The following is a 288,358-nucleotide window of genomic DNA, read 5'->3' as shown; positions in this document are numbered from 1 at the left end:
TTTGACTCCACCGGACTTCGTCGCCCCCATGACCCGGTGTTGGGTCTGATCACCCCAACATTATCAAACTTAGTTTGGCCAGATATGAAATTCTGGGTTTGAAATTCATTTCTTTAAGAATGTTGAATCTCTTCTGGCTTGTAGGGTTTCCACTGAGAGGTCCGCTGTTTGTCTGAAGGCTCCTGTAGGAGGTGTCTGCAGACCCCTGTTGAGAGGTCTCACCCAGAGAGGAGAAATGGGATCAGTAACTTGCTTAAGGAAGCAGTCCATTTGCCCCTTGGCAGATCAAGTATGCTGCGCTGACCACCTGGCCTCTCCAGAGCCAGCAACCTGGAAAAAATAAGTTGGCTGAACCACAGAGACAGCTGGCTGCCCCTCCCACAAGGGACTCCATCCCAGGGAGAAATCAGAGTTCAGTTCATATAACCCTGGCTAGAGTTGCTGAAATTTGGCAAGGAGGCCCTGCCCAGTGGGGAGGGATGGATGCAGGTCCCACTTAAAGAAGCAGACTGGGGCCATGCACGGTGGCTCACACCTGTAATGCCAGCACTTTGGGAGGCCGAGGTGAGCGGATCACAAGGTCAGGAGTTCAAGACCAGCCTGGCCAACATGGTGAAACCCTGTCTCTACTAAAAATACAAAAATTGGCCAGGTGTGGTGGCTCATGCCTGTAATCCCAGCACTTTCAGAGGCCAAGGCAGGCAGATCACCTGAGGTCAGGAGTTTGAGGCCAGCCTGGCCAATATGGTGAAAACCCATCTCCACTAAAAATACAAAAATTAGCCAGGTGTGGTGGCGCGCACCTGTAATCCCAGCTACTCAGGAGGCTGAGGCAGAAGAATCGCTTGAACCCAGGAGGCGGAGTTTGCAGTGAGCCAAAACTGTGCCACTGCACTCCAGCCTGGGTGATAGAGCCAGACTCCATCAAAAAAAAAAAAACTAGCTGGGCATGGTGGCGGGCACCTTTAATCCCAGCTACTCCGGAGGTTGAGGCAGGAGACTCGTTTGACCCCAGGAGGCTGAGGCTGCAGTGAGCCGAGTTCAGGCCATTAACTCCAGCCTGGGTGACTGGGCGAGACTCCGTTCTCAAAAAAAAAAAAAAAAAAAAAAAGCCTGGTGGCTGTTGCCTGTAATCCCAGCACTTTGGGAGGCAGAGGCTGGCAGATCATGAGGTCAGGAGATTGAGACATCCTGGCTAACACGGTGAAACCTCGTCTCTACTAAAAAATACAAAAGAATTAGCCAGGCGAGGTGGCAGGCGCCTGTAGCCCCAGCTACTTGGGAGGCTGAGGCAGCAGAATGGTGTGAACCTGGGGGGCGGAGCTTGCAGTGAGCCGAGCTTCCGCCACTGCAATCCAGCCTGGGTGACGACAACAACAACGACAACAACAACAAAAACACAGAAGAAGCAGATGGGTCATGTTCAGGAACAACAGCTGTGCTGCATTGTGGGCAATTTCTTCTGGTCCCGGTGCCAGCAGGCTAGAGCATCAGACTGGAACCACAGATATGGCAGCTGCCCCTCCCCCAGAAAACTCCGTGGTCTCAGGCCCTTTCCAGCCTACTGCTGCTGGCCAGCTGGAATTCCAAGCCAGTGCTTCTTAACTTGTGAGGTGACATGGGAATGGGGCCTGCAGAACAATGTCACTGGGCTCACTGGATTCAGCCCCATTCCTAGGGGAATGCACAGGATTCTTTGCTGGAATTCCTAGGGCTAGAGTATGCAAAACCCCTGAGTTTCCCTGCGTGCCAAAGTGAGGGAGCAGCCACTCTGCTGAGACTCTGCACAACTCTGTGCTTCATACCCAAGGCTCTCATGTGAGAATCTGGATACCTCAGTTGAAGGTGCAGAATTTTCTTGCCATTTTGTGAGAGCTGCAGACCACAACTGCTTCTAATAGGCCATCTTGGTCCCTCCCCGCCTTTTTATCTTCTAATTGTTGGTATAGACGAATGAAATCAATTTGCAAATGTTTATTTTTTTAGTCATTCAATTCAACTAATTCTAAGAATTTTTTATTTGAATAATTTGGGCATAATATCACATTATCAGCAACTGAAATTGTATCTTCTGTTTTCATCCTCTAGGTGTCCCTCTTTCTGAGTTCTGTTTCTTATCACGTTCAGCAGAGTGAATTCTTCTTTAAATATACTACTGTTAAGGAAGATAACTTAGGATGCAATAGACTATCTAAAGAATAAAATCATGAAAGTGCCACATCTCAATCTGGGATGCTGCCAATGCCATACTTAAAGTTCTCAATGCTTGTATCAGGGATGGACAGAAAGATAAACAATCATTGTCAATACTTTATGAGCCAAGAGAAAGAAGAAAAAGCTGAAGTATAAATTTAAACAAAATGGAAGAAGAGAATTGATAAATAATAAAAATAAATTCGTCACCACAAATAATTTAAGAAGCGCCAGTTTACTTCCCAAGCAAGAGTCTTAATATCACTGGGTCTCCTTTATAAAGCCTAAGAATCATGAAGAAAAAGACACTTGTAAAGAGAGATTTTCCATCCACCAACAGAATGCTTCCTGAAGTTTATGAACCCTATAGACCCTAAAATAAACTAACTGATATTAAATAATATTTATATTATAACCTAATATAATATATAAATATAAATAATATATAAATATAATATATAAATATAAATAATATATAAATATAATATATAAATATAAATAATATTTATATATATTATTTAATATTAGACCAACTGCAAGAACTGCCTTTCCTCTCTGGCCTGGGTGAAAAAGGGTTGACACAGTCTTCTTAGAGATACAGAGGCTGTGGAAAAAATGCCACCTTCACATCTCTGCTACCAGCATGCACCTAACCCTGACTAGAGTGTGAGCAAATGTAATTTGTAACTTGTCTGTATTAAGCCTTTACTCAGTGAAGAATAATACTCCCTTAAGAATTTTGAAATTCTAAGCTTCCCATCAAGAAGGTTGGGAGGTAGAGGGTTCATTCCTATGTCTGAAAAGTCCTGGAACTCTGAAGCCAATGTAATAAATTGAATGCACTTCTAGGTTGATAACACCCCGGGTCTTGTCAAAAAGAAACACAAATCCTTCTGGAACTTAGGGCATTCTTATCATCATCCATTTAGTAGTAAAACAAAATTATGATCAGCCAAATATGAGGAATTAGAATTTGTCAAAAATGAGAAAAGGATGTGAGAAAGTAAATAAATAGAATTTCAGTTATAAATAGATAATAATAAATACATAATCTAAATACCAGGTTATAATGAAACAAAGAAGAATTGGTAAACTATGAGCAAGATCTGAATAAATTATACTTACTAATTCACAGACAGAAAAAGCATTGGGAATGATATGTTTAAAGACAAGGGAGATAGATTGAAAAATGTCTAATAATTGTACAATTAGAGTTCCAAAAAGATAAAATAGAGAAAATGAGATTGTGTTAGTTATCTACTGCCATGTAACAAATTACCCCAAAATGTAGCTGCTTAAAACAACAAGCATAAGTTGTTTCTCATGGTTTCAGAGTGTGAGGAATCTAGAAGGAGCTTATCCGAGTAGTTTTAATGCAGGCTCTCACATGAGGTTGTCATACTGTCAGCCAATGCTGCAGTTATCTAGAACTTGACTAGTTCAATTCACCAGGATCATATACAAATTTTAAATATGTATATACATATCAACATAGCCTCATAATATATACAGCAAAAAAAATTAACAAAGCTGCCAGGAAAAGATGATAAAATTCACCATCAATAAGCTGAATTTTAACATGCTTTCTACAAGATGAACAGATAAAACAAAATTATGATAGGAATAAAGAATATTTGAACAGATTAATTAATAATTCATCTAATGGGCACAAATCAAACCCTACATTTCTAATGATAAGAGAATATACTTTCTTTTCCAGCATAAATGAAATCTTTATAAAAATTGGTCACACATCAGTCCATAAAAAAACTCTCAGTAAATTTCAGTAAGCATCATTCAGACCATGTTGTATGTCCTTAGTGCCATTATATTTGAAATCAGTAAAAATAATTATTACAAGAAAATAGATTTGGGGAAAATCATAAACCTACTTTGTTAAATAATTAAAGGATCAAATAAAAAGTCCTAATGAAAGTTAGAATATACCTAGGACTGGACTACAACACTTACAAGAGCAAGGGCCATGTCTATTTCTTTAAGAAATATACACTCTAGCACTTAGCTGGGATTTCATGGATAGTTGCCAAATAAATATATGAATGGATTTAAAACATTATTTAAAATATTTTATGTAAATTTTTAAATACCATAAAAAGTTGAAGTAACTATTTTTATGAATTATGTTTGTAATTAGAAAAAAGAAAAAGGGGGAGGAACCAAGATGGCCAAATAGGAACAGCTCTGGTCTACAGCTCTCAGCGTGAGTGATGCAGAAGACGGGTGATTTCTGCATTTCCAGGTGAGGTACCAGGTTCATCTCAGTGGGGAGTGCCAGACAGTAGGTGCAGGACAGTGGGTGCAGTGCACCGTGCGTGAGCTGAAGCAGGGCCAGGCATCACCTCACCTAGGAACTGCAAGGGGTCAAGGAATTCCCTTTCCTAGTCAAAGAAAGCAGTGACAGACGGCACCTGGAAAATCTGGTCACTCCCACCCTAATACTGCGCTTTTCCAACGGGCTTAAAAAACGGCACACCAGGAGATTATATCCCGCACATGACTCAGAGGGTCCTATGCCCACGGAGTCTCACTCATTGCTAGCACAGCAGTCAGAGATCAAACTGCAAGGCTGCAGTGAGGCTGGGGGAGGGGCGCCTGCCATTGCCAAGTTAGTTGTTTGATTAGGTAAACAAAGCGGCCAGGAAGCTCGAACTGGGTGGAGCCCACCACAGCTCAAGGAGGCCTGCTTGCCTCTGTAGGCTCCACCTCTGGGGGCAGGGCACACACAAACAAAAAGACAGCAGTAACCCCTGCAGACTTAAATGTCCCTCTCTGACAGCTTTGAAGAGAGTAGTGGTTCTCCCAGCATGCAGCTTGAGATCTGAGAACGGGCAGACTGCCTCCTCAAGTGGGTTCCTGGCCCCCGAGTAGCCTAACTGGGAGGCACCCCCCATTAGGGGCAGACTGACACCTCACATGGCCAGGTACTCCTCTGAGACAAAACTTCCAGAGGAACAATCAGGCAGCAGCATCTGCGGTTCACCAATATCCGCTGTTCTGCAGCCGCTGCTGCTGATACCCAGGCAAACAGCGTCAGCAGTGCACCTCTAGCAAACTCCAATAGACCTGCAGCTGAGGATCCTGTCTGTTAGAAGGAAAACTAACAAACAGAAAGGACATCCACACCAAAAACCCATCTGTACATCACCATCATCAAAGACAAAAGGGTAGGTAAAACCACAAAGATGGGAAAAAACAGAGCAGAAAAACTGGAAACTCTAAAAATCAGAGTGCCTCTCCTCCTCCAAAGGAACGCAGCTCCTCACCAGCAATGGAACAAAGCTGGACAGAGAATGACTTTGACAAGTGGAGATAAGAATGCTTCAGATGATCAAACTACTCCGAGGTACAGGAGGAAATTCGAACCAATGGCAAAGACGTTAAAAGCTTTGAAAAAAAATTAGACGAATGGCTAACTAGAATAACCAATGCAGAGAAGTCCTTAAAGGACCCAATGGAGCTGAAAACCAAGACACAAGAGCTCCGTGACAAATGCAGAAGCCTCAGTAGCCAATGCAATCAAGTGGAAGAAAGGGTATCAGTGATGGAACACGAAATGAATGAAATGAAGCGAGAAGAGAAGTTTAGAGAAAAAAGAAGAAAAAGAAATGAACAAAGCCTCCAAGAAATATGGGACTATGTGAAAAGACCAAATCTACATCTGATTGGTGTACCTGAAAGTGACGGGGAGAATGGAACCAAGATGGAAAACACTCTGCAGGATATTATCCAGGAGAACTTCCCCAATCTAGCAAGGCAGGCCAACATTCAAATTCAGGAAATACAGAGAATGCCACAAAGATACTCCTCGAGAAGAGCAACTCCAAGACACATAATTGTCAGATTCACCAAAGTTGAAATGAAGGAAAAAATGTTAAGGGCAGCAAGAGAGAAAGGTTGGGTTACCCACAAAGGGAAGCCCATCAGACTAACAGCTGATCTCTTGGCAGAAACGCTATGAGCCAGAAGACAGTGGGGGTCAATATTCAACATTCTTAAAGGAAAGAATTTTCAACCTAGAATCTCATATGCAGCCAAACTAAGCTTCATAAGTGAAGGAGAAATAAAATCCTTTACAGACAAGCAAATGCTGAGAGATTTTGTCACCACCAGGACTGCCCTAAAAGAGGTCCTGAAGGAAGCACTAAACATGGAAAGGAACAACCAGTACCAGCCACTGCAAAAACATGCCAAATTGTAAAGACCATCAAGGCTAGGAAGAAACTGCATCAACTAACGACCAAAATAACCAGCTAACATCATAATGACAGGATCAAATTCACACATAACAATATTAACTTTAAATGTAAATGGGCTAAATGCTCCAATTAAAAGATACAGACTGGCAAATTGGATAAAGAGTCAAGACCCATCAGTGTGCTGTATTCAGGAAACCCATCTCACGTGCAGAGACACACATAGGCTCAAAATAAAGGGATGGAGGAAGATCTACCAAGCAAATGGAAAACAAAAAAAGGCAGGGGTTGCAATCTTTGTCTTTGATAAAACAGACTTTAAACCAACAAAGATCAAAAGAGACAAAGAAGGCCATTACATAACGGTAAAGGGATCAATTCAACAAGAAGAGCTAACTATCCTAAATCTATATGCACCCAAAACAGGAGCACCCAGATTCATAAAGCAAGTCCTTAGAGACTTACAAAGAGACTTAGACTCCCACACAATAATAATGGCAGACTTTAACACCCCACTGTCAACATTAGACAGATCAACGAGACAGAAAGTTAACAGGGATACCCAGGAATTGAACTCAGCTCTGCACCAGGCGGACCTAATAGACATATACAAAACTCTCCACCCCAAATAAACAGAATATACATTCTTTTCAGCACCACACCACACCTACTCCAAAATTGACCACATAGTTGGAAGTAAAGCACTCCTCAGCAAATGTAAAAGAACAGAAATTATAACAAACTGTCTCTCAGACCACAGGGCAATCAAACCAGAACTCAAGATTAAGAAACTCACTCAAAACCGCTCAACTACATGGAAACTGAACAACCTGCTCCTGAATGACTACTGGGTAAATAATGAAATGAAGGCAGAAATAAAGACGTTCTTTGAAACCAACAAGAACAAAGACACAACATACCAGAATCTCTGGGACACATTCAAAGCAGTGTGTAGAGGGAAATTTATAGCACTAAATGCCCACAAGAGAAAGCAGCAAAGATCTAAAATTGACACCCTAACATCACAATTAAAAGAACTATAGAAGCAAGAGCAAACAGATTCAAAAGCTAGCAGAAGGCAAGAAATAACTAAGATCAGAGCAGAACTGAAGGAAATAGAGACACAAAAAAACCCTTCAAAAAATCAATGAATCCAGGAGCTGGTTTTTTTAAAAGATCAGCAAAATTGATAGACCACTAGCAAGACTAATAAAGAAGAAAAGGGAGAAGAATCAAATAGACACAATAAAAAATTATAAAGGGGATATCACCACCAATCCCACAGAAATACAAGCTACCATCAGAGAATACTATAAACACCTCTACGCAAATAAACTAGAAAATCTAGAAGAAATGGATAAATTCCTCAACACATACATCCTCCCAAGACTAAAGCAGGAAGAAGTTGAATCTCTGAATAGATCAATGACAGGCTCTGAAATTGAGGCAATAATCAGTAGATTACCAACCAAAAAAAGTCCAGGACCAGATGGATTCACAGCCAAATTCTACCAGAGGTACAAAGAAGAGCTGGTACCATTCCTTCTGAAACTATTCCAATCAATAGAAAAAGAAGGAATCCTACCTAACTCATTTTTATGAGGCCAGCATCATCCTGATACCAAAGCCTGGCAGAGACACAACAAAAAAAGAGAATTTTAGACCAATACCCTGATGAACATCGATGCAAAAATCCTCAATAAAATACTGGCAAACCGAATCCAGCAGCACATCAGAAAGCTCATCCACCATGATCAGGTGGGCTTCATCCCTGGGATGCAAGGCTGGTTCAACATATGCAAATCAATAAATGTAAACAGAACCAACAACAAAAACCACATGATTATCTCAATAGATGCAGAAAAGGCCTTTGACAAAATTCAACAACCCTTCATGCTAAAAACTCTCAATAAATTAGGTATTCATGGGATGTATCTCAAAATAATAAGAGCTATCTATGACAAACCCACAGCCAATATCATACTGAATGGGCAAAAACTGGAAGCATTCCCTTTGAAAACTGGCACGAGAGAGGGATGCCCTCTCTCACCACTCCTATTCAACATAGTGTTGGAAGTTCTGGACAGGGCAATCAGGCAGGAGAAGGAAATAAATGGCATTCAATTAGGAAAAGAGGAAGTCAAATTATCCCTCTTTGCAGATGACATGATTGTATATCTAGAAAACCCCATCATCTCAGCCCAAAATCTCCTCAACCTGATAAGCAACTTCAGCAAAGTCTCAGGATACAAAATCAATGTACAAAAATCACAAGCATTCTTATACACCAATAACAGACAAACAGAGAGCCAAATCATGAGTAAACTCCCATTCACAGTTGCTTGAAAGAGAATAAAATACCTAGAAATCCAATTTACAAGGGATGTGAAGGGCCTCTACAAGGAGAACTACAAACCACTGCTCAATGAAATAAAAGAGGATACAAACAAATGGAAGAACATTCCATGCTCATGGGTAGGAAGAATCAATATCGTGAAAATGGCCATACTGCCAAAGGTAATTTATAGATTCAATGCCATCCCCATCAAGCTACCAATGACTTTCTTCACAGAATTGGGAAAAACTACTTTAAAGTTCATATGGAACCAAAAAAGAGCCTGCATCACCATGTCAATCCTAAGCCAAAAGAACAAAGCTGGAGGCATCATGCTACCTGACTTCAAACTATACTACAAGGCTACAGTAACCAAAACAGCATGGTACTGGTACCAAAACAGAGATATAGACCAAGGGAACAGAACTGAGCCCTCAGAAATGATGCCACATATCTACAACTATCTGATCTTTGACAAACCTGACAAAAAGAAGAAATGGGGAAAGGATTCCCTATTTAATAAATGGTGCTGGGAAAACTGGCTAGCCATGTGTAGAAAGCTGAAACTGGATCCCTTCCTTACACCTTATATACAAATTAATTCAAGATGGATTAAAGACTTAAATGTTAGACCTAAAACCATAAAAACCCTAGAAGAAAACCTAGGCAATACCATTCAGTACATAGGCATGGGCAAGGACTTCATGTCTAAAACACCAAAAGCAATGGCAACAAAAGCCAAAATTGACAAATGGGATCTAATTAAACTAAGGAGCTTCTGCACAGCAAAAGAAACTGCCATCAGAGTGAAAAAGCAACCTACAGAACGGGAGAAAATTTTTGCAACCTACTCGTCTGACAAAGGGCTAATATCCAGAATCTACAATGAACCCCAACAAATGTACAAGAAAAAAACAAACAACCCCATCAAAAAGTGGGCGAAGGATATGAACAGACACTTCTCAAAAGAAGACATTTATACACCCAAAAAACACATGAAAAAATGCTCATCATCACTGGCCGTCAGAGAAATGCAAATCAAAACCACAATGAGATACCATCTCACACCAGTTAGAATGGCGATCATTAAAAAGTCAGGAAACAACAGTTGCTGGAGAGGATGTGGAGAAATAGGAACACTTTTACACTGTTGGTGGAACTGTAAACTAGTTCAACCATTGTGGAAGTCAGTGTGTTGATTGCTGAGGGATCTAGAACTAGAAATACCATTTGACCCAGCCATCCCATTACTGGGTCTATACCCAAAGGATTATAAATCATGCTGCTATAAAGACACATGCACACCTATGTTTATAGTGGCACTATTCACAATAACAAAGACTTGGAACCAACCTAAATGTCCAACAACGATAGACTGGATTAAGAAAATGTGGCACATATACGCCATGGAATACTATGCAGCCATAAAAAATGGTGAGTTCGTGTGCTTTGTAGGGACATGGATGAAACTGGAAACCATCATTCTCAGCAAACTATCGCAAGGACAAAAAACCAAACACCGCATGTTCTCACGCATAGGTGGGAATTGAACAATGAGAACACATGGACAGAGGAAGAGAAACATCACACACTGGGGACTGTTGTGGGGTGGGGGGAGGGGAGAGGGATAGCATTAGGAGATATACCTAATGCTAAATGACGAGTTAATGGATGCAGCACACCAACATGGCACATGTATACATATGTAACAAACCTGCACATTGTGCACATGTACCCTAAAACTTAAAGTATAATAATAATAAAATTTTAAAAAAAGAAAAAAGAAAAAATATTAGTTATAAAATAAAAGTAGGAAGTAATCAGTTTTCACGAGCATAACCTACACACATATGAATGCTATTGTCTCAGAAAATGAATCACATATCACAACAAGTTAAATGGCATGGAAATGTTATATTCCGTCAAATCTCCACGCCACTCCTAAAACAAATGGAGGCCAGACAGAATAACTGTCTTTCTCAGGATCTGATGACTATTTAATGCAAAGGACACATCTCTCGATTCCACTAATTTATCACTGTCTCATGTCTACATAATGTGTCTTCCAGACCTACATGATTCCTGCTTTCATGCTTCGTGATCTCTCCCTGCACACACCTGGCAAGTGGGTGAGGAGTTCTGAAGAACTTGACATGAGAGTAATAATCACAGCCATTTACAGGAGTGGCTTGCTATGTGAACCTAATTAAATTATAACAAAATCATGTATGCTACTAGGAAATTCTCGGCTGAAAACAAATATAAATTGTATTTATTCACAAAATGATATTACCCTGGTGTACTTATTCTTCATAATTTCTACCATTTTTATATGTTCCCAAGGAAACATTGGCACAAATATTTCTGAACTGCCTATGTGAGCGTTCCAAAGAGGAAATAGGATACCAGAGCTGGATAATAAGTATTTATTCTAATTTAGGATTATTAAAATCCTAGGCACTGGGTTTACTAGCATGTTTTTTCAAATTTCTTTCCATAGATTTGTTTTTTCACTGTGAGATGTGAAAACAGATCTTCCAAGCTCAGATCCAAAATTGTCTACCATGCTCTCCTGCCCAAGTGCTTCTGTGAACATGCTGTTGGAATTCAGAAAGACTGTTTATGAGTCCATTTTTTTACAGAAAAGAAATTTTCTAAGAAGCAGTGGTGGGGGGGTGCAGTCTTTTGCGATTCTCAGCCCTCAGCATGTTAGAAAAGTTCTTTGCGGATGAAATATGATAATGGATTTCTTAATTTAAACATCCTTGGATTTTTAAAATAAACCCTATTTGGTTATTATTTGATTAATACAGTGCTAAATTAAAACTGTAGAGCCTTGGGGGGAAAAGAAAAGCTCTTTTAGAATTGGAAAAGAGATTTCATTTTCAAATTTCCACATTATTTTAAAAATATATCCTTTTGTCATGAGTTCCTAAAGACTACATACATGCAAAGAATATGCAAATTTTAGAACTTTGAGAATTTTTAGCTTGCACCAATTAACTATGTCTAAAAGGCCTCATCTTTGTTATTTAAAAAGCTAACATTTTCTCACTACAAACTGAAGAGAGGTAGCATTTGCTATCAGAATTTACCTCATTATTCTAAGGCCCTAATTTCCCACAAATAAAACCTGTTTAATCCACTTTAGTTCAAATTTGGATACAGCATACTGAGAAAAAAGAACTAAATGATTATCTTCATAAAAGAATAAGCCTATATTATATAACTATTGTCACAAGATAGATCACAAAAAGTTATATTAAGATCTGATTTTACTACATATTAACTAAGTTTAGAGAAAAAAAGCAATATGCTCCTGGGAGCCAGAGAAATTTTCCAGTCTTATGGATTAATCAACTTATTCATTCATTTATCCATTCTTTCATTCTTTTTATTTTATTTTTTATTTTTATGGGTACACAGTAGGTGTATATATTTATGGAACATGAGATGTTTTCATACAGGCATACAATGCATAATAATCACATCATGGAAGATGGGGTATTCATCCCCTCAAGCATTTTTGCTTTGTGTTACAAAAAATTCAACTATGCTCATTTAGTTATTTTTAAACGTAGCATTAAATTATTATTGACTATAGTCACCCTGTTGTGCTATCAAATACTAGATCTTATTCATTTATTCTAACTATTTCTTGGTACCAGTTAACCACCCCCACTTCTCCCTCAACCCCCCACTACCTTTCGCATCCTCTGGTAATGACCTGTCTACTCTCTTACTCTCTATCTCCATGGGTTCAATTGTTTTGATTTTTCGATCCCACAAGTAAGTGGAAACGTGATGTTTGTCTTTCTGTACCTGGCTTATTTCACTTAACATAATGACATCCAATTACATCCATGTGGTTGCAAATGACTGAATCTTGTTCTTTTTATGGCTGAATTGTATTTCATTGTGTATAAGTACCACATTTTCTTTACCATTCATCTGTTGAAGGACATGCAGTTTGCTTCCACATCATAGCTGTTGTAAACAGAGCTGCAACAGCTAATTTCCTTTCTTTGGGGTATATACCCTGCAGTGGGATGGCTGGCTCATATGGTAGCTCTATTTTTAGGTTTTCTGACAAACCTCCAAACTGTTCTCCGTAGTGCTTGTATTAATTTATTAATTTACATTACCACCAACAGTGTACGAGGGTTCTCTTTTGCTTGTGGCTGAGTTGACACTCGAACTACAAGACCCAGTCCTTCTCACTCTTCCCTCCCCTTTCCAAAGGCAGAGGAGCCTCACCCAGTGGATATCACTACCTCAGACCCCTGGGGACTGCTACTAGACTACCTCTGATGTTCCCTTAAGGCTTAAAGGCTCTTCAGTCAGCTTGTAGTGAATATTACCTGGCTAGGACTCACCCTTCAGGGGAGTGAGCTCCTCTCTGGCAATGGGAAGTACCAGAAATGTCATCCACAAGTCAAGTCCTGCAACTGGGGTCCCTAAGAGCCCACTTGGTACTCTATTCCATTGTGGCTGAGCTGATACTTAAAGTGAAAAGCAAAGTTTCCTTTACTTTTCTGTTCACTTTTCTCAAGCAGGAGTCTCACCCTAATCAGCTACAACAATTGGAAATGTGCCGAGTCTCTCCTAAGTCCAGCCAGTCTCAGCATCTCACCTAAGACCTTTGATGTAGTACCTGGATATCCCTGTTGGTTATTCACAGCTCAGGGTCCCTTCAGGCAGCAAGTGATGAATCCTTCCAGGAATGAGTCCTTCTCTTCAAGGCAATGAATTCCCTTCTTGCCTAGGGTGTGTCCAGAAATGTCCAGGAGCTAGGGCCTGAAATGAGGGTCTCACAACTCTGACCGGTGCTCTATTCTGCTGTGGCTGAGCTGGTATCCAAGATGCAAGACAAAGTCTTCCCCACTATTCCATCTCCTCTCCTCAAGCAGAAGGAAGGAGTCTCTTTTACAGCCAGGATTTTTGCAGCCTGGGCTTCGGGGATGGGTGAGGCCAGCACTCCCTTAGCTGCCCCAGCTGGTGTCGCAGTAGGTCGCATGCAACCACAGTCTACTGTCTCTTGGTCCAGTTCAGCCTATGACTCACCTTGGTGTTGCAGTCCTTGAGGCCTAAATTGCGTTTCAAATTTATTTGAAGCCCCAAAGCACTTTTGCCCACAGTGGTGAGGCTTGTAGGAACTCAAGTTCCAACCGCTGGGATCAGCAATTCCCCTCTGGCTCCGGCTGGTTTAAATGCTGTCTTTGCGGGAGGGTGCCAGCTGAGTTTGGTCCGGCTCTGCTTTCAGCTATAACAAGGGCAGCACTGAGTTCAATGCCTCACAGTTGCTGGCTCTCCCTCTCCCCAGGGTGCAGAAAAGCTCTCTGCACCACATTGCCACTGCCAAGGAAGGGGGGAGGGATGGCATAGGCAATTCAAGTCTGTTTTTTCTACTTCTTCGGTGCCTCTTTCAGCGATATGAATTTAAAACCAGGTACTATGAGTGCTCACCTGATTTTTGGTTCTCATGAAAGTGTTTTGTTGTGTGTGGATATTTGTTAAATTGGTGTCCTTGCGGAGGTAGGTTGGGGGATGATCGGTGGGGCCTTCTATTTCTTCACCTTGCTCCAACCCCCTTTCATTCTTTTATTAAAAGTATTAAGTGCTCAGCAGGTAAGATGTAAGCATTAATCTAGGCACTATAGAAACAGTTATAAACAATATGAAGTACTTCCCACACTACTACCACTCCATCTCATGGAGTTTACGTTCTAATAAAGAAGAAAGATAAGTAGATAGACAAATTAATGTGTTAGTAGAGTTCGGTTTTATGAAGAAAATAACAGCACGGCTAGAAAGTGAGTGAGGTGATACTATAGAAAATGTGGCCAGCTGTGGTCTTTCTAAGAAGGCAAGACTTTAACAAAGACTTGGAAGACATAAAGGAATAAGCCACAAAATATCTCAGAGAAGGGTGTTCTGGCTACAAGGAGTGACAAATGCAAAGGTCCTGAAACAAGAACATGAAGGATGTGTTAGATTTTTTTAAAAGGACAATATTTTATGATTTGAGTAATATTTTACCTATAGAATCTTAAATTTTTAACACAGGATTGATGCACTACACACCAGAATATACTAACAGAGCACCTGCTCTGCCAATGCCAGGCTGATTGCTCTGGAGACACAGACTGTTTCAAGAAACTGAGTGAGTAGGCTCTGGAAATTGGAAGTGATCTTAGTATTTAAGTTCAGTCACTCAACTACAATCTCTGAAACTGGGGGAAATATGTTCTGTCTGCATCACGTAATCAAAGTTTAATTTTTTTAAGGAACAATAGGAATGTCACTTGCAAAACAGAAATGGAGGTTTATCTTTCAGAGACTAAAATATTTAAGTAGTCATAAATCAACTGCTTATTTCTCTACTTAGTGATTTACTGCCTTATCAAAGGCATCTCCTTGTTAGCTTTTTATGAGGATTATCGTCTAAAGCCAGCTTCCAAAATTAGAGGCTAATAAATGATTAGTTACATGTCTAGATGTGCCACAGCTGATGTAGGAGTAATAAAAAATCCTCCCCCATTCCCCCATAATTCAGCGGGTGATTAGTCTGTGTCCACTGGCACAATCTTGTAAAGTTCTGGAAATCATTCTGTTAATACGTTCAATACAGACAGCTTGGGGAAAAGCCTCTTCAAAGTGGCTTTTAAGAAATTTAGTAATCTAATTTGGCTGTTAATACTAATCATATTTTGAAGTCTCAAACGTCTGCCTCCTTCTGTCATCTGTTTGTAGACAGAGGCAGATATTGAGGTTTTGATATTTATTTATAATTTTGAAAATCATGGTTTTCTCTAGTGTGCCGTTAGATTTCACCCATCTGGATTCAGATTCCACTAATTTTGGAAGTCCACATAATGCTGACAGTATCATTAAAAAAAGTGATGTCTTTAAGGTAAATCTTTTTTTCTGGAAAATTTTTAAGTACTTTATGCAAAACTATTAGCAAGGGGTGGAGATATTTTATATTGCATTACAGAGCAAAAATGTTTATGTACCTCAGAATTATCCTTTCCAGCCCACTTTAGACATGTTGGTATGTCCTGTGTTGGAAGACATTTAGAAAATAAGTAGGTTAGAGAGACAGACAGACAGACAGACAGACAGACAGAAACTGTTGAACACTCATAGCATGAATACTATAGATCACTAGGACCTCAGGCCTCTTTCTCAAGTTTGCAAGTCTAGAAATTTCATATGTTCAATTTTCTCAGGCTTGATCAGCTTCCTGGAACCTGACTCATTCTAACAATCTCACACAAGAATATTTACAGAAAGTTTACATTTGCAGCCACTTAAAAAATTCATTAGAAGAAATCTCTCAGAGCAAGATCTAAGGCCAATCACCTTCCTTCTCATGGGAGGAAATATTCAGTTGTAATGTTTAGTTGGTAGAGAGAGAATTCAAACCAGAGAAGTTGGTATTCTGTAGCAGATGTCACTATTGATATTAGAAAGAATGGAAAACAGAGCTGCTGCTAAAGTAAGCAAGCTGACAGCTGAGGCAGAAGTGTATCAACAGCAGTATGTTCACGGGATCACCACATTGACGATTCAGCCCAGTTATCTGGCAGTGCATAAACTCAGTGCTGTTGGTACAATCACAGAAGATCAACCAGAGGTAGAATAATTATTGTTAATCTAATTCATATGGGTGTATATGCTGGTTAGTAGTGTTCTTCAAGAAATTTTTCTGGCTTTCCAGTTTCCTGGTACATAGTAGGACTGCATTTCCCTACCTCGCTGATATTAGATGTGAATTCATTGCTTTCGCCAAAAAAAAAAAAAAAAAAAAAAAGTGGATAGAAGTAAAATGTGTCACTTCCAGGCAGAAGCTCTAAGAGGCAGTGTGTTATTTGCTACATCTTTTGTTACGGTTATCATGGAAACACAGGTTGAGATGACTGTAATAAGCAAAGCCCTATGTCAGTCTTTGTTAGACATATATGTGAGAAAGAAATAAGTGATTGTTGGATTAAGCCATTGAGACAGTGAGGTTTTTCCTACTGAAACACAATCCAGTCTATGCTTCCTGTTGTAGTATTCAACCCAATATTTAAAAGTATTTATTTTAAATTGAGGCACCACATTTTTGGAATCAAGATTCACTGACAAGCTAATTAATACATACTTGGAAGTTGACTTGATATTTATATATCTAGAAAAAAAGGGAATTAGAGAGTGTTATAAATGGAAAAGCATGATGAACAATTACTGCAATGTAATAGAGCATTTTCTCTGGCGATTGCATTAGACCTACTTGCCAAGCACCATAGCTCATTCACTGATTCATTTACTTCTTCATTCACTCCACAGATATTTATCAAATGCTGATTATATGACAAGACCTACACTGGATCCTTGGGATACAACCATAAGATAATTGTGACAGTCCCAATCCTTACAAAGGTACCATCTTAGTCTCTTTATTCCTATTTTTTAGATCCTGTGATGATTGCATACTTTCTGCCAATGCATGTTCTTTTTCCATAACTGCTTAGACTACCACTTTTCTTAGTTTTGTTCTTGTTCTAAATATATGTTTTAGATCAATCCCTCTCAAATGATTAGGTTTTCCCCTAATTTATCACAGAATGACACTTTTGTAAAATACCAAAAACAATTACTAGAAAAATATATTGTGCAATTGGATATGAAAGCAATAAGCTATAAGCTATAAAAGCTATAAAAGTTTCTAAATGGTTACTCACGAGTTCTATATTTATTTTTTTCCAGACAGGCAAAAAGTTCATAGACCATCATTTGTCTATGGACCACACTTTGAACACAACTGCTCTGGACAAGCAGGTAGATCTTAAACAAACTATATTTTTTGTTTTCTTTTATGAAACCATCTGCCTCTTAATCACTAAAATTGTGAAGTTTTACACAGTGGATAATTTCTTCAGGGTGGTGTCCCATTGCCCATTCAGCTCACTACATGTATTATTTAGTTAATATTTTTAAATCAATTAATATTTCATATGAATACATTTTTAATATCTACTCCATATAAATGGAAACCAATTTCACTTGCCAGAAATAAAACATAATAAAATGTAACTCTAAAAAGGAGTGTTATGAAGGGAGATGTTGCCTGCCCTGAGAAGAGCTAACATTTCACTAACACCACACTGAAACTTCCTGCTTGACATACTCAGAAAACTGAAAGGGAATTAAAAAGAGAGAATTTTCTCATTATGTGTTTTAATGCCATTTAATGCCTAATTCATGATCCACCTAACATCATTTCAAGGACCAAACAGTAGTCACTCTTTATTTTTTAAAAATAATTTAACTCTCCCATTTTGAAGATTAACTTGAAATTGTCCTCTATGAATACGTCTGTTGACAGTCACAAATCAGTCAGTCATATCATATGGATAACTATAATTGAACAGGGGTGTTAAATACCACCATTTCTTTTCTTAAATCTCTGTCTTATGGACTACTGATGCTGTAGACCACAAACTCGCTTCAGTTTCTGAAAGTAGTATGTTCGCCAGATCTAAATGGTCTCTATGGAATTTTTTTTGAGCCCTAGTACAGCGTCTGGCATATACTAAATACCCAACAAACTTGTATTTCTTCCTTCTTCCATTAACAATCAGCTCCTTTTCCTGATGAGATAGGAAAATATGTATTAATTACTGGAATTCCCTCTTAGGCTCTCTTGTTGTTACAAAGAAAAAGACTGTCAATTTTCACCCACTTCTTTTTTTTACCATTACAAATATTTAATCATAACCCACAATTACAGTATTAGTTATATTACCTAACAGGCCTCAAAAGGTTTGGCTTGGTCTTTGTGTTTTCATAAATGTCCACAACTCTATCCAGCTTACTGCATTGATTTGACATTAGGGAGCAGACTCCAAGGACAGAAGAAGACTCATTTAGCCAGTTGTTTATTCCCCATGAATTGCCTCAGCTAAACACCAGACCAGAGCTTCTGTGTGCACTAGGTCAAGCCATGAATATGCACAGGTCAAATAATTAAACTTGTATAATATTCCCAGAGATGTGAACATGAGAGGAATATTTATCACAATGGAAAGATCCTGCCGCAGATATTTCTTACCTAATGTTGAACTTTTATCAAAGAATTTTTTTTTCAACTAGCTGTTTCAAAAAAAAAAAAAAAGGCTAAACATACAGTGTCTCCTCTCCCCCTTCAGGATACAAACCACAGAATTCCGATGACTCACCCAAAAATAGCTTATGAATATGCCACAGGCGGAAGGGCATGCTGTTTAGTTCTTTAAAACTTCCTGCCAAACTGAAGAAACTGAACATACACAGATATTTGGGGACTAACTCTGAGGAATAATGAGAATTTAATCCCTTGTAGTCTTCAGGGTTAGCAACAGCTTGCCTGACATGTCCGGTTACATCCTGTTTGCTACACATGTGACTCCTCAAAAAAATAATAATATAATATTAATAGCACAATGTTTCATTGTTAAGATTGCTGTCACTGTGCTAATGGCTCCCCAGTATTTGCAGCCATAAGTAGACTAAGTCACTTCTTGGATGAATTCTAAATGAAAGGTTTTATGAAACAAACATATTGCCATTATGACTCTAAAATAAAAAGCCAGGATTCAATGTAAAGAATTTGACGGCAGCATAAGCCCCTAAAAAGGAAAGACAGTAAAGCATAGTGATTGAAATCTTGGCGGTGATTCCCAGTTCTTACACCGATTATGTCACCTTTAGCAGTTACTTGAACTCTCTAAGTTCTAATTTTCCCATATGTAACATAAGGATGATAATAATTCTATCTATGTCTAGGGTTCTTGTGAGGACTAAATAAAGGCATGTAAGCATACAAGGAATACTGCTCAGAAAATAAATTATCCCATGCATTCTCCTTCTCATAAATGAATCTGAAAACCAAAACCATTAGGTGACCTAAGAAAGATCACACACCTCATCAGTGCAGTGCCAAGACGGGTCAGTATAATGCTGTGGTTAAAAACATGGGCTCTGGAACAAGTCCATCCCGAGTTTAAATCTCAGTTTTTCTACTTGCTAGCTGTATAAACTTGGGCAAGTCACTTAACTTTTCTGTCTCTCAATTTTCTCATCTACAAAAGTCAAATAATAATAGTACTTCTCTCACCAGGTTATTATGACAACTTAAAAACGTAATACATGCAACTGCCACATAACAATCAAAAAAATACGATCGATTACACTAACATTGGGAATATCTGGTTCTTCCAAAAGCAAAGGTTAATGTAAAATATATGTCAACAATGCCAGACTTTTTAAACTTTATCTATAAAAACAGCCCTCACTTAAAAATAAACAACTTAAAAATTGGATATAGTTTAATAGTGACCAGAATATTTGCAGATGTCTTCTCAGATGAAGGTACACGTCTTCAATCATGGCTATGTGTCGTATTTTTCTTTTCCTATGAGGGAAAGATAGAAGACAAGCCATTCAAAAACATTTCAAACAACAACCCCAATTGCTGAAAAGTCACTTTGCAGTTTGAAAAGAATACTAACATTCAGCTGCTCTTGACATTTACAAGGAAATGTAAAGCAATGGAAAGGGCACCACACTCCCCTTTCCAGTTCAGGTTCTGCCACTTGGCCAGTCATAATGAAATTACTTGACCTCTGAGTCACCATCTACAAAATAGGGCATTTAACGATGTCTGCCTTATTACAGTTACTACACAGAACAAGTGTGTGCCATGTTTCATGAAATTTAAGATATTGTATTCATGTTGAAGACATAATATTATGCTATTTTAACTAATATATTCAAAACTATTCTGAAACAGTTAAAGGTCAGAAAACTACTTTTGTTCTTTGCTTATTACATATTCACAGGACATAGAGACTCTCATCTTAAGAAATAGTGAAGAAAAGAAACAGGAGAAAATCTTCAAATCCCAGAGGAAAAAAATTGTTTTAAACTTATCACCCTTGACAGGTGATAAAGAGGCATGCAAGACTACACTTTTTTTTTTCTTTTTTTGAGATGGAGTCTCATTTTGTCGCCCAGGCTGGAGTGTAGTGGCACAGTCTAGGCTCACTACAAGCTCCGCCTCCCGGGTTCACACCATTCTCCTGCCTCAGCCTCCCGAGTAGCTGGGACTACAGGTGCCCACCACCATGCCCGGCTAATTTTTTGTATTTTTAGTAGAGACGGGGTTTCACCGTGTTAGCCAGGATGGTTTTGATCTCCTGACCTCGTGACCCACCCACCTTGGCCTACCAAAGTGCTGGGATTACAGGCGTGAGCCACCGCGCCGGCCAAGACTATACATTTTTATATCTCTTGACAAGAATTAACACAGAGTCCCTCACATAGTAAGTGCTTAAGGCATATTTGTTAAAGGAGTAGATGGGACATAAATAAAATTTTAGGAACCAATTTACAATGGACACCACTATAACCCTATTCCAACCCTATTAAGACCTAATTTGAAAGTCACAGATCTAGACCCAGCCATCGATGGCCTAATAGAATTATGTGGCTATAACTGCCAGTACCTCCAAAAAAAGGTTAAAAAGTGGCATAGATAAAAAAGGTCTCCCCATCCCATGATTTTTCTTCCAGGAATAGACTAGACTTTGCCTTTGCATTGTCTGAAATCCTGCAAGTCAGTTGCAATCCCAAATTGTAACCAAATGGTCAACAAACCCTAGAAACCACATTTCCTACCCTCAATAGATAGGATTTCCAAAATGAAAGTGAAAGTATTCAATGGTCTTTGTACTTCATATGTAACATGAAGCACCAGAAGACACAAATGGGAATGTTTAGTGATGTGGGGGTTGGATGGGGGCTTGAATAGATCATGACCCCTCAGGACCCCTCCCACCTTCCAGGAGAGAACTTGCGGACCAGAACCCTGCTTGAAGACTTCAGGGAGCCCCACAATTCAGACTACTCCCTCCTAATCATATCACAACCAAAGATCATATGAAGACTATTCTTCAGAGTTTCATATATCTGCTGGCAGAGCACTTTGGGTGTGTCAGAACCTCACCAGACAGACACTGACTCATTATTGGATGAGAAGCAAAGTGATAATTAGGTTGGTCATATGTAACTTGCCATTGCCAGCCAAGTATTCAAAGCCCTTTCAGAAATTATTCATTAGCTTACTTCCTTGATACCCTGAAATATTCCTAAGACCACAGCCACCACAGACTCCTGCATCCTCTTACCACCATGAGTTTGCTTCTGTCTCCTCTGATGGCTCTCCTAGCATGTTACAGCGACTTCTGTACAAATCTAATGCAGAATCTTGGAGGCTCTTCTTAGTAGACTCTCAGTAAATATTTATTCAATGCAATTCAGTCACATTTAGAGATAGCAGATAGTAAAGATCACTAGATTTCCTAAGTGCATCTGTAAATCTGTTGCCTAGGTCAGAGTGATAGCAAGTTGTTTCCTTACAGAAAAAACAATGTTCTCAAATGCACTGCACTGAGCCTCAACACTGATACTCTATTCACGCATTATAAAAATTTCAACATGTCTGTCACAGCAGCTTAAGGCCTCTAGGCAGAAAATTTGACTCAGTAAACAAAATTCTCAGAAAGTAATAGAAGCTTCACACACATCAAAGAAATAGTAAAACCTATCATTAAATACATACTGAACAAAAACAGCATGAAACTATTTCTTATTTATTGATGTATTCAAACAGCATGTCCTCCCATCTTCCATGGCAGAGTCCATATCTTATGAGTTTGTGTACACCCTATGTCTGCAAAGTGCTAAGAACAAAGATATTTTGGAACTTTTTGTTACAGAAATAAAGAATGAATGAATATACAATAAAGGAAATTTTAAAAGGAAAGGACAAAAAGACACAAACTCCGGGAAATTAATATTTATTTTATGAGCCTAAGCATTTTAGTATTATTTTTGTGTATATTAACATGTTAAATCTAAAAACAAACCCATGAAGCACAATAAATAACATCTAACCCTTGAACTCCAAAGAATTAATTGGGAAAAATATCACACACATTGTTAAAAGAAAAAAGTTCAAGATAAAAATACTGGATTTGTAGCGGGATCAAACAGCTAATTTAGTAAGAATGATATATTCAATACTCCTACAATTTGAGAGGCAAGAGAGACCATGGTGAGCAAGAGTACAAATAAGTAAGTACATAAATTTTAAAAAGCAAATAAACAAGGGTAGGTGAGCATCAAAGAATTGTTGCTCCTTGAATACAGGAAATAGAAACAAGAGCATTTCAGGGACAAACTGGGAAAAGTGTTTGCTAGGTGCATGCATATTAAAGGACTTAATTAATACATGTAATTATCAGGGGTGAGGAGGAGTTAGAACCATAGCTGTTCCTCTCTCTTCCTGGAGAAATAAATTACACCTTAATTGTAAACAATAAATCATCATATCTATTAGTAATTAATAGATACAAATCCAAGCTGGGAGGAAAAGGATGAAAAAAGAGAAAAATGTTGAGGAACAATGAACCTGGTAAGGCTGTTTGTGAATAACTGGAGAAGGTAAGAGAAGGTAAAAGACCCCCTAAAGCTAGGATTTCCAAGAAGCCACACCTTCGAAGGAACATTGATATACTTTCCTGACTCCTCTCTGGGGAGCCATCCCTGCCCACACCAAAGGGAGCAGTTCTCCGGTGGATGCTCCCATGGCTGCATATATATCAGTCATAGCAAGTATTCCATACATTACTAATTTCTTTGCTGTCCCCTGTGAATTTTACCTCTTCCTCGCATAGCATTAGTTTATAGTAGGTATGTTACTTAACAGTTTTTGACTGGAAAAACATCAACTGATAATAGAGACATTGACTGACAGATTTCTCAAGGCAGTTTAGGTGGGATTAAGTTCAGCCACTGGGACATGCTTTTTAAAAAGCTCGAGACCTGCCTGTAAATGTGAGCCTATGCTACAATAGCCCAAACAAGGAAATTCAGTAAGAATAGTCTCCCAACCTGGACAAAGCTAAATACTTATCTATTCTCTGCACCTGTAACCGCTTGACTTATAAATAGTTTGCCCTTTTACTTTGCTTCACAGTCAGCTGCACAGGAGAAGAAATGCCTAGGATCACGTTGTTGTTGTTGTGACTAATCTCTACAAAGAATAGTACAGAAGATGAAAGGGAGCCACCTCCGAAGCTCTCAAAACCAGGAGCGGGGAACCCATCAGACCAATGTGACAAGTTGAAATGCAGGAACTTCATGATGTGATGTGATTTGATTTAAAAACAAAACAAAACAACACTGAAAAGGATTTAGGCAATGTGGGACAGAGACACAGCAAGAAAGAAAAATAATTGACTGGTTCCTGAGTATTGTTTGTCCTTATAAGATAGCTCTTACAATGACATCTTAGTACATATAGATTTTTTTTCTTAGACTAAGGTAAAAACACAATGATCTTCAAAAAAGAGATTCTTAATTAACCAACTCAAATGGCTTGTTAAGCAGCCTCAAAATTTATCATTATGAAGATTATGTGGTAGCGTAAAAATTCACTTATTTGTTGATCAAATGAATACTTACTGACCTTCTCTTGTGAGTCGGCTCTGCTCTAGATGCTGGTTGTATGTGAGAGGGCAAAATAGACAAAACTCTCTGATAGAACAGACCTAACATTCTGGTATAATGTACATGGTATAACGCTGTGTTAAAGCCCAGAATGAAAACCAGGGGAGCAAAAGGCAAAGAACATGAGTTCTTCTGCCAGTGGCCTAGCAGACATTGTTTGAAATCCCACCGTTGCCACTGATTTGCTATATAATGTTGAGCAGTTTAGCTGCTCTTGCTGACTCTCTTTTCAACATTTATAGCTAAAGGGGACATGAGAGATACCTCACAGGATTATTGTAAAGATTAAACAAAATTAAACAAGATAGAATGTCAATCAGAACCAAATCTTACAAATGGTGTTCTAGCTATCCAAAGAATTCCTCCCAGTAGAGAATATAACCAAATTTTTAAAAAGCTGTATAAAGTAATTTTTTATGAACTAATGCAAGCCTGAGTAGGCAGGAAAGTTAGAGAAATTCTCAGAGGCCAAAAACAATGAAAAACAGACATGACTAGAGAGTTAAGCAAGTACTTGGGCCTGCATTTGCCTGGTGAGCATCTGCTGACCCACTATGGGACCCAGGGAGTCAATAAGATGGGAAAAGACACCTAAATCTGGGATTTCTAAAAGGCCACACCTTCAAGGAGACATAAAGATACTTTCTTGATTCATCCTTAGATCTGGGTCAAAAAAAAGGAATCTATCCAGAAAATTACTAACTATAATCCTGCACTCACACACAGATTTAGGACCTTCTGGTCACAATACTTTTGTGGATCTTAAAAACAAAAATAAAGCTGAAATTTTGGTTTAAACAGTTCCTGGGTTGGTAGTGTCTCCAGGCACCTGAAAGAAGTAAATATAAATCCTTTCTAGAGAAAAATCACATAAAATCAGGCCTCAAAGAATTCCCACAGGTAAAGTGGGAATTACCTTATTACATTTGACCATGCAAGGCACATGGTCAAATGTAATACATTTATAAAATGTATAACACAAAATTAATAAAACATGCAATGAAATCAGTCACTATGGATAAAAGTCAGTAGAAATAATACATTTAAATAAATATTCAAATTAATAAATGTGATAAATATTTTTAACAAAATATATAGGTATAAAAGTATATGACAAGAAATTAGATATAAAAATTATCAGTTTAATAAAATTCCTAAAAATGAAATCATTGAAATTAGAAATCACTAAGGTGGTGGGCGACCAACACAGGAGGACATATTTATTTTTGTATACTTGTATCTTTGTTTCATATTTATATATTAAGATACCATAAAATATAATAATTCCTTAGAGCAGAGTTTCCTAAATGGGGTCCATAATCCCTAGAAATCAGGGAATCTGAGAAATAGGAAAAATTTAAATATTGATTTTGACTAACTGGAAGCTGTCATTTCATTTAATTATGAGCATTAAAAAAAACCATAGAAGTAATAACAATAACTTTGACTTTTTCACCAATGTAAATTTAAGATATTTTTATAGCATGTAACTATTGTCACAAAATAATATTGTTTATATTCACCAGTATCATATTACTCATTATAATAGACCTAAAGTTATTTCCCTGTTATTTATTCTGTTAGAGTGTATATATTACCATATTACAGTTTTTTTAAATTTTTTGGTAGCTATATTTCAATTTAATTGACTTCTTTAGTAATTCTGTGTATTTTGTTACATCCATTTACAAATCACTATTTGAAGGCATCCCTAGGCTTCATCTGACAGCCAAAAATAATACTACAGGACAAACTCAGGGATGAATACATATATCAAAACACTGCGCTGTTGCCCATAAGTAGATACAATTATTTGTTTATTTAAAAAAAAAAATTTAAGCTCAGAAAAAATGTTATGACTATCTAAAAATTTAAATCAAATTTAATTTCCCTTTTATTTTTTAATTCTAAGAAAACCCTTAAATACAGCCCATTCAACAAATTTAACCAAGTATATTTTTCTCTTGGCCTTCAGGTTTTATTATAGATGTTTGTCACAAATTCAATAATGAAAGAGGAAAGGAGTAAACAGAGAAAGAAGAAGTGGGAAAGGTGTTCTGCAATTGATCACACTATAAGCTCTTACATCCTGTCTTACCAAAAAGAAAAATAATTACTTGAATGTGTCTACTTTCTTTCAGTTAATTCTAAATTACTCACCTAAGAATTTATACTGGCGGCGAGGCATATTCTCAGCCTAGTAAGGAAGTAAATTACTTATATTTACTACCTGATATTTAAAATATAACTTAATTTTCAGACATATCTACTCAAGAACTTGAGTTTGGGTATTCTAGGATTTGTTTAATAAGGCTCCTTCATTACATCTCATCCTAGATCTCTTTCCAAAATATAGAAGTCAAATTCAAATATGTTCCCTTCATGCTTATATTTTACTCACTTTAACTCCTTCTCTGGACCTTTTCTATGCCATTCTATTCCAGGCCTTGGATTTCTACGTGTTTGTGTCTTAGATCTGTTAAACTCAGCTGACCCACCACACCCAAGCAGAACTTCAAAAGAAGCTGTGAAAAGCGTGCTTGTTCTAGCTGGAAGATCATCCTGAGTCCCTCCCTGTTTATTCTTGAAATGTTTGGGCCTCCTTTCATCTCCAGTTCTCAGATTTGGGCACAATAACCGAGCTCTGATGTCTACATCTAACCCTGTGGATCCCAGGCTGTCAATGAAATGTTTATTTCATGCGGATTCCGTGGCTCTGCTGACTCAGCTTATTTTGCAGTCTCTATTACCCTATTGCGAAATCTCCCTGTCTATGACTAGCCTCGAAATCCCAATTTCCAGAGGACAAGGATCTGGACATCCACTGCCCCTCTTCTTGCAGCACAGCCAGCCCTGGAAGGACCCTCTAACTTTAGCTACACTTGAAACAGAAATTTTACATGACTCACCATATGATAGCATTGATGCTCTCCTGTAATTCAAATTCAACCTTCGTGTTTCACTTTCAAACCTGCTTCATCAAAGTGACATATTCAATAGAACAGAAGAGTGGCCTTTTCTGAGATTTTTATTAGGGGAAAAGGATGTACAGTGAATTACACCTCACACCTCACACCTCAAAGAAAACTTCCAAAATATGTTTTTTACCTATCTTCTTTCCCCAGATTCCCACATCATACAACAGTAGCTTTATCTCTGTCTCTTTCTCTCTCTCTCTCTGTCTTTCTCTCTCTCTGAATCGCTAGCTTATTGTTGCTCTCTAAGTTCCATGAAGCTGTAAAAAAAAAAAGAATAAGATACTTATGAACTAATGTGCAGCAATTTCCCAGACATATTGTTAAATGACCAAAAGCACGGTGCAGAAGAATACATATAGTATGCCACCTTTTGTGTAAAAAAGATTAGGAAGTAAGAAATCAGGCATATCTTTACAAAAAGAAAGAGGAAAAGTGAAAACTATGAAGTTTTCAGGGGAAGCGTATGGAACATATATGCAAAGTGTGACACTTCCCTGACAATTCCTGTTTTTACGGTTTGACATGAAGTTATCTTAATATTCTACATACTGAAAGAATAAACATAATTTGAAAAAGGATAAGAAAGGAAAGAAAATGAAAGCAAACGCAAACATGAACCCAATGTTATTTCTAAAGAAAAATGTAGCATATTACAGGGACGGTGTGGCAATGAAAGGACAACCCTGAGTAGCTTATGATCACAGTATTTGACTATAAACCCTTAGCTTTGGGCAAGTTACATGTACAGGGTAGAGAACACCAGACAAATCCTGAAGGGTTTCAGAGGTATGGGCAAAGCAATTCTGAAATTATTTTAGATCTATTATAAGAGTAAACAAATTAGTAAATGTATCGAAGTTGTTGGGAGCTACTTGTTTTCTTGCTGTGGAAAAGGGGGCTAATAAACATGAAACAGAGAAAGCAAGCACTTAGTGAGGCTGGATCAGAATCAGTGGTATCAGCATGGACTCAAGATTTCTAAATAGATACATATATACACACACACACGTATACATTTATATGCATGTATATATGTGTACATGTATATGTATCTAATTTATGTGTATATAAAAATACATGTAGTAAGTATATATTTAGGTGTTTATATGTCTATATACCTGTATATATTTCTTATCTCAGACCACAAAAAGACCTAGAGGCAGAAATACCACAGTAGCATTGAACACACTTGGTGCCCAGATTTTAGCCCCTAATATCAGTCCCCACTAAAGAGAACAAGGGGTCTCGTTTTCTTGCTGCTGGTATTCACTCAACTGCTCAAACTAAAACTTTGTCATTCGTTTTTAAAAATTAATATTACTATTAATCTTTAAAGATTACTAAGTGTTCTCCAAATTATTTTGCATGGTATACAAGGACCCTCAAACTTTTAAACTTTTAAATCAAATTAAATTTCTAGAGTACTTTAGCAAACGACTTGCTAAAATCTCTAAAGAGCCCTATTTTATAATTCAAACAGGAATAAGCTGTTAATTTGGGCTTATTGGGTTTTACAATACCAAAAATGTCAATATGCTTAGCGACAGACTACTCTATTATATCTATGTCATTGAAGAAACTATTTAGGAAATGATTTTAACTTGCAAATCGAGTAGTCTTTATGAAAAAAATACATCTCTTTTGCTTCAGTTGGCTTTTTCTAGATGAGGTAGAAGTTATTGAGGAAGATCTCTAAGCTATAGGTTAATTCCAAGGTTTATCATTAATGCTTATGCTGACCTTTTTGAGAATAACTAAGTGAATTTTTTTAAAATCCGAGAAAGTTGACCATAAAAGGATTCCAGGTATAAACATTTTTCCATTCCAGGTGACCTCCTGTTTTTCATTCTATTTCATTTGATTTAACTTTTTGGCACAAAACTTACAGGTTCTTTGTCAACAATACTTAACAGACTCAGTAAATTAGTAGATTTTGAAGAGTGGTTTAATCATAAAGGAAAGAAAGTACATGGTCCTAACATCCTCTCTTGTAATGGGGTAGGATCATGGATTTCTTCTTGGGAATCAGGCAGGAGCACTGCAAACTCCCATGGACTAGCAAGTGACTCACCCTAAGGTCACTGAAGAAAGGAGTGGCCAAGGTCCAAGGGTGGGAAAAAAACCTTCTAATTAATTAAACTTATACTTGACCTAGTGTGACTAGCATTGGAGCATTACCTGCTTCAGCGGTTTTACAAGGCTGTTGGGAAGATGGGGCTGTTTTGTTTTTTATTTTGTTTTGTTTGTTTACAACAGTGCCCCCCAAAGTGCCTCTTTATTCCTAAGGACTTTAATCACAATTTGAAAACCACTCATCTATTCAGCCTCTTGGTTTTATTTATTGGGAACTAAGAACCAGATACTGTGGACTTCCAGTATGAGACAAAGGTGTTATTTAAGCAAGTAATGAAACAAAAATACTTGTTGAATACTCTCTTTCAACACTTCAAAGAAGCCAGGAAGGGAGAAGAAAGAGTTTTGGAGGGGAATCACCACCACACCTCTCTGCTGAGTGGGTTGGGGCATTCAACTCTAAAGCAGAGGCAAAGGAGCCCCGGGCAAGCCTGGCCATCCCCCTAGGCTCGATTTGCACCCATAGGAGACTTTAGCCATAGGGGAACTGTCAGTTCTGAATTCTGTAGGGTGGTCTTGTCCATCAGATGGGACCAGTACAACCTGAGCACCCCTTGGTCTGCTAGACTCTCCTGGGGCCACAGCCTGGCCACACATAGTTGCAGGGCAGCCTTTGGTGCCCTGAGGGCCCACACCATAGCTTTTGCAATGGTGGATCACGCCTGACAGATGGAGAGCTCCAGTGGGCAGTGCCTATGGACACACACCAGTCCACACATTCCCTTCCAATACTGCGGCTTCCTCTGGGCCCCTGGCAACTCCTCACATTGTTTTGCTGGCATGTGGCTGCACAGGGCAGGTTTTGCTTTTGTTGCCTCACCAGCATGCAGGAGTGCAGTCAGCCCCTCTGCCGCCTGCTGATTGCTATTGCAGATGGAGCATTGATGGGCACAGAGCAAACCAGCCCTCCCCCTGCAAGCACCCTGCCTTATGCAAACACTATACAGAGAAAAGTGGATCCACCCCTGCCCTGAGGGACCACTCCTGCTTGTAGGGCACAAAGAAGGCACCCAGACCAGTGCCTGCCAACATCTTGCTCCCAAGCCAACACCACCTTGAGTGCGACTGCACAGTCGCAGGCAACACACACCCCTCTAGCTGCATTGCCTCCACCACTGCGATGAATGCTCACAGGGAGGCAGGACCCCCAGCACCCACTAGCACTCTGCCACAGCTGCTGCTACCAATGCTGCTGAAATGCAGACAAGAAGGATCCCACTGTCACTACACCACGAAACATTTTGGCTGACATCACCCATCAGAGTGCAGTAAACAGTGGTCCAGGAGCACCTCAGTGCCCCCAGGATAGCAGATTCCTAATCTCAAGGAGACAGAGAACAAAGTGGGGCCCAACACAAGTCCTCCAAAGTTAGAGAACTAAGCCCAGGAGTTGAGAGCTGAGGACCAAATCTCTAAAATCTTCCAGAAATGAAGCCAGTTAGCTGACTGCACCTTATACCACAATCAAATCCTCAAGGTCATTAAATAGGATAAAAGAAAAAACACTCATCCAAAGGTAAGCATCCTCAAAGACTGAAGGAAGATAAGCCCAGAAGATGAGAAACAATCAGTACAAGAACCCTGATAACGCACAAAGCCAGAGTACCTTTTTACCTCCAAAAACACACATCACCTCTCCAGCAAGGTTCTGAACTGGCTGAGATGGCTGAAATGACAGAAATGTAATTCAGAATATGGATAGAAATGATTGAGCTATAGGAATAAGGTGAAATCTAATGCAAGGAAGCTAAAAAATCATAAACAATGCAGGAACTTACAGACAAAATAGTCAGTATAGAAAAGAACCTAACCAACCTAATAGAGCTAAAAAATACACTGCAAGAAATTTTACAATGCAACCACAACTATTAGTAGCAGATTAGGCCAAGTGGAGGAAAGAATCTCAGAGCTTGAAGACTGTCTTTCTGAAATAAGACTGTAATAAAGAAATAGAGAAAAAAGAATAAAAAGAAATAAACAAAATCCCTGAGAGATGTGGGATTACATAAAGAAGAAATCTATGACTCCTGGGTGTCCCTAAAAGAGATGGGGAGAAGGGAACTATATAATCTATTCTCATGCTGCAAATAAAACATGTCTGAGACTGGGTAATTTATAAAGGGAAGAGGTTTAATGGACTCACAGTTCAGCATGACTGGGAGGATTCACAATCATGGTAGAAGGTAAAGGAAAAGCAAAGGGAAGTCTTACATGGTGGCAGACAAGAGAATATGTTCAGGGAAACTCTCCTTTATAAAATCATCAGATTTCATGAGACTTATTCACTATTGTGAGAACAGTATGGGGGAAACCACTCCCATGATTCAATTATCTCTACCAGGTCCCTCCCATGACATGTGGGGATTATTAAACTTCAAGGTGAGATTTGGGTGGGGAAACAGCCAAACCATATTATTCCACACCTAGCCCCTCCCAAATCTCATGTTCTCACATTTCAAAAACAATCATGCTTTCCCAACAGCTCCCTGAAATCTTAACTCATTTCAGCATTAACTCAAAAGTCCACAGTCCAAATTCTCATCTGACAAGGCAAGTTCTTTCCACCTATGATCCTGCAAAATCAAAAGCAAGTTAGTTACTTCCTAGATACAATGGGGATACAAGCATTGGGTAAATACACCCATTCCAAATGGGAGAAGTCAGCCAAAAGGAGGGGACTACAGGCTTCATGCAAGTCCAAAATCCAGCAGGGCAGCCAAATTTTAAAGTTCTGAAATGATCTCCTTTTACTCCACGTCTCATATCTAGGTCCTGCTGATGCAAGAGGTGAGCTCCCATGCCCTCTTGGGCAGTTCCACCCCTGTGGCTTTGCAGGGTACAGCCCACCTCTCAGCTGCTTTCACAGGCTGGCATTGAGTGTCTGTGGCTTTTCCAGGTACGTGGTGTAAGGTGTTGGTGGATCTACCGTTCTGGGGTCTGGAGGACGGTGGCCCTTTTCTCACAACTCCACTAGGCAGTGTCCCAGTGGGGAATCTGTGTAGGGGTGCCAGCTCCACATTTCCCTTCCACACTGTCCTAGCAGAGGTTCTCCATGAGGGCCCAACCCCTGCAGCAAACTTCTGCCTGTTCATCCAGACGTTTCCATACTGCCTCTGGAACCTGTGTGTTCCAGGTCCATACATCCTCTGAAATCTACGTGGAGGTTCCCAAATCTCAGTTCTTGACTTCTGTGCGCCCACAGCCCAATACCAAATGAAGGCCACCAAGGCTTGGGTCATGCACCCTTTCTGAATCAATGGCCTGAGTTCTAGCCATGGCTAGGGCACAGGGCACCAAGTCATGAGAATGCACAATGTAGCAAGGTCCTGGGCCCAGCCCACAAGACCACTTTTTTCTCCTAGGCCTCCAGGCCTGTGATGGGAGGGGCTTCTGGAAGACCTCTGGCAGGCCCTAGAGACATTTTCCCTATTGTCTTGGTGATTAACATTTGGCTTCTCATTACTTATGCAAACTTCTGAAGCCAGCTTGAATTTATCCTCAGCAACCGGGTTTTTCTTTTCTATTGCATCATCAGGCTGTACATTTTCTGAATTTTCGTGCTCTGCTTCCCTTTTAAACATGTTTCAGTTCCAAAGCATAAATCTGCGAATACATAAAACTCAATGCATTTAACAGCACCGAAGTCACCTCTTGAATGCTTTGCTGCTTAGAAAATTCTTCTACCAGATACCCTAAATCATTTCTCTCAAGTTCAAAGTTCCACAAATCTCTAAGGCAGGGGCAAAATGCCAGTCTCTTTGCTAAAACATAGCAAGAGTCACTTTTATTCCAGTTTCCAACAAGGTCTTCATCTCCATGTGAGACCACCTCAACCTGAACTTTATTGTCCATGTATCAATGTCAGCATTTTGGTCAAAGCCATTCATCAAGTCTCTAGGAAGATCCAAACTTTCCCTTCAAACTTCTTCCTGTCCTCTTCTGAGCCCTCCAAACTGACCCAACCTCTGCCTGTTTCTCAGTTCCAAAGTCATTTCCACATTTTTGGGTATCTTTACAGCAGCACCCCACTCTACCAGTACCGATTTACTGTATTAGTCAGTTCTCATGCTGTATAAGACATACTTCAGACAGAGGAATTTATAGAGAAAAAGAGGCTAAATAGACTCACAGTTCCACATGGCTGGGGAGGCCTCACAGTCATGGCAGAAGGCAAAGGAGAAGCGAAAGCTTGTCTTAAATGGTGGCAGGCAACAGAGGGTGTACAGGGGAATTCCCTTTTATAAAACCATCAGATCTTATGAGACTTATTTACTACCATGAGAACAATAGGAGGGAAACTGCCCCCCTAATGCAATTTCCTCCACCTGGCCCCACCCTTGACACATGGGAATTATTACAATTCAAGGTGAGATTTGGGTGGGGACACAACCAAACTATATCAGGAACGAATCATGGAAAGAATATTTCAGGACATTATACATAATTTCTCCAACCTTGCTAGAGAGGCCAACATTCAAATTCAGGAAATGCAGAGAACCCCATTGACAAAGAGACATATACTCCCACATAATAATAGTAAGAGACTTTAACACTGTACTGACATTATTAGATAGATTATCCAGACAAAAAAATTAACAAAAATATTCAGGACATGAACTCAGCACTAGATCAAATAGACCTGATACACATCTGGAGTACTCTCCACCCAAAAACAATAGATTATAAGTTTTTCTTATTGTCACATGGTACAGACTCTAAAATCAATCACATAATTGCACATAAAACACTCCTGAGCAAATGCAAACTACTAAAATCATTTACAAAGTCTCTCAGACCATAGCATAATCAAATTAAAAATCAAGACTAAGAAATTCACTCAAAACAATACAATTACATGGAAATTAAATAATATGCTCCTGAATGCCTGTTGGGTACATAATGAAATTAAGGCAGAAATGAAGAAGTTCTTTGTAAGTAATGAGAACAAAGATAAAACATACCAGAATAACTGGGACATAGCTAAGAGAGTGTAAGTGGGAAATTATAGTGCTACATCCCTACATCAAAAAGTTAGAAAGACCTTAAGTTAACAACCTAATATCACAACTAAAAGAATCTCAAATCTAGCTGAAGATAAGAAAAAAAAACAAAATTAGGGATAAACTGAAGGAGACTGAAACAAGAAAAACTATTCAAAACATCAACAAAACTTTAAAAAATAATAATAAAATAGACCACTAGCTAGACTAATATGGAAGAAAAGAGAGAAGGTTCAAATAAACACAATCAGAAATAACAAGGGAGATATTACCATTGACCCCACAGAAATACAAATAATCATCAGAGAATATTATCAACATGTATATGCATGTAAACTAGAAAATCTAGAAGAAATGCATAAATATCTTGACATATACACCCTCCAAAGACTCAACCAAGGAGAAATTAAATTCCTGAACAGACAAATAATGATCTCTGAAATTGAGTAGTAATAAATAGCCTACCAACCAACAAAAGCTCGGGAAAAGCCAGATACACAGCTGAATTCTACCTGTTGTACAAAGAAGAGCTGGTACCATTCCTACTGAAACTATTCCAAAGAATTAATGAGGAAGGTCTCCTCCCTAACTCGTTCAATGAGGCCAGCATCTTCCTGATGCCAAAATGTAGCAGAGACACAATGAAAAAAGAAAATGTCAAGCCAATGTCTATGATGACTATTGATGTGAAAATCCCCAGCAATATACTAGCAAACCTAATTCAGCAGCACATCAAAAAGCTTATCCACTACAACCAAGTAGACTTTTTCTCTGGTGTGCAAGCTTCATTCAACATATGCAAATCAATAAATTTGTCTCATTACATAAACAGAACTAAAGACAAAAACCACATGATTCTCTCAATAGATGCAGAAAAGACTTTCAATAAAATTCAATACCTCTTCATGTTAAAACTCTCAATAAACTAGGTATTGAAGGAACATACCTCAAAATGATAAGAGCCATCTATGACAAACCATGACCAACATCACACTAAGTGGGCAAAAGCTGGAAGTATCCCTCATGAAAACCAGCACAAGAAAAGGATGCCCTCTCTCACCACTTCTATTTAATATAGCATTGGAAGTCCTGGTCAGGGCAATCAGGGAAAGTAAAAAGATAAAGGCATTGAAATAGGAACAGAGGAATTCAAACTGTCCCTGTTTGCAGATAATATAATCCTATATCTAGAAAACACCATAACCTCAACCCAAAAGCTCCTTAAGTTGATAAACTTCAACAAAGTCTCAGGATACAAAAATCAATTTGTCTTCTGAGATAGAAAAATGTTAGTAATGCAAAAATCACAAACATTCCTATACACCAACAACAGTCATGCTGAGGGCCAGATCAGGAACGCAATCTCATTCACAATTGCAACAACAAAAAATTAAATATCTAGGAGTATAGCTAACCACAGAAGTGAATGATTTCTACAAGAAGAAGTAAAAAACACTGCTCAAAGAAATCAAAGATGACACAAACAAATGGAAAAACATTCCTTGCTCGTGAAGAGAATCAATATTGTGAAAATGGCCATACTGCCCAAAGCGATTTATAGATGCAATGCTATTACCATCAAAATGCTATTGACATTCTTCACAGAATTAGAAAAAAAACTATTTTAAAACTCATATGGAACCAAAAAAGAGCCCAAATAGCTAAGGCAGTCCTAAGCAAAAAAAACAAAACTGGAGACATCATGCTACATGGCTTCAACTATGCTACAGGGCTACAGTAACCAAAACAGCAGCATGATACTGGTACTAGAACAGATGCAGAGACCAAGGAACATAATAGAGAACCCAGAAATAAGACTGCAAGCCTACAACTATCTAATCTTCAATAAACCTAGCGAAAACAAGCAATTGGGAAAGGATTTCCTATTCAATAATGGTGCTGGGATAACTGGCTAGCCATATACAGAAAATTAAAACTAGACCCCTTCCTTATATCATACACAAAAATCAACTCAAGTTGGATTACAGACTTAAAATGCAAAACCCAAAAATAATCAAAACCCTAGAATAAAACCTAGGCAATACCAAACAGGATATAGGAATGGGGAAAGATTTCATACGAAGATGCTAAAAGCAATTGCAACAAAAGCAAAAGTTAACATATGGGATCTAATTAAGCTAAATAGTTTCTACACAAGGAAGAAACCATCAACAGAGTGAACAAACAACCTATAGAATGGGAGAATATTTTTGCAAACTACATACCTGAAAAAGGTCTAATATCCAGCATCTATAAGGAACTTAAACAAATTTACAAGAAAAAAATAACCTCATTAAAAAGTGGGCAAAGGACAAGAACAGACACTTCCCAAAAGACATACGTGAGGCCAACAATCATAGGAAAAAAAACTCAACATCACTCATTATTAGAAAAATTCAAATAAAAATCACAATAAGATATCATCTCACACCAGTCAGAATGGCTATTAAAAAGTCAAAAAACAACAGACGCTGGTAAGGCTGCAGAGAAAAAGGACACTTATACAAAGTTGGTGGGAATGTAAATAGTTCAACCATTGAGGAAGACAATGTGGTGATTCCTCAAAGACCTGGAGGCTGAAATACCATTTGTCTCACCTATCCCATTACTAGGTATATACCCAAATGAATATAAACCATTCTATTATAAAGACACATGTATGCATATGTTCACTGCAGCACTATTCACAATAGAAAAGACAGGAATCAATCTAAATGCCCATCAATGGTAGACTTGATAAAGAAAATATGACACAGATACACCATGAAATACTATGCAGCCATAAAAAGGAATGAGATCATGTCATTTCCAGGGACATGGATGGAGCTGGAGGTCATTATCCTTAGTGAACTAATACAGGAAAAGAAAACAAAATACCACATGTTCTCACTTATAAGTGGGAGCTGAATGATGAGAACACATGGACACATACAGGGAAACAACACCTACTGGGGCCTCTCAGAGGATGGAGATTGTGAGGAGGGAGAGGATCAGGAAAAATAATTACTGGGTATGGGGCTTAATACCTGGGAGATGAAATAATCTGTACAACAAACCCACATGGCACAAGTTTATTTATATAACAAACCTGCATTTATCTATATAATAACCTACCCCTGAACTTAAAAGAACAGTTAAATTAAAAATCAAAAAAAAAAACTTTCCCAGGCATATCTATGACTCATTAATCATTCATGTCATACAAGAAGTTTTTATTGGCTGCCACATTCAAAATACTATAGGAGATACAAAAGAAGTCTACACAAGGCATCTTCTAACAATCTACTGAAGAAAGAGTATGTTTTCGTACTATCTTCATAACCCATTTATGTGCAAATCATTGCAGTGTTATATGCCAAAGTGAACATAAACGTTTATATGTAATAAAGTTGCTATTAAAAAATAGTAGGGAAAGAAAATATTATTCATTACACAACATGGAAATAAAATAACTGGAAAATGTTTTCAGTGCCTCCCCTCATACGATCTTTCCAGAAGGAATAAAAATTTAAGTACTTTTTAAATCATAAATCAACATGAAGCAAATTTAAGTATATGTTTATTGTCTTAAAATGAGAAGGACTTTCTTTTTTTTTTTTTTTGAGACGGAGTTTCACTCTGTCGCCCAGGCTGGAGTGCAGTGGCGCAATCTCGGCTCACTGCAAGCTCTGCCTCCTGGGTTCATGCCATTTTCCTGCCTCAGCCTCCCGAGTAGCTGGGACTACAGGTGCCCACCACCATGCCCAGCTAATTTTTTTTGTATTTTTCAGTAGAGACTGGGTTTCACCATGTTAGCCAGGATGGTTTTGATCTCCTGACCTCGTGATCCACCTGCCTCGGCCTCCCAAAGTGCTGGGATTACAGGTGTGAGCCACCGCACCCGGCCTAAATGAGAAGGACGTTCTAAGTATAATCTTTGAAAGTAATAATAATAAAAACCACTGTAAAAACTCTTCAGGAAAAAATAAAATTAAAAGAAAAGGCTGGAAAAATAATTGACAGAAGATACTGTATTTGTATCTTTACTACAGACAAAGACTTTACAAATCCATAAAATGAGTCCTAAAATAGAAAGCTAGGCAAACATTATGAATAAATAGGCAAACAATTATGATTACAGATAGAAAATTTACTTTTTTTTTTTTTGAGACAGAGTCGCACTCTGTCACCCAGGCTAGAGCGCAGTGGTGCAATCTCGGCTCACTACAACCTCCACCTCCTGGGTTCAAGTGGTTCTCCTGTCTCAGCCTCCCAAGTAGCTGGGATTACAGGGGCATTCCATCATGCCTGGCTAATTTTTGTATTTTTAATAGAGACAGGGTTTCATCATATTGGCCAGGCTGGTCTTGAATTCCTGACCTCAAGTGATCTGCACCCCTAGGCCTCCCAAAGTGCTGAGATTACAGATGCGAGCCACTGCACCTGGGCAAGATACAAACATTTTTAAAAGAATTTTTTAAAAAACATCAAAAAAGAATTAATTCTCACAAAAAATTAAAGAAAATAAAAACATGTAATATTTCATACAACAATTAATCAAAAAGTAACATGTTAATATTTTATACTCATGCAGTTGAATTAAAATGGGTAGTCATTTTCTGGAAACGGAATTAGAAGAAAATTTCTGGGGGATAATCAGGCTATAGATACTAAAAATCTTAAAAGTATGTATACTCTAATATAGGAATCCCATTTTAGATAATTATGCTATTGAATAATCATAGATTAACACAAAGATATGTGAATACGTTAATCGCTGTCACCAATGACTTGGAAAATGCATAAAATAAATTGTAAATTGAAATGAGTGGGTTACAAAGAAATCCTTTTTTGGAATATAAATCATTCTATTATAAAGATACATGCATGTGTATGTTCATTGCAGCACTATCCACAATAGCAGAAACATGGAATCAAACAAAACGCCCATCAGTGATAGACTGGATAAAGAAAATGTGGTACATATACACCATGGAATACTATGCAGCCATCAAAAGAAATGAGATCATGTCCTTTGCAGGAACATGGATGGAGCTGGAAGCCATTATACTCAGCATACTAACACAGGAACAAAAACCAAACACTGCATGTTCTCACTTATAAGTGGGAGTGAAACAATGTGAACACAAAAGCCCAGGGAGAGGAACAACACAACTGGGATTGGGGAGGTGGGCATAGGGAGGGAGGGCATCAGGAAAATTAACTAATGTGTGCTGGGCTTTGAACTTAGATGATGGGTTGATATGTGCCGCAGTTTTTTTTTATTTCAAATTTTTATTTTAAGTTCCAGGTTACATGGGCAGGATGTGCATGTTTGTTACATAGGTAAATGTGTCCTATTGTGGTTTGCTGCACAGATCATCCCAACACCCAGGTATTAAGCCCAGCATCCATTAGCTCTGCATCCTGATGCTCTCCCTCCTCCCACCTCAGTGTGTGTTGTTCATCCCGATGTGTCTATGTGTTCTCATCATTCAGCTCCCATTTATAAGTGAGAACACGTGGCATTTGGTATTTCTGTTCCTCTGTTAGTTCTCTAAGGATAATGGCCTCCAGCTCCATCCATGTCCCTAAAAATGACATGATCTCATTCCTTTATATGGTGGCATAGTATTCCATGGTGTATATGTATATATGTACTACATTCTCTTTATTGAGTCTATCACAGATGGGCATTTAGATTGATTCCATGTCTTTGCTATTGTGAATAGAGCTGCAATGAACATATGTGTGCATGTATCTTTAGAATAGAATGATTTATATTCCCTTGCATACATACTCAGTAATGGGATTGCTGGATCAAATGGTATTTGGTATTTGTGCCTCTAGGTCTTTGAGGAATCGCCAGACTGTCTTCCACAATGGTTGAACTAATTTATACTCTCACCAACAGTGTAAAAGCATTTTTTTCTCCAGAATGTCACAAGCATCTTCTTGACTTTTTAATAATAGCCATTCTGACAGGTGTGAGATAGTATCTCATTGTGGTTTTGATTTGCATTTCTTTAATGATTAGTGATGTTGAGCTTTTTTCATATGTTTGTTGGCCACATGTGTGTCTTCTTTTGAAAAGTGTCCGTTCATGTCCTTTGCCCACTTTTTAATGGGGTTGTTTCTTTTTTCCTTGTAAATTTGTTTAAGTTCTTTATAGGTGCTGAATATTAAACTTTGTCAGTTTCATAGATTGCAAAAATGTCCTCCCATTCTGTAGGTTGTCTGTTTACTCAGTTGATAGTTTCTTTCGCTGTGCAGAAGCCTTTTAGTTTAATTAGATCTCATTTGTCAATTTTTGCTTTTGTTGCATTTGCTTTTGGCATCTTTGTCGTGAACTCTTTGCCCATTCCTATGTCCTGTTTGTTGTTGTCTACGTTTTCTTCTAGGGTTTTGATAGGTTTGGGTTTTACATTTGAGTATTCCATCCATCTTCAGTTGATTTTTGTTGATGGTATAAGAAAGTATACCATCTGTATATGGCTAGCCAGTTATCCCAGCACCATTTGTTGAACAGGAAATCTTGTCCCCATTGTTTGTTTTTGACAGCTTTGTCAAAGATCAGACGGTTATAGGTGTACAGTCTTATTTCTGGGTTCTCTATTATGTTCCTTTGTCTATGTATCTGTTCTTGGACCAGTACCATGCTGTTTTGGTTACTGTAGCCCTGTAATACAGTTTAAAGTAAGGTAGTGTGATGACTCTAGCTTTATGTATTTATTTATTTATTTATTTATTTATTTATTTATTTATTTTTTGCTTAGGATTGCTTTGGCTATTTGGGCTCTTTTTTGGTTCCATATGAATTTGTTAAAGAGTTTTTTTCTAATTCTATGAAGAATGTCAGTGGCATTTTAATGGGAATAGCATTGAATCTATACATTGCTTTGGGCAGTATAGCCATGCTCACGATAGTGATTCTTCCTATCCACAAGCATGGAATGGTTTTTCATTTGTTTGTGTCATCTCTGATTTCTTTGAGCAGTGGTTTGTAGTTTTCCTTGAAGAGGCCCTTCACTTCCCTTGTTAGCTGTATTCCTAGGTATTTTACTCTTTTGTGGCAATTGTAAATGGGAGTTCATTCACAATTTTGCTCTCAGCTTGACTGTTGTTTGTGTATAGGAATGCTAGCAATTTTTTCACATTGGTTTTGTATCCTGAGACTTTGCTGAAGTTGCTTATCAGCATAAGGAACTTTTTGGCTGAGACTATGGGGTTTTCTATATATAGAATCATGTCATCTGAAATCAGAGATAGTTTTACTTTCTCTCTTCCTATTTGAATACCTTTATTTATTTCTCTTGCATAATTGCCCTGGCCAGAACTTCTAATGATGTATTGAATAGGAGTGGTGAAAGAGGGCAACCTTGTCTTGTGCTAATTTTCAGAGTAATGCTTCCAGCTTTTGCTCATTCAGTATTGGCAAAATTGATATTGTCTGTGGGTTTTCCATATTTGGTTCCTAATATTTTGAGGTATGTTCCTTCAATACCTAGTTTATTGAGAGCTTTTAACAGGTAGGGATGTTGAATTTTATTGAAGCCCTTTGCTATATCTATTGAGATAACTATGTGGTTTTGTCTTTACTTCTGTTTATGTGATGAATCACATTTATTGATTTGTGTATGTTGAACCAGGCTTGCATCCCAGGATGAAGCCAACTTGATTGTGATGGATAAGCTTTTTGATGCTCTGCTGGATTTGGTTTGCCAGTATTTTGTTGAGGATTTGTGTATCAAATTTTATCAAGGATATTGGCCTAAAGTTTTTTTCTTGTTGTTATATCTGTGCCAGGTTTTGGTATCAGGATGATGCTGGCCTCATAGACTGAGTTAGGGAGGAGTCCCTCCTTTTCAATTTTCTAGAAATTTTCAGTAGAAATGGTACCAGGGCTTCTTTGTACCTCTTGTAGAATTCAGCTGTAAATCTGTCTGGTCCTGGGCTTTTTTTGGTTGGTAGACTATTTATTACTGCCTCAATTTCAGAACTCATTATTGGTCTTTCGGGGATTCAGTTGCTTCCTGATGCAGTCTTGGGAGGGTATACGTGTCCAGGAATTGATACATTTCTTCTAGATTTTCTAGTTTATGTTATTAGAGGTGTTTACAGTGTTCTTTGATGGTGCTTGTATTTTTGTGGTGTCAGTGGTGATATCTCCCTTATTGTTTCCAATTGTGTTTATTTGAATCTTCTCTCTTTTCTTATTAGTCTAGCTAGCAGTCTATTTTATTAATTTTGTCAAAACACTAGCTCCTCGATTTGCTGATTTTGTGAAGGGTTTTTCATGTCTCTACCTCCTTCAGTTTAGCTCTGATCATGGTTATTTATTGTCTTCTGCTAGCTTTTGGGTTTGTTTACTCTCGGTTCTCTAGTTATTTTAGTTGTGATGTTAGGTTCGTAACTTGAGATCTTTCTAGCATTTTGATGTGGGCATTTACTGCTATATATTTCCCTCTTACATTGCCTTAGCTGTGTCCCAGAGATTCTGGTACATTGTATCTTTGTTCTCATTACTTTCAAATAACTTCTTGATTTCTGGCTTAATTTAATTATTTACCCAAAAGTAATTCAGGAGCAGGTTGTCCATGTAGTTGTTTGTTTTTGAGTAAATTTCTTAATCTTGAGTTCTAATTTGATTGTACTGTGGTCTGAAATATTGTTTGGTATGATTTCAGTTCTTTTGCACTTGCTAGGAGTGTTTTACTTCCAATTATGTGATCAGTTTTGCAGTAAATATCGTGTGGTATTGAGAAAAATGCATATTCTCTCATTTTTGGTTGAAGAATTCTGTTGGTATCTATAAGGTCCACTTGATCTTGAGCAGAGTTTAGGTCTAAAATAGCTTCATTAATTTTCTCTCATGATGATCTGTCTAATATTGTCAATGAGATGTTAAAGTCTTCTACTATTACTGTGCAGGAGTCTATGTCTCTTTGAAGATCTCTAAGAACTTGCTTTATGAATCTGGGAGCTCCTGTGTTGGCTGCACATATATTTAGCATAGTTAGATATTTTTGTTGAATTCAATCCTTTATCATTATGTAATGTCCTTCTTTGTGTTTTTTTTAAACTCTGTTTGTTTAAAATATGTTTTGTCAGAAACTAGGATTGCAACTCCTGCTTTTTTCTGTTTTCCATTTGCTTGGTAAATTTTCCTTCATTTCTTTATTTTTGAGCCTATGTTGCTCATTTACATTTAAAGTTAGTATTGTTATGTGTGGATTTGATCCTGTCATAATGATGACAGCTCCTTATTTTGCAGAGTTGTTTGTGTGTTTTTTTCATAGTGTCACTGGTTTGTGTATTTCAGTGTGTCTTTGTACTTGCTGGTAATGGTTTTTCCTTTCCATATTTAGTGCTTCCTTCAGGAACTCTTGTAAGGCAGGTCTGGTGGTAACTAATTCCCTCGGCATTTGCTTGTCCGAAAAGGATCTTATTTCTTTTTTGCTTATGAAGCTTAGTTTGGCCAGATATAAAATTCTGGGATGGAATTTCTTTTCTTTAAAAATGTTTAACATTGGCCCCCAAACTCTTCTGGTTTGTAGGATTTACACTGAGAGGTTCACTGTTAGTCTGATGGGCTTCTCTTTGTAAGTGACCTGGCCTTTCTCTCTTCTGGCCCTTAACAATTTTCTTTCATTTCAACTTTGGAGAATCGGATGATTGTGTGTCTTGTGGATAATCTTCTCATAGAGTATTTTATTGGAATTCTCTGAATTTTCTGAATTTGAATGTTGGCCTGTCTTGCTAGGATGAGCAAGTTTTCCTGGATGATATCCTGAAGTATATTTTCCAAATTGGCTCCATTCTCCCTGTCTCTTTCGGGTACCCTGATGATTCGTAGATTTGGTCTCTTTACACAATCCCATATTTCTTGGGGGTTTTGTTTATTCCTTTTTATTATTTTTTCTCTCTTCTTGTCTGCCTGTCTTATTTTAAAAAGGTAGTCTTCAAATTCTGAGATTCTTGCCTCCACTTGGTCTATTCTGCTATTAATACTTGTGACTGCATTGTGGGGTTCTTATAGTATGTTTTTCAGCTCTATTAGATCAATTATGTTCCTCTCCATACTGGTTACTTTTTTTTGTTACCTCTTGCATTGTTTTATTATGATTCTTAGTTTCTTTGCATTGAGTAACAACATACTCCTTTAGCTCAGTGAGGTCCCTTTTTATTCATATTCTGAAGCCTACTTCTGTCATTCCAGCCATCTCAGCCTCAGCCCAGTCCTGAGCACTTGCTGGAGAGGTGTTACAGTTATTTGAAGAAAAGGGGACACTCTGGCTTTTTGAGATTTTAGCATTTCTGTGCTCATTCTTTCTCATCTTTATGGGCTTATCTACCCTGAAGCTTTTAGATTGCTGACCTTTGGATGGGCTTTTTGTCGTTTGTTATTGTTGTTCTTGTTGGTGTTGGTGGTGGTGGTGGTAGTGGTGGAGGTGGAGGTGGTTTGTTTGTTTCTCTTTTGACAGTCTGGCCACTTTTCTATAGGGCTGCTGTAGTTTGCTTAGGGTCCACTCCTGACCCTAATTGCCTCAGCTTTTCCCATACCTGGAGGTATCACCAGTGAAGGCAGCAAAACAGCAAAGATGCCAACCTGCCCCTTCCTCTGAAAGTTCCATCCCAGGGGGTTACTGACATGTTGCCAGCCTAAACACACCTGTAGGAGGTGTCTGGTGTGACCCCAGTTGGGTGGTCTTACCCAGTCAGGAGGAACGAGATCAGGGATCTGCTTAAAGCAGCAGTCTGGCTGCTTTTTAATAGAGCAGCTGTGTGGTGTTAGGGATCCCTTCAGCCACCAGTTGGTTTGGGCTCACCAAGGCACACAGGCTGGACTGGCTGAAGCAGACAAACAACCAAGGTGGCGGCGTGCCCTGCCCCCCAAGCATTCCAACCCAAGGAGAAATTAAAACTCTGCAGGCTATACAACACGAGCAGGTGTGGCCAAAGGCTCTAAGAGGATCTTCCCCTGGAGGAAGAGTGAATCAGGGTCCCACTTAAGGACGCAGTCTGTCCTTGACAAAACAGTTGTTGTTCCCGGGAGCTGCCCCTGCCTCTGTTGGCTTGGACTCTCTGAAGCCTGCAGGCTGAGTTGTCCAAACAACCAAGGTGGCGGCCCTTTCCCCATGGAGAGGGCCATGGGCAGCACTCTGTCCCATTGAGAGATCAGAGCTCTGTCTGTAGAATATATGTGGGCAGGGGTAGCTGGAGGCCTCAGCTGGGAGGTCCCGCCCAGTGAGGAGGAATGCATCTGGGTCCCACTTAAAATAGCAGTCTGGCCACATTCTGGCAAAGCAGCTATGTTATGTTGGGGGGACCCTTCCTCGTCTGAAAAGTTTGGACTCTCCGAAGCCTGCAGACTGGAATGGCTGAGTTAACCAAACAGCAGAGATAGTGGCCTGCCTCTCTTTCCAGGGGCTGCCTCTCATCTCAGGCAGGCCCTACCCTGCTGCTAGTGGCTGGCTGGAATTCCAAGCCAGTGGGTCTTATTTTGTGAGGTGCCATGGAAGTGGGGCCTGCACGCTGATGCTATTTGGCTCCCTGGGTTCAGCCCCCTTCCTAGGGTTATGTACAGACATCCTGCCTTGTCTGAGTTGCAGACACCTTTGCTGGGGATCCTGGGGCCGGAGTATGTAAAGCTCCTGGGTCTCTGTGCATACCTGAGCAGCTGCTCTGCTGAGACTCCATACAGCTCTGTCTGTTGGAATCAAGGCCCTAGTGGCATGGGCTCAGGCGGGGATCTCCTGAACCACGAGTTGCAAAGATCCATGGGAGAAGCATGGTTACCTGGGATCACACATTCACTCACTGCTTCCCTTGGCTGGGAGTGGGGGTTCCCTTGGCTCCGTGTCACTCCTGGGTGGGCTGTCACCCTGCCCTGCTTTTTTCATGGGGTCGAGTTGTTTCTCTAGTCAGTCCCAATGCAAGTACTTGGATATTTCAGTTGAAGGTGGTATATTTTTTCACCCCTTTCATTCCTCTCTGTGAGTGCCATGGACCACAGCTGCTTCTAGGTCCGGCATCTTGGCCTCCTCGGAAATCCTAGTTTTATGCACATTACACACACTTGCATATATCATATGTATATATCCACAAAGAAGACTGTGGGAAATATCCCAGGATGTTGAGTGCTTACCACTGGGTGATGAAATTATGATTTATTTCCCAAGATTCTTAGATTTTTTTTAGGAAATCAAAGTTTTACTAAAAACTAAAAAGCTAAAACTTTTAAATTGACTTTCTAAAGAATGTAATTTAAGACCAAAGATTTTTGCAGCTTAATACCAAGGACAATAATTATTTTTGCTACAATAATCACAAGCCTATCATTATCCTCATTATCATTTTCATCATATTACCATTAGTATAAATGTTTCTTCAAATGTCTTTTATGATTTCCAATCATTCACATTGACTTTGCTTAATTCTAATAAATGGGATATATGGTTAAAAATATGTGAGACGATCCAGTAAATTTAAATATGGATTAAATATTAGATTAGATTAAAATATTGTTAATTTTGTAAGTTATGGTGATAACAGTTCATACATAAAATATGTTCTTTCAGTTAGAAATGCACAGTGAAGTATTTATGGGTGAAATTATGCAGTGTTTAGAGTCTGCCTAAATACTTCAAAAAAAAAGTGGGAAACTAAATGAAATAAGATTGTCAAAATGCTGATAATTCTTGCAGCTGATTGAGAATGTCCATGATAATTTAACATATTTTTTCTCTATAATATAACTATAAATTTAACTATAATCTATAAATCTAAATTTATAATTTTTCTCTATAACCTAATCTAAATGTACAGATTTTTTTCTGAAAAATCTAACATATTTTTGGTACATGTTAGATTTTCACAATAAAATTTTTAAAATGTCAAAGGAATAATTTTAGTATTTACTAATAAATATATTTAATAAATACAAAAACATTGTTCTAAAGAATTCAGACAGAATTATATCTTCAAAGGGAGGAAAATTTTTCTCACTACTCATATTGTTAAACTGCAAAATATCACTGGCTTTTGAGTTATCTCCCTTCCTCTGGACCCCGCACACATTCTCTTCCTTTTTTATTAACATTAGATGTGACTACATGAATTCTAGAAATAGGTTAACAGCTGTGATTAAAATCAAGATTTTTAAAAATCTCAACAAATTTTAATGCTTTTTATCACATTTTAAAGGAAGCACTTTGTTCTTGTTAAACAAGTCAATGCATCCATCAGTGATAAATGGGAACAAAAAATTTTTTTTATTATACTTTAAGTTCTAGGGTACATGTGCACAACGTGCAGGTCTGTTACATATGTATACATATGCCATGTTGGTGTGCTGCACCCATTAACTCATCATTTACATTAGGTATATCTCCTAATGCTATCCCTCCCCGCTCAACCCACCCCACAACAGGCCCCGGAATGTGATGTTCCCCTTCCTGTGTCCAAGTGTTCTCATTGTTCAGTTCCTACCTATGAGTGAGAACATGCAGTGTTTGGTTTTTTGTCCTTGCAATAGTTTGCTGAGAATGATGGTTTCCAGCTTCATTCATGGCCCTACAAAGGACATGAACTCATCCTTTTTTATGGCTGCATAGTATTCCATGCTGTATATGTGCCACATTTTCTTAATCCACTCTATCATTGATGGACATTTGGGTTGGTTCCAAGTCTTTGCTATTGGGAATAGTGCCGCAATAAACATAACGTGTGCATGTGTCTTTAAAGCAGCATGATTTATAATCCTTTGGGTATAGACCCAGTAATGGGATGGCTGGGTCAAATGGTATTTCTAGTTCTAGATCTTTGAGGAATCGCCACACTGTCTTCCACAATGGTTGAACTAGTTTACAGTCCCACCAACAGTGTAAAAGTGTTCCTATTTCTCCACATCCTCTCCAGCACCTGTTGTTTCCTGAGTTTTTAATGATTGCCATTCTAACTGGTGTGAGATGGTATCTCATTGTAATTTTGATTTGCATTTCTCTGATGGCCAGTGATGATGAACATTTTTTCATGTGTCTTTTGGCTGCATAAATGTCTTCTTCTGAGAAGTGTCTGTTCATATCCTTCACCCACTTTTTGATGGGGTTGTTTGTTTTTATCTTGTAAATTCGTTTGAGTTCATTGTAGATTCTGGATATTAGCCCTTTGTCAGATGAGTAGATAGCAAAAATTTTCCCCCATTCCATAGATTGCCTGTTCACTCTGATAGTAGTTTCTTTTGCTATGCAGAAGCTCTTTAGTTTAATGAGATCCCATTTGTCAATTTTGGCTTTTGTTGCCGTTGCTTTTGGTGTTTTAGACATGGAATCCTTGCCCGTGCCTATGTCCTGAATGGTATTGCCTAGGTTTTCTTCCAGGGTTTTTATGGTTTTAGGTCTAACATTTAAGTCTTTAATCCATCTTGAATTAATTTTTGTAAAGGTGTAAGGAAGGGATCCAGTTTCAGCTTTCTACATATGGCTAGCCAGTTTTCCCAGCACCATTTATTAAATAGGGAATCCTTTCCCCATTTCTTGTTTTTGTCAGGTTTGTCAAAGATCAGATGGATGTAGATGTGTGATATTATTTCTGAGGACTCTGTTCTGTTCCATTGATCTATATGTCTGTTTTGGTACCAGTACCATGCTGTTTTGGTGACTGTAGCCTTGTAGCATACTTTGAAGTCAGGTAGCATGATGCCTCCAGCTTTGTTCTTTTGGCTTAGGATTGACTTGGCGATGCAGGCTCTTTTTTGGTTCCATATGAACTTTAAAGTAGTTTTTTCCAAATCTGTGAGGAAAGTCATTGGTAGCTTGATGGGGATGGCATTGAATCTATAAATTACCTTGGGCAGTATGGCCATTTTCACGATATTGATTCTTCCTACCCATGAGCATGGAGTGTTCTTCCATTTGTTTGTGTCCTCTTTTATTTCGTTGAGCAGTGGTTTGTAGTTCTCCTTGAAGAGGTCCTTCACATCCCTTATAAGTTGGATTCCTAGGTATTTTATTCTCTTTGAAGCAATTGTGAATGGGATTTCACTCATGATTTGGCTCTCTATGTGACTGTTATTGGTGTATAAGAATGTTTGTGATTTTTGCACACTGATTTTGTGTCCTGAGACTTTGCTGAAGTTGCTTATCAGCTTAAGGAGGTTTTGGGCTGAGACGATGGGACTTTCCAGATATACAATCATGTCATCTGCAAACAGGGACAATTTGATTTCCTCTTTTCCTATTTGAATACCCTTTATTTCTTTCTTTCTCTTGCCTGATTGCCCTGTCCAGAACTTCCAACACTATGTTGAATAGGAGTGGTGAGAGAGGGCATTCCTGTCGTATGCCAGGTTTCAAAGGGAATGCTTCCAGTTTTTTCCCATTCAGTATGATATTGGCTGTGGGTTTGTCATAAATAGCTCTTATTATTTTGAGATACATCCCATCAATACCTAATTTATTGAGAGTTTTTAGCATAAAGGGCTATTGAATTTTGTCAAAGGCCTTTTCTGCATCTCTTGAGATAATCATGTGGTTTTTGTCTTTGGTTCTGTTTATATGCTGGATTATGTTTATTGATTTGCATATGTTGAATCAGCCTTGCATCCCATGGATGAAGCCCACTTGATTATGGTGGATGAGCTTTTTGATGTGCTGCTGGATTCGGTTTGCCAGTATTTTATTGAGGATTTTTGCATCGATGTTCATCAGGGATATTGGTGTAAAATTCTCTTTTTTTGTTGTGTCTCTGCCAGGCTTTGGTTATCCGGATGATTCTGGCCTCATAAAATGAGTTAGGGAGGATTCCCTCTTTTTCTATTGATTGGAATAGTTTCAGAAGGAATGGTACCAGCTCTTCCTTGTACCTCTGGTAGAATTCGGCTGTGAATCCATCTGGTCCTGGACTTTTTTTGGTTGGTAAGCTATTAATTATTGCCTCAATTTCAGAGCCTGTTATTGGTCAATTCAGAAATTCAACTTCTTCCTGGTTTAGTGTTGGTAAGGGGTATGTGTCCAGGAATTTATCCATTTCTTCTAGATTTTCTAGTTTATTTGCATAGAGGTGTTTATAGTATTCTCTGATAGTAGTTTGTATTTCTGTGGGATCAGTGGTGATATCCCCTTTATCATTTTTTATTGAGTCTATTTTATTCTTCTCTCTTTTCTTCTTTATTAGTCTTGCTAGCAGTCTATCAATTTTGTTGATCTTTTTAAAAAACCAGCTCCTGCATTCATTGATTTTTTTGAAGGGTTTTTTATGTCTCTATCTCCTTCAGTTCTGCTCTGATCTTAGTTATTTCTTGCCTTCTGCTAGCTTTTGAATGTGTTTGCTGTTGCTTCTCTAGTTCTTTTAATTGTGACGTTAGGGTGTCCATTTTAGATCTTTCCTGCTTTCTCTTGTGGGCATTTAGTGCTATAAATTTCCCTCTACACACTGCTTTGAATGTGTCCCAGAGATTCTGGTATGTTGTGTCTTTGTTCTCATTGGTTTCAAAGAACATCTTTATTTCTGCCTTCATTTCGTTATGTACCCAGTAGTCATTCAGGAGCAGGTTGTTCAGTTTCCATGTAGTTGAATTTCTTAATCCTGAGTTCTAGTTTGATTGCACTGTGGTCTGAGAGTTTGTTATAATTTCTGTTCTTTTACATTTGCTTTACTTCCCAACTATGTGGTCAATTTTGGAATAAGTGTGATCTGGTGCTGAGAAGAACGTATATTCTGTTGAATTAGAGTGGATAGTTCTGTAGATGTCTATTAGGTCTGCATGGTACAGAGCTGAGTTCAATTCCTGGATATCTTGTTAACTTTCTGCCTTGTTGATCTAATATTTGACAATGGGGTGTTAAAGTCTCCCATTATTATTGTGTGGGAGTCTAAGTCTCTTTGTAGGTCTCTAAGGACTTGCTTTATGAATCTGGGTGCTCCTGTATTGGGTGCATATAGATTTAGGATAGTTAGCTCTTCTTGTTGAATTGATCCCTTTACCATTATGTAATGGCCTTCTTTGTCTCTTTGGATCTTTGTTGGTTTAAACTCTGTTTTATGAGAGACTAAGATTGCAACCCCTGCCTTTTTTTGTTTTCCATTTGCCTGGTAGATCTTCCTCCATCCCTTTATTTTGAGCCTATGTGTGTCTCTGCATGTGTGATGTGTCTCCTGAATACAGCACACTGACTGGTCTTGACTCTATCGAATTTGCCAGTCTGTGTCTTTTAATTGGAGCATTTAGCCCATTTACATTTAAAGTTAATATTGTTATGTGTGAATTTGATCCTGTCATTATGATGTTAGCTGGTTATTTTGCTCATTAGTTGATGCAGTTCCTTCCTAGCATTGAAGGTCTTTACAATTTGGCATGTTTTTGCAGTGGCTGGTACCGGTTGTTCCTTTCCATGTTTAGTGCTTCCTTTAGGAGCTCTTGTAGGGCAGGTCTGGTGGTGACAAAATCTCTCAGCATTTGCTTGCCTGTAAAGGATTTTATTTCTCCTTCACTTACGAACCTTAGTTTGGCTGGATATGAAATTCTGGGTTGAAAATTGTTTTCTTTAAGAATGTTGAATATTGGCCCCCACTCTCTTCTGGCTTGTAGAGTTTCTGCTGAGAGATGTGCTGTTAGTCTGATGGGCTCCCCTTTGTGGGTAACCCAACCTTTCTCTCTGGCTGCCCTTAACATTTTTTCCTTCATTTCAACTTTGGTGAATCTGACAATTATGTGTCTTGGAGTTGCTCTTCTCAAGGAGTATCTTTATGGCATTCTCTGTATTTCCTGAATTTGAATGTTGGCCTGCCTTGCTAGGTTGGGGAAGTTCTCCTGGATAATATCCTGCAGAGTGTTTTCCGACTTGGTTCCATTCTCCCTATCACTTTCAGGTACACCAATCAGTTGTAGATTTGGTCTTTTCACATAGTTCCATATTTCTTGGAGGCTTTGTTCGTTTCTTTTTACTCTGTTTTCTCTAAACTTCTCTTCTCGCTTCATTTCATTCATTTGATCTTCAATCACTGATACCCTTTCTTCCAGTTGATTGAATCAGCTACTGAAGCTTGTGCATTCGTCACATATTTCTCGTGCCATGGTTTTCAGCTCCATCAGGTCCTTTAAGGACTTCTCTACACTGGTTATTCTAGTTAGTCATTCGTCTAATCTTTTTTCAAGATTTTTAGCTTCTTTGCAATGGGTTTGAACTTCCTCCTTTAGCTCGGAGAAGTTTGATTATCTGAAGCCTACTTCTCTCAACTTGTCAAAGTCATTCTCCATCCAGCTTTGTTCCATTGCTGGTGAGGAGCTACGTTCCTTTGGAGGGGGAGAGGCGCTCTGATTTGGAGAATTTTCAGCTTTTCTGCTCTGTTTTTTCCCCATCTTTGTGGTTTTACCTACCTTTGGTCTTTGATGATGGTGACGTACAGATGGGGTTTTGGTGTGGATGTCCTTTCTGTTTGTTAGTTTTCCTTCTAACAGTCAGGACCCTCAGCTGCAGGTCTGTTGGAGTTTGCTGGAGGTCCACTCCAGACCCTGTTTGCCTGGGTATCAGCAGCGGAGGCTGCAGAACAGCGAATATTGCTGAACAGCAAATGTTGCTGCCTGGTCATTTCTCCGGAAGTTCCATCTCAGAGGGGTACCCGGCCGTGTGAGGTGTCAGTCTGCCCCTACTGGGGGGTGCCTCCCAGTTAGGCAACTCGGGGTCAGGGACCCACATGAGGAGGCAGTCTGTCCTTTCTCAGATCTCCAGCTGCATGCTGGGAGAACCACTACTCTCTTCAAAGCTGTCAGACAGGGACATTTAAGTCTGCAGAGGTTTCTGCTGCCTTTTGTTTGGCTATGCCCTGCCCCCAGAGGTGGACTCTACAGAGGCAGGCAGGCCTCCTTGAGCTGCGGTGGGCTTCCCCCAGTTCAAGCTTCCTGGCTGCTTTGTTTACCTACTCAAGCCTCAGCAATGGCGGGCGCCCCTCCCCTAGCCTCACTGCCACCTTGCAGTTCGATCTCAGACTGCTGTGCTAGCAATGAGTGAAGCTCCATGGGCGTGGGACCCTCCAAGCTACACGCAGGATATAATCTCCTGGTGTGCCGTTTGCTAAGACCACTGGAAAAGCACAGTATTAGGGTGGGAGTGACCCAATTTTCCAGGTGCCATCTGTCACAGCTTTGCTTGGCTAGGAAAGGGAATTCCCTGACCCCTTGTGCTTCCCTGGTGAGGCGATGCCTCACCCTGCTTCGGCTCACACTCGGTGCACTGCACCCACTGTCCTGCACCCACTGTTTGACAAGCCCCAGTGAGATGAACCCATACCTCAGTTGTAAATGCAGAAATCAATTATTTGTATAACTTGTGTCAACATCAATCTACAAAAACTTGCCATCTAAAATATTGCTCCTACCATTGATACATCCTGTAACATGTTCCTCATCATAGTTGGGGACAGAGGTGGAGAAGACAATTATGATGGGATACGATGATACTTCTCTTGTTTAATTTCAATTTTGGTCTCTTATTCTGCTATATATTTGAGTAGACAGTAGTACATAAATATCTTATTATAGAAGATGAAGCCTCTTGTTTATGAGAATTTCTCATGCCTTCCAAACTGATATGAGTCTTCTGCTTACATATAGCAAGACTTGCCTCAGGAATTAATGTGTCCTGCCTCAGAGTATTAAGCTGCTTGGTCTGCTTTAGCAGTGGACTTGCCATGCATGATCTGCACACATAAAGAGAGTTAGGCCATCAGGTGTGTGCTGTCACATCCTCATGTTCTTTACTCAGCTCTGAACTCTTAACTCTGACCCAGTCTCCAGTATCCTTGCCAGTATCACCACAAGTGTTGTTTATAAGTTCTTTCCCTGATGTGTAAACCTTAGATTTACTCCAATAGACCATGATTTATCATGCTTTCAGTTATTCCTACTGCCTTAACCTTGGTTCCATTGAATTCCTCACATCTCTCCTTCCCCAGCCTTTCTAGCCTTCCTACTCTACCCCCTCCTCAGACTCCCCATTCACAAATAGATAGAGCTCCACATTGGTATCTGATGCTACTAAAGCTGTAGTTCTTCTGCCTCATCCACCCACTCTAAACATGTGATTCTCACAACAATGTCCCTTTGACCAAAGTGTATAAAATACATGCTTACAAAATGTATTTTCTGCGGTGTTTTTACCATTACCTTGGCCAGAAGAAAAGGATGTGGGTTTCATTTACAGTTGTGAGGATAATGAACTACCTTTAGAATGTGGTGCATTTCAAAAGTATGACTTCCCTCTCAAACTATCAGTACAGGCATTACTTCCTGGCAGCAAGGAAAATGAGCAAAACTCACACCTGAAGCTAAAACCGAAAGCTTCATTTGAGTCAATAATAATCACATCTCACACCAGAAAAGTTTGCTAGATTTAAAAGAAACAAAACCTTTAAATTGAATTCTACTTCTCTTCCACACTTTGCATTTAAACATTGTAAAATGTAAAATATTTTGTTTTCAACTACTAACCTATCTCATGAAACCTTTTCTTGTGACTGTTAACTATTCAACAAAAAATTGCTAGGCATCAATTATGTTCAAAATGCTGGAAATATAACTGTCCTAATAATCATAGCTAGCAATTACTGAGCACTTACTCTGCACTAAGCACTATTATCATATATTATTTATTTATGCCTCACAACAACACTGTGAGAAAGAACTGCTATTATTTCCACTGCTATACTGAAAATTCCCTCTAAACTTATAGGACTATATATATACATATACACACACACACACACACATACACACATATATATACACACACACATAAATATACACACATATATATACCACACACATATATATAAGAATGTCTGAATATATATAAATTCTAAAATATTATAAAAATGAGTTAAATTTTTTAAGCTGACAAATGACATGTGAAACACAATAAGCAAATATGTAATCCCAGGGGCAAATATGCAAAGAGCAATTTCCACTTACTAAGAGTTTGAATTTATGAATGGCCTTTGTCATTGACGTTCTACTACAGATGTTTTATTGTTTGTTAGCATTTTTCCCAGTAGTTGGGAAGGTATAGGGATAGAGGGAATGAGGAGACCATAATGGAATTTAATGTTTTTTGGCTGCTAGATGTTCTGGTGAAAATTTTGCTAAAGTATGCTATAACTAGAAATGACTAGTTCAATCAAGATTTTAAATTCACCGTAATTCGAAAGAATTCACCAGTCTTATAAATCAAATATGGTAACATGTGAAGTAGAAAGCATCCACATTTTTGACCACCTACAAAGGTTAAGGGCTGTCTGTATATTTTCCAATTTAATCATCAACTATATGTCATAGGTATTCATACTCCCATTTTATGGACAATGAAACTAAGATTCACAGAGGTAAGGGAAGTGATGTCTTCAAAATAACAAAGTTGTGATGTCAGATGGCAGGGAATCCCCAAGAAAAGTCTGAGTTTTGAAGTCAGATAGATGTGTGTTCAAATTAAGCCTCTGACACATTCCTGGTAGATAAACTTGAACCATTTCCTTAACCTATCTGAACTACTGTTTCCTTAACTATAAAATTGAGATAATTATCCATAGATTTATTGTAATAGTTAAATGAGATAGAATATGTACAATTGACTCTCAAAAATAATCATTCTAATTCCCACCCAATAAGATTAATATAAGAGTAAATCCAAATCTGCCTCAATTGGGCCAAGAATCTTCCTCAAATGGCAATCGCTATACTCTAGAGGCAAAATGTAGACAATGGAAGAAAAATGAATGCAATTTTCATGAGGACAGGATGAAGGTATAGGCGGAAAAAGGAGAATTAGAGAGAGCTTTGCTATTGAATCTCCGATCATATCAGGGATTCTTTGTTTTAAAATAATGTAAACTAAAATTTTTAAGGAATTTATGGAAAGATATGGGATGAAGTAGCTTGTTCACAAAATCAAAGTAAACTTTAACAACTAGGTTTCATGCAGGACTAGGAAGTACCGGTTGTCAAGGCAGGTTGGATAATCTCTTTAGGATGTGACCATGGGAATTAAGCCTCCAACCACTCTCACTTCTTAAGTCACTGACTAAGACTCAAGTTGGTGGAAGAGATGTAGGTTAGCCTCTCTTGGGTCAAATATCTGTCCCTTGGTTAAAGGAATACAGTCAACCTTGAATGACAGCCTGGTATACTTCAAATGACAGATCATAATTGGAAAGGTATGATTCACAAAGGAAAATTGGGGTCCTGGTAGAGAAGATGCAAGGAACGCTGAGCAGGCAAAAATAATAGGGCCTATGACAAAGCATTTGTGGGTGGTGCAAGAAAAGCTAGAAGAGGAAGCATAATTCTGTGCAAAACCCTTTTATATCATTGTTTAAAATATACTACAAGTGTTCCTTTTCCTGGGTCCCCCATGAGACTGTAAACTCCTAGAGGGCAGAGGACTGCTTTAAATATTTCTTTTTTTATTATTTTTTATTTTTGAGATGAAGTCTCACTTTGTCGCCCAGGCTGGAGTGCAGTGGCGTGATCTCGGCTCACTGCAACCTCTGCCTCCCGGGTTCAAACGGTTCTCCTGCTTCAGCCTCCCGAGTGGCTGGGATTACAGGCATGTGCCACCACGCCCAGCTACTTTCTTATATTTTTAGTAGAGACAGGGTTTCACCATGTTGACCAGGCTGGTCTCTAATTCCTGACCTCAGTGATCCACCTGCCTCGGCCTCCCAAAGTGCTGGGATTACAGGCATCAGCCACCGTGCCTGACCTAAATATTTCTACATCAGTGCCTGGCCTATGGGAGGCCCTCAGCAAATCTTAGACCCACAGAAACTTCCATTTCACTGCACAAGAGTGTCACAATGGAACCATTATTTAAGTTAGGTCCCATAAACAAAGAAAAAACATTCATTTACACAAATCCTGCATATGGATGAGTAATGTTCAAGATGAGATAATGAATAGAATTAGTTAGAAGTTCAGTTTTCAGTCTCAACAATTTGTAAGTAATATAGATGAGAGAGAAAAATGATTTTAAACATCTAATAAACAATAGTAGCAACATTTATTGTATACTTTGATACACACAACATAAATGCATTACTTGCTAGCTGATTTCAAAAGAAAGTTAAAATGTCATTTTTTTAATGACAGAAAGGATGATGCTACCTCTTCATATTCATCCATGACATAGCAATGACATAATTTACCCACCACTACATCTCAACTGCCTGTAAGTCTGAGTTGTTTTCTCACAGGAGCATTTGCACATATTCATTTACCCATAACCTCTTGCTACGTTCCCTTAGTGGCTAAGGATATATTTCAGAGGGGTGGAAACATAGGCTAAAACCTTGGAATGTAACCTAAAGCATAGGCCTTGAAACCAAATGGCTCATGTCAGACTCAAACTCATGTTTATTAGCACTGGACACTATCAATTGATAATACACCATTTGCTCTTGATGCTATTTATTTTATTGAAACTTGATCTGAATGAATTTGAGTCAGAGTTTAAATTAAAATTTATGGAAAATCATTAGAAATCGTTATGATTATTTTTGTTTCAAATAATGCATCACAAAGTGACCTTTAACTGTCTTATAATTAAATAATGAGCCAGCTGGGGCAACATAACAAGACCCCACCTCCAAACAAATTTTAAAATTTAGCTGGGCATGGTGGCAAACACTTGTAGTCCCAGCTACTTGGAAGGCTGAGGTGGGAGGATCGCTTGAGCCCAGGAGTTCAAGCCCAGCCTGGGCAACATAGTGAGACTCCACCTTTACAAAAAATAAAAAATATAGCTGGATATGATGGCACACAGCTGTAGTCCCAGCAACTCAGGAGGGTGAGGTGAGAGGATCATTTGAGCCAAGGAGTTGGAGGCTACAGTGAGCTATGATCATTTCACTATACTCCAGCCCAGACAATAGAACAAGATCTTGTCTCTTTAAAAGAAAAAAAAAAGTAATAAGTAAATAAATACCATTTTTTTCTAAGAAACTAGTTTTTTTCTTGTCAATCTTAGGTGATATTTAATAAGCTTGGGGCTGTATATATATTAGGTTTCTCTGTTGTTTGGTATATTTATCACCAACCATGGTATATTTATCACCAACCATGGTATATTTATCACCATGACTCCACAATGTACAGGGAAAGACTTCTAAAACTAGAAAGTAAGAAGGAAACGCTCCCTTTTCTGTCCTCAAACAAAATTGTTAACGACCTTCCAAAATTCATTCCAATATTCTTTTTCATCTTCTTTAAACATGGTCATATGGGTTTTGTAAATATTGCCTTCTAAGAAGAAAAGATTGTTCACTAGCAATGAAGGCATTCATTTTTTAATTAGCAAATTAATAAAAACATCAATTAGTAAGTTTCTTTAATGTCAATAATGAAGTTAGGGGACATCAGCCCTTATCACTGACTTATCACACAATAAAAAGGTTGCGTGATAATAGGACAAAAAGGGTTGTGTTCAAATAATCATGCTTATCACCTTAGACTTCCAAGGGGCTATAAAGTGCTCTAGCTATCTTATGCCTCCCCTTCCAAGTGTGAAGCTGATAAGAAGAGCGGTCCTCTCTCTTACTGATTGCAGGCCTAAAACAAAAACAGTCAATTGCCTTTCCTGGCTAACAAAGTCACCTCTAAACTGAGGGTGATATCATAAATTCTTTATTATCTGGAATGGTTAATTTTCTGTGTCAATCTGGCTAGTTGACGGTGCCAAGTGTTTTGTCAAACACCAGGCTAGATGTTGCTGTGATGCTATTTTTTAGATACAATTAACATTTAATTAGTAGACTTTGAGTAAAGCAGGTTGCCTTCCATAATGTGGGTGGGCCTCATCCAATCAGTGGGAGGCTGTAACAGCACAGACTGAGGTTTCCTGAACAGGGAGAAATTCACCTTAAGATTGCAACACAAAAACCCTGGCTGAGTCTCCAGCCTCTTGCCCTGTGGAATTCAGGCTCAATACTACAATATCAACTGTTATCTGAATTTCCAGGCTTCAATCACATAAGCCAATTCATGTATATTCACACACTATTTTAGGGTTTCCAAAGTTTTGGTGAATGAAAAACAAATGACTCTTTTTTAAATTTAAAATAGTTCAAGCAGATGATGTTTCCAATTTCACATTTTATACATCTATAAATAGCACCACATTTTTCTCTCACTTCCTCCTTTGAAATACACAAATGGCTTCCCAACCCTCCAAATCGCTACTGTGGCCTAACTAGGCCCTGTGTGATCTGCCCCAGATAGAAAGTTCAACTAACAGTACCACTATCAACAGACATTTGCACAAATGACTTTCTCCTGCTGGGTATGAACAATCAGTAGAACAAACAGCACCTCAGTCTGTGCCCTTGTGAGCACAGAATTAAAACAGCTGGACATGCATGCTCTTAATCAATCGTTTCCATAGAGTAGAGTATCTGAATGAATTGTCCTTTTCCTAGATAGTTATTTCTATGCAGTCAACTGGGGCCTGTCCTCAGAATCAAATTACCTTGAATTCTGAGAACTTCTGGCTGCCTGATGAAAAGGCTTTATTTATCGGCATTCACTTTTCCAGACTCCATTTCTATAACTGGATCTGTTTCAACCACATGACATTATCATATGAGTGTTAAACTATGACTGTTCTGTTTTTCTAAGGCACACACCCTGATCACTTTGGGGGAACTTGAGAAACACCTTGGTGCCTATGACTAATTAGGATGGCCATCTTGGTCTCATCAGCAGCACATTTTGAAAATTTACTTTATGGTATCATTTTAACTTACTGCCCTAGAGGGTATATTATATCCACTTTTGATCTATTTATTTATTTCACTGTGAGCAGGAAACGTTTTCTGATACAGTCCCTATATTTGGAAAGTAATGCTTCCATTAGGACCTCATGCTCCTCATATACTAACTAAGCATTATTTTCCTTGAATCCATGTGGATTGTCCCTATCTCTGAGCCATCCAGCAGCCTCTCCTAAACTCATCTAATAATCCTTCTATTGTAAACACATTTGGAAGAGGTTAGGTCATCCCATTCCCACCCATTACCAGGAACAGTGCCATGTTTACCTTTTGAGCAATATACTAGTAAAATTTCACATGACAGAAGCAAAAATCTGTAGAAATTAACCAAAAAGAAAGATTAGTCAGAAAATAAATGTCTGGAAAGTTGCAACTGCACCTAAGTTATCAGGGAGACTGTAATACCATATTTCAGGACCTCAACTCACACATGCAGGCACCCACAGACACTTAGGCACACACATGACCACTACAACGACAACAAGAAAAGGGGACAAACTTCACATAATCCTAATCACTTAATAATGCAGGAGAAAACATTTATCTAATTTATCAAAATCTAAATTTGTGGCTATAAGAATTAAATACATCAACAGAAAGAAGAAGGTTTATATAGGACCCAGAAAAAGAGAAGTAAAAAACAAGAAGTGGTCAGAGTACATCTCCTACATCATCCAAGGAGGGGGTGCCTTGAACCTTGAGCTTGGAAATGTTTTTCCACTAGGCAGATAAAAAAGATAATAGTTTATACTCTTATAGTTCCTATTTTATGCCAGGAAAAAGTTTTAATACTATACATTCACTAACTCATTTAATATGCATAACAGTCTATAAGTAGGCACTATTAGTATCCCAATTTTCAGATTTAAAAGCTGAGTCACAAAGAGTTTACTTATATCACTTGCCCAAATCCAAGAGTAGAGCTGGATTTGAATCTAGGCAGTCTGATGCCAGAATTGGCTCTCTAACATTAGAATATAGTAAAAATGGAAAAGACAGCTTCCTTTTATTTTTGGGAAGAGAGAAGAGAAAACAAGCATTTGTTGCAAACTTTTTGATTGCTAAATATCGTGGCAGAAATTTTACATACATTCTGCTGGCAACAGCCCTATGAGTCATATCATCTGATCCTTATTTTACACTGATAGAAACTAGGCCACTGGGATTTCCTGGAGGATCCAGTTACTTTCTTGGGGATCACTGGGAATTTATAAAAGTAAAAACCAGTGTGTTTGTTCCCTTCATTCATCATAAAACTAAGCAACAAGCAAAGTTCCTTTCACTCATTGCATCAGCAACAAGCAAACTGGCCCTAGCAGGAAGACCGAATCTTGAGACTGTGGTTCATTTCTTCATCTGATATGGATCAATGGATCAGCTGATAAAATACACACACACACACACACACACACACACACACACACAAAGACACAAAGGTAATTCAGTTATCTGTTTTCTGAACTGGTCAAATTGAGATGAGTATGACTTAATAAGACCATATTCTTATTATGTGAGTCAACAGAAAGAGTTCTGTTTAACTAAAAAGATGTCTCAGAATCTACAGAATTGAGCATGTTTTCAATCCATCCAGTTGCTCGGTTAGCACCATGAAGACTGGTTTAGATGTAGGAGATAAGGTTCAAAGTTATAATAAAAATTAAAAATTAAGCGGGAGCAAAGATCAACACCCATGAATCTCTCCATGTATGATGATCCATCCAGAGACCTTCCTTTTAAACAAATTTACATTTTCTTTTAATGACAAAAATCATGTATTTTATAAAAGGTCCTATAGAAAACAAAGATTCAAGTTGGAAGACCCTAAAACTTACAAACCTATGATAATCATGTTAGTGTCTGAGGCTAAGACAGCATTCTACAATGCATATATTTTAGATAACATTTGAATCACACTATGTACATATTCTGGGGTTTTTTACTTCCACTTTATCCTGAATATTTTTCTGTGTTATTAAATATTCTTTGAAACTTAAAGACTGCACAATATTTACAACATGGCTCTCCGGCATGGGCATACCACAATATATCTTCTATTTTTGGACATTTATGTTATTAACCAGTTTTCTCTATCATAAACCAACAAGATGGAGGTTGCAAGGTCACCAACTCATTATTCTGAAAATCGATTCATAGAGGGGAAAAACAAGTGTATACATGCTTTTTCAGCATGAACTGTTTTAGGGTAAAAAATTGTTGGAGAGAGAAAGATTTTCTTTACAGAAAATTACTATCTAATTAATGTGAAATAATCAACAGAGTTAGAAAAATACCATTTTATAAATCTTAATGAAATTATAGATCTAGGAAACAGTCACTAATGAATGTTATAACCATTAGGTAAAATTTCAGTGAGGACCTCGATAATGGAGGACTCACCAGAACCTACTAATAAATCTTAACATCACTAAAAGTGGAGTAACCAGAAGTTACATGCCTTCTGGTGTCGTACAACAGGAGTACAGAATCTCAGATATAAAGTATTCTTGCCAAAAAATAAAAATAGAAATGAGCCTGACTCTAATCAATCCTTCCACTTTAAATACTAGCTGATGGAAAATAAGAGTGATACAGGAGGAAAAAAACAAATGATACCATAAAGTAGCCATCAACTAGATCTAGAATGCGAGACATTCTACAGGACAAAATACTTAATTTATTTATCAAATAAGTAACAGGAGAAAGAGGGAAGGGGAAACTGTTATACATTGAAAGAAACTTAAGAGGCCATATGAATACCACATGCAATATGTAGACCTTGTTTGGATTCTAATGTGAACAAAACAGTTGTAAAAAAGACATTCTTGAGACAATTGAGAAATTTGAGCCTAAACTTGTTCAATTCTCTTAAACTTAATAATAGCCTTTGGTTACTTTTTAAAGCTTTTATTATACAGAGAGCTTACAAATAAAATAATAAGAAGCTTTGGATTTGCTTTAAGGTAATCCTGTAGAGAGAGAGAATAAAATAGATAAAATAAGACTAGAAAAATATTAACAATTTTCAAAACTGGGTAGTGAGTACATAGAGATTTATTATAATACTCTTTCTACTTTTATGTTGATGGAAAATGTCAATAATAAAAAGCTTTTTTAAAATATCAAAATACAAATATATGTACATTATATATTTATATTTTGTTGTTGTTTGTTTGAAATTTCAACTAAAATCATAGAGTATATTTAAGGAAGGAGCATTATAAGTCAAAGACATGAAGTTCTTTGAGGTTTTTATTTTTTTGTTTTGGGGTTTTGTGGTTTTTGGGGGTGGAATTTTTTTTTTTTTTTTTTTTTTGAGACAGATTCTCCCTCTTTTTTCCAGGCTGGAGTACAGCGGTGCCATCACAGCTAACTGCAGCCTCGGCCTGCCGCCAGGCTCAACAGATCCTCTGACCTCAGCCTTCCACGTAGTCTGGAGTACAGGCACATACCTCTACATCCAGCTAATTTTTGTATTTTTTGTAGAGACAGGGTTTCACTATGTTGCCCTGGCTGGTCTCAAACTCCTGGGCTCAAGCAATCCACCCACCTCTGCCTCCCAAAGTGCTGGAATTACAGTCATGAGCCACAGCTCCCGGCCTCTTTGAGGTTCTTAAAAACTATTTTAAAAATACATTCCAGAAAGTTTGCACAAAATTATAGTCCCACCAATATATATGCGTCCATTTCACTATACCATGACCAAAATTAGATATATGTATCTTGAAACATCCATTCTATTTTTATAAAGTACAGCTTATTGTAATTAATGTTTTCTTTACAAAATGGGTTTAAATATTTTAATAAAAAGCCATTTGTATGTCTTCTGCATTAAATTGTCTGATTATATTTTTTACCCATGTTTTAATTGTAGTCTTGGTATTATATTTTTTTGTCTTTGATTTGTAAGGGCTTTTGATATTTTAAAAATAACAATCTTTTATCTGATGCCAAATAGTTTCCCATTTGCGCTTGATTTTTATTTTGTTTATTATAAATATACAGAATTAAATGTTTTATGTGATCATATCTATAGATTTGTCTATAGGCAGAACCTCCCTTTGTTACATTTATGCTTAAAAAATCCTGCCATCTCCTGAGATGAGCTAAATATTTATGTTCTTATAGGATTTTTTTAATGACTTACTTTTTACTTTTACACTTTTTATCCATCTGGAATTCATTTTGTTGTATGGCTTATGGGATCAGTTGGGATCTTAGTTTATTATTTTCTAAATAGTAAGCCAATCATTTTTTTCTTTTTCTTACTGATTTAAGATATCACCTGACCTAATAGATCTCTATATATATACTCTGGCATGTTTCTTACCTTCCTGATAACATGACTTCCTCTTACTGTTGAATGTTGTGCCTGTACCACATTACTATGATTTTGTAACTGGTGAATAGACTTGTTAAATGAACTGGGAAAAAATGAGAGATAAAAGGTAAGGGCAAGAGACTATTATTGCAAAGACAATAAATTCATTTCCATGAACATCATCTATATCACCCCATATTTTGTCAGCATCTATACAAAAGCTGTATGCTCTAGGAGAGAGAGGAGAGATTCTGGGGTAAGTGTACAAAGATTCAAAAGCTGGTTTTATTTCTTTACTGACTCTGTGTTCTTAGAAAAAGTACTTAACTTCTCTGATTCTGTCTTCTCCACCACAAAATGGAGAAAATAATATCTATATCATGAGTTTCCTGTAAGGTACAAATGTAGGTGAGAGGTTGCTGAGGAATTCTTGTAAGGTATAAAGCAGTGTATTTTTAATTTTTAAAAAACAGAAATGTTGATAATGTCTGATAACTGTGGGAAAAATTAAAAATAAATTCATATTCACTGGGAAAGCGCTGAAAATGTTTGCCATGTCTTTTTCAGTAATTTCCGGAGTAAAGATGCCAGCTTTTAGAAAAAAATGGGTATTATGTAACCTGTCAAATACACCAAAGGGGCTTAAGAAACACACGAAAGATCTTTTTAGCTTTTGAGCACTCTGCATTAAACGTTTTTGCAATTAACTTCAATTCTAGGTGATCAATTTGACTGAAGCAAGGAATAGAGTAAAACCTAACATTATTACTCTGTGCCTTTCATCAATGACCACCTCTGAGTCACTTGTATAATGAGGAATCGTGAGCAGAAGACATAAAAATCCTCACCATAGTCATAAACAAATAGGGCAAATATCATGCTTACAGTCATCCTTAAAAGCACATTCAACAAGTGAACTTTGCATAAACTCTCTTCTCTGTTAATTCCAACAAATCTGTAGATTGCTGACATATGGTATCTTAAGCTGTGATCTGTGCCTTTTAAAAAGTGGAAGGATCACACACTAGGGCTGCCAGGATTAATGAAATGGCTATGCTCTGGGGAAGCAGCCAAGCTTCCAGCAGTAATTTGAAGTGTTGCCCTCCCTCCTCCTGCTTTAACAATTTTGCAGCTACCTACAGCTGAGCATCCTGCTTTCATAATCATCAATCCTCATTTTTACCCATGCTGGCTTCTCTTCTTTCCTACCTGACCAGGCACTGACTCCTTGATGGTTTCCAAAATTTCTATGTCCTCACTTGGTGTGCTAGGCTTTATTCCTCTTGTCAACAAGTCCCAGCATGTGAGTTGCTGGAAACAAACTTTCAATAAGTATTTTTGATGAGTGGTACTGAATTTCAAGAGCATAGCAAAAAAAAAAAAAAAGGGGGGGGGGAAGATATCAGTCTCAAAATGGAGTAATGCAGCCACAGCCCACAAATTATGTTACAGTTAAATTCTAACGAATCATGAATTCCCTGACTGCTCACATTTGCATTTTCCTCAGATCAGAAAGAAGTGGTTTAAGAAAAAAGAACAAGTGCTAAATAAAGAAAATACAAATAATGTCTGAACCTAACTTGGCTTTCTTTACTTTTTGTAAGAAAATCTCAGAGAAATGTATTCATCTTAAATTGAGAGGAATTAAGATGGGAATAGAGTAAAAAGCATATTATTTTGGTGAAAACTATCATGGACAAAAACAATTCTTTATACATCTCATACTTAAATTTAATTTATCCAGTGTATTCCCTGTTGATCTAACTAGATTCATACTTATACGCATGAGACGGAATTGAAGGTAAATGAAATACTGACATGTGCATCCTCCTCCTCTAAAACTACATTTGTTTATTATGTTATAAATATTCAGAAGTAAATGTTTTATGTAATCATATCTATAGATTTGCCTACAGACACATCTTTCGTTACCTTTATGCTTAAAAAAAAATATCCTGTGCGTCCTCCTCTAAAACCACCGAGCACAAACCAGAACCCCAAATTAACTAGTCTAAATAAATAAATAAAGCCACACCCTTTTTTCTTATACTTAAGTCTTGAAACATGCTTCTTAATTATATTTTCTTCTAATTTCTCAAACTCCATTAAATATCTACCATGTGATAAGCATAGCTACACATTTGCCTATAATTTTTCTCATTTAAACCACATAATAACTCATAATATTAACAAATATTATCATTTCAAATTTACCAGAGAACACAAGCTGAGAAAGGCCAAGCAGCTATAATGAGCAGAACTGAAATTTTGACTCAGGCCTTCTAATTCTAAGATTTTTCCATAGCTTTACCTTTTTCCTAAATTCCTTGCTAAGTTCAGTCAGTAACAATAAAAGACACAAGGAGAAAGTATCATTATAGATTATACTTTAAAATTTGAGACACTGTTTTCCATCATTTTAAATTGGATCATAGATTTTAAAATAGAAAGAAGACTCAAAACCCTACATTCTCACCACCATGTAAAAGCAGAGAAAATAGCAAAAGCCCAGCAAAGAGAAGAGCGTAGGCTCAGAAGATGAACAGACATTTCTGAGAACAAATTCTGTCTCTGCCTGCTTTTATGATCTGCACGTCTCTGGGTACCTCATTTCACTTCTCAGAACCTCAGTTTCCTCATCTATGAAATGGAAAAAATTTCTCCCGAAGAGTTTTCTCTCAAGTATTAAATAATAATTATAATTGCAATCAAATTGTTACTTACAATTGTAATACTTGTAAATAACAGTTTGCAATTGCAAAGATAGTTAACCAACCTAGGTGCCCATCAACCAACTAGTGGATAAAGAAAATTTGATATATATACACACCAAGGAATACTACTCAGCCATAAAAAAAAAAAAAAACAAAATAAAGTGTTTTGCAGCAACTTGGATGGAACCGGAGGCCATTATTCTAAGTGAAGTAACTCAGAAATGAAAAACCAAATACCGTGTGTTCTCACTTTTTTTTTTTTCTTGAGATGGAGTCTCGCTCTGTTGCCCAGGCTGGAGTGCAGTGGTGGCATCTCGGCTCACTGCAAGCTCCGCCTCCCGGGTTCAGGCCATTCTCCTGCCTCAGCCTCCTGAGTAGCTGGGACTACAAGTGCCCGCCACCACGCCCGGCTAATTTTTTGTATTTTTAGTAGAGACGGGGTTTCACAGTGTTAGCCAGGATGGTCTCGATCCCCTGACCTCGTGATCTGTCCGCCTCAGCCTCCCAAAGTGAGGGATTACAGGCATGAGCCACCGCGCCCGGCCATGTTCTCACTTATAAGCAGGAGCTAAGCTATGAGAATGTAAAGACATGCAGAGAGATATAATGGACTTTGGGGATTTGGCGGGTAGGGGAAGAGGTTGGTAGAGGAATGAGGGATAAAAGACTGCATATTGGGTACAGCGTACACTAAAATCTCAGAATTTACCACTAAAGAATTTATCCATGTAACCAAAAACCACCAGTACCCCCAAAACTATTGAAATTTTTTTAAAAATAAGAAAAAATCAAATAGCATATACATTACCCTAGTACATGCCTAGAAAATCGTGGCTGATACGGTAAACTCTAAATTTTTCAGGAGCAAGTTAACTGATTTGCAAATTTAAGATGGGTTGAGTTAAAAACACATCTATACATCTAATATCACATTTTAGTATACATGTATATACACACAAATAAATTAGGAAACTATGCGGTAAAAATCATAAAAATTATTTCCTTATTAAGGATCAAATATGCAGTGTTTTTGTTTTGACATACAACTCCTCCCCAGTTGCAGCTTTATCTAGGCAGCCACCCGCTCAGCTCCTTCCCTTACTTCACTTCTCACCCTCTCCCATGCCATCATTCTCCCGGTCCTGGTGAAGACATGGTCTCTCTTCCCCCTTTCATAATAGCTGCTTCTTAACCTCCCTACTCATGTAGTGCATTGGGAGATGATTAGGGTCTAAGTCTTCTCCAAGACCCCCAACAGTAGCTAACTTGCCCCCAGATGATACTAAGCTACTCTGGTTATGTTTATGGGTTATTTGGGATTATTGGTGACCTTCCAACACTTTGCCCCCACTCCACCCGCAGCACACACACACCACACACCACCATCATCAACACTTAATTTATATTTGACTTTCTAGAATCAAATATATATCATTTAATTTATATTTGACTCTCTAGAATTTTTCTGCATTTCGCATTCCAAGTGGCTCTTTAGCTTATATTTCATTGTACTTAATGACAAGAAAGTAATTTCCTCTTGAAGATACATCCTATTTGATAGTTTGAAATGCTGAAAAATAATTCTCATACAAATCCAAACTCTCCTTTTGGATGATATTAATCTGAGTTTTATTTTTCTTCCCCTTGATCAAAAATTAAAAATAAAAATAAACACCTCCTCTAATTCCTTTTCCGTGGTGAAATCAGCTCTTCAGATAAGAGCCTAAGAAAATCAGGTTGTACTTCAAAGACATTATACTAGGTCTCAAAAGATTACATATGGTATGATTCCATTTCTATGGCAGTCTCAAGAAGCAAAACTATAGGAACAGAAAATACATCAGTTGTAGCGAGGATTTGGTGGAATGGAAGGGAGGTGATATGTCTGAAGATAAAGAGGCAAAAAGAATTTTGGGGAGTGTGGAAATTTTTCTGTATCCTATTGTGTTGATGTTTTGTTGGTTACAATAAGCTTTGCATGTATTAAAACTCAGAACTGTAAACCAAAAAAGGCAAATACTACTATATATATAATTTAAATGTTTTAAAATTTCTATTTTGATCTCTTATTATATGCCAGATCTTTACATAATTTTTCATCTTAATCATCATAAGAACCCAGTGAAATAAGTAACAGTATTATCTCCATTTTTCAGATAAAGAAACTGAGACACAGATTTACTAACTTGCCCAAGGTTACAAAGCTTAATGGAGGTGACCTTGGATTTTAATCCAAGCAGACTGACTCCAAAACGAAATATCCTTACCACTACCCTATGCTATCTCTGAAAAGAATGAAAAAGAACTTCATTTACCCTCTATCAATGAAACTAAATGACTTATTTAAGGAGCAGAATACCAGATATAACTATATGGGCATAATTTAATGTGCAAATGGAGCAGAGCACATGCCACCAAGGCAAACACACACATATATCTAAGCCCACAAAATGTCTTAATTGCTGTTTTAATAACTAATTACACTTTCCAATTTCCAATTGTCTTTGCAATAAAATATCTTCCTGTTTACATAATAAATGAATTTCAAAGTCAATTTCTAATTTCCTTTTTTTTTTTTTTTTTTTTTTGAGACAGAGTCTCGCTCTGTTGCCCAGGCTGGAGTGCAGTGGCGCAGTCTCAGCTCACTGCAAGCTCCGCCTCCCTGTTCCCGCCATTCTCCTGCCTCAGCCTCCCAAGTAGCTGGGACTACAGGCGCCCACCACCATGCCCGGCTAATTTTTTGTATTTTTAGAAGAGACAGGGTTCCACCGTGTTAGCCAGGATGGTCTCGATCTCCTGACCTTGTGATCCACTGGTCTTGGCCTCCCGAAGTGCTGGGATTACAGGCATGAGCCACCACACCTGGCTGTCAATTTCTAATTTCTAAAGAAAATCTTTCTGCAACTACTCCTTAAGAAATCAGTATTCCAATGCAAAGAAATTACAATATATCAATTGGAAGCTCAAATTACTTGTTTAAAAATTCAAAAAATTTAATTCCACTCCCCCTGCCTCTCTAGTTCCCCAAAACTAAATTCTTCTGGATATTTTTTGGAACTAAAACCTTTTAGTAATGAGGCAAACGGATAAATACACCCACATCTGGTGGCTTGTGGTCATTCTTACATATTCATCTAGGTCTTTCAGTGCCTGCAATCAATATACCCACAAACTCCATTCCAGGCACTTTACAAAAACAAAGCTGTCTTCTGCAAAAGTGATACATGGTATACCTTATATTTTAGCAGCAACAGCAGCAGTAGCAGCTCAGGAGAGAAAACAGAGGGAAACAATTATTATGGTTTTTAAAACTAAGAGTTACAAAGAGTGACTATATTTAGTAAGCACTATTTTGAGATGATAAAGTCTACTTAGTTTTGGTGCAAAAAGTTGGTTGAAGGATATTTGCATTTGGATTTTAACACTCAACACTCAATCATGATTAATTTAATCACCTTAGTACTATGTCCAAGATGGATTACACACATAATTATGTATATGTTCTTTTCCTCCAGGCAAGAATTATCTGGGGTCCATGTGACATTTCTGCCTTGAATCTGCCTTTCCTGACACATTCAAGGGTTTGATGAAGCTATTCGCAGCCCACCATGAAGCTCTTTGCAGCCCACTATCATCAGCCTCCAAACACCTTTAGTCTGAACCCTAAGATTCAGAAATAGTTTTTCTAATGAACTCTACTGCACTTTATGTAAATACAATTATATTTCATACAGTCATATCAAAAAAGGGAACCAAAGAGAGATATGTGGAAAGAACCTAGTTGATCTTTGGAGTCAAAGGACCCTATTCATCACTCATTTACCATCTGTGCAATGCAGAACATGTTTGAATTCTCCAGTTTTTCTTCTGAAAAAGCATTATACCTATATTTATCTTTTAAGGTTACTACTACAATCAAGTAAGATGTTGTTGGCCTAACAAAGTTCTTGGTACAGACTGGGTAACATAAGAATCATAATTATATTTACAACCAGTAAAAGAATTTATAATTACAATCAAGAAAAGAAATCCTATAGATAGAAAAGCATTCATCTATAGCCATTTGCAACTTTATTTCACAATATTTCCTTGGGCAAATTTCTCTACACCCTGCCCCAATATCAGGTTTTATCTTGTTATAAACCCGTAGGATTTTTAGTGTTTATCATGAGTTACCAGCATGTCCACCATGGAATACAATGATTTTGGTTTATCAAGTCAGGCTGGCTAGAGGAATATTTTAGAGAAGTAAATGACTTTGCAACCTGATGCAGCTAGCAGGGAGATTGCACAACCTTAATTCACAAGCACAAGCACACACACCCACACACCCAGGAAGCGTGGGGGTCTTGTGGAAGTCAGTAGCTTATCTATTATGTACACTCCGGAGCTGTAAACAAGACCATGTGAGGACTCAGCTAGAATGCTTCCTCTGAGTCAGTATTAAACAAACTTCCGAACTATTAGGGAAGGAAATAAAGCCACTGTACCCCCAAAGACACCCAGGACAGAGTGCCAGGGATTATGGGAGTTGTTTTTAATATTCTGCCAGAGACTGATGCAATGATTAAAGGAGGTTTTGTAATAAAAACAACATACTGCTTAACAATAAATAGCTAGCATAAATTAGAATGGGTTGTAATCTCATAAGGAGTGTCCTACCAGAAATTTACATGACCAATTATGTAAAAATAACAAAATGTTTTGAAAATCTTTAGTGCTGTACTTCATAAGAATGCTAGCACAACTTTTTGTTTGGTAACAATTACTTTAGTATCATATCACAGTATCTATTTTGATTCAGGATAAATCACAGGCAAAAATCTCATCAATGGTAAAAATAATACAACACCAGGAAATCACAAATTCTCAAAAACAGTACAGCATGGGGCAGTGGAGAAGACTCTGGCTTTGAAATCAGAAGTGTTCAAACTACATTTTCTAGTTTTGTGATCTTGAGCAAACTGTATCTTATGAAGATATCATTTTTTCATCTATAAGATAATGACATTCACAAGGTTCTTATTAAGATCATATTAGATATTAGATGAGTAAGCACTTTGACAAATATGTAGAGCTGTATGAATGTGAGATATAATGACTCACTGCTTTAACCTGTAAAAGTCCTCAGGTCAACTCAAACAGAGTTAGAAAGAAATCAGGTTTAGAATGCTCTGGAATTGTTTTTCTTGAAGGCTAATGAGTTCTAAAGCTTGCCTCTCCTTTGGCCTGAAGTAAGTACATTTTTATTTTTAGGAAGGAAAAAAAAGATGGATATCACCTGTAACTGAAAATCTGCAGTTATAACTTGATCCTGAGAATGCAGATGCTCTTACTTACACATAGTCTTGTTTCTGAGTTTTAGAAGACTGAATACAGAAATCACCAATCATAAAAAGGAGGAAACAAAGCATTTTAATTTCTTTCAATGTCCACAAAGTAGAATGTTTCATTAAGTGTTGTCTGGGTGTTCAGACAGTAAAGGACATTACCATTTCCGGCAACCCAAAACTTGACCTCACATTTGGACTTCTGACGGTAAACTTCCTGAGAGGAAATTAAATACAGAGAACCTCTTCCAGTTTGGGATACCGGTTCTGCCAAAAACACCGTGAGAAACACTTACACTAAATTAACTTTTTGAAATTTACCCTTAAAATACTAAAGCTAACAGAAAGGGCAGTGTATTTTTTTTTATTTAGAATAGGGAGTGAAATCAAAATCAAATATGTCCAATATATCCTTTTCTCCTTTTATTCCTCTAAAAATTTGTTCTACAGTAAGATAAAAGAGTTCTTCCTTGCTTTCCTATAATATCTTTACTTGAACTCTAATCTCTAGGCCTTAAAAATGAAAACATTCAATTGAAAGAAAAAAAGGAATTATAGCAGACATAATTTACATATATGACATATATAAATCAAAATAAATATGACTTGTTCACCCTACTTTTATTACTCAAGCTACCCAGGATCATTCAGGCTCTCTTTCTTATCTAAGGTGTGGTTCACCTTCTGAGTTCAGTAGACAATTTGAGAGGTCAAATAGAGTCCATCCTTCAGGCAGATGAGACACTGCCCTATTTTTAAAAGACTTCTAGAGAAGGAAATTCCACAAGCTTCCTCAGTTACACATTCCAGTATCTATGAACCTCACTGTCTGAAAATTTTTCCTTTTCTCTTATCTAAATCCCTCATACTGCAGCTTAAGCCTATTGCCTCCTGTCTGGTCCTTAATGGAGATCATCATCATCCTTCACAGATCAACCTCCTCACTCTAGGCTCCTTTCAGATTCTGCAAGCCTGGAACCACTTGATTCCTAACTCTCCTTATTCACAACTCTTCAATCATTATTGTTATTTGCCTATGATTTTCTTCCAAGTTGTTTTTCTCCAATCTTGTTTTCATTTCAAATACCCTTTACAAATAATTCTTTAAAGAGCAAAGGAAATGAAAATTATCCAGTAATTTTACTACACTAAAACAATCTTCTTTCAATTTTCTTTGTTCTTGCCCTGACTCTGTAGACAGACATTGTAACCATACTATGTCATTTTATTGAATTTATTCCAAGTTTTAAAATTGTTAAGTTTCCCAACCCAGGACGCGCTTAAAATGAGCTACTTTATCATTATAATTTTGACAACGCTGGTATAAGGTTTGTGATCAGAAGAATTTTCTCTATCATTCAATGTATTTAAATGATGACTAGCAAGTACTGGGCTGGGTTCTAAGAATTTAGAGTATTTAACAAATAGTTCTTGCCCACAATCAGGTCTTAACAAAACACTCAGCCAATTAATTCGAATTTTAAAACGATTCTGTATTGGTGATTTCAGCATGTACCTAAACTGTGCAACCTTAGATGGGGGGCTGAGAGAGCTGGATCTTGGGGAGAGCAGAGGCTGCAGAAGCCAGGAGTGAAGAGTCACCTGGCAGGTAATCGGAGGGGTAGAGGGTTGTGATAAATTACCACAGCATCCGCTATCTACTGGGAGGCCAGAGCACCTAAGGACAGAATGCTCAGTGCAATCCATAGTTTAACTGGGCCTCTGTGGGAGGATATTTTGTCAAAGTCTGGGCTCAGTGGCAGCTGCCTCCCAAATATTTTCTGAATTGTAGTAAGAGAGCTTTGTTACCAGAATGAAATGGCAAATTGGTACAACTGGAGAATAAGTTAATAGGGTAATGTGACTTCGAGGTAAATCTTGGGAATTTACTTAGTAATTGATGAAACCATCTAATATCATCAAGAGAGCAACAACATTAAAGTAAAAATTGGTTCCACTACCATAACGTCTTCAGATAAATCCCTCTTCAGTTCTCACCCTCAGTTTCTTCACCTATAAAAGCAGACATTTATGGTGTATCCTAGAACTAAGATTCCAGGAAATAGCAAATATTAAAAATGACACATTATCCTTTCAAAAACTGAACATATAATCCCTTCCTTAATGTTGGGATTTTCACTAATTCTTAGGCCTAAATTTTTTTTTCCAGAAATCTCTTTTATTTCTTTAGATATATAAAACACTGTTACTTTATATTCTCTCTGATAATTCCAGTATCTGGGTCTACAGAGTCAATCTGTTGCTTCTGCTGGATCTCATAGTGTATTGTTTCCTTGTGGTGTTTATGAATTTTTAAACCTGGAGATCTCATTTTCTTTTCTTTCTTTCTTTCTTTTTTTTTTCTTTTTTTTTTTTGTAGAGATGGGGGTCTCTCACTGCGTTGCCCAGGCTGGTCTCGAACTCCTGGCCTCAAGTGCTGGGATTCCAGGCGTGAGCCACCACGCCTGGCCGAGATGTTCCTTTTCCTTGGAACTTGATCAACACAAAATCCTGAGGCCTGTCGTGGTCGTGTTCCTCTGGGACAGATTCTCAACCGGGGACACTTCTGCTCCCAAGGACACATTTCGACGTCCTGAGACATTTCTGGGTGTCATAACAGTGTGCACGCATGTGTATGTACCTGCACACGCTACTGGCACCTCGCGGATAGAGCCCAGGGACGCTGCTCACATCCTGCACGGAGACTGACCTGCCCAGCGTCCCTAGGGCGGGCTCCAGGTAGGGTCTGCATGTGCCTCTGCCAGCCACCTAGACCCTGCCAGCCGGGGCCACTTTAAATTCTCCCCTCGTGGTCTCCAGGGCCACACAGTAGCCTGATTTCAAGCTGTAAACTTGGAGGACCTATTTTTTTTCACCTTGCACGGAACACCAAGGCTGAAAGGCAGTTTTTCCGGAGGTGCCAGCCTGTCTCACATTTCCGCTTCAGCTGCGGGGTCCAGCTCTATGTGGGCGGTCTCCTGATGAAGTCACCCCGGGACAGACACTGTTCTGTCTCCTGCTTCCAGTCCAGTAAAGATACCAGGATCCCCCAGGGCATGGCAGGCACCCTCAAAGGCAGACGTGGGGAGGCCCTGGTGGGCAGACCCCAGCCTGCTGACGGGGGGCTTCTCCCCAGCTGCCACTGGCCCACCCACTGCGCTGCAGTCCACCTGGTGCTGGGGCTGTGGGGCACAGGCCCTCAGGACCTGCTCCCTTTCCTGCCCAGGAGGTCCAGGCCTGGCATCCTTATGTCCCCTGGAAAGCCCACTCCCTTCTTCAGGGTAGGAGGGCAGCTGCATGCTGGGCTGACTTGGGCCTGTCCTGGGACACTCCTGCAGGCCAGGTGCAGCAGGGGATGTGGCTCTGTGGGGTTGCTGTGGGCAGGTTAGCATGGAGCTGGGCTCTGGAAGGGAGTTGCCACACTGCCTGCCAGGACCCCTCCTCTGAGACAGGTGCCTTGTGGGACAGTGTACCAAAGTGCCCTGGACACGAGGGGGCCCTGCGCTCCACACAATCTGACCCCGCATCGGGGGCCCTGCGCCCCACACACTCTGACCCCGCATCGGGGACCCTGCGCCCCACCCCCACTGACCCCGCATCGGGGGCCCTGCGCCCCACACACTCTGACCCCGCATCGGGGACCCTGCGCCCCACCCCCACTGACCCCGCATCGGGGGCCCTGCACCCCCACACACTGACCCCGCATCGGGGGCCCTGTGCCCCACACACTCTGACCCCGCATCGGGGACCCTGCGCCCCACCCCCACTGACCCCACATCGGGGGCCCTGCACCCCCACACACTGACCCCGCATCGGGGGCCCTGTGCCCCACACACTCTGACCCCGCATCGGGGGCCCTGGGCTGCAGAACCCATCAATGATGTTGCCGTGCCCCTGGTTGTGGTGACACTGGGGCCCTCCAGGCTGGGCTGAGCAGGGTCCCCCCACCAGTGCGTACTCCAGCACCAGTGGGAGTGGGCCTGGGCAGGGGGTGAGGGAGTGACACCCAAGGGGACCTGTCCCAGCTTCCTCCTGTACCCTGGGGGTTCTCGTTTTCCTTGGCTAAGGGAAGTGGCCTCTCCCAGCTGAAACCTGGGGTCAGGCTGGGCATGAGAGGAAAGCGGGGTGAGCGGGACCCCAGACCTTGGGAATCCTGAGTGGGGGGGACAGGCTTTGCCTATGAAGTGCCTGGGAGCTGTCTGGGGGCCCTCCTGGGGAGCCAGACTCACAGGTTGTTGTGTGGGACTCAATGTGGGGCAGTGTCCTGTCTTAGGCCTAAATTTTAAAGAGATATAGATAGACTATGCTCTCAAGAAGTTTAGTTTTTAAAAACTGAATTTTGGGTTTAAAATACTGAGGGAGTGTATAGCTTAATAGATTCTGAATGAAGAGCAAAAGAGCCTATTAATTCATCCATTCATTCAACAAATATGTGTTGAACGTCACCATGTAACAGGTTCTGTGCTAAGGGCTGGTAATATTTTGAAGAATAAAATTCAAGGTCCCAGAAAGACAGATTTGTCATACTTGAAACAAATCATTAAAGAGAATTTAATGAAGAGTCTGTTTTTAAAAGATGTGAACTGCGTTAAGGGAAACTGAAGCACCCTAAGGCTAGCAACAGTGAGGAGGACAGAAAGAGAAAACAAGGAGCCAAGTTGAATTACCGGAGATCATCAAGGAGAAGAAATAGTTATGGAACCCAAAAGCTGTAGAAGAGGACTGCCTGAAAGGAGCTATAACCCTCAGTAGAAACACACAGTAGCCTTCTTTCTTATCCTCTGGTCTTTACTTAACTGAACTCAACTGGAGGGCAGAGGCAGGGGACCCCAACTGATGCAGCTCCTAGAGGTCAACAAAATGAAGAATATATAGCCCATTCCTGCTTTAAAAAAAAATGTATTGCTTTGTGACAGAGAGAAACATTAAACAACAAAGAAAGAAATATAATAAGATAATTTCAGATAATCATGAGGGTCTGAGGAATTTAAAACAAGGTTGTGACTGAGGGGGTGAAGGTCCCTCTAAGGAGATGATATTTTTACTAAGAACTTAAAAGAAGGAGCCATCTATAAAGATAAGGAGGGCATTCGAGGAAGAAGATAGAGCAACTGTAAAGTAGTAGGCCTTTGGAGGGTTTTTTGCAGTGTTTGAGAATTGGGGGAAAGGTCGAATACTTTTGGCATATGTTAAGGCAGGGAAGAGTGTAATAAATGAGGTCAGAGTAGTAGGCAGTGCCCATACCTTGTAGGAGAGGAGACCTTATTGATCATGGCAAGGACTCTAAAGAAAGGGTTCCACTTTAGTGCAATGGGAAGCTATTGAATGATTAGATGCAGGAAATTAACGTCATTTTGTTTATATACCCTAAGACCTCTTAGGCTACTGTGGAATACTAAGGTTTAAAGGTACAAGAATGGAAGCAGAGAGACCAGTTACAAGAATATTTCAGAAGTCCAGAGAGAGTTGGTGGTCGTTTGAGAAAAGGTGGTAACTTGAGAATCAAAAAGAAGATAATGTACTTTCACATTGTGTCTTAGTCCATTCAGGCAGCTATAACAAAGTACCATAGACTGGGTGGCTTATAAAAAACAGAAATTTCTTTCTTTTTTTTGAGACGGAGTCTCGCTCTGTCACCCAGGCTGGAGTGCACTGGTGAGATCTTGGCTCACTGCAAGCTCCACCTTTCAGGTTCACGCCATTCTCCTGCCTCAGCCTCCCGAGTAGCTGGGACTGCAGGCACCTGCCACCACACCCAGCTAATTTTTTGTATTTTTAGTAGAGACAGGGTTTCACCATGTTAGCCAGGATGGTCTCGATCTCCTGACCTCGTGATTCGCCCACCTCGGCCTCCCAAGTGCTGGGAATACAGGCGTGAGCCACCACGCCCAGCCATCAACAACAGAAATTTATTTCTTACAGTTTTGGAGACTGGAAAGTCCAAGATCAGTGTACCAGCATGCTCAAGGTTTGATGAGGCCCTGCTTCCAGGCTCATAGTTGGCTGTCTTCTTGCTGTGTCCTCACATAGTAGAAGGGGCAAGGAAGCTTTGTGGGGTCTCTTTTATAAGGGCACTAATCTCTTATTGTCCTTATAAAACATAAGTAAAGCAATGAAATAGAAACAGATAATTTAGTCAAAACTGAAACTGGAGGGAGAAGAATAGCTTTCGTGGAGGAGGTGACATTTTAGCTAGATCTTAAAGAATAGGCAGGATTTGGGCATTCAAATGTAGGGGGAAAAATGTATTCTGGATGGAAAACGGTATGAGCAAAAGAACATGGTGAAACATAATATTTGAAGGCATGCTCAATATTTCAATATTTCAATGAAATAATATTTCTTTGTTATGGGAAACAATGAAAAAATAGAGTACATGCAGTTTAAGGAATATTTTCTATTTGATAAACAATAAAGAACCACTAAAATGTTTTAAAGAAATGCATGACAATGTCACAGCTACATAAGAGTGGAGTAGTCTTGTTCTAGAAATGACAAAATATCTTGTGTTAGACTAACACTCCTCATAGATAACAATTATAAACTCTGGACCAGTATTAAAAATAATTATTTAAGGTACAAAATAACAACCAACAGGGATTCAAAAAGAAGGTGATTCAACCTTTGAAAGAAGGTAACTGCATTGAGTGACATGTTTTAATGTAGATTTTCTCTGGAGAGCATCTTGCAGCCCAAGTGATGCAGGGTAGCTAAAATTCATAAAGAAAGTCATTGTCTTTCTGAGTTGTGGAGTCAGAGAGTGAGCTCAGGGATTCCAGGGTGACTGAATTTAAACAGAAAAATTGCTGAAAGGAGAGACGCACAGAGGAGGAAGCCACAAAATCTGTGTATCAACTCCCTTCAAATCCTTGACTAACTACTGGACTATGCATGCATGGTAGAGACTCCAAAAAGCCCAGCAGATAGCAATAGTTAAAAGACTAGGCCGGGCGCCGTGGCTCACGCCTGTAATCCCAGCAGTTTGGGAGGCTGAGATGGGAGGATCACCTAAGGTCAGGAGTTCGAGACCAGCCTGACCAACATGGAGAAACCACGTCTCTACTAAAAATACAAAATTAGCCAGGTGTGGTGGCGCCTGCCTGTAATCCCAACTACTCAGGAGGCTGAGGCAAGAGACTCTCTTGAACCCGGGAGGTGGAGGTCGCGGTGAGCCAAGATCACGCCATTGCACTCCAGCCTGGACAACAAGACAACAAGAGCGAAACTCCATCTCAAAAAAAAAGAAAAGAAAAGAAAAAAAGACTTGTAAACCGAGCAGAGATTTCACTGATGCCCTGCTGCTACAACAAAAATCAACATTCTTCAGAGAAAGGTAACAGACTCCAAAATCTCTACAAGTTATTTATTTTTTTTGAGACAGTCTCGCTCTGTCACCCAGGCTGGAGTGTAGTGGCGCGATCTCGGCTCACTACAAGCTCCGCCTCCCAGGTTCACGCCATTCTCCTGCCTCAGCCTCCCAAGTAGCTGGGACTACAGGCGCCCGCCACCATGCCCAGCTAATTTTTTCTTTTTTTTGTATTTTTAGTAGAGACAGGGTTTCACAGTGATAGCCAGGATGATCTCAATCTCCTGACTTCATGATCTGTCCGCCTTGGCCTCCCAAAGTGCTGGGATTACAGGCGTGAACCACCGCTCCTGGCCAACAAATTATCTTTAATGCTTTGTGTATAATTTAAAAATTATTAGACACTGGAAGAAAAAGCATACTCAAGAGACAAAGTAGTCAGGAGAAACTGAACTCTGAAATGCCCCAGATGTATAATTAGTAGAAAAGGACTTTAAAGCACTTATTATAAATATGCTCAAAAATGTATAGAAATTATGGTCATAATCAGTGAATGCATATGGGATAGCAGCAGAAAAATGGAAATTTTAGAACTACAGCGTATAATATCTGAAGTGGAGAAATCCTGAATGAGCTTAACAATGGATTGGAGACTTCACGGGGGGAAAAGGAGGTGCAGAGTGCAGTGAATTTTAAGTTCAAGCTGCAAAAAGAAAAAACTATTGAAAGAAATTAATAAAGGCTTTGTGACAATGGAACAATATCAAGGAGTCTCCATGTATATCATTGAAGTCTTAGATGAAGAGAAGAAGAAAATATTTGAAGAAATAATGGTCTAATGTTTAAAAATTTATTTAAAACATCAACCTACATATCCAAGAATTTCAGGGAACCTGAAGCAGGATAAACATAAAGAAAACGAAGTACATCACAATCAAACTGAAAAAACAAAGACAAGGGGAAACTCTTGAAAGTAGCTGGAGGGAAAAGAACATATTATATACAAAGGAACACTGATACCAATAATGACTTCTCATCAGAAACAGTGGAGACAGAAGAAACTAGAATATATGTAAGTACTGAAGTAAATTAACAACAACAACAACAACAAAATACTGTCAACCATAAATCTATATCCAGTGAAAAGATCCTTTGAAAATAAAGGTAAAATAGACTTTATGGGATAAATGGAAACTGAGAGAATTTATAAGCAGAAAATATGCAGTAAAAGAAGTTATTCAGGTGAAGAAAATGACATTAAATGGGAACTAAGAATTACAGGAAAGAATGAAGAGCAACAGAAATGGGAAATACATGAGTAAACATAAAAACTGCCTTTTTAAAGTTTTTTCTTCTCTTAACTTACTTAAAAGATAACTGAAAATTTAAACACTTCCAAGGATTACCAAACATGTGTGGAAAGTTTTAACATGGAGAATAGAAACCAAGCAGCAGACCTTAATAAGGGTATTTCTGTTGAAATTTCAGAACACAGGGGACTAAAGAAGACTCCACATGCTTCCAGAGAAGAAAAAAAATCACATACACTGTACACAGAATGATAAAAAGAGTTGCATTAGGACTTTTTAATAGCAACACAGAAAATAAGACACTCCCTTCATGTATTTGAAAGAAATAGTTTCTAACCTATAAATCCATAATCATTCAATCAGGTCAAAGGAAATAAAATAGAGACTTCATTAGATGTTTGAGGCCTCAAAAAAGTTACCTCCCATGCATCCTTTCTAAGACTATTTAGGAGGTGCTCCAAGAAAGAAAACATTACAGGGATAAGAAATAGAAGTTTTGGCACAAGAGAATAATAGTAACAAGGCATCTCATGAGGACAGCTGTACACCAGATGTAGAGATTAAAACAAACCAGGGAGAAAAAAACTTCAAAACAACCAACTTTTAAACTATTTTCTGGGCTACTTAGTGGATCCTTTCAATCTGACAGCTTAAGTCCTTCTGGAAATTCTATTAAAGTATTTGTTGATAGTCCCACCCTTCTATTTCTCCATTTATTTTCTTGGCATATATCAGGGAAACAACCAAAAGAAACAACACAAAATTGGGTAGAAAGTGGAGGACAGAGGCATACTGGAATTTAAGGACTTTTGTTTTAGCTTGAGTTTTCCCAAAAGCAGAGCCTGCTGCAAAAATTTATGAACAGGGAGCAGGAGTGAGAGACAGAAGAGGGAGGGAATGTGAAAAGGCATATATATAGATGCATTATTAATATCACCATTGTAGGCAACTTGTGCTCAGCCCTGCCTGGAATCTTCTAAGGAGTGTTTAGAATACCTTTTGGAATTATGTACTTAAGGTTTGACTATTTTTATCCATCAACTTGTATCCTCCATTAGTTAAGGTTTGCTTTGGGGATGTAAACCCCTGTTGGCTTCTCGACTGAGCATGCCTGCTTGAACAGAGGGCTTCCCAATGGCAATTGTGGCATTGGAAAAACCCAAGGGCAAAAGTGCAAAACATCCAGTGCTTGAGGAAAGATGTCAGCCTGACGTAAGCCAAACTACCCACTGCATCTACACTGTAATCAGAGATGAAGCCAAGAGGATATGAGTCAGAAAGCCAAAAACAACCCATACAGTCTATCCTTTGTACCACACAGATACACCTACGCCCTAGAATAAGTTCCAGCAACCTCTAAGTCTTCAAGGTGGTAGTTAGCCACAATCTCTACATGTGACTTAACACACAAATATTAATGGAATAAGTTACAGCCCTCACTGCTACAACTGCAGGTCCTGCAGTCATGTTTTATATGTATCGTCTCCTTCCTCCACAATCCATATTAGATTTTCCTCACCCTCCATCAGCACTTCTACTTTTCTAGGTTTTTAGCCTAATGGGGTGACTCAGACCTTCAGCTCCAAACAATCTAAGCTCTTGATGACCTTGCTCTTGTCAGGCCATGGTTGCCGCAATTGCCATTCACCACTACATTATGAGCACATAAATGCCAGAAATTGCGAGTGCTTTAACTATCTGAGATGTCCAAAGCTTCAGTTTTCAACGCCTCCTCGTCCTAAATCACTCCTGGTGAGAGAGTCTAGTACTATATGTCATAGCTTAGGTTCTACTAGAAAGCAAAGCCCAGTCAATGAGATAATCCTATGGAGTACAAAAGGAGACTAAAGAGAGTAAGGGAAGGCGGGAAAGTCTATACCAAGGTGCATTTTTATTATATAGCTTTGGGACACTGGAACTCAACCCTGACATCTAGGGGGAATAAGCATACAGAACGTACCTTAGAGCTGTTTGTTAGAAGAATAACTTGGGAAAGCATGTTTTCCTATGTTTCCATCCCTCATTGGTTGGACATTGCTCTCAAAAGTTAAACTTCCTTGCATTTTGGAGCTCCATAGGTAAGCTTAACAAGTAAAACCCCATTCCCAGGTGTGGCACTGAAGAAGCCCAGTGGAAAAAAAGTAAAAAGTGCATGGTATTCACTTGAGATTATTTTGTTGTTGTAATATGAGTCAAATCCAGAATGCCCATTGCATCCAGGCTGGAATCAAGAGATGAAGCTGTGAAGATGTGGGTTAGCGTTTCAGAGGCTCTGATACAACCTTGTATGAACTTCTCAAGGAGTTTGGATTTAATTTGGTAAAACATTTAAAGACTGTAAACAGAGGAGTAACATAATTAGGTTTGTATTTTAGCAAGATTACACTTGAGACACTGGAGAAGATGAATTAAGGCAGAAAATGGGATAGTAAAGTACAGGAGACCAGTTTAGAGTTTTCACCTACAACTGATTGGCAGTGTCAGTGGAAACAAGGAAGGAATGAATTAATAAGCTATTTCAGATACCGAATCAACAAGAAAAAGTTGAGAAAAGCTTCACTTTGAAAATTTGCTCAAAGCTATCGCTGTAACCAAGTATTAACAAAACTAGTCATTACCTATCAATTAGTAGGTGGTATAGAGTTTGTTGACTGAATCAATGTGGTTTCAAACTTAGGCGAATGGGTGGATCATAAGGCCGGTCACAGTAGATTCATTTAAAAAAAATAAATCAACTCATGTTAACTGTGGTTTTGAACGAAAAACAATGGTAGAGGAGAAATTAATGTAATTTTTCATTTTCACTTTCTAAATTATTATTTTGTGGATTTTTATCTTTCAAAATGAGCTGTTAGTCAATATTAGGCTCTAAAGTCAGGGGAAAAAATAAAGACATAGGAAATTTAAAGGTTAGAATTGCATACATGCATGCAAAAAGCAACCTTGTCTCTTATGCCCAGAAAAATGTGGTGTTCTTGCTTTTTAAAAGTATTTTTTAAATGACATACAATAAAATTTTAAAATACTGTATTAATAGAACTCTGCAGGAAAAAAATCAAATGCCACTGAAATACTGCAGGTACCAATGTCTATCACTTGATATGATGATGATTTAAGATGGAAACAAGTCTAATACATCTTTTAATTTCAGCTTCTCAATTCTGAAAGAGCTCTGCAGTATCCTATGCATCTCTTTAACTATTATTTGAATACTTATCAAATGAATATGTATATACACCTTTATTCTCCTTCTTAGAATTCTTATTCTTCCAAGTATCTAGCACCACTCTTTTCATTTCTTTTACTAAATAATATTCAATGAGCAACTACTATGTACCACTGTGCTACCATGTTAATACTATCATGAGTAACGTAGGTGGAGGTAGTAGTTGCCCTTCTGATGATTAAGTTCTAGATTCGTGTTCTGGCTTCAGTAGTTTAATTAATAATATAACTTCAAGTAATTCACTTAATCCTTCTGAGCTCAAATTCCTCATTGTTAAAGGTAGGGAAGAGGAAGAATATTACATATACTACAGGATTGTGTTGAAGTTGATATTACTAATCCTTTGATGCATTCATTGATTAAATAAATACTTAATAAGTGGCTTCCATGTCTAATAGATGCCAGGCTCTATATGTGTTTTGTGAATCAAAAATAATATGCCAGTGCTGTGAGTTACTATTGTGTCTATGCAACAAACTAATTGAGATTTTTTGTTTGTTGATTTGTTTGTTTGAAATGCTTTTTCAGTCATTATATTCAGTAAATTCAAGTACCAAAAGGACATTTTCCAGTTCAACCACAGCGACAATTTTAATTGCTAAATTCAATAAATAGTTTGCAAACCTGATAAAGAAGATAGCATCTTACTTCAAAGCAGTTAAAAAGGCACTCAGCCAAGAAAACCAGAAAGTAAACTGAGGTAAAAAGAAAAATAATGAGTAAAAAGAGAAGAAACTGCAGCAGGAAATTTGGGAAGGTGGTTTGAAATGTACTTTCTCATGATTATGTGAGCTCAAACTCTTTTTCATTAGCTTTCTTAGTGTGAGGACTACCTGAAAATATGAGATACTTCACTGATAATCAACCTGTTTGTTGGCTGGAGTTCTGCAGAGCACTTTATCTGACTGACTTATCATAAGGTGTTTGAGAGATCACCTGTTTTTTGATATTTGCATTACCTGACTTTTGAAACCAAGTTCCACACATATCTTTATATTATAATATAGCATTTGTTCCCAAGTACAAGCAGTAGACATGGCAGAAAATTAATTGTACAGAGTTGAACTTATTTTACTGAGAACAGGTAAGGAGTGAATATAAAGGGAGAGAAATATTTTATTATAATGCCCACAACTTTTATCGAACCTTACTTCTTTACATATTTTGATGGGACTAATTCTACATAAGTGTTTTATGCCATTTGTTATCTACAATGCAATATCAGTTTTTCTGCCTGTTCAAGGCTTTATTTTAAATATATGCACATACATATATATTTTATGACCTCAAGGAATTTGAAAGCCTCTCACGTATACCACCTGTTTCCTTTATTACCACTTTAGTTTCAGGACTGACAACCAGGAACAATAAATAAATCCGGATTAAAATGCAGTGAAATAAGAGTTAAAAATCAGGAGAGGAACCTAAATAACTTTGGAAACGAGTGGAATCTCGTTTGACAGTACATAAGCATTGTACTCTAGTTAACAAAGTTATTTCTTGGTTAAAATAACTAGAGTACAAGTTAAAAATTCTGATATTCCAATACCTGTATACTGGAATTGACAGATGGCAGGAGCCAGGATTATCACTGTTGGGATGGGAGTGTACAGATAAACAAGGGGATAAGGCTAAAATGATACATGTGATACTGGATTAGAGTTGGAGACACCAGTATGAACACTCATGTTTAGCTCAAAATTGATACAGATGGCTATGTATAGAAATATATGTGTGTGCATATATATATATATATTTTTTTCTGTGTGTGTATACACAGCTTAGCATACACACACATAGCATAGTATGGTTCCTTGCTCTGTAAGCTGAGAGGGCCCAGAAGTAACTACATGCTTGTACAAATAAGCATAACCAGTGTCCAGATATTGGTTCCTAATAAAAGGAAACTGACTAAAGGAATCAGGGCACATTGTAGAAATGACTAATCCTAGGACTGGCACAGGAAATAAACAAGATGAGCCTGGAGGATCTTGTAGTGCCAGAAATGAAAAATGTGCTAATAAACACACACACACACAAATCCTACATTTGCCAAGGTATGTCAAAGAAATACGGAAGTCAACTGAAAGAGCTCCCAGTGGCCAAATCTAGAAGTATGTAAGCAACAAAATAATAAAAAAGTATTAGATTATAACCCAAAGTATAAAATTAATATCTATGAGCTCATACTAAATGACTGAATAAATAAATAAAAGGAGAAGTAGAAAAAATCTCCCATGCAGAAGAATCCCCAAAAGTTTATGCAACAACTTCACCCTCAAGATGGGGAAATAAAACTTCCTATTCCTAAAATGTGGACTGCTCACAGTGACCAATTCTAATAGAAAGGAGTTTTACAAAATGCCTAGTCAATACTCCTTAAAATTGTCAAGGTCATCAAAAACCAAAAAACTATGAGAAAATATAACAAGCCAAGAAAAACATAAGGAGACATAACAACTAAATGAATGGTTGAATGGTGGTATCTAGGACAAGATACCAGAACAAAAAGTATATTAGGTAAAAACTTAAACAATTCTAATAAAATATGGACTTTAGGTAATGACAATGCATCAATCTTAGTTAATTGATTGTAACGAACATACAATACTAATGAAAGATACTAATGACAAAATGCTAATGAATGATGTTAATGACAGGGAAAAATCACTGTGGAGTTTATGAGAACCCTTTGTACTATCTTCTCAATTTTTCTGTAAGTCCAAAACTATTCTAAGAACAAAGTATGTTTTTAAAAATAGACACTCAAGAGGCCTTTCATAAAATATCAATCCTTATAAATTTTTAAAAAATTAAAAATGATAAGATACTTCCTCAGCATGATATATTGGAGCTTGGAAAGGAATCACAGAGGAAATTTTACACTGATTAAACAACTTTCAAGTTTCAAAAAAATCTCTCAAATTAAAGGATTAAAAAACTGAGAAAATATAGTCAAAGTAAAAACAATAAGAGTTGGTATTCCGCATCTATATAGAGCCCTTACAAATTTATTTTTAAAAAAACCCTCTATTTAAAAAGGGGCAAACGTCATAAGAAGGCAGTTGAAGATAAAGAAAATTAAAGAACTAAAAAAATGGAAAATCATTTTGTCTAACTGCTACTCAAAGAAATAAATATTAAAGCAAAAAAGAGATACACTAACATTCTATGTCTATTAAAATCCAAAACTGTATACATATAAAATTATACATATATATATATAGCTGGCTATTACATATATATGGTTATATATGCATAACCATATATATTTACCATATATATTGTTATAGGCAATAAAACAGTTTCATCAGACAATGCTAGTTAAAGTATCAATGGCTGTATAAACTTTTGGTATATTTTTGTAAAATTCTATTGTGTTCATATGACTCTAATAATCTATCTCACAAACTGGAAAACTGTTTCTATAAAGGTCCAGAGAGCAAATATTTCAGGCTTTGTGAGTCACTTAAGCTCTGTAGCCGCCCTCAATTCTATTATGGTACAGAGACAGCAGTCATACACAATATGTAAATGAATGCATGTGGCTGTGTTCCACGTGTAGCAGTAGTCCAGATTTGGCCTATAAACCATAGTTTTCCAATCACTGAATAAGGAATAACAAAAGTGAAAGAAAATGAATGAAACAAGATTACATATACCATATGATCTTAACTACATAGAAAGTATTTGTAGAGAAAAATGCCAGCAGAAACAGCATTAAAATGTTGACCAGCTTTTTGTCTGGATAATAGAATAAAGACTTTTTCCCCATTATTCCGGCACTTGCAACTTTTTAATGTTTCAAAAATAAGAAAAAGAAGTCCTAAAGGTAGTTTCTTTGATTTGTTTTTATCAGCAAGCTGGAGATCCCCGGGCCAATTTAAGACTTGAAAGTATTCTTATATGTAATATTTATACACATTCAAGAAAATATCTAAGTTAATCCTCATCCAATTCTCTACAAAAATGGGCTCTTTTCAACATTCAAAAATTACATTTTAAATATTACTTTTTTTCATCAATTCAGATTTTGATTCTGTGTCTATTGTTAGTTATTAATGAGATGCTTTACTTCTTCCGGAACTTCTGATACTTTCCAAAGATCCCCTAAAGCCACTGTATTGGAAAATGTTGCCTGCTTTTCTAAAGCTCTTTTTAATGACTCATATTCTTAATAACCTCTGTTTAAGTGACAAAAGGACCACTGTTGTTAGGAGTGGTGTACAGTGCATTACACAAGTTTACCCTGGCAAGCTGCAGGGGCTAATCTGCAATCCTGTGTCAGCACTTTTCTGCCCCACCAGTATGGACACAGATGGGTGTGCAAACTGCTCGAGGCTTCTCACTGGGCCAATCAAAACATGGAAAACAAAGGTCTTTATCAGCTCAATGCTGGCCACAGTTCCCTACTGGATTGCTAAAAAAAAAAAAAAAAAAAAAAAACATTGCATTTCTTTCCTTAGCTTTCCATATACAAAATACCTCTCACCTGAGAGAAATCAAATTTCATTCGCAGCCTAGGACTTAAGTTTATTATTCCAGTGACAGTATGTAATTGCTCCCTTTGGAAAAAGGGAAAATGAAGCCTTTTTCAGTCCTTCTTTAAGAACTTACAAAACAATCCAATAGCTTTCTGAATACACGGGATGCAAACCAAGGACAACTGGTTAGCCTGGAGCTAAAGTACACTGTTGGCCTGACACTACATAAATAAAGGAATATGGAAAACTGAAACCATTATCTGAGACCACTGAGACCATTCCAGGGAGAGAAATGTGTACTTCTTTTTCTTGAAGCATCTTCTCTGCTTTGCAGTCTCTCAAAGAGCTCTACCCCTGCCACCTTAAAGGTATTCATCTCCTTTCCTTCCCCTCACCCATTATTCTCTCTCAAAAGACATTTGTGCTATAGAGTTTGCCATTTTCTATAGTTTAGATTTATGAATTTGTATCTCTTTCCCTCACTAGAAACATATTCTCCTTGGGGGCAGAGACCACAGTCTGTCTGTTTAATGATGTGCTGTTTTCTACAGTAAATATATGATTAAATACTTGTTGAATGTGCAGATGAATAACAGAATAATTTAGTAAAAAGACACTATATTGCTAATCAGATAACGTGTATTCTAGTTCTGCCTTTATTATCAACCATCTAGGTGTATTAGTGAGGTTTCAACTATGCTAATGCTGGGTAACCACCACCCCAAATCTTGGTAACTGACATCAGCGAGCATTCACTTCAGGTTTGCTGTGATCCTGCTATGTTTGTTGGCATTCAGCCTTCAAGTTGGGTTCAGGTTGGCTCCATCTGTCTCTTCATTCTGGGACCAACAGCTACTCAGGGAATGTTTTCACGGTGAATGTCAGAAGCACAAAGAAGAAAGCAGAAATATGTGAACTTCTTACAGCCTCAGTTTGGAACTGACATGTTGTCACTTCCACCTGCCTTCCACTGGCCTAAGCAAACCACACGGCCAAGCCCAACATCAGGAGGGCAAGGAAGTAAACTTCACCAACAGTGACAAACAATAATCGACCACATTAAACACGTAAAATTCATAAAGTTGCCATTTCTGGAATAAAGAATGACAATTCTAGTCCTGACTCTTAGGGCTCTTTTGAAGGTCAAACGGTTCGATGTAAACACTATTATATTAAAATTCAGTTTAACCCAGAGTTAGATATTGCATAGGCACTAGATGATTAAAAATGACCAAGTCATTTTTTTCTTATAGAGAAAAAGTGACTACAATTAAAATACAATATGATCATTCCTGTAATATAATTTGTGTATAAAATATTGTGGGAATAGGTGATAGAGTTAAGTAAATCTGAGTGATAATGGGAAGGCTTTACTAACAAAGTGATGCCACTTTAAAAATAAATAAGAATTGGAGTGGGGCATGGTGGCATGTACCTGTAGTCCCAGCTACTCAGGAGGCTGAGACATGAGGATTGCTTGAGCCAAGGAGTTTGAGGCTGCAGTGAGCTATGATTGTGCCACTGCACTCTAGCCTGGACAACAAAAAGAGACCCTGTCTCTAAAAAAAAAATTAAAAATAAATAAATAAAAATTAAGGATGCGAACAGTGAAGTGAAAGAAAGTATGAAGAGAGGAGACTTTCTCTCTCTCAGTAATATTTTCTTTTTAGGGTGAAAAGGAGTGATTTGAAGCAAATATGGCAAAAAGTTGTAATCTGATGAATGTAGATTTTAGAAGAATACTGTCATATTATTTTCTGTGTTTGCTTGAAATATTTCATAATCAATCAAAAAAGTTATGGGGAAGGGGTGGGTGTGGGTGAAGATTAAAAAACTATCAGGTACTATGCTTAAAAACTTTTTTCTTATTTTAAAATAGGTCCCTGGAGACAAAAAAAAAAAAAAAAAAAAAAGAGGAGGCTATTCTGGGTTGAAAGAGTACAAGTGGTAGAAAAAGCAATTTGGTTTTCATCGATTGTAGTGTGTGAGACAAAACGGTGGAAAAGAATACGACAAGAGGAATGGGAAGGGGTAGTTTTCCTTTTCTACGGCTGCCCTAATGAGTACCACACACTGGGTGGCTTTAAACAGAAATTTATTATATCACAGTTCTGGAGGCTAAAATTCTGAGGTCAAGGTGTGGCAGTGGTGGTTCCTTTGGAAGGCCCTAAGGAAGAATCTGTTCCATGCCATCTCCCAGCTTGTGATGACAGGCATCATGCCCTAGCATTTCCTTGATAATAGATATATCACTTCAATCTTTGTCTCCTTCTTCACATAATATTCTCCTTCTGCAGCTCTGTATCTGTCTTTTTTCTTTTTGTTTTCTTTTTCTCTTTCTTTCTTTCTACTTTCTTTCTTTTTTTGACAGGGTCTTGCTCTTTTGCCCAGGCTGGATTGCAGTGGTGAGATCACTGGTCACTGCAACCTTGACCTGCTGGGCTTAGGCAATCCTCCCACCTCAGCCACCTCAGTAGCTGGGACTACAGGCATGCACCACAACACCTGGCTAGTTTTATTTTTTGCGAAGACGGGGTCTTGCTATGTTGCCCATGCTTGTCTCAAACTCCTAAGCTCAAGTGATCCTCCAACTTTAACCTCCCAAAGTGCTAGGGTTACAGGCATGAACCACTATGCCTAGCTTTTTTTTCTTTTTCTTTTCCTTTGAGACAAATTCTCACTCTGTCGTCCAGTCTGGAGTGCAGTAGCATGACCATGACTCACTGCAGCCATCTTTGTATCTTTATACAGCCATCTTCCCACTGTGTTCAAATTTCCTCTTCTTGTAAAGACACCAGTCGTGTTGGATAAATGGCCCATGCTATTCCAGTATGACCTCATCTTCATTTAACTAATGTCATCTGCAATGACTCTGTTTCCAAATAAGACCACATTCTGAGCTACTGGGGATTAGGACTTAACTGATGTTTTGGTTTGGTGGGGGACATCATTCAATCCAAAGAGTGGTAAGGATATCATTACTATTGTTTGGCTATTAACAAATTTTCAAACTAAAAATTCAAAGGAAGAGCATAATATACTGTTAACCATTTGGAAGACCTCCTCAGGGCACCTATAACTTAGCTGACTCTGTGGAAGAAAGGAAATCCTAAGAAGGATGATGCTTTATGTTTCTTCCATCTTATTATTCATGTGCATCCCAGGTTCACTCACATTATGCTCTGTTTCAAACCAGCCCACCCTGGGTGCCTCACTACCCTGCTCCACTGTCATTTGCCAACCAGTTTCATCATCCAAAGGCAAAACTCTCTGGCTATTACCACCACTCTCTTGAACTGCAATGCTTTGCCCTGAAGCTACTTTTTTTAACCCTGGACTCCCCAGAACTAATATGACCACCATGATCTAGCACTAATGGTCTGCCTCATGTTTCCATCTCTAAGAAGATTTCATTAGTAAACCCTTCACAATGCATGGAGTACTTAGGGAGAATTTTAAGTCCCTGTAATCTATTTTCCAGTTTACAGCTATAAAAACACTGAATAATTTCATATCTGTTCTACAGAGTACTTGGTCCATCCCTTACTCTAGCTAAGTGGCTTTTCCCCTCCCACTGCTTGATCTGGCTCTTACCAATTTCTCTATGCCCCAAGTCACACCCTCTCTTTTCTGCTTGCTAGCGTCTAAATCCACTTCCTTCCAAGCCTTGAACATGCCAAGGCCTTTCTCCCCTCCAAGCCTTTCCACTTGGCCTAGACTTTGGAGTGTCCTCCTTCCAGCTCCTCATGTATCTGCTCATTCTCAAACTTAATTCTCATTCTCAAACATCACTTCTTTGGATAGGCTTTCCCTGATCATTCTATCTAAAACACCCTCCCCTAGATTATCTGATTTATTGCCCTTTTTATTTCCTTCTAGTGCTATTTGTTCACTTCTTTATTTACTGGTCCACGATACATCTCCTTTATAAAAACGGATAATATGTCCATTGAGATCACCAATAGTCCATGCTCCTAATACAGTGCCTGGCACATATAGGTGCCTAATAAATATGAATTGATGAAAAAATAAATCTGTGGGCTCAGGCCTTCTAAAAATTTTCACAAGTTTGGACTCAAAGCAGGAAATGTAGAAGTACTTGCCTTGGCCACCAGTTAGTGCTAGTGCCCTAGGAGATCCCTGGTTCTGTTACCCAGATTCTTGGCCTGGGTTAGACTTTATTCTAAAGCCTCTTACCTTGGGCTCTTGAAACAGATCCAAAGTTCTGGTTTCCAAACTTTGCTTACAAGAAACATGGACCTAGAATATCAACTGGTCTCCTCCTTGGCTCTTCCTGAACTTGACCACTTGTATATTGAGTTTTATAATATCTGCTGCTCCTACTTAATTAACAACCACAGAATTAATCACAGACTTTCCAGAATCTTTGTTTGACTCAATTCCTGTCCTCCCTATCTCTTGTCTCTATCTTCTCACTCTAAATTTTCCTTCTGCTTCTACCCCTATCTTGGCATAACTGTAAGTATTAGGTTGGTGCACAAGTAATTGTGGTTTTTGCCGTTGAAAGCACAATTACTTGTGCACCAACTTAATATAAAAGGGTGGTTAACATGTATACATCTTTAAAAGCTAATCATTCCAATTCACAATAGACTCTTATTGGTGGTTTGTGGAAAACTCCAAGTATATCTGTCTCATTGAATACAATAAACCTCCATGTCAATGATTAAGATTTATGCATTTATCAACTTCAATACAGATAGGAGCTAAATCTACACTGTTTCAGCCATGGGTACTTTTGAACAATGTTCAACATACAATTGAGGCCATTTACGACACTGACAATGGGTATGCCTTAAAGACTCTCTTCTTGTTCACCTAGTTCTATCACTTTCCTTACATTCCAGTGTCCATAATGCATTTAAGAAAAGCTACTGTGGGTTGCCTGGATATTTTCCAAGCTCTGGATACCATGGTTAGTCACACGGAATGTGGAATGGGCTAGACATCTTGGAACTGCTCTTGTTAAATTAGTGTAAGAGACTGACCCAATTGCTTTAATAATCATTATTTATTTAACAAGTTCCTGTGAAGAAAGCTATGCAGTTGTCTTGTAAAGTAGCTTCTTAAAAGGTTTTTATTTTTGTCTGGATATGATAAAGATCATGTCTAACTGATGACTTAGTGCTCTTCTAGTACATAGACACTTCTATGAGAAAAAGAACTAGACAATAAGTAGTAATGACTTAATACATGCTATGTTTCCAATTCAATTTGCTTGATAATAATCAGATAATCCCCAGGAACACAAATATTTATCTACAGTGATTGGACAATCTGTTAAAATTGGCATTCTCAGTCCATCCAAACATTCATTTGTCCTTTATACGACCCACATATTGTCAAGAGGTTAAAAATGTTGAAAAATTCCTGTGGCGTCCTTAGTTTTTGTCCTATCTGGCAGAGAAACATCAGGATCCTTAATTTTCTTTTCAACATAGCATGCTATTTATTCACAAGCAATGCTTCTCTGTCTTAATCAACAAAATAGGAAACAGATTTTTAAATTCTAAAAGCATTATAAATTCATAACATTTTTCCTTTGAAGTAAAATGTTTTATATAATTTCAATGAAATATGAAAAGAATTCATATGATCAGAAGGCTTAACAATTAAAAATATAATAACTTGTCCTCTGTGGGAAAGACCAAGATTTTAAAGGTAAACAGGTATTATTAGAGAGCTTGGTAAAGTAATTGTAAAATATAGTAGTTTTTATATTCTAGAATATATTTCAAAATATGAATCAACCCTAAATATAACTATATATGACAGTTCCTATTTAGGCATTTTTTAAAGTATTACATTTTACCTTGGTCTCAAGTTTCCTGGTACCAAGGTAAAATATACTTTAAGAAAAGATAAGTTGTCTATTCCAATAAAACCATAGTAGACAAAGCCTTTATCAAATGTGTCAAGTACCTGTTAAATTTTAAATTATCATAGGACTAACTATAGAGGACACCTTCATACTTTCAAGTAGTATGCTGCTGCTCCTACTTAATTAACAACCATAAATAAAACCATAGTAGACAAAGCCTTTATCAAATGTGTCAAGCACATGTTAAATTTTAAATTATCATAGGACTAATTATAGAAAACACGTTCATACTTTCAAGGTTAATACCTTTATATACACACCTAATGTGCTTTCCAACAAGACTTTAAAAATGCAGATTCACTATTAGTAATACATGACAATTAATATTAGTCACCAAAATCAAAAGCATAGGTGGGTTTCACTTCTTTCCATCAATGTCAAGTCTTCAGAAAAAAAAAGTGCAACATGAAGGAAATTTCTCAGATCATTATCATTGGAAAAGGAAGTTAGAACTCAGCTCTAATCCGGGAGATGGGAGCCCTTAAAACAGTGTATTGGATAGAATCTTATTAAATTGTATAATAAGCATGTTGCTACTAAAGGGCAAAGCAATAGACCACCACTTCTCCTAAAGTGATTTGAAGCCTAAAGTGGATGTCTGAATTACCACCTTTATTTACCTAGTCCACTACCTTTATCTACCTAGTCCACCCTTCTTCTCTTCACACAATTTTCCATCTCCTTTGCCCCCCACAACCTGGTCTTGCCCAGTGAGCCCATCCTGATTAACCCCAACCAGCACTACAGCTTCACTCTCACACTGTTCCTCTACTCAAGGATATTTTGCCTTGGGTCTATGTTCAGCAGTTGTCTCTCTCTCTCTCTCTCTCTCTTTGCATGTGTGTGAGTGGGTGTGTGTGTGTAAGTTCTGGAGTCATTCATGCTGTGCTCAAATCCAAGCTCTGCTTTTACTACCATGAAGCAGGTTAACTAACCTCATCAAGCCTCAATGCCCCCATCTGTAAAATGGGAATTATAACTGAATTTACCTAATAGGGATATTGTGAGGAGAAAATGAAGCAATGCAGGTAAAGCACTCAATACAGTGCTAGTAGATAGTGAACACACAATAAGTATCACTAATTATTATTTTTGTTTATATGTATTATTTCACCAACAGAGAGGCACTTCTGTTTAGTACAAAGGCAATATATTTTATATTATTTTGTATCATTCTGCAAGTATGATGACTGCACTGTTTCAACTAAAATCAGGACAAATGACCTGGCAAATCACAGGCATTTACATGGCAAAGAAACAGAAGCACTGAAATAAAAAACAGTGCCAGGTAATCAGGATGGGAAAATCACTGTGCTTTGCTTTTCTAATAGAGTGAGTTTTCAGATAAGAGTATGCCAGAAACCTGGCATACAAGTTAAGGGGCAGGATTCTGAATTTATGGACAAGTTCAGACAAGTATTTTCTCTTTCTGTGTGGGATGCATGAATACAGGCACCTGTGCAGTATACTAGGTTAGTGCTCTTAAGGAAAACCTCATCTTTTTTTTTTTTTTTGAGATGGAGCTTCACTCTTGTCGCCCAGGCTAGAATGCAGTGGCCCAATCTCAGTTCACTTCAACCTCCGGCTCCCAGATTCAAGCAATCCTCTTGCCTCAGCCTCCTGAGTAGCTGGATTTACAGGTGCCGCCACCACGCCCAACTAATTTTTGTAGAGATGGGGTTTCACCTTATTGGCCAAGCTGGTCTCAAACTCCTGACCTCAGGTGATCCACCCACCTTGGTTTCCCAAAGCGCTGGGATCATAGGCGTGAGCCACTGCACCCGACTGGAAAACCTTATATTTACTTCCCAAAATTTGTTCTGAGAATATCAGTAAAGTCAAAAACCTTCCCCATCCTGGGTAGGAGGAGCCAGAAGACAGATCAGGAGGGTAATAGACTTACTGTCATGAGAAAACTAAAGCTGGAGGTGAGCTGCTGACAGGGCAAGAACGCTTATTGACAAAGAAAATGGGCCGGAAAGGTTATGGTGTTCTAATGTCTTCATTAGACAGAACTGATAAGTGCTTTCAAGTCTGTTAACAGGATTATTTTGGAAAATCCCAGCTTAACTCTTAGAATTTCATCTGCTTAACTGAAACTTTGTCAATATTGTACATTTTTGTTTATATTAAGTAAGGACTAAAACCTTTTGAAACCCTGCCAATAAGTAATATGAAAGACAGAGAGGTGGCTGAAGGTTGGTAGAACAAGAAAACAGCTCCAACAGGATCTGTTCACGATAGAATGGCTCCTTTAAAGAGAATAGCCAGAATAGACACACCTCTAGACAAATGTAAGTACAATACATTCCAAAGTCAAATACAAATGCTTTTTATTATCTTACATCTTTTATAATCCATGCCCCTGTTCCAAAGAATTTATGCAGATAATTGAAAAATAACAAATTTCTTTCCTTGAACCTCTGTTTCTCACAGAGCTGTAATACCTAGGGCAGATGCTCCATGTGGCAAAGGACAACTGTGGCTCTCAGATAATCCAGTGGTCTTATCCTTATGGTTATTCCCTTTTACTGCTCTTCCCTACATTGAATGGAACCAATACACATTCACTCATGGGAATAGAATGGCTCCCAATAGTCGTTTATTTTCATGCTCCTAATCTTCACAGTCTTCACACTCTTCCACTGACTTTGCTTTATTTCCAAGGTGAAATATTTATATACCTACTTTATCTTATTTTAATAACTGATTTATTGTTGCGTCTCATATTGTGTTTTTAAAAATGTCACTGCCGACAACGCTTTAGATTTTGTATTGGAAGAAAAAAACAACCATCTTATACTGATGTAGAACTACAGCCTAAAAGGTAAAAATCATGTGGCCCATTATGTACTCACCACCAAATACATACAAACTATACTTTATGTCAACATTAGACAGAACATAAAATTAGAAATTATTGAAGCCAGATTTAAGTATTCAGTTGTTCATTATACTATTTTCTCTACTTAATGTATGCTTGAAATTTTCCATCATAAAAAATTAAGAAAAAAAAGTGCTCTGGCCGGGCGTGGTGGCTCACGCCTGTAATCCCAGCACTTCAGGAGGCCAAGGTGGGCGGATCACGAGGTCAGGAGTTCGAGACCAGCCTGACCAACATGGTGAAACCCCATCTCTACTAAAAATACAAAAATTAGCCGGCCATGGTGGCGTGCACCTATAATCCCAGAGGCTGAGGCAGGAGAATGGCTTGAACCTGGGAGGCGGAGGTTGCAGTGAGCCGAGATCATGCCATTGCACTCCAGCCTGGGTGATAGAGCTAGACTCCATCTCAAAAATAAATAAATAAATAAATAAGTGCTCTAGGTGATATATTTTGATTTTAGATAACACCAGAGAGCATCTTAGGCATATTAGAGCTTCAGGGTTCCTCTCTTCAACCTTGGGAAGCTCCTGGGAGGAAGAAGGTGTTTGTTTTTAGTATGAGTTACTTCAGAGAGAAAGTGCCCAATTTTCTCATACAGGTGGTCCAGACATGAAATGCAATACATTCGATTTTTCTTTTATTTTCTCTCTCTCTTTTTTTTTTTTTTTTTTTTTTTTTGAGATGGGGTCTGTCTATCACCCAGGCTGGAGTGCAGTTGTGTGCTCATAACTCACTGCAGCCTTGAACTTCTGGGCTCAAGTGATCCTCTGGCCTCAACCTCCCAAGCAGCTGGGATTGCAGGTGCAAGCCACTATGCCTAGTACATTTATTTTTTAAACTAGATGGATGCAGGGTAATGAAAAGTACGGAGGCTTTGGTGTTGGACAGACTAAATTCAAATCCTGCTGTCTGCACCACTGGAGGTAAATTACTAATTCATCTATCTTTTTATCCATTGTAAAGTTAATATCAGCTTCACAAAGTTATTATAAGTAATGTGCATAATGATAAATCTTGAAACTAGTAGATGCTCAATTCATGTGGACTTCCTTCCTGTCACAGTTTTAGTTGCTAATCACATAACATTAAGAAACCCCAAAGACTTTCTAGATATAACTCTGGAAGCTTTTTTAGTTCCCCAGCCAGTAACAGCTTGGCATATCTAAAGCTACTTTACATTATTAATAGGACTATTAATAGATAAGAAACATGTCTTTAGACAGATTAGCTACTAGATAGTACAGTATACTAGGAAAGACAATAAACTCTTTGTTATGAATGTGAATTCTCATTTCTACTCTCTCATTAAGAAACTGTTGCCTTGGCCGGGCGCGGTGGCTCACGCCTGTTATCCCAGCACTTTGGGAGGCCAAGGCGGGCGGATCACGAGGTCAGGAGATCCAGACCATCCTGGCTAACACGGTGAAACGCCGTCTCTACTAAAAATACGAAAAATTAGCCAGGCGTAGTGGCAGGCGCCTGCAGTCCCAGCTACTCGGGAGGCTGAGGCAGGAGAATGGCTTAAACCCGGGAGGTGGAGCTTGCAGTGAGTCGAGATGGCGCCACTGCACTCCAGCCTGGGCGGCAGAGCCAGACTCCTTCTCAAAAAAAAAAAAAAAAAAAAAGAAAAGAAAAAAGAAAAAGAAGAAGCTGTTGCCTTTAAAAGGGACATCTAATCATTTTATGTTTATGAAGAAGAAATCTTTCTGAAGTAATTTTAAATTCTTTACTTTCTAAAACATAGAGAATGATAAACATAGAGGTTGACTAAGATATATGAAAGTAACAATTTGATATGTCACTATATCAAATGGAGACAGATCAGTTTGGTTTACGTCAGATATGAAAACTATCCTTATTAGATTTTGACAATATAAAATACTATACAAATAGAAGGTTTTGACTCTGAATCAAATGGCCTTAGCCAGAGCTCACTGAAAATAGTTGTGTTGTATGATTATTATTGTTTTTATTATGATGAAAGCAAGGATTGTGAATTTAATGCAACAAGTAGCTGCAAATTAATTGAAGCCCAGCATACAGTGTGTGATCTCAGGTGTCAGAGACACTAGACACGTGGCTGGCCCTGCCCTTAACCATAGCCTTTGCAAGTTATTTCACATTTCAGAACCCCAGTTGCCTCTTCTATAAAATAAGACATCTCTATCTCTCAAACTTGTTTAAAAATTAAATGATAATATGCTGGTAAAATATTCCTGGCATTTAGTAAGTGCTTAAGAATCAATTTTCTGCATGAATTTCCACTTTTAGAATATCTTACCAGCTTTTTATGAATAATGCTGATTTTTCTTCAGTTAAAATTCAAATTTTTACTTTTCATGTTTATGAGTTACACATCATTGTCTGTGTATGTGCATGTGATCACACATTTATATTTAAAAACAACAACAACAACAGTCAAATCTTAACAAAATAGCAAGAGGATGGTGTTGAATATGGCTAAATAGTCCGTATGGATGCAACATGAGATGCAGGAATAGCCTAAAAGGCTTCAAGGACTGTATAAGTCTTAGGAGGACACTGATTTTTTTTTTTTCCCATCAAAAGCCACAAATGTGGCTCTAAAGCATTTCCCATTACACCCTGAGTTACAAACAACTTGTGCAGGCACATTGGCTGAGGCAATTTGGAAATCACTCTTGAATAACAGAGGAATCACACCTCTGGAATATTTCTAGAGAATTCAAAGCTAAGAAGATAGATAGCCTGCACAATACATATACATACAGTTTAGAGTCTGCACTTGAGATGCTAGACTTTGAACAATTGCAGAAGGAGACAGAATTCTCTTTAAGTGGAAAATCAGCTTTAATTTAAGAAAGGGACCAATAAAACCTGGACAATGCAGGATGTGACCCAGTGCTCTGACACTGACACAGACAAACAGGTGACTCAACACCCGAATGATAGAAAGAAACAAAAACACAAAGTGAACAACCTAGATCGAGCACTTCCCCAGACCACATTTATCATAAAACTAATGGGTTGGAGTAAAGTACAGGCTGCTGTTACTATCTAAAGCATCCTTTGGTTTTGTTACATGCAAATTACATGTGCAGCTACACATTTTTTTCATTGTTTATACTGAGTTTTTCTCAAAGATGACCTGCAGTTTTGTCTAACGTTATACCAATCAATACAGAGAAACAACACCAATAACAGAAGATGCCAAGAGTAGGCCTTAATCCTATTTGAGACACCACGTCTTATGCATATACTCCAAGTATTGACTCTAGCTATTGCAATTTTCAGGACTCTCACTACGAGATGGAATTTAGAACACTTGTGGATGTTGACTTTCTTTATTTAGAGGCTCAATATAATTGGTGCTCCCAGAGCAGAAGAAATACATGGGCTTTATTTGTTTAGTAAGAAAAAATTTTTACTGTCCCCATGCCAAATTGAAAGAACAAATTACCTGCCTTTATACTTTATCTGTCTCATAAGTCTTCCTCAATGTTCAACCCCTTATTTTTCTTCTTCCCTTGTATTCTCACAGTTACTTTTCCCAAAAGTTGTTCTTCTTTTCCTCACCTTATGTCAACAAGGAAATCATTTAACTGATGAGACTACTTGCCCAGTTTACATTTCTTTTCTAAAGACAGACTTTCCCCCACAATGAAATCCCTGCCAGGAAGACAACTCCACAACTACCACCACCACTCCATCACCCCCACCTTCTTATCCTTGGAGTGAGAAAACCCAGACATTTATCTGGAGTTAAAAGTGTCCTTGCCTGAGAAAGTATGAACCTCCGAGACAAGAGAGGAAATGCTGTAGACAATAGCAGAAGCTGCAAAATCCACAAATGCTAAACTTCACACCACACCCATTGGTGGAATCTGTTACCAGCAACACTCATTGCTGTAAGCACCATTATTTATTAGGGATAAAAAAGAAAAATTATCTGTTTTTAAAGTCAGCTCAGCTCCAATTATCATACATATGAAAGTAGAATATCTTTGCTTTTCTGAGCTAGAAACTAGACAGGGAAGCCCTTCGCTTTCTAAACTTTCTCTTCTCATGTACCCTGAGCACAATTTCTCTCCTGAAACCCCAAGATTAACTGGAGTAATTCCAGACCAAACTGTGAACTAATAACAGCAGGGAACACGATGATAAACAGAGGGAACACTGCTTGGAAATTTTATCAAAATTCTCTAATAATTATATCTACAAATGAAATCTTAGTGTTTAGTCTTATAATTAGAAAAGGAAGCCTGACTAAACAACAGGAAGTGTTTAACATCTAACCTAGGTAAAATAATGAAAAGAATAAAGAAGAATAAGGAAAAAGAACAATGAAAGTACCAGGCATACTCCACATCCTCTGGAGATCCCTGCTTCCTTACTTGTCTCCCCATAAGTGAAGCTTATCTCCCCATTAGTGAAGTGAAGCTTATCTCCACATAAGCTTCTCTCCCCATGAGTGAAGTTGCTCTCTCAGGCTCTTCTTCCTCCTTTCCATGGCATCTCTCAACTCAATCGAGTAACCACACATCTGCCTCTCTCCACCTCATGTCTAACGATGCCATAGCCATATGGTCTGCCACATTCCCAAACATAATTCACCACTGGAATATATAGGGCTCTGTGGTCACAGGCTCTGCAGCCTATGGGCCAAACTAATGCCCCTCCCTGTCACTTTGGAACCTGGTCCATTGCTTTATGCTTCTAGTTGTTTGGAAGACAAAGTCAAATCTCAACTTTACTCATTATTTCAACTCTCTTGGCTTCAGTCTTCGTCTATAAAATGGGCTAGACTGAGCCATCTTAGATAGTTTTCAGGTTTAGAAATACTTCATATACAACACCTAGAGCAAGGCTTAGAGCATATTAGGTACTTCATAAAGAGTTAGTAGCAACAGCAGTAGCAGTATAACAGCAACAGTAATAATGACAATACTAGTAAATTAGAAGTAAACAATCTCGTTATGAAATAAGTACTAACTTCATTAATAAAAAGTTGATCATTTATTGCAAATATATATTGATCCAATATAATGCATAGGTATCAGAAATGTTTTAATATTATATCTAGTCTGTACACACATCTCATAAGTTAGTATGATCATCATTTTCCAGATGAGCGGAATGAGACATGGAAGGATTAAATAATTCTCACAGGGCTTACCAGTTGTAGCATCCTTACCCTTTTTATGCACCCAGTTGTCTGACCCTGGAACCCACACTCTTATTTCACCACTCTACTTTTCTTACATTGAGAAATTTGCATTCACTTCAATACTAGAGAAGTAGACAAAGGGCTTCTGCTACTGAAAGCCAAGTCAATTCAGTCTGAAGTGAGTTCTACAATTAGAGTTTTCATGGTTCAACATCTCATCAATGAATCCACAATCTTTCCCTTCTAGTAATCATCCTCGTTAAGTCAAAGTTCGTATTTGGGACCCTCCTGTCTCCCTTCCTCACTCTCATCCCTGCCTTCCTTTTACCCCGCCCAGAGATCCTCAGTGGACACAGGTGCAACACTCATTGCCCTCAAAGTTCCCCTCCAAAAACACAAAAATGCTCACCCAAACCATCCTTCTCTGTTAAACAATGACCATCTTTTCCTCGTTAAAGCTCTTGTAAGCTCACTATCGTTCTAATTCACCAGCTGTGAGAAAGGGAAGCAATTTAATGAATAATCCATCCTCAAAAATTACTAAGAGGCAGTGCATCTAGGCATACTTACCTTGCTTTTAAAGAAAACATTTAGGCTGGGCACAGTGGCTCATGCCTGTAATACCAGCACTTTGGGAGGCGAAGGCAGGTGGATCACAAGGTCAGGAGTTTAAGACCAGCCTGGCCAAAATGGTGAAACACCATCTCTACCAAAACTACAAAAATTAGCTGGGCGTGGTGGCAGGTGCCTGCAATCCCAGCTCCTTGGGAGGCTGAGGCAGGAGAATCGCTTGAACCTGGGTAGCAGAGGTTGCAGTGAGCCGAGATCACGCCACTGCACTCCAGCCTGGGCGACAGAGTGACACTACATCTAAAAAAAGAAAAGAAAAAGAAAAAAGAAAACATTTAGCTCCAACTGGCTGCTAATTGGTCATATGTCAAACAACAAAAAAGTATCTTGTTTTGTTTTTAGGTAAAAGAGATCAAACAATGTAAAAGATTTGATGCATAATGTCATTCTTCTAGTCTTAATACTTCACCTACAAATAAGCTTATGACACCTCCCCACCTTCTGTTTTAATCACTGTTCTCGATACTCCTTAGAATTCACTCACTTCTCACGCCTGTAATCCCAGCACTTTGGGAGGCCGAGGCGGGCTGATCACGAGGTCAGGAGATCCAGGCCATCCTGGCTAACATGGTGAAACCCCGTCTCTACTAAAAATACAAAAAATTAGCCGGGTGCAGTGGCGGGCGCCTGTAGTCCCAGCTACTCGGGAGGCTGAGGCAGGAGAATGGCGTGAACTCCGGAGGCGGAGTTTGCAGTGAGCCGAGATAGCGCCACTGCAGTCGGCCTGGGCGAGCGAGACTCCGTCTCAAAAAAAAAAAAAAAAAAAAAGAATCCACTTACTCCATCCCCATTCAAGTATACCCAAAGAGAAAAAGGAAAAGCTTAGTTCACCTCTTTCGAAAGATAAGCAAACTTTGCTCTCAACTAAACCTTGGCCAATGCATTTCCCCTTGTATATTTTAATCGTTGTTATTGTTTTTATTATTTTGAAAAGAATACATACACATGACAAAAAAATAAACCTACAAAAGAATATATAATAAAAAATTATTTTCTCACCTATGATAGACCTCTCATTTTATTCTCCAGAGGAAACGACTATCACATTTTCTTATGTACCCTTTCACATATTCATCATGAATATGGACATGGATGTATGATTGCCCTGGAAAAACATAGGTTGGAACTTCAAGGGTTCACTTATAGGTGGCTTTTCTTCCGCCTTTGCCACCCTTGAGACAGTAAGACCAACCCCTCCTTTTCCAGTGTTAATCAACTGTTGATGTTGTTGATAAGGCTTCCAGTCAACAGTAGGCTATTAGCAAAGTTTTGGGGGAGTCAAAAGTTATATGCAATTCTTGACTGCGCAGGAAGCTGGTGCCCCTACCTGCTGCATTATTCAAGGATCAACTGTAAGTAGTTTTTTCTGAATTTTCTTTGGCTATAGTATGAAAGAGAACTATAAACAATTTTGTATCTAGATTTTTCGTTTAACAATATGTCTGGCAGATCTTGGAATATCTGCTTATATCAACTATTTTATTTTTTCAGTTGTTATATATTATTCTTTTTTTAGATATACTGTAATTTGTTGAACAATTTCCCTATTGATGAACATTTGGTTTGTTTTTAGTATTTTTCTAGCGCAATACCACAGTGAACATAATTGTGCATACATGTTTGTATATATTTGTGAGCATAGCTGTAAAACAAAGGGCTCATAATTGCTGAATAAAACAGAAAGTGTGTTTTGATTTTTGACATTCTCAACTTATCTTCCAAAAAGTTTGTCCAATTTACATTTCCTTCACTACTGTATAAATGTGACTGCTTCTGCATACTTTTGTCAACACAGTATTTACCATATATCTTGCTTACCTCTGCGAGTGGCTGCTTTTCAACTGTTGATCATATGGTTAGTATGAGGAATGACAGTAGGGTAGTGACCATAAATTTGGAATGAAATGATAGCCTAAGAAGTGTCATACACAAGTTGGAATATGAAGCAGAGTTAGTTTATTTGTATTTTATAAATATTTCAATAATTCGACATTTAAACATCTCCTCAAAATAGCATGAAGGTCATTCTTTATTGGATATTACCAATATTCCAAATATCTTTGCAGCTCTACTTCGGGTATGATCTTCAGAGTCAGCAGCCCATTCTTTTTTTACTTCTTCAGTAGTAACAGTGTCTTTTAATTTTGATTTGATTTTCCTGATAGCCAAAGGCATTTATAGCCAAGTCATCTAACAAATAAAATTGGTTATCAAGCAAGATAAAATGGTTTTGGTTAAAAATGAGATGTATCTTAAAATGATGTGAGCATATGTGTGTGTGCACACGTGTGCGTGCATGCACGTACATGTGAGAGAGAAACATAGAGAGAGACTGAGAGAGAAACTAGGTCTGAATAATATTTTCAGTGAAGAGTTTAAATATGTTTTATGCTAGTATGTGTGAAGAGTTTCCCAAGGTCACAGCCCTGAAGGACAATTCTCATTTGCGTGTAGACATTGTGGTGTGTTTGCTTTAAAAGATTGATTGTTTTATAGCTATAACTCATAAAGCCTGTGGTCATAAAACACCTCACCCTATCTTGAAGGCAGGCCACACTTGTGTAAACAATGGTATCACATTCTAACTTAGCTGAGACGACTTCTGGCCCTGACATGGCTAGACTCCACGCTGTTCCCAAGTAGCCAGGACTACCTCTAGTTCCACATAATAAATATGAATGATAGCTCAACTAGAAAAACAAGAGAAAAGTTAGTTTTTTAAAAAATAGAGGTTAAGTGATGAGAAATTACTACAAAAAATTTAAAGACAGAAATAAGCATAATATTTGTTTGTTATAAAAGGCGTTACAATTAAAGAGAGAGAGAGAAGGAGAAACTACTCTGTCTTGATTCTGCATCGCTGCTTACCGGAATGACCACACCCTGACTTGTCCCACAGCCCTGTCTGGCCTCAGTTCAGTTCCAACTAACTTAACTGTCCTCTTTGTCACTTTCCAGTGACACTCCACAAATTGGCTGTTTGTTAGTTTAGAAGCTTTTAATTTCTTGAAACTTTGTATTCTGTACCTACTACCTCTACATTTTGTCTACCCATCCCTTTCTTAATGCCCTTAAAATGTGGGATTGTGGTTTGCTGAAAAAAGACCAGACTTTACATCAAATAGAAATGGATTAAAATCTTGGCTTTTAGTTGCGACCTCAGAAAGTGTAATTAATCTTCCTAACCTTTTATAAATGAAATATATATATATTGCCAAATGTTCTAAATTGTTTGAGTAATATATGTTCATAAAAAAACTACAAAAAGATTATACAAGGCAAATATTCATCAGTTTGGTGTATTTGTCTATGCATATGATACCTGTATAAGTTTTACAAAATGAGAACTAATACAATATTTATTGCCTGCAATTTGCTTTGTTTTTATTTATATTTTCAGTAAATGGTTATTCAGCGTCTGCTTACACATCTATCTATAGAGAACAAGAGCTACATAATTGCAAAAATAGTCCTTTCCGTTGTCATTGTTTACGCTCATTGTAGTTGATTTTAGAATGTCTTCTCCATTTGTTTTAAATCTTCCTCACTCTATTTGCATCCATTTGTCCTATTTCTGTCCCCTGGAACAACACAGATAAATCTAATCCCTTTACCACATAACAGACTTTAAACATGAAAAGTAAGCCCTCACTTCTCTCTGACTGTCTTCTTCTTCTAGTTAAACAATGTCAGGGTTTTTTTAATCCATCTTCTCATTCATCATTACTTCTGGATCATTGGCCATCCTAATAGCAGCACCTGCCAGCTCTTTGGCCTCTCTTACCCCTCGAGACCTCCCTCAGTTCCATCCCTCACCTCTTTTGGTGCAAACACATTTCTCCCCAACTTCTACTGAAGTTTTTATTCTGTTTTCATTTCTCTCCTCAGCTACACTAGCATTTCCTCTAAGAACTGAAACAAGACAAGGATGCCCACTCTTAACATTCTTATTCAACACAGTAATGGAAGTCCTAGCCCAAGCAACTAGGCAAGACAAAGAAATAAAGGACATCCAAATTGGAAAGGAGGAAGTCAAATTGTTCCTGTTTGCAGATGACATGATTTTATATACAGAAAAATCTAATGACTCTACCAAAAAACTCAGAGCTAATAACAAATTCTGTAAAGTTGCAGAATACGATATCAATATACAAAAATCAGTAGTATTTCTATACATGAACAATGAACTAGCTGAAAAAGCAATCAAGAAGGCAATCCCATTTACAATAGCTACGAAAACAATAAAATACCAAGGAATAAATGTAACCAAGGAGGTGAAAGACCTCTGCAACTAAAACTACAAAATACTGATGAAAGAAATGGAAAAGGACATAAACAAATGGAAAGATATCTGCTGCCCAAAGCAACCTATAGATTCAATGCAATCCCTATCAAAATACTAATGACGTTCTTCACAGAAATAGAAAAAAAAATTCTAAAATTTATATGGAACCACAAAAGACCCCAAACAGCCAAAGCAATCCTAAGCAAAAAGAACAAAGCTGGAGTTATCACACTACCAGACATCAAAGTATACTACAAAGCTATAGTAAACAAAATAGCATGGTACTGGTATAAAAACAGACACATAGATCAATAGAACAGAATAGAGAACCCAGAAATTAATCCACATATCTACAACCACCTGATTTTTAACAAAGATATCAAGAACACTCAGTGGGTAAAGGACAGTCTCCTCAACGAATGGTGCTGGGAAAACTGGATATCTATATGCAGAAGAATTAAACTAGATTCCCGTCTCTCACCCTATATAAATATCATTGCAAAATGGATCAAAAACCTAAATGTAAGACATGAAAAATAGAATTACTAGAAGAAAACATAGAAGAAATGCTTCAGGACCTTGGTCTGGGCAAAAATTTTCTGAATAATACCTTAAAAACATAGGTAACACAAACAAAATACACAAATGGGATTATATCAATCCAAATAGCTTTTGTACAGCAAAGGAAGTAATCAACAGAGTGAATATACAAACTACAGAATGGAAGAAAATATTTGCAAACTACTCATCTGACAAGAGATTAATATCTAGAATATATAAGGGACTCAAACATCTCAACAGTAAAAACAATCTAATTAAAGAGTAGGAAAATGATCTGAACAGACGTTTCTCAAAAGAACACATACAAATGGCCAATAAATATATGAAAAAATGCTCAACATCCCTAATCATCAGGGAGATGTGAATTGAAGCTGCAATGAGGTATCATCTCACCCCAGTTAGGATGACTATTGTCAAAGAGACAAAAAAAAAAAAATAACAAATGCTGGCAGGGATTTGGAGAAAAGGGAATTCTTATACACTGTTGGTGGGAACGTAAACTAGTACAACCACTATGGAGGACAGAATGGAGGTTCCTCAAAAAACTACGAATAGTACTATGGTATGATTGAGCAATCCCATTACTAGCAATTTATCCAAAGGAAAGAAAATCATTATATCAAAGAGACATCTACAGACCATGTTTATTGCAGTACTATTCACAATAGCCAAGTTATAGAATCAATCCAGGCATCCAAAAACAAAGGAATGGACAAAGAAAATATGGTATATATACACAATGAAATACTATTAAGCCATAAAAAGCAATAAAATCCTGGATGGATGCTCTTGGAGGACACTGTGTTAAGTGAAATAAGCCAGGAACAGAAATTTCCTACTAAACACCGCATGTTCTCACTCACATACAGAAGCTGAAAAAGTTGATTTCATAGAAGTAAAAAGTAGAACAGAGGATACTAGAAGCTAGGAAAAGTAGGGGGAAGGGAGGGATAGGGAGAGAATTGTTAAAGGATACAAAATTATAGCTACATAGAAAGAATAAGTTCTGGTGTTCTATACCCACTATAGGATGACTGGGTATGCGAATTACCCTGATCTGATCACTATACATTATATATATCAAAGCGCCACTATGTACCCTATGAATTTTGTACAGTTTTTTTTTAGTTTTAAAAGAATAAAAATTACTTTGAGCAAAGCATCAGGATCCTTAAAAGAGGATATATTTTGTGTTTCTTTTTGAGCAACCTCTACCCATCTACCCATCACCCTTGCCATTATCAATCTAATCTATCTCCAAGTTAGTTTGGTTGAGGTAAGTGGCTATTTCCTCTTTTTTTTAAAACCAGTACATTTTATGTGCATTGTTTTGATCTTTAAAACATTAGTGATTATGTGTTATGGGGTGAAAAAGTATTATAACATGAAAAGAGAGCTGTTTTTATTGTCTGAGCCCAGTTTTATTTTGTAAATTTGTATGTATATAGCATAGTTGTTAAAATCATTACTCTAAGGTTAGACTGCTTAAGTTCAAATCCCAGCCAATTACCAGCGGTGCAACTTCTTTATGCTTCTGTCTCTTCATATGTAACATGGGGATAATAGCAACCACCTTATAAGGTTGTTATGAGGATTACATGAGTTACCAGTAACACATGTAAAATGCCTAGACAGCATCTGGCACTAGGTAAGCATTACATGTTCACTATGGTGATGATAATGATGATGATGATGATGATGATGATGATAATGATGGATATAATGATGATGGAGATGATAATGATGACAACACAGGAAAATATACCAGAAAGACATATGCCAATATGTTATTACTGGATAATTTTTATTTTCTTCATTTTGTTTATCCACATGTTTACCTTTCTTGTGACTTTTTAATATTTTTGAAACAAGGTTATTTTTTTAAAAAAACCATTAGTAGAGAGATATAGGTTCCAGTCCTGGTTCTGCCACAGCTTTGATCTATATGCTTGGGCAAATCACTTTTCATCTTTCTGTATTTCAATTTCCTAACCTGTAAAAGGAGAAAAAAAAGGTAGAAGTGCTTACAATAGTGACAGTAATACCATATAATCCTGGAGCCCCTGACATTTTACAAAGCACTTACTTATGCAGTAGCTCACAAGGAAACACACATTAGTATCTCCCATGCTCTCAGCCTCATTTAAAAATCATTTAATCTGATTTGCAAAAACAGCTGACCAGTGTGCTGCAAAGCATAAATCTTGACTCTGGCCCTAGCCTCCATGTAGCAGAAAGCTGCAAAGGCCTCAATAGCTCATGCATCCCACAATGTTCAACTTGCTGTCTGTAAGATACTGGGAAGAACGAGACAAGGAAAGAATAAAATGAAGGCAATCATATTTATGAAACAACTGTAATATAGATCATTATAGTGTATACAATCGTTACAACTCATTGAATCTTCACAACAACCTAAGTGGAAGGTTTATTTCCCATATTTCAGACATAACTTTCTCATAAAGGTTTAATATCAGTGCCCAAGATCACACAGCTACTAACTTCAAACAAGGATTTATATGAAAGTCTAGCTGAACCCAAGCTCAAGTTCATGCTAAAGTTCTATGCCACCTCACTGAAATTTGACAGCCACTGGGTTTGGGATGTTGGTTATTGTTTTAACTTGACTGCTAAGCCTCAAGCCCACTGAAGAACTCTGCTAGATAAATGGTACCAAGAACCTAATGCAGTGAGGGAAAGTATTTTACTACAAACAACTAGCCTATAGATGGCGACAGCTTTCAACCCTTTTGGACCCAGACTGGCACTCATCATGAAAGCTTTAATCCAAAAATGTCACTGTATGTCAAATGCGCCCTGAAATAGCCAGACCTCCCAAGTCTATCAGGTAGTGACTGAGACAGCTATTGAGCAATGATAATTCTTCCACACCTACAGTATAATAGAGAACAAACACTTCTGAAGGATGGTCATTGTTCCATATAATAAATATTGGCAGTGAATAAGCTCATGACCCTTTTTTTCTTCCTTGTTCTTCCTCATTTCTCTTTCACCAACACACTTCTTTGCTCGCCTAACTTGATGAATTATAGCCCCAAGAGCGCATAAGAGTGAAGTCAGCATAATATACATTGCTAAAAAGTTCCGAATCAGTCAAATGGAACTTGACTGCCTCTTCAAAGGAAGTAGCATAAAAAGGAAAGAGCAATGAATTTACTGTGTTTGCCTAACTCCATTAAATTGGAATGCTTGGCCTTGAATAAGCAAAATCATAATTACATGTTAAGATATATCTGTGTTATCTTCATGTCATCTTAATGAATGCTTACTAGATGCCAGACACAGTGTACTATATATTATTGCACTTGGGCCTCACAATAATCCTACAAGACAGGCACAGTTATTACACCCATATTGAATGAGGAAACTGAGGCACAAAATTCTACATAACTTTCCTAATGTAACAGAGCAAAAACAAATGAAAAATGATAGCATAGTGATTCATACTCCAGCAGCCTGACTCCAATGCCTACCTTTTCTTAAAGCAAGATCCCGATTGCCTAAGTACAATGGTCAGATAGGCAGGTATGCACCCCTAAATAAGAACTTTCTTCTTTAATCATTTTCATGATATCTCCCCATCCATTTAACAATCCTATATTCAGCAGTTCGTGTGATGAAAATGGACAAAAGGATTACAGCATGCTACAAAGCAAAGGCCACTGTGAAATTCACATACATGTGAATTTCAGCAGCAGAGTCACTCACCTACTGGATCACAGACCATACTTGCACTGGAATTGCTCTGAGCTAACTTATGGTGAATCTACTTAAGGGATTAAGTTTTATTCTTCTTATTACTTGTACTCCAAGTCTGGACTGTGAGACATAGCTGTTAAAAAACGAAAGGTAAAGGGAAAACCATCAGCCTGTGGAACAGCTGTCACTGATTTGTTGCAGGGAAAAAAGTTCATAAACCTTTTAACTCCACAGAGGTTCTTCTCTCTCCATAAAGTTACCCTTCCCAAAGCCAAGGACTGAGAAGGAATGATGACAGGAAAACAGGTTCCTTGTTGTCTCGAGTGGCTTATTGACATCTTTGAGATTTTTCAGACTAAGTGACACCCATTTAGCTGGCTATGCCCTTCATAGCAATGATTTTCTTCAGGTACTTTCTCCCTGTTGAGAGGGAGTGGAGTGGGGTGGGGCAGGGAACATACCATAATATGAGTCTCTCTCTCTGTGTGTCTCTCTTTCTCTCTCTCTCTCTCTCTCCCCATTTTCACTTTTAGTACATGTTAGCATAAGAGTGAGCCTATTCGCACAGCTAATTGAAGGTGACTATGTGGTGCAACTAAAAGGCAATGTGGAGAGAATGGCTCATGACAAGGGAGCTAGCAGAGCCCCACCCTGGGCAACTCTCTCCTTTGTTAGAAACATCTGCCAAGAAGGCATGTGATCATCTGAAGACAGCACAGTCCTAGGAGTCAGAAAGTCAGGATCCAAGCGCTACCCATCCTGCAGTTTTAGGCAAGTTCCTTTCCCTGCTGAGACTCCAATTGCCTCACTGTTACAGGACGTAAAATCTCATTAGATTGGCAGGAGGAACTAATGAAATCACACACAGGCAGATACATTCTGTAAACTCCAGAGGCCTGTGCCAAATGCTGGTTGTGAGTTTATTTTTCAAAGGTTTGAACTTGCCTCTCACTCTAACCGGGAGCTTGTCCTTGATCCTTGAACCTCTTCCCAGGCCTGGGAGAGGTAAAAACCTGATATTGCCTTGGGTGTGACCCCAGTCAGTCTTGCTAATAAACATTCCTTCCTGTTTCTCCACAGTGACAAAGGAGGAGGGCAGCAAGGTCCGAGGAGAGCGGCAGGGGCCACAGCAAGTGCGGACCTCAGCAGGGGATAGCAAGAGTTTGCTCAAGCTGAGTCAGCCCCCTGTTTTTTCCTATTTAAATGATTCACTTGCTAAGGCAAACCAGTCCGAGATGTATGAATCCTCCTCTCCTCTCCCACGAGCTTCCAAATGAGTTGCTGCTTTTTGTTTTTGTTTTTCCTATTTTCCTTCTCCTTCCTTGGAAACATGATTTCAGGGTTTTCAATTTCAGGTTAAGATTCCCCCCCAACCCTTCATTTAAGTGCCCTGGGAGGAGGGGTTGTCATATCAAAGAAACACTATGCTGATATTCTTTACTTTGAATCTATTTAAATGGCCATGTTAAATAGTTGTTTATATTCCTTAAGCTTCCTTATTGATTTTGCACACAAGTAGGTTAAATTAAAAATAAACAAAATTTCATAGCATATAATAAACTGAGAAGTCTGAGCTCTTTAGAAATTAAGCTCTAAATATGTGAATTTTCTATATCTTAAAAGGTTTATTATAGTAAACACCCAAGACATTTTCCAAGTCTTTTGAATGGGAATTTCTTCTGCATGCATAAGATGCATAACATTTTTCTTCATAATAAAATAACAGCTTTTTGTTCATTATTAGAAGTCATTCCCCTTACATTCTTTCAACACTCCCAGCTTCCATTTGATCTTCCTCCCATATTTATGTGAGGTCAAGTTTACTTGAGGCCTTTCTTCCATGTTCTGCTTAATCTTCATGTACATCTGTAGTCATAATATTCCTTTTAGCCAAGTTATTCAGGAAGAATGGTTTTACTATTTGGTTACATCTGGACAGTTATGACATTCTCCAGTTTAAAACTCCCCAGTAACATCTCACTGTCATTAGAATGGTAACCAAATGTCTTTCCATGACCTATAGGACCTTTTATGGCCTCAGCACTGCCTATTTCTCCAATCAGCCTCCCTTTCATCCCCTGTGGTCCCACATTGGCTTTGTCTCTGTCCCTCCAATGGGCCAAGTTGTCTCAAGTTCTCTGTATTTGCCATTGCTGTTTCCCTCATTTTCATCTCACTGTCTCCTTCTCCTCATTTAGGTCTTGGGTCAAATGTCACCTCCTCAGAGAGGCTATCCCTGTCTTCCACATCAAGCAGGCTATATTTTCCTTCCTGCTCGATTTTCATCCCAGTAGTTATAGCACTATCTGAATACTTTTATTTGTTTTCTTATTTACTAGTTTGTATGTACATTCATACTCTGTTGGGTCTGTTATGCATTGTGAGGGAAAGGCTTTATCTGTTAATTAATGTATCACAGTTTCCAGAACAGTTGTGGCACATAAGACCATTCAGTAAATACTAGTTGAAGAAATAAACCCTGGCTCATCTCCATACCTACTCAAACTTATATCCGTTTGATATACACCGTTTGAGTATATCAAACAGATATACATATCATGGGGAGTACAGACTACCTTGTGTCTCATCACACATTGCATAATCTAGTCCAAATTATCAATTATAAAAGTATCCTCAGATGTTTGTCAAAACAGTAAGAAGTTGATCATGTCCAATGTCATTTGATCCAATTTTGGAAAGAGATAAAGAAGCTAAGAGAATGTTGAGCATACACTCTAATTTATTGGGCAGCTCTTTTCATACTTTTTCAACAAGACATAACTAATAGCTGAAAATAGTAAATAATCATGCTTAGCTGAAGGGATCCGAACAGGAGTAAAAAATGGTCCCAAGGGCTAAGTATCTTTGAGTTCTCATGATTCACTTATAAAATTCAGATGAATATGAATTTTTCATCCTAATTCATTACATATCTCAGTTTTATTTAATATAAAAGAAAATTTCCCCAAATTGTTACATATAAAATATGTCCTCCAGCACAATATGCCCTGTTTACCCTAGAAAACCACCAATAATCCCCAAGTCCATGTGATCCAAGCTGATAATCACATAGAAATGATTCTGGAAGAACCTTAATGGGAGCACAGGTCCCACCCACCCCTTGCTACCCCATGTACTTGTTCCCATCTTCACCCAAGAGAGGAAACACTCTGGAACTAGGGCAGCTTAAGTGAAGCAGAGTGAAAAGGAATGTGAAGTTTTGAGAAGAAAGAAAAGGCTAAAGTGTCTATCTTTCCACATTGCTTTTTTCAGGTTTCTCTTCGGAATCACTTCCCTGCTGTCTTTCTTTCCATGTACTTGGTGATGTAAAAGGTTTAAGTCTCCCTCGCTTCTGAGAGGGGAGACCCTGGAGTGATCATATATCGCAGTTTTCTCAGAACCATCCTAGTTTATGCATGCGTCCTGGCATAAGTGTTAGTACCCTGTTTTCATTTGTACAAAATATGCTCACTAAGGGACACCTTCCCCAGTCTTCCCTCCTTGAAAGTATAAGTAGAACCAAACTAAAGAGGTCATGCACAACATAATGTAAATCTTCTTCAGCCTAACTTTAAGCCACCAAGGAAGAGGAGTCCTTGTGACTCAGACACAAAAGCATTTGGAGTCCAAACATTGGTACATACTAATGAAGTTTCCTTTGTCTGACATAGCTCTACAGCTGGGAATCTATAATTACCATTTGGTGCTCATTGAAGATGGGGGGTTCAGGATTCAGGCCATCTTGCAAATACTACAATAACATTTCTAAGGAAAAGACAGAAGGGGCAACCAGGATAGTAAGGGAGAATTTGGTTAACTGAAAATCATCGGGCCATGAGTTAAAGTATTTTAAAATAAAGTATGATAAATGAAAGTATTTAGTCAGTAATGCAGCATAAATTTGAATGATTAGCTCTTTCAATGACATGGCTCTTGAAAGCAGGAAAGAAAAGACCATTATCTCATGAATTCACACACAAAAAATTGTTTGCTCTGATAGTAATTATGACAGCTATTGCAAGGAAAATAATAGACTGATGGTCTTAGCCGCTGCCTCTGAAATTCATCACCAAGTTTGTACTGAGTCCATGCTTTCTATGGCTGCTCCCAGCCAATTACTAAGCACAGCAGATGTACTAAAGCAAGTCCGTTCCTGAAAGATGCAGTACTCTTCTGGTGGGCAGCTTTGCCTTAAATACTCCTAATCAGCTTTGTCAAAACGTTCTTAGAATTGAAATCTTAAGGTTTTTCTTCTTTGCCTTCCTCTCCTTTCTCCTTCATGGGGATGAGTCTTACATAGTAGCCACACAGTCTGCCCAGGCTCCTCTATGTACCTCTCCATTTTCTCCCACAAGGTTTACCTCGGCGAATCTCTTGCACATCTAATTTCATCTTAACATCTTTCTCTCAGAGGACCTGAACTAACACAGTGATTCAAGTAGAGATATATTTAAGGGACAGGAAGAATCAGGACTTTTAATGTATTTAGGATGATTTGATCCAAGACCAAGAGGGAAAGTCACAGGTGATTGTAAGAGAAGTTTGACCAGGTATAAGAGGGAACTTTCTGAGAACAACTAGGTCATGACAGAAGTGGCTGTGACAGTGGGAGAGGAGGTTGGAGTAATCAAGGTCTGAAGTTGTTCATTTGCATACCTGATGCTACATAAGTTCCAAAGGCCAATTAGAGAATCTGAAAAGATTCCATTGTTTTTGGTACCATGTATATCAGTTGATATATGTGGTTGGATCCTTTTAAAAGGACTCGACGTATTTTCATTTGGACTCTATAGAGTCTTTTTAAGAGAATTTTACAAATTTTTATTTGGCCTTAGGGGCATGTGGCTTGCAATTTTTACATTTGTGATTACAAGGTCTTGCATAATTAGAAAAAGTAAAATAGAAAGTTGACTATTTGTATCAGATATTGAAATTTTCAGCCAATAGGAACACATTTATTATAAAAGCAATACTTACATTTTTATATTCCTTCACCATCTTCAAGTGTGTAGAGCTTCGTATCCCCAATGAGATACAGTAATGTTTGTATAACTGGAGTTACACATTGTTTGACATGCTATTGCATTTGATCTTACGTCTATGTTAAGATCCTGTGAGGCAAGCAGGGCAAAGAGCATTAAAACTCACTTTTGCAAATAGTGAGACTGAGGCTTGGGAGATTTAGCAAATATATACTAGAGTCCAAGCAAGAAACCAGGCTGCAGCAGGCAGAATTTCTAGGAATGACCCCGAAGATTTTATACCCTAGTCTCTGCAATGTGCGAATGTGATTGGCTATGTTATATAGCATAGTTGACCTTTAAGTAAAAGATTATCCAGACGGATGTAATCTAATCCCATAAACTCTTAAAAGCCTCTTCTGCTGGTGGCAGAAGAGAAAAGAAGTTACAGAGCTGTGACAGAAAGGGAAGTCAGAGATTTTCAAAGAATGAGAAGGATTTGACAGGCCATTGCTGGCCTGAAGATGGAGGGGATCATATGGATGGCTTGATAAGGAAATAAATTATGCCAGCAGCCTGAGAGTTTAAAAGGGACACAGGCTCCAGCTTGGGAGAACTGCAGCTCCCATTGATACTTTGATTTTGACCTGTGAGATTCTAAGCAGAGAACCCAGCCGAGCCACGCAGTGCCTGGAGGTCTGACACACAGGAACTGCGAGATAATACATGGGCGTTATTTCAAACCTCTAAGTTTGTGGTGACTTGTTATAATGCAATAGAAAACTAATACGTCAGTTTTCTCACTTCGTCACTATTTTTATCACATCACCCCTCCTCTTAACCAAACAGCAAGCAGTAAACTGAAGCACAGTACCAACCTTCTAGTTTTGCCGATGTGACTTTGTCTAGAATTTTAGCTTTCTTAGCACAATTTATTTTAGGCCTTACCTCATTTTCTTTTGTTCTGAACTTGTGGACTTTTACTCATTTTTTTAAGAAGACAGGGCTCTCATTTTCTCACATTGATTGCTTTTTGGAAAATATTTCAGGTAAATTATACATAGTTCAAGAAGAAATTATTATAAGATTAAATTTTGCTATAATAGTTTGGAAACACTTTAGAACTCTCTTTATAATATACTAAAAATGTCATGGGGATTATTTGAGCAATATAGTGAAGAATTATTGTTTTATCTGCCTATTCTACTACCTTCTATAAATTGCACTTCCTTTGTTTTGAGAATGGTCTTCTCCCAGTCAAACCAAGTGATTCCAAGAAAATATCCATGTTTTTATATAGTCAGCCACACATAATAGTGTATTGGTCCAGAGATGGGCAACATCTCCAATCTGAGACAATCAGACTTTTCCCAGGTAATTTTTGACTTTTCAACAGAAAAACCATAAGTTAATCTCTCACCAGTGGTGGATGTTGTAGAACGTAGAACTCGGGAAGTGCTAGCAGCAATGTTTCTTGCCATGTGAGAGAAGCCAATCTACAGTGAAAGAGAAGAAAGTCAAGCCAGGGAGAAAAGCCTGAGCAAGAGTTGGAGAGAGATCCCTCGCAGTGGTTTAACCCCTTGTTTTGGCTGTTCTAGAGTCCAGCTCTATGCTGTCCTTCAAAATGGTTTGATTGTTCAGTCCTTTCTGGAATTCCATTAACCAGTATGTTTCTTCTCTTACCTTGGTAGTTCAAGATGAGTTTCAGCCACTTACAACCAACAGAGATGTGACTCATACAAGAGAAAAATTTTACTTTGTTTTCCTTTGAAAATACTTACTGTGGTGGGAAAAACCTCTAGCCAAGAAACTCATCCAAGTTTCTCCAGGACACTTGTGATTTAGCTGGACTTCCATTTTTATTCCTTTCATGTCAAAATCAGAGCTTTAACACTAACTGCCATAGTTACTGGGTTGTTTTGCTCACTGCCACACCAAACACTCCTTCCAAAATGGTTTGTTCATACAAACACTTTAAAATTTTTAATGCTATCTTGATTATAGCAGCCCATAATTTGTCAGTGTCACATCATAAACATTTACTGGGTGCTTGTCTCACTTATTATCTACTTTCGAATTTCTTTAATTGGCACTGAAATTAAATGCATTTATAAGTGTTAGGTATTGCGAAAGAGATTTGGTAGGCTAAAGAGAGAGAAAAAAAATCTATTTCACTGTAAAAACCTGTCTTTCTATTTCTACTCATATTCCTAAAGGAAAAATGTCACATATATATGGATAATGTGAAATGTATAGTTTTCACATTTTGACATCTGATCACTTGTAAGAAAGAGATAGTAGTGCCAAGTATGAACTCATTCTCTTGTAATTAGCTAATACTTCACAAATAGAATCATAATATGTGCTTTGGGTGATTTTTTAAAAATGGAAGGCATTAGTCAGACTGAGCTTTGTTGAATCCCTGCTCTTTAGGAAGTTATTTTAAATTCTCCAGACCTTCCTTTTTAAAATAAGGATTCATAGAGTATTGTGGTTAAGGATGAAAACTATGGTAACAGACTGCTGAATTCAGACTTTGGCCTCACCACCAACTCACTCTGACATTAAACAAGTTGCTTGGTGACTCTAGGCCTCAGTTTTGTAGTGCATCTTAAGATGAACAGACAGACAGATACATACATATACACGCCAGGTAGTATAAGAATGTTCAAAGCCACATTGTTCATAACAGCAAAAAAATAAAATAAATAAATAAAATGGGAACAACTCAAATATCCAACAATGGTAGAATAAATTGTAGCAAAGTCATCCAATAGAATATTTTTCAGCAACAGCAATGAATAAACTATAGCTACACACATCAATATTGATGAATCTCAAAATAAAATGTTCATAGATTAATCAAGTCTTAGAAAATTCATACTATAGGATTACATTTACATCAAATTTAAAAACAAGTGTAACTAAGCCATGTATTACCTAGGGATACATACATAGATGGCAAAGCTAAAGAAAACAAGTTAATGTTTGGCACAAAATTTGGATAGTGATCACTTTCAAGAGTAGGAGCGGGATGAGATTGGGGAGGAAATACAGGGCATCTAAAGACAGGTAAAATGGTATTTTTTAAAAATGAGAGATGAGTATAGGGTTTTTGAATTTTAATTCTTCTATAAACTCTAGATACATGGTTTACGCACTTATACACAATGATTGCAAGACACAAAAAATAATCATAGTAACTACAACATTTTGAGAAAACTAAACAAGATCCTACATGTTTAGTGACAGTGTGTAGCATATACTAAGCTCTCATTAAAAGATGGGATCCATAGTGATGATGTTATGACATGCAGATATTTGTAACACTTGCAAAAAGAAAATACCAAAAAGTACTGTATCTTCATCTGTGTACACTGTTGTATTCCAAGACTTCTGGGAATCTATGTTAAATCCACAGTCCTATTAGAAATGTCAACTTAATGGTTTTCAAACTTTACTCATCCAAGTGATAGTACCAGAAGAGATACCTAGATTTTCAATCACAGCTAAGAATTCTACCTGGTTAAATAACAGGCACCCAGTGGATGTTCATACTGACAAATATGAGATGTTTAGTTGCTGATATCAGAGAATTCAGTTCAGCCTTTAAGGAAAAGTATGATCAACTAGTAACTATATCTTAGAAGAGAGAATAATAGTGGATTAAGTATCTATTTCAAACTATCCTAACTAGGGTCTATTCATAAAATAATAGAATTGTAAAATTAGTAAATCACCTTAACCATCACCTCATACAATTACTTATTTACAGCTAAAGAAGCTAACATTCAGGGAAGTCAATTGACTTCTAGGTAACAGTGAGTTTGTTGCAGTGTTAAGGCTAGAATACAAGTTAGGATGGAAGCTGCAGAAAGGATCCTATTGTTGGTGTTTATCAGACCAAATAGAAGGAAAGATGGGAGGTCATTGGGAGAGCAAGGGAAAATGAGTGTGATTAGGCATGGAAAATCTTGCACCAGCTCCCTTCAAAGGGACCATAGCAGTTGCAATCCACTTTAGGTTCCCCACAATAAAGCCTGATAAATCACTATTTGGGTAATACTTTTGAATGATCTCTTTTAAGGCCAAATTCCTGGAAAAAAGACAGACACAGCTAATACTAAATGGCAGATGACATCTCATATGTAATTTCAGAGAACTCAGCCTCTATCACACTCTTACCTCCATCACCAGCATCGAATACATTTGATGGGCATACAATAAAATACTTGCTCTTACTTATTCAGCTCTTGAACCATGTTTCTCCCTAGCCAGTCACCAATCTAAGGCAGAGTTTGTCATTATTCCTTCAATAAGTACACGCAGGAAACGTATTAGGGTTAAAAGCTCTGTACTAGGCACTAGGAATTTGATGAAAAGTGTTTAAACAAACTCTATTTACTCTATCCAGTCAGGGGAGACAGCGATTTATTCCAAAGAAAAAATAGACCAACAAGAAGTAACTCTGTACAGACGAATCCCCTCAACCCTTATGTGGCAAGGACAATTAAATAAAAGCTCATAAAGAAGCTTTGCTTGCTTCAGGACCTTATCAGCTTGAGCCAGCTGATAGGGAAAGTAGGTATTATGGCTGAACTCTTGAACCAGGAAAGGACCAGTCCAAAGTTTCTGTCAGGTGACATGACCTGCAAAACACTTTCATTCCTTGGCTTATCTTTATGACTGAAGAATGATGATCGCCTCTTATTTGCTGTAATGCTTAGAAAATGTTAAATTGCTGAAAGTGTCCCTAAGAGAATTTTTCTTCTGGGGAAAAAAATAATCTCATAAATTCAAGGTTAAATAAAGGAAGAGCAGCTTAGATTATCAAACTATGTTTTCATCTTTCAGTTTTGGGGTTTTTTTTATTTTGTTTTGTTTTGTTTTTGGTTTGGTCTGATGTTCAAAGGTTTGGTAGCCTTTGTAACAAGCAAAACGGCTTTTGAACAAAAACTAAACCCTTGCTTAACCTTTATATTCTAATCTGTTGTTGCTCCGTGGTGTTTGTAGTAGTCCAAAACAAGAAAGTATGACCTCATCAGTTATTCACTCACTGCTATTTACCAATTTAGTGAGTTTCATTGGAAATGGACAATTAAATATAATCCATTTGGGAGACTTTTTAAATTGTGAAACTGCTCAAATTTGTTTCTTTGTAAATGAAAAGGATGAGTTGTACACCAAGTATTTTTCTAAAGGAATAATTCAGTGTGCAAAGCCAAGATTAAGCCTCCATGTTTGTTAAGGGGAGCTAGGTTTGAGATCCTCAAGTAGGACTGTGACCAAACTGTATGATTTTGCACTGGTGTAACTTAACTACCTTATAACTTAAATACTGGTACAGCTGAAGGCAGAGTCGTAACCATTTATTGTCTATGGCCATACCACCCTGAACGTGCCCGATCTCACCAATAACTACTTATTGAATGACCAAGCAATGTGCATAGACAAGTGTTCAAACCGTTAGAGTAATACTCCCTTCTCGACTGATTTATTGTCAGAAATACTAAGTTAAATGGAGTACCCAGTCTACCTAAAACAATCAATACACAAAAGCTGTTCAATCAAATGCCAATCTCCAGAGCCCATTCGGAGAAGAACTGACTTATTCAAAATGGAGCATCAGAATACAGTAAAGTTACTTTTCAGAGATTAATTCTATTATAAAGAAAACAAAGTAGGAGAGATAGAAGGCCCAAACTAATATATAACAAAAAAATACATCTATCAGACAAAGTCACAGCAACTTCTTTTTAATCTCAGAAATTATTTCAGTTTAAGAAAACATAGTCAGAAAAACTAGGATTTGGGGTTGTATGTTGGGTTCTTCATTTTAGTTAACTTTCCCATTGACGGCTGGTTTGTTTCTTAGACCTTGACCCAACAATTCATTGAAGTTCTTTATCTGAGATGTAGAATGCCTTACCTAATACATTCCTTCTCTGTCCTTCTAAGCACATATTGTCCCTCCACAGGAAGTTCACCTAAAACTAAGTAATACAGTCAACAAGTACCTCATATGGAGATTCCCCCTGGCTGCCTGAAGGCCACATCATGACACTAATCTCTTATCCTTTTGGAAGACTATAATGACCAGTCAGTCATTCTCTACAAGACCAGAAAATTGTATGTATGGTTGCAGTGCTGGGTGGAGAAAGTCAGGACAGGAGAAAGCAGCTTTAGGTCATCCGCTCCAAGGCCCCTGATGTGGAAGGAACAATCACCTAGTACATACAAATGATCATTGTAATCCCCAGTACAAGGACTCGGGGTGTGGGAAAGGAAGCTCAGCTTGGAATTTGAAAGCTAGAATTGCAAGGTAAGAGATCTGAGAGTTTCAAGTGGGGAAAGTTTCCAGCATTTCAGAGGAGGCTGCTTTGTTTGTTTTTAGTCTAGACTGAGAGTGCAAAGGCTTAGGAAATATGCTTTAGGTTTGAAGACACCCTGGGGTTGTTTTCTTTCTCCACTTAGAGCCCTGGGTAATAATGCACATGCCAGTGCCTGCACTCAGAGTTGACTAACGGCTACCAATGCTACCTCTCTTTCTCTCCACGCCCAATCAGTAATGAAGGATGATTGCCGCTAGTTTCTTAGAACCACTTTCACATCACCCACACTACTGATGTCTTCAATATTTCAGATGTCTCAGTATTTCTCAACTGAATTAGAGCAACCATCTTCTAACTGATCTCCCTGCTGCCAGCATCTGATCTGCACTCCATACTGCCTTCTAAAGAGCAAATTTGACCACAAGACTTCCCTTTTTAAAAAGTTTTAGTGGCATCTGATAGTCTTTACCATGAAATGCAGACTATCCTAGTACAGTTTCTGATAGGACAATTACCTTGGTTCGAATCCTGTCTTTGCTACTGATCAACTTGGGAAAGTTTCTTAACCTGTTTGATCTTACATTTCCTCATTTATAAAATGAGATAACATTAGTCCTGCTTCATAGCTTTGTTGTTAAGATCCAATTAGATACTCCTTTTAAAGAGTTTAGCACTGTATTTAGTTTTCAGTAACTTTTGGTTATTATTACTATTATTATTTTACCACCTTACTATTAATAACTAAAAAAGCATTCCCACAAACTGGCCCCTTCTCCTTCCCCAGTTATGTACCTCACTACTGGTTCATCAATAATCACAGCTTTTATATATGAAGTGCCTACTTTGTGCCAGTCCCTTATGCCAAGGCATTTACATATATTATTTAATCTTTAACAACTCTCCAAATTAGTACTAGTACCTTCATTTTACAAATAAGAAAGCTGAGAATTAAGAGTCAGACAACTTGGGCTGGGCACGGTAGCGCATGCCTATAATCCGAGCACTTTGGGAAGCCAAGGTGGGCAGATCACCTGAGGTCAGGAGTTCCAGACCAGCCTGGTCAACATGGTGTAATCCTGTCTCTACTAAAAATACAAAAATTAGGCCGGGCACAGTGGCTCATGCCTGTAATCCCAGCACTTTGAGAGGCTGAGGCGGGCGGATCATGAGGTCAAGAGTTTGAGACCAACCTGGCCAACATGCTGAAACCCTATCTTTACTAAGAATACAAAAATTAACCTGGCATGGTGGCGTGTGCCTGTACTCCCAGCTACTCAGGAGGCTGAGGCAGGAGAATGGCTTGAACCCAGGAGGTGGAAGTTGCAGTGAGCCGAGTTCATGCCACTGCACTCCAGCCTGGGTGACAGAGTGAGACACGGTCTCGAAAAAGAAAAAAAGTACAAAAATTATCCAGATGTGGTGGCAGGTGCCTGTAATCCCAGCTACTCGGGAGGCTAAGGCATGAGAATCGCTTGTATCCGGGAGGCAGAGGTTGCAGTGAGCCAAGATCGTGCCATTGCACTCCGGCCTGGGCGACAGAGCTGGAGTCTCCCAGACTGACTCCATCTCAAAAAACAAGAGTCAAACAACTTAACCAAAGTAACCCAGTTAGTAAGTAATAAAGCCCATAGTTGAAATCAAAGCACATCATGCTCCTAATCTGTTTTTTATGACTACACTATGCTGTCTTTATCACACTTGATTTTCAAAAAATTGCCACAACAGTATTTCTGGGCCCACATGCTTTTTCAGGACATTGGCACTTCTCCATTCAGAGGTGAAATTTATGCTCCCTACTGAACCTGGACAGGCTCTTATAACCACCTCAACACAAGAGAGACTAGTGATTTCCAAGGCTTGGTCACAAAAGGCAATATAGCATCTGCCTGAGTCTCTCTTTTCAGACATACACTTTCAAAGGACTAAGCTGCCCTGTCAGAAGTTCTGCTACCTGAAGCTCCCATGCTTGAGAGACCTTGTGAAAATATCATGCAAAAATAGAGATTCATGAAGAGCTCTAGCTGCCCAGCCCCGCTTCATGCAATCATGCAGTCCCAGCAGACACTGCATGGAAGAAAGGTGAGCTATCCCACCCAAGTGCTGCACAACTTGCAAATTCATGAGCTAAATAAATGATCATGTTTATTTAAGTCACTAAATTTTAGGGTGATTTGTTATGCAGTAATAGAAAACCAGAATATGCACTGAAACCTCCAACACTAATCACTTTCATTTCCGCTGATGATATACCCTCCATAGTCTTCATATGTGCAGCTGCCTCGGCCTACAAGTCATCATGAGCCCACAATATCCCAGCCAGTATACACATACCCTCATTTAACGAGTTACTTTGCTTTCAAGAGTCAGTGTAGCTGTTGCAGTTTCAATCATCTTTCTTCAAATTGGTGAGTAGGTGGTTAAGGACCCAAGCTTCTAGTCAGAATACCTAAGGCTGAGTATTTTTTTGTTGACTCCTTCCAGGCTGTGAGACTTAACCTCTATAGACCCCTATTTCCTCCTAAAGAGAGTAATTATAAAACTTCTATCTTAGATGTACTGTGGAGATTAATTTATAGCTCCTAGCAAAGTCCCTGGTATTTAATATTCAGTGGTATTCAATATATGTTGCTCTTATTAGAGCACTATTATATTGCATCACAAGTGTCTATTTATTCTTCCATTTTCTCCTCTAAACTGTCAGTCATTTGAGAACAATAACAGTGGTTCTTCAATGCCTGGCACCTAGAATATGCAAAACACAATTTTTATTAAATAAGTAAATGAACAAAAAACAAACAAATGGTAAATGGATGAATAAATGAATGAGTGAATGAATGAATGAAAGAGTAGGTAAATATAATCTGGCTTCCCTTTAACTTCTTATACCCAGCATGTAGGAGAGGTACGGTGGTAGAGATTTCCAGTCCTGTGGGAAGTAGTCTTAGTGGCTGGCTGCATGCTTTTCTTCATGTCAGGTCCAATTTTTCTCTTTTCCTAGTGGTGCTACAGTACCACAAACATTATTTCTGAGTCTCCCTCATCCCCAAAACCATGTAGAGAGCATCCTCACTTGGGCAAGTGAAATGTTTTGATCCTGACAATCCAAACCAGATGGCAGGATTGTAAGAAAAGTCACTTCCATAATCTCACATGGCCTCTAGCTACAGGTTTCCTTTGCACTTCTAACCATTTTATAGCATGCCATCTAGGTGCCTGACCTTGCCAAGTAAAATCCAGTTAATCTTTACAATGTCATTCCTCTTTATGGCCTCCACGATATGGCAATGCCATATGGTGGCAATGCTATGGAAGGGACTCTGCTCTTACCTGTTAAGCAAGTTTGCATTGCACTAAGCAAATAATTTGCCTTCTGCCTCATGTATATTTCCCTAGTAATATCTGCTTAATGAAAAAATTGAGAGAAATTATTAAAGAGTAGCACAATATTGACTAATAAGAAAGATGAGAAGATTCTACATTTTATTTTTATTTCACAATAGAATTTACGTATATGTATATTTATAGATAAAATTCTGATAAGAAAAGCTCACAAGCTACAGATATGCTGGCTGAGTTGCAATAACCGTCACTGGAACGCAGTGCTATTCCAGTACATCAGTGTTATGTAAGGACATTTTTATTTCAATAGCCAGAAAACCCCAATGTGCCTGTTAGTGTTTGGTATGTCCCCTTGCCTCAGCATTTAAAAAGCCTAAAATATTTTTTAAAGGAGTACAATACAGGGGGTTGGCTGTCTACTCAAATAAATTGTTTTAAAAGCAAATGTGGAGTTTATCTTATTGCTGTTATTATTATAGGCTCTATGCTTTTTATAACTTTAATCTTATAAATTTAATTATTTCTACATTCTTTCTCAGGAGGAGTTGTTTGAAGTCTACAGAATGCTGAGGTTTAGAAAGATTTCTGAGGTGTGGCATCACATCTTCTGATTGGGCAGCATTCTCGAACGATGTGGGCCTTTGCTGCTGACTCACCAGAGGGCAGCAACTTCGAAGCTTGATGTCAGCATGCAGGAATGCCAGGCACTTCTCTCTGGCAACCCCCAGCTGTAGCCCAGAGTTAAGCAAAGCTTTTTGGGTTAGCCTCTGACCAACCTCCTGGCTGGACTTCTCAATGCCCCAATAGCCAAGCTCCAGAAAAGAAAATCCAGATCTTAGCAGGGCAACACTAAACTCTTCCAGCTATATATCAGTGGTGATAATGACATAATTGCCCAGTCATAGTTGGGATATGTGGGAAAGTGGGTATGGTTTTCTGGGCACCCCTCCCCTCTCTTCACGCACCACACACACACACACACACACACACACACACACACACACACACACACATCTGTTCTAGAATGAAAACCCCAGAATGCAGAAAGTAACCTGTGAATAGTCACTAGTAAGATTTCTAGTTTTCTGGATAGATTGTGTTTGTTTGTACTCCTGGTTATTTGACCTGCCTCAATTTTCCCACATTTCTGACTGGCCCAACTGAAGCCTCAGATGAGAGCAAGGACCATCTCTGAGGTCCATTCCACCTTAATAGTCTATAATCTCATGAATTTAGCTAACTGGGCACTTTCTGAGAGGACTGGCTTTCTAATGCTGATAAAGCAGGGCAGAGTTGCTGGCCACACCCTTGTTAGGCCCAGATCTATGAACACCTATTTTTGTATGCTATCTAGTTTCACATCTTTCCTGCTCTCTGCACCATGCCCTCACTTAGCAGAAAAGAAAATCTTAACTCTAAGGTAATTAGAATGTTCATATTTGCAAAATCTTTTAGATTGTTTTTGGGTTTTAGGTGAGTGTCTTATAAGAAACAGCCTAAAGGAGAGACTAAAGGAGCAGAGTAGAAGGCCATACGAAAACAGAGGCAGAAATTGGAGTGATACAGCCACAAGCCACAAAACACCTGAAGCCACCAGAAGGTGGAAGAGGCAAGGAACAGATTCTCCCCAAGAGCCTCTGCCGAGAGCATGGCCCTACCAGCAGAGGCTCTTGGACAGACTAAAATCAGAAGTCTTGATTTTAGACCTTCTGCCTCCAAACTGTAAATACATTTCTGTTGTTATAAAGCCATCAAGTTTGTGATAGTTATGGCAACCATAGAAAACTTACACAATCCCTTACACAGAATCATGTAGGTAATGTAATGAGCAAGCCATCTAGCAGAGAAATTCTGGTTTTAGTATCCTAGATAATTTTTCAGTACTAAAACTGATCGTTTCAAAGCCGGGGAAAAAAACAGAAAGTGAGAGTGGCCTATAGTAAAAACAAGAGCAAATGTGCAATTCAAAGGAATGCCTGTCATTCAGATGCATCTCAGTTACCATGAGCCCAATACGGCCAAATCTTCCCATTTTTATCAAATTTTTATCTTAAATTCCCTGCATTTTAAGTGTTGGTTTAAAAACCAAACAGGCAAACAGCACTCTGTGGGCACAACAAAATGTGTCTGAGAGCTGAGTTATGACCATAGGCAGTTGGTTGCAGTCTCTGGAGCTAACGGATCCTTCCAACAGTATTTAAGGTATGTGCCATAGACAGTTCATGACCGAACCAAGAACATGGCCATGTTGTCCTCCTTCAAAACCCAGTCTGCTAGCCCAAGCCACTTACATGCAAGCTCTGCCCATCCTTGGTATAGTCAGAGATAAATATTTTGTTGAAGCCTGAGATAGTGTATCAGCCTCTTGCTTCTAGGCCTCTCTTCTTAGTTTTTCTATGGTAGTTTGATTTGCACTCTTGTACATGTAGAATCTAGAAGCCATGTGTGTGTGTGTGTGTGTGTGTGTGTGTGTGTGTGTTGAAGAGGGTTAGGGTTGCAATGAAACGTGTGATTATTTTAGAAGGAAAAATAAAAGAAAACAAATTATTCACCAGAGAAAGCTGAAAATCAAAAACCATTTTTCTGTTCTTATTTTGCCACAAAGCTTTAATAGATATTTTACTAAAGGGAATGATATTTAGGTCAGGTAACAAGATATAAAACTGAGACATTACTTAAAATTGACATAACATCCATAATTTAATTTATTAAAAGTTGTTACTTCTGTGGCCATTTATCACATTTCTAGAGCTACCTATCTTTCAGTTTCAGACTGAGTATCTTATAAAAGCATTATAAAGTAAAACAATTCAACTAGATTGACTTTTTCAGTCTGCTTATGGTGGTTAAGAAGATTGTTATGAGCATTGAAAGTAATACACAGATTTATAACTCTTGGTTGAGTCTGCAGTGAGGAGGGAAAGTTGTAATTAATATTTATAATTGATACTTGTGTTATCATGGAAATACATACTCTGAAAATAAGAAGCGCAGTCTGTTGAAGGGTGTCTCTGAAAGGTAGAGGAATTTTAAAGATTTTCATAAATACAGAAATAAATGCATCTCTTTACTGGTGGATCATTATCCTCAGTCAAATTAAAGTTAAAAATACAAAGAATCCTAACAAGTCAAGAATAGGGAGGTAAACAACCCAGTTTTAAATTGGGCAAAATATTCAAATAGACATTTCATCACAGAAGACACGTGAATGGTTAATAAGCACTTGAAAGATGTCCGAAATCATTGGTCATTAGGGGAATGGAAGTCAAACCCACAATGAAGTACCACTTCACAACCACTAGGCTTAAGTCTGCCAAAAAGACAGGCAATAATAAGTGTAAGCAAAGATGTGGAGAAGTGGGAACCTCCATACATTGTTAGTAGAAGTGTAAACTGTTACAGCCACTTTGGAAAACAGTTTCTTAAAAAGTCAAACATTAATTTTCCATACAACATCCTACTTCTAGGTGTCTACCCAAGGAAATGAAAAAATACTTCCACACAAAGACTTAAACATAAACGTTTATAACAGCATTATTCATAAAAGTCAAAAAGCAAAAACGGCTGCAATGTTCTTCAACTGATGAACAGAAAAACAAAAGGTGGTATATACATAAAATAGAGTATTTTGTAGACACAAATAAAAAGGAATGAAGTATCATACTGACATTTGCAACATTTATAAACCAGAAAACATTATCCTAAGGGAAAGAAGCTAGACACAGAACACCACCTTTTGTATGATTCCATTTGTATGAAACATCCAAAAATAGGCAAAGCTATTTTAAAAACATGGAAGATTATGGTTGCCTGGGGATGGAGATGGGAATGGAGATTAAATAAATGAGCATGAAGGATCTCATTAGGATGATAAAAATGTGCTATAACCATTGTAGGAATGGTTACACTACTCAATGACTCTACTAAAAATCACTGAATTCATGCACTTAAAATGGGTGAAATTATACCGTGGAAGTTATACCTCAATAAAGTTGTTTTAAGAAATTAGAGGAATAATTAAAAGAATAAAATATAGTCAATAAAATACTATCGCCTTTATCCCATAACCAATCTGTCAACAAATGTGTCAATGCTCCTTTCTAAATATCTCTTACTTTTTATCTTTTTACATATTTGAAGTGCATAATACGACTAGTTCAAACTATCAAATGTACAAAATAGAACACAATGAAAAATTTTCCTACCGCTGTTCTCCCTCAGCCACCCAATGCCCCCCACTAAAAGCCACGGGTGTTATTTGTTTCTTGTGTATCATTCTAGAGACGCTTTATGCATCCACATTAACTTTATGAATACATACATGTGCATCTATCCATGCACACCTTTTTTCCACAACTTGTGGCATACTGAATATGTACTGCACATTCCTTTTTTTTACTTAATAATTAATACCACATCAGGATCTAAATGTGGCTCAAATCTTTTCCCTCTTTACCACCCCACCATCTCAGTATTTCTTGCCTGGACTACTGTATTTCATCTAATTTGAGATGCTATCAGTTATGTGACACACTATTATTTGGGGGCCCTTAAGAGACAAATAATGCTGCCAATGAAATTATAACATGCCATTGATTGTAAGATTCATTCCAATTTCAGAAAGAAATGACCAGCTAAAAAAGTACGTATATGTGCATCTAAAAACAAGAAAATATGTAATTAGAACAGTCTCCCAAACAGTTTCTTGCTATCAAACCCAGCTCCCCGTCAATTCATTGTCTCTTATCCTGCCAAAGTAATTTTTCTAAGTTTTAGATGGAATCTTTTTATTCCTCTACTTAAAATTTTGTAGGCTCCCATTGCTACAAGATGAAGTCCACATAACTGAATGTGGCATTCAAGTCTCTTCCCATTTCCGGCCTCCTTTCTCTCTACTACCCTATGCTCTAGACGTGCCCAGCTATTGGCTATTCCTCAAAAATGGAGTGTTCTTTCAAAACTGTGCTTTTGTACATGTTGTTCCCTCTCCCTGGAATACACTTGACCCCCTTTCCTCCTGGCTAAATACCATTTGTCCTTCAAGACTCATCTCTGGGAAAACTGCCATGAACTTTCCCAGTTCAATTAAATGTCCTTTCTGTACTAACACCCTCATTGTGCTTAATTCCATCAAAAGCACTTCTTGCCTAGTATTAGGCTTCTTTGTTTCCTTGACTGTCTTCACTACTCTTATTTTTCTTGCATTACAAAAGATTGCCACAGTGCCCTGAACACGGTAAGCATTCAGTAAGCATTTATTGGATGAATGTGTACTTTGGCCCCTAGATGTAATCAACACATCTGTAGTAATGGAGGTGTGGTCAGCACAGTGTAGGGGAAAGTACATGGGATCTGAAGTCAGAAGATGCCAGTTCTGGGCTCTGACATTTCTAACTCTCTGATCTTAGTTTGGCCAGTTAATGTTTCTAAGACTTGGTTTCCTCATCTAAGAACATAAACCTAAAAGGGCTTGCTGAAGGGACTCAATGAGAGAAAGTGTCTGAAGTAACTGATACAGAGTTGGTGTTCCAAACAGGACATCTTTTGTTAGAGTGACTGGAACATCCTGTGCTATAGAATGCATTTGATGTACCCTGAAAGCAAACATGCTACTGACATGTGGTTACAAGTGGACTTTGTTTTTCATTTTTTATTTTATTTTATTTTTATAAAGGTGATACATATCGTGTTGTTTCAGAAAGCATGGTGATAAAAAAAAAAAAAATTCTTGCCCATGGCATTTCCCATAACCCCTATAAGTAATAGTTTCTTTTAGATATTCCTGTGTTTTCTTTTTAAAATAAATGCTAACATATAAAGATATATTATAGTCCCCTCTTTTTTACTATATATAAATACATGTGATATATTTACTATAAATACATATACACATATAAATGTATACACACACATATATAAATATACACATATATAATATAAATACACACATATATAAATACACACACACACACACACACACACACACAGAGACAGAGAGAGAAAGATATTCCATCTACATTATCAACATTCTGTTCTGAGTGCTGGTGTTTTTTCACTAAATATCTAAATGGACTTTATGAGCCTCTAAATTTGCCCAGAATGATTCTAATCAAGGAGACAAGTATGTGGAAGGAGGGATTTTATTTATTGCTTCACATCACAACTCTGAACTATCAGCAAGACGTAAAAGCTTTGACTCATAGCCTCAAGTCTTTCTAAAGGGAACCACAAAGAAACTGCATGACTAGAACAGTGAAAAACCAAGTTTGCCTTTTATATCAGGCCAGGGTCAAAGAAATTGCAACAGGGCTGAAAGGGCTGTGAAGATGTTATCTCCTTATACTGCCTTGAGATTAGAGGAATGCAGCAGAAAGCACAAACATGCAGTCTAGTAAGTCTTTAGCACTACCTGCTACCTGCTTTTTATCACATGAATGGCATGTTTTCCAGCGAGCCTTCACCTTTAAAGGACAATATTATTCTTAGAATTGTAAACAAGTTCCCTTTTAGGGTTGTGGCTCAGGTACAGAATAGGATTTGCACTTTTTAAAGCTATGTCTGTACGGAAAGCAAAAGCTAGTGGTATAAGGAGGTGATGTGGGCCTTGTAAGTAGTTATTATTCTTTCAACTTTGTTAATCACAGCAAATGATGAAGTTATAAGCACAAAGGTTTGGCAAAATGTAGGCATTAGAATAACAGACCTTCATTTCATTGACAAGTTTAATTATGGCCCAAGTTGCTCTTATCCTCTTTCCCTTTTTCTGATATTTTTACTCACCTAAGTCACTGGTCTGAGTTCTTAAACTCTCATATGAATGGCCCCAGTTTAATCACTGTGCTCCTCATTCCCAAATTCCTGCCACTTCCTCTACTGAAGTTCTCCACCTGGGTAGGGAAACAGACTAGTTAGGGGAAATCCAATGGGCTCATCAGCACAGGCAGCAAGTTCACCATCTCATGCTGTAAATTACCATCACCTTGACCCAATTTGTCACGCGCACACAGTGCAGAAAATTTATCAGAAAGATTAAGAATGGGCTGGTGAAGAGGACAAAAGAAACTCCCTGATGGCCTTTGGTATGGATGGAAGACAGGTCTGCATCTGACCACATAAGCCCAGAGAAGTGGGAGCCTGAGCTGGTTTTCTACACCATATAGGACACAACACTGCAAATCCAGCAGGCAAAGAAAAATAAGGGCAGGGATCTCTGGGAACCAGCAAGCAAAGGCACAGAATCCAGCAAGGTGAGCGGGGTGGGGAGGGTTACGAAGGCAAGCAGATGATGCCTGAGTCTAATAGATTGATGAGTGAGCTGGAGAAGGCCAGGTGGAGGAGGGGAGAGGGAACAAAACAGGCTGAGGCACTAAATCTCTGAGTCTTGAAATAACATAGGGCATTTTAATAACTCCACATAGTTCCGTGTGATTGGAGATGGAATGCCAGTGGGACAGGGCCAGGGTCATGGTGAAAAATTGGAGAGGTGGCCAGAGACAAATAACAAAGGTCCTTGAGAGGTCATACTATATATCTTGTATTTTAACCAGAAGGCACTACTGGGAGCTACTGCAGGATTTTAAGCAGGGAATAACAAGATCAGATTTAAGTTGTAGAAAAGTCACTCTCATACCTATGTAGATCATGGATTTGAGCACTGTGTCCATAGCACCTTCCATACCATAGTGCGTTAGGCATCTGTGTGTCTCCACACTAAGCTGTAACCTCAATGAGGGGAGGGAGCATGTCTGTTTCTCATTATTATATCTCTGGTACCTAGAACAATGCCAAGTTCATAGTCAGGAATGAACGAATGGTGTCCAATCTCATTCATCTTTTTCTCTCTAATGCTCACACAGTACTTAGTGCAATGTAGGTAATAGATAAAGGTCTGCTGAATAAATGAATAAATGCTAACTTCTGCCTCACTCTCCAGTTCCATCTCTCAACATTCCCCAACATTTGTCCTATAACAATAAAATTGTATAGCTTTCCCAGATGCACTGTATTGTTTGCCTTACATGTGCTATTCCCTCTGATTAGAATTCCCTACCCCTATCTCCTATCTATCTAGTGAATTTCAATTATGTCTCAACACTCAGCTTAGATTTGACCCACGGGGGAGAAGCTTTTTGTAATACCAGTACCTCCCATCACCATGTGCAGAAACACACATAGGCTCAAAATAAAGGGATGGAGGAAGATCTACCAAGCAAATGGAAAACAAAAAAAGGCAGGGGTTGCAATCCTAGTCTCTGATAAAACAGACTTTAAACCAACAAAATCAAAAGAGACAAAGAAGGCCATTACATAATGGTAAGGGATCAATTCAACAAGAAGAGCTAACTATCCTAAATCTGTATGCACCCAATACAGGAGCACCAAGATTCATAAAGCAAGTCCTTAGAAACCTACAAGGAGACTTAGACTCCCACACAATAATAATAGGACACTTTAACACCCCACTGTCAACATTAGACAGATCAACGAGACAGAAAGTTAACAAGGATATCCAGGAATTGAAGTCAGCTCTGCACCAAGCGGACCTAATAGACATCTACAGAACTCTCCACCCCAAAACAACAGAATATACATTCTTCTCAGAACCACACTGCACTTATTCCAAAATTGACCACATAGTTGGAAGTAAAGCACTCCTCAGCAAATGTAAAAGAACAGAAATTATAACAAACTGTCTCTCAGACCACAGTGCAAACTAGAACTCAAGATTAAGAAACTCACTCAAAACCGCTCACCTACATGGAAACTGAACTACCCACTCCTGAATGACTACTGGGTACATAACAAAATGAAGGCAGAAATAAAGATGTTCTTTGAAACCAGTTTGAGATCTGAGAATGGACAGACTGCCTCCTCAGGTGGGTCCCTGACCCCCGAGTAGCCTAACTGTGAGGCACCCCCCAGTAGGGGCAGACTGACACCTCACACGGCTGGGTACCCCTCTGAGACGAAGCTTCCAGAGGAACAATCAGGCAGGAACATTTGCTGTTCAGCAACATTCGCCGTTCTGCAGCCTCCGCTGCTGATACCCAGGCAAACAGCGTCTGGAGTGGACCTCCAGCAAACTCCAACAGACCTGCAGCTGAGGGTCCTGACTGTTAGAAGGAAAACTAACAAACAGAAAGGACATCCACACCAAAACCCCATCTGTACGTCACCATCATCAAACACCAAAGGTAGATAAAACCACAAAGATGGGAAAAAACAGAGCAGAAAAACTGGAAACTCTAAAAATCAGAGTGCCTCTCCTCCTCCAAAGGAATGCAGCTCCTCACCAGCAATGGAACAAAGCTGGATGGAGAATGACTTTGACGAGTTGAGAGAAGAAGTCTTCAGATGATCAAACTACTCCAAGCTAAAGGAGGAAGTTCGAACCCATGGCAAAGAAGTTAAAAACCTTGAAAAAAAATTAGACAAATGGCTAACTAGAATAACCAACGCAGAGAAGTCTTTAAAGGACCTGACGGAGCTGAAAACCAAGGCACGAGAACTACATGACGAATGCACAAGCCTCAGTAGCCGATTCGATCAACTGGAAGAAAGGGTATCAGTGATGGAAGATCAAATGAATGAAAAGAAGCAAGAAGTTTAGAGGAAAAAGAATAAAAAGAAACAAACAAAGCCTCCAAGAAATATGGGACTATGTGAAAAGACCAAATCTACTTCTGATTGGAGTACCTGAAAGTGACGGGCAGAATGGAACCAAGTTGGAAAACACTCTGCAGGATATTATCCAGGAGAACTTCCCCAATCTAGCAAGGCAGGCCAACATTCAAATTCAGGAAATACAGAGAATGCCACAAAGATACTCCTCAAGAAGAGCAACTCCAAGACACATAATTGTCGGATTTGCCAAAGTTGAAATGAAGGAAAAAATGTTAAGGGCAGCCAGAGAGAAAGGTCGGGTTACCCACAAAGGGAAGCCCATCAGACTAACAGCTGATCTCTCGGTAGAAACTCTACAAGCCAGAAGAGAGTGGGGGCCAATATTCAACATTCTTAAAGAAAAGAATTTTCAACCCAGAATTTCATATCCAGCCAAACTAAGCTTCATAAGTGAAGGAGAAATAAAATACTTTACAGAAAAGCAAATGCTAAGAGATTTTGTCACCACCAGGCCTGCCCTAAAAGAGTTCCTGAAGAAAGCACTAAACATGGAAAGGAACAACCACTACCAGCCACTGCAAAAACATGCCAAATTGTAAAGACCATCAAGGCTAGGAAGAAACTTCATCAACTAATGAGCAAAATAACCAGCTAACATCATAATGACAGGATCAAATTCACACATAACATATTAACCTTAAATGTAAATGGGCTAAATGCTCCAATTAAAAGACACAGACTGGCAAATTGGATAAAGAGTCAAGACCCATCAGTGTGCTGTATTCAGGAATCCCATCTCATGTGCAGAAACACACATAGGCTCAAAATAAAGGGATGGAGGAAGATCTACCAAGCAAATGGAAAACAAAAAAAGGCAGGGGTTGCAATCCTAGTCTCTGATAAAACAGACTTTAAACCAACAAAATCAAAAGAGACAAAGAAGGCCATTACATAATGGTAAGGGATCAATTCAACAAGAAGAGCTAACTATCCTAAATCTGTATGCACCCAATACAGGAGCACCAAGATTCATAAAGCAAGTCCTTAGAAACCTACAAGGAGACTTAGACTCCCACACAATAATAATAGGACACTTTAACACCCCACTGTCAACATTAGACAGATCAACGAGACAGAAAGTTAACAAGGATATCCAGGAATTGAAGTCAGCTCTGCACCAAGCGGACCTAATAGACATCTACAGAACTCTCCACCCCAAATCAACAGAATATACATTCTTCTCAGAACCACACTGCACTTATTCCAAAATTGACCACATAGTTGGAAGTAAAGCACTCCTCAGCAAATGTAAAAGAACAGAAATTATAACAAACTGTCTCTCAGACCACAGTGCAAACTAGAACTCAAGATTAAGAAACTCACTCAAAACCGCTCACCTACATGGAAACTGAACTACCCACTCCTGAATGACTACTGGGTACATAACAAAATGAAGGCAGAAATAAAGATGTTCTTTGAAACCAAAGACAACAAAGACACAACATACCAGAATCTCTGGGACACATTCAAAGCAGTGTGTAGAGGGAAATTTATAGCACTAAATGCCCACAAGAGAAAGGAGCAAAGATCTAAAATTGACACCCTAACATCACAATTAAAAGAACTATAGAAGCAAGAGCAAACAGATTCAAAAGCTAGCAGAAGGCAAGAAACAACTAAGATCAGAGCAGAACTGAAGGAAATAGAGACACAAAAAACCCTCCAAAAAAATCAATGAATCCAGGAGCTGGTTTTTTGAAAAGATCAACAAAATTGATAGACCACTAGCAAGATTAATAAAGAAGAAAAGAGAGAAGAATCAAATAGACACAATAAAAAATTAAAAGGGGATATCACCACCAATCCCACAGAAATACAAACTACCATCAGAGAATACTATAAACACCTCTATGCAAATAAACTAGAAAATCTAGAAGAAATGGATAAATTCCTCGACACATACATCCTCTCAAGACTAAACCATGAAGAAGTTGAATCTCTGAATAAAGCAATAACAGGCTCTAAAATTGAGGCAATAATTAATAGCTTACCAACCAAAAAAAGTCCAGGACCAGATGGATTCACAGCCGAATTCTACCAGAGGTACAAAGAGGAGCTGGTACCATTCCTTCTGAAACTATTCCATTCAATAGAAAAAGAGGGAATTCTCCCCAACTCATTTTATGAGGCCAGAATCATCCTGATACCAAAGCCTGGCAGAGACACAACAAAAAAAAGAGAATTTTAGACCAATATCCCTGACGAACATCGATGCAAAAATCTTCAATAAAATACTGGCAAACTGAATCCAGTAGCACACCAAAAGGCTTATCCACCATGATCAAGTGGGCTTCATCCCTGGGATGCAAGGCTTGTTCAACATACGCAAATCAATAAACATAATCCAGCATATAAACAGAACCAACGACAAAAACCATATGATAATCTCAACGGATGCAGAAAAGGCCTTTGACAAAATTCAACAACCTTCATGCTAAAAACTCTCAATAAATTAGGTATTGATGGGATGTATCTCAAAATAATAAGAGCTATCTATAACAAAACCACAGCCAATATCATACTGAATGGGCAAAACCTGGAAGCATTCCCTTTGAAAACTGGCACAAGACAGGGATGCCCTCTCTCACCACTCCTATTCAACATAGTGTTGGAAGTTCTGGCCACGGCAATCAGGCAGGAGAAGGAAATAAATAGTATTCAATTAGGAAAAGAGGAAGTCAAATTGTCCCTGTTTGCAGATGACATGATTGTATATCTAGAAAACCCCATCGTCTCAGCCAAAATCTCCTCAAGCTGATAAGCAACTTCAGCAAAGTCTCAGGATAAAAAATCAATGTGCGAAAATCACAAGCATTCTTATACACCAATAACAGACAGAGAGCCAAATCATGAGTGAACTCCCATTCACAATTCCTTCAAAGAGAATAAAATACCTAGGAATCCAACTTGCAAGGGATGTGAAGGACCTCTTCAAGGAGAACTACAAACCACTGCTCAATGAAATAAAAGAGGATACAAACAAATGGAAGAACATTCCATGCTCATGGGTAGGAAGAATCAATAACATGAAAATGGCCATACTGCCCAAAGTAATTTATAGATTCAATGCAATCCCCATCAAGCTACCAATGACTTTCTTCACAGAACTGGAAAAAACTACTTTAAAGTTCATATGGAACCAAAAAAGAGCCTGCATTGCCAAGTCAATCCTAAGCCAAAAGAACAAAGCTGGAGGCATCACGCTACCTGACTTCAAACTATACTACAAGACTACAGTAACCAAAACAGCATGGTACTGGTACCAAAACAGAGATATAGACCAATGGAACAGAACAAAGCGCTCAGAAATAATGCCACATATCTACAACAATCTGATCTTTGACAAACCTGATAAAAACAAGCAATGGGGAAAGGATTCCCTATTTAATAGATGGTGCTGGGAAAACTGGCTAGCCATATGTAGAAAGCTGAAACTGGATCCTTTCCTTATACCTTATACAAAAATTAGTTCAAGATGGATTAAAGACTTAAATGTTAGACCTAAAACCATAAAAACCCTAGAAGAAAACCTAGGCAATACCATTCAGGACATAGGCATGGGCAAGGACTTCATGTCTAAAACACCAAAAGCAATGGCAACAAAAGCCAAAATTGACAAATGGGATCTAATTAAACTAAAGAACTTCTGCACAGCAAAAGAAACTACCATCAGAGTGAACAGCCAACCTACAGAATGGGAGAAAATATTTGCAATCTACTCATCCAACAAAGGGCTAATATCCAGAATCTACAATGAACTCAAACAAATTTACAAGAAAAAAAAACAGCCCCATCAAAAAGTGGGTGAAGGATATGAACAGACACTTCTCAAAAGAAGACATTTATGCAGCCAAAAGACACATGAAAAATTGCTCATCATCACTGGGCATCAGAGAAATGCAAATCAAAACCACAATGAGATACCATCTGACACCAGTCAGAATGGCGATCATTAAAAAGTCAAGAAACAACAGGTGCTGGAGAGGATGTGGAGAAATAGGAACACTTTTACACTGCTGGTGGGACTGTAAACTAGTTCAACCGTTGTGGAAGTCAGTGTGTCGATTCCTCAGGGATCTAGAACTAGAAATACCATTTGACCCAGCCATCCCATTACTGGGTCTATACCCAAAGGATTATAAATCATGCTGCTATAAAGACACATGCACACGTATGTTTATTGTGGCACTATTGACAATAGCAAAGACTTGGAACCAACCCAAATGTCCAACAATGATAGAGTGGATTAAGAAAATGTGGCACATATACACCATGGAATACTATGCAGCCATAAAAAAGGATGAGTTCATGTCCTTTGTGGGGACATGGATGAAGCTGGAAACCATCATTCTCAGCAAATTATCACAAGGACAAAAAACCAAACACTGCATGTTCTCACTCATAGGTGGGAATTGAACAATGAGAACAAATGGACACAGGAAGGGGAACATCACACACCGGGGCCTGTTGTGGGGTGGGGGGAGGGGGGAGGGATAGCATTAGGAGATATACCTAATATTAAATGACGAGTTACTGGGTGCAGCACACCAACATGGCACATGTATACATAGGTAACAAACCTGCACGTTGTGCACATGTACCCTAAAACGTAAAGTATAATTAAAAAAAAGAATTTAGTAATTTATAAATGTTTGAAATTAGTCATTGGCTCAATCTAATACCAAATTAAAAAAAAAAGTAAGACGTCTGCTAGGGGGCAAAGTAGCTCATGCCTATAACTCCAGCACTTTGGGAGGCTGAGGTAGGAGGATCACTTGAGCCCAGGAGTTCAAGACCAGCCTCAGCAACATGGAGAAAACTTGTCCCTACAAAATAAGGGGAAAAAAAAAGAAAAGAGAGATATTAGCCAGGCATGGTGGCATGTGCCTATAGTCCCAGTTACTTGGGAGGCAGAGGTGGGAAGATCACTTGAATCTGGGTAGATCAAGGCTGCAGTGAGCTGTGATTGAGCCACTCCGGTCCAGCCTGGGTGACAGAGTGAGACCCTTTTAAAAAAAAAAGTTTAGTAAGTTTTTGTGGTTCTTAATATAAAGCAAGTAACTTCACTTGAAGATAATGAACATCTTACCTATGAAATTTTTCTAATTCTTTTAACATTTGTTATGTAAATAATTGTATCAGATAAATATCATCAATTCAAGATTTTGTCTTCAACATTATTTTGATCAAGTATCCACTGAAATTTGCTCCAAAGACTATTCTGGGTCTTATTACATAGTTAATGTGTTAGTCCTACAGTTGAATTTTTAACTATTATCTTTTGAAATTAGAGATTGAAGTGATCTACCTAATCTTGTTGCTCATCCTGTGCCTTTTAAAGGAAAAATTATTTGGCTAGAAAAATGTCAGGGGGTGTTTTTAAAACTCATGGACCCTCATAAATTAGAATCGTGATATTTTTGCACAGTTGACAATGTAAAAAACAAATGCCAAGTCTTTGGGTTTCTCTTTGGCTGGACAAGCAGGTGTGTGGTATGCTGCTGATGCTGATCCATCCAGACACTCAAGTTCAGACAAAGGCAATCCAAAGTTCCCAGTCACTTCTGTTTATTTTAGCAAAGGGACTCATGTGAACTCCACCCAGGCCTGGGAGTCTGCTTACCCAGGAATAATTTTTACTAGGTACATACAGTGGTGTTTCAAAGTTCATAAAGATGACTTTATAGGGTTGGGTGATTTTCTTTTATAGAGCCTGATCTCATTTCTTGAAGCCTCCTGGAAGGCAATATCACTGTAACTTATGTCTATTTAAAGTAGCTATTGAGAGGACAGTAATTCTCCACTTTGGTGTATTTAAATTAACATACCACTCTTACTAATTGATAGAAATATTCAAAACCATGTTTTGCACTTAACCGCAGTTTGGAGTGAACTGAATCACACGGTAACTTGTAAGAGAACACATGTAAAATATACAGAATGCTGGTTCTTAGCCTAGGGCCTGTGAACCTACTGACCTTCTGTGGCAATTCTGTGTGTGTGTGTGTGTGTGTGTGTGCTTGCACATTTGTGTATGTGTGCAATTGTGCATTCTCCTGAGTAGAAGAACCATGGTTTTCCAGAAATTCTCAATGGGGCACATGATTCCAAAAAGGTAAATACCACTGACATGGAGAGAATAATAAATTATTACTTGTCCTTGCTTCAATATCAAGTATAATAAAACATTGCAACATTCGCTTCTTACGACCTTTCATAATCCCAGCAATCGAAGGCTGATTGCTCTTTAAGCCCTTCTCTTCTCCTCAGGGTTTCCTGGAGCTTCACTCCAGTATGTATTGTTTGGGATGCCAGGCCTAAGTCACCTCCAAGGGGAAACAGAGCACACCAGATGATTTTAGAAGTCACTGCATGACATTTAGATAAATTCATATATTAACAGATATCCTCCTTTCTTTTAGTTCTTCTGATTGTGGCAAGGAAATAGTCTCAGTCAGTGGAAGGATTATTTTACCACTTCTATAACACTCCCTAGTCTCTCCTTTCAACAGAGACAGCAAGCCACAAGCTCAGAGTCTTCATAGGAAACTATATCTGGCAAATATTTAATAACATTATTTCACTCATGGCATTTCTTTTTATGACAATCTTCTATTTAAGGCAAATGATATCGGTTTTCAATTTATAGTTAGTGAAAAAGTTTCTCTTCAAAATAAATGGATATAATTTTTTAAAGGAGAGACAACTTAAGGAAAAATATTTCTATTAGTGCAGATGATACAAGGATATGACAAAATCAAAGAAGTGGTATGCAAATGACAGAAATTAGGAAAACATCAGACTAAACAATTGCTAATCAAGTCATGCTTTTATTTTCAAAAGATTGACAGTCTATTCAATTTATTTAGGACAAATATTATAATCAGCAATAGAAATTTCCACTAGGCATTTCTGAAAAATAAGCATAAACTGTGAGAGATGCATTTAGCATTGATTAGTTAGGATGCTTTCAGGTACTTGTAATAAAAAACACAACTAAAAGCATCTTTAAAAAACTAAGGATTATTTCCTGATGGTTCCAGGGTAGATTCAGTCAATGGTTCAATGTCATCAGGGATCCAGTTTCTTGCTATACTGTCCTCTGCCACCGGTAGCATGTAATTGTATCCTCAGACTTGTCCCCTCATGGTCTGAAGATGGCTTCCATAGCACCAACTCTTCACCCAACAGTGACCAGAGTCAAGAAAGTATAAACCACAACTTTTTGGTCCCCTTCAAGGGGAAAGAAAACTTACCTTAAAGTTTCCCATATTTGCCCTCCCATTTCATAAGCAAAGTTGCACCTCTTCTCCATATCTAAATCAAACATTTCCAAGAAAAAGGGGAGTTACCACCATGGCCTTAGGCTACTCCTGATTCACTACAGGGGCTAAGGAGGGGCTAAAGAAGATCATGTGACTAGTAACTGACCAATAATGGGGTTCTCTTGGCAAGGAAGTATGAAGAAAACTTCCCTGCGTAGGCAATTCACATGGCTTGCCATAGTGTGCATTAACATAGGTTGTAACAATTCTGGAGGGGCACAGAGAGGCTGATAATTAATGTTGGAAAAAATATTATTCAGAATCACAAATAAGTAATACAAATCTGGGCCATATGGATAAAATACACACAGTAGATACAGTTTGGAAACTAATCGTTTATTAAGATTCCAGATAAAATAAGATCTCAAAATAAATAAATGGATAGATAAATAAATAATCTCTGGGGTTCAAAAAATATTGATTGGCTGGTAATCATTCTCCCCTATCCCAGCTGCCTCAGACCCTGTGAGCAGGAGAAAGATAAGATAGGGCAAACCAGGGCAATAAAAATGTGGGTTACTGTTATTGTTTTTAAGAATTTCATATTTTCTAAAAGCTTCAGAGAAGTCATGGGAAAAAAAGAATATTATTGAACTCTAGTAGACATTTTCACTTTTTAACTTTCAACTTACATGTGAGATAAGTGAGGGGCATCTTCATCTCACGTGTGCTTGGGACTTGTAAATGTTTTAATCTGGCCCTGACGGGTAAATTTCTCTCCAAAAAAAACTGAGGTTAGATATAAACTTCCAACTCACCTTTCTCAAGTTACTTGTGTTTTAAATACTTTTAATTATGCTACTTTTTAAGCATAATTCTTGGCTTTATTCTCTACTCCAAAAGGAGCAGAATAAAATAAATGGCTGAGTAGGATCTGAACTGAGATATGAGAAGAGAGGAAGGGCCATTAAACAAACACTGATCAAGCTCCTTGGGGCTATCAAGTTCTTTGTATCTATTCTGATTTTCATCTCAATAATAACTCTACCACATTGAGATTTTTATTCCAATTTTAAATATGTTGAATTAAGGGATAGAGTAGGAGAGTGATTTGATAAAGTTTATAAATCTAGTAATAGCAGAATGAAGATTTAAATTCTGGAAGTTTGAATCTTCTGACCCCCAAGGTTCATCTTCTTTCTGTTGAACTATCCTGCCTCTCGAGGGTTTGTGTTGCCAAATACTTAAGGACAAAATCAAGAGATTGTGAAATTGAATCAAAGAAATGGGCTACGAGATGCAAAGAAATAGAAAAACAAGTCAAAACCTAATCCAGGCAACAAATAGACATTTGGCACAGGAGACCTGGACACTTGTCTAGACATGGTCAGAGAAAGGAGGGAGGTCAAGGATCAGTAGTGACTCCAAGATACCCTGAGATATAAAGAGAGGGACTTTTTTTTTTTTTTTTTTTTGAGACGGAGTCTCGCTCTGTTGCCCTCGCTGGAGTGCAGTGGCACGATCTCGGCTCACTGCAAGCTCCTCCTCCAGGGTTCACGCCATTCTCCTGCCTCAGCTTCCCGAGTACCTGGGACTACAGGGGCCCGCCACCACACCTGGCTAATTTTTTGTATTTTTTAGTAGAGACGGGGTTTCACCGTGTTAGCCAGGGTGGTCTTGATCTCCTGACCTCGTGATCCGCCCGCCTCAGCCTCCCAAAGTGCTGGGAATTACAGGCGTGAGCCACCGCGCCCGGCCAGAGAGGGAACTTTTATATGTTCCTTGGTGTGGGGCCAGAACAAGATGTAGGTGTGGCTAGGTCCTTGGGATAAACAGGCACACCTGAGGAATAAGGAATGCACTTGGCAGGGTGGGGTTGGGATAAGCATACCTTGAGGGTAAGCTTGCTTTTTCCCAGTTAGGTGAGATTTCCTTTACCTCATACAAATTAATCTGTGGGCAAACTAGCTACCTAACTCTTAATTAACTGATAAACTTTTTTCTCCTTGATCATAACCCAAGTATTGGAAATGTATAAAGAAGTTCTTTATAGATAGAAGTTCTTTTTGTCATGCATTTTAGTAACCACAGTTTATTGGGGATTATCAAAGCTATGAGAATGTTACCATATTTGAGTTCTCTGTGGAAAAATGTTCACTCTACTAACATTTCTCCTGTTCTCATACCAAAACACTGTGCTGGGGTTGCCTGAGTTGTCGTCTGGGTGTTCGTGTTATCTTAGATATCTGTCACTTATGGAGATTAAGTATCATATTACAGCTGCTGGCTCAGATGATTCCACAATTTCAGCTGTATGACTCAGCTTGTGGAAAAGAATGCAATTTCTTTAGTGTATCAGTTTTAACCAGCCAGTCTTCATAATGAATGCCCTGTGCATTTTTCACAGCCCTACTCATTCTTACAGTGCTACCAAGAAGACATGGCAAATGTCTGTATTTACCTAAACCTAAAGATAAACAATGTTACTGCTGAGACATATTTTCAATCTGGGATTACCAAGAACCCATTTTAGTTTCAACCCAAAGTTGGATATGCCCCACAAAACAATTTGGGAGGTCAAATCATGCAACAGAACTCCCAGAGACAAAAACCCATATCACACCCCTGCCCACCCCCTTTCTCTGAGAGTAAAAAAAATGTAGCCTACCCACATGCTGTTAGACAAAGGCTGAAAGGTGCTTTGATCAGGCCAATACTCTGCTCCCTGGGAAGTACACAAACTCTTCTATTAAATATAATTTACTACATGGCCAATTTCTCAAGAGAAATTCAACTGAGTTTTAAATAAAGTTTTCTGTATTTAAACATAATATAAAATTAACCTGCAAAATTTAATAGTGGTAGATTATATTGCTTCTTTTACGAAGGTAATATAGAAGTTGTCATGCCTGACCTAGGAACAGCCCTTTTGTGAAATAGCCCTAAAGCTCTAAGCCTAGAGTCAGAAAGAGACTTGGGCTCAAATTCTGGCTCAATTATTTGACTATATTACCTTGGGTGTGTTACATAACCTGCCTAAATCTCTTCATCTAAAACACAGGAAAAATAAATTTTACTTTAACAATTGTTGGTGTGAATCCAATGAAATGGTGCAAGTAACTACTTACAACAATGCATGAATCTTAAGGAACTGTTAAGAAAGGTAATGTAAATTTTAAAAGCAAAAGTTTCAATCAATGGTCAGAAAGAGATTTAAGATCACAAAGATGTAAAGTGATTAATTATTGAGGGAAAACTGAAGTTTTGAGTATTTTGAAAATTCCATGTAATATATAGCGCCATCACCACCCAAACACCAGTGTCCTCCATATCTAAATCTACAGCCTTGACCTCTGTTCTAAGCGTTAGACTCTAATATCCAACTAAATCCACAGGACCAGTCCATCTCAACACATCCAAAACTGAACTCAGCATCTTACCTACCCTCCAAAAACTTCACTGAGTCACAAAATTCAGAAACCTGGATGCCACCCTAAAATCTTTTCTTTCTCTCATTCTCCACCCCAAACATCTAAATATAGGCTGATCGAGCTGTGGTTCTTGAACCTGGCAGAGCTTCAGCATCACCTAGGGTGCTTTATAAGAATACCAAGTTGTATTCCAGAGATTCTGATTCAGAATATTCAAGGTATGCCATGGGAATCTTCATTCAAAAATAAAAACAAAACCTCCATGAGAACTGGCTACTCATTGAGATTTGGGAGCCACTGTTGTAGTATACCTTCTTACCATATCTCATATCTGTACCTTCCTCTCTGTCCCAGCGGTAGCATTCTTACCTCTGACCCTCCTGTCTCTCTTGAATGAAATCATTCCATAAGTGGGCACTCTGCATCCCCTGCACTCCATCCCATTAATTCATCCTTCCCAGTGCTTCCAGATCCATTTATCTAAACCCAGCCTTCAGAGAAAAATACATCTAAATTCAAATCCCTGCTTTGCTAATTACCAGGTCTATAGCCTTGAGCAAGTTAGTTCATCTCTGTATGATGCAATTTTCTCATGAGAAAAATGGGAATCTATTAAATGTGATTTAGATGGGATAACATACGTATAGTTCTTAGTACAGGGCATGGCATATAACAAGCTATTAGTGTTATTATCATTATTGTTTTTGTTATTATGACACAAATCTAATCATGTAATTCATGTTACATGTCCTCTTCCTGCTACCAGCCTTCTTTTCTGTGACAGAACCCCAGGATTAGGCCTTCTTGATTCCAATTGGCTTTCTCAAGCCTGAACCTCTAATGATCACTATCATGAGCCATCTTCTAATATTGCACCTGTCTTTCCAGATTTCTTTCCGTGGCTTACACCTGATTATATGGCTTAGTCAAATGGAAATAGTCTAATTTGGTTTATCCCCTGCCCATGTCTGACTTACCTAACTACCAGCAAGCTAGAGTCGGGTATCCTCACTCTACATGAAGTTGGTAAACACAATCCTCTACATGTTTTCTATAGTTCCCAATTTACTACAGGTATAAAATATACATAATTATATGCTCCTCCTTAAAAATAAAGTTCTGACTATTTCCTAGCCAGTACTTAAAGCTTAAGCTCCGATAGCAATAAAGTACTGGCTACGAATTAGTCAGAACATCAAAATCATGATACGTTTATCTATTCCTTCATTCAACAAATTTTGGAGTGCAGTGGGATTAAGATATAATGGACTCAGTTCCAAGTCTGGCTCTGTAGCTTTCCACATGTGTGATCTTGAGCAAGTTACCTAATGTCACTGGGCCTCTATATCATGATCAACAAAAGGAGGAAATAACATTTTCTGATGAGATTGATGTGAATAGTGAGCCACTAGCACACTTTATGCCTTGTACAAGAAATCAAAACACAGTTATGCTGCTACTGTTATATAAAGAGCAATAATGAGGGTGATGACAATGTCATAACATATCACTGCTTTCAAGACCCGCTATAACTAGCAGACCAGCAGAAAGAGAAAAGTACAACCAGACCAACAGGCCCAAAATTATAAAAATCAACTCTGCAGTAAGACTGGCCTGTAAGGGAAGTGATTAATCTTGTGAATTAAAATGTTAGGGAAAACAAGTGAACTGGGGACCAGTTTAAAGAGATGTCATTTTCTTAAGTATAGGTAGGTCTGGAGGATGAGACCAACAAGAGGTCAATACCTTTATCAGGGAGTAAAACTTGGGTTTCAGAAAGGTGCATGGTGGTTGAAGCAAGACCCCAGCCACAGGCTGGGGGTATATGAAGGAAAGAGGAGACAGAGTAAAAAAAACTCCTGGGAAAATACATTTGTAGAACACAACAACCCCAAAAATGATGATGATAGCCAGCTTTCACTGAGTGTCCATTAAGGATTGGGTGCCATGTTCTTCCTTTCTACATTTTCCCTATTTTTCATAACACTGTAAAAGATTGGGTGCCAGATGGGGAAACTGAGTCAGAGGGAAAAGTGTCAGAGATTTTTTCAAGATTACACAACTAATAGACAAGCTTCCTAGGCTGGAGTCTAATCATGAAAGCACTTGAAGGGGGAGTTTCAGCTCACTGATCATGGGCCTGTCCCAGGGGCTGTGTTGAATTAATTTGCATGCTGTGCTCAGACCCACAACTTGTTCCCATTTCTGTAATCCCTAAAATCTCTTTTCCTGGGATCAGGCCAGGCAGGGCCAAGTCTCTGGAGTAGAGAAGAACTTAGGTGACTCAAGTGTCAACTTTGGGTTGGTAATACCTAGCCTAAACAACTCTATATTTCCAAATCAGACAAGAGTTCACTCATAAATCTCCTACACTCTGTCCATCACTTCAAAGTAAATAACCTCCCCAAGAATCGATTCTAGAGAGTTAATTCAAAATACTCAAGACACATTGCCTCATTAGTTATAATGTAAAAAAAAAAAAAAAAAAAGCTAAAGAACAAAATATCTGATAACATGGGAATGAATAAGTAACTTGGGGCACAACCCCATAAAAACAGTCATTAAAAACTTGTATGACAAAATGTACATGACAACTTCAAAACAACATCAAATAGACTTATGATATAAGCTACAGTTTTAAAAGGAGTCAAAATTATATTGCCATATGGACCTAATTGTATTTTTATTTAAAGCATAGAACAGAACTAAAAGAAAAAAATGTACTGCAGTATGAACAAGGGTTGACTCTAGGTAGTCGGAGTGGAGATTAAACTCTTTATTTTTCTACTAGCTGACATTTTATGATATTTTTAAGAAGCATAGGCTAATTCTCATGCAAAAAAACACAAAATATTTCAAATAAAAAGAACTAGCTTCCTAAAAAGTCATAGTACTTTTGGAATAGTTTCTGAGTCTGGCTCAGCCCACCCTCCTATTTTCTTTGTCATGTAGCTATAATTCCATGACCCAGCAGTCTGGTGGCCTGTGGTCATCAGAACTATCAAGTAATTTCCCTTAAGTTTTAAAGGTTTTGCCATTTTCTCCACTACCTTACAAAAAGCCTTCAACAGGTTTTTGGCTCTGCAAACTGTCAGAAATACAGTCTTCCTTCCAACAGCCCATTTCCATAGAGTGATGTGGTAAAACACAGGACCACACAGGCAAAGCCTGGTTTTAATTGTTAAACATTTCCCATTGTGTTTGATTTTCTTCTCCCTGATGGGCTTCACTAGAACTCATCTGTAAAGCTCTCCTTAAAGACTCTCAACCCAAATAGGGCTGCCCCCGCTGCCCCTCCACAGTGTATTGTGAACAGAAGTAGCTAGGTCACAAGCTCACATCAGCCAATGATAGCTCAGAATCTTTAGCTCAGAAGGAAACGATGCCAGCTTGATCATAGTGAACACGGAAAATATCAAAGGACCCTTGTTACTCTCTTCTAGTGGTCGGTACATTTCTAAGTTTCTGTTCCAAAATACTTTGGCAGCCATTTTACTCCAGGGAGCCAGGGAGGGGAAAGTCTGTTCTTGCAACATTACCAAACAGCTTGGGGAAAACCCAATCCTTTCACACATAAACAGGGCTGGCTACATCTGACTGCACAGAGCCAGCCAAACTGGGATTCCTTAACAGCTCACGCCTTTGGTGATTATTCATTCAGTACCATCTGAGATTTAGTCAAGAGCACAAGACACCCCAAAAGGCTTCATTGAGACTGGTGTGGGACACACCTGGTTTTTCTCACCTCCTGTCTGGCCTCCTTTGATGAACAGGCAGATTCTGTAAAATTCGTTTTCATAAGGCATTGCTGCTCTGTATGACTCTACCGAAACCACACCAAAGGCATGGGGGAAGAGATATCTGGATTACTAGAAAGACACTTTGACAAACAGTAGGTTTTCAACGAAGTGTGACAAATGCAATGTGAGGCTAGATGAACACAAGAAGATTAAGAAGAAAACAAGCTATGCCGGTGGAGAAGGGACATGGGCATCTGAGGTGAATGTCGATCAAGGATGGTGAAGGAATCAAGAGAAGAGTAAGAAAATCTGGAGTAAAGTCCTATTCTGAAAAAAAGGAAACACTCGCTTTTTACCTCACTTTTGGTCTGTATCTCAGAGTGCCAACATTATTGAGGAGCCCCAAACATTCCGATAAGCCTCAATTCACTTTTCCACAAGTTGTTCCCTCACCCAGGACAGGACCCAGCACACCCTTCAGCTTTTCTTTTTTTTCTTTCCCTTTTTTTTTTTTTTTTAGATGGTGTTTTGCTCTGTCACACTCTGTCTTGCTCTGTCACCCAAGCTGGAGTACAGAGGCACAGTCTCGGCTTACTGTAACCTCCACTTCCTGCATTCAAGCAAGTCTCCTGCCTCAGCCTCCCGAGTAGCCGGAACTACAGGCACGTGCCACCACGCCCAACTAATTTTTGTATTTATTTTTAGTAGAGATGGGTTTTCACCATGTTGGCCAGGCTGGTCTCGAACTCCTGACCTCAGGTGATCCTCCCGCCTCGGCTTCCCAAAGTGCTGGGATTACAGGCGTGAGCCACTGCACCCGGCCACTTTTCAGCCTTTCTATCCTTTCCAGCCTCCAATGAAATCAAATGATCTCCAATATTTATGTTTTTCATTGGTTTCTTTTTAATTGTGATAAACTGAATTAGAACTGAGGAAAATAGAAATGAAATATAAGGCCAACTAGAAAAATATCTTCCAGATATTGACAACTGCTTTGGGGCGACTTGTCCCCATCTCTCTGATAAGGCTTCCATAATGGTGACTTTTTCAGTTCTCTGTGGGATCCAAACAAACTCAGTAAAAGTGAGTGCCGTTTAGTAATGCTCCTCATTTTACCAGACAATGGGGAAACCCAAAAGAAGATCATACATGGCTCCTCTCTTAAGCAAATAAGAGTTTCAAAACTCTGCATACCCAAACCTCAGCTAAGATTATAGAAGATCTCAGAGCTGATTTACAGAGTGAGAAGATGTATATTTTACTCCTAATGAAGAAGATTTTGAAGGGAAATCAGTTATTTTAAAAACCTTTCAGACACTCTAAGAATTTGTTGCTCAAAACATAATCCATAGAAACTTACTAGAAATGTAAAATCTTGGACCCTACTCCAGACCTGCTGAATCAGAATTTAGCATTTTAACAAGATCTCCTGCAGATCTGTTGTTTGTTTGCTAAAGCTTGAGACACACTTCCCTAAGATTTCTCAAGCCTTTTTATTCCTCTTGTTCAAATTGAATGCAACACTGCTTAAAATGTTGGAAGAAGTAAGTAAAGGCCTAACTGCCTCAAATAGTATAGACACAGAATCAATGGCATTTGTTATTTTTATTTTTTTGGTCAAAAACAAGTGAGAAACATTTCAGAAAGCGCAACAAAACTAGTCAAATAAGCACAGGAAGAGGGAAAATGGGGGTTTTAGCTACTGATAAGTTTGATACGAGTCAAGTAACAGTGGTTACCAAAATCTGAAAAAAAAAAATTGAAAGCAAGCAAATACAAAACTAGCAACTGCATTAATAGAAGGATAGCATCTAGTCTAGATCAAAGAAGATGACTGCCCTATTCTATCTTATGCTAGTCAAGTCATATCGTAAGTACAATCAGTTCAAGACACTATAAGAAATATAGACACAAACAAAACACATTCAATAGAAAGGGACCAGGATAGTAAAGTTGAAGTCATGTTTGAGGGAGAAAAAAAGTTTCAGGGCTTGGAGATAGTAAAACAAAATATTTGGTGAAAAAAAACTTAAAAATATGAAGCAGTGTCATGTGGGGAAAAATTATGGTCTATGGTAAGCATTTGAGAATCATTGGTCAAGATATCTGAGGACCATTCAAGCCACAGAGATCTATTGTTTATAGATTTTATTGAACTTTCAATACATCATCTGTAAAACCCAACAAGATAGAGAAGCAGGTATCATTCTCCTCAAATTACAGTAGAGACAAATATAATACAGCTAATCAGTGATGGATCCTGGTATAGAATGAAGCTATCTGTGTTTTTGTCCAATGTCCTTTTATCACCCAGCTTCGTAGGAAATTCCTAGCTCCGTAATCATCCTGGAAGAAAAGGAGCTAAATGTGACCAAGAAAAATTATTTTGATTTTTTTTCTTCTTTCCTGTGATCCAAAAGCGTTGTCACTAGCCTCAGGTGACTATTCTGCTCCTGAACCATGGCTAATGGAACCAAAGAGCTGAAATTTTATTTTCATTTACCCTAATTGTTTATATTAAACTGATAAACTGATATTTAATTCAGTTATTGGAAAACTTTAAGTATGTTGAGAGCAACTTGGATACATGTATCTACTTTTTCAACTGCAAATGTTATAAAATCTGAATATTATTTCCATTGGCAATTTAATGTCCTAAATGGCATGTACTATAACATATACCCCAAATTTTAAATATTTACATGAAAAAAGTGCAAAACATTTCAATATTTTTACATTCATTGTATGTTAAAATACTTTAAATATATTGAGTTAAATGAAGTATATTATTTAAATTATATTAAGTAAAATATGCCAGATACAAAAAGAAAACTATTGCATTATTTTACATATATGTAGAATTTTTTTAAAAGTCAAATATACAGAAATAGAGAATAAAATAGTGATTACCAGAGGTAGGGTGGGTGGAGGAAATGGGTAGATGTACCTCAAAGGATACAAAGTAGCAAATATGTAGGATGAACAAGTCTGAAGATCTAATGCCCAACCTGCCAACTATAGTTAATATTAGTGCATTGTAGGCCAGGCATGATGGCTCATGCCTGTAATCCCAGCACTTTGGGAGGCTGAGGTGGGCAGATCACTTAAGCCCAAGGAGTTCGAGACCAGCCTGAGCAACATGGTGAAACCCTGTCTCTACAAAAATTAGCCAAATGTGGTGGCCCGTGCCTGTAGTCCCAGCTACTCGCAAGGCTCAGGTGAGAGGATTGCTTGAGCCTGGGAGGTGGAGGTTGCAGTGAGCCAAGATTGCGCCACTGCACTCCAGCCTGGGTGACAGAGTGAGACCTTGTCTCAAAAAAATAAATTTAAAAAATAATAAAAATGGTGTATTGCGTTCAGGATTTTTGCTAAATGAGTAAACTATAGCTGCTCTTGCAATGAGGGGTTTGGAGTGGGAAGGGAAGCAGGTAACTATGTGAGATGATGGAGATGTTAATTTGTTTCATTGTAATAACCATTTTACCCATAGCACCGTGTTGTATACCTTAAAATATATTTTTAAAATTAAATTAAATTAATTTTACCTGTTTCTTTTTACTTTTGTAATGTGGCTATTAAAAATAAATAGTTATATATTTTGATTAGACAACCCTGTTCTTTGCTATTTTGAGAGATTATATTATTTTTATTTCTTTGTTTATGTTAAACTCAGGCCAGGTGTGGTGGCTCACACCTGTAATCCCACACTTTGGGAGGCCCAGGCGGGTGGATCACCTGAGGTCAGGAGTTCAAGACCAGCCGGGCCAACATGGTGAAACCCTGTCTCTACTAAAAATACAAAAATTAAGATAGGCATGGTGGCAGGTGCCTGTAATCCAACTACTTGGGAGGTTGAGACAGGAGAATTGCTTGAACCCAAGAGGCAGAGGTTGGAGTGAGCTGAAATCGTGGCATTGCACTCCAGCCTGGATGACAAGAGCAAGACTCCATTAAAAAAAATAAAATAAAATAAAACCTCTCCAATCTGAGGATGCCAGTACTTGACTTTCCTATCAATCATACCTGACTTTAAAAGGACAGACACAAACTCTTCCAAAAAGAGCAAGATCACCACTGCTTCCTGTCCTCACCCTTCTTTGTACTGTAATACAAAGATTTGAGCAGAGCCCCCATTCTTAGAAATATATAGTTTCCCTGCTCTAACAGTCCCAGAAAATAAAGGGGTTCATTTCTGGGATGTATTAAATACAAACGGGCATTTCTTCTCATCCCTGCTTCATTTCACGTGAACGGTTGTCCCTTAGGTGTCCCACCTCCTTTGCTGTTGCACCCATAAATGCAACTGATCACAGAGGCACCATCACCCTGTTCCTTTCTTCTTTTGCAGAGGAAATCATAAATGTCAAGTTACATGCACTTGAAAGCCCATGTCAGGAAAGAAGTCACAGATAGATTGGCGCTTCCCATCCCCACCAAATTAAGACCCAGAGCTCACAATTTGGGGGTTGTGGTTTTAAGAAACAAACTTGGCATATGTCATTCTTCTCCTACTTTTCTCCACAGGATAATTCCTGTTCATCCTTTGAAGCCCAGTTAAGACTTTATTTTTACAGGAAACCTTCCTACATCCCAATCGCTGAGTCTCAAAGTCCTCTCTGCTTTGATCATATACTATGACTCTTTCTTTCATATTCATCACCACTCTTTAAGTTAAAGGTCTCCTACAATCTCCTCAGGTGTGATTCCTCATCATTGCCTGACTTTCTTAAGGTGAAGGCCAACAGGCAAAGACATCCTGACTCTTGAGAGAATTCAACTAGTTAACTGGCCTGGGGATAGGCAGGGAGCTAGCCTAGAGTCTATAACATTGCAGTGCTTTCTAAACCTCAACTACTCACATGTCACCTTCATGTATTTTGTCATGCCTGAGTTTCCCCAGAAGTCTTATTAATATTTCTCTTTAAATCAACTCACATTTTTAAGTAAATGTATTTAAAGAAGAAACTGTATATTGCTACCATGAATGGAAAACATTTTTCTCATATGAATTAAAAATACATAACAATCACAATAAAAACATTTGTCTATGTACCATCTAAAATTCTCTCTTCCACCACCAATGGTATACTCATTCATTACTTGGAGAAACAATAGCCTAGAATGTCAGTAGCAGACCAGTTGGAAGTCTAAAGTGTGGACCAGAGCCTATGAAAGCCTTCATGGCAAGCTGGTCTGTCTGGCTTAAGAGAAACCAGATAGAGCTTTCCAGAACAAAGGCTTTCACTTAACCATAGTCCACAGATATGCATCTCACTTGCCTGGAATCAGTGCCCAGGAGAGGTAGTGGGTGGGGAAGAACAGGAACCTAGTAAAGTGCAAGAAAAGCATAATAGTCCCAAGAAAGTCGCTCCCCAGCCCACTCTACTCTCAGCTTCCAGCTCTCAGCAGTGGAATCTACATGAGCAGTGTACTGTGATTGTCAGCTTGGATAAAGATTTTCAACAAGGAAACAAAAGGAAACAAATATGTGAAGTCTGAAGTTTACTTGGATATATATATTTATGTAAATGTGTTATGTATTCGAGAGTGACCAGATGCATCTCTGAAGTACTCCCTACATCCCCCTATGTCCTCTTCATCAAAGACTTTATGTGGTGATAGTTTTATAATCCCCCTTAAACCAAGTCCTGCAGATAAAATAAATTGGGCTTGACTTTTTCTTCTAGTCAAGGGACTAGACTACTAGGGACTAGTAGGACCTCTTTCTTATTTGGGACTACTAGTTTTACCAAAACAATATAGTTGCTCATTGTCCATGCATTTGAAAAGAAGCAAAACTCCTTCCTTTGGAAATGTGATCTTAAAATTATAGGACCTCAAATTTTATTGAAATCCTCTAGGTGCCAAGCACAGTGGTTCACACCTGTAATCCTTCTCATTTGGGAGGCCAAGATGAGCAGATCACTTGAGCCTAGGAGTTCGAGACCAGCCTGGGCAACATGGCAAAACCCCATCTCTACAAAAATACAAAAATTAGCCAGGTGTGGTGGCACACACCTGTAGTCCAAACTACTAGGGAGGCTGAGGTGGGAGAATCACCTGAATCTGGGAGCCAGAGGTTGCAGTAAGCTGTGATCATAACACTGCTCTCCAGCCTGGGAGACAGAGCAAGATCCTGTCTCAAAAAAAAAAAAAATTATCTAGGTATGTACAGTGACTTTAGATCTAGACTACATTGTATTTTTATTTACATGATCTTATTTCAACCAACTCTCAAATAGAAATAGTAAGAACAGTCAAAGGAACACTGGTTTTAAAAATAAATCTAAACTAAAATAAACAGATACTGCCTAATTTATCCATAGGGATTTAGGCAGTTAGGGTAGTAAATAGAGTTCCTAGTAGCTAAATGGGTCAAAACAGCAGGCAGTTTCTTCATATCAAATAAAACTAAGGGTGCTGCAAAACAGGTTATTTTGGAGGGCAGATTTCCACGAACTGTCAATCACTCTCAGTTAACAGAAAATTACACCCATATATTCTTAGAAATCTCTCTGTCTCACCTCACTCATAGTGCTAGGGTGGTAATGTTCCTCTTTGAGGTGGTGTATATTAAATACACATGGCTTGGTGTGAAAATGCTAGGGGATTTTTGCTAATTTTGCATACTTCCCAGCCTAGATGCACAGTGCTTTTAGAAATATTTTGCAGGGGTCAGTTATGGTTGGACACATGCTCAGATAATCTTTTTGAATCGTGAAAATATTGCTCTAAACAGTAACAGTTCTTTATAGAGAAGGAATTATTTTCTTGGTAGGAAAAATATTGACAATAGCCATCTATTTTCAAGAGTATACCTATTCCTTTTTACTCTTTAGCCTGAAACATTAGACAAATATTGGTTTCCTAGGTCCCTTTATAAAAGTATGAAGGCAGTATTATTCTCATAGAAATTAATAAGAGAAAATAATATTTTAATATGTGACAGGGGCCAATATGGATATAAAACAATTTTCACTGTGCAAAAAAGGAATGGTCTGTAATATTAACTTTCAACATCAATTGTGCCATAATAGCATGAACTTTCACACTCATGATTTCTACTCTCATAAACGCTTTCATACTTATCTCCTTTCAATTTCTACGAAATGAGAAAGGAATATTATTCCCGATTTAAACATGAAGAAATAGAAGTCTGGAGAGCTTAAATATTTCCCCAAAGACACAAAGTTAAGACAGTAGTCAACCAGGGACAAATTCTACCACTTATTCTTCTAGTCAACTGAAATTCTAAATCTGTGGTGCATCTTCACACTGTACATCAACTCACAAGTTAGGCTGCCTTGTGCTCCTAGCATTTTGCTTCTTTGGAGTCTAATATGTCACTAAAACATGGTCCAAGGAAAACCTGACTGAGACTATATCATCTAATAACATTTATTCAAGCTGTGCTATAAATAACCACCATGTTGTACAACCCTTAGAGGGAGATATCACTATTCCCCTTTGACTGATGACAAAACTAACTAAGGCTTAGATAGCTTAAGCTACATGTGCAGGCGCACACAGGCAAAAATTATTAGAGATGAAATGGAACCTGGCTCTAGTAAACTGCATAACTAGTGTCTCTGTCTGTCCCCTGGACTCTTCAAATGAGATTGAAAAGCTCCAGGGTCATTTTCCAGCAATGGAACTACTCAAATGTAGACAAGCTAAGAAATAGGCCAGATCTGGTCTTTATATAAACTAGAAACTTACTTTCGTGAATCAAATTAATTGCTTCATTATAAAAAAATTATCTAAAAGAACCTATCAAGGAATTAAGTGCCTATGATAATGTCATTTAGAGAAAATTGCTAGCAAATTTTTATTTCCCTCAGAGGCAAGTACTCTAAATGGGCCCAAGTTACCCACAGTGATGGTACAGATCTTCTCAAGGCCTGTGATCCAAATGCAATGACATTTAGGCATGAATGTGCTTTTGTAGGCATATTTAGTTCTTAATCCACCTGCACTGCTCAGGACTTTCCCCTGTCCCTTCTTCTGACTGCTGAACACTTATGGTATTGCCTCTCAGAATGATGCAAAGTGGCAGTCTAAAACTCTTTGTAATTCTGCTCTTATTTGAAGATTCCACATGTCCTAGATTAAAAGGCATTGTTTAATGCTTTGGAACTACAAACAATATCAAACTGCACTGTGGAATACAAAAGTAAGTAAGTAATACTGACTAGAAGTAACTATTCACTTTTACATCACCTAGCTCATAGTTGGTGTTCAGTAAATATTTGTGAAGTTGAACTCATTAATACGAAAAATAATTCAAAAGGAAGATTTTCTCAGGATACATAGCAGTATATAAAATCCACAATGGATACTTGAAAATTGAGTGTACTTCCATTTAGAATCATAGAAGTTGAAGAAGATTTAGAGATACTCATATCCAATGAATACAGTCCCAGAAAGAAATACCCAGGGTCACAAAAATAATTAGTGGCAAAAGTGAACTATGAACACAGAATGCCAGATTCTTGATTCAATGCAATGCTCTTTTGACAGCACTACCACTTAGAAATGTCATCTTTAAACTAAACTCAATCACTCTATCAAATATATAGTTGCTGCAAAATAGATTTCTAGGTACTCGTATACTTAGGCCCTCACATGTAGATGCTTTAAAAATTTGCTGTGAGCCAAGATCGCGCAACTGCACTCCAGCCTGGTCAACAGAGCAAGACTCCGTGTCTAAAAAAAAAAAAAAAAAAAAAAAAAAAAAAAGCTAGATATTTCTAAGCCTGGCCTCTGAGTCATTAGATCTGGGTCCTGGTATCAGTTTTTAACCAGCCATTTGGTGGCAAGTCACTTTGTCATACTAGATATTAGTCTCCTAAGTTGTAAAATGAAGAGGCCAGATGTATCTCCTAAGTTGCAATTGAATTTTTTAAAAACTGACTTAAGCAAATAATTCAAACTAACATCTCTTGTAACTGAAGAGTACAGAAATAGACGTTTCAGATGTGGCTTAATCCAGTGGCTTGAATCACATCACCAGGACCTAATCTTCCCCCATTGGTCCACTGTGTCCCTGTACCTTGCTTCCAAGGCCCATGTATCACAAGATAACTGACAGCTACTCTAGGCTTACATCTTCCTAAATTCAAATCCTCTGGGTCAGGCAAAATCAATAACTATGCTGAACAAAATGCCTCTTAGGTCACTTACATTTGCATTAATTGATTCTATGAGCTTCTGTTAATGTCTATCTTAATTTATAAAATATATGAACTGTTTTGAGGAATCTTAATATCTTGCTGTGCACCAGAGGCAGGCATTTGTTACACTACTGTCATGGCTGGGACCGGTAACTAGCACTTCACCATGTGCCAACATTTCAGCTCTGCCTGATGGTAGTTTCCTTCATGTACAATGTTGTCATATGTCACTTGGCCTTTGTACACACTCCTTCCTCTGCCCAGGACGCCCTATCCTTCCTTGTCTCTTTGTAAAATGCTTACTTATTTGCCCAAGCATCACTTTCCCTGGGAAATCTTCCCTGATCATTGCCCTTCCCTGAAGTGAAATTGACCACTCAATTGTACTTAGACCTTCCTACCTATCTTGACTGGACTATGTGTCACTTTATATTCATTGTTTACATGTCCTTTCCAAGGACTACTGACATTTGGAGGGAAAAAACTATTTTATTAATTTATAATACAATTATATATTATTTATCTGTGTTTTCCCAGGACCAAATACAGTGTCTGAAACAGCAGTCATTCAATAAATTTGACTGAATCGAATCAATCAATTAACCAATTAACTCTAATTCCTCCAAACTGGAACATTACTGACTCCTGTTCTGTCATCTAAAACACAATTTAAAATAATGCATCTTTCTGTCAACTCCACTCCAACCACTTGGCAATAATAAATGGTTTTATAGTCATATTTTCATAAAGTTGAGCTGATCTTGCTTTCTAACCATTGTGAGGATAGTGTTCATTTGGTTTTCATAAAATGAGTGAGATTTACCACCATTAAATCTGAGGCACCTAAGTATTAGATAACGCACATTCCCAAAAAATAGAAAGAATCACTTGAACCTGGGAGGCGGAGGTAGCAGTGAGCCAAGATTGTGCACTGCACTCCAGTCTGGGCGGCAGAGCGAACTCTGCAAAAAGAAAAAACAAAAAAAGGAATAGAACAGTGGTTACCAGAGACTGGGGAAGCAAGAAGGAAGGGGAAGAAGATGGGGAGAGGCTGGTCGACAGGTACAAAGTTACAATTCAATAGGAGGAATAAATTCTAGCATTCTATTGCACAGTAGAGTGACTATGATTAACAGTAAGGTATTGATATTACGAAAGAGCTAGAAGAGAGGCTTTTGAATGTTCTCATCAAAAAGGAATAATAAATGCATGAAGTGATGAGTACACTAAATATACCTTGATTGGATTATTATACAACATAAAAATGTATCGAACCATCAAATTGTATCCCATAATTATGTGTAACTATAATGTCTATTAAATAAATAAATAAAAAGCAAAAAAGAAAGACTGTTTCTCAATACTTATACAATCGTATATCTCTCAGTGAATCATTTTCCTAGGAGTTTTTTCACGGGAATAATGAAATACTTTTAATAGAGTTGGTTGAGTGCACAATTTTGTCACTAATCTATATTCCTCAGCTATAGTGGTTATTCGAGAAAAAAATTTCTATGTACTTTGTGAATTTGTTAGCTAATCATAATATTCCTGCTACTCCTCCATTACCCATGGGTTTTGCTACTCCTCTATTACCCAAGGGTTTGTCAGAGGTTACTATGCCAGAGGAGTGCCAGGCGCAAAACTTTACTTAGGGAGCTGCAAGACAGGGGCCCAGGAATGAAATTATCGCTCTGTATGACCTACCCATTTCCCACGCATTATTTTCACACAGGAAAAGTAATAATGTAAAAGAGGCATCTGAAAAAGCCTAGAAAAGGGAAAGAAAGCTAACATGCAATGACAGGGGACTAACCATTGCCCTTATCTTGGTTATAAGAGTGTGCAAATGAGTTTCTGATGGCATCTATAGCTGCCAGGAAGGACGAGTCCCCAAAGCATAGGTCCCTGGGGTAATTCCCATGATTCACTGTAGGCCAGGGGCCCTGATTGCCTGTACTGTTTGTTGACTTGGATGTGGCTACTACTTGTTAAAGCCCATTGAACAGGTTGACCATCAGTTTACTGTCAGTCTTACTTAAGACCAAGGAAATTAGTGGAAGATACTATCCAAGCTTGATTATGTTTCATTTGCTTGATTCACTGTTTATGACTTGGGAAAAACAAACAAATAGATTCAGAAAGCACATATCCACGTTTACTAAAGGAGCTCATTCAGTAATGCAATGCTGATCTTACTATCATTGCAAAGCCACTTAAAGACCACACACTACGTCACTGGAAAAGAGTTCAATAGAGGCCTCCTACGAGTAACACCCTTACACTTCTGCTACAGAAACTACACCTTTTAGATTCCTTCTGTAAACCACGCTCTCTGTCAAACTCGGGCTTGGTACATAGTGTCTCATCTGCCGGGACATTCTTCTCCGCCTGACTCCCTGATCCTTCAATTTCCCCTAATCAAATCTTATTTTTCTTTCAGTTCCAAATTCCCCAGTGATATTTCCCACGATCTCCTAGATTAGATTATATTCCCTTGCATTCTGAGCTTTCCTTCCCTAACACTTATCAGACTGGACATTATATGTTCAATGTTTGCCTTCCCAGATTGATTGTAAAGTCCTTGAGGTCCAGCAACTTTTCTGTCTTGTTCATAGTTGTGAACAAAGATGTATGTATGTGGAGTTGTCTGATTAAACTTGGAGAGAATGAAAAGAAAGATTTCTTCATGCTTATACAAGTAGGGGAAAAGGGAGATCTCTGAGAAAGAGAAAAAAGTGAGGACAAAACTAACATTTAAGTGTAGAGTAAGCCCCTCTTATGTGTCAGATATTGAACTATGAAGCTTCGGGGCTACACAGACCCAAAAGTCATGGTTTGTGCTCAATAAATTATTGTTGTTATCTTGAGTCAGAAAACAAAAGATTGATGAAACAGGATATTTGCATTCCTGAAATAGGGAGAAGAGAATGAGAGAAAGACAATCTTAAGAGAAAAGGCAAATTTGGAAAGCTTTTACAATTTCATTGATTCCTTTGCCTTCTTCACCTGAACCCTAACGTACAGATTGCCTTCAAATTTGTGTTTTGCTGAACTGGAACATAAAGCTACCACTTAAGATTTATGAAAACACTTTAGGCTCTTTGCTTCTACATTATTGTTTTCAAAAAAAAGAGTTTAATCAACAAGCATTTATGAAACCCCTGCTATGTGGCCAGCTCTGTGCTAACCACTGTAGGCTGTATACTTTGAAAAAGATGTTTTATTTTGCCTTCATATTTCAGCTCTCCACATCCTTCCTAGACATGTAGCTACATGTGTGTGTGTGTGCGTGCGTGTGTGTGTGCGTGCGTGTGTGTGTGTGTTCTTTTTATTTTTCTTTAAATAAGCACTCTGTAATGACAATAACACATTTTGGTGCTAAGTTAGGTGAGGAAGCTGAAACAGTTGCCTACATGACTCAATCCTGCTCTTGTTCTATGAAGCTTCATTTATTTGACATCCTATCCTCATTGTGAACACACAGCCTTGGCAGCACTAAGTACTAAAGATAACAGTGATTAACTCCAGTCTTCTGAATAAAAGATACAACATTCTGATCTGCTCTTTTATAAGAAAAATCATGCTTAGTCTCCATCTGAATACTAGAGATTGTGCAGTGGTTTTTTTTGTTTATTATTATACTTTAAGTTCTAGGGTACATGTGCACAATGTGCAGGTTTATTACATATGTATACATGTGCTATGTTGGTGTGCTGCACCCATTAACTCGTCATTTACATTAGGTATTTCTCCTAATGCTATCCCTCCCTCCTCTCCCCACCCCACAACAGGCCCTGGTGTGTGATGTTCCCCACCCTGTGTCCAAGTGTTCTCATTGTTCAACTCCCACCTATGAGTGAGAACATCAGTGTTTGGTTTTCTGTCCTTGCGATAGTTTGCTCAGAATGATGGTTTCCAGCTTCATCCATGTCCCTACAAAGGACAAGAACTCATCCCTTTTTATGGCTGCATAGTATTCCATGGTGTATATATGCCACATTTTCTTAATCCAGTCTATCATTGATGGACATTTGGGTTGGTTCCAAGTCTTTGCTATTGTGAATACATTTTCTGCCTTAGTAACGCTGCTTTTCCAGCTTCTGAGAATTTCTAAGACCCGATGGTAACTCTATGCTAAAATTAAAATACGAATGTTCTTTTTAAAACTGCACAATCTCTTTGCTATTTTATGTTTATTGAGACATTATTGACAATAGCAAAGATATTGTGCAGTTTTGAAAAGGACATTCGTATTTTAATTTTAGCATAGAGTTACCATTGGGTCTTAGAAATTCTCAGAAGCTAGGAAAGCAGCATTACTAAGGCAGAAAATGTAATTTGAACAAGAGTTTTTGGCTTAGTGCAGTGGCTCATGTCTGTAATCCCAGCACTTTGGAAGGCTGAGGCAGGTGGATCTCTGGAGGCCATGAATTTGAGATGAGCCTGGGCAACATAGTGAGAACCTCTATCTACAAAAAAAAATTAAAAAACTAACCATGCATGGTGGTGCATCTGTAGTCCCAGCTGCTCAGGTTTGAGCCTGGGAGTTCAAGGTTGCAGTGAGCTGTAATCATGCCAATACACTCCAGCCTGGGTGACAGAGTGAGACCCTGTCTTAAAAATAAAAAAAAAAAAATAGAATTTTTAAAAATCTAATGTTTACCTAGAAGATTTCAGCTCTTCATCACCCACATTGTCCTCACTCTAGACATGTAAAAGAAACTTGCAGGTGATTCAAATGGATATAATCAGACAGAGGGAGATAATTCAATATGAGCTATTACAGAAAGAAGGCACTAAGGTTAATCAGCCTTCCAGGGGAACATGAAGGCTTAAACAAAATCAATGCTATTTCAAAGAACTTCCGTGTCCAGGGAGTGCTCATGAGACAGAGTTTCTACCTGAAGCCAAAAGGTCACATTTATGCTCAGAACAAAGAGCTACGGGTACAAAAAGATGCTGAATAGAAAAAGAATACATCACAGTATGTTGTAAATCAAGTGAGTAAAAAGAACATATAGCATAGATTTGTTTTCCCCAAGACTGACTCACATTTTCTAAAAATAATGTGTGCACCTCTTAATAGCTGACCTGGAGTGTTGTACTGCACTGAATAATTGAGGTAGGTGTAGCTCATTACTCCAAGGGATGTGGTTTCTGCAGAAAAGCAGTCTCCATGTCCCAGGCCTTCAAAGGAAAAAAATCACTGTCAGTAGAAAAGTGATAATAGAACAAAGCTACTGAACCTGCTTGGGAGCTACCTTAACAAAAAGTTCGTTCAATAGCAGAAGCTTCCTTTCCCCTTCCAAGAAATTGTAACGTCTCAAGTACAGTCTCAGTTACATTTCAAAGGAAGTAGGAGGTATTAATACATCTTGGTTAGAATCATATTTGCCTATCTTCATGAAAGTCTAGAAGACTCTAGACAATGTAAAACTGCAATTCTCAAAGTCTAGTGGTTACTTTATTGTCGAGTCAAGGGAGACCTGGAAAACTAGACCAGGCTGGCAATCTTTGCTTAGGGCATGTCAGTCCACTCCATCTCACAAATGAGCCAGGAGCTAAAGATGTCCTTAAGACTGGAAAGAGGAACCTGGTGGGTGGCCTAGATGGGTGTCTGGGCTTTGTAATAGAAAAACACAGAGATGGAACTTCTGGACGGGAGAAGTGCTGACGGAGGTACTCAAACTCCAGGGAAGAATGCCAGTCCACATCAAAACTACATAATCACTAGAGAGAATCAGCCCAGGTGCCAGCTTACCACTATAAATAGAATCTTGGCTTTGTTAAAGGGTAGCCCTAATTATCCTAGGGAATGTGTTACAGATACAGTGAAGAGTACAAAGAGAAATACATCAAAGGTGTGGGTAACAATAAAACCTAGCATATATATCGTAATTTAGAGTTGTTAAAGTGCTTTCCCACAAACAATTGCATTAAATCCTCACAACTCCAAGGATGGGAGAAATGCAGATGTTTTATTAACATTATTGTTATGCCCACCTTTTAGGTTTGTCGTTAGGCTAGAAATGAGATGTTAAATGAAAACCATTGTGTGTTTGGCCACTCAGCTCATCATGAGTCCACCCCAGGGAGAACAGGCCAGATGCCTCCACCGTGCACACAGGAGGCAGCCCATGTTCAGATCCTCAAGACCCCAGGCTCCACACAGTGAACCCACCCACACACGACTGGGACAAATCCTACTTCAGACCCTCAGACCCTCAGATATCTCTGTCTCGAACTGATTCACTCCATCTTTGGAATATTTGTGGTCAATTAATTCCAATTAAGGTTTCCATTCCTATAATCCTCATATGCTGAAAGAAAGTCAATTTGCCTCCCCTCGTTCTTAACCCTTTATTGACCTTCCTCCCTTTGGTTTCTCCTCTTTTCATACCACTATGCCTTCTGAAACCTTCTTCCTTTATGTGAAAGACCCCATCCCCAATAAGCCCAACATTTTCTCCCCACACTATGCTGTGTATTTCATCTGACACAGAGCTAAGGTAGGAATGACAATTTATTGGCTCCTTAATGCCACTTTAGGACCACCACACTTCCACCTTGGTACTCATGCCATCTGACTATACCAGTGTGTATACTTCTATGTTTGTGTCATTAGAAATACCTCCTGATCACATTCTTCAAGACACAATAGAACTCTTCTCCCCCCAAACTCCAATTTCTGTCATCATGCTAGAAAACCCAGTGTCTTAGTGGGCAATCCACCCAACACCCTCAATCTGTTCCTAGACCTTAAATACTCAGTAACAAATCTCCTACTAAACTTATACCCCCTGCCACTTCCAGGGATACATCCTGTGTACCTCCAGTGTCTTCTCCAAGGTGGCCACAGGCAACGTCACCAGTGGTTTTGTGGCAAAATAAAAAGCCTCCATCACCTATGGGAATAATAAAAAAATACATCCTGAGCTTTGCTGCCACCAAAAATAGCTCCACACCCAATATCATAACTGCAAATAACACACTCTCTTCCCCAGCTGCCTGTCCTCCAGTGCTCACAAAACCCTCACTTGCACACGTCTGCTCTCCAAACTCTTTGAGTCCTCCAGCTCCGGGGTCTTCGTTTCCTCACAGGCCACTAGCCTTTCCCAAAACAGACAGTTGAAGTTGAAGAAAGAGTTGAAGAAACAGTAGTTGTCATCTAAACTGGTCACTCATCAGCAACCTCAAATCCCTTCATGTCTTTCTCACTATTGCACACACCTGGCAAACTCCTAACACAGGATCAATGCAATCTTGGTACCTACAAGGCTAAATACTCCTAAACACATTATTACAATAATTTGGATTATTGTCACAACAAACATATGGTCTCTGATGTTAAGTCCTCAATTAATCTCTTCAATTTTTTTACTTGATCAATTCTATCTCCTACTCTTGTAGGTATTTTAAACCTCTATATTTCTATTAAGGAATCCCACCAACACCTGCTTTCCTTACTTTAAGCAGGCAACATAATTTTCTTCTTCATTAAAAAATTGGTGTCTCAAGAGGTAAGAGTAAAATCAGGGGAATGTGGTGTCACAAAACTGAACTTTTTGTGAAGAATCCTCCATCCCCTCTATGAGGACACTAAATAGCAAAGTTCTCAGAGCTACCCTAGGCTTTCTTCTTGTCTCATCTTTACAGGTGTGCCTCATCTGCTCCTATAGCTTCAGTTATCCTCTTGATGTAAAGGCCTTTGGAATCTCTATTATCGTTCACATCTCTCTCCTAAGCACCATTAAAACTTCAACTGAACATTTACACTTATGCATCCAGAAAAGTGCCTTGAAACCATATATCCAAAATTTATAAGTCTCTCTCTCTCTCTCTCTCTCTCTATATATATATATGTGTGTGTGTCTGTCTTTCACACACACACACAAGTCACTTTTCTTATCTCCTCAAAGGCATCACCACCTACTTGTTTGAGACAGAAACAAAGGTAGTCAACTTTGCCCCCTCCCTCTGCTTCGCCCAATTCATCAACAATATCTACTAATATTATCTCTAATCCTTCTCTCAAGCCCAATTTTTAACCCTGTTCAAATAAGGAAACTAAAGCTGAGAAAGGTTTAAAAAAAAAACTACACAATATTACCCAACTGGTAGGTGGTGGAGCCAACCCAGACACCCCTCAGCCTCCAAAACCCATGCATGAGATGACAGAATATCACCTCACTTAGGGGAAATTTTAGAGCCAACGATATCTCCAAGAAACACAGAGACTACCTCAGAACCCCAGAGAAAGACTCTTGGAATCATGTAAGGAAATGTCTTCCTCATGTAGCCCCATTAAGGGCTGCCAAGTCACAAGTGACACAGCCCACAGCCCTGGCTCTAAAAGAAAAGAGAATAATGTTTCAGCAGAGCTAGCCCAAAACATAACACCAACCTAAATTTTCCTCAGATAAAACACAAACTATACCTCCATATCAAGCTGTGCCCAGAAATGAGGTATTAGTGCCAGGGACCTGTATGCTGTAAAGATTTCCTTTTCAAGAATGTAGTATCTTCAATTGTATACATAAAGACCCTTTTGAAAACTACTAACTTTCTGTAAGCTAAACAAAAATAAATTCATTCATCATGCTAACAATAGCATGGTGCATTTTTATTGTCCAGAGGTTATGGAGGCTTCACTTGAACTAGCTCTAGAACTGATAGGGAGCCAGCAGAGATATAGAAATATCATGGTCCTCTGCAAACACTGGCCCAGTTCCACCTGTATCTTCCCTTCACAGACCCATTTCACTCACAACGTCAGTAACAGATGTCTAGAGACTCTAAAAAATTGTTCCAAAATTTGTTACCTTGTGAAAAGATTATCTTCTTTTAATTTATGAGTTCTTCGTAGGCTTCTGTTTAAATTATGAATGTGTCATATCTGATAATATGAGGATAAAAATAATAGCTAGTATTTTTTAGTATTTAATGTCAGGCACAAGCCTACATATTTTACATACATATATAAGTGTATATATAGATATATAGATTTATATATGTACAAATTTAATCTTCACAACAAAAGTAAAATCAGGTGCTATTATTCCCTCCCCCCTTTTGTAAAGAAGAAAACTCAGGCATATAGAGGAGAAATACCTTAACCATTACCACACACCTTGTAAGGGCTGGGACAAATAAACACAAGTAATTTTCAAATATATTAATAATAATATTCTGAGTATTAATTCCTGTTTCCAAATAGATTACTCTTTTAAACATAGCACTACTACTTACCTAATGAAATTTAGTTGCTATTAATGGATGAATTTTGTATCTAACAGGCTTGATTTTGATTATGCATTTTAAATGTCAGTCAGACACATATTAATAATGATCCATGTTTGTAGCTAATAGGCCCAATATATACTTTTTAAAGATCTTTATATTTTTCTTCATGATGCTCAACCCTCACTTTCTTATAAACACACAATTCGTTCTCAGATTTAAAAGTATAAATGGGAGAAAATTGAATTTATTTGCTTATTGTTCTCCCTTTTGGCTAGTAAAGGAAAAAATGTCATCAGATTTTGGCTAGTAAAGGAAAAGATGTCATCAGATTCCTGGATTGTTGTTCTCAGAGTTCCAGAAATGGGAGGCCTGGGGAAGGAGTTCCAGACTGAGAACTTCCAGCTGTGATGGTCATGGTTGCTGTTTGCCAAATATTTCAGTTCTCCCCCAATGTTGGCTTGGTGGGGCCATCTAGCTGGTTCTGGCCAATCAGTTGCAAGAAAAAGAAATGTGCTTCACTTCCAGACCAGATATTAATTATCAGTACAAGATTCTCAAAAGTTTGTTTTTTTAAAAAAACTTGTGGTATAGTGATATGGTTTGCCTGTGTCCCTACCAAATCTCAACTTGAATTGTATCTCCCAGAATTCCCACATTTTGTGGGAGGTATCCAGGGTGAGGTAACTGAATCCCGAGGGCCGATCTTTCTCGTGCTATTCTCCTGATAGTGAAGTAAGTCTCACGAGATCTGATGGGTTTATCAGGGGTTTCCACTTTTGCTTCCTCCTCATTTTACTCTTGCCACTGCCACATGAGAAGTGCCTTTCACCTCCTGCCATGATTCTAAGGCCTCTCCAGCCATGTGGAACTAACTGTAAGTCCAATGAAACCTCTTTTTGTTCCTAGTTTCAGGTATGTCTTTATCAGCAGCATGAAAACAGACTAATACAGTAAATTGGTACCAGTAGAGTGGGGCTTTGCTGAATAGATACCCAAAAATGTGGAAGTGACTTTGGAACTGGGTAACAGGCAGGGACTGGAACAGTTTGAAAGGCTCAGAAGAAGAAAGGAAAATGTGGGAATGCTTAGAATTTCCTAGAGATTTGTTTAATGGCTTTGTCCAAAATGCCAACAGCGATATGGACAATAAAATCCAGGCTGAGGTGGTCTCAGATGGAGATGAGGAATTTGTTGGGAACTGGAGCAAATGTGACTCTTGTTAGGTTTTAGCAAAGAGACTGGTGGCATTTTGCCTCTGCCCTAGAGATTTGTGGAACTTTGAACTTGAGAGAGATGATTTAGGGTATTTGGCGGAAGAAATTTCTAAGCAGCAAAGCATTCAAGATGTGACTTGGGTACTGTTAAAGGCATTCAGTTTTAAAAGGGAAACAGAGTTCAGAAAATTTGCAGCCTGACTATGCAATAGAAAAGAAAAACCCATTTTCTGGGAAGAAATTCAAGCTAGCTGTAGAAATTTGCATAAGTAGCATGGGGCCTAATGTTAATCCCCGAGACCATGGGGAAAATGTCTCCAAGCCTTGTCAGAGACCTTCATGGCAGCCCCTCCCATCACAGGCCCAGAGGCCCAAGAGGAAAAAGTGGTTTCATGGACTGGACCCAGGGTCCCTGCGCCATGGGCAGCCTAGGGATTTAGTGCCCTGTGTCCCAGCTGCTCCAGCTGTGGCTGAAAGAGGCCAATATATAGCTCAGGCTGTGGCTTCAGAGGGTGGAAGCCCCAAGCCTTGGCAGCTTCCACGTGGTGTTGACCCTGTGGGTGCCCAGAAGTCAAGAATTGAGGTTTGGAAACCTCCACTTAGATTTCAGAAGATGTATGGAAATGCCTGAATGCCCAGGCAAAAGTTTGCTGCTGGGGCGGGGCTCTCATGGAGAACCTCTGCTAGGGCAGTGCAGAAGAGAAATGTGGGGTTAGAGCCCCCACACACAGTCCCTAGGCACTGCCTAGTGGAGCTGTGAGAAGAGGGCCATCGTCCTTCAGACCCCAGAGTGGTAGATCTACCAATAGCTTACACTATTCATCTGGAAAAGCCACAGACACTCAACACCAGCCGGTGAAAGCAGATTGGAGGGAGGCTGTACCCTGCAAAGCCACAGGGACGGAGCTGCCCAAGACCATGGCAACCCACCTCCTGCATCAGCATAACCTGGATATGAGACCTGGAGTCACAGGAGATCATTTTGGAGCTTCAAAGTTTGACTGCCTCGCTGGATTTTGGACTTGCATGGGCCCTGTAACCCTTTTGCTTCGGCCAATTTCTCCCATTTGGAACAGCTGTATTTACTCAATACTGGTACCACCATTGTATCTAGGAAGTAACTAGCTTGCTTTGATTTTACAGGCTCATAGGCAGAAGGGACTACCCTTGTCTCAGATGAGAATTTGGACTGTGGACTTTTGGATTAATGCTGAAATGAGTTAAGACTTTGGGTGACTATTGGGAAGGCATGGTTGGTTTGGAAATGTGAGGACATGAGATTTGGAGGGGCCAGGGGTGAAATTACGTGGTTTGGCTGCATCCCCACCAAATCTCACCTTGAATTGTTTCTCCCAGAATTCCCACATGTTGAGGGAGGGACCCAGAGGGAGGTAAATTATGGGAGCCAGTCTTTCCCATGCTATTCTCTTGATAGTGGAATAAGTCTCATAAGATCTGATGGGTTTATCAGAGGTTTCCGCTTTTGCTTCTTCCTCATTTTTCTCTTGCTGCCACCATGTAAGAAGTGCCTTTCGCCTCCCACCATGATTCTGAGGCCTCCTCAGCCATGCGGAACTGTAAGTCTAGTTAAACTTCTTTTTGTTCCCAATTTTGGGTCTTTATCAGCAGGATTAAAACAGATTAATACATATAGTGACCAAAAAGTGGCCGTTCCATCAGTCCAAGTTCCTAAGTGACTTCAGTGAGCAGATCCCCTGCAGATGATAGATGGATATGTGCCATGAGTAAGAATAATTCTGTATATTTTAAGCCAATGAGATTTTGAGGTTGTTTGTTACCACAGCATAATTGGGCTTATCGTGACTGATTCAACCTCTTTCTGTTTACATTTGGGCTTATATGATAGGCTCATTGTCAAACCTAGAAAGAAGCAAAGATTCAAATGGCAACAGAATAGTGTTCTTCTGCTAGAAAATGTTTCTAATAATTCCATTTGTCCTGTGTTAGGTCTATGTTTTTCCCTGGTGTGTCCTTCATGCTTTGGATATCAGTGAAGGCGTTCATTGGAGAGACTGAGAAGAAATGAATGTAAGGGAAAAAAGTAAATAAATGGAAATTTGTCAGTACCCGCCAAAATGAACTTATCTTGAAAATTACGTAAGAACAGACCATGAAGCAAGGGAGAGGCAATCTATTTTCAATACTGGTTTTCACTGGGTTTGTTTGTTTCATTTTTGAGATGGAGTTTCGCTCTTGCTGCCCAGGCTGAAGTGCAATGGCGCAATCTCGGCTCACTGTAGCCTCTGCCTCTCGGATTCAAGCAAATCTCCTGCCTCAGCCTCCCCAGTAGCTGGGATTACAGGTGCCCACCACCACACCTGGCTAATTTTTTTTCAAGCAAATCTCCTGCCTCAGCCTCCCCAGTAGCTGGGATTACAGGTGCCCACCACCACACCTGGCTAATTTTTTATATTTTTAGTAGAGACAGGGTTTCACCATGTTGGCAAGGCTGGTTGCAAACTCCTGACCTCAGGTGATCCACCCGCCTTGGCCTCTCAAACTGCTAGAAATATAGGCATGAGCCACCTTGCCCAGCCTATCACTGGGTTGCTTTTTTTTTTCTCAAGACAGGGTCTCACTCTATCGCCCAGGCTGGAGTGCAGTGGCACTACCTCAGCTCACTGCAACCTCCACCTCGCAGGCTCAAGCAATCCTCCACCTCTGCCTCCTGAGTAGCTGAGACTCCAGGTGCCCACCACCACACCTGGCTAATTTTTGTATTTTGTAGAGATGGGGTTTACACCATGTTGCCCAAGCTGGCCTCGAACTCCTGAGCTCAAGCAATCAGCCCACCTTGGCCTCCCAAAGTGCTGGGATTACAGGTGTGAGCCACCACACCTGGCCAATACTATATCACTTTCTACAACTATATCTTTATGTCTTCCTGAGTGTGGCCAGCAGAAATATCCTTTTGACTAGATGCTGCATCTACCTTTATTCTTTGGCTTAAAATATTTAATTAATTTTGATTAAAAATACGAGCTTTGGAAGATCACAATCATAATTGTTATGTTCACTATATAATAGATATACAGGAACATGTACTTGTGTATCTAATCCATAGCATCTGAGTCTGTAAGCCAAGAGAATGTGAAGGCCTTTTGGAAGATGGAACGAAATTATAACATACTGAAGAATACATAGCTCTGCTGAACAACTTATGAGTTAACTTTTGGAAAGAAATCAAGAGACAATCCCTGTAAAATTAATATTTTAAAAATAATATTTATTTTTATCAAAATAATTCACATACACTCAGAGGCAAATATTACTATCTTATAACAAAAACAGCAGTTACCTATTTGGGGTCGGGTAAAGGTAAACTCAGAATAATATGTTATTATATGGCAAGAGTAAGAAAAATGACTAAATCTAGATTAATCCCTAGTTTTGAGGACTAAGCTACTAGGTGAATGTCAGGTTCATTAATTAAGATGGGGAAGACTGGTAAGAGCAGGATTTCCAGGAGGGAGGGAAAGCAAAGAATCAAGAATTCTAAATTGGACATAGAGATTTAGACATCAAAAGTGAAGATGTTGAGTAGACAGTTTTATATACAATCCGGAGTTGAGGAGATGGGTCATGGGTAAAATTACTGGTTTAGAGGTCACTTGGATGTAGATGATATTTAAAGATATTTAAATGATAGCAACTTAAGAGAAGAGAGGTTAAGAAAACTGAAGCTGACATCACTTAACATGTAGCATTCAGGCCAAGGAAGAGAAGCCAGAAAAGAAGACCGAGAAACTGTGGCCAAGAAGATTGGCAGAAAGCCAGGAGAGGTGGTGACTCTGGAGTAAGCAGGGGTTCAAAAAGGAGAAAACAGTCACCTGTGTCCATGCGGCTCACTGTTCACTATATAAACTTAGCCGTCCTTTATTTTCCTGCCTCTAATCTATGTGGCAATTTTCACAGTTCCCCTCCAATTTCTCACCACTGTGCTTTTGCTCCTATTATTCTTTTGCATTGGAATACCTCCTCACCTGTCAAAATTCTCTCTATCCGCCGGGTGTGGTGTCTCACACCTGTAATCCCAGCACTTTGGGAGGCCGAGGCGGGCGAATCACGAGGTCGAGAGTTCAAGACCAGTCTGGCCAACATGGTGAAACCCCGTCTCTACTGGAAAAAAAAAAAAATATATATATATATATATATATACACACACACATATATAAATTAGCTGGATGTGGTGGCAGGAGCCTCTAATCCGAGCTACTCAGGAGGCTGAGGCAGGAGAGTCACTTGAACCCGGGAGGTGAGATTGCACCACTGCACTCCAGCCCAGACGACACTGCAAGACTCCGTCTCAAAAAAAAAAAAAGAAAAAAAAATCTATGTAACCTTCAAGACCCATCAAGAATGCTATCAACTTTGTAACGTATTTCCTAGCTCCACTAATAAAATATGCTTTCTTCCTCCATACTATCTGATAGCCCGTTGCATGCCAAATTTTATTCTGATTTGTACTATAATTGTTTGTATTCTTTATTCATCCTCCCTATATGCCAATATAGGCCCCCCAAACCTCTCATAATGTAGCCGAGTGTCTGGTATGCAGTAGGTCCTCAATAAAAATTTTCACTAAATCAAATCCAAAAATATAAAACCCAAGCCAGGAAAAGTATCTTCAAAGGACAGCCTCTTTTGTCCCTTTAGATTTCTGTCTGCCAGCACGTGGATCATCTGCACCCAAGCCCAAGAATTATTTACTCATATTCCTGGCCCTCTATAAAAAATAGTGAAAAAGATCAATCACAGAAAACCAAGGTTTTTTTAAAGTTATATTTTTTAAAAAGACTGTGGCAAAAAAACAAAAAACAACCAACCTACCTACAGAAGAATGCTGGCAAAACTACTTATCCTGCCTTGGCTGAGTATGTCCTGAGCTAATGGCTATTTTAAAAACCACTTAAACTAATTTTTCTCCCAGATCTTCATTAAGAAAATGGCAAGTTGCAAAAGCCCAAAGGATAAAACAACTTTTGTTATCCCTGAACCTAAAACTAAGCTACAAAGACTGTCCTAATCCAAGCCTTGGTTTAAAAGTCAAACAGCAGAATATTAAAAATTGCTAAGAGAGTAGATCATAAATGTTCTCACCACAAAAATATGGCATGCATATGAGATGACAGATATCTTAGTTTGATTTAACCATTTCACAATGTATACATATATCAAAACATTCCACTGTACACAATAAATATATAGAATTTTTATTTGTTAACTATACCTTAATAAAAATAAATTTTTAAAAAATAAAGTGGCAGAGGCATCTGATAAATAACAAATATGAATTTAATAATTTTAAAAATCAGGCAGGCTGGGCGTGGTGGCTCATGCCTGTAAATCCCAGCACTTTGGGAGGCCAAGGCAGGCAGATCACTTGAGGTCAGGAGTTCGAGACCAGCCTGGCCAACATGGTGAAACCCCATCTCTACTAAAAATACAAAAGTGAGCCAGGCATGGTGGCAGGTGCCTGTAATCCCAGCTCCTTGGGAGGCAGAGGCAGGAGAATTGCTTGAACCCGGGAGGCAGAAGTTACAGTGAGCTGAGACAGAGTGAGACTCTGTCTCAAGAAAAAAACACCAGCAACAACAAATAAAGTAAAATAAATAAAAATAAAAAGGCTTATAAAATAAAAAAATAAAATAAATAAAAATTTAAAAAAATAAATAAAAAATAAAAAAATAAAAATAAAAAAAGCTGAAAGAACACAGGTTTTCACATAGAAAGGATATGGATTTGATTTTCAATCCTATCATTTGATATTTTTGTAATCCTAAACAAATTTGTCGGCTTTTTTGAGCCTCAGTTTTCTCACTAGAAAAATAAAAATAAGAATAAATCTCTTAAATAATGACTGAAATACTATGAAAAGAAGTGCCTGACACAAGGTATGCTCATAATCAGTTATAATTATTAGTATTGTCACAAATCCTAAGAAATTGTTTGTGGCCTTTCAAGTATTGCCTGGTGATTATTTATAGTCTGATTTAATAATAGATACCACTAACTGAGCACCTCCTATGTGTCTTACGTGTTTTAGATTTGTAGACAAATGTAGTGACTAAGAGCATGCACTCTGGCGTCAAACTGCAGAGATTCACATTCCAGCTCCATCATATGGTAGCTGTGCGACCTTGAGAAAGTTACTTAACTTCACTTCTTATGTCTGGATTCTTCATCTGTAAAATAGAAATGATAATAGTACCTATCTCACAGGATTGTTGTGAGGATTAAATGAGATAGTGTGTATAAATTGTTTATCACCAGCTTATAGTATGTGCACAAGAAATGCTAGCTAAGGTTATTATTATAATTTCCGTTTTGCAGATTAGGACCCTAAGCCCTAAAGAGGGTCAGTAACTTATCCCAGGTCACACAGTTAGTTATGAGTTAACTTTTTTTTTTTTAATTTAAGGCTGCTTATTGCAAAGCCTGTGCTTTTTTGCTAAACCATCTCTTTTTCTGTTACGTATGTCCTAAGTAAAAATCCTTATTTTTTCCTTCGATGGCTGTAACAATTAGCTAGTGACGGTCTACAAGACATCAAGGAGGACCTAAGGAATAAAATACAGCAATCAGGTCTAAAACAAATATATGTTGCTATTTCTTCTTTGTATGCACCATAGTAGTATACTGTATTTCCATTAGAAGTTATGTTAATAAGAAAATTTTTGAATGTTCTTGCTCCAAACATCAGCATATACTTGCATTCTCTTACACTGGGAAGAAAGAAAGTGGTAGAAAGAAGTCATCTGGAAGGTAGCTCTGGCTACGAGTTGGAGGAAAAGGGAAGAGAGAGAAAAACAAGTTATCAGTGGTACACATAGTCAGGGCCAAAACTTTATAAACCAAACAGAATTTCCACAGACCTAATGATCACTGGGAATTATCTGCCAAGCTGCTAGGTGAAACATGCTGAAAAACAGCCTGGGCCTATGGCAAACATGTTTAGCTTTATGATTTTCTTCATCCCCTCTTCTGACTTGCACAATGTTGCCCCCAACTGTCTTCTAAAACTAATCACTCTTTCATGGTCAATGGAAACTTAGAAACCTAGATTCTCAAACGTTTGCTAAAAAAGCCCAGGTCTTTCTAGACATCTGTAGATAGATAAATAACCTAGTGATAAAGAATATACATTCTGTTCAGGTCCATCCTCCAGCTCCGTCCCATATTAATTGTGTGATAATCCAAACTGGTTGTTTTGTGCTAAGATTCCTACTTCCTGCACTTTCAGATTCACATACTCAGAGCTAGAAAACTTTTGAGAGTACAAGGTGATAACTACTGCAAATTCACAGAAGATTACATAAGTATAAATAGTCAACCTAACCTCCCTCTTCCTCTAACATTTTCTCACAAAACTAAAAAGTTTGGAAACTCCTTTTCTTAATGCTGGCGCCAGTTCAGCCACACTCTAGAAGGTATTGGTTTCATGAACTACAATGTGGAATCATCAAAATAAAGGGGCAGGATGAGAAAAAATGACAGCATGGGGCTTTGTGGTGTGTAGATTTAGTTGCTCATACAAGAACCTGGGAGGGGGAACCCCCCAAAAGATTAGTCACTTCATTTTATGTTGAGAACCCAATTCAGGTTAACAAAGTGTTGCCAACAAAGGAGATGAGAAAATGGCAGTATTCACTTGCTCTGGACTGAATAAACAAATGCGGGATTTGTGGGCTGACTAATGTCCTGGGATAAACCAGGCAGTCAGCCAAATTCTACGAGTTTTGATGAAAAGACAGCAAGCCCACACTTTTCTTCATGAAGAGTGCTCTGTGGGAGTATTGATGTCCACATGGGCAGCCTGGGTCTTCAACTTGCCTTAAAGATTCGCCCTTATCCAGCCACAGGAAATTCTCAATGCTTCTGTAATTGAAAACCTAGATCAAATGACAGAAGCTAAATTCCTTCTTCTTGAGAAGTGTTATCTGTCATGCATCTCTTTGTAGAAACGTGTTATCATTGTCCTTTTTTAAGCACTACATTACTCTGAAAATATACAGTTAGGTCACTAAAATGTGACTCTAGCTTTTCATTCATTCATTTCATTCACTGAATGCCTGCTATGCTCTAGGGACCATGTAGGGCTTTGTATATAGAACACTTAATGAGTCAGACATTGAAGCCCCCCATCCAGCCTCGAAATTCCAAGGGCACTGAAAAAAGTAAAATAGTACTTGTAATTTCATTGGGGGAAACTATTAAAATTTGAAATATTTTGGTGAGAGAGGCAATAAGTTTTTCAATTAAGGTCTTAATACAAGGTTGTAGGGAAGTCAGAAATGAGAATGTGGAGTTTCCTTTAATCTGGCCACCAGGATCCCCCACCATGATGTGAGGACCACAGTCATGATTTAACCTCAGGCTAAAATGGATTTTATTACAAACTGTGCAGCTAGTGAAATGTCAAGGGTTGTTTCACAGGATCTTAACTAACACAAGAAAAACTTCCTAGCAGCAGCTGATGCAAACTCCTTTAAATGTATACGTCTAATTTATCTATCCAGATAATAAATATACGTGGTATATGCAGGCTGAAAACAAAATCCCTGGAGTGTTTCGATGTGAGTATAATATACCTAGAAGCAAAAACTTCACTGATATAAAGGATGCATTTTATGAGTCTCCACAAAAATCTCCAACTTTTTATGAAATGTAAGGCCTTCTTAAGTAGTGTTTACTACATACAGCTTTCATAGTTCCTATATGAATACCTACTCTCCATGATTTATCAGCCTTCTAGAGTCCCAGTAGGATGCTGCCAAATTGCAAATTTGGAGAATTAGTTTTAAGAAACATTGTATATAACTGCCTTTGGAAGAAAATTCAGGTAGATTAGCAAAGATTTTAAGCAAGTCCTTTCACAAAAACCTGCAGAATTTCAAGGAGTCTGGGGTTTATGAAATCATCAAATCAATACCAAGTTTAACACATTTATGTTACTCTTATAAGCATAACTCTTTGGGAATAAAGGTATTACAAAAACAAGATTTGGAAAAGGAGGCTAGCTCTTGTTTAATTACTGTGAAGAGCAGAGAATTGAAAGAAAAACTACACACTAGTTGGAAAAGTGCTACTCGGGTTTAAAAAATAGAAAAAGAAAATCTGAGATTGGGATTGGACGATAAGCAGGTAGCAGAAGCAACAAAATGTCTCTTTCATTTTCAGCTCAGGGGGCCCCTTAAAGGAGCAGGCTGAAATGTACAGCCCACAAACCAGAGGAAGGCCTGCACAGGAAGTAGAGTGGAAATTACAGTTGAATGGACTCTGAAACAGGATGAAGCCAGTCCATGTGAGGTTCATGAAAACCAAGTAGACAATATGAACATCCAAGTGTTTCCTTGTGTCATTAACTCAATATTACATTCTGATTTCAAACACCATGGAACCACAGTGAAAAAGCTGCAAAAACGGTAGCCGTTTTTTCAAAACTTCTTTCTGCTGTTTGCTTGTCAGAGCTGATCAGACTCTTCCTTGAGCACTTTGCAGGTCACACACTGGATCCCACTGAGGTGAACTATTTGAAGGGTGATATCAGATTTCCCAGCAAAATTAGATAAGCAGATTGACATGGCAAGAAGCATGAGTTAGCATAAGGAGCTTCCCTAGACAGTGCCAGCGAATTAGGTGCCAAAAGCCTGAGGTGGTTATTAGAAAATGATTACCACCTCCAATTGTCTTAGTACAGACTTTTCACCGCCAGAAAACTGCTACAGAAGAAGCTAGCCAAAGCAATCACTGCTCTCCTAGGAAGCATTCACTGGGAGCTCTTGCTAACATCCCCACCGTTTGAAAGTGGCTAGACAGGACAGTGACAGCAATTCCTGTTGTCAATTAACGAGAAATTGCCCAACGGGATTTTAACTGTTAACTGGATTTCAGCCATGCTGCTCCCAAATACTCCTTTCCTTTGGTTACCTTTCAGCTGGGACTTCCTTGGCAGCCAAAGAAGTACTTCACTTCCACAGTCATCACAGCAGTACAGAGGAAGAAAAACTGAAAAGGGGTCAGGACTCCCTGGCTCTATACGTAATCAATTGCAAGGCCTCTGGCCAAGCCAGGCTGCTTTTCTGTCTTCCCTTCTCCTTTAATCATAAAATAGGATAATATAAAACCTACTTCACAGGATTATAGAAAAGGTCATAGGAAAGAACAGATGAGCTAAGTGCTATGGAAGGTACATACACATTTATGTACTTAAGTCTATGTGTGTGCATGTATGTGTACAGTATATACATTCAACTTTTTAATGTTTCCCAATTGCATAAAAGAGAAATACAGACTTAGCAATCAACTGGTTAAGTGATATGGACAATCTGGATATTTTAGAATAAAAATTCACCCCTTGGTTTGAGGACAAAAAGGCAATGTCTAAATTGTTCAGACCATTTTTAATTCTGCAAGTCCTAGCCATGGAGTCTATACAAGACTAAATTTTATGATTGCTAGGAAGCCAGAAAAAAAATATTTAAGGAAAAATAATAATAGCTACTAATTATTAAATGTTTACTATATGCTGGCCAATCTATGAAACGCTTTACAGATATTATTTTGCTTCCTCTTAGTTACAATCTTGTAAAGTATCTATTTAACAATACTATACATGATGCCTTAAGTGTATAAACAAATTTATTGTTGGAATTGAGATTCAGACTCAGGTCTGTCTTACTTCAGGGCCCTTGATCTTAATGTGAGTCATCCCAGCTCTCTGAAGAATGCCATTTTTCTCATCTGCCCTACTCTAGGATTTAGCATTTCCTTTTGCTGTTAAAAGTTGGCCCATGTGCCCTGGCTGGTGTGTGGGCCAGTCCCTGTGGGGCCCCTTGTGTAAGAGCAGATGTACTGGAGGGTGACATAGAGGATGCAGTGTGCAGAGAGTCCTAAAAGCAGAGGACAAAAGAAGCTTCACAAGGAAAGCACCTTTCGGACTTATACCCAGATTTAAAGGGCTGCATTTCTTTGATAAATGTCACAGAGGCTTGTGTTTGGACAGAGTAGGAAAGAACTCTTCCCATACTCTCCAGCCATTCCACTTAGACTAAAACTCTTCTTTAGATGTTTGGGAACAGTTGTTTGGCAACTTTTATTCAATTAGGGTTCATATCTAAAAGGTCGTTTCATATCTCCTACCTGTTACCTCTGATGGTTTCTTTGGAGTTAGATACATTCCAAATAGATCTCCCCGGTTTTCTTCTAGAAAGCAGTACTGACTCGGGAAAGGATTCCAGCACACCTAACAGTGATGCTTGAACCCTAGAAGAACCACATAGTGTATTAGCCTAGTCATTAGATATTATTTAGAAACACCACTGGAAAATATTAAATAATAGAATTTTAGAATTAAGATTGATACTAATAGGTAAAAAGTGAATATTTGTTGAGCTCTTAAAGAATGGCAAGCATAGTACTATACCTCTTACATGGATTATTTCACTTGTCTCACACTATCCCTAAGAGGCAAGAACTGTTATGATTTCCATTTTCAAATTAGAAGACTAAGTTTGCCATTAAATATTTCTCATTGTCAAAACAGCCACCAACATGACAAGGAAGAGTAGACCTCAGGCAAGAGTAATGCAAAATTTTCACAGAGCTATCCCTCCTTAACCTCCCCACTTCTCCTGTGTTCTCCCAAATGTCTTATTCCATCATCCAAGGTTGGTTACAAATTTCACTCATTTGTTGTACTTTTCCCCGATATGGATTGGATTGGTGACTGGATATCTCCCATGAAACTCGAAAAACAAGAAATTAAGACCTTAAAAGAAGAAATGAAAGATATTTAACTCTAAAAGACCTGAGAATGAACTATGACTCCAAGAAAAGTATGTACGTATATGTATGAAACTGATTGCAAAATGAAAAAATCCAGTGGAGACCTCTTATCTGCCAGACTAACCCCATGAACAGCCTCTTCCATGCAATTCAATGGAAATTATTCCACGGGAGTTATGTGAAAGAGAAGAGCAAAAAGTTTTGTTGAGAAATGCAGGATTGGGAGAGTTAGGCCAGCATCATGAGGAGCTTTGTTTGGTATGAGCACTTTAACCAGATCTCTCCCTTTCAGAGCCTGCCCCAGCTGAGATATTTCATACCAGCATCCACCTTAGAGGCACACACTTCTGCTGAGTGCATGGGCAATGGGATTAGGACGGAAAGACATTTACAGGATGACAGTGTTGAAAAGTTGTTGAAATCCAGCTCTAAAATATACCAATTATTTATGTCATATTTTGGGTTTCCAACTCAATATTTTCTCATCCAGGTCAGGCGCACTGACTCACGCCTGTAATCCCAGCACTTTGAGAGGCTGAGGCAGGTGGATACCTTGAGCCTAGGAGCTCGAGACCAGCCTAGGCAACATGTTGAAAACCCATCTCTACAAAAAAAAAAAAATACAAAAATTAGCCGCACATGGGAGTGCACATCAAATAGTCCCAGCTACTCAGAAGACTGAGGCAGGAGGACGACTATAGCCCAAGAGGTTGAGGCTGCAATGAACCATGATTGTGCCACTGCATTACAGCCTGGGCAACAGAATGATTCCCTGTCTAAAAAAAAAAAAGAAAGAAAAAAAAAGTTTTCTCATCAACAGTGTCTAACCACAGCAAAGCTGGATTGCAAAACCTCCTTAAAGGGAAAATATTTAGAAAAGAGTTATTTGGTTCTATAGTCTTTGTATCTAATTAGCTAAGTTTTGTTATGTATATGTGTAACATCTTCATAAAATGACAGAAGAATTTTGTACAGTATAAATGAGCTATAAGAATCATAATAAATAATAACTAATATATTTCAGCATTTGTAATGTACTATAATGTTATAGATTACTCGCTTCATAATTTTTGCTTGACTAATTCATCACAAGTGCTAAGTTCTTCAGCTCATTAGTTCTTGGAAGCATGGAGTTACCACTAGTAGTGAAAGGGTGCCTCTTTAATGCTCAGGTTGAAATTAAATCACAGAAATAGTTGCTTCTTTCTCACCAAATCACCAGCATGTGGTCTTTCCCTCTGAAACTTGTGAGGATGAAATATTTATATCAGCATATAAATGGATGCAAATAATGAGTGTCTCCTTTATGCATTTTGCTGCAACAATATACCTATACATAGTTTTAAGGCTTGGGAAAAGCTATTGGGTACAGACAAAATAAAGAGGAGAAAAGAAAAAGGAAGGGAAAGGAGGTGAGAAGAGCAGAGCAATGCTTGAGCAAAGGAGGGAGATGAAAGACTATTTGTTTCATGTCTATTATTGTCATGAGTTTACCTGTATCACATGGATTTAATCTTTATTACTACTCCAGACGTAATTTAGATCACCCTCATTTTCAGAAAAATAAACGAGGGCTCAAAGAAATGAAGTAGGCTACATTACTAAAAAGTGCTAATCACAGGATTTGATCCTAGGTCTCTGTGATTTAAAGAATCTCCATTCTCTTTCACTGTATCTCATTACCTCTCTTTCCAAGAAAATTCTCCTTTGATGTGTGTTTTTCAATTCTTTAAGCACAGATAACATATATCTGGTGGCCAGAAAACAGAAGTCTTTTCTTTGATCTCTGCTGTTGAATCAGAATGAGGCTTATTCTTCTCATCAAAAGGGACACTGGATGTAGGAGAAAAAAGAGGCAAATGTTAATTAATCCTTTGGTTGGACTATGACCTAAACACAGCAGATATTTCCTAATCCCTCTTCATAAACACTTTTATCACCTTGGATAGTGTATGAAGCAGAGAAATACATTGAATATGGTATACCTATACTCAATAAATAGAACACAATAATAGTTCCACCTTTCAATTCTAGTACAGATGCCAATGCCTGATTTAAACATATGCCCCAGATCCTCCTGCCTTTTTTCTCTCTTCAAACAACTATCTATACACAGTCAAGACTCTATGACAACCTTAGCTGTTCCTCGACAGGGCAGGCAGGTAGTCCAGTGGTTAAGTACATGAGCTCAAATTCTGGCTTCATCATTGATGTGGTCTTTGACAGGAAAATTATTTAACTTCTCTCTTTCTGTGGTTTCTCAATATCTGAAATAGTGATTTATTATGATGATTTATTTCATGAAGTTGCTATTAAAATCAAACAAAATGATATGCATAAACTTCCTAGCATAGTGCCTAAGATATAATGGGAGTCACTGCATTTTTCTTGAATTATTGCTAGATATAGTCCTCCACTTTGTGAAGTAGACAAATTACAGTACTTTGAGGTAGCTAGGGAATCATTTGGATGGCTTCCATTTGCTACAGAGAAATTTATTTGGAGGAAAAGAAGCTGAAGGGTTTCTCAAGAGACCTCAACTATTCAGGTTGTCCCAAATTTTCTTCTTATATTCTAAGTCCAGTGCAAACAAAATTTCTGCCTATTTAATGTTTAATATTTAATATAGCAAGAGAATTCATTTTAGGTCCAATTTGTGTAGTATAGTATTGTATTATTATAGGTACATATAAAATATTGTTTAATAAATACACCTTCTGATTTATGAGCATTTTGAAGAGCTTGGACCACAATCTTGAACAATTTACTTTATGGTGGAATTTTATAGTGCTATATCTTCACTTTTATAGCATACTGCTAAGTCTATATGTATAAACATAGTTTTTGGTGAAGAATATGACCCCCAAGGTTAACTTTAGACTTTAAGTGATCTACTTTTTGACCTTCATTGTGGCAAAAAGCATGAGCAGCCTATGCATTCCACCACTTCCTCCATCAGCACCACAGCTGCCACCAGTACAACTACTGTTCCCCCAGCCTGTTTTGCTTCCTAAGCATTGATGTTTAGAAAAAAAAAATTGACTAGTTTAGTGAAGCTAAACTATTTGTACATTTGCTGAGATAATACTATGCATTTCCATTAATAATGAATACTTGTGCCAAAAGCAAACTATAAGGGTTATAGTGATGATGTGCTGGATGAGAAAACCAGAGGAGTAAAATTCTACTTTCACCAGTAATTAGCAGTGTGGAGTTGAGTAAATAAACCTCTCTAAGTCTCAGTTTCTACATCTACTAAATCTAAGCAAATTCAAAACAGTGATTATTTCATTAGATTAGATATTTTGATTAGTCTTAAATGTCTAATATATAATAAACACTCAACAGGTAGTAGCTATTCTATGTTAGAATACAAGCAATTCATTTTTACCTTATCATGATACTCATATTTCCCCTTCTCCTATTTTTCCTTTATCCTCTTAATCCTATTGCTTCTGTTTATAAAATCAAATCCTTTGCATAGGGAGACCACATATTAAAAGAAAATAAATACACACACACACACACACACACACACACACACAAATAAATAATATTTTTCCAAAAGAAAAATACTTCTCCTCAAAGAAAAAAGTTACAAAATAAGTATTGATCATATGAAATGTATACATGGTGGAAATAGATCATTTAGCACTTTATAACTTGAATATAGAGTAGTATTCTTAGGAGAGAGTCAAAAAGGTTGTGTCAGCATCCTAGTGAAACATATTCAGGCACCTTTTGCCTTCAAACTTCTTTCCCAGCCAAGATGACAAATGTGGGTTAAACATTTCCTCTCTTACTGACTCATTTGGCAGAAAAAGAAGTCCAGATACCAAGAGGAATAGAAAAAAAAATGATGGGGATACAGGCACAGGAAGGAGGGGGAGGGAGGAGAAGCAAGTCATATTTCATCAAGCTATGCAAAACCAATGCAGAGGATTAAAAGAAGGATGCATTGACTTTCACAGGTAAAAACCAGGTTCTGGAAATATAACAATTTTTAATGTGAACTTCACACCAAAGAATATTAATAACTAAAGTGTTTTTTACAGAATCACTGTACTATAATTCAGTTATTTACAGGATAATAACAAAAATATATATGAACTTACACAGGAAAGCCAAAGATCAAATCTCCAGAGTATTCACACTCATGTATACTAACAGACCCAAAGTTACACTTTGATTGAACTACTGTGAAAAATAATCAGAGTAATTGTTTGATAACTTAATTATAGGATATTCTAGGATATCCTACTAGGATATTCTACTCTGTTTCTAGGCATTTTACAACCTTTAACTAATTTGTCCCATAATAATTGCTAAAAGTAATTATGTTAATCTGCCACCATCACATCCAAATTTTTGTAAAATAGTCAGGTGTGAAATCTGAGCTGACTAAAAATAAAGTACAAATACTAAAACATCTTGTCGTGTTAGTTATAGCTGACCTAGGCGAAAAAAAGCTTGACTTCCACTGTTCCTTCTTTCCTGCCCTTTTGCCTCATATTTATCTGATACTCATGGCTAAAATTTGTTGTGAGGATAAAATAAAATTAAATGACATACGTAAAGTCCTCAATAAATAATAGCTCTTATTACCATTGCTATGGTTACTATCACTATTTCTGTATTTTCTTTTGCCATTCCTCATGCTTGAATATGAATCTCATGGGTAGAGTTTCCCAAAGCATGATATGTGTAGTACTACTAAAGGCAAGATTTTGGGTGCATACAGACAAAAAAATAATTTAGTAGTAACATATTTATATTAAAGTATATTTAAAAATTTTTAACTAGCACATCAACCTAGTGATGTAACAGCTACTGTTATTACTAAACAAATTTAATTAAGTTGAAAATCATAGTATATTTTCAGAAGCATAATAGTATAGGTGGTATGTGAATAGCATAATCATGAAGATGGCACATAAATAACTAAAGTTTGGAAAACAATGAAATAAAGCGTAAACAACTGCTTTCACAACCTAAGGAGTGGGGAAGTAGAGTCACATTTTGAAAGAAGCAAATCTTTCACCTGCTAGATTATAAATTCCTGAGGACACATAGTCTTCATCTAGGCAAGTATATTAATATGTGCCCAAGAACTGAACACTGGATATATTTGAAGAAAATCAAAACAGCGCATGTGTGTCTGTGTGTGTGTGAATAGATTTTGATGAAGAAAAAAAAATCTTATAAAGGCAGCGAATGTGGAAAAGCCTTAATTTGTAATTCATACCTTATTCAACATCATATGTTTCTTACCGTAGAAAAAAATCTATGAATATGAAACAGCCTTTACCAGTGACTAAAATCCATGGAGAAAAAAACTCTCAAATTACTAATAAAAGTGGAAAAGTTTTAGCCAATTATCCTTCACAACATTGGAAAAATCTAAGCACATAGTAGCACTCAATACATGTTTGCTAAATGAATAATTGATATGGCTATTATAACTACAAATAACCTAAAACTTCAAAACCAAATAAAATACAGACCTGATAGCTCCTTAAAATTTGGGGGATGGAGAGAAAAGACGCTAAAAATAAAAACAGATAGAATTACAATTCCTGCATAAACAGTGTTACAATGACAGCCTGTTAACAGGAATATCATAAAACTCTATTGTGAATAGATTTTCCAAACATGTATACATTTCATAGTCATGAAAACACATCACTCAGTCATACATATTAAGGATATAATTGATTAGAAGGGTTTAAGTATAGCCATTCTTGTGTGATTGTGTGACAAGAGTCAGAATTCAAGAAACTTTTGCAGGAACGCAAGGTTTTTTTGAGAAGTAAACTCAGTGATATCTGTTTTGCTTTCTTTAACATAATAATGCCAAGGTTAATATTATGGACAATTTTTAAAATCTTACTGTTGGGTCTGAGTACTTGTGAAACAACATTCTGAAGACATCCAAAGACAGCATGAATGGAGACCCCCTGGACTGGTGCTTCCATTGGGCCACAGTGGTGGCCATGGGGCAAGGTAGAGTCTGAGTACTTCAGGGAGGGTGGGATTTATTCTTGACTCACAACCACACAGATGAACCAGTCTTCATGCATTCCTTAATTTTATCTGTTGCAATGCATAAATACATTTCTATGCCATCCTCTTTTAAGAGCATTTTTCACTTTCTGCTTTTTAAAGACAGAAATAATAAGGATTTGGATTACTGAGCTCTGTGAATTGTAATATTTTTCAGAATATTATAATTGTTCATAGACCCTTGAAGGCAGAAAATGTCTAGTTCACTATTATATTTCTAGTGTCCAGTGCCTGAAACATGGTTGGTAAATATTTGTTGAATTAGTTAATAAACGTATGAACAAATGTTTTAGCCCCTAGACAGCTGGTAGAAGAAAGGGTTTAGGAAAGAAAATAGGAAAGAGAACTTCTGAAGCCCAAATTCACATTATTTATTTCTTGGCCTCTTGTGCCTACCAGGCCCAGCAGTGAATGAGCTAGCAGTGATCTCACCCGTAGAACCTGCTGGGCTAGTCCTTCAGCAAGTGAGGTGAGTCTGTCAACTCATGTAAAACATAGTAAACTTGGCTAACATATTCCCAGAACAGTGTGACTGCTCTCACCATCCAAATCTGCCCTGGTAAGCTAGATCTAATTATCCACCATGGAATTTGGCCAATTACACAGAGATTATGGTATGTTGAGAAATATGAACTTTAGCTACCCATAAATACAAGAACAGGAATCAAGGCCACTCCCTATTGCTTCTGGTGATTTCTGAAATTTTTTTCAAAACAGACAACAGTTGCTTTGGAGTCTGTGAGTTTCCTTCTCAAGTAGATGAAAACATAAGTCAAAATGCTTTAGATTTTTATGTAAAGTATCTTCAAATATAAAGAAAATAGAGTCTGTAGTGTTTTTTCAGTAAGATTTCAAATGAAGTTCAAAGCCCTAAGAAAGTGTTTTCACCTTTCAGCAGTAGATTCAGAGAGCTTAACTCTTTCCATTTACAACAGAAGGTCACCATGCACATTATCACATGTTTATGCAGTAGAACTAGACAAAGTTTAATGTTCCCTTTTATATGTTTTCCTGGTAAACAAAAATTGTCTCAGGGTTATTATGCATATATGATATTGTCAAGAAACTTTCTGGGTACTGTGGGGCAAAGTCTTCTCCATAAATAAGCTAGGGTTGATTGGAGTTTTCACTTTGAAAAATATCGCACAGGAGGATCTCAACAGCTAGACAATTTCCACAGTACATTTTATTTTTGTTCATTGTTGTTATACACAACTCTTCAGGATCACACCTACTGAAGAGGTTCAGGTACATCTGTAGCATTTGCTCTTCTCATCACTTCAGATTGTCTATTTTTCTCTCTTTTCTTTTTCTCCCAATATACTTTTCTGTTGCATTAAAGGACACCACTTTCCAACACATTTTCTCTTTATCCCAGTTTTATCTCTTACACCATCAACATTTCTGGTACATTTGTTTTCTGTTTTCATGGAAATTTTTACTTTTGCAGGCAGTTATTTAGTGAGAGAGGGAGTGGTACAAAACCACAGAAGTGACTAAGAAAAGTCAGAGAAATCAAATCTGATTCTACACGCAGTGAGCAATAGTATAATGAATGCTGGGTTGAGATGAGAAAGCCTAGAGATACATTCTGGCACCAAAGCTTACTGTGTGGCCTGGGAAGTCAGGGAACCTCTTGAGTATTTCAGTTTCCACATTTATATAATTAAGATGCTAACACTGACTGACAGAAATGTCAGTAAGATGAAATCAGACTGCATGGGAGTTTTATGTTACATTAATTTGTAAATTGTGTATCTCTGTATTCATGTGAGTGTGGCTATCATGATGTTAGACATCCAGCTACAAAGGAGGCATTCGTGCACACACACAGTCTCCAATCTTCTGTTTACCTTCTGTTTACTCCTGCCTAAACTGGACTAACTCAGGAATATCAAGGAGTTCATTCCTCAGAAGATGGAATCCATACACATGAACAATCTGACCATCTCTACTGTACCTTGCACAGCTGCTTGGCTTCATAAAACTTCTCCCAGTCTGCTTCACTGACAGTCTGATGTTGGTTATGATCTCCTTCTCAACCCACCACCCACATCTCCACTATAGTCTGGTTGTTTGTGAACATCTGGATTGAACTAGAATTGAGTAGAGTAATGATGTTTTGGAGTCAAATTGATTTGTGTTCAAACACTGGCACTATAATGAAATAGCCATGACACCTTGAACTTGTCATTTAATTTCTATGAGGCTCCATTTCCTAATTTGTATATAGATGGCACTAATATCTACACCATAGAATGCTGATAAGGAATAAGCAAGATAATACATGATCACAGGCTCTTGCCTTGATCAACAGTTAGAGTGGTGTGTTAGTCGGCTAGGACTGCTGTACAAAGTGCCACAAACTGAGTGGCCTAAAAAGAGAAATTGTCTCACAGCTCTGGAAGCTAGACGTCTGAGATTAGCAGTTGGCTGGGCCATCCTCTCCCTCAAGGCTACAGGGAAGAATTTATTCAAGGTCTCTTCCGTAGCTTCTGTTAATTTTGTGACTTTTAGCAGCATAACTCCAGTCTTCAGAGAGCATTCTCCCAGTGCATGTCTCTATGGCCAAAATTCTCCTTTTTATAAGGACACCATGATTAGGAGCTTCTCCTATGTCAGTAAGATCGCATCTTAACTAATTATATTTGCAATGACCCTGTTTCCAAATAAGGTCACATTCTGAAGCACTAGGAGTTAGGACTTCAGCATAGTCATTTCGGGGGAACACAATTCAGCCCATAACAAATGGAATGAAAAAATTTTGAGGGCCTGAAGATTTGGCAAAGTTTATTTAGGAGCTGAGAGGTCAGAAAAACCGTGCAGTGTGCCATAGCTAATTGCTCAGCCACTTCTTACTATAATCTGTTTTTTTAAGAGACTATATAAATTATCCAAATAACTACTATAAGCTGCCATTCTACTTTGATTGTGGTAATCTGTATTTTCTCATTCCAAAAATGGAGAAAATAATGCTGGCCTCTACCTCCTAGAAGCTTACAGTCAAAATATTACAACAACAATGCTATCCACACAGATGTTAAAACACAGAGTAAACAGATGTTGCGCAATTAAGACACAGCTAAAACAGGGGCCGAGTATTTATATATGGAGAATTGACTCTTGTTGCCACAGGAAGGTGAAGGACAAGAGCGAAAAGAAAAATTATACTGGTTTCATAAAGACAGGACTACTGAGGGATTTGAGGTGGTCCTTGCAGGGAGAGAACATGGGAAGCTCACAGGAAATTAAACCAGTAAGTTGACATGGCTTCCCCTGACTGAGATATTAATGATTCTAGTTCCACCGAGCAACAAAGTCTAAAGATTTGGATCCCTTTTTAATGATTCTTGGCCTTAAAAAATTAGATGTCATTTTAAGTTTTTGTCATTTTGAATATTTTTAAGGTACTGTTCCCTAGAGTTATTTAGTAAAGAAATTTCTAAATCCCTAAACCCATTTTCTAAAATTCTAAACACATTAAGAATAAATATTGACAAGGAAAAAATTTCCATGTCCTAACTGGAAATTTTCTCAGATAAATGAAAGTTAGGATCTCTTCCAGAGTAAGTTCCACTCCAATATAATCAAGTCAACAATGAAATTACTATTTCTAGAATACTTACTATGCATACACTATACCAGATATTGCTTGTAGTACAAAAGGAGATAAGCAGTTGTTTTTTAACTTTAAAAATAATTGAAACAAAGGAATACATATGCATACTTTGTCTTTACCAAATAATGGATTTTTTTCTAGACATTATCTCCGTCATTAAAAATGCATCAGCATTGTTGGTCTCTATCATTAACCTATTATCCTGTGGGTTCCTTGACAGAAGAAATTACATCTTGTCCATATCCAACTTGTTTCTTAAACATTAAAAAAGAAAAAGTAAAAGGACTGAATTAGTACAAAAGAATAAAGTTTTATTATAGTGCAAGAGCTCAAAGTAATATCCATCCCAAGTATGGATATTTAGAGTTGTTCAGATATTTGTGCTATACTCTCTTAAAAGTAAAAGATTTTTAAAAGAGGCAGCTGAGCAATTAAAGTAAGATGCACTTTGTGGTTTCTTTGAGCTCATAAATCTTGAACAGATTTATCAAATCTGCGCTGGCAAAATAGTTAAGCTTGGTAGATAATTATTTTTGAATAATTAAACGAGTAAATAATTAAATAAATTAATGAATTATACTAAAGAAATTGGAGAAAAGTTGAATTTCACCTCTCTCCTCTAGGTGGCAAACTCATACCTCCTACAGTGTTTCACATTTCCTGTCTCCTAGAACTGACATATGAAAATTGCACTGAAAAAAAAATCCATAATTTTATGTCTGTTGTAGTGTAGAAGTAAGCAAATATAAAAGTATTTTCTCCCAAAAGTGCTTCCTTCAGTTTTGTATCTTTAAGCTTCTTGTCAAGAACATTGTTTATAGCAAGTCATTATGAAATATGATTGTGTAAGTACTATAAAGAAATAAAATTGTGCAAGAGGCTTTTCAAAGCACTTGTGCAAGACTGCTTTGAGTACCTTCAGATTTTCATTGCCTACTCTTAGGAAAACATTATTTTCCCTAACTTTTATTATTATTCTCTAGGATATTCATTTTCCCCTAAATATGAAAACTAAGCCCCATATATATTTTTTTCCAGATTCACTGTGACCATAACAGATAAAATTGAATAAAAGCTTAATGTGTTATCCTCTAAATGGAATATAGAACCAAATGAGGTAAATTAATCCAAATACCTTGCTTTAATTTCCATTCACACCAAAATATGAGTTCCCTGAATGAATTAAATTATGCCCCCCAATCTCCACTACCCTTTGTGGTGACATAGTCTGTATTTTCTTATACAGGAAATATGACTGGAAAATGTCTTGAAGTGTCATGAAAGCTGAAGAGGAAAGTTAAAATTAATCTAAGAGCACACCAAACAGGAACAGCAAGTATTGAAGATGCCTGCCCTGTTTCCAGAAGTAAGAGGAGATAAGTAAAAAGAACAATGACATGTTATAGCCCAAGAGCTAAAATTAAATGCATATAAACAATTCTTGTGGAAACTAGAAGCCGATGTAGATTACGCAAACCAGGTAGAGTCTTGCCAGAACATGCCAGGAGAGAGTCACCCAGCACTGAGACATGGCTAGAGATAGAAGTGAGGTTAACACTGGGAAACTACAGAGGATTCTGCACTTGGATGGCAGCTGTTAAATTCTACATTAATACTGAATAGTATGTACTTTAAACCCCATTTTTCTTCTTTATCCCACTGAAGAAGCTGAAAGTTAGTTGTTCAGATACAGGAATCCAAATGAGAATTGCTAGTTTATGTATGATTTCTCTAACACACATTTCTTGAACAACCACTTTAGGCCAGGCCCCATAATAGAACCCAGAGTAGAATCCTTGAATAACACAAATATGAATAAGGCATGCATGATCCTTGCCATCAGCGTAGTGACGAAACCAGACATGTACACAAACAATTATATGAGGGTGGTAAAGGGAGAAGGGGAGAAAGAATGCACAGAGCCAAACTGGTACATTGATGTCAGGGTGTGGAAGAGCCACCTTTCAATCCCATTCTACATCTGGATTAATGGCAACTTGTTTGACCAGAATCTAACCACAGTATTAGTTTTGGTGGATTTTGAGTTACACCTACACAGCTGGGCCTCTAATGCAGCTAAGTAATGGAAAGAGGCACAAAGTAGATATGATCATCTATAATACCTCTCCAAAGGCATTTTAGCCTTGTTTCAAGAGATTGTTCTCAAAGGTTTGCATGAAGGCAGAGGAGTTACACAAGAAAACACCACCTGTTAAATGGACAGATGACTCCTAACTTTGACATTAGAAGGCAAACATAAATCTTTTTAAGTAAACTAATAAGCTAAAAATATATTAATAGGGGAATACAAATAAATTATAGAATATCTCACAATTTTAAAAGAATGAGGTAGCTCTAGCATGGAAGTATAAAAATATGCATAGAAGTGAAAAAAGCAGGACGAAACAATTTAGGCTGTAGACTAACTTTGTTATTTGATGCAACTTACACACTGTTGTTATACCTCTAGAATTAAAATGACAATTTTTTAAATAATTTTGGGGGGCCTAGATTTGCTATTTAACCTATCAAAGAATTGTGTCTTACAGTATTATTCAAATGTAGTGTGTAAAGACTTATACTATTGGTCCTAAGCACTACTGGTTGTTTTAGGCTTTTTCTCTTTCTCTGTAGCTACTTTGCAAGCATTATCTTCATGTTTACAGCATTCAATCTAATTAGCCCATGCACAATATAATTTCAATTCAAAAGGAGAAAAGTGAATTTTGACCCACGTTTTATTATTAAATGGATTCCCTGCCCTGTATCAGCCTAAGGTAGATCTGTTCTCATTTGTCTTTATTCTTCATGATAAGAAAGGAGAGAGAAAAAGAAAGGTGAAAAACGGGGCTCAAGAAAATAGAGGAGGGAAGGACTGATCATCCCTTCCAATAGTGGAAACTGAAAGTTGTCTGTTAACTGTAGCCCTTACATCTGTGGCTAAGCCAACACCTCAGGCCCTGTCCTGTGGCATCTCCTTCACCGTGATTGATGCAATTCTCCTTTAGTCAAAAAATTCTCTTTAATTCAGTACATGTCTACAATGACTCAGGATCCTCAGATGTGATCATGGCCTCTTCTCCTTCTAGAAAAATCTATAATGATAAAAAGCCACAGAGTCTGACTTCTATCAGGCAAACTTATCTCTGGAAACACCACAGAAAGAAAGCCAGTGTGGCATGCACAGGATGTGGCATAAACAGCCCAATAGCTCAAACCAGCCAGTGACCTTTCACAAAGAAGACAAAGGCAAATACTCGGAGAAGCAGCCAATATATTGGTGCCAACATTCCACAAGTAGAACAGATGCATCCAACCCCTCGTGGAACCACAGACCAAGCTAGGCACACCTAGACTTTCCCACTCACAGGGCCACCAGGGCTAGTCTGAATTCAAATCAATAGAAGCTTACTGCCATGGGTATAGGTGAGACCCATGTTTGACGCCAATCAACATATTCACGATTACCCAACAAGGAAAATAAACAAACACATGCACCCATATCTATGTAATTCTTTTCAAAAGAACTTGAAGTAAAGCAATAAGAACTGAGAGAGAATGGTATTAGTTCTATCTTAGTTCTTGTTGCTCTACTTCAAGTTCTTTTCAAAAGAATTAGTTTCATAATTATGAAATAAGCACCAACAAGAACTAGAATTTCAGTGATGAACCAGCAAAACAGTTCCAGCTGCCCTCAGCAGCACTTATTTTCTCTAAATACCTTAGTTAGACAACAACCTAAAAAAAAAAGATAAATGTTTAAAATAATACAGTAATGATAAGAATCATTATAGTCACCATTTATTAGGCATCTATTAGATGCCAGATATTTTGCTATATTTAGCTACATAGCTTACTCCTCATAGTAGTCTTGTGAAGCAGGTTTTATTATCCCCATTTTACATATGAGAAAACTACATCAAATCTAAATTAAATAACTTTCCTAAAACTACCCAACTAGAATGGCACAGCCATAATCAAACTCTAGTTGAACTCCTTTCACTATACCACAGGTTAGCAAATTATGACCCTTATGTCAAATCAGTCTTGCTGCCTAATTTTATTTTTAAAAGTCTTATTGGAACATAGATACTCCTTCATTCATGTATTGTCTATGGGTGAGTCTTTATTACAACAGCAGAGATGAGTAGTTGTGACAGAAACTCGATGGCCCTCAAAAGCGAAACAAGCTACTATCAGGACCTCTATAGAAAAAGTTTGCCAACCTCTACACTGTAGTATGCCTTAAGGATTTTTAGAAGATTGAGTATGATAAACACTTTCAAAGAATGATGAAATTCTGAGAAATGGGAGTTAATTGTCATCAATTTCTTTGTTAACAGCTACACTAAGACATTCTGTCCAAAACCAAGTTGGAGAAAGAATAGTTGCGTTTCAGAATACAAGAATTTGAATTTTATTGACTACTTCATCTCTTCCCTAATCCTAACTCGGGCTTCTTTTCACCTCAATTTCTCCCAGGATATCTCACCAAAGTAAACACCTAAGGCAGAAAGTCAGGGGGGAACACAATGAAAAAGTAGTGCTATAGCTTCACAAAACTTTTAATTCCATTTTCATTTCTACCACCTATCATAGAGGCACCCCAAAAAAGAGACATGCCAAACTTCAGGGTTTAATTAGTTTAGGCAAGTCTGGGTGGGTGAATTTATAGACCAGAATAATAGAATTTTAATATGGAAAGCACATAAAGTAATAACCAATTGAGAACCAGGTAACAACAAAGAAGAACCTTCTCTTATCTATCCCACCACATGTTCAACATGATCTGGCCTAAGGCCACATTGTATCTGTATCTATTCACCATCTTTCATATATTCATTAACTTCATGTCTTTTATCGAAGTTACACCTTTGATTTTTTAAAAAGCATGGTTTGGGGAATCAAGCATACTTGGGTTCAAACCCTGCTGTAGCCACCTACTACTTGTATAATCTTAAGCAAGTCAGTAAACCACTTTAAGCCTCAATGCAATATAAATGTAGTTGGTTTTTCATTGAGTATAAAGAAACTGGAATGAGATAGCACATTCAGTGCCAACAAAGCATCTGGCACGTAGTAGGCACTCTGTCAATAGATGGCAAACACCAGCGTTATTCTTACAAAACAGGTGAAACTGCATCACCTCAGTCTCTTCTTGGACCAACATCAGCAGGTGTTAATTGTTGGAGCAAGTGGCATCTCACTACTCAAACTATGGATGATAATCTGCTGGCTGCATACTGTATAGGAAAAGCATTTTTACCTGAGAAAGATAACTTTCAACTTTCTAATCTAGCCTTGTACCAGTTGCAAATAATTGTTATTATATGTTATGCTTTATAGACAGCCTTGTTTTTAATTATGAGGTTTTTATTGGAGTGGCAGGTTTCAGGGTAAGTCTGCCATCTGACTTGCCAGTACTTGTTAAAAGTTTTTATAGTGTGACTCATTTACATATGCATGTGTATGTTTAGGTGCTATTATTAAATTTTGCTGGCATATAGTGAGGAAATTGTGATTCAAATTCGTCCGTATGTACTCCTCCCCCACCATCTGCTCTGCCCCTCCATTTACCAGAAGGCTAGCTTTAGCTACTTGTGCATGTAAAACAGAAGCAAGCAACACTGTGAAAGTGAAAATCTTTTAGGTAGTGTAGTGCAGCGGTGGTCCCCAACCTTTTTGGCACCAGGGACTGGTTTCGTAAAAGTCAATTCTTCTGCAGGTGGGTGGGGGGTGCTCTGGGTTGAAACTGTTCCACGTCAGATCATCAGCCATTAGTTAGATTCTCATAAAGGGCGCACAACCTAGATCCCTTGCGTGTGCAGTTCACAATAGGGTTTGTGCTCCTATGAGAATCTAATGCCACTGCTGATCTGACAGGAGGCGGAACTCAAGCAGTAATGCTTGCTCACCTGCTGCCCACCTTCTGCTGTGCAGCCTGGTTTCTAACAAGCCACAGACCAGTACAAAATTAAAAACACTGGGCATGAGGAAATAATATTCACGCTTTAAATTGTCTTTTCTATTCACTACACTAGGGCCACAGTCTGTGGCCTAGGGGTTGGGGACCCCTGGTGTAGTGAAGAGAAAAGACAATTTAAAGCATGAATATTATTTCCACATGCCCAGTGTTTTTAATTTTGTAGAGGGAATCCCTGCAGGAAAAATCATCTTCACATCCAAGACAGCAAGTGGTATTGATGACAGATCAGTGCTATAAATTGCCTGTGGAAGAAAAGAGAGAGAGAGAAAATGAGTGTACAAACAAAGCTCTTTAAAAGAATAAAGACACTCCCATAAATAAAAAAATGAAAACTCAAAATGGCATGGACAACAATGAATAAACTCCACAGTGATTCAATAATACCAACAGCCAAGCCTTTGTTGAGCACCTTCTACAGATGCACCTCAGGCATGAAGCCCTAGGCAGCACACTGTGGATACAAAGTATAAATAATGACATTTTGTAGATACAGACATTGCTTTTGTGTTTCCAACTGCTCTATTAATTTAAAGTACGGAAAAAGTAGAAGGAATGAAGGGAAGGAAGGGAGGAAAAGGGGAAAGGAGAAAAATGGGAGAATAAGAGAAAAAGAAAAGGTGTCCAGTGTTAGAAGTCACAATTCTATCAGAACTCCAAGTGCCTGGGGCTCACAACCACATGATTCTACCTCCACTGAATCACTTCTGGAATGACTTTTGTAGACTTATGTATAGCTGAATCACAAATGACCATTCTCCCCCCAAAAAAAACCTCATAGCTTAAAACACCCATGAATTCTGAGAATAGCTCTGCTTCACAATCTCTCACAAGACTGCAATCAAGGTGTCTACCAAGGCTGGGGGCCTCATCTGAAATCTCCCTTAGGGAAAGATTTGCTTCCCAGCTAACACAACTGGCTGTTGGTAAGATTCATTTCTTTGAGGGATATTGAACTGAGGGCATCTGTTTACTGCTTGCTGTTGGCCAGAGGCTGCCCTCAGGTCCCTGCCATGTGAGCCTCTCTTCTGTGGCAGCCTGCTTCATCAAAACCAGCAAGAGAGGAAGTACTCTGGCAAGACGGAGGTCGCAATCTTCTGTAAACTTATCAGAGAGGTGACCTCTACTCTACTACCATATTCTATTGGTATGAGCAAGATACTCAAGTGGAGGGGATTACACAAAGCTGTGAATAGTAGAAGGCTGAGAAAACCAAAAGCTATCTTAGGCTAACCTACCGCAACTTGGTGATCTGCTCTCAGTTTCTTTGTTTCATCTTTTATTTTTTTTCATATTGACCTATATTCAAATTACCACAAAATAATCAGGTCTAAATACAAAAAATTTTACTTTTAGCTCTAAGTTTCCTTAAAGAATTTGGTATCAATTACAGTAAGAGCACTGGGTTGATCTAAAGAAAGCATGAGTATCAGGACCAATTCTAGCAATTTACTATGAGATTTTATCCATGAACCTGCTTTTCTCATCTTTAAAATGGGTATAGTTATGCCTTCTCTATTCACCTCATATAACTATTATAAAAACTAATGAGAATAATGTATGTTAGTGTTTTCCAAAGTGCAGTAACAAGCACTGGAGGTACTTGAGATGATTATGGGTGGTATATGGACTGTAGGTGTAACTCTTTTAAGGTATTTGTTTTAGAGTGTATTAGAAAAACAAAACTTGCACAACAAACCCATGATTTTACAAATTATGTGCTTAAGTGAGACTTCAGTAAAGTTTTTAAAAGGGTGAGTGAATTTGAAGAAAAATGTTAAGAAAATAACATAATAGGTGGTCTGAGAATGTGGCATGCATTGTGAAGGTGATATATACAAATGATTGCATAAAAAATAAAATGCCCCACAAATACATTGAATTCTGTTTATTAATTAACGTTCCATGATGCCGGTTTAAGAAGCTAAACAAACATATTCATTGTTACCATAAGAGCAAACCTAACTACACCTGGTGAAAGAAATGACCCCTTGAAAATTCAATTCTAAATTTTTTTGTCCACAAGAATCCATCCCCTGTTATCAATAAGACAGTTATATCTTTTGTTCCCTGATGTGTTTTTCTTTTCCTAGCAATGTATTAATGATAAGTTCCATTTATTAGGGGATCACTGTATGCTAGAATGTACATATACTATTTCAATTAATACTTACCTCATAAGAAAAATAGTATTATTATATCCTGTAATGAGGAAACTAAATCTTAAAGAGGACTAAAGTCACTTACCTAGTAAGTTGCAGAGCTAGACCTGAATTTACATTCAGGTCTACTTAATTGAAGCCTGAGTAAAATCTACTCTGCCAGTAGTTTTAAAGGGCTGAACTTCCATTCACTATGTCCATACCTCATCTTTTTCCACCTCTTACAATTTTACATTGTGTCACTGTAACATTTTTTCTCTGGCATATGGGAAAATTTTTCAACACCAGGGCAAACAAAGAGAATGAGTCATTTATTGTCAAATACCCAGATAGGAAGTACAAACTAAATAGAGTAAAAGAAGCAATCTCTTCCTAGCCCAAACTCTTACACTGACCCCCTAAGGGCAAAGGAACACAGAAAAGATGAAGTTCAGACACTTCCTAAGGTTCCTGGTATTGGCTACATTTTTCACTACTTCCCCTGTATAACCTCCACGCCAATGATAATTCTACAAGCAAAAAGCTGAAATCTACATTACAAAAGAGGAAGTGTATTGTCTATGTACTCTAAACATGTGGTGAGCTGTTTAACTGCAGAGAAGTCTCTCCTCAAGAAAAGACAACATCTCCCTTCTGTTTTTCAGTATGACATGTGAGTTTTGAGTAAAACCAGATATTTCAAGTTATAAACGTAACTGAAATGTGCTTCTCTTCAAGAAGAACTTTTGGCTTTATGTCTTTAGATCTAACAAAATAGACTTAAAATCGATTGTAAGAAAACTGATTAGTAAAGTTATAGCTCACTACAGTGGGAATTAGAATTCAGGATATTACAGAGAGTGAAATAGTCCCATATAGAAAATATTACTTTCTATACTTAAATTATCCACTATCCATTTTGTAATAGAAAACACATTTTTCCTAATTTAAATCATGTAATATTAATATTACAATACTAACATCTTAGTGATTATAAATACAAGATAAAATAAACTGTCAGAATAAACACATGAAAATGGAAAGTTATAAGAAAATATTTGAAAACAGGTCATCAAAATATTTTCTAATAATGTAAAGATTAAATTTGGAAGAGAACATTTCCCCAAGGCTCTTCTTTTATCACACAGACCTGAAAGATGATGGTTTCCCAAACAGCACTTACAGCAATAGGTGTGGGCCTCAGTGGCACATACCACACCCTAACTACCACAAAGAAAGTCATGGGGGCCAGGACGGAGATCAGATGAGAGGAGCTGAGGAATCATCACAGCATGGACACCAATATTCTCTCTTGGAATCCTTTGAAATGTCGTGGCAAATAGTCCTGCAAAACATCCAAAAAATCTGGATTTGTCAGACAAGTCTCTATGTGATTAGATTCAGACTAAACATTCCATCAGGAATCCCATTAGATAAACTTCAGACCACACATGATCAGGCTCTCCTATTTGATAAAGACGGTAATAGCTTTCTCTCTCTCAAAGCACATTTTCTCTTTTTAATTAATGAATAAATCTACGGAGTGATATCCTGAGACTATTCTGTTTCTCAACCACTGTCTACCAATGGTTTTGTCACCCTTTGGGGAAGGGGATCAAAATATAGTGATTTTCTAATTCTAAGATTCGTTCTGTGTATATTAGCTGCTATTCTTCTAGAAAGAAGACTTTCACCACCGTCCCTTGGATTTTTTTTTTTAATTTTTGTATGGTTTAAATTGCATCATCATTCTTTTTGATGTCCAAATTGTCCCAAATTAAGCCAGTTAGAGAAACAAGTTCATTTTCAAAAATATGGAGATGCTAAATTGTATTATACCATAATCAATCTGTGTTTCATAGTAATATGGTGGTATTGTCACTTATATTTATCATTGTTACAATTATACTTTAGTAATTTATTTGTATCATGCCAAGGAAAGGAGTGGATATCCTTAATCAATTCAAATCTATAATGGCAGAGTTTTCTGAAGTGACACTGCATAAATGTTTCACAAACCATACATAAAGATCAGTCACATTGTTTTATAAATGAATCTGATACTTTGCTGTTAAGTTTCAGGTACTATTTTGAAACTACAGTGCCAAATTAAACACCTTAAAATTGCCTTCATATTTTTTTCTTAACTTTTGATTTTAATTTGTTTTGAAACTTTCACTCCAGCACTGCCTAGCTATATAACCACATTAAGTACAAATTTGAGACTAGGGTGTCAACATTAAAATCCTAAAACTGCCATCATGATGATACTGAAGTTTATGATTCTTTTTTTAAAGTTTCATTTTAACTATGTCTTGTTTAAAACCCTAGCTAGTATTAGCTACTGAATTTTGAAAATTCATTTAACATGTGAATAGCAAAATTAGAAACCTAACACTGCCTTAATTTTGGTACTAAGTTCTGTATTTTGAAACTTTTATTTTAACTCTGCCAAGGTTTTTCTGAGATGAACAATCAGTTTGCAATCAGTTGATGATTATTGAGATAGTGGTTTTATTATTGATTCACTCATATAACAAAAAATATTTTAAATATTTTTATATGTTTTATATGTATAAGAAATCAATATTTTATCAGATGGGAGGAGCTGAGGAATCATTATAGCATGGACACCAATATTATTTCTTGGAATCCTGTGAAATATCCTGACAAATAGTCCTGCAGAACGTCCAAAAAATCTGGATTTGTCAGACAAGTCTCTATGTGATTAGATTCAGAGTAATCTAATCTAGATGAGTCTGAATGAAGATATTGATGAAGATATTGATTTCTTAAAAGCCAGATCTTGTATGTTTTATGATATAGTATAAAACATGGAGCATATTCAATAAAACATAGCCTCTTTTATTTTTATTCAATAAAATATAGCCTCTTTTAATTATTCCTTCACATTTCTTTTTCAATTTATTTCATTTATTTTTCCTTTCCTTACAGCATCAATATTATTTCACATTTCTGTTGTGTGATTAACTTTACAAAAGAAATTGCTATCCCTCCTGGAATGTAAGAGCCATGAACAGGAATCTTTTACTCTTTGTCACGGATGTATTTTGAGGACCGAAAAGAGTGCCTGTGACATAACAGACACTCAATAAATATTTGCTGAATGGCTATTTGATAAATTGGATAAATCAACATAGAACTGTACCCCAAAAAGAGTAACCATGAAAAAAGCAGTCTTCATTCAGAAAGGTCATTATTTTTGGATGTTTTTTCTAATACTAATATTGTTTTGTTCACTTTCTATATTTGGTAAGAATGAATAGAGAGAAAAATTTTCGAGAGACTCTTATCAGCGATATTATGTGATAAACGCCTTCTCCTGGCATTTTTTCTGAGTGCTTTTATCCTGTCCTCTGAGTTTTTTCCAATAGATTCTTCTGCATTTGAATGTGAATTTTATTTATTTCATGAGATATGTTCCTTATATAAAAGCAATCCAGGAAGAGCTGGACCTAGAATTTTTAAAATAAAACAGCTTAACAATGTAAATAAATGTAAAAAAATTCATAATGATTAAATAAATTTAAAGAGAGAGAAGCGGTAGATCAACATGTTATTAATTTTTTTTTTTTTTTTGCTAGAAAGGTTTAGGGCAGGAGTGGCCAAGATGGCCAACTAGAAGCAGTTAATGTGTGTGACTCTCACAGGGCGGAAAGAAAGGGGTGACTAAATATAGCACCTTCAACTGAAACATTAAGGTACTCTCATTGGAAGTAATCAAGGAAACAACTCGACCCACGGAGACCAGAGCAAATCAAGGCAGGAAGACAGCCCACTTGGGAAAGACGTGGAGTCAAGGGAAACTCCCCTTCCCAGGGAAGTGGTAAGTGAATGCGCAACTCTGGGAATCCACACTGCTCTCACAGATCTTTGCAAACCTCAGATCAGGAGATCCCCTTGTGAACTCACTCCATTAGGCCCTTCACACACAGCCACGTGGAGTCTCAGCAGAGCAGCCACTCAGGCATGCATGGAGACCCAAGAGCTTTAGCTACTCCAGCTTTCTGGGTGTCTGGGCAAAAGTAGCTGCGACTTTGGCAAAGCTGGAGGTTAGACCCCCAAACATACCCCAGGAGGTTAGACTCCCATACATACCCCAGAAAAGAGGCTGAATCCAGCGAGATCAGCAGAGAAGGTCTACAGGCCCCACTTCCACAGCGCCTCACAGGATAAGACCCACTGGCTTGGAATTCCAGCTAGCCACCAGTAGCAACATTGTGCCTCCCTGGTACAAAGCTCCCAGGAGGAGGGGCAGGCCCCCATCTCTGCTGTTTGGGCAACTTAGCCATTATGGCCTTTGGGCTTTGGAGAGTCCAAACTAACCAGGGGCCAAAGAGATCCCCCAGCACAGCACAGTTGCTCTATTAAAATGTGGCCAGACTGCTGCTTTAAGTTGGTCCCCGATCCCATTCATCCTTACAGGCGGGACCTCCCAACTGGGGCCTCCAGCCACACCTGCCAGTGTTCTCCAGCTGACAGAGATCTGAAAACTCCCTGGGACAGAGCTCCCAGAGGGAGGGGCAGGCTGCCATCTTTGCTGTTTGGGCAACTTACCCATTCCAGCCTTCAGGCTTTGGGGAGCTTAAGCAGGGGTGGAAGGGGAACCCCAGCACAGAACAGCTGCCCGACAAAAATGTGGCCACACTGCTTTTTTTTTTTTTTTAGCAGGTCCCCAATCCCGTTCCTCATCACTGGGTAGAGTCTCCCATCTGGGGTCCCCGGCTACCCCAACTGGTGTTCTCTGACTGAGAGAGGTTTCAGACTTCCATGGGACCTTTGTCCCAGGGAGAGGAGCAGCCCACCATATTTGCTGTTAGAACAACTTAGCCATTCCAGCCTTTGGGCTTCAGAGTGTCTGAGGCAATCAGGGGCTAAAGCATACCCCCAGTATGGCACAACTCCTCTATGAAAATGGGGCAAGACTACTTTTGAAAGCAGGTCCCTGATCCTATTCCTCCTGGCTGGGTGAGGTCTCCCAACTAGCGTCTTCAGCCATGTCCTACCAGTGTGTTCGGGCCAGCAACAGGCCTGTATTTCCCAGGGATGGAGCTCCCAGAGAGAAAGGAAGGCCACCATCTTTGCTGTTTCGCAGCTTTCACTGGTGACACCTCCAGGTACTGGAAAATCTAAAGTGACCAGGGACTGGAGCTGGCCCCCAGCATACTACAGCAGCCCTATGGAAAAGTGAACAGACTGTTATGTGGGTGCCCATTCCCACATCTCTTCAACGAGCAGGTCCTCCAGGCCTGGACCTCTAGCCACACCCCACCAGAGATATCAAGCCAATAGCAACTCAGCAACTCCCTGGACAGAGCCGCCACGGACAACTGAAAGCCTCTCTGCCACTACCTCTGCAATGGAACTGTCCTTGCTACCCTCTGACTAATAAAGGAGCAAAGACCCTAAGTGTCTCATCCACACCTCCAATAAGCAGCAGTTGACTCAAGGAGAGGAGGCCAGTCCATCTCCCACAGGTCCCACCCCACCCCCCAGCTGCTCGTCACCAGACAGAGAGCCCCTGGCTTGGGCCCATAGCACAGACTCTCCATCCTGGGCTGATTGAACTGAATGATTGCTGACCCACATCTCTCTGGGGTGGAGCCCCCAAGAGACAAGCAAAGTGGTAGAGCAGCAAGCCAGCTGATGTGGAGCCCAGAGGGTTTAGTGCAGGAGTGTCTACAGCAGTGCATGGACAGGGATGGCGATCCCTCTAGGCTCAACTTGCTCCCATAATAGACTTTGGCCCTAGGGGAATTTTCAGACTTGATATCTGCAGAGTGGTCTTGTACATCAGTCAGGGCTGGTGCAACCTGAGCACTCCTTGGTCTGCTGGCCTCTTCTAGGGCCATCTTGGGTGCTGTGGTGGCCCACAGAATAGCTTCTGCACCAGTGGGCCATGCCTGACCAGTGGAGAACTCCAGCAAGACAGCCCTTACTGCGCACACCAGCCGGGTGTTCGCTACCCATACTGCAACTTCCCCTGAGCCCATGGCAACTCCCCACATCACTTTGCAGGCACATGTCTGCACAGGTGGAATTTGCTTTAGTTGCCCCACTAGCATACAGGAGGGAAGTATGCCCCTTGACCTCTGTCAACCACCATTGCAGACAGAACCTTAGCAGCACACAGCCAGCAAGCCCTGCAGCTGCCAGTGCCTCACTCTTGTGGTAATGCTGCATGGAGAACAGAGGATCCTCCCACACCCTGAGCAATCCCTCCTGCTTGCAGGTGACCAAGAAGGCACTCAGATCTGCACTGGTCAGTGCCTCTCACCAAACCAACACCATCACCAGTGCAAAAGCACAGACAGTCTATAGCAGGAGCCTCCTGTTCCCCACAAAAATGCCTTGCCTTCACTAGCATGGTGAATGCCTGCAGGGAGGCAGGCACCCCTGAATCCGCTAGCACCCAGCTGGAGCTGCCACACCTTGGTCCTCCAACAAAGTAGACTCCAAACCTCGAGGAACCAGAGAACAAAGTTGGGGCCCAATACAAGTCATCCAGAGTTAGAACATGCAGTCCAGGAGTTGGGAGGTGAACGATGGCCCCCTAAAGTCTTCCAGATACAAAGCTAGTTGGTTGAATTGACCTTATAACACAATCAAACCCTCAAGGTCATCAAATAGGATAAAAGAAAAAATAATCCAAATGTCAGCAACCTCAAAGATTGAAGGTAGATGAGCCCACAAAGATAAGAAATAATCAGCACAAGAACACTGAAAACTCAATAATCAAGAGTACCTTCTTTCCTCCAAAGGACCACATCACCTCTCTGGCAAGCGTTCAGTACCAGGCTGAGGCTGAGATGGCTGAAATGATAGAAGCAGAATTCAGAATATGGATAGGAATGAAGTTCGCAGAGTTATAGGAGTATGTTGTAACAAAATGCAAAGGAACTAAAAATTCTAATAAAGCATTGCAGGAGCTTACAGATAAAAAAGCTAGAATACAGAAGAATGTAACTGACTTGATAGAGCTAAAAACAGGCCACAAAAATGTGTAGGTTTGCTTTTGATACGGACTCTCAACTCACCCAGGCTGGAGTGCAGTGGCACGATCTCAGCTCACTGCAACCTTCATCTCCCAGGTTCAAGCAATTCTCCTGCCTCAGTCTCCCCAGTAGCTGAGATTATAAGCATGTTCCCCCATGCCCAGCTATGATTTTTTTTTTTGGTATTTTTAGTAGAGGTGGGGTTTCACCACATTATCCAGGCTGGTCTCAAACTCCTGACCTCAAATGATCCACCCACCTCAGCCTCCCAAAGTGCTGGAATTACAGGTGTGAGCCACCACTCCCAACCCCCAAAATTTCATAATGCAATCACAAGTATTAATAACAGAATAGACTAAGTGAAGGAGAGAATTTCCAAGCTTGAAGACTACCTTTCCAAAATTAGACAAGCAGACAAGAATAGAGAAAAAAGAATAAAAATGAATAAACAAAACCTCCTAGAAATATAGGATTATATAGAGACCACATCTACAATTCATTGGTTTACCTGAAAAAAATGGAAGATAGTGGAACCAACTTGGAAAGCATATTTTAAAATATCATCCATGAGAACTTCCCCATCCTAGCCAGAGAGGCCAACATTCAAGTTCAGGAAATGCAGAGAACCCCAGTAAGATACCCCATAATAAGTTCATCCCCAAGACACATAATCATCATATTCTCTAAGGTCAAAATGAAAGAACAAATGTTAAAGGCAGCCAGAGAGAAAGCCCAGGTTACAAAGGGAACCCCATCAGACTAACAACAGACCTCTCAGCTGAAACCCTACAAGCCAGAAGTGATTGGAGGCCAATATTCAATGTTTTTAAAGAAAAGAAACTCCAACCCAGAATTTTATATCTGGTCAAACTAAGTTTCATAAGAGAAGGAAAAATAAGATCCTTTGCAGACAAGCAAATGCTGAAGGAATTAGTTACCACCAGACCTGCCTTACAAGAGCTCCTGAAGGAAGCACTAATTGTGGAAAGGAAAGACCATTACCAGTCACTATAAAAACACACTGAAGTACACAAATTAGTAACACTATAAAGCAACCACAAAAACAAGTCTGCAAAGCAACCAGCTAGCATTATGATGACAGGATCATAACCTTAAATGTAAATAGGCTAAATGCACCAATTAGAAGACAGAGCGGCAAGCCAAGTAAAGAGCCAAGACCCATCGGTATGCTGTCTTCAAGAGATCCATCTTACATGCAATGAGATAGGCTCAAAATAAAAGGATGGAGAAAAATATATCAAGGAAATGCAAATCAGAAAAAAGCAGGGTTCCAATCCTAGTTTCTGACAAAACAGACTTTAAACCAACAAGAACAAAAAAGACAAAGAAACGCATTACATAATGGTAAAGGGTTCAATTCAACGAGAAAATCTAACTATCCTAAATATATATACACCCAACACAGGAACACCCAGATTCATAATCATGTTCTTACAGACCTTCAAAGAGACTGACTCCCACACAATAATAGTGGGAGACTTTAACACCCCAGTGAGAATATTAGACAGATCACCGAGACAGAAAATTAACCAAGATATTCAGGACCTGAACTCAACACTGGATCAAATGAACCTGATAGATATATACAAAACTCTCCAGTGAAAAACAACAGAATCTACATTCTTCTCATTACCACATGGCACATACTCTAAAATTGATCACATAATTGGAATTAAAACACTCCTCAGCAAATGCAAAAGAACTGAAATCATAACAAACTGTCTCCCAGACCACAGCACAATTAAATTAGAGATGAATACTAAGAAATTCACTCAAAACCATACAATTACACGGAAAGTGAAACGCCTGCTCCTGAATGACTTTTGGGTAAACAATCAAATTAAGGCAGAAATCAAGAAGTTCTTTGAAACTAATGCTTGCAGCATTAGTTTCTATTCAACACTTCTATTCAACATAGTATTGAATATTCTGGCAAGGGCAATCAGGGAAGAGAAAGAAATAAAGGCATCCAAATAAGAAGAGAGGAAGTCAAACTATCTTTCTTTGCAGGTGACATGATCTTATATCTAGAAGACCCCATTGTCTCAGCCCAAAAGCTTCTTAAGCTGATAAACAACTTCAGCAAAGTCTCAGGATACAAAAAAAAATCTCTACAAGGAGAACCACAAACTACTGCTCAAGGAAATCAGAGATAACATAAACAAATGGAAAAGCATTCTATGCTCATGTATAGGAAGAATCAGTATTGTGAAAATGGCCATACTGGCCAAAGCAATTTATAGATTCAGTGCTATACCTATGAAACTACCATTGAATCTCTTCATAGAACTAGAAAAAACTATTTTAAAAGTCATATGGAACCAAAAAAGTGCCCTAATTTTCCAAACCAATCCTAAGCAGAAAGAACAAAGCTGGAGGCATCACATTACCTGACTTCAAACTATACTACAGGGCTACAGCAACCAAAACAACATGGCACTGGTAAAAATAAATGAATACATGAATAAATAAATAAATAAAAGTTAAGAACATAAAAAAAAGCAGACACAGACTAATGGAACAGAACAGAGAACCCAGAAATGAGACTACACACCTCCAACTATCTGATCTTCAACAAACCTGACAAAAACAAGCAATGGAGAACAGATTCCCTATTCAATAAATGGTGCTGGGATAACTGGCTAGCCATATGCAGAAGATTAAATCTGGACCCCTTCCTTACACCATATACAAAACTTAACTCAAGATAGAGTAAAGACTTAAATGTAAAACCCAAAACTATCAAAACCCTGGAAGACAGTCTAGGCAGTACCATTCAGAACATAGGTACAGGCAAAGATTTCATGAGGAAGACACAGAGCAATTGCATCAAAAGAAAAAATTGACAAATGCAATCTAATTAAACTAAAAAGCTTCTGCACGGTAAAAGAAACTATCAACAGAGTAAACAGACAACCTACAGAATGGGAGAACATTTCTTTAAACTATGCATCTGACAAAGGTCTAATATCCAGCATCTATAAAGACCTTAAACAAATTTACAAGAATAAAACACCCCTATTAAAAAATGGGCAAAGGACATGAACAGACACTGTTCAAAAGAAGACATACATGTGGCTAACAATCATATGAAGAAAAGCTCAACATCACTGATCATTAGAAAAATGCAAATCAAAACCACAATGAGATACTATCTCACACAAGTCAGAATGGCTATTATTAAAAAGTCAAAAAAAATAACAGATGCTGTTGAGGTAGTGGAGAAAAAGGAACACTTAGACTCTGCTGGTGGGAGTGTAAATTGGTTCAACCATTGTGGGGGACTGTGCGATGATTCCTCAAAGACCTAAAGACAGAAATACCATTCAACCCAGCAATCCCATTACTGGGTATACACCCAAAGGAATATAAATCATTCTATTATGAAGACACTTGCATGTGTATGTTTATTGCAATAGTATTCACAATAGCCAAAAAAAATTGAATCAACATAAATGCCCATCAGTGATAGACTGGATAAAGAAAATGTGGTACATATACACCATGGAATACTATGCAGCCATAAAAAAAGAACAATAGCATGTCCTTTTGCAGGGACATGGATGGAGCTGGAAGCCATTATGCTTAGCAAACTAATGCAGGAACAGAAAACCAAATACCACATGTTCTCACTTATAAGTGGAAGATAAATGATGAGAACACATGAACACACAGAGGGGAACAACACACACCGGGGCCTATCAGAAGGTGGAAGATGGGTGGAGGGAGAAAATAAGGAAAAATAACTAACTAACAAGTACTAGACTTAATACCTGGGTGATGAAACAATCTGTACAACAAACCCTCATGACAGAAGTTTAACCTATGTAACAAACCTGCACATGTACCCCTGAACTTAAAAGTTTTTTTTAAAGGGTTTGGTATTAATTCCTAGGATTAAATATTATTCTTTATACTCTACTATTCTTTTTCTGAAGGAAAGTAAATCTTTCTTCTATATTCAAATGTCTGCTAATTTTCTATACTCAAATGTCTGCATTTCAGTATAGAGAAAATTGCATTACTACAGCTGTTAATGCAAATTAGTCTAAATTAGGGATACACACTCCTCCCTGAGCTCTAGACCCCTCTCTCTAACTTTCACTGGATATCTCCACCTTGATAGTTCACCATGTCTCAAGTTCAGTTTTGCTGAACCTGAACTCATAATCTTCACCTTAAACTGCATCCTCATCCAGCATTCCCTACCTTGGTGACCATGATCACCAACCTCTCTCATTGTAAAAACCTGCCTAACACCTTCCCTTCCCTCATCTTCCATCTCCAGTTCATTGCTAAGTGCTGATGTTATTCTTTAAATATGTCTTAAAGCAATCTACTTCTCTCCATCTTGGCTCAGGCACTTTAGTCCAAGCTACCATAACCTATCCTCTGAACTACTGGCCCACAGAATCCACTCTTGCCTCTCCCCTAAACCATTCTCCAAAATGCATTCCAAGTATTTTTTAAATTTAACTGAAAATCTGATCACATCATGTGTCTTTATAAACACATCAATGGCTTATCCTTAAGATAAAGACAAAAGTCCTAACATGGCCTATACAGCTCTACAACATTTTTCCATGCTTATTTCTCAGCTAGCTACAATGTTTTCCTCCATCCCTATGCTCCAGTCACAATTCCTTCAATATGTCCTTGCTTTGTCCCACCTCAGAGCTTGCCACATGCAGTTTCTTCTGACTCACATCCCCTTCCTTGGAATGACTGCCTCTCTTTTGATTAGTTAATTTTCTATAATACTGCAGACCTCAACTCAAATATCTCTTGATTCCCTCAACCACCAGACCAGATCAGCTCTCTCACTATGCACTTACCATGTTTTGAAATTAATACTCTCTGAATTGTTTATCACCTGTACCTAGAATATAGTGTATGATATTTATTGGGGGGGCTCAATATTTTGAGTGGATGAGTAAATATATTACAGATAGCTAATTATTCAAGATTTCATGTTCACATTATTGCTAAAAATGTAGATGAAGTAAAAGTAGATTGAAATAGGAGGATATAAACATGTTGGCGCTCTTTACATCACATACATGGATTATGTTTTTCTTTGTTTGTTTTTAGATGAAGTCTTGCGCTGTCACCCAGGCTGGACGGCAGTGGCCCGAGTGCACAGGCAACCTCTGCCTCCCAGGTTCAAGCGATTCTCCTCCCTCAGCCTCCCGAGTAGCTGGGATTACAGGAGCCCACCACCAAGCCCAGCTAATTTTTGTATTTTTAGTAGAGACGGGGTTTCGCCATGTTGGCCAGGCTGGTCTGAACTGCTGACCTCAGGTGATCCACCCGCCTCGGCCTCCCAAAGTGCTGGGATTACAGGCGTGAGCCACCATGCGCGGCCCATGGCATATGTTATCAGTAATATGTAAGTATGGCTTCAGTCAAAGCAAGGAAGTTGAAAGTAACAATTAAAAAAAAAAAAGTCATCAGGATCCAAAGCTGTGGAGAAAACTCAACCTCTGCCTCCTGGGTTCAAGCAATTCTCCTGCCTCAGCCTCCCTGGTAGCTGGGATTACAGGTGCCTGACACCACCCCCAGCTAATTTTTGTATTTTTAGTAGAGACATGGTTTCACCATGTTGGTCAGGCTGGTCTTGAACTCCTGACCTCAGGTGATCCACCCACCTCAGCCTCCCAAAGTGCTGGGATTACAGGCGTGAGCCACTTTTAGAAAATGTTTTCATCTATCTCAATACCTCACTACCCCTCCTGATATTCCATCTATAATAGCAACAGTTGTGAAATGCACTAGATTCTAACATTAACACTAGATCCATTAAGAACAGAGCAGAAGAGAGTCTGGATACACAAATTTCACAATTATTGGCTCCCATCAACATATCTAACTCAAGCATAAAGTTGTTTCAGCAGTAGTTTAAGGTTGGTTACTAATGCAACACCTCTTTGCATGCAATGGCCCATTAAATTATCTTCAACTTTAAAAGGTTCCTTTGTTTTTAAATGCTTATAATGAACAAATATATACCAATACCTTGGCAGAATTCATTAACTTAATAACTTCAATATGTTGTTCATATAAAAATTTCTGGTAAATGAGAACTGTACATTACTGATGTGACAAGGTACACAAGCCAATGTTGACATAATGTTTTCAAAATGGGGTGTCTGCTGTAACTGAACTAAATATAATAACTTTATTCAAGAATGAGTTTCAATGATAGGACAAAACTTGATAAAATGAATAAATAAATAATTATATGCCAGAGTTCAGTAAACCCTGTGTGTACACCTGAAAAAGCTCAAACTTGCCTAGCACATATAGAGTCCGAATTCAGTTGGGTTTGTGTGAAACGGGTAGGTTGAGCCCTAAAAAAGAGGTAGATAACCCATATAGGCAGACTTCCTTATTTTATTTATTTTTTTCTGCTTCAGCCTCCTGAGTAGCTGGGACTACAGGTGTGTGCCACCACGTCTGGCTAATTTTGTTTGTTTTTAGTAGAGATGGGGTTTCACCATATTGGCCAGGCTGGTCTCGAACTCCTGACCTTGTGATCTGCGCGCCTCGGCCTCCCAAAGTGCTGGGATTACAGGCGTGAGCCACTGCGCCTCGCCAACTTCCTTATTTTAAATGCCATTTCCCACTAAAAATAAAACCAGTAATTCTTTGAAAAAAAGTTAATATTATGTATAGGACTGGAAGTATATAAGATAAAACTGGAATATATTGTCATACCAGAAATCAAAGATTTTGTCAAAGACTAATAGTTCCATGTCAAAAAGATTCACTAATCAATTTGCAGAGGCTCCCACTGGCCAAAGATAGAGCTTGATCATCAACAGGAATAATAACTATAATGGGTTAAAACATAGCAATTATGTTTAAATCTATAGGTTTATAGTAATAATGTTAAAATCATTAGTCACCTTTGAAAGATGCTACGACTCTTTAATCCATCTTGAATTAATTTTTGTATAAGGTGTAAGGAAGGGATCCAGTTTCAGCTTTCTACATATGGCTAGCCAGTTTTCCCAGCACCATTTATTCAATAGGGAATCCTTTCCCCATTGCTTGTTTTTCTCAGGTTTGTCAAAGATCAGATAGTTGTAGATATGCGGTGTTATTTCTGAGGGCTCTGTTCTGTTCCATTGATCTATATCTCTGTTTTGGTACCAGTACCATGCTGTTTTGGTTACTGTAGCCTTGTAGTATAGTTTGAAGTCAGGTTGCATGATGCCTCCAGCTTTGTTCTTTTGGCTTAGGATTGACTTGGCAATGCGGGCTCCTTTTTGGTTCCATATGAACTTTAAAGTAGTTTTTTCCAATTCTGTGAAGAAAGTCATTGGCAGCTTGATGGGGATGACATTGAATCTATAAATTACCTTGGGCAGTATGGCCATTTTCACGATATTGATTCTTCCTATCCATAAGCATGGAATGTTCTTCCATTTGTTTGTATCCTCTTTTATTTCATTGAGCAGTGGTTTGTAGTTCTCCTTGAAGAGGTCCTTCACGTCCCTTGTATTAGACCTAAAACCATAAAAACCCTAGAAGAAAACCTAGGCATTACCATTCAGGACATAGGCATGGGCAAGGACTTCATGTCTAAAACACCAAAAGCAATGGCAACAAAAGCCAAAATTGACAAATGGGATCTAATTAAACTAAAGAGCTTCTGCACAGCAAAAGAAACTATCATCAGAGTGAACAGGCAACCTACAAAATGGGAGAAAATTTTCGCGACCTACTCATCTGACAAAGGGCTAATATCCAGAATCTACAATGAACTCAAACAAATTTACAAGAAAAAAACAAACAACCCCATCAAAAAATGGGCGAAGGATATGAACAGACACTTCTCAAAAGAAGACATTTATGCAGCCAAAAGACACATGAAAAAATGCTCATCATCACTGGCCATCAGAGAAATGCAAATCAAAACCACAATGAGATACCATCTCACACCAGTTAGAATGGCAATCATTAAACAGTCAGGAAACTAATGGTAGATGATGAGTTAGTCGGTGCAGCGCACCAGCATGGCACATGAATACATATGTAACTAACCTGCACATTGTGCACATGTACCCTAAAACTTAAAGTATAATAATAATAAAGAAAAATAAATAAATAAATAAAAATAAATGGGGGAATAAATTCATGTTAATGAATTGAAGATTCAATATTTTTAGATGACAGTCTTCCCCAAATTGATCTATAAATTCCACACAATCCCAATTAAAATTCAAACAAGATTATTTGGCAAGATAATTTTTAAATTTATATTAAAAAGTAAAGGATTCAGAATGACCAAACAATTTCGAAAAGGGAGGATGAATTTGGAGGGGTTACATTACCTGATTTAAAAACTTCCTATAAAGCTACCTTAATCAAGACAGTGTAGAACTGACTAAAGAATGGACTTTTTCATAGGAAAATGAATCTTAATAAAGAGTCTAGAAATAGAAAAAAAAAGTCAGGAAAAAACAGGTGCTGGAGAGGATGTGGAGAAATAGGAACACTTTTACACTGTTGGTGGGACTGTAAACTAGTTCAACCATTGTGGAAGTCAGTGTGGCGATTTCTCAGGGATCTAGAACTAGAAATACCATTTGACCCAGCCATCCCATTACTGGGTATATACCCAAAGGATTATAAATCATGCTGCTATAAAGACACATGCACACGTATGTTTATTGCGGCACTATTCACAATAGCAAAGACTTGGAACCAACCCAAATGTCCAACAATGATAGACTGGATTAAGAAAATGTGGCATATATACACCATGGAATACTATGCAGTCATAAAAATGATGAGTTCATGTCCTTTGTAGGGACATGGATGAAATTGGAAATCATTATTCTCAGTAAACTATCACAAGGACAAAAAACCAAACACCGCCATGTTCTCACTCATAGATGGGAATTGAACAATGAGAACACATGGACACAGGAAGGGGAACATCACACTCTGGGGACTGTTGTGGGGTGGGGGGAGGGGGGAGGGATAGCATTAGGATATATATCTAATGCTAAATGACAAGTTAATGGGTGCAGCACACCAGCATGGCACATGTATACCTATGTAACTAACCTGCACATTGTGCACATGTACCCTAAAACTTAAAGTATAATAATAATAATAATAAAAGAAAGATTCTAGGACTCAACTCATTATTTTGAAAATTTATAAATACATTTCAAAATCTAGTGGTTTATCCTGTCTTTCTTACATATACCTGAAAGCAATGAAGTAGATAATGAAGAGAACTTTCTATATAGAAATATTCCAGGCCAGGCACAGTGGCTTATGTCTGTAATCCCAACACTTTGGGAGGCTGAAGCAGGAGGAGCTTAGGAGGCTGAGCCCAGTAGTTAGAGACCAGCCTGGGCAAAAAAGCAAGACCCTCATCTCTACAAAAAATTTAAAAATTAGCCAGGTGATGTGTGCCTGTAGTCCTAGCTATTGGGGAAGCTGAGGTGGGAGGATCACTTGAGCCTGGGAGTTGCAGGTTGCAGTGAGCTATGATCACACCACTGCACTCCAGCCTGGGTGACAGTGCAAGACTCTGTCTCAAATAATAAATAAATAAATAAATAATTTAAAAAGACATTCCAGCTAGTAAATGAAGGAATAGTAAAATTAGAATATCACCATTTTGCCATCCCCAAGAAAATAATAATCTATGAAATAATTATCCATGGCTGCTAGAATCACAGAAAGAGACAACCATATTATGTGTCTCTTGGTGAAAGTACGTAATCCCACTTATTAAATACTTTTGCCCAAATATCAAACCTGAATCACATACAGACTCTAGGCCTAAATAATAAGTTATGAGAAATACAAATGACAAAGAAAAATGTTAAGTGTCATTATAAAGAAGCATTCAGCAAAATCCAAGCTTTAGAAAACTACAGATAAAGCCAATTTCTGCAATAGATAAATTGAAAGAAAAAAAAAGAAGGCAAAAGGGGGAAACTGTAGATTAAGAGGAAACAAGACGCCAGGTGCAGTGGTTCACACTTGCAATCCAGCACTTTGGGGGGCCGAGGTGAAAGAATTGTGTGAGCCCAGGAGTTCGGGACCAGCCTGGGCCAGATGGCAAGACTTCATCTCTTCAAAAAAGTAAAAATATTAGCCAGTCATGGTGGCCAACACCTGTAGTCCCATCTACTCTGGAGGATGAGGCAGGAGCATCCCTTAAGCCCAGGAATTCGAGGCAGCAGTGACCCTTGCTCACAGTATTGCACTCCAGCCTGGTCGACAAGGTGAATGAAACCTGTCCCTTATAAGAAAAAAAAGAGAGAGAGAGAGATACAAGAGACTGTAGCAATTTCAACCAATTTCAATATCCTAGCCTTATTTTAATCCTTATTCAAATGAATAAATTATTAATAACAGTTTAAAAAGAAATGAAAAGTAAAATGTGTAAAAATTAAGATGCTGTTGTTATGGGTTAAATTCTGTCACCTCTAAATTTTTATATTAAAGTCCTAAGCCCAATACCTCACAATTTGACCGTATTTGGAAATAGAGCCCTTAAAGAAGTGACTAAGTTAAAATAAGGCCATTGGGGTGGGCCCTAATCCAATCTGACTGGTGTCCTCAAAAGAGGAGGAAATTTGGACACACACAAGAGATCCAGGGGCACGTGTGCACAGAGGGATGACTATGTGAAGAGGCAGCAGTAGGATGGCCATGTGCAAGTCAAGAAGAGAAGCCTCAGGAGAAGTTAAAACTCTGAGAAAATAAATATTTGTTGTTTAAGCTACTCAGTCTGTGGTATTCTGTTATGGCAGCCCTAGCAAACTAATACGGATACTAAAATGATGAACAAGTCCACCATTTAATTAATCTTGAAAAATACATGGGAATATAGAAGTGGATATACTGTGGATCACGGAGCAATAAACCCAACTCATAAAATGGAGAAAATCAAACCTCTTGGTGGGAAGGTGTGTTCATAAAAAATTTGAAAAAGCCCCAAAAGTGATTATGAATTTCCTTCTCTTCTCACTTATAAACACTATCTTAGTCCTAATCATATGCAAAAGTGTGCATAAATGAGGGCAAGGTTAGGTCGCTGTTTCTCTTGGCCAGTCAACCAGTTCTATTCATACTTTTTTTTTTTCCAGTCAATGAAAGGGACACTTTATTGAGGCTCCAGGGCCATGGGGCCTGGGCAGGAGGCTGCCCTCCGAGGAAGGAAGAGCCTTATTTGACCTTCTTGGGGTGCAGGTTGTTGGTGTGGCCACACTTCTTCTTGCGGCAATTGACAGCATAGGGGTGCAGGAGAGCATAGCGCTTATGGCAGATCATCTTGTTTCAGCTGTATTTCTAGGTGAGCTGGAAGAGTGAAGGCTCAATAATGCCACCTCGCAGGTGCAGCACCAGGTGCGGGGTGGGCTGTTTCTGGACGTTGTAGTCTGAGAGAGTGCGGCCATCCTCCAGCTGTTTGCTGGCAAATATCAGACGCTGCTTGTCAGGGGGGATACCCTCCTTGTCTTGAATTTTCGCACTGACATTCTCAATGGTGTCACTGGGCTCGACCTCAAGGGTGATGGTCTTGCCCGTGAGGGTCTTCACAAAGATCTGCATCTCTGTGTCTGCAGCTCGGCTGCCTCGCTGAAGAAAAAGAGGATGGCAGATCTGTTCATACTTCTATATCAAGGTCATATACAGACAATTTCACCAACTAGAATATAAAAATATTATTACTAGTGATCTGAGTTATGTGCAACATTGGAATGGATGCCACTCATTCCCTTCTACTGACCTCCAAAATTCTATGCCAATTTACCATTAACTTTCTCTTTCTTTCTTCTCAATTATAAATTCTCCACCTTATTAAAAGACATGGCTCTGACAATTCCAAGTTTCAGCTGCCCACTATGTTCCCATCCACTTCATCTTTTAAATGTGTTTAAAGCATTAACAACAGATTGTGTTTCACCCTAGAGACAGCTGGGTTTCAAGGAGAGGTAAAATGTTTCATAATCTCACTCTATTGTCCAAGACAAATGTGCTATTGTATTACATGTGAAATGTCATCTTTGAAGTCTGGTAAGGGTGTGCTGTGAGGTGAGCCATCTGGAAAACACAGTGTAGACTGAAAAATAATTATAAGCCAGTTTATTACTTTTTTCCAGTTAAGCCTACCATGACAGCTGCTAAAAAAAACACTATGTAGTATAAAGGGTAAAAAGACTCTGAAGTCGCAAAAGTTATACCCACCTCCAACAATGATTAGCTAGTATACAAGTCACTCAAATTCTCTGATCCTTTTGGCTTGTCTGTAAAATTGAAATATGGACACATGCCACAGAGGAGTTTTATGAGTATTAAATGAAACAACAGCTGTAAAGCACTTCGTACAGAGTACACAATAAGTTTGATTTCTCTTCTCGTCTTCTAAATATAGACTATATAATATTCTTTATACAGAGAATATTAGATAAAATCCAATCATATTTGAAAACCAGGTTGAGCAGGTTGGTTTTTCAAAGAAATTCATTGAGCTTCCATAATGTCCTTTCTATTTGACGGGAGAAAAGGGGCTTTGGAAGATCAAGTGTGAAGCTTTAGAATTCTGTCTGGAGCTGGTTAGGACCACCCAGGCCTGAGTATAAGCAAAGCGCTGTCCGTGGTGCTAGTAAGCGCGAATGCCCCCGGCAACGTTTTCCCTACCCAAAGTTGTTTTTCATTCAGTCAACTTGCTTCGCGAAGCTCACACATCTGCCTCGTGCAAGATTCTCAGTCATTTTACTTAGTCATTGGTTCTTTCCCTATCACCATTCTTTATGTCCCCCTCAAAGAAAAACATTATCTTCCATTTCCTTATCAACTCCAAACAGCTTTCATTTTTCTGACATATTTACTACCTAAGAAAATGGCTCAAGAATTGGGTCAGACTATCTTGTCCTAACTTTTCTGATAAGTTTCAGAGAAACTCAAAGGTCAAAACAAGAGCATAAGAGTAAAAGGTAGAGAAATTAAGAAACTGAAGACTAGGAAATGGGGGTTGGATGGGAAAGAAAAAGAAATTGTTATTAATGCTACCCGGTTCCCTTCCCTGTCCAGGTGGATTTCAGCTCTGTTGAGGCTCTGTCAGTAGATTTTCAGCCCTAACCAGCACTTCCATGGTGGTGGCACTTCCACTGCCTTTAAAAGAAAGAGCTTTTTTTAATTCTACAGGGATTTGGGGGATGAGGAGTCAGAGCTAAGGTATCCTAAAAAAAACATGTGAAGACTCTCATTTTGCAATACACAAGCAATTGCCCTCCTGTTAAGACTTTGTCTTCCTCAGCACTCCGAACCAAAATGATTCTGTAAACAAAAATTGTTCACTTTTAGGAGAGGTCCACTTATGCAGTTCCTCACCAAAGTTTTTAGGCAACAAATCCATAACTTGCGGTTCTCTTCCTATCCAATGTAGCATCCGCTGAAATGTTTTAAATATTTTAAGTAATAAATGTTGATTCAAACTCACCTAGGAAGATTAGGAAGGGGAAAAAAAGCACTTGGCATTTAAATCTTCAGAAGAGAATTTAATGACAGGTTCAGCCTGTTTAATGACAAGCCCAGCACCACACCCCTCTCTTATGATGTTTCATTATTACTGCATAAATTTCCTTTATTACTCATGATAAATAAAAATAAGATACCTGACAAAGTGGGTTTAAATAGGTAAGAGTGCAAACAAAGATTTACTGTACAAATATGATGAAACTGGGATCTCAGATTCTTAAAGTATAATTTTTTTTTGTCTTATGTGTGCCAGGTTGCCACTCTCAATCTCGAACTAGTTTTTTTCTCTTTTAAGGGTTGTATCCATAATGCAAAAATGGAAAGAATTAAAAAGCACACGCAAAACATGATTCTCGGGATTTTTCTCTATTTTTATGGTTGACTAATTCAAACAGAAAGACACATCCAAGAGAAAATTGCTAAGTTTGATACAAGTTATGAAACTTGTGAAGCCCAAGTACTGCCTGGGGATGAATTTAACTTGTATGACAGGTGCAGAGCTGTCGCTTTCAGACATCTTAAGAAACACGGAGTTATTTTGAATGACTTTCTCTCGGTCACAAGGGAGCCACCAACGTCTCCACAGTGAAACCAACTGGCTGGCTGAAGGAACAGAAATCCTCTGCTCCGCCTACTGGGGATTAGGAGCTGAGGGCAGTGGTGAACATTCCCAAAATATTAGCCTTGGCTTTACTGGACATCCAGCGAGCAGTGCAGCCAGCATTCCTGGCGGCTCCCTGGCCCAGTCTCTGGCGCATGCGTCCTAGCATCTTTGGGCAGGCTTCCCCGCCCTCGTGACGCGTCGGCCCGGGCCTGGCCTCCCGGCGATCACAGCGGACAGGGGGCGGAGCCTAAGGGGGTGGGGAGACGCCGGCCCCTTGGCCCAGCTGAAAACGGAATTCTTTGCCGGCTGGCTCCCCACTCTGCCAGAGCGAGGCGGGGCAGTGAGGACTCCGCGACGCGTCCGCACCCTGCGGCCAGAGCGGCTTTGAGCTCGGCTGCGTCCGCGCTAGGCGCTTTTTCCCAGAAGCAATCCAGGCGCGCCCGCTGGTTCTTGAGCGCCAGGAAAAGCCCGGAGCTAACGACCGGCCGCTCGGCCACTGCACGGGGCCCCAAGCCGCAGAAGGACGACGGGAGGGTAATGAAGCTGAGCCCAGGTCTCCTAGGAAGGAGAGAGTGCGCCGGAGCAGCGTGGGAAAGAAGGGAAGAGTGTCGTTAAGTTTACGGCCAACGGTGGATTATCCGGGCCGCTGCGCGTCTGGGGGCTGCGGAATGCGCGAGGAGAACAAGGGCATGCCCAGTGGGGGCGGCAGCGATGAGGGTCTGGCCAGCGCCGCGGCGCGGGGACTAGTGGAGAAGGTGCGACAGCTCCTGGAAGCCGGCGCGGATCCCAACGGAGTCAACCGTTTCGGGAGGCGCGCGATCCAGGTAGCTGGGGCCCCAGGGCCTCGCCGGCAGGGGGCGCGCGAACGCGGGGCGCGGCCTCGGCGGATCGGGGCTGGAACCTAGATCGCCGATGTAGATTTGTACAGGAGTCTCCGTTGGCCGGAGGTGTGCATTCCACGCGTAAAACAGGCTTTTACCCAGCAAAAATCCTAAAGAGAGACATTGAAAAACCCACTGTTTAAGCTTTTTTTAGTGGTTTTTGTTCTGCCATCTCATGATCAGAGATGCAAGGAATAGACTGAATTGGGGAGAAAAGGAGAAAAGGAAAGCTTATTTAGGGAAGAAGATTATCTTGTCTGTCTGCTTTCAACGATAAAGATAAGTAAAGTATAAGTTACGCATTCTAGATTGGATTTAAGGAATTCTACAAAATCATAGTACATGGAAAAAATCAATGTAAACTTCTAAGCTACTATATGAAATCTGTTGTATTGTTTTCTCATAGAGGTTAATTGAGAATGAGACGGGATTCCTCAACCACAGTACTTAGTTCCTTTTATGTTAGCAGTGTCTTATGAGTGATGCATAAGAGAAAAAATATATAGTTCTATAGGTTTCTCATTCTTTAATTATCATACTCAGTGCCCAGATTACAAAAATATTCCTGCAGCAACTGTTAGGTCCTTTTTGAATGGCAAAGGATCTTCATAAATAATGCATCTTTATCTTCATTGTTAAAATACACTTATTCAATGTTTAAGTACGAATCCTGCTTTAATTAGTACTGATATTTTTTATTTCTTTTACAATCTCGGACAACTCTTTTGTACTTTACCGTTGGCTAGTGGTCATATTCAGTACTCACCTCACTATCACCCTCTAAAACTAAGCTAATATTAAGGGATCTTGTTAATAGTATAGATTTTAAAGAAGTGTTCATTTCTTTTGAATTCTTAGAATAATGGTATAACAAATGAGGGATTTTTAAAGGAGCAAAAATATTGTAAAGTGCATCTTAAAAACTTAAAATTTTATTAATAATTATAAAAACAAGTTATATATGTAATTCACCATTTTCTGAAATACTAACAGCAGCTATTTTCCCCTTTTTTTCTATGTAAAATATCCTTACATCACTAGTAGATATAACTTATCACGGTTTTTAAGAGATGAAATGAACATTTCTAATATTAATGAAACAAGCCAACAAAACATGAGAAGTATACTGCCTTTCAATTAAATGGTATATTTTAAAGTGCATAAACCCATAACAAATAACTCGATTTTAGACATTTAGTTACCAAAAATTGTCTTATAATTGACTTTAAATATGACAGCAAATGTTTTCATAATGTTCATGTACACAAATGGCTGCTACAGGATTACTCCTGCAAAACATCATTTTTTCTAAGTTATGCATCATCCTGATTGACTGCTAACATCCAAGCTCTATTTATTTATTTATTTATTTTATTTTTTTTGAGATGAGGCCTCACTCTGTCGGACAGGCTGGAGTGCAGTGGCACAATCTCAGCTCACTGCAACCTCTTCCAGGATGCAAGCGATTCTCCTGCCTCAGCCTCCTGAGTTGCTGGGACTACAGGCACGCCCCACCATGCCCAGCTAATTTTTTATTTTTTGTAGTAGAGACGGGATTTCACCATGTTGGCCAGGCTGGTCTCGAACTCCTGACCTCAGGTGATCTGCCTGCTATGGCCTCCCAAAGTGCTGGGATTACAGGCATAAGCCACTGGGCCTGGCCCAAGCTCTTTTTATATAGCAAAATATTTACTGTTTAACATTTTTAAATCTTAGCTATTATAAAATCCTGTAGTATACAAATATAGTTAGTTTTATATTACATTAAAAATATTATAGTCTAAATTTAAAATGATGAACTGTTAAGGAAAAATCATTTATTATAATTTTATAAGATTTTGCATGATTTAATTTACTTTTCCCTTCTAATCTCCAACTTTGGCTCAAATTATCACACTACAAGCCAGTTATGAGCTCAGACACATGACAAACAAAAGCCTTCCGCACGGGATTTGCTATGAGAACTAAATAAATTAAAAAAAAAAGAAAGAAAAAAACTTAGTTGTTTATTTTCTCCCCTAAACCATTACTCCCAACTTCTAACAAACAGTAGTTGACTACCTAATAAATATTTGTAGACCTGGATTATGGAGGAGGGGTCAGCAAGGCAAATAATTTAAAACTTTAAAAGCCGAATAAATTTAACTCTGCCCCTAAATCATTTAACAAAATAGATTCCCATGTTCCAATGGAAATCAAGATTTGTTTTTCCATAATGATGATCATCACTTTACCATCAACTTTCTTGTCTCTGCACGTTTAGAGAATAAAATGGCATTTAATTTGTACTGAGTATAACCTGAAGGTGGGGTGGGAAAGTGGATTGCATCAGCAAATGAAGAAACACCAGACATCAGAGACCTGAACACCTCTGCACTGGGTGAAAACTTTGCAATTAGGTGTTTCTTTAAATGGCTCCACCTGCCTTGCCCCGGCCGGCATCTCCCATACCTGCCCCCACCCTGGCTCTGACCACTCTGCTCTCTCTGGCAGGTCATGATGATGGGCAGCGCCCGCGTGGCGGAGCTGCTGCTGCTCCACGGCGCGGAGCCCAACTGCGCAGACCCTGCCACTCTCACCCGACCGGTGCATGATGCTGCCCGGGAGGGCTTCCTGGACACGCTGGTGGTGCTGCACCGGGCCGGGGCGCGGCTGGACGTGCGCGATGCCTGGGGTCGTCTGCCCGTGGACTTGGCCGAGGAGCGGGGCCACCGCGACGTTGCAGGGTACCTGCGCACAGCCACGGGGGACTGACGCCAGGTTCCCCAGCCGCCCACAACGACTTTATTTTCTTACCCAATTTCCCACCCCCACCCACCTAATTCGATGAAGGCTGCCAACGGGGAGCGGCGGAAAGCCTGTAAGCCTGCAAGCCTGTCTGAGACTCACAGGAAGGAGGAGCCGACCGGGAATAACCTTCCATACATTTTTTTCTTTGTCTTATCTGGCCCTCGACACTCACCATGAAGCGAAACACAGAGAAGCGGATTTCCAGGGATATTTAGGAGTGTGTGACATTCCAGGGGTCGTTTGCTTTTCAGGGTTTTCTGAGGGAAAGTGCATATGAAATCCTTGACTGGACCTGGTGGCTACGAATCTTCCGATGGATGAATCTCCCACTCCAGCGCTGAGTGGGAGAAGGCAGTGATTAGCACTTGGGTGACGGCAGTCGATGCGTTCACTCCAATGTCTGCTGAGGAGTTATGGTGAACCCACAACTTAGGCCCTAGCGGCAGAAAGGAAAACCTGAAGACTGAGGACAAAGTGGAGGAGGGCCGAGGTGGGCTTCAGTAAGTCCCCGGCGGCGCTTTAGTTTGAGCGCATGGCAAGTCACATGCGTAAACGACACTCTCTGGAAGCCCTGGAGACCCTCGCCCAACTCCACCAGATAGCAGAGGGGTAAGAGAGGATGTGCAAGCGACGACAGATGCTAAAATCCCTGGATCACGACGCTGCAGAGCACCTTTGCACAGGATGCTGGCCTTTGCTCTTACTACACTGAGGAGAGATTCCCGCGGGTTCCGCAGGCAGACTACACAGGATGAGGTGGTGGAGTGGAGTGAGAGCAATTGTAACGGTTAACTGTAACGTTTTCTTTCACACACACACACACACACACACACACACATGCTAGGATGCGGAAATCCCCTTATGACTTGCTACTTTTTGATTTTGTGATATTTTGTACTTTTTAGTTGTTCAGCAACTGTCTTATTTAATGGGGAGATTTTAAGTAACATAACTAGTGGCTCTCAGTTAAAATGTGAGGAAGAACTACAGCTCTTAAATGTAGCAATGGCACTGTTGCAAACTCAGTGCAAACGCCTAGATTGCTTTCTTCTTAACCTATTTATTTCTTTGTTAAATTTTTCTGATTGTTTCCTTTATAGAGTGTCTCAGGGTGCAGAGGTCAGACTAAGAAATATTCCAAATGTCTTTTAGAAGATAGATGCACTTATGCAGTAAATTATCTTGGGATAGTTCCCAAAAGATTGCTGAAAAAGTAGATTGAGTATAAAAACTTGAAAATATATGATGGCTCGTGGGATGTCCTACTATCACTGAACAAACTAAAGGTGCACTGCTTTGGGATTTAATTTCCAGGGTTGCTTGATCATTATATCATTGGAACAACTGATACTTCACTACTTTAATAAAGAATTAACAGAGATTGAACTCCAAGAGGTGGGTAATTTGGTTTAAAAATACATGTTCATGGGTTTACCACTAACTCCTGAGAAATGTTAAAGGTTCACAGGGGTTCCCTTCTCTCAATGTTTGTAATAATTGCTCATAAGCAATACCAGCAATTCATAAAAACTGCTTACTTATGCCATAGAAAATTAAACACAAAGTGTATACATGTATTATGCTTCTAAATGCTCATTCTACCAGATACACATTTAAAAGAGAAAAAAGGAACAGAAACAAGTCATTTGAGAGTGGAGACTTATAAGAAGGAGTACATTTGAGTTGAATACACAAATCTTTACTTCTCTACCAATTCCTATTCCCAAAATGAACATATTACTGGGGAAAGTTAGTTGAGAATCAGAGCATATGTTATTGGGGAAAGGATATGTTTATTGACACATAATCTGTACCAGGTATGCATTAAAATATATTTGTTAATTTAATATTTAAACCTGAGAGATAGGTATTGTTTCCCAGATGAGGACAATGAGGCAAAGAAATATCAAGTAACTTGCCAAAGGTTACAAGATATTCATTCCATGGATGCACAAAGAAGTGCATCTAGTTCCACAGCTGATTATGGTTGTCTTGCTTTTCTTCCCATTGCACCAGCTTGTCCTCCAAAATCATGAATGATACACATGAAGATAACTTTTTTTAAAAAAAAGCAGAAATACACAATGATCTCCCTTGTAAGCTCCTAAGGTGGCTTTTCTTTCTCTAACTTCTAGTAAATATAAACGGTTTGTTTGAAAACTATTTTAAAATGTCAACAATATGGAGAATAACCCCCCCCAACACACCTATAAAAACCCAAATTTTTGGAACAAAGATAATGGAACCTCCATTTTCAAACTGAAGCACAGGGACAGAAAATATATTTCTAGTTATCACTTAAGCACTCAATCATTAGAGGCTACAAGAATAATATTTTTAAAGTTACAGTATTTTACAATTATTAGAAAACATTCTATATAAAAGAAGTCAGTTGATACTTTAAAATCTCCCATTTGGTTTATAAAATCCCTTAATTTGACCTCTATATCTTAAATTCCAAGATGTTTAAATTTGCTAGTTGCATTATACTGGGTCATGAAAAATTATCCCTTGAAATAGATATGAAACATGTTACTTCATTTCTGGTTTAAATAACTTGTGGAATCTTTCCTAATGACAACCTGATATTAAGGGAAACTAAAGAAAATGTTATTGTGGATCCCACAGTACTATATTACACTGTTTTTTTTGTTTGTTTTGTTAGTTTTTTTTATTTAAAGCAAACCTCAAACATTATTGGGTATCAATTACCACCTGGTTGTATTGAAATAGTAACTTATCAATGCCATGTAAAAATTAATTCCATTTTCGAAGCCACCTGGCAGACAGGTTTAGCTGTTTCATCAGCAGCCTAATATATACTGTTAAATTTGTTAAGGATTTCACTTTGAAGGATACATGCAAAACATATAGTTACTATTTTCATGAGTCCTGCTTCTAGCTCCATTGTGGAATACAGAAAATTAAATATACCTGTTAAGTTCGTATCTAAACCTAAGACATTACCAAGGTTTGTACAAATTCTACTACCTGACATTTATTCCAAGAAGATCTGGAAAGTTAAATAAATTTATAAATTTAATAACATTCATTTGGCTTCATTTTTATCTTTTATTTTTCACCTAAGTGGATGAATTTTTTAAAGGGTGTTTTGCTGTTAAAGCAAAATCTATGTAAAATTTCCTATGCCTTAAATGGTTAAAATTAGTAATTTCATAACTAAGGAATGAAACAGTTTCAAGAGGAGAGCTCGAGACTGATAAAACCCCAAACGCCTCTGGGAAAATGTATACTTAGGAATACTTTCATGATATTTTATTTCCCTAATATGGCAAGCACAATATTGTGACCAGCACCAAATAATTTATCATATGAAGCTAGGTAACTGATCTTCAGCAAATATATACAAAAACTAATTTCATTTACACTTACACTGAGATTGCCCTCCCTTTTTTGAAAATATTAACACACTGTGTGCATTGATATGTAATAGTCAGTAGGGTTTTTTTTTCTTTTTGCTGATTCTATAATTACCCCTCAATTATTTTAAACAGTAAAACATATACTCATTTTATGCTTTACCAGAGATGGATTTTTTAAATCATAGAGCATAATTTTTACAATGTTCAATACATTGCCACTCTATCAAAAGTGGAGCAAGTAGAACTAATGATATGCAAAACTTAGAGACATTATCTGAAGAAGCACTCATGTGAACTACCTACTGGGGCAAATGTGAAAGCCAGTATCTTCTAAAGTACAGTGAGGTCTGCCCTCATGTTTTATGTCAGCAACTAATCATAACCAAATTCTGACACGTTTACTAGATTTTCAGTATTAACAGAAACTGTCTAGTTATTTGATGAAAACTTGGAGAATAATGCTTAGGTTGGTGTAGTTCACAGTGTTCAATTACTAAGCTACAAAGAGATACCTAGATACACAATCACACATATATGAAAATAAGACAATTTTAATTTTAGAAATTACTTAAAGGGGCAACAACAGTTGAGCCTCAATACTTTCAATATTTTCCTATTCTACTTATAACGACAGGAAAGAAAGAGGGAATGAAGAAAAGTGAAACAAGGACTTGACTGGAAGATAGAAGACCTAGATTCCCACATTGGTTCCTTAACTAATTCAATATATGAGTGCTAACTCATGTAACATCTCTACTACTATCCTTCATACCTGAAAAGTTTCTATAAAACGTTTCTCAATTTCAGCTATCCAAATGAAATTACTCCTTTCTTGCCTCTTAAATTCCCTACTCAGAAGATTTTAATGTCATTCCTTGCGTAAGGAAAAAGAATACTTCATTTTACAGAAACACAGTAACTTTCACATATAGGCCCTATTAATTACATAATAAAAGAAAATATGAACTAATACTAGTGCCACTAATTAATAATATGTAATTGGCATGGATTGTATATTAAGCACAGTAATGAAAATTAATGTATGGGTCAAAAAGCACCAAGCCTGACTTACTAATTTGTGGTGTGAACTAAATGTAAAACAAAAGAGTTTGCTGGAAAAAGAACTAAGAACAATGTATTAAGATGACACACTGACTACCTCACAGCTATTCACATTACACTAGAAGTTTACAAAGGACCCCAAACACCTATTAATCCACTTCACACTCAGAAGCCCCTGGCATTAGACTTCCAGTAGATATATGGAGTCAGCTCTGGCACAGAAAATATTTTACAACAGAGTTCCACTCAAAACTTTAAGACCAATTACAGTAAGTAAACCATGTCTTATTTCTCATATTTGGCCTCCTCCCCAAATGCATAATCTATCTATCCTCTCATTATCAATGTTCTCTATTATGATGTTGTTGGGGCTACTTCCTCTGAACCCTGTCTTATGTGACCTCTGGGTCTCCATTCCATTTTAAACGAATTCCCATCTGCCGTCTATCTATGCACAAATTCTTCCATCCCCTTGGCTAAAACCTTTTAGTCTTGGCTAAAAACTGGGTCTCCCTGATAATTCCATTCCACTTCTTTCTGCGCCAGATACTAGGTACTGAGCTATGGATAACAGAGTAGGAGTCAGGACCAAGAATGAGTGTCTGGTATTTAGGTAGCTCTCAATGTAATCCCAAACCAAATATGTAAGGATAATCCATTGTTCTTCGGGTTTCTCTCTTCTCTTAGTATAAATAAGATACTTGCATTTTTTCTTTAATTAAGCTGCAAGTACTGTTATTGTTTGTTATTATATATTTTAGAATATATTTATAAGCAATAATACACAAACATAAAAGAAGAAACAGTTTATTCTGTTCAAAAACCCACAGACAAGTCAGCAGATTATTGTCAACACAGAGTTTTCTTCTAGAGGGTGACTGTTGTAAAGATGTATATGGCATGGCTCCTCATTCCATCTGAGTTCTGAGTTTCTAAGCTCTATCACCTTTCCTAGGGCACAGAGGCACCCTCTCACCATTCTCAGAATCTCCTGCCAAAGTGCCACCTATAATATTTTCTGAAAAACATTTGATCATCCTCTATTATTTGCTAATCTCTGGACTGCCTTTGATAGTTAGACTTATCACAGTAAGACTATTCCAAAATTAGTAGTTTTTAATATGTTTAAATACCACCATAAACAGAAAGATTTAAGGTCGTCCCCTTTCTAGGGAAGCATACCACTTTATTATACATTTGCTCCCAAGTATGTCTTATGTCTATAAGAATGGTGTTTGCCTCAGTAGTCATTTGAGGACAACAAGTTTAAAACCCCTTCCATTTCAGAAAATTGTTTCTCAATCCTGGCTCCATGTCAGAATCACCCGTGAGGATGTTTTAACATTTAGACTTGTTGATCAGCTCCAGGTCTACAAAATTAGAATCTCTAGGTTTGAGCCCCAATATTCCTGTGGTTGTTATTTAATAATTCTTGCTCATGGTAAACTTTCAAACAGTCCAGAAAGCAAAAAGTAGTAAGCAAAAATCTGAAATTTTTCCCACCCTCATTCTTACTACCCAAAGGTAACCACTATTACAAATATTTAATTATCCTTCCAGAAATATAAGTACATATAATTGCAAACATCTCTCCCCCAGCATGCATATTTGGAAAACATGAATGGGATCATACTATTCTGTCACTTGCTTTCTTTAATTAGCAATAGATCTTTGACAACTTCCATTGTCAGTGCATATAGATGTGCTTCATTATTGTTTATGGATGCACAGTTTTATTATTTTATGAATGAGCCCTAACAACAACAACAACAAAAAAAGTCTCCTCACAAGCATGTCAATCATTTTTCTCTTTCTTGCACTTTGTTTGCTAATACACACTGCTATAAAGAAACATTTCTGCATACTTATACAAGTTATCTGTAGCAATTTATATAGGAGTGAATTGCTTTAGCTGAAGTTACATATCTAAATGTGTCTGTAGGTGTAAAATCTATCCATATATACATATGTATCCATACATAAAATACATATATACATATGTATGTATATATATGTGTACATGTGTATACATCTTCCCATACTTACAGATATGTGTGTACATATGTGTATATAAAGATATGTATTATATATGTTACATACATGAGTTATAGGAATAGAATTGCTGAGTCAAAGGGTGTATATAAGTATATAGATATATACACAAACATATAACATACATATGAACTATATATACTATATAGTATATATGTGTATATATATTTCCATACATTATTTGTGTGTGTCTTTACATACTTAAAATAGTGGAATAGCTGAGTCAAAGGGTACCTATATTCTCATACAGTTTTGACTAGATATTGTAATGCTGCCTTTCAAAACAATTACACCAAGTTGTAATAGTAAGAGTGATTGTTTCCTGACAACTTTGTCAAAGTAGTCTTTTTTCTTTTTGCCACACTTGTGGTTATATGCCATTGTTTCTGTTTACATTTATTAATGAGTAAGATTATCTTTTTATTTTTTACTATTTGCACATATTCTACTATAAACTATTATATCCTTTGCCTTTTTTATTGGATTGTTGTTTTACTGGATTATGTATTTATTTATATAGTCTAGTAATTAATCTTTTGACATATATGATCAAATAATTGTTTTTTATTCTTGCTTATGTTATCTTTTTTCTTATGACTTTGGGGTTTTGAGTTTGAGCATGTGCAATGTTAGGAAAGTTTCTCATGAAATTTGGATAATCAAGAGTTACCTAAGGGATAAAGCTAGTGTCATAGGACATTAAGTTTGGGGAGGAGGAGAACAAGACAAGGGATATTCAGTAAGATTTTTCTCCCCTATCCCTGCCTATGGAATGAATTTGCTGATCTAAAACAGAAAATTATTTACCCCTGTTAAAAAAAACTCAATTAACTCAGGTTTTTAGGCCAGTGGAAGAGAACCCCAAAAACTTCCAATATTCAGTGATTCTGTCTGCATAAGTGACCCACAGATAACTCACTCCCTATTGACCCTGGCCTTTGGGACAACAGAAAAGGCACAAGGCTTGTAACCCAAAGGCCTGCCTGATGATTCCAGCCCTGGCTCTTGCTGGCCATGAAGTGTTCAAGATTTGAGCCTTTCTAGGCCTCATTCTTTCCACCTGTAAAACAGGAGTAATAATCCCAATTTTGAAAGGCCACTGTGAGGATAAAATAAGTAATATAAGTGAAATTACATGCTCAGTTCTTCATTATTAATTTTTTGAAGAGCACATAGCCAATAGTCACTCCGCATTCCAAAAGTATTTGGAATACCACATACCCATTGTTATGCTAGAAAGAGTCATCTTCACCATTGTATTTTGCTGAGACTAATATTAAACTTAGAATTCCCCTGCATACTGCAACTGAAAGAGAACAGGTATTGGGCAGCGGCAGTGGGGGAAACCAAGATGGAATTTAGATGTTCAAACTTTAATATTTACATTTTTTGAACAGAGAGCTTACTATATAATTATCCTTTTATTCAGATGGCATTCCTCTGAAATAAGCAATTACCCTTATCCCTAGGTCTAGTTCCTGTGGAGAGAAAATGATTATACTTTGAGCTATATGGCTCCAATAAACAAAGATAGATCCCTCAATTTAAATTTGATCCTCAGAAAACTGAGGGTCAGAGAACCCCTCAGGCATGACGGGATAATGTGACAGTTAATTTGGTATGTCAACTTGGCTAGGCTGTGGTACCCAGTGTTTGAGTCAAACACCAGTCTAAATATTGCTGTGGAGGTATTTTTTAGATATGATTAACATTTAAGTCAGTAGACTTGAAAAAGCAGATTATCCTCAATAATATGGGTGGTCCTCATCCAAGCAGTTGAAGAGCTTAAGAGAAATGACTGAGGTCCCTCAAGGAAGAAGAAATTCTGCTTCCAGATTGCCTTTGGATTCAAGTCTTGCAACAACAACTCTTCCCTGGGTCTCCAATTTGTCAACCCCCACCATTTTCTGAGACAATTCCTTAAAATAAGTATTTTCTCTCTTTCTCTTTCTCTCTCTCTCTCTCTCTCTCTCCCTCCCTCTCTTTCTCTCCCCCACATATGTGTGTGTAGACATATAATGTACGTATATATAAAATTGTATACACACACAGAGTCATGTGCTGGATAACGATGCTTCAGTCAACCACAGTCACATATTGGTGGTGTCCCATAAGATTATAATGGATGTGAAAAATTCCTATCCCCTAGTGATGTCATAGCTGTCCTAAAGTTGTAGCACAACATACTACCTTTTCTATGTTTAGATGTGTTTAGATATAAAACTACATTTTGTTACAATTATCTACAGTATTCAGTATAGTAACATGTTGTAAAGGTTTGCAGCCTAGGAGCAATAGCCCATACCATACAGCCTAGATGTATAATAGACTATACCACCTAGGTTTGTATATGATGTTTGCACAACAATGAAATCGCCTAAAGATACATGTCTGAGAATGTATCCCTGTTGTTAAGCAACCCCATGACGGTGTGTATATACATATACATATGTGTGGTACTGGCACGCACACACACACAATGGGTTCTGTTTCCCTGGAGAACTGACTGATATAGATAGCGACTTCAAAAGATGTTTAATACGTGCCTTTTCTCCTTTCCCCACCATGCTTTATTGCAACAACTAGTTACATTGTCTAGGCCCAAGAAACCCTCACCGCTCCCACTCCATTCCTCCAGTATCTTTAAATGACACTATGCTGGCATCCGACATCGTTTTTCTTCCAGGATGAACTAACCCTTTCTAAAGCGCCCTTCCTCTGTGGGACAGAAAACCTAATGCCCCCCTACAGAGGCGGAGGCCGGCTGAAGGTGGTGGTAGGAGGGGAATGCTGGGGGCGTGGCATAGGTGCAGAGGAAGACCCATAAAAGGATCTGGTTCCCATAGAGCTGACATTCTACACAACAAACAAGTAAACAAGTACATAAGTAAAATAATCTCTTCGTCCTAAGTGCTATAAAGAAAAAAATCACGGTGGTATGAGGGTGCCTGAAAAGGGAAGCATTTCTGAGGAAGGGCTACTTACTTCAGAAGAGACCTGAAGGAAAAAGAGCTATATTTGCGAAGAGGGAGAAAGAGCAGCCATACTAGACAGAAAGGTGGCATGTGGCCCCAGCACAAAGCACGGTGTTGGGTAAATTCTGAGTGAAATCTACCTACCGGGGAGGTGCATTTGTAAATATCTAGATAGATATTTAGAGTGGCTACGTAAGAGTGATCGCTAAATCTCACTTTTTCCAAAGGGCCCCGTTTTGTCTTGGGTTTGTACCGAGGTCCGGCAGCAACGTCAAGTGATGGGGCGGGGGATGGGGAAAGAGAAGTCTGCCGCTCCTCTAGGCTACCGCACCGCCTTAAGTGGGTGGCTCGGCCAGTGCAGGCCTCACTTTCCTCCCCTGTAAGGTCTGGGGGGCTTGACGTCTGATCTGTAAGGCCCTGTCGGCTCACGCTGTGGTTCCACTTCTTCAACTAGGCCACTAGGCCCAAGCGCATGAACAGGAAGCCACTGAGAAGCGGGCCACATTTCCAGGTTCCCGGAGCTGGGCCTAGTCCCGAATCCTCTGGCACACACCCACCCACTCAGGCCGCGGGTCCAGCCCGCGAGGTTTAGGACGGATCCAGGCAGACCGCAGGCTCCGGGTCGGGGCACCGGGTCAGCGCGCCGGCCTGAAGGCGGCGTCCTGGGCTCGACTTCCCGCGCGCGGAGAGCCGGCGAGCCCGCGTCCGAGTTCCTGGACGAGAGCCGAGCCTCGCTTAGACCGCGCTCAGGACCCGGCTCCTCCGCATTCTCCGGCTGCCCCTGTGTCCTCGACTCACCCCTCCTTTCTGCCGCTCCTTCCTTTCCTTGCCCTGCTTTTACTGTTCCCAAACAGGACCGCTTTTCCTGTCTCCCAGCTGGAAAGGAGGAAGGGAGAGAGTCCAGAAAGGATCGGTGATGTGGAAGAAAAGGGGAGGAGGGGACATGGAGGGGGAGACCGGAGAGAGAACGTACGCCGAGGAGTCAGGCGGCGGGATCAAGGGGAGTCGGGGTGTCTGGGCGCGGGGCAGAGCGTGGAGGCGGCAGCGGCCAACGGTCGCCAAGACAACCATTCTACGCGAGGACGCGGCGACAGGAGGGGAGCGGCCAGCAGGGGAGGGGAGCGCGGGGGAAGAGGAAAGAGGAAGAAGCGCTCAGATGCTCCGCGGCTGTCGTGAAGGTTAAAACCGAAAATAAAAATGGGCTAGACACAAAGGACTCGGTGCTTGTCCCAGCCAGGCGCCCTCGGCGACGCGGGCAGCTGGGAGGGGAATGGGCGCCCGGACCCAGCTGGGACCCCCGGGTGCGACTCCACCTACCTAGTCCGGCGCCAGGCCGGGTCGACAGCTCCGGCAGCGCCAGCGCCGCGCCGTGTCCAGATGTCGCGTCAGAGGCGTGCAGCGGTTTAGTTTAATTTCGCTTGTTTTCCAAATCTAGAAGAGGAGCGGAGCGGCTTTTAGTTCAAAACTGACATTCAGCCTCCTGATTGGCGGATAGAGCAATGAGATGACCTCGCTTTCCTTTCTTCCTTTTTCATTTTTAAATAATCTAGTTTGAAGAATGGAAGACTTTCGACGAGGGGAGCCAGGAATAAAATAAGGGGAATAGGGGAGCGGGGACGCGAGCAGCACCAGAATCCGCGGGAGCGCGGCTGTTCCTGGTAGGGCCGTGTCAGGTGACGGATGTAGCTAGGGGGCGAGCTGCCTGGAGTTGCGTTCCAGGCGTCCGGCCCCTGGGCCGTCACCGCGGGGCGCCCGCGCTGAGGGTGGGAAGATGGTGGTGGGGGTGGGGGCGCACACAGGGCGGGAAAGTGGCGGTAGGCGGGAGGGAGAGGAACGCGGGCCCTGAGCCGCCCGCGCGCGCGCCTCCCTACGGGCGCCTCCGGCAGCCCTTCCCGCGTGCGCAGGGCTCAGAGCCGTTCCGAGATCTTGGAGGTCCGGGTGGGAGTGGGGGTGGGGTGGGGGTGGGGGTGAAGGTGGGGGGCGGGCGCGCTCAGGGAAGGCGGGTGCGCGCCTGCGGGGCGGAGATGGGCAGGGGGCGGTGCGTGGGTCCCAGTCTGCAGTTAAGGGGGCAGGAGTGGCGCTGCTCACCTCTGGTGCCAAAGGGCGGCGCAGCGGCTGCCGAGCTCGGCCCTGGAGGCGGCGAGAACATGGTGCGCAGGTTCTTGGTGACCCTCCGGATTCGGCGCGCGTGCGGCCCGCCGCGAGTGAGGGTTTTCGTGGTTCACATCCCGCGGCTCACGGGGGAGTGGGCAGCGCCAGGGGCGCCCGCCGCTGTGGCCCTCGTGCTGATGCTACTGAGGAGCCAGCGTCTAGGGCAGCAGCCGCTTCCTAGAAGACCAGGTAGGAAAGGCCCTCGAAAAGTCCGGGGCGCATTCGGCACTTGTTTTGTTTGGTGTGATTTCGTAAACAGATAATTCGTCTCTAGCCCAGGCTAGGAGGAGGAGGAGATAACCGCCGGTGGAGGCTTCCCCATTCGGGTTACAACGACTTAGACATGTGGTTCTCGCAGTACCATTGAACCTGGACCTCCCTTCACACAGCCCCTCAATCGTGGGAAACTGAGGCGAACAGAGCTTCTAAACCCACCTCAGAAGTCAGTGAGTCCCGAATATCCTGGGTGGGAATGACTAAGACACACACACACACACACACACACACACACACACACACACACACACAGTAGGAAAGGTGTATTTCAAGCACACTTTCTTTCTCCTTGGGGAGAATTATTGCTAACCATCTAAGTTTTCTGGAGGCGGCCTTTTTTCTCCCCAGCCTCCCGGCGGGGTCACCCTCTCCCACCTTCCAGGAGAGTGGAGGACCCGTGAGATACGGGGCACGCAGGCAGCGACTTCCTGAAATGCTAACAAGGATCGTAGGATCAGTTACTGCTGCGAGGAGCAAGCACTTGCTTCTTGGGGGAGTTTTGCAGCCAACAGGGAAATGGGCTTTCTTTGTGAGTTAGAGGTAGAGGTCCGGCGGCCTGAGTGATTGAAACTGCTCGGGACAATGCTCGTATGTTTAGCAAACGACAGAACTGTAGAACTGTTCCTGAGAAATCCCAACTGATAGTATTTTAGTCATCTCAGACGACAGTTAGCACAGTTTAAAAATGAGGCCTACTTCTTGAAAAACAGAATCCAAGGTAGTTTTGTCCTCACATTGACAAATGTTGACACAGCCAGTGTAATTTCCTATAACCAGGAAAACTGAAAGAATATATGTACAGTTAAAATATGTACAATGCTAATTAAAACTTGTGTAATAAGTCTAAAAGTAATTTAATGAGGCTTCACTTTTATGACCGTCCTTGTGGTATGCTTCGCCAGGAATATATAGCTTCAAAAAGCAAAGGCCAGCGGAGGGGTAATTATTTTTTTACTGCAATGTTAATTGTCTCTTTGACATGGAAATATAAACCTGTTAAAACTATCAGTGTTTAATTTAGTGTCTCAATTTCTATTAGCAAAAATTTATAATCTATAGGATAAATGCACATTTTATTTTTTACTTTTCATATTATGCAAGTTAATTTTTTTAATTTAGTCAAAGGAGCTTATAAAGGATTTCAGGGCCTGTTGCTGGATTTGATTTTAATTCATTTTGAAACATTGACAAGACCCTGGTTGTTGTTTTTTTTAACAGTGGTTTATCCGTATCAGCAAAAGTTTAGCCACTGTGACCGGTAACTGTATGAATATAGTTCTTAATATTATTGTCTATATAAAAATATTTATTACTCTAGTTAATATTATTCTATATAAAATCATTTTGTTTAAATTATTAAGTTGCCTCTGAAAATCTGTAGTAACAAAGTAGAACATGTCAATGTATATAAATGCCATAATTATGTATTTTTTAGTTTAGGCCTATAAAACATAACATTGTGGTGATTTTAAGTTAGAGAAAATATTTTATAGTATGTTAATGTATATGCATGAAATGCAAAAATATTTAAATGATAGGTTCATTGAAATAGATCATTTTTTGTTATTTAGGTATAAATCAATTTTCAGGACGTATGTGAAAAGCGCAATCTTCAGGAAGTTTCTCAAGATAGAACACAGCTTGGATAGAATGTCTTGAAATATATGCAATTTTCCAATTTCATATGTAAAATGATATACATAATATAAAATCTAGCGGTGTTAATTATAATGATATGTAATTATATATTTCACATTAATATATTTTATGCCCATGGCTATATTGATTTGGGAATATATATGGATACTAATTATGTTAGGATTCATACAATTCCTTGAGAGGCACAAGTGCTAAAAATTACTTGTATGAATTATTTAATATCATTGCAAATAAGATGTTATTTTAACTTTTTTTAAGTTTCTGCAAATATGTTTATTATGACTTTTTATTTTTATATGATTGGAAATACATATACTAAAATTCCACGTTACCAGTTTCTTAACCACAGAAACCTGAAAAATTGCCATAGTTGATTTGTTACTTCTACCTTGGTGCATTTACAAAATAGTCATATTTTTATTATGAAGTTAAATATTCATTTGTTTATAGCTACTTCAGAAGGCTCAGGTTATTTTTTTCTTTAATAGCACAGAGTCCTCTCAAGGTAAGCACTGTGCAGTTAGTATAAACCATTATTCCCCATGTGTACATGATTCACAGTTTGTATTGTGTTCCAAGTGAACCATAGCCCTTTCAGAAATCAAGACTTATATTCATTTTACTTCTTTGAGTACTCTTGAATTTTAGAAAGTCCATTATGATCCTAAGGTAGCAACAACATAGCCTATTACCGTCTATGATGGTTTACAGATCTATTATTCCACGTTAGTTCATCACTATCAACTACCATGATAGAGTTAAGCTAAACCATTTTCCCAACATATGAAAAACTCCTATTACTAAAGTGATACAAATGGTATCAAAAATACTTTTTTATAGCAAGGTTCAACAGTGGGCCCAGTGCTTTTACACTTTTTCAAAAGTCCTTGGAGAAACAGAGAAAATCTCACTTGCCTTCTGTACTAAAACATTCTAGGCCGAACTAAAACTGAAACTTCATAGTAGAACACTGTAGGCCAGGGGTGTTCAATCTTTTACCTTCCCTGGGCCACATAGGAAGAAGAAGAATTGTCTTGGGACACACATTAAATACACTAACACTAACAATAGCTGATGAGCTTAAAAAAAAAAAAAAACTCATGATACTTTAAGAAAGTGTATGAATTTGTGTTGGGCAGCATTCAAAACCATCCTGGGCTGCATGTGACCCTCGGGCCCACAGGTTGGACAAGCTTGCCCTAGCTCCTCCATCTGCTGCAAAGCCCAGCCTGATACAAAAACCAACGTGATAAAAAGTTTTTGTGGTGCTTTATTTTGGCAGTTTAAGTTATATAAACAATGGGTACAGTTTCATTTTCTAAATATAAAATTTTTACATTGAATATGAATTTTTAAGACAAATTATCTGAATTCTGATTCTCATATACCTAACTACTAATATCTTCTCTATTTGTTGCCCAATGAGATTAATCCACCTCTTAAACACTTCACCATCAAGAAAAACAATTTTGTATTTTAAAATGAACCCATCCACTTTCATTCAGCTATTTTATATTCAGGCATCATCCTAAGGAAAGAAAGGTTCTGACAAAGATTAATACAGATGGATAAGTAGTAGCAAGAAATCAAAAACTGCATAAAATTCTAGCAATAAAGTGTTAAATTATGGTACAGTTACATTCTGGATCATCAGGTATCTGAAGAATATTTCATAGACTGTTAAATGATTGCATTATAAAGTCAGGTTTTTTTAAAGCAAGATTCCAAACAGTAAACAGTTTCTCTCTCTCTCTCTCTCTCTCTCTCTCTCTCTCTCTCTCACCAAATTAGTTATAATGGTTTCCGCAGGATGAGAGGGGTTGGGAAAAAGTTTGGTGATATTTATTTTCTTCGTTTCACTTTTGAGTTTTCCAAAGTGCTATGACCATCATCAGTAAAATATACATTTCCAAAGCCTTTGACACACGGTAACAGTCCTACACAGTGGATGAACTAAGAGCTTCTCTACCCTTAGATGGGTAGGGAGGGAGGAAAGACAAGGAAACTGAGTTGTTTAAGTGTCATACACGAGAACGTGGCTTTAAGGTCTGGGAAAACCTGCGAGGGCTGTGACGTCAGACTGTGAAATGCACGCTATGTCCATTCACCAAGACGTTCCATTTTAAAACCCATAAATCCGTAGCTATACCTGTTTCCAAGGTGCCTCGTGTTAGGCCTCTGGTCACAGCACTTGGCGCCCTTCTTGGGATCTCTTCTCTCCGCCCCCACTACCCCACCCCACAAGCACACTCTAGTCCCCTCCAATCAATTTCAGGCAGGTCTCGCCGCCTCCGGAGCCACGCTGGGGGTGCAAGGGCCCTGGACCCGAAAGAGCGCCCGCCCGGCGACAAGAGATGAGATGCACGCTGCTCCTCCACTCCTCAGCCCCCACCATCCTCCTCCTGGATCCTAACTTCCCCACTCTCTCAATTCCTAGAGACGCTGCGGATCCCAGAGGCTTAACTGGCAGCTGGAACGAGGTCCTCCAACAAGAATTTAGACGCTAGGTCCAATTATCACTCCACCGCGCGCACTTTCCGCAGGAGCGATGTGATCCGTTATCATAACTGCGGACCTGGGGTTCCACGTGGAAGACGATTGGGATTTCACTGGCCGCGGTGGGGGTGGGAGCAGACAGAGTCTGAGTGGGGTTAGTGGACTCGAGACGAAAGGCAGGACATGACAGAAGGCAACTCTGGGTCACCTCTCCAGCTTGGAACTGGCTAGGCCTTGTTTTGGAGGGGATGGGTAGATGAAAAGTGAGTCAGGGTTACCCGGAGGAACCACGGGGAAAGTGCGCTTCTGAGACTCTTGACAGCCATTTCGTTCCCTTCCAAGCCAGATGGAGACCCAAGAGTGTTGAAAGGCCACGACTTCCCTCAGTTTCTCCATCTGGGGGTGCAGGATGGTATAGAGAGTGGCCCGTAGTATTTTTCCAGTGACGATGTCTCTCCATTGTTTTCTTCTTATATTGCAGCTTTCCCCATGTTTGAAAATTTTCTTTTCAAATGAAATCATTGATTAGAATAAAAAAAAGTAAGTAGCTATTAAAACAAGATCAATTTCCATGACAGTAAGCCAACCGATGGAGAAAACCTTGGGAATTAATAAATGAAGGATTTGTTTGGTAGATGATAAAAGGTCCTTTTAAAGGGTCTGACTCTTCCTAGAAAAACCCACCAACTTGGGACCGCAACAGATTTACCATATCCTAATTCATGCTATTTTAATGTGTATTCAGCAAACCCACATGTGTTTACAATTGTCGAAGCTACCAAATGTCAATAGCGTTTTTTTTCTATTTGTTGAATGTGAATCTCTTGTACGAAGCCATATAAACAGAAGAAATTACAGGAATGATTTTAAATCACATACAAAACCAATAGTATTGCTAGAGGAGAGTTAGTCAAGGACGGCATTATGAAGAAAGTGAGGGAGAATTTCCAAAGAGCAGAACGATAGGGCTTGGTGGACCAAAGAACGTTTCCATCTAAAGGGAATGGCAAATACTTAGAGTCTCTGAACCCACTGAATCTTGGACTATTTAACTAATATTTGTAGTTCCAGATATAGCACAGTGCCTTGTACATAGTGGTATTTTTAAAAATATAGTGCCTCGTAGATTTTTTTTCAACTTTTATTTAGGAGGAGAGGGCACATGTGCAGGTTAATTACAAAGGTATATTGCACCATGCTGAGGTTTCGAGTACGACTGAATCTGTCACTCAAGTAGTGAGCACAGTACCCACAGTAGGTAGTATTTCAGCCCTCGCTCATTCCCTTTCTCCTCCATCTAGTAGTCCCCAATGTCTATTGTTCTCATATTTATGTCCAATTAGCATTTGTTTTTTAAAAAGGGTGGTTGAAGAAATTCTCAGTGCTTGTCAGTGTCTCTCAGTGCATTCATTTAATTCATGAGCCCTGGAATGATGGTTTCATTTGGGCAGAACTCTACAATCAAAAAGAAGTAATAAAAGGGAAAAAAAAGTGAAAGCCATCAACTACAGGATTGAAATTCCCAAAGCATCAGAGGTCCTTTCAAAAAATAGTATGTTGATTTTTAATTTTTATGACTTATTGGCTTTGTTCATGAAAATATAAACATGTTATCACAAAGGATTTTTTAATTCAACTATTTCTCAGTTTTCTCTTTCACCTTCAAAATAAAATATCATAAATTATTTAAATGGTTGTGAAGGCAGTAGGATTTTTTTAAGAGAGAAAAGTTTTATAGAGGTTCAGAATTACATGAACAAAGACATGTAATCTCTTAAGCAAATTGAAACTAATAAAATCGTACAATCAAGGTAACGTAAATAAAAAAGCCTCTGCTTTCTTAATTGAATTATGTGAGTAACTAGAAATTTTAAAAGTATGGCAAAGGTTAACAACAGCATTATTACCTGGGCTGCCTTTAAAAATACATATTTCTGGGGTTCACGTTCAGAAAATTTGATTCAGATTTGCTGTGGGTCCCAGAAATCTGCATTTTAAATAAACACTTGAAGGAGATACTAATACAAGTGGCCCATTGGGACACAATTTGACAAATATGACCAATTTTACTTTTTAAACCTTATTTCTGCTTCTTTATCTTTGAATTGAGGTCCAGGATTTTAGGTAAGATTTTAAGTTTAGAGTCAGTTTACTGGATCCCAGGGAGGAGAGTCTGAGTAATCAGTGGAGGAGTTATTTCACCAAATGAAGGAGACCCTTTATTATTATGTGACCCTTTGTATGAATTGGAAAAGAATGTCTTGTAGATACCACATTTTTACAGTCAGAACATAGTTTGAGAGAAAAAAATATAACAAGATATATTTGTGTTTTAAAGCTTACAGAACCAGACAGAAAATTTCCACATAAGCTATATAAGATACGTTGTCTTTTTAAAACACTATATACACTTCTTTCTGTTCGTGCAGGATGAATGGATCTCTCTCTCTCTCTCTCTCTCTCTGTGTGTGTGTGTGTGTGTGTGTGTGTGTGTGTGTGTTGTAATAAGGGGTTTCTTTCATTTTATGATCCAGACCAGGCTCGTAATAAACATGACAACCTAAAATTATGTAAAAAAGAAAAATCAAAGCACAAGTGTTTCACAGGTTTAACTTATGCTTATCTAAGATCAGGGCAAGATTGCAGGAAAATGTAGCCATAACAGAATAAAGCATTTATGGACAAAATGATGGGTCTTTATGTCTCTGTAAAAGCACAGTGATGGGGGGGGAAATATAGATGAAAAATGTAAGCTAAAAAGTAACAATTATAAGAAAAACTAAAATATCATGCCTTTCAAATGATCATTTTTCTGCTTTTAAGCTAAAATTTGTCTAATATTACACCAGTGACTTTGCTGATGTATTAGGAAAAAGCTTGTTTTGCTTTCTTTTCTCGAGTGCCACCATTTTCTTGCTCTCATTCTCTTTCAGGCTGCCAGATCATCTGACTCAGCAATTGTATAACTCTCTCACCCAATTTAAAGAAACAGCAGCTGTCTAGAGAACAATGACTCCCCCAGTTGAACATCTAATTGTTAAATGTCCAACATCGGACACTTTGAATTTTACTCCATGCAATTTACATGCTGAATAGTTGAAGTTGAATATATTATATTTAACATTTAATTTTTAAAAGCTTATTGAAACTTTCTTCCTAAATCACATGGTAAAGTTATTGTTTTCTTCAAAAACAATTAGGAGGAGCTTAACAATAATAGGACACTTCAACTTCCATTATCTAATTTAATTATCACAATATCCTTATGTTTTCAATGTTTCATTTTTTCATTTTGTAGATCTGGAGACTGAGGCTCAGATAGGTTGCATGGCCTACCAAAAGTCATTGACTAGTAATTCATATATAGTTGAACTTGGTTGCCCATGGAGTGCTATAAATATGTATATGGTTTCAGTTCCATCTCTTTTAGTTAACTATTATTTTGAAAGTCGCTTAACCCCTTTGGGCCTCTACTATACTCAAGCATCAGCCGTATAAGTCACAGTAAATATTTATTGGTTGAAAGGAGGTTAACATCTTTCAAAAATTTATTTTTTGACCAAAATAAAACCAGTGAAAAATTCTCATATGACTGTACATATAAATTACTTATTCCTACCTTAATTTAAAAGCAATAAGTGGGATACCTATTCACCAGCACAGGAACCACTTGAAGCGTGCAGTTGAAAGATTACTTTCTTTAGCATTCACATGACCTGTGAGCAGATTCTATTTCTTTTGCTTATTAGCTGTCATGGTACCAGAATGAAGTATGAGAAACTCTCAGTGCTTTCATGTTCTCATCTGTAAACCTGAGACCCTATGGTAGTCCCGTAATAAGAGGTAGATAAAATAGTATGTGTGAAGAGTCACTGTAAACTTTTACACAGTGTACGTTTGTCAGTTATTATAGTGCCTAATTAAACTATGCCCTTAAGAAAGCACATTAGTTTTTTACAGTAAATACCTACTTCATTATAATTTTTCAGTGTAGCTAGAAATTTCTAAACTCCACTTTAAAAATATACATATCATAATAAAAATATATTTATGTATTCAGACTCCTGGTATGTTCCAAGGTGTTAGGTAAAATCAGTGTAAATTTGCATACTTTTAAATTCACATCTGTACAGAAGATCTATATGGTGGCCTTTAGGGTATACCTCTAAGCTATTCTAGTATTCATAATCATTAAAGAGATATTAAGCAGTGTTTGTGAACCCCTGTTTTCTAAGACAGGAAATCAAGGTAGCTTTAGAAAACTGGAAAAAAAGTTATTAGTCTATCTATCTAATAACCCAGAATAATAATTTCCAAAGGAATCACTGAAGATAACTGGATTTTTAATTCCTTCAGAATGGTTGTCACAGTCTGAATATCTGAATCAACAGTTTTGACCAAAACAATTTTCTAAAAATTCTTTAGTATAAAAAATTATGTGTGTGTGTGTCTGTGTGATGAAAGGAATGATAGGCAGAAACATTACTGTCATCCTTACGACATTCAAAATGCCTACCTTGGAGGGTGACCTTCAGTTATTTTTATGCAAATGTGAAGAAGTTATTTAGAAGTAGGATATCAAAGAGTAACACAAAATACACTAAATAGTATGCTTTCTTAAGGCTAAATTGACTTGGGGGTTTTAAATCAGTACAGAGTAAACATACAGTATATTCTGTTATCATTGCCTTTTTGAAAAATTAATTATGGAAGTTATCATCTTAACCGTAACAACACAAAAGATAAAACTCTACCCTCAACCCAGAGACTCAAAGGAAAACATGAGTGGAAATGTTAAATCTGTATGTGAAAAGTGCTAAAACATGAATAGGAAGCAGTTACTTATTTAATCAAAGTTGATTATATTTCATCAAGAAGTTGATTCCCTTGAGTGGAGTTGAATCACATATCAGGTGAAGAATGTGATTTGGGGAAGAATGGTCTAACACAAGAAAATTTTCTTGCAATCTTTAATAATATCAGAGGGGAGATTGGCTTCAGAACTCTCCTAAGTTCAGGAAAGGACACAGAAAATTGAACATAACAGTAAGACTATAGAGTCCCAAGAAAGCAAGCTACTTTTAAAGGATAGTTTTTTAGAGGGGCAAAAGGGGGACAACCATTCTCCATTTGATGAGAAAAGCTTCCATGTAGATGGTGCCCCTGAAATTAGAGTATCCTAAACCAGTGTTAAACCTATCAGTGAAACATGAATATTAAACCTCCACTCCCAGTAGTGAAAACCGAATACATTATTATTTATCTGTGACTTTCAACATTATCTCAGAACTCTAACAGCACATGCGTACATCAGCAGCATAAGCAGAAATGAGATATTATATATGCTTGTGTTAGCAATTAAAAAGGACAGCATATTTGAGAGGGGAAAATCTGTCCTATCAAGAATGAAAAAGAGGGAGGTTAGGAAAAGTAGTTTAGAGAAAGTAAATTTTGCAATTCCTCAGTTTTAACTGTAGTTTCTCCATTGTACCTTCCACTTGAAATGCACTCCAAGCAGTGGAGGTGGGTAGCAATGAATGCAGAGGAAACACTGAACACAGTGACACTCTCCAGTGTCACTTCTCATGATTTAATGAGGGGTTTTTTTTGGAAATTCTTCTGTCATAACATGGGAAACTTTGTTACAAAGAAGCTGTTTTTTCAGAGGGTTAGAATTCAGAGGTAGCATCATACCTTTTAGAAGAGAATTTGCTTGTTGAAACCACAGATACCTGCTAGAATGTACAGGAATTAATGAAAAATTACTCAAAAGGACATTTATTTTGATGACCTAAATGAATAACTTCATAGTAAATGTCATATATATTCTCAAAAAATTAAAAAGCACCATTTATTGAGAGCCTACCGTGCACCCGGATTTTTATATATCTGACATTCTTTATTCCTCACAGTAACCTTATGGGGTAAATTTTATTTTCCCCACTTTGTGAGGTGAGGAAATAAAGGCTCAGAAAGTTTACATAACTTATTCAAGCCCACAGAGCTGGTAAATGAGAGGTCAGTTCTATCTGAGTTTAAAGACTAGGCTTGTCCCACTTGCATATGTGTCATTTCCAAAATTATGATTAAGGATATGGTTGGCATTTCCCGCCACCCACATTAAGTCCAATTAAGTAGCTGTGGCCATAGAAAGAATGGAGAATGGAGAGAGGAACTGACTTCAACAGCTACAGCAAACATTTATTAGCTGAGTAACCATAGCTACATAGTTCCTCAATATGTACCACTCCTCCATTTTGTTATCTATAAATCAAAATGGTGGCTTTTTAAAAAGCAGTTTTACAATATATTCAAGAGCCTTCTACCCTTTGAAAAACTGCAATACTATTTTTAGTAGCAATTAGAAACACCTTAAATATCTGACAACAGGGACATCATTAAGTAAATTATAACTTTTTCCAGTGGGATGTGTTACAGCTGTTAAAAGTAGCATTTATGAAGTGTTTTTGGAGAAGTTTGGAAAATGCTGTAATAAGTTAGAAAAAGCTCATTTCAAAATTGCATAATATTCACAATGTAAAGATTAAGCAAAGAAAAAGGAAGAAGTATTTCAAAATGTTAATAATTATTGCTTTGTGTGGGGTAGTTTTTCATTTTCTATGTGCAGCTAATTCCTTAATTATTTTTAAATATGTGAGCTTTAATCAGGAAAGCAAATCATTCAAAAATGAGGGGACTGAATTAAGTGACTTTCAGGGGACTTTGCGTGTCTTTGAGTTCCAAATTTCTATCACTATGTATTACTACTGAAGAATAATCATAGAAGCACAGTAGTTTCTGAAAATGGAGAGTCAGTAATCTTGGCCCAGGTTTTGCAACTTGCTCTAAAGCAGAGTCCTCAAAGAAAAGGAAGCATTGATGAGTTGTCCACAATGTACTGGATAAATTATCATTAGGAAAACATATTGTAGTAGGGAGAGTGAGGACCTCTCAAACAGAACTGAGAACCTTAAGTTTGAACTTTTCTTTTCCTTATTACTTAAGCACTCTGAGCTTTTTTTTTTGTCTGCATTATGAAGAAAGAATAATACTCTCTATCCCATGGGACAGCTGTGGAATTATAAATTACACATATAAAACTGCTTGATGCTTGTCACATAGCTGGGGGTTGAAAAAATGATAGCCATTATTTTCTTGGCAACTTTTAATGAATTTTTTATTATCTCTATTTCTTTCTGCCTATCTCCTCTAATTATGTTTATTACTTATTTTGTTCCTCAGGATGAGGTCAATTCTCAATATCTGTGCTGTACATAATATACATATATACCAAATATGTGCATATAGTATGTACATACATACATACTGTGCTAATCTTTTAGTGTTCTCAGCTGATCAAATAGCTACAAATAGATATAAGTAATTCGCCACAAGTAATTTATCAACATAAAAAAAATTTACAAAAAAGTTAAGGAATAATTGTCTCCATGAGCTGCAAAGATCCCTCATTTCACAAGAGTACACCCTAGAGATATTTTAATAGTAAATTTCTCACATAGATTTAAAATCACATTTGTTTTGCACATAATTTAGAAAAGATACCTGCTATATAATAAGTAATATACTTTTAAGTTTCCTTCAAAATATTCTTGGGAAGATGATAATAGGTACTGCTAATTCTATACCCAGTTAACATTTTGGAAACTAAGGTTGAAAATTGTGACTTAACTATAATTATGCATTAAATCTACAACACATCAAAGAATTTTGCATTTTGTACTCCTTACTAAGATCCAGTTTGAGTAGGAAGATAAATTTTACAGTAATTCTGAATGAGGGAAGTTGGCACAGAGTTTCTAAAAGAGTACCTTCCTTATAGCAAATACTAAATAATTGTGCTATATTGAATTTAATTAAATAGAGAATAGTAAAAGGGAGAAAGAAACATCCAATGTTTTGAAACTTCTAGAGATCTACTCCCAGGGACACATTGTTTTTTCTTAGCAAATCTGTTTGGAGGTCTGCTCTACTTTCTCAGAGGTCTCCCTTTCATGCTGAAGCTATCTTTTTTCCTTGTGGAACATAAGTAATTAAATACCTTGCAATTATTTACCTAAGAAAGTGTTTCTTTCCCGTTTAAAATGCTCTTACCACCCACATTGGACTCGATTATCAGAATTTTTATCCGGGGCAGCTTCAGGAGCACTTTGGCACTTCGGGGCTAAACCACAATCTGTTTTTACATGTTTGTGATTATACCCGTTTTGTAGATCAAGACATTGAAGCTAGTAAAAAAAAAAAAAAGTCATTTTTTCAGGGTAACAAAGTAGGTGGTAGAACTAGGACAGGGACTCTAATTTCCTTACATTATTGCTTTTCTAAATTAAAGGGATGCATGGAATTATTCCTCCATTGCCTTTGCCTTCAAATAATTATCTATTGCACCCAACATCCTATTCTAGAACTCATCTATGAAGGCTTAACACAGCTGTACCTGGGAGCTCCATTACAGGGCATATATCTCGCTCTCATAAGCTACTTCCTAAGGAATTCTCTTTAATTATGGGAGCTTTTCCAGACTCTGAAATCTTTTTTTCCTGGTAACACAAGTGTGAGGTGTCATTTATCAGAATGCATCACCCCAGTCTTCCCTCCTCAAATGATTACTGTAGGCTCCACTCAAGAGCTCATCCCAGTTCAAGACCACCTTCCTCCTCCAGAGAAGCAAATATATATATACACGTATATATATATATACACGTATATATATATATACACGTATATATATATATACACGTATATATATATATACACGTATATATATATATACACGTATATATATACACGTATATATATATATACACGTATATATATATACACGTATATATATATATACACGTATATATATATACACGTATATATATATATACACGTATATATATATACGTGTATATATATATATACATTTTTTTTTTTTGAGACGGAGTCTCGCTCTGTTGCCCAGGCTGGAGTGCAGTGGCGCGATCTCGGCTCACTGCAAGCTCCGCCCCCCGGGTTCACGCCATTCTCCTTCCTCAGCCTCCGGAGTAGCTGGGACTACAGGTGCCCGCCACCTCGCCTGGCTAATTTTTTGTATCTTTAGTAGAGATGGGGTTTCACCGTGTTACCTAGGATGGTCTAGATCTCCTGACCTCGTGATCCGCCCGCCTCGGCCTCCCAAAGTGCTGGGATTACAGGCGTGAGCCACCGCGCCTGGCAGAGAAGCAAATATATTGATGGTTGTTACCAATACATGCTCTTGACTAAGAAACCTTCTTTCTTAATTAATATTGACAACTTTAAGCCGAGTGCCTGACATATATTAGGTACTCAGTTACTCTTTTTCAACTAAAGTTATGAATGATGATTCTAATAAAAGTAACTTATTTGTCTACTAGTTTTATTATGTTTATTTAATTCATTAGAAAGGCCATGGACATAGTACAAAATTCAAACAATATAAATCATGGAATGTGAAAAGTAAGTCACATGCCCATCCCAGTTCTTCATTTCCTTACCTCACAGGTAACAGCTTTTCCTGTATCTCCCCAGAGATATTCTATGTATATTTTGTTTTTAACACCAAGCTATATTTAAAACAATTATCTTTAATAATAATGTTAATATTGAAACTGGTAAAGAAATATGTGTGTATTATCTCACCTCAAGCGTAAACAATAGAACAAGAGAGAGCCCATTTTGAAAATTATGGACAATGAATCTAGAAATAATCTCAAAAGATTTTGCAGTCAAAAAATAGTTCATTAGATACATGAGAACTGTCACTTGGTCTCAGTGTAGAGCTATTGCCTCAACTCCCTTTATTTTCCTAACAAAATCATCTTGCTTATCCCATGAAATACGTGCATATTGCCAATCCTACAATGCCGCATCAGAACCAGAACCCAACTCTGGAACACTACCTTCTCAAGTATCTTTCTGTCTCTTTATGGTAATATGTTGAATTAATATTCACATCTATTATGACTAGTCTTTGATTTGTAGGGTTGCTGAAGTAGTAGCACCACTGCAGGGCTTTCTTTAGTTTAAAGAAAGTAATCAGGTGTCCCTACTGTGTCATGATCTCCACCCTCAGCTGGGTTCTCCAGTCTGGTTTTAAAGAACAAAACAAAAGGCTTCTCTGTCTGAGTCTTACTCAACCCATCCTCTCTACTCATAAGAGGTATTCCAAACCTTTACGATTCTCAAACTTCCTAACCGACCATCTTATTTTCACTCTGCAAACAAGCTAACCTCCTCATTCATAGAAGGAAGTGCCTCAACTTCCTCCCCGTTCTGACCTTTTCTCCCTCCCAAATCTATGTATCTCTTGTGACAAAATCTATAACCACCGCTGTACTTTGAGTTCTATTTCTTCATTATTTTTGAGGGACCTCAAGTCCTCAAAAATATCCTATCTTGCCTGTGTACTTAACTTTTCTTTTATTCTTTTCTAACTTTCCCTTCTCTTCACTTGGCACTTGCCCTTCCAGGTATATGTGTGCTCAGGTCTCCTCCACCTTCCATCTGCCTCACTTCATGGCATAGGGCCTTGAACTATCACAACCAAGCTATGAAAGAGTAGTCAACGCAGTGTCCCCACTTCCTTGCCATCCCATTATCCTAGTTTTTCTTTTGGCTCTCTGAGGAGTCCTTCACAGGCTGGTTTTCAGGAATAAGTCTAAATGAATCACTTTCAGTTTTCCTAAACTTCTATGCCTTTGCACATCCTCTTACCTCTGCCTAGAATATCTTTCTCCTTCTTTTCCATCTTTAAACTCTCACATCATTCTTCAAGACTGGGATCAGCTCTCAGCATCCGGAAGCCTTTGCCTACTAGAGACAAATGAGAATGAGTTTGGTCACCTTTTCATTTTCTTGTATCATTCTGTGCTTTATTTTGCTCTTCTAAGAGCGTTACATGCTTCATTTAATCCCTAAACAACTGTTTGAGGCAAGTACAGTTATTATCCTAATCATGCAAATGAGAAAACAGAGGCCCAGACATGTTGAGTAACTTTGATAAAAGTTAAAGAACCAATAAGTGGAACAGTTGAGGTTTGAACCCTGGCAGTCTGACTGTAGAGATACTATGTTTGACCTACTCCCCTCTGCCCCCACCCCATGTCTGCCCTTAGTTTCTGAGCTTGTTGAATGAATGAACAGGTGGTAGTCTTTTTTTGTTATAAGACTGATCAGAATTAAGACAGGTTTAAATTTCACGTGTAGAATTTTCAAAACTGCAAAGGCAGTGCAAATCTAAAAAAAGAATGGCATTCTCAGGAAAGAGGAAAAGTAAGTGTGAGAATAATAATAACAATAACCAACAAACTTTAGTAAATTTAGTAAATGTAGTAAATTTTTACATTAAAAGCTTTTGGACATACATTATCATATTTTATGGCCACATGAAATATATTATAATCCCATTTTGCACATAGGAAATCTGAGACTGGCATAAGGAGCACAGAGATCCAGGACTTTATATTTTCATTCTTCTAGGATTTTGCACCTCAGGTCGATATGTATGAGTAAACTGGGAGTATAATGGGCTCTTTAACAGAAAAACTAGGAAAGTTTTCCCACTATTATTAATTATTTACATAATATTTTTTTAATTTTATTATTATTTATACTTTAAGTTTTAGAGTACATGTGCACAATGTGCAGGTTTGTTACATATGTATACATGTGCCATGTTGGTGTGCTGCACCCATCAACTCATCATTTAGCATTAGGTATATCTCCTAATGCTATCCCTCCCCCCTCCCCCCTACATAAGATTTATAATGGATAATGGACTTCAATTTCTAGAGCAAAATGGCCCCACCCAAGGATGCCATAATCCTTCCAGAGCTCTACTGCAAGATATGAGATATACATATCTAAAACTTGTTCTTGGTATTTCCAAAGCAGTCAACTTTTACACCTGTTTATAATGCATCCAAATGTTGTTTTTATATGGTTGCATCTCCCATCTTCTTCACCAATAGCTATATATATTTTTCACAAGAGCTGAAAGAGTTCTTGATGTAGGAATCCATGGTAGAGTTTCAGAGAAATCCCTGAATTCACTGAAAGTTTTATCTAGAAATACATGTGCAAGTGAACACATCTTTTTTAAAAAAAATCATTACCTACTTTCTTTTTTGAGAAGAAGGTATTTATTTCAACAGACTCTTGAAGGAGCCTACTCTTCCCACTCTCCCACCCCCATTAAGAACCACTGTAGGCCGGGCACGATGGCTCATGCCTGTAATCCCAGCACTTTGGGAGGCTAAGGTGGGTGGATCACCTGAGGTCAGGAGTTCGAGACAAGCCTAGCCAACATAGTGAAACCCCGTCTCTACTAATAATACAAAAATTAGCTGGGTATGGCAGCATGTGCCTGTAATCCCAGCTACTCGGGAGGCTGAGGCAGGAGAATTGCTCGAACCCGGGAGGCGGAGGTTGCAGTGAACCGAGAGAGATCGTGCGGTGCCATTTCACTCCAGCCTGGGCAACAGAGCGAAACTCCATCTCAAAAAAACACACAAAACAAACAAACAAAAAGAAAGAACCATTGTATTAGTGATGGAAATGTGTTCCCTCCCTCCCATCCTGGCAACCACTTTCTTCCTCCTCCATCATAAAATATCTTAAACTAAACTAAAATAATTTTATTTATCGATAGTTTGAATTTTCCCTATCATTGCTACACAGCTAATTGAGAGGTACCCCGAGGAAAATATAAATGGTACAGTAATGCATTGTAGATTTTAATAACATACTTGACATCCCAAATTGTTTTCATTGGCTTCATTTTAAAAACTACATGTTTTAAAATCAAGCAGACACTAAAAGTACAAGATATACTGGGTCTACAAGGTTTAAGTCAACCAGGGATTGAAATATAACTTTTAAACAGAGCTGGATTATCCAGTAGGCAGATTAAGCATGTGCTTAAGGCATCAGCAAAGTCTGAGCAATCCATTTTTTAAAACGTAGTACATGTTTTTGATAAGCTTAAAAAGTAGTAGTCACAGGAAAAATTAGAACTTTTACCTCCTTGCGCTTGTTATACTCTTTAGTGCTGTTTAACTTTTCTTTGTAAGTGAGGGTGGTGGAGGGTGCCCATAATCTTTTCAGGGAGTAAGTTCTTCTTGGTCTTTCTTTCTTTCTTTCTTTCTTTTTTTCTTGAGACCAAGTTTCGCTCTTGTCTCCCAGGCTGGAGTGCAATGGCGCGATCTCGGCTCACTGCAACCTCCGCCTTCTCCTGGGTTCAAGCGATTCTCCTACATCAGCCTCCGAGTAGCTGGGATTACAGGCATGCGCCACCAAGCCCCGCTAATTTTGTATTTTTTAGTAGAGACAGGGTTTCGCCATGTTGGTCAGGCTTGTCTCGAACTCCTGGCCTCAGGTGATCCGCCTGTCTCGGCCTCCCAGAATGCTGGGATTATAGACGTGAGCCACCGCATCCGGACTTTCCTTTTATGTAATAGTGATAATTCTATCCAAAGCATTTTTTTTTTTTTTTTTGAGTCGGAGTCTCATTCTGTCACCCAGGCTGGAGGGTGGTGGCGCGATCTCGGCTTACTGCAACCTCTGCCTCCCGGGTTCAAGCGATTCTCCTGCCTCAGCCTCCTGAGTAGCTGGAATTACACACGTGCGCCACCATGGCCAGCTAATTTTTGTATTTTTAGTAGAGACGGGGTGTCACCATTTTGGCCAAGCTGGCCTCGAACTCCTGACCTCAGGTGATCTGCCCGCCTCGGCTTCCCAAAGTGCTGGGATTACAGGTGTGAGCCACCGCGTCCTGCTCCAAAGCATTTTCTTTCTATGCCTCAAAACAAGATTGCAAGCCAGTCCTCAAAGCGGATAATTCAAGAGCTAACAGGTATTAGCTTAGGATGTGTGGCACTGTTCTTAAGGCTTATATGTATTAATACATCATTTAAACTCACAACAACCCCTATAAAGCAGGGGGCACTCATATTCCCTTCCCCCTTTATAATTACGAAAAATGCAAGGTATTTTCAGTAGGAAAGAGAAATGTGAGAAGTGTGAAGGAGACAGGACAGTATTTGAAGCTGGTCTTTGGATCACTGTGCAACTCTGCTTCTAGAACACTGAGCACTTTTTCTGGTCTAGGAATTATGACTTTGAGAATGGAGTCCGTCCTTCCAATGACTCCCTCCCCATTTTCCTATCTGCCTACAGGCAGAATTCTCCCCCGTCCGTATTAAATAAACCTCATCTTTTCAGAGTCTGCTCTTATACCAGGCAATGTACACGTCTGAGAAACCCTTGCCCCAGACAGCCGTTTTACACGCAGGAGGGGAAGGGGAGGGGAAGGAGAGAGCAGTCCGACTCTCCAAAAGGAATCCTTTGAACTAGGGTTTCTGACTTAGTGAACCCCGCGCTCCTGAAAATCAAGGGTTGAGGGGGTAGGGGGACACTTTCTAGTCGTACAGGTGATTTCGATTCTCGGTGGGGCTCTCACAACTAGGAAAGAATAGTTTTGCTTTTTCTTATGATTAAAAGAAGAAGCCATACTTTCCCTATGACACCAAACACCCCGATTCAATTTGGCAGTTAGGAAGGTTGTATCGCGGAGGAAGGAAACGGGGCGGGGGCGGATTTCTTTTTAACAGAGTGAACGCACTCAAACACGCCTTTGCTGGCAGGCGGGGGAGCGCGGCTGGGAGCAGGGAGGCCGGAGGGCGGTGTGGGGGGCAGGTGGGGAGGAGCCCAGTCCTCCTTCCTTGCCAACGCTGGCTCTGGCGAGGGCTGCTTCCGGCTGGTGCCCCCGGGGGAGACCCAACCTGGGGCGACTTCAGGGGTGCCACATTCGCTAAGTGCTCGGAGTTAATAGCACCTCCTCCGAGCACTCGCTCACGGCGTCCCCTTGCCTGGAAAGATACCGCGGTCCCTCCAGAGGATTTGAGGGACAGGGTCGGAGGGGGCTCTTCCGCCAGCACCGGAGGAAGAAAGAGGAGGGGCTGGCTGGTCACCAGAGGGTGGGGCGGACCGCGTGCGCTCGGCGGCTGCGGAGAGGGGGAGAGCAGGCAGCGGGCGGCGGGGAGCAGCATGGAGCCGGCGGCGGGGAGCAGCATGGAGCCTTCGGCTGACTGGCTGGCCACGGCCGCGGCCCGGGGTCGGGTAGAGGAGGTGCGGGCGCTGCTGGAGGCGGGGGCGCTGCCCAACGCACCGAATAGTTACGGTCGGAGGCCGATCCAGGTGGGTAGAGGGTCTGCAGCGGGAGCAGGGGATGGCGGGCGACTCTGGAGGACGAAGTTTGCAGGGGAATTGGAATCAGGTAGCGCTTCGATTCTCCGGAAAAAGGGGAGGCTTCCTGGGGAGTTTTCAGAAGGGGTTTGTAATCACAGACCTCCTCCTGGCGACGCCCTGGGGGCTTGGGAAGCCAAGGAAGAGGAATGAGGAGCCACGCGCGTACAGATCTCTCGAATGCTGAGAAGATCTGAAGGGGGGAACATATTTGTATTAGATGGAAGTATGCTCTTTATCAGATACAAAATTTACGAACGTTTGGGATAAAAAGGGAGTCTTAAAGAAATGTAAGATGTGCTGGGACTACTTAGCCTCCAATTCACAGATACCTGGATGGAGCTTATCTTTCTTACTAGGAGGGATTATCAGTGGAAATCTGTGGTGTATGTTGGAATAAATATCGAATATAAATTTTGATCGAAATTATTCAGAAGCGGCCGGGCGCGGTGCCTCACGCCTTGTAATCCCTTCACTTTGGGAGATCAAGGCGGGGGGAATCACCTGAGGTCGGGAGTTCGAGACCAGCCTGGCCAACAGGTGAAACCTCGCCTCTACTAAAAATACAAAAAGTAGCCGGGGGTGGTGGCAGGCGCCTGTAATCCCAGCTACTCGGGAGGTTGAGGCAGGAGAATCGCTTGAACCCGGGAGGCTGAGGTTGTAGTGAACAGCGAGATGGAGCCACTTCACTCCAGCCTGGGTGACAGAGTGAGACTTTGTCGAAAGAAAGAAAGAGAGAAAGAGAGAGAGAAAAATTATTCAGAAGCAACTACATATTGTGTTTATTTTTAACTGAGTAGGGCAAATAAATATATGTTTGCTGTAGGAACTTAGGAAATAATGAGCCACATTCATGTGATCATTCCAGAGGTAATATGTAGTTACCATTTTGGGAATATCTGCTAACATTTTTGCTCTTTTACTATCTTTAGCTTACTTGATATAGTTTATTTGTGATAAGAGTTTTCAATTCCTCATTTTTGAACAGAGGTGTTTCTCCTCTCCCTACTCCTGTTTTGTGAGGGAGTTAGGGGAGGATTTAAAAGTAATTAATACATGGGTAACTTAGCATCTCTAAAATTTTGCCAACAGCTTGAACCCGGGAGTTTGGCTTTGTAGTCCTACAATATCTTAGAAGAGACCTTATTTGTTTAAAAACAAAAAGGAAAAAGAAAAGTGGATAGTTTTGACAATTTTTAATGGAGACGGGAGAAGAACATGTAGAAAAGGGGAAATGATGTTGGCTTAGAATCCTAACTACATTGGTGTTTAATATAGGAACATTTATTTATATAACATTTTAAAGTACTAAATTCATATTAGTATATTATCAAATGGATATATTATCAAATGGGTTTAAGCATCCTACACATTTTAATTCAATTGATTCATTTTCTTTTTGCTTTGGATTTCTATCATGATTTAAATATTTACATATGGGTTACTTTTTAGATTTTTCATACTATGAAATATAAGAAAAACCTTTAAGGCTAGTTTTATGACCAAGACGAAGGACTTCATTGAATACACAAAACAATAAATATACTGCAACATTTTGTCTTTCTTTTTGTAGCTGCAATTTGGTTTGCTTATACTTTCTCTTTGTCTCTTTGAAAACTGAGTCAGTTTCACTTTCTCAGGACAGGATTTAATAACCATAATATAATTTAGTATAATTCCTTGATTTAGGCAAATTATGCAATTTGTGTTTAGTATGAAATGTACCTAAAAATAAGTAACTCCTCTTTAACACCACCATCCTCAAACTAATATAACAAATAACAGTTATCCTAAAATAAATTGTCTACTTCCACCATGCAGCACTCAAATTTTAAGGTTGCTATGACTGCAGACAGTATTTTAAAATTCCTCTCTGGAAATGGCTTTGTTTCCAAGATGATTTAGGAACCAAAGAGGTGACCATCTCTTGTTTAATGAACTCTCAAATCATAAACCTGGGAAGTGTTTTAGTTTCCTACTGCTGCTGTTACAAATTATCACAAATGTGTTAGCTAAAACAAACACAAAATTATTATTTTACAGTTCTAGAGATCAGAAGTCAAAAATGGGTCCACAAGGTTTCATTCCTTTTGGAAACTCTAAGGGGCAATCTGTTTCCTTGTCTTTTCCAGCTTCTAGTGACCATCAAATTCCTTGGCTCATGGTCTCTGTATTTTCTCTGTGGCCTGTGCTTCCATTCTTGTATCTTCTCTCTGACTGTGACCCTCTAATAAAAACACTTGGGGTTATGTTGGGCCCACCCTGAAAATTCTGGATAATCTCCCTCAAGACCATTAATTAAATCACATCTGCAAAGCCTCTTTTGCCACATAAGTTAATGTATTAAAAGTTTTTGAGGATTAGGACATAGACATTGGGGGTGGGGGGGCATTATTCAGCCTACCACAGGAAGGAATTTTAGGGTTAATTAAACTAGCCTTCTTATTTTATACTTGAAGAAATTGAAGTTTTGGAATTGGAGAGCATTATGCTAAATGAAATAAGCCAAACACAGAAAGACAAATATCACATGTTCTCACTTATCTGTGAAATATAAAACAATTACATTCTTAGCAGTAAAGAGTAGAATGGTGGTTACTAGAGCTGGGGGGTGGGAGGAATGGGGAGATGGTAATCAAGATATAAAGCCTCAGTTAAGATGGGAGGAATAAGTTTGATTGTTTTTTTTGAGATGTGTTTCATAGCATGATGAATATAGCTAAATAGTAAATCCCAAATGCTCTCATTTGACAAAAATGTCAAATATTTGAGATGATGGATAGGTTACTTAGCTTGACTTAATAATTCCCCATTGTGTTCAAAGATCATAACTTCATATTGTACCACATAAATATATACAACTGTACTATCCCAATATATAATTTTAAAACTAATATAATGAAAAAGAAATTGAAGTTCAACATTCCCAGAAGCTAAGTGTAACTTAAAAGTTTTGTGAGAATTTGTTTTAACAAACAAACAAGTTTTCTCTTTTTAACAATTACCACATTCTGCGCTTGGATATACAGCAGTGAACAAAAAAAAAAAAAAAAATCTCCAGGCCTAACATAATTTCAGGAAGAAATTTCAGTAGTTGTATCTCAGGGGAAATACAGGAAGTTAGCCTGGAGTAAAAGTCAGTCTGTCCCTGCCCCTTTGCTATTTTGCCCGTGCCTCACAGTGCTCTCTGCCTGTGACGACAGCTCCGCAGAAGTTCGGAGGATATAATGGAATTCATTGTGTACTGAAGAATGGATAGAGAACTCAAGAAGGAAATTGGAAACTGGAAGCAAATGTAGGGGTAATTAGACACCTGGGGCTTGTGTGGGGGTCTGCTTGGCGGTGAGGGGGCTCTACACAAGCTTCCTTTCCGTCATGCCGGCCCCCACCCTGGCTCTGACCATTCTGTTCTCTCTGGCAGGTCATGATGATGGGCAGCGCCCGAGTGGCGGAGCTGCTGCTGCTCCACGGCGCGGAGCCCAACTGCGCCGACCCCGCCACTCTCACCCGACCCGTGCACGACGCTGCCCGGGAGGGCTTCCTGGACACGCTGGTGGTGCTGCACCGGGCCGGGGCGCGGCTGGACGTGCGCGATGCCTGGGGCCGTCTGCCCGTGGACCTGGCTGAGGAGCTGGGCCATCGCGATGTCGCACGGTACCTGCGCGCGGCTGCGGGGGGCACCAGAGGCAGTAACCATGCCCGCATAGATGCCGCGGAAGGTCCCTCAGGTGAGGACTGATGATCTGAGAATTTGTACCCTGAGAGCTTCCAAAGCTCAGAGCATTCATTTTCCAGCACAGAAAGTTCAGCCCGGGAGACCAGTCTCCGGTCTTGCCTCAGCTCACGCGCCAATCGGTGGGACGGCCTGAGTCTCCCTATCGCCCTGCCCCGCCAGGGCGGCAAATGGGAAATAATCCCGAAATGGACTTGCGCACGTGAAAGCCCATTTTGTACATTATACTTCCCAAAGCATACCACCACCCAAACACCTACCCTCTGCTAGTTCAAGGCCTAGACTGCGGAGCAATGAAGACTCAAGAGGCTAGAGGTCTAGTGCCCCCTCTTCCTCCAAACTAGGGCCAGTTGCATCCACTTACCAGGTCTGTTTCCTCATTTGCATACCAAGCTGGCTGGACCAACCTCAGGATTTCCAAACCCAATTGTGCGTGGCATCATCTGGAGATCTCTCGATCTCGGCTCTTCTGCACAACTCAACTAATCTGACCCTCCTCAGCTAATCTGACCCTCCGCTTTATGCGGTAGAGTTTTCCAGAGCTGCCCCAGGGGGTTCTGGGGACATCAGGACCAAGACTTCGCTGACCCTGGCAGTCTGTGCACCGGAGTTGGCTCCTTTCCCTCTTAAACTTGTGCAAGAGATCGCTGAGCGATGAAGGTAGAATTATGGTCCTCCTTGCCCTTGCCTTTCCTTTTTGTGATCTCAAAGCATCCTCCCTCCGCCCCCATTCCATGGCCCCAGTTCCCTACTCCCACAGCTGTCTGCTGAAACTGCCAACATTACTCAATTGTTTCTGGGGGGAGGAACATTTTTTTTTGAAACAAAATAGATATATGAAACAGTACACGGGAATTAACACGAATATTTAAGGTAAAACATGACCTTGAAGATTATGAAATCCATCTTATTTTGGCCCAGAACGGGGGCATTGGGCTCCTTGGGCCATAGGGGAGCTGGGGAGGACAGGGTGAAGAGTTAGCTCTAAGCCCTCTGCTTGGAGATGCTGTAAATACAGAACGCAAAATCACCTTCGAAGTTAAAGACGCGAAGTTCTTCTTTACTCGGCCCCTCCTCCCCTCCCCCCCGCCAATTCCCTCCAGTTACAGCTAGCATCCAGGTCCCGGGAGGTGAAGAAGGAGACTTCGGCTCCAGTTACAGCTAGCATCCGGGTCCCGATTTAGAAGGAGCTGCCAATTACAGCGCGGTTCCAGGGCTGAGCAAAAAGCCTGAGGAGCCAAGTGGGAGAGGGAGTAAAACTACTGAATTGGGCCACAAGCAAATGAATAAACTGAACGACTCTTAACCAAACCTAATATATTTAATCCAAACACACAAGTCTTTCATTTCTTCCCTCCTCCCTTCCTTCTCTTACTCCCCAACACCCCCTCTTCAAGCACAATTAATTATATGGTTAGATTCTACTGCGTGATCAGCCCTGTTCTAGGTGGTGGGCACGCCAAGGTGAATGAGACCAAACAAGAGTCTTGCCCTCATGGGGTTTACATTTGGAGACAGAGTCGATCTGTTGCCCAACCTGGAGTGCAGTGGCGCGATCACAGCTCACTGCAGCCTCAAACTCCCTGGCTCAAGGGGTTCTCCCACCTGAGCCTCCCGACTAGCTGGGACCACAGGTGCACGCCACGACGCCTGGGTTTGTTTGTTTGTTTAATAGAGACGAAGGTCTCACCATGTTATCTGGGCTCAAGCGATCATCCCCCCTCCTCCTCCTAAAGTACTGGGATTACAGTCCCAAGCTATCTTGCCCGACCTGGGAAACAGACGTTAAGGAAGATAACAATCTATTTTCAGAGAGCGAGTTTATAAAACCAATGCAATGGGTAAATATGAAGTGTGAATAGGAGGAGAAGCTAAAGAGTGGTCGGAGAATCTAATGCAAGCTACGGGAGAAAGAAACTCAAGTGCAAATGCTGCCTCAGGAATAAACGTAAAAAGAGACTTTCAAGTGCAAATGCTCCCTCAGGAATAAAATAATCTTGAGACTCTCAAGTGTAAATGCTGCCTCGGGAGAACCGAACGGCGAGCTGGAGCCCATACGCAACGAGATTAGAGAGGAAGGCAGAAGCCAGAGCACATGAATAAATGAGCATCCATTTTGTTTCAGAAATGATCGGAAACCATTTGTGGGTTTGTAGAAGCAGGCATGCGTAGGGAAGCTACGGGATTCCGCCGAGGAGCGCCAGAGCCTGAGGCGCCCTTTGGTTATCGCAAGCTGGCTGGCTCACTCCGCACCAGGTGCAAAAGATGCCTGGGGATGCGGGAAGGGAAAGGCCACATCTTCACGCCTTCGCGCCTGGCATTGTGAGCAACCACTGAGACTCATTATATAACACTCGTTTTCTTCTTGCAACCCTGCGGGCCGCGCGGTCGCGCTTTCTCTGCCCTCCGCCGGGTGGACCTGGAGCGCTTGAGCGGTCGGCGCGCCTGGAGCAGCCAGGCGGGCAGTGGACTAGCTGCTGGACCAGGGAGGTGTGGGAGAGCGGTGGCGGCGGGTACATGCACGTGAAGCCATTGCGAGAACTTTATCCATAAGTATTTCAATGCCGGTAGGGACGGCAAGAGAGGAGGGCGGGATGTGCCACACATCTTTGACCTCAGGTTTCTAACGCCTGTTTTCTTTCTGCCCTCTGCAGACATCCCCGATTGAAAGAACCAGAGAGGCTCTGAGAAACCTCGGGAAACTTAGATCATCAGTCACCGAAGGTCCTACAGGGCCACAACTGCCCCCGCCACAACCCACCCCGCTTTCGTAGTTTTCATTTAGAAAATAGAGCTTTTAAAAATGTCCTGCCTTTTAACGTAGATATATGCCTTCCCCCACTACCGTAAATGTCCATTTATATCATTTTTTATATATTCTTATAAAAATGTAAAAAAGAAAAACACCGCTTCTGCCTTTTCACTGTGTTGGAGTTTTCTGGAGTGAGCACTCACGCCCTAAGCGCACATTCATGTGGGCATTTCTTGCGAGCCTCGCAGCCTCCGGAAGCTGTCGACTTCATGACAAGCATTTTGTGAACTAGGGAAGCTCAGGGGGGTTACTGGCTTCTCTTGAGTCACACTGCTAGCAAATGGCAGAACCAAAGCTCAAATAAAAATAAAATAATTTTCATTCATTCACTCATTTATTGTCAACATTTATTGAGCACCTATTACAACAATTTCATCGCATGGAAGACAGCATCGTTTCTGACACTGTTGTTTCATGTATCTCTTAGAAAAACGCTGCTATTAGACATCTAACACTATTTATCTTGAGGTGATAAAATATCAAAAGCCGTGTCTCAAGATCGATGAAATGCGGTTAAAATGATGAATAGAAACTCTAGGGGGACCTCATATCGATAGACTCGAGACTGGCACATCTGGAGATCCGTATTTATCCGGCTTCCCCTTCCAGATCACGCGAGGTTTGGGATATTTTGCTCACCAGGCCTCAGCCAGGTAACTGAATCCAGCCAACCCTGGCCCATAGTCTCGGAATCCGACTCGGCTCCCAGTCCCCGCCTCGGCGTTCTGAGACCCCCAGGCTGGGGTTCCAGAGGGCTGTGAGGTTGCGAATGACTGCTGCCAAACCGGAAGGAACTCTGCGGTTCTCTGCCACAGTGGGATTGTTGCAGGCACGCGGCTCAGACTTCACTGAGGTTGGGAGATGCTCCTGTCCACGCTGCCTCATCCCGTGCTGGAGCACTGCACCTCTATTTTTTTTTTTAGGGTACACGCCACATAACATAAAACTAAAAATTTTAAAGAGTAGAATTCAGTGGCATTTAGTACAATGTTATGCAACCATCACTCCTATCTAGCCCAAAACATTTTCGTCAACTGCATAGGAGGCCCCATTAAGCATACCTGTTAAACTCTTCTTGCCTCCAACTCCTGGCAACTACAAAACTCCTTTTGTCTCTATGGATTTACCTATTCTGAATATTTCTTATAAATGGGATCATACAATATGTGACCTTCCGTGTCTGGCTTCTTTCACCAAGTGTAGTGTTTTGGGGGTTCATTCCTGCTGCAGCATGTATCAGTACCTCATTTCATTTTATGGCTGAATCATATTCCATTGTATGAATATACTGGAAATTGCTCGTCTACTCATCCAGTGATGAACATCGAGTTGTTTTTTGGCTTAAAATTATTCATAGTGTTCTCATATAAATATAAATATGTAATTATTATTTTTATCCATATTTATTACATTATTTATATTTTTATATTTTTATTGTATTATAATAATTTTATAATATTATACTATGATAATATAACAGACTGACTCCTATGGTCTGTCAGTGTGCTCTTCCACTGGCGTGCTCCCTTCCGCTGGGGTGCCCCGCTCCACGTCCAGTTCCTCCGATGAGTTCCTCTGGACATAGAGCCGCTTGTGTGTCTGCCTGCTAGGGTCTCAGGGTTTTCATAGGCAAAGGATGGGGGCGTGGCGGGACAGGGTGGTCTTGGGATATGCAACATTTGGGCGTGAAGGAAGGAGTGCCTGTCCTCACCTAGGTCCAGTGGGCACAGGCCCAGGGGAGGGCCCTTACCAGGGACCCGCCTTTGTCTACCCAACACTTCCCTGCCCCTCTTCTCTATCATTGCGTTTCAGTTACCTTTGCCTTGGTTCAGCACTCACTTGGTTGCTGTAAAACTTTCTTACTGTTTCCCAGAGTTCCCACGAAGTCAATTCTGGCAGCTTTTGCTTATTTTTCTGTGTTTCTATATAGGAATGGGCCCTGCGAGCTCACTACTGTGCCACTTTTGCTATTATCTTTTGTTGTTGTTGTTGTTCAATTTGTTTTGTTTTAGGGCAGGATGGTCAAATGCTTATGATGTGCCAATTTCCTGCCTCCATATATCTCCTGTGCCTGGTACGCAGTGCCCATGCCCGGCATCCTCACTTTCTGGGCATCTGTCTGTCAACATTTCTCTGAAGCTCGCTAGCTCTACCACTCAGCTGTCCCCCTGAAAATTTTCTCCACCTTCCCCCGCAGCTGTAGGAAGCTCACCTTCCTCCTTACCCTTCCTCAACCCCACTCCTGTTCTCTCCCTTTTTCCCCCTTCCACCCCCATTTCCCCGACTTCTGCTGGGGGTGGGAGGGATAACCGATTCACAGACATTCCCCTCCCCCTCGCCGCTTCTCGGGAGATTGCTGGTTCGCAGTCCTACGCTCCACTCGCCAGCAGGCTCCGCTGTGGTGTGAGCACCTCCGGGAGCGCAAAGGCGTCCGCTTTGAGGCACTGGGCCTCGGGCCAGGCAGAGGCTATCTCCGGGACCCTTTTATGGAGATCTGCTGTTAAAGCCCACGCGTGTTTCCCGAGCACACTGAGCACACGCATACTGGGCCTGACGACTCCAGGGAGGGACCTGCTCCGGAACCGCGGACTAGACCCGGGTCCCAGAACTACCCGTGGAGGAGGCCGCAGTAACCTCCGAAGCAGGCTGAGAGACTCGGGTGGGCTTTCTCCAGTGAAAAAAAAGAAGCCAGAGGGGAAGGGTAGATGGAGCAGGAAAGAAGGACGGATTCTAAGCATGGCTGTTCGAGGCCCTGAGGCTGCAGAACTGACTGCGGGACTGCGGTTTGGAGGCGGGGACTTTCCAAAACCACGGACGAAAGAAACCTCCCAACCAACCGATTAAGCACGGGGGCTGTGGAGCAGAAGGGCAATAAAAGGCCCTGCCCACCGAAACCTGTAAAAGTTTCCTTTGTAAGCACGCGTCACGAGCGCGGGTGACGAGGCCCAGGCGCGCCCGGGTGCGGCGACCTCGGAGCCCGCGGGACGGGAGAGCAGCCCTTCCTTTGGCCGGGCCTCCAGCACCAAAACTGGCTGGGATCCTTCCTGGGGCCCACGCCAGTGCCACACCCCAAGTACTCTGGATGCAGGCCAGGTGGGAGGGTCTTCACCTCCACCTCCTTCCAGATCTCACGTGTCTCATTTACGTAATAAAGTTCAGGAAATAGCAGAAAACAACTTTTTTTTTTTTTTTTTTTTTTTTGAGACGGAGTCTTTCTCTGTCGCCCAGGCTGGAGTGCAGTGGTGCGATCTCGGCTCACTGCAACCTCCGCCTCCCGGGTGCAAGCGATTCTCCTGCCTCAGCCTCCTCAGTAGCTGAGATTACAGGCGCCCGCCACAACACCTTTTTAGTAGAGACGGATTTTCACCATTTTGGCCAGGCTGATCTCGAACTCCTGACCTCAAGTGGTCCGCCCTCCTCGACCTCCCAAAGTGTTGGGATTACAGGCCTTAGCCACCGTGCCGGTCCAGAAAAGCACATTTAAAAACTACAGATTGATATCCTTGTTGGGCATTGATGCTAAAATCCTTAACAAAATACTAGCTAACAGAATCCAACAACATATCAAAAAATAATCCACCATGACATGATCAAGTGGGTTTCATACCAGGAATGTAGGGATGATTTAACATATGTGATACACCACGAAAACAGAATTAAAAACAAAACATCACATGATCATCTCAATAGATGCAGAAAAAGCATTTGACAAAATTCAGCATCCTGTTATGATTAAAACTCTCAGCAAAATTGGCATACAAGGGACATACCTTAATGTAATAAAAGCCATCTATGAAAACCCACAGCCAACATAATACTGAATGGGAAAAGTTGAAAGCATTTCCTCTGAAAACTGGAACAAGGATGCCCACTCTCACCACTCCTCTTCAACATAGTACTGGAAGTTCTAGCCAGAGCAATCAGATGAGAGAGAAAAATAAAAAGGGTATCCAAATCAGTAAAAAGGAAGTCAAACTGTCACTGTTTGCTGATGATATGATCGTTTACCTTGAAAACCCTAAGGACTCCTCCAGAAAGCTACTAGAATTGATAAAAGAATTCAGCAAAGTTTCTGGATACAAGATTAGTGTATACAAATCAGTAGCTCTTCTATACACAAACAGCGACCAAGCAGAAAATCAAATCAAGAACTTAACCCCTTTTACAGTAGCGGCAAAAAAAAAAAAAAAAAAATCAAATCAAATCAAATACTTAGGAATATGCCTTACCAGGGAGTCAAAAGACCTCTACAAGAAAAACTACAAAACACTGCTGAAACAAATAATAGACAACATACAAATGGAAACATATCCCATGCTCATGGATGAGCAGAATCAATATTGTGAAAATGACCATACCGCCAAAAAAATCTACAAATTCAATGCAATCCCCATCAAAATACCACCATCATTCTTCACAGAATTAGAAAAAACAATTCTAAAATTCATATGAAACCAAAAAAGAGCCTGCACAGCCAAAGTAAGACTAAGCAAAAAGAACAAATGTGGAGGCATCATGCTACCTGCTTTCAAACTATACTATAAAGGCACAGTCACCAAAACAGCATGTACTAGTATAAAAATAGGCACATAGACTGATGGAACAGAACAGAGAACTCAGAAATAAACCCAAATACTTACAGCCAACTGATCTTTGACACAGCGAACAAAAATATAAAACGGGGAAAGGACACCCTTTTAAACAAATGTTGCTGGGATAATTGGCTAGCCACATAATAGGAGAATGAAACTGGATCCTCATCTCTCACCTTATACAAAAATCAACTCAAGATGGATTAAGGACTTAAACCTAAGACCTGAAACTATAAAAATTCTAGACGATAACATTGGAAAAACCCTTCTAGACATTGACTAGGCAAGGATTTCATGACCAAGAACCAAAATGCAAATGCAATAAAATCAAAGGTACGTAGCTGGGACCCAGTTAAACTAAAGAGTTTTTCCACAGCAAAAGGAACAGTCAGCAGAGTAAATAGACAACCCACAGAGTGGGAGAAAACCTTCACAATCTATGCGTCTGACAAAGGACTGATATCCAGAATCTACAATGAACTCAAACAAATCTGTAAGAAAAAAAAACAAACAATTTCATCAAAAAGTGGGCTAAGGACATGAAAAGACAATTCTCAAAAGAAGATATACAACTGACCAACAAACATGAAAAAATGCTCAACATCACTAATGATCAGAGAAATGCAAATCAAAACCACAATGCTATACTCCTGCAAGAATGGCCATAATCAAAAAATCAAAAAACAGTAGATGTTGGCATGGGTGTGGTGAGCAGGGAACACCTTTACACCACTGGTGGGAATGTAAACAAGTACAGCTACTATGGAAAACAGTGTGGAGATTCCTTAAAGAACTAAAAGTAGAACTACCATTTGATCCAGCAATCCCACTACTGGGTTTCTACCCAAAGGAAAAGGAATCATTATTTGGAAAAGATACTTGCATACGCATGTTTATAGCAGCACAATTCACAATAGCAAAATCGTGCAACTAACCCAAAAGCCCATCAATCAATGAGTGTATAAAGAAACTGTGGTATATATATATATATATAATGGAATACTACACAGCCATGAAAAGGAATGAATTAACAGCATTTGCAGTGGCCTGGATGAGAATGGAGACTACTATTCTAAGTGAACTACCTCAGGAATGGAAAACCAAGCATTGTATGTTCTCACTGATATGTGGGAGCTAAGCTATGAGAATGCAAAGGCATAAGAATGATACAATGGACTTTGGAGACTTACGGGGAAGAGATGGAGGGGGCGAGGGATAAAAGACTACAAATATGGTTCAGTGTATCCTACTCAGGTGAAGGGTGAACCCATATCTCACAAGTCACCACTAAAGAACTTACTCATGTAACCAAACACCACCTGTACCCCAATAACTTATGAAAAATAAAAAAATAAATAAATGGGCAGCATTTGCTATCCTATGAAATTGGAAAAAATAGAACAAAATAAATGGATACATCATCATTTCCCTTTTCCACTATTTGAACTGTTCTTTGAGTGAGTTGTCTTACAACATTTCAGTAGTTTTTTCTGAATTCTCAACCGTCTCTCAAATAGCTAACATCATAATTGACTGTTGCTACAATTCTATCTATAGACTGTTTGGTCTTAGAGAACTATTTCTCTAGGGAATAGAAGCCAAAGAACAGATCAGAGAACATTGCTGTTACATATTCTGTCTATGGATTACTATTTGAGATTAAGTTGTTACCTCCATTAATATCTTTAAGGCATTTCTGAAGAAATTGAAAATAAGCATTGCGAAATCCCTGTCTTGATTCAGAAGGATAATGTAGCTGCCCCAGAGCCTGTTTGCATTCATTACTAAAAAAAGATGTATGAAATCTGGAAGGAAGTAATGCGCAGAGCTCTAACTCTGTAGGTAATATTCTCATTCCTTACTTCATTCAAGAAATAATCAGTGGCCACCTACTGTGTGCCAGATATTGTGCTAGGTAATAACAGTAAAGGACTAAACGTCTATCTCAAAGGGAAGATAAAACAAAAGTATGAAGTACTGGTGTTGTTTATAAACTTTTCAATGTTCTGTTCTAGATGCTACCTTCTGAGAGAGTCTTCCCCATGGCATGGAGAAAAATTTATTAAGACTAAATCCCTTCTGTTCCCCTAACTAAGAAGAGCCTTCGTGATTTGGTAGAGTGCCAAAAAGATTTAAAAAACAAATTGGGCTGGATGCGGTGGTTCACGCCTGCAATCCCAGCACTTTGGAAGGCAGAAGCGGGTGGATCACATGAGGTCAGGAGTTCGAGATCAGCCTGACTAATATGGTGAAACCCCATCTCTTCTAAAAATACAAAAATTAGCTGGGCGTGGGGGCACTTACCTGTAATCTCAGCTACCCCAGAAGCTGAGGCAGGAGACTCGCTTGAACCTGGGAGGTGGAGGTTGCAGTGAGCAGATTTTGCAGCATTGCACTCCAGCCTAGGTAACAAGAGTGAAACTCCATCTCAAAAAAAAAAAAAAAAAAAAAAAAAAAAAAAAAAAAAAAATTGAATAGCTCTACCCAGAAAAAGCTGGGAATAAGTATCTTCTCATAACTGGAGGTGGGGAGAAAGAGAAATAGTACTCTCCCAATTATAAATCATTTAATAAAATAATTTTCGATGTTAATGACTTAAGTGAGAAAACTGTTGATACAGATGAGATTTGAAGTTAGCAGCCCAGGAATTAAATTTTAGGATCCTTCTACCTGTCAACCTCTACGTCATCAAGACTGATTAACTGCTATCTTCTTTTAAAGCTAACATTAAAGCTAATTTAACATGTGGAATGTTTTTATTAATTACCATACTTTCAAGCTTTAGATAGGAATAGTAAAGCAAAACAGATTTGACCTCTAAATCAAAGACTTTATGGATGGGGAACTGAAGAAATAAGTATTACAAAGCTGAATAATAATCAAAAAAAGTGTTTTCTAAGGACCATTGAAATGAGAGTCATGAAAAGAGCAAGCAGAGAAATGGAATGTATTTCACGTTGTTAGGGAAAATACCTCAAGGAAGTAGTTTACAGGCAAGTGAGGTTGTCCACTGGGTACTACCACAGGACCAAAGACGAATACTTCAAGAAAGTGCAGTCAGAAAGTGACCCAGTGTGTCCGGAATTGGTGGGTTCTTGGTCTCACTGACTTCAAGAATGAAGCCGCGGACCCTCGCGGTGAGTGTTACAGCTCTTAAGGTGGTGCGTCTGGAGTCTGTCCCTTCTGATGTTCAGATGTGTTCGGAGTTTCTTCCTTCTGGTGGGTTCGTGGTCTCGTTGGCTCAGGAGTGAAGCTGCAGACCTTCGCCGTGAGTGTTACAGCTCTTAAGATGACGCGTCTGGAGTCTCTCCCTTCTGATGTTCAGATGTGTTCGGAGCTTCTTCTTTCTGGTGGGTTCCTGGTCTCGCTGGCTCAGGAGTGAAGCTGCAGACCTTCGCGGTGAATGTTACAGCTCTTAACGCAGCGCGTCTGGAGTTGTTTGTTCCTCTCCATGGGCTCGTGGTCTCGCTGGGCTCAGGAGTGAAGCTGCAGATCTTCGCACTGAGTGTTACAGCTCATAAAAGCGGCGTGGACCCAAAGAGTGAGCAGTAGCAAGATTTATTGCAAAGAGTGAAAGAACAAAACTTCCACGGTGCAGAAGGGGACCCGAGTGGGTTGCCAATGCTGCCTCCGGCAGCCTGCTTTTATTCTCTTATCTGGCCCCACCCACATCCTGCTGATTGGTAGAGCCCAGTGGCCTGTTTTGTCAGGGCGCTGATTGGTGCGTTTACAATCCCTGAACTAGATACAAAGGTTCTCCACGTCCCCACCAGACTCAGGAGCCCAGCTGGCTTCACCTAGTGGATCCTGCACCAGGGCTGCAGGTGGAGCTGCCTGCCAGTCCTGCGCCGTGCGCTCGCATTCGTCAGCCCTTGGGTGGTCGTTGGGACTGGGCGCCGTGGAGCAGGGGGTGGTGCTCGTCGGGGAGGCTCGGGCAGCACAGGAGCCCATGGAGTGGGTGGGAGGCTCAGGCATGGCGGGCTGCAGGTCCCAAGCCCTGCCCCGCGGGAAGGCAGCTAAGGCCCGGCGAGAAATCGAGCACAGCGCCGGTGGGCCGGCACTGCTGGGGGATCCAGTACACTCTCCGCAGCCACTGGCCCGGGTGCTAAGTCCCTCATTCCTCGGGGCCAGCGGGGCTGGCTGGCTGCTCTGAGTGCGGGGCCGCCAAGCCCACGCCCACCCGGAACTCCAGCTGGCCCGCAAGCGCCGCACGCAGCCCCGGTTCCCGCTCGCGCCTCTCCCTCCACACCTCCCTGCAAGCTGAGGGAGTGGGCTCCAGCCTTGGCCAGCCCAGAAAGGGGCTCCCACAGTGCAGGTGGGGGCTGAAGGGCTCCTCAAATGCCGCCAAAGTGGGAGCCCAGGCAGGGGAGGTGCAAGCGAGGGCTCTGAGGACTGCCAGCATGCTGTCACCTCTCACCAGGGTTGCAAGAGGCCAATCTGCTTGGAGGCAAATTTGCATAATACACAGATGAGCAGAATGAACAACCTCCATCCCAGTCATATATAAAGTAGGCCAGTATTATATAAAATAGAAAAGAAAGAATGTGATCTCAGAGTTTCAGTTGGAAAGTAGTATTAATATTATTCCAGGAAATGGGGATGGTGAGGGTAGGGTTCACTGAAATGCATAACTTCTGGGCAAGGCCAAAAAAAAAAAAATCTTTAGGTGCCTATAAGCAAATTAGATTGATTTTTCTTTCTTTCTTTTTCTCTTGTACAAGAAAGGGTTCCCTTAGTATTGGAAAGGGTATGGATAAACATTGCTGAGGGGAAGTATATTTGTATAACATCTATGGATAAAAATTAGCAATATCTATGAAGAGTTTAAAGACTCTTTGCCTTTAAATTTGACTCAGCAACTCTACCTCTAGAAATTTATTCTGCAGATATATTTCCACATGTGCAAAATGGCCTATTTATAGGAATGGTCACTGAAGCTTTGTAATAACAAAAGATATGAAACAACAATCATAAATGAGTAGGGATTTGAATAAATTTTGAGGCTTTCCTACAACAAATAACATATAGCTATTAAAAGAAATTCAGCAGATCTAGTAATATATAATGATTTTCAAGATATATTGTCAAGTGAAAAAAAAGATTTGGAGTATGTAAAATACTCCAAATTAAATTTTAGAAATATTCGTATATGTGTTGTATACACATAAAATATTTCTGTAAAGACACACAAGAAGTTGTTGACGGTTGCCTGAGGGTAGTGTGTGAAGGAAGATTTACTTCGTGCTAAATACAATTTGCTACCAGTTTTTGATCCAAGAGTATGAATTATCTAATAAAAAATAAAATAATAAAATAAACACTGGTAGAATGAAGTTTCTCTAGAACTGGCTACATTCTATTTAGTAACAATTGTGTAACTGTCAAATTGCACTAACAGGAAAAGAAAAAAGAACACACCAGGATAAATGAGTTAGTCTTAGTTTCCTCATTTATAAAATGGGTACAAGGGTGACTACTTTGTAGTGTTGTTGTTTAGAGTAGACATAAAAAGTATAAACTACCATAGTGTCAGATACACAGTAGTTATTTATTACCTACCAGTACACACACACGCACGCACGCATGCACACATGCACACAGTCCTCTGGTTCAGGCTTCCAGTTTCCCCAAGCAATTCCCAGACCTAGCTGGGCTTGAAGCAGAAAGAATTAGGCATAACCAGAGCATCTTCTCACCATCACAGGATTTAGCATTAACCGTATGTCCATCTCTTCGACTTCCTAACATTACCTGTTAAGGTACTATACTGGGTGTTTGGATACAATGATGAGCAATACAAAACTCCAATACCTTAAAAAATATTATGCAGTTTGTACATGGATGTATTTACATTCAAACAATACAAAATAATGTTTCTCCTCACTACTAATCCTTTCCCTAGAGGTCACTGGTGATATCAGTCCCTAAGAAAAATGATAAAAAATTATAAATTCAAAACTAAATATAGGCCTTAAAAGGGAGTGATACAGCTGAGGTGTCCTAATGGTTAAATGGAAGTTTACCTTCAACTTCAAGGGAAGTTTACCTTGATCTCTGGTAATCCTATAATCCAGTGCTGTCCAAAAGAACTATCTACAATGATGGAGGTGTGCTATATCTACAGTGTCCAACACAGTAGCCATATGTAGCTATTTAATATTTGCAATATCTTTAATGTGACTGAAGAACTGAATTTTATTAAATTTAAAAAGCCGCATGTTCCTTGTGACTATCATATTGGACAGTATAGCTGTGGAATAAAGATGTGTGGAATAAAGATGTTCAGAATAAAATAGATAGGCTATAGCAGAGAGGAGATACAGAAAAAGAGAACATCTTGGGCTTCCTATAGCACTGCAGTTTCCAGTTGTAACTTTTACCTGCATTTCTGTCCTCTTTCTGCTATAATCTACCTACAGTTGATTTCTATTACTTACAATCTAAGATTTTGTTTTAGTTTACTAGGGCTTCCCTACAAACACCATGGTACATGGTATACCACAGACAGGGCGGCTCAAACAATAGTTGTTTTTTCATAGTCTGGAGGCTGGAAGTACAAGATCAAGATGTTGATGTTGACAGATTTGGTTTCTCCTGAGGCCTCTCTCATTGGCTTGTAGATGGCCCCTTCCCACTGTGTCCTTACATGGCCTTTTCTCTGTGCCCATGCACCTTTGGTGTGTCTTCCTCTTGTAAAGACTCCAGTTCTACTGGATTAGGGCTCCACCCTTACAACCTCTTGTAGCCTCAATTACCTCTTTAAAGGCCCGATCTGTAAATATTGCCACATTGGAGGTTAGCGCTTCAACATGTAAATCTTGGGGGAACACAATTCAGTTCATAGCAGATTCCTAATTAATACATCTAATTGATTTGTTTTTTTTTTTTTTTAAGAGTTGGAGTCTCGCTCTGTCGCCCAGGCTGGAGTGCAGTGGCGCAATCTCAGCTCACTGCAACCTCTGCCTCCCGGCTCCCAGCAATTCTTCTGCCTCAGCCTCCCGAGTAGCTGGGATTACAGGCGTCTGCCACCACACCCAGCTAATTTTTGTATTTTTAGTAGAGATGGGGTTTCACCATATTGGCCAGGCTGCATCTAATTCATTTATCTGTATCTTATTCTTACCACAATTTAAAAACCTAATTAGATGAAGAAACTCTGGTAAAAATATGTATTTATAGGAGCCCATAGCTTGTGGAAAGGTCTAGTTTCAACAAAATTTTTGGTGATACTTATTTGGGAATATAATTCTCTTGACAAGATGTCTAGTGGAAGTATCAATCATACTTGTGGTTTGTCTCTTTAAGATTGTACCTACTACGTATAACCTCATATGTTCTCATTTATGTTGCAAATAATTCCCACATTTTTGATAAGGAATGTGTGTACATAGCAATTTGCTAGTAACTGTTTAATAACAAACTGCAAAAAATAAATATGTACATGTTTATTATAAATTTTACTGACATAAAGGATATGTAATACAAAACTTACAAATAATAATAAAATATATAATATTCTCTATTCTGTATAATGAACTTATTCTCATACAATGTTCTCACTGATTTAGCCAAACTCTTGTATCTTTAGTTAACCTATGGTTGCAATTAACAAATGAGAGTAACTCTCAAATGAATATCAATTGACATTTTCATTTATATTGACGAGTAAGATGAGAGTATAACAATAGAATTGAATGAAGTTGAATCTTGTTAACAATATCAGTTAACCTCTTTGCTGAGTTTAAAACTGTTTTCAAACACTTAAAGAATATTCCTCAATATTTTGTGCTATTCAAATGTAACAGCTACAAACATTTTAGAGCTTAACCTACAGTATTAACCGTGATAACATTTTCCCCCATCTTTTTAAGGCCGGTTATTAAGCACATCCATCTTTTTAAAGTAGAAAATCAACAAAACAATAACTCAAGCTCTGATTTAAGTTTTTTCAATATCCATGGTACAAATACTCCACCCATGGTCTATTTCATATCATATCAATGATATGATGTCATATCAGGGTGACATCACCAAATACGGAATCAAGAAGTAGCACACCAGTATGTAGTAATTCCATTATAGAAATACAGTAGACTTAACCTCAAAAAGTATAGATAATAGTAAAATAAATAGAAGTAATGATATTATTTATAACCTTTCTTTTTAATATGATTTACTTAATTGTAACTTTATCCTTTAATTTTTAATAATGGATGTGCTTAATAACTGGCTTGCCTCATTCTTGAATATTTAACAATTGGGTCTCTCTAGCTGGTCTGACACAGTTTCAGCACACCACTGTATATGTATGGGGATGTGTATGTGTGTGTGTTTGCCTGTGTGTGCACATCCCCAACTCAATACCATACTAGAGAGTTAGGATAGCGAATGGAAGAAGGTAGAATATAACAGGGGGCAAGCCAATAGTTGACATTAAGAAATTTTTAAATCTGAGCTGAATGATTAAAGCAAAGAAAAGCAAAGAAGTATCATTCAAACCTCCAGAGCTGAGCCAAGACACCCAAGCTAAGCTGCCACTGGATGTTTTTAAGAATTGGGCTCAATGGGAAAGAAAAGTAAATGGAAATGGCTGGACAATGTGGCTCATACCTGTAATCTCAGCGCTTTGGGAGGCCAAGGTGGGCGGACTGCTTGAGCTCAGGAGTTTGAGACTAGCCTGGGCAACATGACAAAACCCCATCTCTACAAAAAATATAAAAATTTGTTGGGCAGATGCACATCCCCAACTCAATACCATACTAGAGAGTGACTATAACGAATGGGAGAAGGTAGGATATAACAGAGGGCAAGGCAATAGTTGACATTAAGAAATTAGGCGTTGTTTTTAATCTGAGCTGAATGATTAAAACAAAGAAGTATTATTCAAACCTCTGAGGCTGAGGTGGGAGAATTGCTTGAACCCGGGAGGCAGAGGTTGCAGTGAGCCAAGATCACCCCACTGCACTCCAGCCTGGGTGACAGAGGGAGACCCTGACTCAAAAAAAAGAAAAAAAAAAAGTAGTAAAACAGAACCAAGACAGTCAGTAATATTTTTAAAGTAAACTTGATTTTTACAATAGTTTTAGATTTACAGAACTATTAGAATATAGTCTAGCGAGTTCTCATTAACTCTGTACCCAGTTTCCCCTTTATGAATATATTACATTAGCAAGGTATATTTATTGCAATTAATGAACCAATATCAAGACATTACCATAACTGAAAGTCCATGTTTTAATCAAATTTCCTTAGTTTTTGCATAAATTCCCTTTTGCAAACCAAGAACCCATCCAGAATATCATATAACATTTCATCATCATGTCTTCTCAGGCCCCTCTTGGTTATGACAGCTTTTCAGTTGTTCCTTGCTTTGGTCATCTTGACAGTTTGAGAAGAATGGGTCAGGTATTTTTTAAATATCTATCTTTTGGGATTTGTTAGATGTCTTTGTCATTATTAGACAGGGATAATGTTTTTTTGGGGAAGAAGACTACAGAGGTTAAGGGCGATTTTCAGCCAAGCGCGGTGGCTTACGCCTGTAATCCCAGCACTTTGGGGGGATGAGGAGAGTGGACCACCCAAGGTCAGGAGTTCGACACCAGCCTGGTCAAAGTGGTGAAACCCTGTCTCTACTAAAAATACAAAAATTAGCTGGGCATGGTGGCGGGCGCCTGTAATCCCAGCTACTCGGGAGGCTGAGGCAGGGGAATCGCTTGAACCCAGGAGGTGGATGTTGCAGTGAGCCAAAATCACTCCATTGCACTCCAGCCTGGGTGACAAGAGCAAGACTCCATCTAAAAAAAAAAAAAGGATGACTAGATGATTTTCATCGTATCATATCAAGAGAACATACTGTTGATATGATTTATTACTGTTTATGTTGACCCTGATCACTCTGCTGAGGTAATTTGTGCTTGTCAGGCTTTTCCATCACAAGTTACTCTTTTATTTCCCTTTTTCATACTATACTCTTTGGAAGAAAGTCACTATGTGTGGCCTGAACTGAAACAGTGAGGAGTTATGCTTTATCTCCTTTAGGTTGGCATATCTACATAAATCATTTGGAGTTTTTCTGCATGGAAGATTGTTTCTTTGCCCCCATTTATTTATTTATTCACTTATTTACTTATATTAGTGTAGACTCATGGCTATTTATTTTATACTTTGTGTTACAATTCAATACTGCTTTATTTGTTTCCCCAAAGTGTTCCAGATTTGGCGTCAGGAGTTCTTGGTATTGGCTCTTTCAGTACATCTATTTGACACAGCCCCATCTTTGTGGGCTTGTTTTTGTTGTTAGCACTTCTTTCCTTTCTGGCACTACAAAATGTTACAGGCTCATCATGTATATTTCCTGCCCTAGTCCTAGAAACACCAATTTTTCTAAGAAGCCCTGTTTCCCTTTATTGCAGAGTGCTATTACAAACCATGAACTGGATGCCAGATGTGCTTGTTACTACTGGGGTACTGTTGCTTCTAGGCCTTCTCATTTGTCAATGGAAGGGAACGTTTGTGTATACTAATCATGTATGTACACATATCTATATGTGTCTATATGTAGCCATGTGTACGTGTATGTAGCCATGTGTATCTACATTAAGCCAAATATGATTTAATATTAATATATCCAACTGTAATCCATTACCACAGAGATTATTTTAGCTCCCTCCCTTTGATTAGGCATAAACTCTCACTCCAGCAGAGAGAAACCAGCCTCACTACCCACAATTTACCATAATTTACTTAACTGCTCAATTCCAATACACACGTATAGAAGTATTAGAATTGTTAACCCATATCCCTGTGAAAAACAAGAGTGTGGCGTTTATAAACAGTTTTTCATTTAGTATTACAGACTCCACTAATTTCCAAAAGTTACTTAGGTCTGCACTTCTTTTACCACCACCTGCAGTGAGGTTGTTTCACACATTTGTAATACAGTTAGATTATTTTGTCATATTCTACACTCTATCCTTGATATAGTTTGGATCTGTGTCCCTAAACAAATCTCATGTTCAATCATAATCCCCAATGTTGGAGGTGCGTCCTTGTGGGTCTGGTGATTGGATCATGGGGGTGGTTTCTAATGGTTTAGCACCATCCTCCTAGTGCTATTCTTGTGATAGAGTTCACACGAGATCTGGTTGTGTAGGTGTGTAGCCCGTCTACCTTCTCTCTTCCTCCTGCTCTGGCCATGTAAGACATGCCTGCTTGCTCTTTGCCTTCCACCATGATTGAAAGTTTCCTGAGGCCTCCCCAGAAGCTGTCATGCTTTCTGTACTGCCAGTGGAACTGTGAGCCAATTAAACCTCTTTTCTTTATAAATTTACCCAGTCACAGGTGTTTATTCATAACAGTGCAAGAACAGACTAATACAATCCTGGAATTTTCTGACATTCTAAATGATTTTTAAAAATATGTATTTACTTATTGTAATAGTTATTTTAGGTTCAAGGGTACATGTGCAGACTTGTTATATAGATGAACTGTGTGTTAGAAGGGTTTGGTGTACAGAAAATTTCATCACTGGGCAATAAGCATAATACCCAACAGGTATTTTTTCTGATCCTCTCCCTCCTCCCACCCTCCGCCCTCAAGTAGGCACCAGTGTCTGTTGTACCCCTCCTAGTATCCATGTGTTCTCATCCTTTAGCTCCCAATTATAAGTAAGAACATGTGGTATTTTGGTTTTCTGTTCCTGTGTTAGTTTGCTTAGCATAATGACCTCCAGCTCCATTTATGTTGCTGTAAAGGACATGATCTCATTCCTTTTTATGTCTGCATAGTATTATGTGGTGTATATGTATCACATTTCCTTTATCTAATCTACCTTTGATGGGCATTTAGGTTGATTCCCATCTTTGCTACTGTGAATAGTGCTGCAATGAACATTTGTGTGCATGTATCTTTATGGTAGAATGATGTCAGCTTTGTCAAATATCCAGTGGTTGTGGCCTTATTTCTGGGCTCTCTATTCTGTTCCATTGGTCCATGTGCCTGTTTTTGTGCCAGTACCATGCTGTTTTGGTTACTGTAGCCCCGTAGCATAGTTTGAAGTTGGGTAACGTGATGCCTCCAGCTTTGTTCTTTTTGCTTAAGATTGCCTTGGCTATAAGGGTCTTTTTTGGTTTCATATGGATTTTAAAACAGTTTTTTTATTTTTTTAGGTTTTGTGACTAATGGCATTGGTAGTTTGTTAGGAATAACAATGCATCTGTAAATTGCTTTGGGCGCTATGGCCATATTAATGATATTGATTTTTCTTATCCATGAGAATAAAATGTTTTTCCATTTGTTTGCATCATCTCATATTTCTTTGAGCAGTGTTATATAATTCCTGTTGTAGAGATCTTCCACATCCCTGGCTAGCTGTATTTCTAGGTATTTTGTTCTTTTTATAACAATTGTGGTGGGATAGTGTTCCTGATTTTGCTATCAGCTTGAAAGCTATCGGGGTATAGGAATGAAACTGACTTTTGTATGTTGACTTTGTATGCTGAAACTTTGCTGAAGATGTGAATCAGATTAATGTGCTTTGGGGCAGAGACTATGGGGTTTTCTAGGTATAGAATCATGTCATTTGAAACAGGGATAGTTTGACTCCCTCTCTTCCTATTTGGATGCCTTTTATTTCTTTCTCTTGCCTAATTGCTGCAGCCAAGACTTCCAATACTATGTCAAATAGGAGTGGTGAGAGAGAGCATTCTTGTTTGTGCCAGTTTTCTTTTCTTTCTTCTTTATTTTTTTTTTATTTTTTATTTTTTATTTTTATTTTTTTTTTGCTCTTGTTGCCCAGGCTGTAGTGCAATGGCACAATCTCAGCGCACTGCAACCTCTGCCTCCTGGATTCAAGCGATTCTCCTGCCTCAGCCTCCCGAGCAGCTGGGATTACAGGCATGCACCATCACGCCCGCTAATTTTGTATTTTTAGTAGAGACAGGGTTTCTCCATGTTGGTCAGGCTGGTCTCGAGCTCCCAATCTCAGGTGATCCGCCTGCCTCGGCCTCCCAAAGTGCTAGAATTACAGGCCTGAGCCACCACGCCTGGCCTCTTTCTTTTATCTTTTCTTTTTTTTTTTTTTGGTCAGGGTTTCACTCTTACCCAGGCTTGAGTGCAGTAGTGTGATCATAGCTCACTGCAGCCTTGAGCTCCCAGGCTCAGGTGATCCTCCCATTTCAGCCTCCCGAGTAGCTGGGACCACAGGTGTGTGCCATCACGCCTGGCTAATTTTTCTTATTTTTTTGTAAAGACAGGGTTTCCCTATGTTGACCAGGCTGGTCTCAAACTCCTGGGCTCAAGTGGTCTGCCTGCCTTTGCTTCCCAAAGTGCTGAGATTACAGGCATGAGCCATCGTGTCTGGCTGTTCTAGTTTTCAAGGGAAATGCTTCCAACTTTTGCCCATTCAGTATGATGTTGTCTGTGGATTTGTCATACATGGCTCTAATTATTTTCAGGTATGTTTCTTCAATGCATAGTTTATCGAGAGTTTTTAACATGAAGGGATGCTGAATTTTATCAAAAGCCTTTTCTGCATGTATTGGAATTATCATGTGGTTTTCATTTTTAGTTCTGTTTGTGTAATGAATCACACAAACATATGTTTTGTCTATGTTAAACCAATCTTGCATCCCAGGGATAAAGCCTGCTTGATAGTGGTGGATTAGCTTTACACTGTGCTGCTGGATTCAGTTGCTAGTATTTTGTTGAGGAGTTTTGCATCTATGTGCATCAAGGATAATGGCCTGAAGTTTTCTTTTTTTGTTTTGTCTCTGCCAGGTTTCGTTATCAGGATGATGCTGGCCTCACAGAAGGAGTTGGGGAGGAGTCCCTCTTCCTCAATTTTTTGGAATAGCTTCATTATTAATGGCACCAGCTATTCTGTCTACATCTGGTAGAATTTGGCTGTGAATCTGTGTAGTCCTGGGCTTTTTATGTTTAGTAGATGATATGGTTTATACCTGTGAACCAACCCAAATCTCATGTTCAATTTTAATCCCCAGTGTTGGAGGTGGGGACTTGTGGGAGGTGATTAGATCATGGGGGTGGTTTCTAATGGTTTAGCACCATCCCACTACTGCTGTTCTCGTGATAGAATTCTCACAAATCTGGTTGTTTAAAAGTATGTAGCACCTCCCCTCTCTCTCTCTTCCCCCTGCTCTGGCCATGTAAGACATACATGCTTTCCCTTTGCCTTCTGCAATGATTAAAAGTTCCCTGAGGCCTTCCCAGAAGCTGTCATGCTTCCTGTACAGCTTGCAGAACTGTTAACCAATTAAACCTCTTTTCTTTATAGTTACCCAATCTCAGGTATTTCTTTATAGCAACATAAGAATGCATTAATACAGTTGGCTTTTTACTACTGATTTAACTTTGGAACTCATTGTTTGTTTGTTTAGGGATTCAGTTTCTTCCTGGTTTATGTGTCTTGGAATTTATCCATTTCTTCTAAATTTTCTTTTCTTTTTTCTTTCTTTTTTTTTTTTTTTGAGATGGAGTCTCACTGTGTCACCAGGCTGGAGTGCAGTGGCTCAACCTCAGCTCACAGCAACCTCCGCCTCCCAGGTTCAAGTGATTCCTCTGCCTCAAGCCTCCCAAGTAGCTGGGACTACAGGCACATGCCACTGGGCCCAGCTAATTTTTTTTTTTTTTTTTATATTTTAGTAGAGATGGGGTTTCACCATGTTGGCCAGGATGATCATGATCTACTGACCTTGTGATCCACCCTCCTTGGCCTCCCAAAGTGCTGGGATTATAGGCGTGATCGACCACACCCAGCCTTCTAAATTTTCTAGTTTGTGTGCTTAAAAGTGTTTATAGTAGTCTTCAATGTTTTTTTTTATATCTGTGGGTTCAGTGGTAACGTCTCCTTTGTCATTTCTAATTGTGTTTATTTGGAACTTCTGTCTTTTTTTCTTTATCAGTCTAGCCAGTAGTCTATCTATCTTATCAATATTTTCTAATAACCAACTCCTGGATTTGTTGATCTTTTGTATGGTTTTCAGTGTCTCAGTTTTCTTCAGTTCAGCTGTGATTTTGGTTATTTCTTGTCTTCTGGTGGCTTTGGGGTCTTACTTTGCTCTTGCTTCTCTAGTTCTCCTGGTTGTGATGTTAGGTCGTTAATTTGAGATCTTTCTAAATTTTTGATGTGGGTATTTAGTGCTATAAACTTCCCTCTCTTAACATGGCCTTAGCTGTTTCCCAGAGATTTGGATATGTTATATCTTTTTCTCATTAATTTCAAAGAATTTCTTTATTTCTGCCTTAATTTTGTTGTTTACCCAAAGGTTATTCCAGAGCAGATTGTTTAATTCCTATGTAATTTTATGGTTCTGAGTTATGTTCTTAGAACTTATTTCTATTTTTGTTGTGCTGTGGTCTAAGATTGTGGTTGGTATAATTTCTGTTTTTTTTTTAATTTGCTGAGTATTGTTTTATGTCCAATTTTGTGTTTGATTTTGGAGTATGTGCCATGTGGCAATGAGAAGAATGTATTTTTTGTTGTTTTTGGATGGCAAGTTCTATAGGTATCTATTCCGTCCCTTTGGTCAAGTATTGCATTCAGGTCTTAAATATGTTTGTTAATTTTCTGCCTTGATGATCTGTCTAATTCTGTCAGTGGGATGTTGAAGGCTCCCAATATTATTGTGTGGGGGTTCTAAGTCCCTTTGTAGGTCTCTAAGAACTTGTTTTGTGAATCTGGGTGCTCTTGTGTTAGATGTCTGTCATATTTAGGAGAGTTATACCTTCTTGTTGAATTGAACCATTGAATTGAAGGGTATTATATAATACCCTTCTTTATATTTTTTGATGTTTGTTTGTTTAAAGTCCATCTTGTCTGAAATTAAGATTGTAACCTCTGATTTCTTCTGTTTCATAGACTTTTCTCCGCCCCTTCATTTTGAGCCTATAGATGTCACTGCATGTGAGATGGTTCTCTTGAAGACAGCATACCATTGGGCCTTGCTTCTTTATTCAGCTTGCCACTCTGCGCCTTTTAATTGGATCATTTAGCCCATTAGCTTAGTACTAATATGTGTGGATTTGATTTTGTAATCATGCTTTTAGCTGATTATTATGCAGACTTTTTTTTCTGTGGGTGCTTTTCAGTGTCATCGGTCTGTGTACTTAAATGTGTTCCTGTAGTGGCTTGTAATGGTCTTTCCATATTTAGTGCTCCTCTCAGGACTTTTTATAAGGCAGGTGTGTTGGTAATGAATTCCCTAAGCATTTGCTTGTAAGAAAATGATCTTATTTCTTTTTACTTGTGAAGTTTAGTTTGGCCAGATGTAAAATTCTTGATTGTAAATTTTTTCTTTAAGAATGCTGAATATATGGGGAGGCCGAGGCGGGTCAGGAGGACCTCCTCACGAGGTCAGGAGATCAAGACCATCCTGGCTAACATGGTGAAACCCCGTCTCTACTAAAAATACAAAAAAAAAAAAAAAAAAAATTAGCCCCGCATGGTGGTGGGCACCTGTAGTCCCAGCTACTCGGGAGGCTGAGGCAGGAGAATGGTGTGAACCCAGGAGGCGGAGCTTGCAGTGAGCCGAGATCGCACCACTGCACTCCAGCCTGGGTGAAACAGCGAGACTCTGTCTCATAAAAAAAGAATGCTGAATATAGGCTCCAAACCTCTTCTGGCTTGTAGAGTTTCTGCTGAAAGGTCTCCTGTAAGCCTGATGGGATTCCCTTTGCAAGCGACTTGCCCGTTTTCTCTAGCTGCCTTTGTCTTTTTTTTTTTTTTTTTAAATTTCAACCTTGGAGTATCTGATAATTATGGGTCTTGGGGATGGTCTTTTTGTGTAATGTCAGCAGGGGTTCTCTGCATTTCCTGGACTTGAATGTTAGCCTGTCTCATGAGGTTGAGGAAGTTTTATGTATGACATCCTAAAATATGTTTTCCAAGTTTCTTGCTTTCTCCCCATCTCTTTCATAGATGCCAGTGAGTCCTATAATTGGTCTCTTTACATAATCTTCTATTTCTTGTAGGTTTTGTTTATTCTTTTTTAATTTTTTATCTGAATGAGTTATTTCAGAGAGCCAGTCTTTGAGCTCTGAGGTTCTTTCCTCAGCTTGGTCTGTTCTGCTGTTAATATTTGTAATTACATTGTGCAATTCCTGTAGTGTGTTTTTAAGCTATATCAGATCAGTTGGGTTCTTTTTTATGATGGCTATTTCATCGATCAATTTCCGTATCATTTTATTGTGATTCTTAGCTTACTTGGATTGGGTTTCAACATTGTCTGAATCTCAATGATCTTCATTCTTATCTGTATTCTGAGTTTTATTTCCATCATTTTAGCCATTTCAGCCTAGTTAAGGACCCTTGCTGGGAAACTAGTGCAGTTGCTTGGAGTAAAGAAGGCACTCTGGTTTTTTGAGTTGCCAGAGTTCTTGTGCTGGATCTTTCTCATTTGTATGGGCTGTTGTTCTTTCAGTCTTTAACATTGCTGTAATTTGAGTGGATTTTTTTTTTTTTTTTTTGCTTTTTTCTTCTTTGATGCCCTTGGGGGTTTCATTATTGTATAAGGTGGCTTTGGTTGACTGGTTTCAATTCTAGTCCACTCCTGGGTCTTGGAGGAGCCCCCTCCAATTACTGTCTCTGTGCCTATGTTTTTTGTTGGGTTTTCGGGTCCATGGTGTTCCCTCAGGCAGGAGCTGCTGTTGGCAGACAAGCTGTATCCTTGCCAAGTCAGCACTAATATACTATCCATGTGCTTCTTGGAGAAACACGGGCTTGTGCCTTTTCACAGAGTGCAGGTAGAACAGAACTGCTGGGTTGGAAGCTCTATTGGGTGGGCCCTGTCTGGCTATGGGAGGCAGGTGTGAGTGGAGTTGCTCACCCTGCTCTCTGGGTGTTTCCAGGGCAGCAGGAGGTTGTGACCCTCAGCAAATTCTGGCAGAAGTAGGACCACTGAGCCAGAAGTTCTAACAGGCATGGCTCACCTGGCTTCCAGCAGCAGGGGTGTTTGGGGACACCCACCCTACCATCCAGATACTTCCTGGGACAGCAGGAGGCTGTGCGCACTGGCTGAGTTCCCACAGATATAGGACCTCTGGGCCAGAAGGTCTAGGAGGCATTGCCCGCCTGTCTACCAGTGGCAGGGATGGTTGGGGCTACACACCCTGCTGTCTATGCATTTCTTGGGACAATGGGAGGCTGAGCCCTCCAGCTGAGTCCCCATTGAAGTAGGAGCACTGGGCCACCTGGCTATCAGTGGTGAGGATGGGTACATTCTCCTGCCCTAATGTCTGAGTGCTTCCTGGGACAACAGGAGGCTGTGTCCATGGGCTAAGTTGACACAGAAGTGGGACTACTGGGCTGGAAGCTCTATCGAGGGTTGCCCGCCAGGATACCAGTGGTGAGGGGTGATTGGAGTGGCCAGACAAGTTCAGGCTGAAGTGGGACTGCTGGGCCAGAAGCTGCCATCAAGCCCTGTCCAGCAAGAGGGGGCGGGGCAATCTTACTTCTCCCAGGCACTGCAACTGTGGCCTCTTTTGGGGCTGTGGAACCAGTGCTGGTCTACTCAAGGGGCCAAGGCTTGTAGAGGTCCCCTTGGACTCAAGAGTTGCCCCTGCAAAACATCTAGTTGGCTCTCTGCCTCAGTCTAGGAGCATGGTGGTGGCAGGTGTCCAGGGGGTCCAGGGGGATTCTCCCATTCCAAGTCTTGTGTGGGTCCCTGTGCAGAGTGTGAATTCCTCTGGGGGCTCTCACTCACTCACCCTTTCCCATGTTGGAGAGGTTCTCTTGGCTTCACTCTGAGTCCTGAAAGGCTGGTGCCCAACTTTGCTCATCTCTGTACTCTGTGTTCACCCACTGCCTTGATGGATCCCAGCATGGTTTTTCAGATGATCAGCCTGGAGGGTCAATGTTCACTAGCCCTTTTGTTTCCTCTCTATGAGAGCAGCACACATGAGCTGCTTCTAATCTACCACCTTGGCCCTGCCCCCTCCTAAGTGATTTTTAAATTTTGCATACCTTAAGTTCATTCTTTGTATTGTAAAGTCCAATGGGTTATGAAAAAACATGTCATGCATACACAATTACAGTATACAGAATAACTTCACTGCTCTAAAAAATCCCCTGTCCTTCACCTATTCAATATTTCTCTCCTTCTCTTGAACCTCTGGCAGCCACTAATCATTTTACTCTCACTATTCACAGGTACTGGGGGTTAGGTCTTGGAAATATCTTTGTGGGAGACGCTATTCATTGCTTTTCCTTCTAGAATCTAGAGGGGGAAAAGTGCACAGGACCAGAGGTAGATTTTCCAGAGACTAGCCCAAAAGATGAAGGCCCTGGCAAGATCAGTATAAAACATGCAGAATCTCTGGGGAATAAAACTAGAGCCCTAACTGAACAAGCATTTTTGAGTAAAGCCCAAAGAGGATAAGGATTTGACTTTTTTGGCCATTAGGAAAATCTGGACAAGACTTATCTCCCATAAACTGAAGTGGAGCAACTAACTGAAATGGCCCTTTGATAGGACCAGGTGGATTAAGGAAAATAAATCAGCACACAGGATGAACTCACACTAGGAAAGAGGAATGAGATAGAATGGAGTGGAGGTGCCTTCCCTGGGCGTCCTCTCATGGTGCATTTAGACACAGTCACAGAACACAATCCTGGCCCAAAATAACTAGGAAAAAAGTAACTAGGTGTTACTTTTCTATTTCTCAAATTACTTTTTATAAATAAGATCTCCATAAGTTGTTATTACAGTACTCTAAAGCATTACTATGACAGTTTTAAAATCAGAAAATAGAGGATCTGAGAGATCACACAGTTTATCGAGGGCATGAGAATCCTCCAGCCCTTCAATAGTGATACTGAGACGTACTACACAAGCTTCCTCAACTAAGTGTTATTATTATACTCATTTTAAGAATGAGAAAGCTCGGTCTTAGAGAGGTACTGTAACTGGCCCAAACGCACACATCTAGTGAATGATGGAGCCAGTAATTGATTCTAGTTCTGGCCAGGAGAACAGAGACTATACCTATTGGGACTGACATTGTTCTGGACTGGGCAGTCTAAATTCTTTGGCCTTTCTCAAGAAGGCATTTGAGACTAAAGCCATCACACTTCTCACTCCCATTTTCATCAGGCAGAGATATGAATAGAAGCAATTAATCCTGGCCAGTTTATTTTACCTTCCCATCATCCCAATAATGCTCTCTATACTTCCTTATTTTTGACTCAAACTTCTCCACCTCCCAAACTTTGCACTGTGCTCCTTTGTACTTTTCTCAATAATCAATCTGTATAATCTTTATAGCCTGAACCTCCTCCTCAGATAGTTTCAGCCCCCTTCTTGGTATAAACACAATCCAACTCTCCTTTGAGAACACTGAATTTCCTGAAGCGTTTTCAAATGAAAGCTTTTTGTTCTCTCATGATTAACCTAGCTAAGTCAGCAGGTAAATTTCAAATCTTCTTTGCTCCCATTGTCTCTTTCTCAACTGGTAAGAGTTGTATTGTGTCTCCCCCAAAAATACATATGTTGAGGTCCTAACTGCAATACCTCAAAATGTGACTTAGTTTGGAAATAGAGTCATTGCAGGCATAATTCATTAAGATAAGCTTATACTGGATTAGGGTAGACTCCTAATCAAATATGAGTGGTGTCCTTATAAAAAGAAGAAATTTATTCACAAAGACACAGAGAAAAAAATGCCATGTGGAGATGAAGGCTATCTCAGTCTGTTTGGACTAACAACAAAAATACCATAAGCTAGTGGCTTAAACAACAGAAATTTATTTATCATGGTTCTGGAGGCTGGGAAGTCCCAGATCAAGGCACTGGCAGAATTAGTGTCTGGTGAGGGCCTGCTTTCTGCTTTACAGATGGCCCCCTTGTCACTGTGTCCCCACATAGCAGAAGGGATGAGAGAGCTTTCTGGAGTCATTTTTCTAAGGGTACTAATTCCATTGATGAGGGTTGCACACTCATTACCTAATTATTTCCCCAAAGAAGAGCCACCTCCTAATCCCATCACACTGG

The 288,358-nt window shown here is 39.0% G+C and overlaps 2 protein-coding genes, 3 long non-coding RNA genes and 1 pseudogene across 46 annotated transcripts, besides 29 other annotated features; 3 read left to right on the top strand and 3 right to left on the bottom strand.

The window, feature by feature from the left end:
- Positions 33,431–33,490: an enhancer, noted in NCBI's record as "active region_28246". NCBI's record gives its function as "activates an Ori minimal core promoter by ATAC-STARR-seq in GM12878 lymphoblastoid cells {active_cell/tissue: GM12878}" and the evidence as "EXISTENCE:reporter gene assay evidence [ECO:0000049][PMID:35858748]".
- On the bottom strand, positions 102,704–236,055 carry CDKN2B-AS1 (CDKN2B and CDKN2A antisense cis and trans regulatory RNA 1). Of its 32 annotated transcripts, NR_003529.4 has the most exons (19): positions 235,685–236,055; positions 201,252–201,413; positions 197,860–198,172; positions 184,397–184,529; positions 183,946–184,095; positions 181,618–181,740; positions 174,459–174,594; positions 171,792–172,487; positions 168,820–168,893; positions 166,828–166,902; positions 165,089–165,184; positions 164,493–164,611; positions 134,332–134,474; positions 133,482–133,588; positions 118,451–118,526; positions 117,047–117,180; positions 112,079–112,202; positions 110,436–110,646; positions 110,133–110,342 (listed from the first exon to the last, which is right to left on the bottom strand). It is a non-coding gene; the product is annotated as a CDKN2B and CDKN2A antisense cis and trans regulatory RNA 1 (long non-coding RNA). The 32 variants fall into 32 exon arrangements; NR_185851.1 differs by lacking the exons at positions 168,820–168,893; positions 171,792–172,487; positions 184,397–184,529; positions 197,860–198,172; NR_047532.2 differs by lacking the exons at positions 164,493–164,611; positions 165,089–165,184; positions 166,828–166,902; ... (1 more) ...; positions 171,792–172,487; positions 197,860–198,172 and adding an exon at positions 138,377–138,538.
- Positions 112,217–112,862: an enhancer, noted in NCBI's record as "H3K27ac-H3K4me1 hESC enhancer chr9:22117983-22118628 (GRCh37/hg19 assembly coordinates)". NCBI's record gives its function as "activates a minimal SCP1, AML or CMV promoter by ChIP-STARR-seq in primed H9 embryonic stem cells {active_cell/tissue: H9 hESC(primed)}" and the evidence as "EXISTENCE:reporter gene assay evidence [ECO:0000049][PMID:30033119]".
- Positions 112,217–113,534: a biological region, named in NCBI's record as "CDK7 strongly-dependent group 2 enhancer GRCh37_chr9:22117311-22118510".
- Positions 112,335–113,534: an enhancer, noted in NCBI's record as "CDK7 strongly-dependent group 2 enhancer chr9:22117311-22118510 (GRCh37/hg19 assembly coordinates)". NCBI's record gives its function as "activates an origin of replication core promoter dependent on BRD2, BRD4, P300/CBP, MED14 and CDK7 cofactors, with strong dependence on CDK7, by STARR-seq in HCT116 cells {active_cell/tissue: HCT116}" and the evidence as "EXISTENCE:reporter gene assay evidence [ECO:0000049][PMID:35650434]".
- Positions 126,759–127,958: an enhancer, noted in NCBI's record as "BRD4-independent group 4 enhancer chr9:22102887-22104086 (GRCh37/hg19 assembly coordinates)". NCBI's record gives its function as "activates an origin of replication core promoter dependent on BRD2, P300/CBP, MED14 and CDK7 cofactors, and independent of BRD4, by STARR-seq in HCT116 cells {active_cell/tissue: HCT116}" and the evidence as "EXISTENCE:reporter gene assay evidence [ECO:0000049][PMID:35650434]".
- Positions 126,759–128,238: a biological region, named in NCBI's record as "BRD4-independent group 4 enhancer GRCh37_chr9:22102887-22104086".
- Positions 127,237–127,736: an enhancer, noted in NCBI's record as "H3K27ac hESC enhancer chr9:22103109-22103608 (GRCh37/hg19 assembly coordinates)". NCBI's record gives its function as "activates a minimal SCP1, AML or CMV promoter by ChIP-STARR-seq in primed H9 embryonic stem cells {active_cell/tissue: H9 hESC(primed)}" and the evidence as "EXISTENCE:reporter gene assay evidence [ECO:0000049][PMID:30033119]".
- Positions 127,737–128,238: an enhancer, noted in NCBI's record as "H3K27ac hESC enhancer chr9:22102607-22103108 (GRCh37/hg19 assembly coordinates)". NCBI's record gives its function as "activates a minimal SCP1, AML or CMV promoter by ChIP-STARR-seq in primed H9 embryonic stem cells {active_cell/tissue: H9 hESC(primed)}" and the evidence as "EXISTENCE:reporter gene assay evidence [ECO:0000049][PMID:30033119]".
- Positions 161,842–161,986: an enhancer, noted in NCBI's record as "145 bp 9:22068931 sequence used in MPRA reporter constructs". NCBI's record gives its function as "activates a minimal TATA-containing promoter with rs80298469 allelic activity by MPRAs in C283T melanocytes and UACC903 melanoma cells {active_cell/tissue: C283T | UACC903}" and the evidence as "EXISTENCE:reporter gene assay evidence [ECO:0000049][PMID:36423637]".
- Position 161,914: a transcriptional cis regulatory region, noted in NCBI's record as "rs80298469 or 9:22068931 MPRA-significant variant associated with a GWAS melanoma risk locus at 9p21.3". NCBI's record gives its function as "allelic transcriptional activity by MPRAs in C283T melanocytes and UACC903 melanoma cells {active_cell/tissue: C283T | UACC903}" and the evidence as "EXISTENCE:reporter gene assay evidence [ECO:0000049][PMID:36423637]".
- Positions 200,696–200,775: an enhancer, noted in NCBI's record as "active region_28245". NCBI's record gives its function as "activates an Ori minimal core promoter by ATAC-STARR-seq in GM12878 lymphoblastoid cells {active_cell/tissue: GM12878}" and the evidence as "EXISTENCE:reporter gene assay evidence [ECO:0000049][PMID:35858748]".
- Positions 203,623–204,822: an enhancer, noted in NCBI's record as "MED14-independent group 3 enhancer chr9:22026023-22027222 (GRCh37/hg19 assembly coordinates)". NCBI's record gives its function as "activates an origin of replication core promoter dependent on BRD2, BRD4, P300/CBP and CDK7 cofactors, and independent of MED14, by STARR-seq in HCT116 cells {active_cell/tissue: HCT116}" and the evidence as "EXISTENCE:reporter gene assay evidence [ECO:0000049][PMID:35650434]".
- On the bottom strand, positions 218,224–218,731 carry UBA52P6 (ubiquitin A-52 residue ribosomal protein fusion product 1 pseudogene 6; annotated as a pseudogene).
- Positions 219,582–219,876: a silencer, noted in NCBI's record as "tiled region #15403; HepG2 Repressive non-DNase unmatched - State 9:DNaseU, and K562 Repressive non-DNase unmatched - State 24:Quies". NCBI's record gives its function as "represses a minimal TATA promoter and a strong SV40 promoter by Sharpr-MPRA in HepG2 and K562 cells {active_cell/tissue: HepG2 | K562}" and the evidence as "EXISTENCE:reporter gene assay evidence [ECO:0000049][PMID:27701403]".
- Positions 221,533–227,943, top strand: CDKN2B (cyclin dependent kinase inhibitor 2B). Of its 2 annotated transcripts, none has more exons than NM_078487.2 (2): positions 221,533–222,171; positions 224,599–227,943. In NM_078487.2, the coding sequence occupies exon 1, from the start codon at positions 221,893–221,895 to the stop codon at positions 222,127–222,129; it is 237 nt and encodes a 78-aa protein (NP_511042.1). In that variant the 5' UTR covers positions 221,533–221,892; the 3' UTR covers positions 222,130–222,171; positions 224,599–227,943. The 2 variants fall into 2 exon arrangements, with proteins under 2 accessions (NP_511042.1, NP_004927.2); NM_004936.4 differs by having other exon boundaries at positions 221,541–222,048.
- Positions 222,000–222,199: a silencer, noted in NCBI's record as "silent region_19815". NCBI's record gives its function as "represses an Ori minimal core promoter by ATAC-STARR-seq in GM12878 lymphoblastoid cells {active_cell/tissue: GM12878}" and the evidence as "EXISTENCE:reporter gene assay evidence [ECO:0000049][PMID:35858748]".
- CDKN2A (cyclin dependent kinase inhibitor 2A) lies at positions 235,522–263,094 on the top strand. Of its 10 annotated transcripts, NM_001195132.2 has the most exons (4): positions 255,989–256,168; positions 259,638–259,944; positions 262,075–262,271; positions 262,604–263,094. In NM_001195132.2, exons 1-3 carry the CDS (start codon positions 256,019–256,021, stop codon positions 262,119–262,121), a joined length of 504 nt encoding a protein of 167 aa, NP_001182061.1. In that variant the 5' UTR covers positions 255,989–256,018; the 3' UTR covers positions 262,122–262,271; positions 262,604–263,094. The 10 variants fall into 10 exon arrangements, with proteins under 10 accessions (NP_001350692.1, XP_047278553.1, NP_478102.2 ...); NM_001363763.2 differs by lacking the exons at positions 255,989–256,168; positions 262,075–262,271 and adding an exon at positions 235,522–236,025; XM_047422597.1 differs by lacking the exons at positions 255,989–256,168; positions 262,075–262,271 and adding an exon at positions 236,212–236,299.
- Positions 235,602–235,801: a silencer, noted in NCBI's record as "silent region_19814". NCBI's record gives its function as "represses an Ori minimal core promoter by ATAC-STARR-seq in GM12878 lymphoblastoid cells {active_cell/tissue: GM12878}" and the evidence as "EXISTENCE:reporter gene assay evidence [ECO:0000049][PMID:35858748]".
- Positions 236,122–236,381: a silencer, noted in NCBI's record as "silent region_19813". NCBI's record gives its function as "represses an Ori minimal core promoter by ATAC-STARR-seq in GM12878 lymphoblastoid cells {active_cell/tissue: GM12878}" and the evidence as "EXISTENCE:reporter gene assay evidence [ECO:0000049][PMID:35858748]".
- Positions 236,818–250,346, top strand: LOC124902130 (uncharacterized). Its single transcript, XR_007061436.1, has 2 exons — positions 236,818–236,960; positions 238,366–250,346. It is a non-coding gene; the product is annotated as an uncharacterized LOC124902130 (long non-coding RNA).
- Positions 240,808–241,390: an enhancer, noted in NCBI's record as "H3K4me1 hESC enhancer chr9:21989455-21990037 (GRCh37/hg19 assembly coordinates)". NCBI's record gives its function as "activates a minimal SCP1, AML or CMV promoter by ChIP-STARR-seq in primed H9 embryonic stem cells {active_cell/tissue: H9 hESC(primed)}" and the evidence as "EXISTENCE:reporter gene assay evidence [ECO:0000049][PMID:30033119]".
- Positions 240,808–241,440: a biological region, named in NCBI's record as "H3K4me1 hESC enhancer GRCh37_chr9:21989455-21990037".
- Positions 241,296–241,440: an enhancer, noted in NCBI's record as "145 bp 9:21989477 sequence used in MPRA reporter constructs". NCBI's record gives its function as "activates a minimal TATA-containing promoter with rs3731198 allelic activity by MPRAs in UACC903 melanoma cells {active_cell/tissue: UACC903}" and the evidence as "EXISTENCE:reporter gene assay evidence [ECO:0000049][PMID:36423637]".
- Position 241,368: a transcriptional cis regulatory region, noted in NCBI's record as "rs3731198 or 9:21989477 MPRA-significant variant associated with a GWAS melanoma risk locus at 9p21.3". NCBI's record gives its function as "allelic transcriptional activity by MPRAs in UACC903 melanoma cells {active_cell/tissue: UACC903}" and the evidence as "EXISTENCE:reporter gene assay evidence [ECO:0000049][PMID:36423637]".
- Positions 255,432–255,481: an enhancer, noted in NCBI's record as "active region_28244". NCBI's record gives its function as "activates an Ori minimal core promoter by ATAC-STARR-seq in GM12878 lymphoblastoid cells {active_cell/tissue: GM12878}" and the evidence as "EXISTENCE:reporter gene assay evidence [ECO:0000049][PMID:35858748]".
- Positions 255,662–255,761: a silencer, noted in NCBI's record as "silent region_19812". NCBI's record gives its function as "represses an Ori minimal core promoter by ATAC-STARR-seq in GM12878 lymphoblastoid cells {active_cell/tissue: GM12878}" and the evidence as "EXISTENCE:reporter gene assay evidence [ECO:0000049][PMID:35858748]".
- Positions 255,982–256,031: a silencer, noted in NCBI's record as "silent region_19811". NCBI's record gives its function as "represses an Ori minimal core promoter by ATAC-STARR-seq in GM12878 lymphoblastoid cells {active_cell/tissue: GM12878}" and the evidence as "EXISTENCE:reporter gene assay evidence [ECO:0000049][PMID:35858748]".
- Positions 261,041–261,954: an enhancer, noted in NCBI's record as "H3K27ac-H3K4me1 hESC enhancer chr9:21968891-21969804 (GRCh37/hg19 assembly coordinates)". NCBI's record gives its function as "activates a minimal SCP1, AML or CMV promoter by ChIP-STARR-seq in primed H9 embryonic stem cells {active_cell/tissue: H9 hESC(primed)}" and the evidence as "EXISTENCE:reporter gene assay evidence [ECO:0000049][PMID:30033119]".
- On the bottom strand, positions 263,092–263,707 carry CDKN2A-AS1 (CDKN2A antisense RNA 1). The gene has a single exon (NR_024274.1). It is a non-coding gene; the product is annotated as a CDKN2A antisense RNA 1 (long non-coding RNA).
- Positions 267,793–267,937: an enhancer, noted in NCBI's record as "145 bp 9:21962977 sequence used in MPRA reporter constructs". NCBI's record gives its function as "activates a minimal TATA-containing promoter with rs140239752 allelic activity by MPRAs in C283T melanocytes {active_cell/tissue: C283T}" and the evidence as "EXISTENCE:reporter gene assay evidence [ECO:0000049][PMID:36423637]".
- Positions 267,865–267,867: a transcriptional cis regulatory region, noted in NCBI's record as "rs145546943 (now merged into rs140239752) or 9:21962977 MPRA-significant variant associated with a GWAS melanoma risk locus at 9p21.3". NCBI's record gives its function as "allelic transcriptional activity by MPRAs in C283T melanocytes {active_cell/tissue: C283T}" and the evidence as "EXISTENCE:reporter gene assay evidence [ECO:0000049][PMID:36423637]".
- Positions 270,913–271,057: an enhancer, noted in NCBI's record as "145 bp 9:21959860 sequence used in MPRA reporter constructs". NCBI's record gives its function as "activates a minimal TATA-containing promoter with rs3948753 allelic activity by MPRAs in C283T melanocytes and UACC903 melanoma cells {active_cell/tissue: C283T | UACC903}" and the evidence as "EXISTENCE:reporter gene assay evidence [ECO:0000049][PMID:36423637]".
- Position 270,985: a transcriptional cis regulatory region, noted in NCBI's record as "rs3948753 or 9:21959860 MPRA-significant variant associated with a GWAS melanoma risk locus at 9p21.3". NCBI's record gives its function as "allelic transcriptional activity by MPRAs in C283T melanocytes and UACC903 melanoma cells {active_cell/tissue: C283T | UACC903}" and the evidence as "EXISTENCE:reporter gene assay evidence [ECO:0000049][PMID:36423637]".
- Positions 287,110–287,169: a silencer, noted in NCBI's record as "silent region_19810". NCBI's record gives its function as "represses an Ori minimal core promoter by ATAC-STARR-seq in GM12878 lymphoblastoid cells {active_cell/tissue: GM12878}" and the evidence as "EXISTENCE:reporter gene assay evidence [ECO:0000049][PMID:35858748]".

This window comes from Homo sapiens, chromosome 9 (genome assembly GCF_000001405.40).
Source record: "Homo sapiens chromosome 9, GRCh38.p14 Primary Assembly".
In the NCBI taxonomy this organism is placed as follows: Eukaryota; Metazoa; Chordata; class Mammalia; order Primates; family Hominidae; genus Homo; species Homo sapiens.
Note: the sequence above shows the minus strand (reverse complement) of the source record. Positions and strands in the feature narration are given on the sequence as shown.

Coding starts and splice junctions, on each gene's coding strand:
- CDKN2B (NM_004936.4), top strand. CDS start 221,893: ATGCGCGAGGAGAACAAGGGCATGCCCAGTGGGGGCGGCAGCGATGAG. Junction 222,049..224,598: donor TCGGGAGGCGCGCGATCCAG/GTAGCTGGGGCC, acceptor TCTCTCTGGCAG/GTCATGATGATGGGCAGCGC.
- CDKN2A (XM_011517675.3), top strand. CDS start 256,019: ATGGAGCCGGCGGCGGGGAGCAGCATGGAGCCTTCGGCTGACTGGCTG. Junction 256,169..259,637: donor ACGGTCGGAGGCCGATCCAG/GTGGGTAGAGGG, acceptor TCTCTCTGGCAG/GTCATGATGATGGGCAGCGC. Junction 259,945..260,342: donor TGCCGCGGAAGGTCCCTCAG/GTGAGGACTGAT, acceptor TTGCATACCAAG/CTGGCTGGACCAACCTCAGG.